Source organism: Pan paniscus, chromosome 16, assembly GCF_029289425.2.
Source record: "Pan paniscus chromosome 16, NHGRI_mPanPan1-v2.0_pri, whole genome shotgun sequence".
Classification (NCBI taxonomy): Eukaryota; Metazoa; Chordata; class Mammalia; order Primates; family Hominidae; genus Pan; species Pan paniscus.
In genome coordinates, this window is record NC_073265.2 from 12,604,013 (window position 1) to 12,892,370 (window position 288,358).

Sequence of the window (288,358 nt, forward strand, 5' to 3'; positions counted from 1 at the left end):
GCTGGAGGGAAGAGGCGGCTGAGGGGAGGAGCATGTTGATCAAAGGATACAACAATTCAGTTAGATGGAAGGAATAAGATTTAGTGATCTGTTTCATAGAATGGTGACTATAATAAATAATAATGCACCATATATTTAGAAACTACTAAAAGAGTGGATTTCAAATGTTTTAACCACAAAAAATAAGTATAGGAGATGATGAATTTATTAATTATCTTGATTTAATCATTTCACAATGTAAACGATTATCAAAACATCACATTGTATCCCATAAATATATAATTATCATGTGTTCATTAGAAATAAAATTTAACAAATAATAAAAGAGGTATATGTTCATAGAAAAAACTTGAATATGAAGTCTAATGTAGACTGGATGTTTTTAGTCAAATCATTAACTTTCTCTTCAACATATTGGAGACAACATCACAAACACCTCTCTTTCCTTTCCCCCTAATTTTTGTGCCTTAGTTAAAAATATGAAAATTTCAGAGTGTTGGCAGGTGATCAGGTTAAGTAAAGAAGTTTATGTTAAGTGGTGACTGCTTTTTTTATTTTTTATTTATTTTTTATTTATATGTATTTTTTATTATACTTTAAGTTCTAGGGTACATGTGCACAATGTGCAGGTTTGTTACATATGTATGCATGTGCCATGTTGGTGTGTTGCACCCATTAACTCATCATTTACATTAGGTATATCTCCTAATGCTATCCCTCCCTCCTCTCCCCACCCCACAACAGGCCCCGGTGTGTGATGTTCCCCTTCCTGTGTCCAAGTGTTCTCATTGTTCAGTTCCCAGCTATGAGTGAGAACATGTGGTGTTTGTTTTTTTGTCCTTGAGATAGTTTGCTGAGAATGATGGTTTCCAGCTTCATCCATGTCCCTACAAAGGACGTGAACTCAATCATTTTTTATGGCTGCATAGTATTCCATGGTGTATATGCGCCACATTTTCTTAATCCAGGTGGTGACTGCTTTAAGGTAGCTTATATTTTGGTTGATAGAGTTGATTCCCTGGTATCCCATGTTTATTTTCTGTAACAGTAGATGTTTCTTCACTATAAGCTCAGAAAGTATAGAAGCCCAGGTTTGAGTAAGAAATATTTAATTATTTGGCATATTTGAATGTATGTATGCCCTTCTATGCATTCTCTTCAGAGCTGGACCAGAAATTTCCCTTAAGAATCTATACCATTTCTAGTTTTTATTTGCTGCACACCATGAACACCTTACCAAGACTTTAGTAATAAGGAAAATACAAATTAAAAAACATTCTTGTTTCAGTGACGGATTCTTGTTCTTTAATATTATAGATAAAGCAATTTAATTTTTGTGAGTACAGTGAGTAGATGCTGTTTTTCATTATAGAAAAACCTATAGTTGGCAAGGAAAAAACAGTTGATAAATTTGAAACACATTTAAGATACATAAAGTTGCATTAGGATAAAGCCAAAATACAAATTAGAAACATGGGTCTTAGCTTTGTAGATACCAACTGAATTACATATAGTTTTAGGACTTAAAAAAATCTCCAAAATGGAAAAATGATCTTACCTACGATGAACCTTAGGACTGTGTATACTTTTTGCTTTGAGATAGGATCAGGGCTCTGTGTGTGTAATGAGTCACGCTTTTATGAGAGTAAGAAGCCAAGTGCTCAGACATCACCAGAAAAGTTTTTTTTTTAACGAGAGAAATTTTGCATTTCTTATGGAATAATTGTAGAAGAATGTATATCATTTCTGTGTGTTTCAAGATATTTCTTTTGATGGCACTCCCAGCACTTTTTTAAGGGCATCTTTCATATCTTTGTTCCAGAGACTGTAGATCAGGGGATTAAAGAATGGGGTTGCTGTGCAGTAAAACAATGTCACAAATTTCTGTGTCCCAGGGTGGCTCCTGGAGCCTGGACTCACATACATCACCATGACTGAGCCATAGAACAAAGAAACAACCAAGAAATGGGAAGCACATGTAGAGAAGGCTTTGTTCCTGCCTGAGCCAGCTGGGACCCACAGAACAGCTCGCAAAACTAAGATATAGGACCCAAGAATGTAGAGGAAGGTGATGAAGATGATGAGAGAGCTTACTGTAGCACAAGTCAGAGTAGTTTTGGGAACTGGGGCACAGGACAGTGCCAGCAATGGTCCCAGGTTACAGAAAAAATGGTCAGTGATGTTAGGGCCACAGAAAGGCACTCGGGACATAAGCACTGCAGGCATCAGTATGGATAGAAAACCACCTGCCCTGCAGAAGGCCACTAATCAGACACACAGGTGGTGAGTCATGACCGTGGGATAATGCAAAGGTCGACAGATGGTAAGGAACCGATCAAGGGACATCACAGACAGAAAGTAGCCCTCTGCAGCACACATGGAGAAGAAGTAGAACTGGAGCAGGCAGCCAACATAGGAGATGCTCTTGATATGGGAGATGAGATTGGCCAACATTTTGGGCACATCAGAACTAATGCAGCAGATCTCCAGGAAAGAGAAATTAGCCAAGAGGATGTACATAGTGTGTGTGGAGTTTTTGGCTTGACCACACAGCGCAGATGATGGATGTGTTACCCGTGAGGGTCAGAAGGTAGATGAGGGAGAAGACCACAGAAAGGAGGATCTGGATCTCCCTGCGGCAGGGGAAGCCCAGGAGGATAAATTCACTCACAGGCCCAGAAATGTTATTGGCTTCTACGACACTCATTCTTCTAATCTATGAAGGAAATGAACGATAGGGACCACTACAATAGCCATTTTCTCTCTCTCAAAGTATTATATTTATTTCTTTTGACTCCAAGACAATCTTTTAATGCACTTTTGTGAAAAGTTCCATATAGTTATCAATTCAATAACTCACCTTCCATCTTTGTCTTAGTTCAATGAAATCAGGCTTATGGGAGAATGTGGCTCAACATGTTACTATGGGATCCCACAGCCTCCACTATATCATATCTCTGTTTTTCAGAGTGTAAGTTTCATTGACATCACATAACATAGGGTCCAAATGGCTTTCTCTATTTGCATTTAAATTAATTCTGCTTTGATGTAATGTTTTGTAATACACATATTCAAATATTTATATATATAATTTCTCCCTATTAGAAAATTTTGTTTTGTATTTTGAAAAATTCTAAGAAAAATCAGTTTAAACATAATCTAAAATTGAATTAGGTCAGTACAAAAAGAGAATCTCATTATGTTGTCAATAAATTATGTTTTTAGGAGATCTGTCCTGGATAGTTCTGTTGACTGAAGTAGGGTACTGAGGATGCTGCCACATATTTCATGCTAGCACGTGTTTGCTCCGTATAGTGGCATTTAACTTCTATTTGCTGAGCAACAGCTAATTTGACACAGAAAAGTTGCCTTCAACCCTTTACTAGGAAGATCTTGCTCTATGATAGAAAAACAGCAAGAGGCAGATGGAAAAACATCTGTTTCCTTAGCTCAGATGCCTTCTCATCTTGTTACTATACTGGTGATGAATTATCTTATATTAAAAAATAAACCATAAATTTAACTTAAAAAATGTGAGAGGAATACACCAGTGTAGAATGTTAGTGTCAGAAAGGGCCTCTAGTCTTATTAAGCTCAATTTCCTCGTATCACAGAAACTGAGACCAGAGAGTTTAGAATGATCCAAAGTTATGTTGGCTGTTAGAAGAAAGAGGCCTAAAACTTAGGTGTTCATATATTCAGTTCAGACTTTTTCTCATAAGCCCCTGCTATTGTGGGACCCTGCTTTTTTTTGTCAGCTCAGATGGTTGCAAAAGTATATCGTGTATGTATTATACTGTTCCTTCCTTTGAATTAGATCCCTATTTATAATAAAGAAGTAACCAGGTTACTAACCAAAGCTGACAATTGCTACATCATATCCTCTATTCCCCTTTGACCTGCCCTTTGCCCTAATTCTTGGCACCATTTATGGCATAAATCTACTTTTGGACACTTTCTTTAAAGAACATTTGACTTCTAAGATAGTAAGCATAACAACAACCACTGTCATGTATTAAATGTTTATTGTGACGTTACATAATGTTCCTTATCTCGTTAAATCCTTCTCCCCTCTCCTCTCCAGTTTGAGTAGAAAAACATTCTCACATGTTTAAATGTACCATTTGAATTCTATTGTGCTTCTAAATACATTGAATCTAAAATTCAAGTTTTTATTCTGTCCAACTTTCAGCTATGTATATAATATGCTAGCTGTTTTCTCTCTTTTCATCTGATTCCATTTGTTCACATGTAACTTGCTTGTATCTAATTTTTGCTTGTGAATTTGAAAGATTTGCCTCTGGACATCTGTGTTAGGAACTGAGGTTATATATCATAGGAAAATATTATTTACATATTTCTTATAGATTATGTAGTTTACATTAGATACATCACCTGAGGCCAGGTTTGTGTCCTTCCCTTCCATGCAGCGAGTCCTCCAGGCCCCAGGTAGGTCTAGAGGTGTTGTCTGGTACCCAGGAACTGGAGTCAAAAAACTTAGAAGTCTACCTGGTGTTCTATTATACTGCAGCGGAGCTGGCCCTCAAGCCACAAGACACAGCCCTTCCCACTCTTCCCTCTTCTTTCCACAGGCAGAGGAGAATGACCCTGTGGCCACCACCATCACAGGCCCATGGTGAGTAACTGCCACACTCCCACCTGTGTGTACTTAAGGCCCAGAAGCTGTTCAGTCAGCTTGTGGTGAATGCTGCTATGCCTGGGAATCACCTTTCATGGACATGGGCTCCCCTCTGGCCCAGAGAAGCTCCAGAAATGCCATAAAAGAGCCATGGGCTAGAATAGGGAACCTCAAGAGCCCCCTTGATACACTATGCCCATTTGACTGTGCTGGTACTTAAGGTACAAGACAAAGTCCCCTTGACCTTTCTTTTTGCTTTTCTCAAGAAGAAGGAGTCTCTCACTGTAGTCACCACAGCTGGGAATGTGCTAGGTCTCACCTGAAGCTAGTATGTCTCGAGTCTCACCCAAGGCATATGGCATACTATTTGGGTGTTGCTTCTCATTGTTCAGGGCCCAAGGGCTCTTTAGTCAATAGGTGATGGGTCTTGCCAGGACTGGTTCTTTCCTTCAAGGCAGCAGGTTCCCTTCTAGCCCAGGGTGTGTCTAGAAATGTCATCTGGGAGCTAGGGCCTGGAATGGTGCCTCATGACTGACCAATATTCTTTCTTACTGTAATGAGCTGGTATCTAAGATGCAAGACAAACATCATCTTTACTCTTCCCTTTCTTTTCTTCAAGCAGAAGTAAAGGATCTCTTTTGGAGCCACGAGCTGTGCTGCTGGGGTTAGGGGAGGTGTGGGCAAGCACTCTCTTAGCTGCCTCAGCTGTTGTTTCAGTAAGTCATGTGCTCCCAAGTCCATTGGCTCCAAGCCCAGCTCAGCACCAGGACTTGCTGTCCTTGTGGCCTAGACTGCCTGTCAAATTTATTTAGGACCCTAGAGTACTCCAGCTCATGGTGGCAAGGCTTGCCAGAACTCAAGCTCCATCTGCTGGAGTGGGCAAATTGCCTTCTGGCTGGACCTTGTCTAAAAGCTCCCTCTGTGGGTCGGTGTCAGCTGAGTTCAGCACAGTTTTGCTTTCCACTGTGATAGAGCAGCACTGAGTTCAATGCAAAGTCTCACGATTGCTGCACTTTCCCTCTCCCAAACACACATTTCTCTGTGCCATGTGGCTGCTGTAGTGGGGATGAGGGAGAGTTGGCATCAACAATTCACGGCGCTCTTTCTGACTCTCTTCAGTGCCTCTTTCAATGATATGGAGATAAAACCAGGTATTGTGAGTGCTCATATTATTTTTGGTTCTTATGAAGGTGCTGTGTTTGTGTAGACAGTTGGTACATTTGGTGTTCCTGTGGGAGGACAATTGATGGAGCCTTCTATTCCACCATTTTGCTCCACCCACTTCCAAATGCTTTTTCTTTTTCTTATTTATTTATTTTTGAGATGGAGTCTCACTCTGTCACGAGGCTGGAGTGCAGTGGTGCAATCTCCGCTCACTGCAACTTCCACCTCCCAGGTTCAAGCAATTCTCCTGCCTTAGCCTCCTGAGTAGCTGGGGTTACAGGTGCACACCACCACACCCAGCCAATTTTTGTATTTTTATTAGACATGGCATTTCACCATGTTGGCCAGGATGGTCTCAATCTCTTGACATCGTGATCTGCCCACTTTGGCCTCCCAAAGTGCTGAGATTACAGGCGTGAACCACTGCACCCGGCCCCAAATGCTTTTTCTGCATCTATGGAGATTATATGTTTTTTGTATTTTTGTTAATGTGGTGTACTACATTTATTGATTTGCATATGTTGAATCATCCCTGCATCTCAAGGATAAATCCCTCTTCATCATGAGGTATGATACTTTTAATGTGCTGTTGAATTCTGTTTGTGAGTATTTAAGTTTGTTGAGAATTTTTGCATCTTTATTCATCAAAAATATTGACCTGTAATTTTCTTATCTTATAAAGTCTTTGGCTTTGATATCACAGAAATACTAGCCTCATTTAATGAGTTTGGAAATGTGGTTTTTCTTCAATAATTTGGAAGAGTATATAAAGAACTGGTATTTTAAAAAAATGTTTGGTGGCATTTATTAACAAAGCCATCTCTTCCTGAGCTTCTTTGCTGGGAGGTTTTTAATCAGTTTTTTATTGCTGATTCAATCTTCTTATTCATTACTGGTCTGTTTAAATTTTCTGTTTCTTCATGATTCAGTCATAGTAGGGTGTACATTTCCAGAAATTTATCATTTCTTCTTGGCCTTCCAATTTATTGTCAAATAATTGTTTATAGTAATCCCTTATGATCTTTTGTATTTTTATGGCATGAGTTGTATTGTTTCTTCTTTCATTTCTGATTTTATTTATTTGAGTCTTCTCTATTTTTTCTTGGTTAGTCTAGCTAAGATTTGCCAATATTATTTTATATTTCATCGATTATTTCTATTATTTTCCTATTCTGTATTTGATTTATTTAATTTCTGTTCTAATCTCTGTTATTTAATTCCTCTGGTAAATTTGGGCTTAATTTGTTCCTTTTTACTTCCTTGAAGTTTAAGGTAAGGTGGGTTTGTTTTTGGACATTTTTCTTATGTTTAGAGTAGATGTTTATTGCTGTACTGCCTCAATACCACTTTAGCTGCATCCATAAGTTTTGTTATTTTGCGTTTTTGGTCTTTTTTTATATGTAGATACATTCTAATTTCCCTCGATATCTTTTTGACATAATGGGTTTTCAAGAGTGTATTGATTTCCACATATTTGTGAATTTTCTAGTTTTGCTTGTTATTGATTTTAGTTTTATATCATTATAGATAGAAAAGATACTTTTCCTACTTACATAATTTCTATATTCTTAAATTTACTTGTGCTTGTTATGTGGCCTAACAGATGACCTATCCCGAAAAATGTTATATAGTCACTTGAGAAGAATGTGTATTCTGCTGTCACTGGATAGTTCTGTACATGTCTATGAGGTCCTTTTGTTTTATAGGATGTTTAAGATTGCTATTTCCCTACTGATTTTCTGCTAGAGATTCATTCCCATTATTGAAAGTGGCGTAATGTTGTGTCTCACTGTTATTTTATTGCTGTCTATTTCTCCCTTCAAATCTGTCAATGTTTGCCTTATATATAGTTAGGTACTCTGATCTTGGGTGCCTATACATTTATAGTTGTTCTAACATCCTGATAATTGACCTTTTTATCATTATATAATGACCTTTTTTATTTCATGTGACAGTTTTTAACCTAAAGTCTATTTGGCCTGGTATAAATTTAGCGACTCCTGCTGTCTTTTCGTTATGATTTGCATGGAATATTTTTTTCCCTCCCTTCACTTTCAGCCTTTGGGCATCCTTGAATCTATAGTCTCTTGTTGACAGCCTATAGTTTGATTTTATTTTTTAATGCATTTGGACGTTCTTTGTCTTTTGGCTGGGGAATTGAATCCATTTACAGTCAGCTGGATGTAGGTTCCACATCCACAGAGTCAACCAACCATGCATAAAAAAAAATCACACACCCCCATAAACATAACAATGATAAAAATGGAATAATAAAAGTAATGCAAACTAGATGGTGTAACAGGTATTTATATACTGTTTACATTCTATTAGATATGATAAGTAATCTAGAGATGGTTTAAAGTATAGGGGATGGTGTGCATGGGTTATATGCAAATACTATATCACTTCTATATCACTTAATATAAGGGACTTTAGCATCCATAAATTTTGGTATCCACAGGTGATCTTGAAACCTATCTTTCATGGATACTGTGGGACAACTGTATTTACAAAGTTGTATTAATAAGTAAGGACTTGCTATGGCACTTCATTTTATTTTTTCTGTCTGTGTTATAATTCTTCTGTCTTTCTTTTTTCTCTTGCTGTTTTCTTTTGTGTTCATTGATATTTTTGTATTGATATGTATTTATTTCCTTTTCTTTTTCTTTTGTATATTTTCTGTAGTATTTTATTTTTTTTGGTTACCTTGGGGCTTATGTAAAACATCATATATATGGAGGCAAAGTTTATTCTAAGCTAATAACAACTCAACTTTAATCACATAAAAAATTCTACACTTCTCCCACTTTGTTATTGATGTCACAATTACATCTTTTATATGTGTATATCTACTATTATACTTCTGTAGTTATAGTAATTTCTACTTTGTTGTCTTTTGACTTTTCATATTAGAAAAAGGTGCACCACCATTACAATGTTGCACAATTTTGTATTTGTTTAAATAATTAGCTTTTCCAGTAAGTTTTATATTTTAATATGCTTAGTTTTGCTATTTAGTATTATTTTGTTTCAGTTAAAGAGCTCACCTGTCATTTATTTTATGACAAATCTAGTGGTGATGAAGTTGTCTCTCTCAGCTTTTGCTTGGGAAAGTCTTTATCTATTCTTCATTTTTGAAGAAAATTTTTTTCCAGAAATTGCATTCTTGGTTGAGAATTTTTCTCTTTCAGCATTGTCTTGCTTCTTCAAAATTCACTCTTTTTGACTTTTGACATATAATTATAACATGTCTTTGTGTGGACTTCCCTTGAATTTGTTTTATTTCAGTTCCATTTGGCCTCATGTATCTGTATGTCCTTTTTCTTCTACAGATTTGGCAAGCTTTTAGCCAGCACTGTACTTTCCTTCTTATTTTTCTCTTCTCCATCTGGAACTTTTGTGATCAGTATATTATTTCACTTTATGATGTCCCTTAAGTCCGTAGGTTCATTTGCTCTTTTTTATTCTTTTTTCTTTTGCTCCTTTGTCTATATAATTTGAAATGACTGGTGTCTGGATTAGCTGATTCCTTCTTCTGTTTGATCAAGTCTACTTTTGAACACCCCCTAGTGATTTTTTTATTTCAGTCATAGAATTCTTAGCTCCAGAATTTCTAATTGTTTCTTCTTGTAAAATTTCTATATCTTTACTTCAATATTTTTATCTTGCTCATCTATCATTGTTGTGATTTCATTTAATTGTGTCTCAGTGTTCTCTTATGGCATGCTGAATTGCCATGGAGCCCCAGAGCTCTCCTTTCCTCATGTGTGCTTCTTCTTTCATATGTGATAACTATAATGAACTTTAACAAATCTCAAATTCGAATACATTCCCAATCACCTTCTAAAAGTAACCTCCTAACCTCCACTTATTCCTCAGATGTGGTAGTTTGAAAGTTGTTCCGATAGATTACAACTGCAGGCCAACCAGAGGGGACCCATGGTCACTAGAATGGTCCAGTGACCTTTATACTTCCGTGTGTGTAAGAATCACCTGGGATCCTATTTAACATTCAAGTTTCTGAGCCTTCCCCTAGCCAGGCTCTGTGCCAGTAGATTTTATACACAAAATGTGAGGGAACCATTACCCTTTTCAAGTGATTAAAAAAAAATCAGAGGTGAAGCAATTAGATTTGACTACATTTAATTTGATGTTTTATCTTTCAAGAGATTGGGATGGTCCTAGTGAAAATTATAGCTAATCTGAATACGGCTTCTGTTACTGGGTGTTTATGTCTTTTCTTTACTCTAGTCAACAATATTGGGCAGGTGTAGTGGCTCACGCCCATAATCTAAGCACTTTGAGAAGCCAAGGCGGGAGGTTCACTTGAGCCCAGGAGTTTGAGACCAGCCTGGACAACCTAGGGAGACCTCCATCTCTGCAAAATAAAACAAACAAACAGACAGACATAAAAACACCTAGCTGGGCATGTTGGTATACACCTTTGGTCCCAGCTACTTGGGAAGCTGAGGTAGGAGGATTGCTTGAGCCACAAGGTCAATCCTCCAGTGAGCCGTGATTGTGTCACTGCACTCTAGCCTGGATAACAGAGCAAGACCCTGTCTCAAAAAACAAACAGCATACGTCTTATTGTTTTGTTCGCTTATTTCTGAAAAAATCTCATTAGTAAAGCACTATACTTGATAAACAGTCTGATTTAATGAATAAGGATTTAAACTTTAGATTTTGGAGAGACAAGATTAACTAACCGTTGATCACAAGCAGCACACTGTGCAACAAGCTACTCTGATAGGACAGAAGTCCTAGGAGGGCTATATAAGCAAAATCTCACTCAAGGACTGAACTTTAAGCCCTATTCACTTTTAGCTAATCAAGTGATGGGCACGTTGACTTCTATAGGGAAGAGAGAAGAGGATGTGTTTCTGAGCTTTCCTTCTTCAGTCAGGCAACTCTGTGATTCATTGATTTCCTCCCTTCCTTCTCCACACCCTGGCATGTTGGCCCATAGCCACAAGGTGGCAGGATAACCGTAACATTTTATTCAAGCCAACTGAAGCCCTGCAGGGGCTTTGAGGTTCACACACACTGTCCACCTTCCACATACTGATGCTGGGAGCAATTTAGAGCAAACATCATCCAGAGTCATATTACTAGATGACTGGATTGCTTTTTTTGTCCCTCAATCCTGCTCTCCTTTCAGTGCTAACTCAAGGAAACGCTAAGTTTACACTTTGCAGGAGCCCCTGGAATAAAGCTTTAAACCATTTCACATCCAACTCAATGATCTGTTACAAAAAATACCTGTTGATTCTCTGTCATTTTAATGGATACCTAGCTTCCTTTTATAAATTGGCATTACAATAGTCTGGTATTAGTATTGATCTGGAATCTATGTGCTTCCAGATCAGTCCCATTCCTTTTACTTTTAGAATAAGACAAAATGTAGCTCAGACACCATTCTTCCATGAAACCACATCTCTCTAAGAAGATGCTGGAAAGTCAGTCTTTCTCAAAAAGTAGTTTTCCCCTCAAGTTTCAACACATTAGTCCACTGTAAGTTTAGACAGTATAAATATGTATAATATATATATATATTATATATATATTAGTATAATATTATGCTTCAGCTTTTCCTGCATGTTTTTCTTTCTTTTCTCTTACACCCTTCTCTGTGATCTCATCTGACAATCACTACCATGGCAACCAAGCCTCTGTGACATTCCAGCAAGCTCATTGTCTTCTGTTCACTAAACTTTAGTTAGTAGCTCGTCCCAGTCAGTAACACTCTGGGAGGGCTCAGGCCACATCACCAAATGTGACAGGATAGCCTTGAACTCATCAATTGCTGGGTAAGAAAGAATTTTAATGCAATGGCAAACAGCCAATCAAACAAGCAAACAAAAACAACAAACCCTTCCTTGAGGACCAAGAAGACATTAATTAGCTAACCTAAGAGCTCCAGGTGGAGACCTAGTTCCTGATTGGGTTTCTGAATTTGACCACTAGGCAGAAAACTAGCACCCAAAACCAGTTGGAATAAAATTGCCCACCTACAGTGGAGCCAAGGCCCCCAGATCATTTTTGTCAGGTAAGAATAGGTTGAAATAACCTGGCTGGTTGTGGGACAGGCCCCCTCTGTGAGTGGTGCAGTTAAGGACACCCAGACTGCCCTTTCACTCTGCTTTCCCTGGGGTAATGTGTATGGCTCCTAGTCTTTCACGTTCTCTTCTGTGATTTGGGAGGAGGAAGAGAAGATACTCACTGTACATATTGTGTCAGTTAATACTAATCTGAGAGCAATAATTTACGATCTTTTGAGGTGAGGTTTGATTTTTACCACTGTGCTGTTCCTGTCTCCTAATATGTTGTATCAGATTGTAACTAACTTGAGGTGAGAATTAATTGAGGACTATATATTTGAGCCTCCTTAGAATCTCACCCACCTTTGAGATAACTTCATATTTTAGGTTTTCTCAAGTCAGAGTGTTGAGTCCTTAAATCAGTATATGCTGGGCAGTGAAAAAACACTGGTACACTTTGATTGCCTAAGCTTAGTGAACAGCAGGGGCGGTGGGAGGCAGGCCTTTTTAACAACTGTCTTTGCTGAGTTTCATGCTGAAAAAGCCTTGAGGCTCAGACTCAGCCCACAGGTCTCTGCACTCCCTCCACCTCCCTTCTGCCCTTTCCATGCATAGCCTTCACAGCAATTATTTGTGAATTATTTATTTTTTTGAGCTCTTAAGGTTAATTTTTCTTAAGAAATATTTACTCTCAATATTATAAAGGTGTAGAAGTTTATTGTAGAGAAATGTGGGAAAACATATTGGCAAAAAGAATATAAGGATAAAACCATTTAAGGTTTCCCCTTCCATCTATACTTATATTTATAGTTGGGCTGTAATGGCATTTAAATGCAAAATGTAATATACATGTTTATATTATTTATATTTTTAAAATATTAATAATTGATTAGTTAATTCAACAATAATAATTAACATTCCAGACACTACTCTAAATACTCATGAATACAGCAGTGAACAAAATGGATAAAAATTCCTGACTTGTGGAAGTTATATTGTAATGGGGGAAGACAGGGGGTAAATAAACTATGTGGCATGCTGGGGGGGCGATGAGTAAAGATGGAGAAAAATTAGAAGGTTCAGGTCAATAGGAAGTGTGTGTTGGAGGTGACAGGTGGCAGGTGTACATTTTTCCCTCAGCTTAATTAAGGTTTAATTTGAAAACGTTGTATATATTTATGATATACAAGGTGATATTTTGATATATGTGTACATTGCAAAATGATTAAATCAAACTAATTAACATATCTGTCACCTCACATGCTTGCCATTTTATTGTTGTGAGAACATTTAAGATCAACTCTCTTAGCAATTTTCAAGTATTCTTTTGGCCCTTAGTATCTGTGGTTCTGCATCTGCAGATTCAATCAATCACAGATGGAAAATATTTAGAAAAAAATAAAAATAACAATATGACAAAAAATTCAAATATAATATAGTATAACAACTATTTACGTAGCATTTACATTGTCTTAGCTACTGTAAGAAATGTAGAGATTATTTAAAGTACATGGAAGGATGTGTGCAAGTTATATGCAAATACTGTGCCATTTTATATGAGGCGGTTGAGCATCTGCTGATTTTGTTGTCTCCAGGGTGAGCTGGAACTAGTCTCCCCTAGATATAAAGAGACAACTGAACAATATGTTATTATTAATTAGTCACCATGCTATACAGTACATCTTCAGATCTTATTGATCTTGTTTAGCTGAGACTTTGAACTCTTTAACCAATATCTCCCCATCCCCACTGGGTGTAATTTTCAATAGCTAGTCAGGGAAGGCCTCACTGAAAAGGTGATATTTGAGAAAAGACTTGAAGGAAGTGTTGGGGCAAGAAATATAAATATCTACCAAAAGAGCATTACAGGCAGAGGAGATGGTATGTATAGGTGCCACAAGGCAGGGGGATGGCTGGCATGCTTAACACACAGCAAGAAAGCCTCATCTCTTCCTCATGCCTGCCTCACATTCAATATATTTAAATATGGTTCCCTCCCCATCATAACCCTGCAATGGCCATTGCAGAAATCACCAATAACATTCATGTCTCTAAGTCTTATGGACATTTTTTTTTCAAGATATATCTCTTCTCAGCAGAATTCAGCACTGCTGTTCCAACACATTTTTTCCTTTGGCTTCAGTGTCAACTCTATTCTACTTTGCCTCCTGATTGCCCAGAAAACTCCCACATTTCTGGCTACAACTCCTCTATTTAATTTGTGGGCTTCTTTTCCTTTATTTGGCCATTAAATTCTGAAGCTCTGTGAGGCTGAGTTCCAGGCCTTCACATCTTTCAATGCTATACTATTGTCTAGGTCATTTTCTTCTCCAAAGCTTTGGTTATTACTTATTTGCCAATGAGTATATCAAATTGTTAATACAAATTGCATCCTCAGAGTTCCAGATGACAACTGCTACATGGTATTAATATTTGACTGCTGGATGATAGTTTTACTTGAATGTTTCAGGGGCACCTCAAACTCAACTCCAAAATTGATCTAATGAACTTTCCCAAACCACATTCCCTTCTTGCATTTCTGAGAGAATGGATTCCCATTCATCTGACTACAGTGCTATCCTGAAAGCAGATCCAGAGACTTAGATTTCACATGCAGATGATTCATTCGGTAGGTATCAGAATCTCTGGTAGGAGAACTGGGAAGTGGGGCAAAGACCCTTATAAAGAGTGAACTATGAAGCAGTTACCAGAATGGATAACTGTGGATTAAACTTGGAATAACTCTGAGATCCAGTGTAGAAAACTTATCTCAGAAACATGCTGAGAGATAAAGGGTATTCGTACAACAGTTTCTGATAGTCATTAGTTATGGACTGTCTCCTAGCGGCATTGATTCCTCAGCATGCCCAACCTGCAGCAGGGACAGCAAAAGCGGCTTCTGTGATCAGAGAAAGCCCTCAGGTAAGGAAATGCAGGGGTGAATGCTGGAAGTCAGGCTGGCATGCACTGAAGTATTAGGGTGAGGCGCCATGGCAAGGTATCTGACCATCTTTCTAACCTTTCACCTCCATTTCCAATCTTTAAATACATTTTACTCCCCAAATATGTAATAATATGCATTTCCTTCCATTTCTACCACCACCTCTACCTGCAGAGGTTGACTGCCTCCATCTTTTTCAAATATACTTGCCTCATTCAGCACATTCACATTGTGCAACCACCACCTCTTTTGAGCTCCAAAACACTGTCATCACCCCATAGAAAACCCCAGTCCTCTTCCCCTCCACCCATGGCCGCCACCTGGAGTGTGTTTGGCCCATTGTTGGTGGGCATGATTAAATAGTTGCTGCTTTTCTGCAGTTATCACTGTATTTTGAGCAAAAGTTTCATAATTTTCAGTGTTTTATCTGGGTTGATAGGATCCAATTTTAGTTTTTGAGTTTCTTTTTTGAGCAACTATAACAATTTTAAGGATTAATATGTCATGACATTTATTCTTTACTAGAGGTCTTCCAAAGAACAAAGATAAATTTACTTATTTTAAAAATAGAATAAAATTCATCCTGTCTTGCAAAAATACACAAAAAACAAAAACAAATATACTTGCCTCATAATTAGTTTCACATTTACCCTTGTCCTTCTCTAAACTCTTCACTACCGTGGCCAGAGTTACTGTTTCAAAAAGGGAGATGAAATCATGTCATATTCTATTCTCTGTGCCTGAAATCCACTTTTCACCCTCATCTCCCTTTATTTAAAGTGTGTTATTCATTTTTCTAGGGTCTCAACTCAAGCATTCCTTTCTCAAGAAGCCTTTTATGGTATGAAGAGTGAGACAGAGTTCCCTGTGCCACCTCCATTGAATCATGTTAGGCCTTAATGTACCTTTCCTTTATAACACTTACTGAATGATTAATTTGGCATTTATTTACCTGGCTATTTTATTCAGGGTTTAGGATTTATACTAGATTGTAAGCTCCCCAAGAGTGTTCCAGGTCTAGTTTAGGTCACCATGTATCCCTGATTAGTACCACACATCCCAGTGCACCATGGTTCTCAACAAATAACATGTTATATAAATCAATAAATGACAGGAATAAAGATGTTTTTCAATTTGTATTACAATGTTTTCTACTATCTGGCAGAATCTTAGTAGGATTTAATAGAAATCAGGCAGTGTCTACTCCTTAACCTGACTTTGAGAGAGAGACACTGATTTTTAAGAATCACTCCCAATTCTGACTTTTTCTCATCATTATGTGGGTGAGGTAGAGATATTTCTGAGGCTTTTTTGTTCAGGAACTTGTCTCCTTGGACATTTTAACTAGGTCATCACTAGATCATTGCTACATGAAGTATGGTCTATTGACCAGCAACATCAGTGTCAGCTGGAGACTTTTAGAAATGCAGAATCTCCATTCTAACTGGTGTGAGATGATATCTCACTGTGGTTTTGATTTGCATTTCTCTAATGACCAGTGACGATGAGCTTTTTTTTCATGTTTGTTGGCTGCATAAATGTCTTCTTTGAGAAGTGTCCGTTCGCATCCTTTGCCCACTTTTTGATGGGGTTGTTTGTTTTTTTCTTGTAAATCTGTTTAAGTTCTTTGTAGATTCTGGATATTAGCCCTTTGTCAGATGGATAGATTGCAAAAATTTTCTCCCATTCTGTAGGTTGCCTGTTCACTCTGATGATAGTTTCTTTTGCTGTGCAGAAGCTCTTTAGTTTAATAAGATCCCATTTGTCTATTTTGACTTCTGTTGCCATTGCTTTTGGTGTTTTAGTCATGAAGTCTTTGCCCATGCCAATGTCCTGAATAGCATCGCCGAGGTTTTCTTCTAGGGTTTGTATGGGCTTAGGTCTTACACTTAAGTCTTTAATCTATCTTGAGTTAATTTTTGTGTAAGATGTAAGGAAGGGATCCAGTTTCAGCTTTCTGCATATGTGATCACTAAAAAGTCAGAAAACAACAGATGCTGGAGAGGATGTGGAGAAATAGGAATGCTTTTACACTGTTGGTGGGAGTGTAAATTAGTTCCACCATTGTGGAAGACAGTGTGGTGATTCCTTAAGGATCTAGAACTAGAAATACCATTTGACCCAGTGATCCCATTACTGGGTATACACCCAAAGGATTATACATCATTCTACTATAAAGACACATGCACAAGTATGTTTATTGTAGCACTGTTCAAAATAGCAAAGACTTGGAACTAAACCAAATGCCCATCAATGATAGACTGAATAAAGAAAATGTGGCACATATACACCATGGAATACTATGCAGCCATAAAAAAGGATGAGTTCATGTCCTTTTCAGGGACATAGATGAGGCTGGAAACCATCATTCTCAGCAAACTAACACAAGAACAGAAAACCAAACACCGCATGTTGGCTCACTCATCAGTGGGAGTTGAACAATGAGAAAACATGGACACAGGGAGGGCAACATTGCACGGTGGGGGGCTAGGGGGAGGGATAGCATTGGGAGAAATACCTAATGTAGATGATGGGTTGATGGGTGCAGCAAATCACCATGGCACGTGTATACCTATGTAACAAACCTGCACGTTCTGCACATGTATCCCAGAACTTAAAGTATATATATCTATAAAAAGAAATGCAGAATCTCATGCCCCTCTGACTCAATAAGCATTTTAAAAAGTCTGTCAGTATTTTGCATCACTTTGTTTTTCCAAGCCTTGGCCCAACACCTAGCACATAAGATGAAATTTTGGGTGATGAATGAATATGCTAAAAAATAAGAGTGAAGGAATATATGAAAGGAGGGAAAGAACACCATGGGAAAGTGAAAACATATCATACTATGATATTTGAGTATTAGATCCTGACAATTTAGTTTCAGCACTTTTGGTTTTGTATGATATGAGGAAATAGTGTTCACTTTGTCAGTATTAAGCTCATAGGTGTTAAAGCAAACTAAATATGGCCTGAGAAGGACTTGTACTTCCATATTTGAATCCTTGTGGATGAACTGTAACTTAGCTTAATAGGCAGACAAAATTGAAAACCTAACTTGCGAGTATGCACCTGCAACAAATAGCTAAGTCTTAGCCAATCTCAGCGGCCATACTTCAATCATTAATACACTGATGAGGCAAATGCCAATCTGTAACCAATGCAGCTGTTCCTGTAACTCACTGCTGATTTCTGTATGTCATTTCCCTTTTTTTTGTCTATAAATTTACCACCACATGGCTGTGCTGGAGCCTCTGTGAATCTGCTGTGATTCTGGGGGCTGCCTGATTTGTGAATCATTCATTGCTCAATTCAACTCCTTTAAATTTAATTCAGCTGAAGTTTTTTCTTTTATCATATGTCTGGAAAAATCCTATAAGAATAATGTAAACAGCATTTGGTTTCCAGGGTGGGATGCAGTTCCAGGAGAAAGGATACCATTCATTTCTTCTGAACGTCTTCAAGAGACATGTGAATGATAAATGTGCCTGATAACATCTCAGGCACGTTTGTGTTATCAGAGGAAACTAAGGAAAATCTGAAAGTTTCTTGGGTGTATAAATAGAGATGGCTGGAAGAAGATGGGGGAAAGTGAAAGCCATAACTGTTGAGAAAATTAAGCTTGTTGAAATATGCAAATTGGGTCTCAGCTCCATACATGGTGCTGATAGTTAGGACACTGAGACTGTCTCAAGAAGACAACCTTAAAGGCCTGAGAATCCAGTCTGTTTCCCTCTTCTCGGGCACCTCCTTCCCAGAAATGACACCATTAACACTTTTTAGCACTTATGTAAAGGTCTGAATCATTTGAAGTTACATGCCACTGTAGGACATTTTCTCTCTGAGTTGTTGGTAGACATTTATACTGTAGAGAAAATTTTGCACAATTTAAGTAACTATTTAGAAAATGAAACAAAAAATGGACAAATATGAAAAATATAGAAAAATTATTAATGGCACAGTTCATTTACATCAAACTGTTACTAATACTTTGCTGCATTACTCCTATTTTTTCTACTTCGAATCATGTTATGACTAATTTTGAATTCTACTTTTTATTCTATTTTTATTCACTTTAATAGCCTATCTTAAGTCTTCACCCATATTTTGGGATAATCTTTAAAAATATTTACTTTAATACAGGGAAGCATTCTATCATGTACACATACTACAGTTCTTAACAATAATCTACTGGTGGATGTTTCATTTATTTACATATTCCATTCATTCCCCAGGGCTTATTTTTCAATGAGGAAGCTTGAAGAATTGAGATAGATAAGAGGAAATGTAAACGTACAAAGTAGAGTATGGCTGAGGGAGGAGTACGAAACCAAGAAGCTGAAACTCTTGTCACACTTTATTTATGTGATGATTTTAGAGCATTGGTCCTATTGGAAGGACACTGGCAGGGTCCTTAAAACAGCACATGCTGCACTGAAGAGAACCTTGTTTCTTAAATGAGCTCTAGGCAACAAGTACATTTTCTTAGAACATTTATAGAAAATATGAAATACAACAAATGTCTTCGTGTACCTATGTATTGTTTTTATCTTTAAGGATTAGGTATGCCTATCGCGCAATGTTTTTTACAGATTTTGCTGTCAAAGGCTCCTCAGTGGCTGCTTCAGCCAGCAGCTAGAACTTCAGGTCAAAGTCCTGTTATGCGGATGCAGCTTCATTTCCTGAAGCAAGATCCCTCCCACTTCACTCTGATGGGAGAGTCTTCTTTCTTCACAACTATTAAGCTAAGATTTTTGAGTTAACATTTTAAAAATATATTTTTCCTTTTATTTTTAGTTGACATGTAATAATTATATTTATGAGATATAGAGTACTAGTCCAATACACATAGACAATATGGGATGATCAAATCAAGGTAATTAGCACATCACCTCATGCATTTAGCACTTCTTTGTCTTGTGAACATTCAAAATCCTCTCTTCTAGCTTTGTAAAAATACACAATAAATTATAGTTAACTATATTCACCTTACACTACTACAGAAACATTTAAAACGTTATTTCTTGAGATCTTGGTTCTTTAGGTGACTGTTGTGGTGGTGATTAATCAGTATCATGAAAATACTTACGTTGTCTATCATGGTATTTCAGAAGACTACACTTATAGAGCTGGGTGCATACAATTACCAACCACAATGATATGCATTTACATATTTCACCTTTTGACCTATGTCTTCATGAATATAGTTCATCTGTTTATAACTCTTATACTTGTGTGACTGTTGATAGAAGGCCTGAATGTTTATGCTTGCAAAAATGTATGTTATCGCTTATTTTATTGTGTAAGGTGATCTTTGAAGTGTTCTGTTGTGTTTTTATTTTTGTGTTTTTATATGTTACTCAAATAAATACCTTTTAAAAATGTAAATAAATATATCTTAAAGAATTTTTAAAATTATTTTTTCCAGAATTAAATTTTCAGGATTTCAGTTTTTGGGATGGTGATTTTTGGAATTTTAGACTTTAAGGATTTTGTTCTTTTGATTTTCAGCATTCGATTATGGTGTTTGGAACTGTGTCTTTCAAGATTGTGATTGATTCCAAATGCAACACAGGGTTAAAGGAAAGTGGAAAAGACATGAAAAAAATCTAAGCTGTGCCTTACCTGAAGCTGTTGTGTGAGAATTATAGAAACATGTAGAGAGTAGACATCTAAAGTTAGGTTTCTGTCTGCTGGAATACATGAGTCAACCTCATCCTCCTTGGTCTCCCATTTGAGAAAGTGTTCAGCAAAGAGGAACACAGTGGCGCTCACATCCAAAATTTCTTAGAAGGCCTTTAAAAGGGTCAGTGTTGGAAGGTAACATTATCAAGTATAGCAGTTATTTGGAGCCCACCCAATAACCATATTGTGGTTACAAGCAGATGTAAAGGGCACTGCAGTCTTTCCTGATTTAGGAAGCACCGATTACACCTGACTCTTAAGGAGAGTATGTAGCAGACACATTTTGAGCCATGGCTATCGTACCCTGGACAGCTCCTCTTGGAGGAGTGGTGACTAAGAGCACGCCGTGTGTACACTCGGTCTTCACTGCTGACCTCCAGTCTCCACCTGCTTCATTTTTAAATAAATGTGCCAAGGTTTATTTTTGACCCTTCTGGATCATCCAACATTTCCAAGTGGACTCATCTAGGGATAACAGTGAGAAAGTTTTGGGAAGATCTCAAAAAGTGTTTCTTTAACTGAGATCTTAATTGGTTCAGCCTTTAGGGAAAAAGGGAAAGATGATGAGGCCTGGGTCTAATCTGAATAATCAGTTGACCTTAAGCCTGAATCAGAATATCAAATATAATTGGAAGCCTTGATATATGTTTTTATACTAACATAGCTATGTTTTCCCACAAAATAGATGATACTGGATTTAGGACTGAAAATGTAAGAGCAAGGGGTTCTATGAAGTCCAAGGATATAAAGACAGAAGTCAGTTATGGCAAAGAATTTACAAAACGCTTCAAAGGCTTATCCGTCTCTTCCCTTCTTTCTACAATTCTGCACATGTGCCAGCCCCAAGGGTTCTGTACTTATGTTGAGATTTTTGGATCAATATCTGTTTTAGTGGTACTTAACTTTAAACTATTTGCCCACTTGTTTCATGAATTTGTCATTTTAGTTTCACTTAAGAAGTACATTGTCAAACTATAGTGAATTTGGTGAAGAACAACTAGAGGGGACTTAGAAGTACGGAAAATGAGTAACAGTAGAAGGAATTGGGATATTTAAATTGGAGAACAAAAAGGTTTATTGAAACAAATGAAGGGTAATTATTTAATAAAGCAATTGAATTTGTCCCATTTAATCTCTAAAGTACAGAATTACTATAATTCTATAGGGTGACACATTTTAATTCATCATGGAGACTTACTTTTTAACAGAGAAATATATGCAATGATGGAACGAGCTGAAGAACAATACTTTCTATCAATTGCTTTTGTCAGATCTAGGTTGGGAAAGTGGGAGAGGGTATCTAAGCATCAGATGCAAATTTCTTTCAATCTTGAAATTCCATGATACGATCTAAGATATTTCAAGAAAAAAACCATTCAGGTTGATTTCAACAACATAAAAAACTGTAATGGAAAATATCAAGGCTACTGAGAATGTGAAGTTTTATTAACATTGATAACAATATTTTCTAAGGAACACTAGACAGCAGACAAAGCGCAGGGGGGAAAGAAATACCGGACTTGTGGTCAGCAAAGTCCCAGGGTTATGCCACAGGACTACAAGTACTCCAACTCTATTAATAAAGGAAGAAATTGCTAATTTTTTTTCCCTGAAGCAATGTGTGTGGAAGTCTTTCACTTTCTGAGCCAAAACTTGAGGAGCTGACCCTGAGGTGGCAGTTTCCCTGGGGGAGCTGCTTAGATAGCTTTTCATGCAGGGATAGTCCCTCAGTGCATTACCTTTCAGAGGCTATGGCATCAGGCCTCTATCCAGAAGGGGAGGAGGACTAGAGAGCGCTCAGGGGAGAGGGCGATAAGAGAGAGATTTGCTTGTCTAGGTGATGTTGCTGAGTAGCCCAGTGTGGACTCTGTGTCAGAGAGCTCCAAAGTACAGCAGCAACTTGGGGTCTTTACAGCCCCAGAATTTATCTTATCTATGGCATTTGAGTTAATAGGATTCAGCTTACTGTAAAGAAGTAAACACCCTAGGGGGCTATATAAAGAAGCCCTCTTTGGCCCATTTGTCTAACAGATGGTCTCTGAAATTGTTTGCAGTGACTTTTTACGTTTTTTTTTTTTTTTTGCTGTGTTTTTCCAGATTTAGACATTTATACTTTCTCTCAAGCTCATGTCATGCCAACAAAAAGTAGAGAATTAAACTAATTAGCCTACACTAAGGTTTCCATTTACAAAAGAGAATTTACTTTAATATTATGAAAACAACACGTGCTTATTTTAGAAAAAAATAATAACACAGGAAAGTATAGGAAGTTTAAATCGTCCACAATCCCATTTCTAAGACCAATTCTAGCCTCCTCTGTTTCTCTATATTTCGTATATTAGATATCTATGTAATTATTTTCAAAATTGGAATCGTAGTGCATGCAGTTTTGTTAATACTTTTGTGTAATATATCATGTGTCTTTCCCCATAGCACTACGTATTCTTTGAAACATGATTCTTAATGAGAACATTATAGTCCATTTTTATCAATGTACTTTATCCTTCTGTTTGGGGGCACTTATAATTTTATGCAAAATCTCTGTAAATTTGTGAAAATATTCTCAGAAATAGATAACGTGTGGGTATTTTTAAGATGTTTACCTCGTTTTTTCCCATTTATCTCCGTAGCAAGGTAAGCTGTCATCAGTTGGAGGTAAGCGGAAGACAGTAGAGAGTACAGAGCCCTGGACTGTGACTCAGAGGATGAGCACCAGATCCAGTTTGCTGTGCCACAGTGGTAAGTCACCTAACCTTTATGTGCTTGGATTCCTCATATGTAATACAGGATCACAACTATTGTTCTCACTCATGCAATACTACTATTGTGAGAACCTCATGAATTAGAGAAACTCTGAATTTGCCATTTAGCTTTAGAACACTGACAAGTAGCTCATTGATTCTTGCCTCATTCCTCTGGAATAAAGTAGCTTTTTATCAAACAAGTGAACACATTGCTTTCAGTGGAGGCAGAAGGAATTCATTTTGAAAAATGCACGTAGCATTCTCCAACCCATTTTTGCATATTCTTTTTTAAGGGAATGGCTTGTGTGAGAGGACTAGCAGGGTATCAGAACTGTTTTTTGAAAGAACTTTGTTTCCAGGTGCTTTCAAATATGTTGTCTTCAACTATCATTTTCAGTGTAAAAAGTGGGCTTGGAGTAAGCACTGCCTGCAGACCGCTTTTGTGAGCCCTCCCTTCAGTGATGTGATGGCAATCCAGGCCCCTGCTGGGAGAGATTTCTGCCTGATTAAACCTCTCACAGCCTCTAATCCTCTCTTTCTCATCTGGCTTTCCTTAGCCTTCTCCAAAGTCACTCACAGAAGGCATCCCACTCAACCTCACCTTGGGGCAAATCAAAATAGTCCTCCTTCTGAAGCTACCGGGTAAAGCGGTGGTAGTTGTGCAGCTGCTGCTGATCAACAGGCTCCAGAAACAGCAGCAGGAGGTGAGCAGTCCCTGCGTTGGCCACCAAGTGGTAGGTGGCCAGCCCTACCTCCAAGTTGCACTGTTTACTTATTCATCTTTCATGGTAAAGCCTCCAGTTGCCTATTATGAAGTCAGCAATAATCATATGTCCCCTATCTGGGTCCCTGAAAAGATGGAAAGAGGCAGATCAGGCTGGTGCTCTGAGAATGACAGACATCAAACAAGAATGAAAAGTGTCACCCTCCTTGGACTTATTCAGTAACTCATGCCCTTGAGCAAAGGAGGATTTTCTATCAAAGGACATGGATTTCTGTGTCTTTCTCTTGAGATAACATTCCTGGGTGACCACAGAAAGCTGGCTCTGGAAGCACAGAAGCTGCCTTTCCTTGAGTAATAATGTCTCTTCAAAGGGAGCTGGAGCATGAGTAGTGTACCTGCCTCAGATTTCAGTGAAAAGTTCAGAGGAGGCCTGAGAAGAAGGTCCTGGGAATGAATCATCTAGATGACTCAACCTTGCAAAGCCATCCACCTCATTGTGGATATCATTCAATACAATTGGTGCTCCATCATCCTATTTCCATGGCTGTTTCCTCACATTTTTCAAAGTCTGTTTCTTGAGCTCTGACTGTGTCAAATAGCATGCCCTGTTATTCCTGGGTTTCCCTCTCTATTCTAGTATTCAGGGAGATTTCAGAGGCTGGGGTAAATCTCAGACCAAGGAGATGCAATGGTTTTGAGGTAGAGATCCTAGGAATATAGAATTCTGAGCTATGCAGTGGTCCTTTGCTTTCAGGAAATCAAGTTTGATAGTATCACCTGAAGCATACTTACATTATCCACAAATGACAGCTCCTTACTTGAGCAGTTAAATTGTGGCAAGTCTTAACACACAGATTCCTCTTAAATGCCACCTAATCCTTGCCTGGCTTCAAGCCTCTGGCTTCCCTTGGAGAGGGGTAGAGTCTCTCTGTGTGAGAGATTCTTCATTTCTGCTTTCTGCCCTGTCAGTTTCTACTTACTTGCTCTTCCACCTTGTCCACAAGGCTTATCTAGCAGCTGTTTACCTCTGAGCAGAGAAATTGGAAGTCAGCGGAGACAAGGTTGAAATTTCTCAGGAAGGATTTTTTTTCCCACCTTATCGTGCAGCAAGAGTAAAGCCTTTTTTTCGGTGGTTCTTTCCTCCACAATGGCCATTGGCAGCCCTCTGTCACACACAGGTGTGACTCCCTTGTTATTAACTGTCAGGTGGGAATTTCTAGGGAAGAAGGAGAGTGCTTTGTTAACCTCTTAACATCTCCCCAAATTGCATCATATTCTCTCCCTTCCCCTCCCAGCTACCTTTTCTATTTTTGATTTCCCCTTTTTCAGTCTGATTTGGGGATTTCAGTTCCCACTAACTTTGTATAATATTCTCCTATCTCTGAAAGAACAAGTTCCATCTCCATTTTCCAGGAGAGTTTTTTCCTCGCAGTAAGAGCACACCATCATCTCTCCATTTCTACCTCCCCATCCCAGTGCTCCCTTTATGGCAGTACAATTGAAGAGGGACCCGCAGTCTTGCTGAAGGAACATGACCTTCCCACTGAAGTTGGGATTACGGAATAGAGGGAGAAGAGGAAAGATGGATGTTTATCTGAATGGTCGGATCTTGTTTTCCAGAGGACACAGGCCAATGGGAAACTTTTGGGAAGGAAGTCAAAAAATCAAAGCCAGAACTGGGTTTTGGTAATTTAATCTCCCAAAGACAGAAAAGTCCCCATACTCTAACTCGTATTTTGCTTGACTTGACTGAAGCCCTTCTGAATATTTTTTCTGCTTCTGTTCTGTTCTTGCAATAACAATGACATAAGTTTGCCTTTGGAGACACTAAAATAGTTTTCTCATGTCTTGTTCCAAGCATTTATTTTATTTTATTTTATTTTATTTTTTTGGCGTATTTATTTATTATTACTGTACTTTAAGTTTTAGGGTACATGTGCACAATGTGCAGGTTAGTTACATATGTATACATGTGCCATGCTGGTGCGCTGCACCCACTAACTCGTCATCTAGCATTAGGTATATCTCCCAATGCTATCCCTCCCCCCTCCCCCAACCCACAACAGTCCCCAGAGTGTGATGTTCCCCTTCTGTGTCCATGTGTTCTCATTGTTCAAGTCCCACCTATGAGTGAGAATATGCGGTGTTTGGTATTTTGTTCTTGCGATAGTTTACTGAGAATGATGATTTCCAATTTCATCCATGTCCCTACAAAGGACAGGAACTCATCATTTTTTATGGCTGCATAGTATTCCATGGTGTATATGTGCCACATTTTCTTAATCCAGTCTATCATTGTTGGACATTTGGGTTGGTTCCAAGTCTTTGCTATTGTGAATAATGCCGCAAGAAACATATGTGTGCGTGTGTCTTTATAGCAGCATGATTTATAGTCCTTTGGGTATATACCCAGTAATGGGATGGCTGGGTCAAATGGTATTTCCGGTTCTAGATCCCTGAGGAATCGCCACACTGACTTCCACAATGGTTGAACTAGTTTACAGTCCCACCAACAGTGTAAAAGTGTTCCTATTTCTCCATATCCTCTCCAGCACCTGTTGTTTCCTGACTTTTGAATGATCGCCATTCTAACTGGTGTGAGATGGTATCTCATTGTGGTTTTGATTTGCATTTCTCTGATGGCCAGTGATGGTGAGCATTTTTTCATGTGTTTTTTGGCTGCATAAATGTCTTCTTTTGAGAAGTGTCTGTTCATGTCCTTCGCCCACTTTTTGATGGGGTGGTTTGTTTTTTTCTTGTAAATTTGTTTGAGTTCATTGTAGATTCTGGATATTAGCCCTTTGTCAGATGAGTAGGTTGCGAAAATTTTCTCCCATTTTGTAGGTTGCCTGTTCACTCTGATGGTAGTTTCTTTTGCTGTGCAGAAGCTCTTGAGTTTAATTGGATCCCATTTGTCAATTTTGTCTTTTGTTGCCATCGCTTTTGGTGTTTTAGACATGAAGTCCTTGCCCATGCCTATGTCCTGAATGGTAACGCCTAGGTTTTCTTCTAGGGTTTTTATGGTTTTAGGTCTACCGTTTAAGTCTTTAATCCATCTTGAATTGATTTTTGTATAAGGTGTAAGGAAGGGATCCAGTTTCAGCTTTCTTCATATGGCTAGCCAGTTTTCCCAGCACCATTCCAAGCATTTGTTTTTCAAGCACCATATGTGGGCCTTTTGTTCTGTGGAGAATAGGGGAAATAAATTTAAATTTATTTTTTTCCATACACATTTGCAAGAGTTTTTGTAGTGTCTTTTTTTTTTTTTTTTTTTTGCTTATCAACATTTTTGTTTTTTGAAAACTTTTCTATCCACCAACTCTGTCTCTTTTGCAGTTCATTTGGGTATAAAGTTTTGCTTAAGAGGTGTATCAACCTCCTAGAGTGAGGCTTTTGAGAAGAGGGGCTACTTCTAAACTTCCATCACTTATGTCCATTTTCTTAATTTTATACCCAATACATGTGTGGCAGAGTTTGTTAGCTACATATTTAACACCCAATTTTATTATCTTCCTAACTAATACAACCTCAATTTTATTCAATTTGAGAATGTGCCCAGTTTAATAAATTAGATGTTGCAGTCTCTTCTGTTTATGGTGATTATAATTTGACATGCTTATGTTCCGATATATAAACGGAATATAGTTTTGCCTCTTTCTTGCTGTCTGACATTTCAGCAGCCATCTTCAGGTAATAAGGTGAACTTAAGGACAGAAACACGTACTACAAAAGTTTTGTCAAAAAGGCAGGGAAGCCTGGGTCCCTGATGATATCTTGGCACTGTCCACCTCTGGACTGCAGTGGACTGATTATCTTTAGAAGCACTCATGAGAGAAGAAAACTAAACCTTTATGTTGCATAAATTACTGTAGCTTGAGTTTCTATTATATGCAGCTGAATCTAAGTCTACTATGTGCAGCAAATTTGAGTCCCTGGATAGATCTTGAGTTTCCAACACTTAAGTAAAATGTGGAGTAATTGAATTACTTAATAAAAAGTAATAATCATTTATTCCAACCATAGATACTTTGCTTCTTTGGCCATAGTTGAATTATTATCTTTTAAAAATGGTTCTGTTTTTATTAAGATGACTAGTAGTATATACTCTTGATAGATAAATGGCTTATGTTCTTTAAAAGAGATGAGTGCCCAGTTTGACTACTCATAAAAAAAACTCGGAAGAGATAAACGTTTAAAATATGTTCTTATAATAAACACAGATAAATAAAAGGTAGGTATCCATTGTGTACATGTGCCACATTTTCTTAATCCAGTCTATCATTATTGGCCATTTGGGTTGGTTCCAAGTCTTTGCTATTGTGAATAGTGCTGCAGTAAACATACATGTACATGTGTCTTTATAGCAGCATGATTTATAATCCTTTGAGTATACACCCAGTAATGCGATGGCTGGGTCAAATGGTAATTCTAGTTCTAGATCCCTGAGGAATCGCCACACTGACTTCCACAATGATTCAACTAGTTTACAGTCCCACCAACAGTGTAAAAGTGTTCCCATTTCTCCACATCCTCTCCAGCACCTGTTGTTTCCTGACTTTTGAACGATCGCCATTCTAACTGGTGTGAGATGGTATCTCATCGTGGTTTTGATTTGCATTTCTCTGATGGCCAGTGATGATGAGCATTTTTTCATGTGTCTTTTGGCTGCATAAATGTCTTCTTTTGAGAAGTGTCTGCTCATACCCTTTGCCCACTTTTTGATGGGGTTGTTTGTTTTTTTCTTGTAAATTTGTTTGAGTTCATGTGGCACATATACACCATGGAATACTATGCAGCCATAAAAAATGATGAGTTCATGTCCTTTGTAGGGACATGGATGAAGCTGGAAACCATCATTCTCAGCAAACTATCGCAAGGACAAAAAACCAAACACCACATGTTCTCACTCATAGGTGGGAATTGAACAATGAGAACACATGGACACAGGAAGGGGAACATCACACACCGGGGCCTGTTGTGGGGTGGGGGGAGGGGGGAGGGATAGCATTAGGAGATATGCCTAATGCTAAATGACAAGTTAATGGGTGCAGCACACCAACATGGCACATGTATACATATGTAACACACCTGCAGGTTGTGCACATGTACCCGAAAACAAAGTATAATTAAAAAAAGGTAGGTATCAAAAACATAACAATTCAAACCCTCTTTTAATTAAAGTTGGTTCTTGTATTAGTAGTAAGCAGGGAGCTTGGGGGGAGAGATGTGTACAAATGTAGATGGGAGGTTCCCGGGTAAAGTTCTTGATTGGGAAGGTTCATTTGATTGTATGACATGTTCCTCCATTCTCTCTCTCTCTCTGTCTTTTGTTGTTGTTGTTGTTCTAAGCATCTAGAATGAAAACCACAAGGCCAGGGTTTACTATCAAGGACCACTCTTTCCTTTGCAGAAAAAGCTGGTTCTGAGTGAAATAGAAGGACTAGGGTGCCAAATTAACTCCTCTCCACAAAGTGACCCCACGTGGAAAAGTACTTGAGAAGCTCTGTAAAGACATGGTAAAAGCTTACCAAAGACAGTAGCATTATCCTTTCCTTACACACAAAGTGGAGGGGAAGTGTGGGTAAGTGGTGAGTCTAAAAGCATTGCTTTAAATTATGCATCCATTTGTAAACACTAATTTTTTCTTAACTCCATGTTGTTTGTAAATTGAACAAAAAATACATATTTGTCATGGAAAAATTAGGAAATAAAGATACTAGCATAAAAGAGGAAACAATGAATCTTAATTACCCATAATCCCATGACTTCATGTTTGTGTAAGATTATATAATACTATTGTTTCATGATCTGCCATTTTCACTCAGTGACATATTTTGCACGTGAAATACGTTTTACATAAATATTTGTATAATTTGAGTAGTTATTACCTTAAAACTACTGGAAAGAAATCCCTTAGTTCTTCTACTTCACTCATTTCTTCTCTACAGTATTCATTTCTGGGGTAAATCCAGCTCTTTGGCTTGCATGGCCATGTAGTTCTGAAGTTAGCTACACAGGACTTAGCCACATTTCCCAGAATAGGATGTATGGTACAGCAGAATTCTTACTGAATTTGAAGTCAGAAGAACTGGTTCCTTCACTTACTATGGGTGACCTTGGACAGTATACTTGATTTCTTTGAATCTCATCAGTGAAATGAGTATGGGAATGTCTACCTTAACTGTGTGATGACAGAATTTGTGAGGATGAACTGAACAACTATATAAACGTGTTTGGGAAATGCCGAAGAGCCCTACAAATGAAAGACATTAATAATATTAACTGAAATAGATTCCATAAATACTATGTGTAAGATCCTACCTTGATTTACCTCATTTAATCATCAAATCCACTGTCTGACAAAAGTATTATCATTAGTTCTATTTTATAGTCTAAACAAATCTAGGCAGAAATGTCAGATAATTTGCATAAGCTCACACAATCAGTGACTTAGATTTGATCCAATCTATTTCATTCGATAATGTTGATCTTTTCCCCTAATAGTAGTAAAAACTGTGGGCTCCATTGTTAGCCTGCCTGAGATCAGATGCCATCTCCAACTAGGCAAGTTACCTTTTCTGCCCGTTTCACTCTTCAAAAATTAGAGATACAATAATACCAACCCAATTTCTTTGGGTTTCATAAGTGGGAAATAAAATAATACATAGAAAAGACTTGGAACATTGCCTGACACAAAATAGGTGTCTTAAAACGTTAATTATTATTATTTTCAATGTTGCCAAGACAGCGAACCCTGTGGTGGTGAATTTGCATATGAAAACCTGTTAAACTGATACACACTCTTTCTTTTCTCCTAATATTTTCACACTTCCACCTTATGTCCTAAGTTTTCTAGTAATCTTGAATGTACCTAATGTTTGGTTGTACAAATAAATTTTGCTTTGTGAGGGAATTAATTGTAATTGAGGGTACAATCAAAGTTTGTTCAGCGAATTCCATCTATTCAGTTGTAAAGGCAGCGAATAAACACCATGACTTGTATTTGAAAGTAGAAAATACTGACTTTCAATTGTCATTTCCCCCGAGGAAACCATTAACCAGCACAATTATTTTTAAATATCAACCTGAAATAACACTGCATTTTTACTGCTATTCTTTCTCTCTCCTTCTCTCTCTTTGGGATACAGTTTGGCTTTGAAAAAATATGGTATATATGCGGTGTTTGGTCTAATTTAGCACTATGGAAGAGGTTGTGAACCAGTCATAGTATTTGAGGTTGTAAGAAGAAACCTTTGAAAAGGTAGTGGCTGCACAAATGTATTAACTTAGTACCACAAAGTAGGGAGTTCTGAAACTGTGGTGGAAATATTGCCTGCCTTGACTACCTGTTCTTCTTGAGTCCATTTGCTGATCAGAACTCAGGTAACTTAAAAGTCATATACCCTGGAAAGGAGTAAAGAAACAGGAAAGATCCTCAGCGGCTATACAAGTGAGAGATATGGCAGAGTTCTAATAAGATTGACTAAAAGCTTGATACTGTCTTACATCAAAGGAGCAAATAATTGTTCTACCTGGAATGTCCAGACCCCAATTCACAAATGCATTCCTACCTTTTGAACTGAATAATGATCTCTTTCCCAATAAACTGTTACAAGACAGAAAATCTGAAAGGAAAATTGTTGCACATACATCATATTCTTATATTCTGTATTTTCTGGGACAGTCTGTTTCAGATTAGATGATGAGTCCTAATTCAGGTTTGCAAAATATTATCAAGGCAAATCTTTATGGAGATTTTATTGAGATATTATTTTATAACAAAAAATGGGATAACTGTAATGTTCATCAAAAAAATTGGTTGTAGAAGGAAGGAAGGTGTTGGAGTGTTCAGTAACCTTACCCCAGAATGCCACAGTACAAATTCTGTGAGAAGTCATTCTTGTGTAGTAGAGGCATTCATTTTTCTCCTAATATCCCTTCTGAAAATTCCCTTTTACTAGTCAGCTCTTAGCTTCTTGGAAGGAAGGCCCTTCGTCTAGGACAATGTTCATCTCCCCACATAAAAATTCACAATTCATGGCATGTTAGTTCAATAAAATATTATGCTTTCTAAGAATGATAATTATGAAAACTTGCTATAAATGGGAGCAAGTTCAACATTAAATCACATGAAACAGACATATTAACAAAAATAGATACATTAGAGCAATTGAACTATAAATGCTTTTTTCCTTTAAAAATTTTCCTTCATGTTATTTTCACATTTTTTTTAGCAACAAATGACAATGAACTGCCATTGATTTTATTTTTTGAACTTAAGCAGTGTATCCACAAGTACACCATTGACCTGTCCAATTTTTAGGGGGAGATATTCTGTTATCTAAAACTCAATAAATTGACCCATCATGTTTTTGGTGATACCTTATTTAGGTAAAAATATTAGGCATTTAGAAGAATGCATTTGTGAATATTTTGACTGATATTACTACAGATGGAATTAGAATCTGCCCTTTAGGGGCTCAGAAGAAAGTAATGTTTGGATGTCATTAGGCTAGAATATTTTATTGTCCCACAAAAATGTTGATAAATTGCTTATAAGGGCTTATTTATTAGAAATGACCATGTCACCAAATAATAAAGCCAAATATGATAGGAATCACAATCAGAAAATATGTTTTTTCTTCTTTTATTTACAACCAACCAAACAAAATAACATAGCTATAATTTTGTCAATGTCAGAACAATAAATTTAAGTCAAATAGAACTTAAAGAATTTTTATCACAGATGAATCAGATGGAAACTATCCAGAAAACACCCAAATATGTACATTTCTCAGTTAATACTCAGTCTAGGTGCCAAAGGGAAACCACACGCTTCCATTTATCTATATAATGTGGCAACTTTAATTTGTAAGGGGCCCAACAGGTGTTTAATTTCATAGGCTGATATAGTCAATATCACTAGATCCATATTTTTTAGATTTAAATAACTATATAATTCTGATTTCTCTTTGTTAGACTGTACTGATCTGATCATGGAGGAATAATCTAATATGGCTTAGATTATGTTGGAACTCCCCAGAACTTTCCTCAGGGCTGCCTTTATCTCCTTATTCTGGAGGCTATAGATAAGGGGATTGAAGAGTGGGGTCACCATAGCATAGAACAGAGTTTTGATTTTCTGCATCCCCGTAGAATGTCCGAGTCCTGGACTCACACACATGACCATAAGAGAGCCATAGAACAGTGATACCACAGCCAAATGAGACCCACAGGTAGAGAAGGCTTTATGTTTCCCAGTGCTCGAAGGCATACCCAACACAGCTTTCAGGACAAGAGTATAGGATCCGATAATAAAGAGGAAGTTACCAAAAATAACTAATGAGCTTAGAGTGTAGCAAAACAGTTGGATTCTTGGGGCAGAGACACAAGCCAATGCAAATAGTGGCCCTGGGTCACACACAACATGGTCGTTAATGTTTGGACCACAGAAGGGCATCTGAGAGATGAGAACAGTGGGGATCAGGAAACACAGAAATCCACAAACCCAGCACAGTATGACCAGTTTGGCACAGAGATGCCCAGTCATGATATTAGGATAGTGCAAGGGATGGCAGATAACAAGGTACTGATCAAAGGCCATCACAGTCAAAATCAAGCATTCAGATGTACCCAAAGAGAAGAAGAAATAAAATTGGAGAAAACATCCAGCAAAGGAGGTGGTTTTTTTCTCTGAAAGGAAGTTGACCAACATCTTGGGAACTGTAGAAGAGACATACCATATCTCTAAAAAGGAGAAATTTCCCAGGAACATGTACATGGGAGTGTGAAGTCACCAGCCACACCACAGGGTGCAAGCAATGGCTCCATTTCCTGTTATGGTCAGTGCATATGTTGTAGTGAAGAGTGAGAAGAGGAAGATCTGAATTGTCCACTCACAAGATAAATCTTGGAGTATAAATTCATTTACAAAAGCAAAGCTGGAATTTGGCTCAGAGACATTCATTGGGCCAGTGACCTGCAAGGTCAAGAGACACATTATCAGTCAGGAATCTTTTACAAAATGAATTCCTCTTCTAAGAATGAAGACAAGACAATGAACATGAAGTCATTTTTCAAAAGAATAATTAGGAAAAGAATGTAGTTTACTTTTTCTTGGCTATACAGTATATGAGTTTTGGGCTTGGTAGCTGATTGAACAAAAACTTCTGCCAGCTTCTAAATCTCTCGTTAATATGCAATCGTGATAGAACTAGGTAAAGTTAAATTCCTTTTGTAAGGTCATTATTTCGGGACAGAAATGATTTAATATAGTTTCTGGATAGCATACAACCCAAAGTTAGTACTTTGAGAGGGCACAAATGTGTTAGTTTCTTACTGCAAACCCAACTTACAGTGCAATAGACTCAGCAAGGAAAGTTTTGACCATTTACATTTCAGCTAAACATATTACTTAACATTATTTACATATGCAAAAGAAATGCACATATTTTAAAATAAATTGGTAGCTATCACGTTAAAGCCATTATCTCTGAATTTCTATTGCTGCTGCTGTTAGCTTAAGTGATTATCTAATGTTGCTTACCAATATTGACTTTTAATATTAATATTGTAAAGCTGCAATGTTTTCTGTAGAAAGGGAAGGCTTTAAGTTCCTGATTAATCTTTTACCTTAATTTCATAAACTGATATAGTGATTATTATATTGATAAAATCAATATAATATTGATTTAGTCATTATGTACAAAAGTTTGCAAAGATCTAGACATTAAACTTTATTTTTGAAGGTATTTCATAAAATTTGGAGATTGATTTTCCTTATATGCTTTTTGTAAAATTGAAAAATTTTACTAAATGACAGAAATCAAACACTTTTTTTTGTTATAGGTAAACTTCTTTCTACATTCTTATAAAAATATATTAGGGATTAGAGTTACCTGAAAAAACTTTTTTTCCCTCAGAAATATGGAGGGATGTGAGTTCTAGATGTCAAGAGGGCTTGCATTTTGAGAAGAAACACAAATTTTCAGAAGTTTTTCTTCCAATTTGATCTCTACACCAGTGCTCTGGGAAGTCTTTTGGTATGACTAGTTAGAAGTTATGTTTGTGCCTCTTTTAGTAATAGATGCCTCTTTAATAGGCTTCCAACCAGAAACATTAATAAACCAACATTAGGAAATTATGGAAACGGATTGACATGGGAGTGTCATGATTCTCAGCAGTGCTCAAAAGGTGAAGCCATCATCGTTTTGACATGAACCAAATCTCTAAATGATGTATTTTATAAACCATATTCTGCCTCCAGCTAGACAGTTTTATTGTGGCCCCAAAATTAAAAATGCGCTTTATAAAACTCACTTTCTCCTGGGATGTAGCCTCTATAGCATTAGGAAAGTTATCTTCCAAGCCAATGAATCTTTAAAAAGTTAATGATTACATATTCTCTGAAGAATCAGTAAAGAGTAATGACAACTATTCTAAGACATCATTATTTACAAAGAGCTTGCCCACCAGACGGATTCCAAAAAATCTTCTGGAAGACACAATCTGAGGAGAAATAAGATACAAAATGTTACCAAAAGTTCTAACATAATGTTTAGGAACATTTCAAGTGTTACTGTGCATATGTTGGAGGATATACAGCCCAGTGAGGAAAGTACTGATGTTCCAACATTGTCACACATTGAACAAAAACTTACAGAATTTAGAAATGACTTTTAGAAGGATGGCACTTTTTTGGCAGAATCCTTTAGATATGAGAAAAAAGTATAAGAAGTAGCAACGTTTAAGTTAATTGACAGAAATACTTGAGAGGAACATGTGACTTCCCAATTAACATGAGAGAAGTATTGACTTTTATTTGTGTCCCTTCTATTTTTACTTTATGGCATTTAGGGGCCAATATAGTGTAACTAAACACTCATGTGTGAGTGAATGCTCCTACCAAGTGCTGTGAAGTAGTTGAGGACATCAGGGATGTATGCCCTAGGACTACAGACATCTGTCTAAAAGCAAACTTCCACTTTGAAAGACTATGGAGGAAAATGTTTATTCAGACCTTTATTATCACTTAGTCATAATACTTAGAAACTCCTAAAACATAGCTTTGATCTTCTTGTCTGCTCCAAAAGCCATCAATGATTTCAAGGTCCCAAGTTCTCCACAAATTGACTTCAAATTACTTTCCTGGTGTTATCTTTCCCTACTCTCTTTTACAGATAAATTAGACAGTAGACAGCATTTCATTCTCTGAATAGCTTCAGTTTCCTATGTTCTCTTTTTTGTGGTCATTTTCTGTGTTTGGAATTCTATTTATCTCCGCCTACACCTGTAAAAACCCTCCTTCAAGGTCCAGTTCAAAAGACATTTTTTTCCCCCCAGAATGTTTTCCCCTCTTCCCCTAAGCAAAGCACCTTTTCCATCCTTGCATTTTTTTTTTTTTTTTTGAGACATAGTCTCGTTCTGTCCCCAGGTTGGAATGCAGTGGTGTGATCTCAGCTCACTGCAACCTCCGCCTCCTGGGTTCAAACAATTCTCCTGCTTCAGCCTCCTGAGTAGCTGGGACTACAGGTGCGCGCCACCACGCCCAGCTAATTTTTGTATTTTTAGTAGAGACAGGGTTTCACAATGTTGGCCAGGATGGTCTCTATCTCTTGACCTTGTGATCCACTTGCCTTGGCCTCCCAAAGTGCTGGGATTACAGGTGTGAGCCACCATGCCTGGCCCCATCCTTGAATTTTTATTTTACCATCTTTGTGTCTTTGTCATGATACTAATCATAAGCTGCCCTATATCAATGTTCATCCATGATATTGGCTTGAAGTTTTTTGTTGTTGTTGTGTCTCTACCGGGTTTTGGTATCAGGATGATGCTGGCCTCATAGAATGAGTTGGACAGGGGTCCCTCCTCAGTTTTTTGGAATCATTTCAGCAAAAACGGTACTGGCTCTTCTTTGCATATCTGGTAGAATTTGGCTGTGAATCCATCTAGTCCTGAGCTTTTTAAAATATATATATATTTTGGCTGGTAGGCTGTTTATTACTGATGCAATTTTGGAGCAGGTTATTGGTGTGTCCAGGAATTTACCCATCTCTTACAGGTTTTCTAGTTTGTGTGCATAGAGGTGTTTGTAGTAGTTTCTGATGGTTATTTTTTATTTCTGTGGGGTCAGTGGTAACATGACCTTTTTCATTTCTAGTTGTGATGTTTCTTTCAAAAGATGAGAATGACTAGTAAAAATTATATCTATTCTGATTAGGGCTTCTAGGCATTATTAAATGTTTACACCTTTAATTTACTCTGGTCAACAATATATCTCTGGGGATTTTTTCTTAAATAATCTTGTCACTAAACCACTATACTTTATAAACAGCCTGATTAAATGAACATACATTCGAACATTAGACTCTGGATAGACAAGATTAATTAACCTTTGACACAAGAAGCTCACAGTACAACAGGCCACTCTGATAGGACAAAAGTCCTAGGAAGTCTGTGTCGGCAAAATCCCACCTAAGGGCTAAACTTTAAGCTCTATTCACTTTTAGCTAATTAAGTAAATATACTGCCATCTCATGCTGATAGTGATGAGCAGTCTTGGGGGAGTTTGACTTCTATAGGGAAGAGGGAGGGGATGTGTTTCTGCACTTTGCTTCTTCAGTCAGGCACTCTGTGACTTCTTCATTTCCTTCCTCTCCTCTTCAAGCCCTGGCATGTTGGCTCAGAAGCACAAGAGGGCAGGATAATCCTCACTGTCTCATTCACACTGACTGAAACCCTGGGCTTTGAAATACAGACTCACTCCTCCCAAGCTCTACTCTGATGCTGGGAGCAATTTAGAGCAAATGTTATCCAAAGTGACATTACCTAGATCACTAGGTTCTTTCTTTCACCCACCTCCAATCCTGCTCTTCTTTCACTTCTAAGTCAAGGAAACTCCAAGTTTACACTTTGCAGGAGCCCCTGGAATATTTGGGGTTTCATATTGCACATCAAAACTATTTCTCACTGACCCAATCATCTATTAAAAATCTTGTTGAATTTCTGCCATTTTAATGGCCATCTATCTGCCTTCATATGAAGTTCTTGGTATTATAATAGTCAGTGTGCTTCCAAATTAATCCCAATTCATTTACTTTTACTTTAAGATGAAATGTAGGCAGAGCACAGTGGCTCACACCTGTAATCCCAGCACTTTGGGAGGCCAAGGCGGGTGGATCATGAGGTCAGGAGTTCAAGACCAGCCTGGCCAAAATAGTGAAACCCTGTCTCTACGAAAAATAGAAAACAAAATAGCCAGGCATCGTGGCAGGCACCTGTAATCCCAGCTATTTGGGATTCTGAGGCAAGGAGAATCGTTTGAACCTGGGAGGTGGAGGTTGCAATGAGCCGAAGTCGCGCCACTGCACTCCAGCCTGGGTGACAGTGCAAGACTCCGTCTCAAAAAAAAAAAAAAAAAAAAAGAAGAAGAAGAAGAAGAAGAAATGTAGCTTAGAAACCATTCTTCCATAAAACCAAAAACATATCTCCTTAAGAGGATGCTGGAAAATCAGCCTTTCTCATAAAGTAGTTTTCCCCACAAGTTTAAACACATTACTCCACTATAAGTTTAGAGACTATTTTAAAAAACTATTATGCTTCAGCTTTTCCTGCAGTTCTCTCTTTCTTGTCTCTTACATACTTCTCTGTGATCTGGTCCAACAATTATTGCCATGGCAACAAAGGCTCTGTGACATCTCTAGCAAGCTCATTGTCTTCTGCTGTATTAAACTTTAATGGGTAACTAGTAGACAGTAACACTCTGGGAGGGCTCAAACCACATAACCAACTGTGCCAAGATAATCCTGAGCTCACTATTGTCAGGTAAGACAAAGTATTTTAGTGCAATAGCAAACAATTAATTAAACAAACAAAAACAAGAAACCTTTCTTGGGACAGGAAGCCATTAATTAGCTAAGCTCAGAGCCACTCATTGAAACTAGGTCCTGATTGGGTTTCTGGATTTGACCACTGGGCAGAAACTAGGACCCAAAACCAATTGGAATGAAATGGTCCCCAGATATTGTTTTCATGTAAGGATAGGTTTGGAAGTATTCAGACTTAGTGGTGGGCCAGGCCTCCCCTGCGAGCAGTACAGCTCAGGACACCTGGACTGCCCTTTCCCTCTGCCTTCCCTGGGGTAATGTGAATGGCTTAGTCTTTCGTGTTCTCATCTGTAACATGGAGGAGGAAGAGAAGAGCCTCACTGCACATATTGGGTCATTAAGAATGATCTTAGAGCCAAAATTTACAATATTTTGAAGTTAGGTTTGATTTTTACCATTTCACTACTCCTCTCTCCCAATATGTTGTGCCAAATTGTAAGTAATTTGCAATTAGAACACATTGAAGACATATATTTGAGCTCCTTAGAGAGTCTCACCCACCTTTGTGGTAACTTTTTGTACTTTAGGTTTTCTCAAGTCAGAGTGTTGAGTCCTTAAATCAGTGTTGGGTAGTGATAAAATTTTGATACATTGGGTAGTGATAAAATTTTAATTGCCTAAGCTTAGTAAATGGGGGACAGGCTTGCTTATCAACAGTCTTTGTGGCATTTTATGCTGAAAAAGCCTTGAGGCTCAGACTCAGCCCACAGTTCTCTGCACTCCCTCCACTTCCCTTCTGCGCCTTTCATGTGTATCCTTTACAGCAATTTTTTTTGTGAGTTCTTTTCCTTTTTGAGATCTCTCTTAAGGTTAATGGTGTACAGTAGATATCCAGAACTTACTCATCCCTTTTAGGTGAAACATTGTACCCTTTGACAAATGTCTCCCCACATCCCCTGGCGCAATTCTCAATAGGTAGTTAGGGAAAGCCTCAATGAAAAGGTTGGGATTTTGGGATGCTGATAACATTCAGTTTCTTGAACTAGGTACCTTTGCACAGGAGTATCAGTTGATAACAATTCATTGAGCAATATACTTAGGATTTGTGCACTGTACTTTTTGTATGTTATAGATGAATAAAAAATTCAGAAATCTCATAAAGGTGATATTTGGATAAAGACTTGAAGGAAGTGTGGAGGCAACAAATATAAACATCTGGGGAAAGAGGGTTCCAGGCAGAGGAGACGGCATGTGTAGGTGCCACGAAGCAGGAGCACGCCTGGCATGATTGAGACGGCAGGGAGTCCTCTTTTTCACCTCCACTACACCTCTGAAATGGCCATTTCAGAAAGCATGAAATTTATTTTAACAAATGCTCACTTTTGATATTTTACAAGTGTAACTACAAGTTTATTATAGAAAAATTTGAGAAAACATATATATGCACAAGAATACAACGACCATTTAACACTTAAAATTTTTCCTTTCATCACACTTATATTCATAATGTTTGTATTTAGGTGTAAAATTTACTATACATGTTTATATTATTTATATTTATATTTTAATATTAAGAACTGATTAGTTAATTCAACAATAATAGTTGATTGTGAATGTTCCAGGGACTACTCTAAATGCTCATGCACATAGCAGTGAACAAAATGTACAAAAATTCCTATGTGGAACTTATATTCCAAAGGGAGAAAACAGGTGTTAAATAAATAAGTAAACTATATAGTATATTAGGGAGTGATGAGGAAACGTGGAGAAAAATTAGAAATGTCAGGTCAATAGGGAGTGTGTGTGGGAGCTGGCAGAGGTGCATTTTACCGCCAGCCTTACTAAGATGTAATTGACAAAAACAGTATATAGATTCACATGAGAGGAAAAAACAATTCACAGAACTAGCATTGTTCTACTTCTTTCTTTACAGAGATGTATTTGACTGTCTGGTGAGACATTCTGGAGTTTAAGCTGTCATTTAAACCAGTTACGATTTTCCATAGGGAGCTACTCTGTCTCTTGGGTCTTTTCCCAGTTAAGCAAGGCTACTTTCCATGGAATCATTATCCAGTATATGAGGCTCACTTGGCACTTGTTCAATATGCGCTTGCCTTATAATAGGTGATGGGATATTTTTTATTTTATATTAAAAAACTATGCATTTGTGGCATACAAGATGATTTTTTGATATGTATACATGGTGAAATGATTAATTCAAACTAATTAACATATTTATCATTTCCACATACTTTCATTTTATTGTGTGAGAACATTTAAAATCTCTTCTAAAAATTTCAAGTATACTTTTGGCCCTATGTTTCCATGAGTTCCACATTCAGGCATTCAACCAACTGGATAGAAAGTATTAGTACAAAAAACCCACAAAAAATACAGTAAAAGCAATAAAAATAAAAAAATGCAGTATAACAACTATTTATAAAACATTTATATTTATTAGTATTATAAGTAATCTATAGATGATTTAAAGTGTATGGAAAAATATGCGTAGGTTACATGCAAATATAAAATGATATCATTTTATATAAGGGACTTGAACATCCCAGGATTTTGGTGTCCTTGGGAAGTCCTGAAACGAATCGCCCCCCAGATATTGCAGATATTTAGGGACAATGGTATAACACATGACTGTTAACTACAGTCACTATGCTGTACAGTAGATCTCCAAAACTTATTCATTCTGTTTAACTGAAACATTGTACCTTTTGACCAATATCTCTTATTTCCCGAGTGGAATTTTCAATAGCTAGTCAGGAAAGGCCTCACCGAAAAGGTGATATTTGGTCAAAGATTTGAAGGGAGTGTTGGGGAAAGAAATATAAATATCTGGGAAAAGAGCATTCCAGGCAAAGGAGATGACATGTATAGGGACCACAAGGCAGGAGCATGCCTGCCATACTTGAGAGACAGTAAGGAATCTTCATCTTTTCCTCATGTCTTTCTCACCTCCAGTATATTTAAATATGGCTTCCCCCCACCACACCCTTAAAATGGCCATTGCATAAATCACCAGTAACATTTGTGTTAGTCCATTTTACTTTGCTATAAAGGAATACCTGAGACCGAGTGATTTATAAAGAAAAGAGGTTTATTTGGCTTGTGGTCCTGCAGTCAGTACAAGCATGGCATCAGCATCTGCTTAGCTTCTGAAGCCTAAGGAAACTTCTACTCATTGAAGAAAGCAAAGAGGGAGCAGTTGCGTCACATGGCAAGAAAGGGAGCTAGGTGGGGAGGGGGTTGTCCCATACTCTTTTTAACCATCAGATCTGATGGTAACTCTACTATGGGTAAAATGCAAACCCATTCCTGAGGGTTGGGTTGGATACCATCACCATCCCATGAGGGATTCACCTCCATAACACAGACACCTCCCACCAGGCACCCCCTCTGACATTGGGGATCACAATTCAGCCTGAGATTTGGAGGGTGCGTTGAATATAATGTGAGCTGTAGGCTTGTAATACATGGTCTTTATTATGTTGAAGTATATTTCTTCTAAACCAACTCTGTTGAGAATCTTTTCATGAAACAATGTTGAATTTTTCAAATGCTATTTCTGCATCTAATTAGATGATTATATAATTTTGGGCTTCATTTTGTTAATGTATATCACATTTATAGATGTATGTATGTTGATCCACCTTGTATCCTTGGGGTAAATCCACTTGAGCACGGTAAGTTATCTTTTTAACGTGCTGTTGAATTCAGTGTGCTAGTATTTGATTGAGGATTCTTTCATCTATGTTCATCAGGGATATTGGCCTGTAATTTTTCTTTTCTTTTTCTTGTTCTTGTCTGGCTTTGGTGTCAGAGTAATGTTGGCCACGTAAAAAAAGTTTGGAAGTGAAGTATTCCTTCCTCTTAGATTTTTTTTGGATTGCTAATTATTTCAGTGTTTGGTAGAATACAACAGTAAAGCTATTCTGGGCTTCTCTTTGATGGGAGACTTTATTACAATTCAATCTTCTTACTCATTTTTGGTCTGTTCGTACTTACTTTTTCTTCATGATTCAGTCTTGGTATCTTGCATGTATCTTGGAATTTATTTATTTCTTCTACTTTATTCAATTTGTTACTGTACAATTTTTCATAGTACTCTCTTATGAGCTTTTTTTTTCTTATGAGCTTTTATATTTCTATGGTTCAGTTGTAATGTCTCCCTTTTCACTTTTGATTGTATTAATATTTGAGTCCTTTCTCTTTTTTTCCTTGGTCTGGCTAAAGGTTTGTTGATTTGTTTATCCTTCTGAAAAAACACTCTTTATTACATTGAGTTCTTTTCTATTGTAGTTTTAGTCTCTATTTTGTTTATTTCTATTCAGATCCTTGTTATTTCTTTCCTTCTGCTGACTTTGGGTTTAGTTTGTTCTTTTTTTATTAGTTACTAGAGTTGTAATATCAGGTTGTTTATTTTATATTTTCCTTTTTAAATTTTTATGGGTACACAGTGACTGTATATGTTTATGGGTACATGAGATATTTTTCTACAGGCATACAGTGTATAATAATTACATCGCGGTAAATGGGATATCCATCACTTCAAACATTTACCCTTTCTTTGTGTTACAAACAATGCAATTATGCTCTTTTAGTTATTTTTAAATGTACTATAAATTGTTTGGCTATAGTCACCTTGTTGTTCTATCAAATACTAGATCTTACTTATTCTATCTAACTGTATTTTTATGCCAATTATCCATTCCTCCCCTTAACCCCACTATTCTTCCTAGTCTCTGGTAACCATTACTGTATTCTCTATCTCCATAAATCCAGTTATTTTAAGTTTTAGCTCCCACAAATAAGTGAGAACATGGAAAATTTGTCTTTCTGTCCCTGGCTTATTTTATTTAACATAATAACCTCCAGTTCTATCCATGTTGTTGCAAATAACAGGATCTCATTCTTTTTCATGGCTGTATATTACTCGATTGTGTACATTAACCACATTTTCTTTATTTACTCATCTGTTCATGGACAAACAGGTTGCTTCGAAATCATGACTATTGTGAATAGTGCTGCAATATGCATGGGAGTGCAGGTATCTCTCAGGTATCCTGATTTCCTTTGTTTTGTGTATATACCTACCAATGGCATTGCTGGGTCATATGGTAGCTCTATTTTTGTTCTTTTTGAGAAACCTCCAAACTGTTCTCCATAGTGATTGTACTAATTTACATTCCCACCAATAGTGGGTTCCCTTTTCTCCATATCCTAGCCAGTATTTCTTACTGCCTGTCTTTTGGATATAAGCCATTTTAACTAGGGTTAGATGATTCGTCTTGTAGTTTTGGTTTGCATTTCCCTGATGAGCAATGATGCTGAGCACTTTTTCACATGCCTGTTTGCCATTTATGTGTCTTCTTCTGAGCAAGATCTTTTGCCCATTTTTAAATTGGATGATCAGAATTTTCCTATAGAGTTGTTTGAGCTCCTTATATATTCTGGTTATTAATCCCTTGCCAGATGGATAGTTTACAAATATTTTCTCCTATTTTATGATTGTCTTTTCAACATCAATTGAAATGATCCTATGGTTTTTGTTTTTAACTTTATGTGATGAATCACATTTATTGATTTGCATATGTTGAATCATCCTAGCATTTCTAGAATAAAACTCAATTGATCATGGTGAATTAAATTTTTAATGTGCTGTTGGATTTAGTTTGTTAGTATTTTGTTGAGGATTTTTGCATCAGTGTTCATCAGGGATATTGGTCTGTAGTTTTCTTTTGTTGATATGTCTCTTTCTGGTTTTGTATCAGAGTAATACTGGCCTAATAGAATGAATTTGGATGTATTCTGTGTTCCTATATTTTTTGGAATAGTTTGAGTAGTGTTGGTATTAATTCCTCTATAATATTTGGTAAAATTCAGCAGAGAAGCCACCATGTCCTGGGATTTTCTTTGCTGGGAGACTTTTTATTAGGGCTTTGATCTCATTACTTGTTATTGGTTTGTTCAGGTTTTGGATTTCTTCATGGCTCAAACCTCGTAGGTTGTATGTATCTAAGAATTTATCTATTTTATCTGGATTTTCCGGTTTATTGGCATATGGTTGCTAGTGATCCTTTTAATTTCTGCAGTATTGGTTTTATGTCTTAATTTTATTTATTTGGGTCTTTTCCCTTTTTCTCTTAGGTAAAGTTTTGTTGATTTTGTTCATCTTTTCAAAAAACAAACTTTTCACTTTGTTGATCTTCTGTATTGTATGCTTTGTTTCCATTTCATTTATTACTACTCTGATCTTTATTATTTATTTTCTTCTAATAATTTGGGTTTGTTTGCTTTTGCTTTTTTAGTTTTTAAAGATACATCACTAGGTTATTTGAAATTTTTCTACTTTTTTGGTGTAGGCACTTGCAGCTATAAACTTTCACTTGCCAGGTTTTGGTATCAAAAGAGATTCTGGCTTCATAGAATGAGTTAGGGGGGAGTCCATTCTCCTCATTTTTGGGAATAGTTTCAGTAGAGTTGATACTAGCTCTTCTTTGTATGCATGGTAGAATTTGGCTGTGAAATCATCTGGTCTAGGACTTTTTTGGTTGGTAGATTTTTATTGCTGCTTCTATTTTGGACCTTAATATTGGTCTTTTAGGGTTTTAATTTCTCCCAGATTCAATCTTGGGAGGTTGTTTCCAGAAATTTATCAATTTCCTCTAGATTTAGTGGTTTGTGTTCATAGAGGTGTTCCTAATAGTCTTGGAGGATATTCTGTATTTATCGGATCATCTGTAATGTCACCTTTGTCATTTCTTAATGTGATTATTTGAATCTTCTCTCTCTCTCCTTCTTGCTCTCGCTCTCTCTCTGTTACTGTAGCTGGCAGCCCATCAATCTTGTTTATCCTTTTAAGGAATCAACTTTTGGTTTCATTGATTCTTGGTATTAATTTTCTGGTGTATTTCAGTCAGGTCTGCTCTGGTTTTAGTTATTTTTTTTCTGCTAGCTTTGTTTTAGTTGTTCTAGCTATTCTGTTGGATGCTAGGTCATTAATTTGAGATATATCTAACTTTCTGCGGTAATTGTTTAGTGCAATAAACTTTTCTCTTAACACTGCTTTTGCTGCATCCCAGAGATCTTGGCATATTGTGTCTCTGTTTTCAGTTGTTTCAAAGACTTTTTTGATTTCTGCCTTAATTTCATTGTTCACCCAGAAGTCATTCAGGAGCAAGTCACTTAATTTCCATGTAGTTGTGTAGTGTTGGGTGATGTTTTTAGTCTTTATTTTTATATGATATACTATTCTAAGCTGACAACAATCACAACTGTACGCTTTATTTGCCAACAACAACCGTACACTTTATTTCTCCTCTCCCACATTTTACGATTTGGATGTCAAAATTTACATCATTTTCTTATGTGTATCCATTGACTATTTTTGCTCTGTGTGTTTTAATAGATTTGTCTTTTAACCATTGTACTATAGGAAAAAATTGCTTTACACATCATCATTACAGTCTTAGAATATTCTGGATATGACTTTGTATTTCTTATCCCATTGCATTTGTGTTCTCATATGTTTTATGTTTTTAATTAGCAGCCTTTTAATTCAGCTCAAAGAACTTCCTTTAGTAATTCTCTTAAGACATATTTAGTGGTGATGAACTCTCATAGCTTTTGTTTGTCTGGAAAAGTTTTTGCTTTTCTCTCATTTGCCAAGGACAACTTTCCTGGGTTAAGTAGACTTGTTGGCCTTGTTTTTTCCCTTCAGCACTTTGAATACATTATCCTACTCTCTCCTGGTCTCCTGAGATTTTGTTGAGAAATCCAGTGACAGCTATTTTGATATTCCCTTCTATGTGATATGCTTCTAATTACTTGCTGTTTTCAAAATGTTTTCTTTTTCTTTAATTTTTGGTATTTGAATTACTGTACATCTTGGATAACTCCTATTTGGCTTAAACTTGTTTGGATAACTCTGCATTTGCTGTGTTTAGATGTTAGCAACTTTCTCCAGATTTGGTAGTTTTTTAGAATTTCTTCTTCAGATATGCTTTCTGGTCTGTTTTCTATTTCTTTTCTTTCTGAAAAGTCCTATTAGATGAATATTAGGTCTTAACAGTTTCCCTTCATATCCAGAGTCTTTCTTTATTCTTTTTCAATCTTCTTAATTTTTTCTCTTCTGACTGAATTATTTTAAATGTTTTGTCTCTAGCTTACTGATTGTTTCCCTTCTGCTTGATTGAGCCTGTTGTTAGAGCTTTCTATTGCATTTTCATTTCAGTCACTTTATTCTTTAAGATTTCTATATTTTTATTATTCCTATTTCTTTGTCAAACATCTTATATTGTTTATTATTTTTCAATTTTTATTTAATTATCTATCCTTATATTATCGTAGTTCACTAATATTTTTTTTTATTATACTTTAAGTTTTAGGGTACATGTGCACAATGTGCAGGTTAGTTACATATGTATACATGTGCCATGCTGGTGCACTGCACCCACTAACTCGTCATCTAGCATTAGGTATATCTCCCAATGCTATCCCTCCCCCCTCCCCCCACCCCACAACAGTCCCTAGAGTGTGATGATCCTCTTCCTGTGTCCATATGTTCTCATTGTTCAATTCCCACCTGTGAGTGAGAATATGCGGTGTTTGGTTTTTTGTTCTTGAGATAGTTTACTGAGAATGATGATTTCCAATTTCATCCATGTCCCTACAAAGGACATGAACTCATCATTTTTTATGGCTGCATAGTATTCCATGGTGTATATGTGCCACATTTTCTTAATCCAGTCTATCATTGTTGGACATTTGGGTTGGTTCCAAGTCTTTGCTATTGTGAATAGTGCCACAATAAACATACTTGTGCATGTGTCTTTATAGTAACATGATTTATAGTCCTTTGGGTATGTACCCAGTAATGGGATGGCTGGGTCAAATGGTATTTCTAGTTCTAGATCCCTGAGGAATCGCCACACTGACTTCCACAATGGTTGAACTAGTTACAGTCCCACCAACAGTGTAAAAGTGTTAGTTTCTCCACATCCTCTCCAGCACCTGTTGTTTCCTGACTTTTTAATGATCGCCATTCTAACTGGTGTGAGATGATATCTCATTGTGGTTTTGATTTGCATTTCTCTGATGGCCAGTGATGGTGAGCATTTTTTCATGTGTGTTTTGGCTGCATAAATGTCTTCTTTCGAGAAGTGTCTGTTCATATCCTTTGCCCACTTTTTGATGGGGTTGTTTGTTTTTTTCTTGTAAATTTGTTTGAGTTCATTGTAGATTCTGGATATTAGCCCTTTGTCAGATGAGTAGGTTGCGAAAATTTTCTCCTGTTTTGTGGGTAGCCTGTTCACTCTGATGGTAGTTTCTTTTGCTGTGCAGAAGCTCTTGAGTTTAATTAGATCCCATTTGTCAATTTTGTCTTTTGTTGCCATCGCTTTTGGTGTTTTAGACATGAAGTCCTTGCCCATGCCTATGTCCTGAATGGTAATGCCTAGGTTTTCTTCTAGGGTTTTTATGGTTTTAGGTCTAACATGTAAGTCTTTAATCCATCTTGAATTGATTTTTGTATAAGATGTAAGGAAGGGATCCAGTTTCAGCTTTCTTCATATGGCTAGCCAGTTTTCCCAGCACCATTTATTAAATAGGGAATCCTTTCCCCATTGCTTGTTTTTCTCAGGTTTGTCAAAGATCAGATAGTTGTAGACATGTGGCATTATTTCTGAGGGCTCTGTTCTGTTCCATTGATCTATATCTCTGTTTTGGTACCAGTACCATGCTGTTTTGGTTACTGTAGCCTTATAGTGTAGTTTGAAGTCAGGTAGTGTGATGCCTCCAGCTTTGTTCTTTTGGCTTAGGATTGACTTGGTGATGCGGGCTCTTTCTTGGTTCCATATGAACTTTAAAGTAGTTTTTTCCAATTCTGTGAAGAAAGTCATTGGTAGCTTGATGGGGATGGCATTGAATCTATAAATTACCTTGGGCAGTATGGCCATTTTCATGATATTGATTCTTCCTACCCATGAGCATGGAATGTTCTTCCATTTGTTTGTATCCTCTTTTGTTTCATTGAGCAGTGATTTGTAGTTCTCCTTGAAGAGGTCCTTCACGTCCCTTGTAAGTGGATTCCTAGGTATTTTATTCTCTTTGAAGCAATTGTGAATGGGAGTTCACTCATGATTTGGCTCTCTGTTTGTCTGTTATTGGTGTATAAGAATGCTTGTGATTTTTGTACATTGATTTTGTATCCTGAGACTTTTCTGAAGTTGCTTATCAGCTTAAGGAGATTTTGGGCTGAGACAATGGGGTTTTCCAGATATACAATCATGTCGTCTGCAAGCAGGGACAATTTGACTTCCTCTTTTCCTAATTGAATACCCTTTATTTCCTTCTCCTGCCTAATTGCCCTGGCCAGAACTTCCAACACTATGTTGAATAGGAGTGGTGAGAGAAGGCATCCCTGTCTTGTGCCAGTTTTCAAAGGGAATGCTTCCAGTTTTTGCCCATTCAGTATGATATATATTGGCTGTGGGTTTGTCATAGATAGCTCTTATTATTTTGAGATACGTCCCATTAATACCTAATTTATTGAGAGTTTTTAGCATGAAGGGTTGTTGAATTTTGTCAAAGGCCTTTTCTGCATCTATTGAGATGATCATGTGGTTTTTGTCTTTGGTTTTGTTTATATGCTGGATTACATTTATTGATTTGCGTATACTGAACCAGCCTTGCATCCCAGGGATGAAGCCCACTTGATGATGGTGGATAGGCTTTTTGATGTGCTTCTGGATTCGGTTTGCCAGTATTTTATTGAGGATTTTTGCATCAATGTTCATCAAGGATATTGGTCTAAAATTCTCTTTTTTGGTTGTGTCTCTGCCCGGCTTTGGTATCAGGATGATGCTGGCCTCATAAAATGAGTTAGGGAGGATTCCCTCTTTTTCTATTGATTGGAATAGTTTCAGTAGGAATGGTACCAGTTCCTCCTTGTACCTCTGGTAGAATTTGGCTGTGAATCCATCTGGTCCTGGACTCTTTTTGGTTGGTAAGCTATTGATTATTGCCACAATTTCAGCTCCTGTTATTGGTCTATTCAGAGATTCAACTTCTTCCTGTTTTAGTCTTGCGAGAGTGTATGTGTCGAGGAATTTATCCATTTCTTCTAGATTTTCTAGTTTATTTGCATAGAGGTGTTTGTAGTAATCTCTGATGGTAGTTTGTATTTCTGTGGGATCGGTGGTGATATCCCCTTCATCATTTGCATCTATTTGATTCTTCTCTCTTTTTTTCTTTATTAGTCTTGCCTAGCGGTCTATCAATTTTGTTGATCCTTTCAAAAAACCAGCTCCTGGACTTTTTGGAATTCTTTGTCATTTTGCAAATCTCCATTCCTTTAGGGTCCATTGTTAAGAGTTTTATTAGTTTTTATTGGAGGTGTCATCATTCCTCGATTCTTCACAATCCTTTTGTTCTTGCACTGCTGTCTGTTCATTTGAGGAGGTAGCTACCTCTTTTTATAGGTATTAGTTGGCAGGGATAGACTTTCATTATTTAGTCTAGCCTTTGATTCTAGATTGGCCAACTGGTACCAACCCTGGGAAAGTAGAGCTTGCTTTCTGCTTTCAGATTCTCCGGATGGCTCAGCTTTTGTCTTTGCTCTGAGTTCAGTTGGGACTACTGGTTGGGTTCTGATTTTTGGTATGACCACTAAATGAGCTATGCAATCAGACAAAATTGCTTGCTTGGATGGTGATTGTCTCTGACTGGGCCAGGCCACAGGATGTATTTCCTGGCTGGATGGTACCACTATTTGAGTTCTGGAGTTGTATGGGGTTGCAGGCTTACTCACAAAGTTAAGTGGGGACACTGCTCAGGATGGAGAGAACAGCTACTACACTTGGTGGGAATGCACATTTGATGTGTGCCTTCCTGACTGGGTAGGACCTCGGGGTGGGCTTTGAGATTTGAGCCAAACCACTGTTTGGATTCCTTGTTGGGGTGCATATAGCCCTTTCACTTTGCCAAAATGCACTGCGGCAAATATCTCCATCTCTGAGTGGGCTTTGGGGATGTTTTTGAGGCTGAGTTGAACCACTGTTAGAGTCCCCAGGTAAGGCAGTTCTAGACCCTACACTGTGCTAATAATGGGCTGTGGTATGCATCTCCCTGCCTGGCTGGGTCCCTGTTGTGGGTTTTGAGACTAAGCCAAACCACTGTTTGGGCTTCTGAGTGTGGCAGGTCTAGCCCTTGTACTTTACCAAAATGTGCTGTGGTCATCTCCCCCTCTGGACAAGGCTTTGTGGTAGGATCTGGGGCTCACATGGAGGCTGATTGTCTAGGGATTCAAGCCAGGTAGAACTTCCTATTTCCCGGGGCAACCAGCTTGACTTTGTTGGTTTGTTATACTGTTCACTAATGCCCCTAATCACATACCACTGCTGGTGGTTACATAGACCTACCACCAAGATCTGCGTGTTTGTCACTATGAGCTTTGCCTTCCTGCTCTGTTTCTACCTGACCACAGGTAGTCTAGCCATGCTATTACCCCTATGCTCCTTGCAAGGTGAGACCAGAGTAGGCTTCCTGGGAAGTATCTTGAAACACAGGGAACATGAATGTCCACCTCTAGTTCTCTTTTCCTACTGTAGAAACTGTGGGCCTAGAAAAATTCTAAGTGGTGTTGTGCTGACTTGGGAGAAAGGGAGAGGTGATGTGGTCAGAGTGAAGCTATTTTTTTTATACTTCTCATGTGGCGTTTTGTTTGGTTCTTTAGTTCACACAGGTTTCTCAGGCTTAATCCGGAGTTTTGAAGTGTTCACATAGGAGTTTTTGTCTGTGTACAGTTGTTAATTGAACATTCTATGAAGGGTAGGGAAAACTGGGACCTCCTATTCTTCAGGCTTCCTGATGTCACAGACAATCTGCATTTTGAAAAGATCCATAAGTGATGGTGATTGATATGGATATTAAAGTTGAGAACTACTAGGTTAAACATCTATTTCATGTGAAACATGAAAAATAAGCTAGATTTTGAGTTGCAATTATAGGGTAATACACATTTTTCAACTTTTTCATCTTTAATCTTGTTCATAAGAGGCTGCAACTGATCCAAAAACAACTTATTCCCAGGCTATAGCAAAGGTTTTCAAACTCAAACAATGTAGAATGACAAAATGTAGAGTTCACATCTTCTCTGGCTAAGATAATGTTGACTAATGAAAATAATGGTAGATTGGAAAATCTATTTGAGTTACTATACTTTCTTGTACCTAAGATAAAATACCCATATGATGATTATTGTTAATCCTCTACAGAAACATGATGAAAAGAAGTTTTAGTCGAGCAGAGGAGATAGAAAGCAAGATCACAGGGGGTTGGGGAGTGAATATGAAATGAAGAAGTAGAGGTTGCCTATACTCTTTCATGTCACTTGGCACCCTCCAAAGTAAAAGGAATTTGATGTAATCAATTTGCCACCCATTGCTGGCTGGTTTTCTCAAAGATTGGTGCCATATTGAGGGCTTAACATTGGTTTCTCATCGAGGCTGCATCTTCAGTGGCTCAGTGATTTGTCACCAACCTTGGTAAGATAATGCCTGTATTTTTTGGCACGTGCATATTTTCCATTTATACAACTTTCTTTATATTCCCTTTTATAAGTTCTGAGGTGAATGAAATCAGAGCTGGCTGACATTTTTAGATGACTCATTCTTTTCACTTAGCTATTGAGTGCCTCCACTCTGGAGGATACTCTCTAATGGGCACAGAGTTGAGAAACAAAGATCTGCATACTTTGTGCTTATTCTCATAGGCCCATACATAGGCCTCCACCTCAAATTTCATTAAATCTGATTTTTCTGTATTTTGGGGGGGTTTGCTTAGTGAAACTTTTTTACAACAATTGTTATTCTACACATATCCTTATCTTGCATAGCAAGCTATTTCTCCCAACATTCAAAGTGGACAACTAAGTATATTGCTACCAAATCATTGGCTTACGAGGATTTCCTCCACCACTACATTCTATGGCTACCCTGGAGAGGCGTTAAGCTGCAGCATTAGTTAGTTTTTATCTTGTCTAAGTGTAGATTCAGACAATCCATTTGTGATCCAAGCCTGAGGCTCTTTCTTCCTTTATTAGCTGGTTGTGTGAAATACCATGAAGCCATAGGTATGAACTGAGGAAGAGATATTGTCACAGTGAAGGCATGTTTGTATCTTACGGAAATGCTTTTTACTGTATCTAATAGTTTTCAATTCTTTCTATCAAGTGCCAGCAAGCTCAATATGAGATAGAATTTAATATTGGTAAGATAAGATTGGTTAATGATCAACTTGAAGATAATTACAAATATGGGCACTGTGCACATTTATAACAGTTGAGATTATATTTTATTAAGAATTTCTATCATTTTTTCTCATATAATTAAGAAATATAAACAAAACTGGCATGGACAGGTGAAACTCAGTGTTAAATTTATCAGCACTTTAAAGAGATTCCACCGTTGAAGTCAGTTTGAATGAAGTTCTAAATTGTTTGTATTTTCTTCCTATATAAAAGAGTGTTTCAGGCAAGTATTTAGCTATTTAATTTACATTTCACATGTTAGGTATAATAAAACAACCACTCTTTTCCCGAGAACTCACATAAATCCTGCCTTTCAAACCCAGAAAATATTCTCAACTCAGCTTCCTTGTGACACAAAAACTAATTGCAGTTGCACCTCATTTTGTGGAGCAAATAGCTATGAAGGCTTACAAATTAAAATTCTGTAAACCACATTTCATATTGTGATTCCTTTTCATCAAGTTTTTGAGAGTTGTATTTGAAAAAATGGCATAGAACAAAACAAAAGTCAAAATTAAAGCAAGATATTAGTCAAATATTTTATAAAATGGATTTTAAGAGTTTTATTTTAGTACTGTCCAGCAGTACTCAAATAAGTCACACAGTATTAATACTAAATTAGTTATGATATCAAATCCTGTGTTTAAACTGGGTTTACAACAAAGAAAGCTATATCCTGAGTAATGCTCACATTTTTGTTTAGGTCTTTGCTGCACTATATTCCAGGTAACGAATCCGCTTTAAATTCCTAATTCTTGGTTGTGTACTCTCTGAAAAAACACTGAATATCAAACTAAGGCTATTAGTCTATTTACATAATGTAAAGACCACTTGCTACATTTTGACAAGCTGGACTTCTTAAAACTTGGCTCTTTTTCAGCCATTATCTCTTAGTGGATAATGATTGGATTATAGTGTTAATTGTGAGAGCAGTCTATGATATCTGTCACATGTGTTATCAATTGCTTTAGCTCAGTAATACAAAAAGGACGTCTGTATTCTTTTTAAAAAGTTGAGTTACATATACACGTTCTGATTAGCATAGACATAGAATTTTACATACTTATTATTCACTTCAACAGAAAATCTAATTCACTGTTGAAACATTCTTAAATAAGACCACAGTAATGCAGATTGTGGTGAGTGGTGTTTAAGATGTTAATGGCTCATTATTATAGCAGTTCTTAAATAAAACAATAAATTTGTAGACAAATATTCATGTATAATAAAGTTACATTTGATAAATGAAAATTCTCTTATTTATATTTTATTAACATCTTTTCCAGTCCTGAAGATTTTCCTCACAGAATCTTTCATCTCTTTGTTCCTGAGACTATATATTAGAGGAATACAGAGTGGTGTTATCACAGAATAGAACAAGGTAATGATTTTTCTCATTTTTACTGGGTGTGCTGATCCAGGACTAACATACATCACCATGATAGAGCCATAAAATAAGGTGACAGCTGCCAAATGAGAGGCACAAGTGGAGAAAGCTTTTCATTTGCCAGCCTCTGAAGGCATCCGTATTACAGCCAGAATCACCAGAGCATAGGAACAAAGGCCAAAGAGAAAGGTGCCAATCATGAAGATAGAATTGAATGTGGAGTAAATGTGCTGGGTGATGATGATGTCTTCAGAACAGGACAGCATCTTCAATGGGACGGGATCACAAATAAAATGGTTGATAATATTTGGGCCACAGTAGGATAGCTGTGAAATGAGAATCACCAGAGTTAGGAAGATTACAAAGACACATGACCACGCAAAGATGATAAGGCCAGTGCATACTTGTTTAGTCATGATGCATAGATAACGTAGAGGGCGGCAGATGGCAAGATACCTGTCAAAGGCCATGATGCAAAGGAAGAAGCCCTCATCATACCCCAAAGAGAAGAAGAAGTAGAACTGTGCAAAACAACTCATGAATGAGATGGACTTGCTTGTGGAGAGGAAGTTGGCCAGCAGTTTAGTTGTAGTAACATAACATATTTCCAGGAGAGAGAAATTTCCCAAGAGGGTGTACATGGGAGTGTGAAGGTGCTGGTCCTACCACACAGCACAGACAATGGCTGCATTTCCCATCAGGGTGAGAGTATAGGCTACTGAGAAGAGACCGAAGTAGAGGAGCTACATTTCTGGGCTTGAGGGAAAGCCCATGAGGATAAGGCAGCTAACAAAATTGATAGTTTCCCTGCTGGACACATTCATTAGTCTGGAAGACATGGAGATGGCAGAGGTAACTGAAACATGAAAGGGAGCGTGCTGTTTCTTCTTGGAAACAACCAAAATTCTTTACCATGTATATTATAAAGTAGTAAACAATTAGACTTTTGTTTAAACAACAAAACTGTGACTTTCATGACTCAATTCCTACACATTTATTTTAATAAATCACAACAATAGAAAGAAGGGAAAATATGAATTTTGGAGAGTTTTTTTTCTCGCTAAGAACACTAGACTTGAAACCAGGAATGCAAATTTTGTGATTCCAATAAATTACCTATATACAATGAGTCTACCCTTTCTTCTGTTTACCTGCATTATTGATACTGTATTTATCTGGGCGTGTAGTTCTTTCAGCAGTACTATGAATACCTGATTCATTATTATTAGTGATATAAAAATAAAATACAAAACCAAGATATTTAAAAATACTCTTTCTCAATATAGTGCCATGCCAGGGCAGAAATTAATATTTACTTTCAATTTCAGCTACTCCAGGTTACTTGTAGTGTTTTAAAGTGGTAATAAGAAAGAACTCTGTCATTAGAGAATATATGGTCTTTTATGCTGTTTCATGTATCTGTACCAATGTTTAGCATAAAAAATACATTCTTTAATTTTTAGGCAGCTGGATACGCTATATGCTGTGAGGAAGTGTGCCGTACTTTGGCTCTTAAATTGCTCTGACTAAATATTTTTATATGCTTCCAGGTGAATGTATGAACTTCATATGCCCATTATGACATTGACCTTAGGGAGAAAAGCTGGTCTGCGTGACTGTGGCGAAGTTCAATGTGCTTGTTTTTTGTTAACCATGGTCAAGTCAGCTGCAGGAAAATAAGAAAGGCAGGTAAAGTTTATATTACAGAAGTTTCCATGTTTTTTATCCATTGCTTTCTTCCACATGTTCCTTTTCTTCCTTTGACCTTTGGTGTTATTTTGCATCTCACTGTGGTTGTTCTCTGAGGCCTTTCCTATCTAGGCAAATCCGAAACATGAAACTTTTCCCCTGATTACTCTCCGGTTAACTTCTAGCCCAAATAACAACAAAAACAAGAAAAAGTCATATGAGCTGAAGATTTTTGTTTCTTAAATAATAACTAATTTGTATAATACCAAGTCTTATGAATGTAATGGAACTGAAAATCAGTATTTGGGCTTAAGAAAGAAAATATTGCTGGAAAGAGAAATATGCCATATTTCTTCTGCTCACCAAATAACAAAAATTACCAAAATATACCCTTCTCCAGCAATTCATCAGTTAATATACATCTTCACTTGAAATACTATTCTTTTTGTATATATGGCTATTCATATTTTAAAGGGATATGAACCATAATTGAAAAATATTTTCCAGAGTTCAGGGAAACAAGAAAAACTTATATTTTTCAGCTTCATTCTTTGCCAGCATTTCATTCTGAGATACATTTTTAGTTTTCTCAAAGACAAGAAGAAAACATTTTCTATGATTTTTGCAAAAAAACTGGGTGACTCACATGTTATATACTTCCCACTCGCTCTTTGAGTGAATGCTGAGAAGGTCAGGGACAGGAGACAAAATATTATTCCCCAGAGCCAAAGACATGTGAAGAACTTCCAAGAAATTGCATGATCCTGTTTGTTATCTCTCATGGGTTGCAAAAAGTAAACCCTAAAAGATTTTCCCCACCTTCAAAGCATATATTAATGGTCAAAATGCAAGCTCAAGTGAGTGTATTATATATATCTATTTACTTGCACCATAGCCTTTTGGGACTTGGAGCTCTGTCTCTCTTGGGATATTTTGATAGTGTTTGTTTAAAAGAGGATAACATTTTGAATTTTCACAATCAAAAGCCAGTTCTTACTATCCCCTAAAGAATAGTTAAAATGTAGAAGCAGATCTTATCTTTTCTTTTTTCTTTCGTGTTCATGTATTGTCAAAACTTCCTGAGGAATAATTAAGTAGTAAAAGGGATTGTCAATTTAGCTACAGTGGTAAGCTTTACCATAATACTCTCTAGCTCTATTTTGAAGAAAAATCATTCTCTGGTCATCAAATATTTGTACCTGCAGAGTTATTAGAGATATTTGAGTAGAGATATTTGAGTTGAATTTTATGTAGAGCACAAGAAATTTGATTGGCATTTGGTTATTCCACAGATATTTACTGAATGCCTACTGGATACTTAAACATATACTATATATATTTTTAATTTTTTGAGGAACCTCCATATTGTTTTTCATAATGTCTGTACAAATTTACATTACCACCAACAGTGTAAAAACGTTCCCTTTTCTCTGCATTCTCACTATTACCATCTTTTGTCTGATCATGAACATTCTGACTGGGCTGAGGTGCTATCTCATTGTGGTTTTGATTTGCATTTACCTGATGATCAGTGATGCTGAGGATTTTTTCATATGCTTTTTGGTCATTTGCACGTCATATTTTAAAAAATATCTAGTCAGGTTTTTTGCCCACTTTTAAATTGAATTATTTGATGGTAGTGTTGCTTTTTGCTGTTGAGTTGCTTGAGTTCCTTATATATTTTGAATGTTAACCCCTTATCAGACGTATAATTTGCAAAAATTTTCTCCTATTCTGTAGGTCATTTTTTGGTTCTGTTGTTTCTTTTGAGTGGAAGCTTTTTATTTTGATGTAACCTCATTTGTCTATTTTTGTTTTTCTTGCCTTAGCTTTTGCCTACATCAATGTTGTGTAGTTTTTCTCTTATGTTTTCCCTTCTAGTAGTTTTACAGCTTTAGGTCTCATGTTTCAGTGTTTAAACTATTTTTAGTTGATTTTTTGTATATGGTATGACATAAGGGTATAAGTTCGTTCTTCTGCATATAGATACCCGGTTTTCCCAATACCATTTATTGAAAAGACTGTCCTTACCCCATTGTGTGTTCTTGGCAGCTTCCTCAAAATATTAGGTGACTGTGTATCACCTGTGGATTTATTTCTGGGCTCTGCATTCTATTCCATTGGTTTATGCATCTGATTTTATGCCAGTATCATGCTGTTTTGGTTACTATAGCTTTACAGTATACTTTGAGGTCAGGTAGTATGATGCCTCCAACTTTGTTCTTTTGGGTCAAGACTGCTTTGGCTATTCCAGGTCTTTTGTAGGTTCCATACGTATTTTAGGATTGTTGTTTCTATTTCTGTGAAGGATGTCATTGTTATTTTGATAAATCCATAGATTGTTTTGGGTAGTGTGAACATTTTAACAATATTAATTATTTGAATCCATGAATGCAGGATTATCTTTCCATTTATTTCTGTCTTCAAATTTTTTTCATAAGTGTTTTATGGCTTCATTATAGGTATCTTTCACATCCTTGGTAAAATTAATTCCTAAGAATTATATTTTTTTATTTTGGAGCTATTGTAAATAAGATTGTTATCTTGAATTCTTTTCAGACAGTTGATTATTACCACATAAAAGTGCTGCTGATTTTTGTATGCTGATTTTGTATTCTGCAACGTTACTGAATTCACTTATCACTTCTAAGAGTTGTCTTGATAACGTTTTTATGTTTTTCTCTGTATAAGATCATGTCATGTGCAATGAGAAGCAATTTGACTTCTTCTTTTCCAATTTGAATGCCTTTTATTTCTTTCTCTTGCTGATTCTCTGGCCAAAACTTCCAGTACTATATTAAATAGGTGTTGTGAAAGTGAGAATCCTTGTCGTTTTTCAGTTCTTAGAAGAAGGATTTTCTGTTTTTCCTACGTCAGTATGATTTTCACTGTGAGTTTATGATATATGGCCTTTATTATGTTGAGGTATGCTCCTTGTATGCCTAAATTTGTTTAATTTTTATCATGAAGCAATGATAAATTTTATCAGATGCTTTTTTTGCATCTATTGAAATGATCATATACTTTTTGTCTTTTATTCTACCAGTGTAATGTATCAAATTTTTGATTCATTTATACTGAATAACCCTTGAATTCCTGGAATAAAACCCACTTGGGTGTGGTGAACTGTCTTTTTAATGTGTTGTTGGATTCAGTTTGCTAGTATTTTGTTGAGAATTTTTGCATCTAAGATCATGTTATTGCCTTGTAATTTATTTTCTTTCTTTCTTTTCTTTCTTTCTTTTTTTCTTTCCTTCCTTCCTTCCTTTCTTTCTTTTTACTTACTTTCTCTCTCTTTTCCTTCCCTTCTCTTCTTTTCTTTCTTTTTCTTTCTTTCTTTTTTTCTTTCTCTCTCTCTCTCTCTCTCTTCTTTCTTTCTGACAGAGTTTCGCTCTTGTTGCTCAAGCTGGAGTGCAATGGTGCCATCTCAGCTCATTGCAACCTCCACCTCCTGGGTTCAAGTGATTCTTCTGCCTCAGCCTCCCGAGTAGCTGGGATTATAGGTGCCCACCACCATGCCCAGCTATTTTTTTTTTTTTGTATTTTTAGTAGAGACGGGGTTTCATCATGTTGGCCAGGCTGGTTTTGAACTCCTGACCTCAGTTGATCCACCTGCCTTGGCCTCCCAAAGTGCTGGGATTACAGGTGTGAGCCACCGTGCCTGGCCTTTTCTTTTTTTTAATTTACTGTAAACTTTGGTATGTATGTGGTAGGTGCATATATTTATTGAGTACATGAGACACTTAGATACAGGCATGCAATGCATAATAATCACATAATGGTAAATGGGGTATCCATTCCCCTCAAGCATTTTTATCCTTTGGGTTACAAACAATTCAATTACACTCTTTTAGTTACTTTAAAATGTACAATTAAATTATAATACACAATAGTCATCCTCTTGTACTATTAAATACTAGATGTTATTCATTCTTTCTAACTACTTTTTGTGCCCATTAACCATCCCTACCTGCCCTCCCATCCCCTTAACCACCATCTTTCTCAGTTTCTGATAACTTTCCTTCTACTCTATATCTCCATGAGTTCAATTGTTTTAATTTTTAGCTCCCACAAATAAATGACAACATACAAAGTAGGATTTATCCCAGGGATGCAAGAATGGTTCAATATGTGCAAATCAATCAATATGATAAACAATAAACAGTATGAAGGAGAATAACCATATGATCATTTCAACTGATGCTGAAAAATTTGATAAAGTTCAACATCCATTCATCATAAAAATTCTAAAAAACTGGGTATAGAAGGAACAAACTGCAACATAATAAAAGCCATATATGACAGACCCACAGATAGAATTTTGCTGAATGGAAAGAAACTGAAATCCTTTAATATCTGGAGCACAACAAGAATGCCACCTTTTACCACTTCATTGACTATAGTACTAGAAGTCCTAGCTAAAGCAGTCAGACAAGAGAAAGAAATAAAAGGCATCCAAATTGGAAAGGAAGAAGTCGAATTATCCTTGTTTGCAGATGATGTAATCTTGTATTAGGAAAGACCTAAAAACTCCACCAAAACACTATTAGAACTGAAACAAATTTAGTAAAGTTGCAGGATACAAAATCAACATATAAAAGTCAGTAGCATCTCCATATGTCAACAGTGAACTGTCTGAAAACCAAATCAAGAAAGTAATCCCATTTACAATAGCTACAAATAAAATTAAATACCTAGGAATTAACCAAAAAAGTGAAAATCACTACAGTGAAAACTATAAAACGTTGACGAAAGAAACTAAAGAAGACACAAAGAAATGGAAAGATATTCCATGTTCATGAGCTGAAACAGTCATTGTTAAAATGTTATACTACCAAAAGCAATCTACAGATTCAATCTCTATCAAAATACCAATGCCATTCTTCACAGAAATAGAAAAAACAATCCTAAAATTGATATAACCAAATGACCCAGAATACCCAGAGCTATCCTGAACAAATAAACCAAAACTGGATAAATCACATTACCTGACTTTAAACTACACTGTAAAGCTGTGGTAACCAAAACAACATGATACTGGCATAAAAAACAGACCCATAAAAAACAGGTCAATGGAACAGAATAGAGAACCCAGAAGCAAATCCGTACATCAACAGTGAGCTCATTTTCTACAAAAGTGCCAAGAACATACATTGGGGAAAGAACAGTATCTTCAATAAATGGTGCTGGGAAAACTGGATATCCATATGCAGAAGAATGAAACAAGACCCCTATCTCTTGGCATATACAAAAATCAAATTAAAATGTATTAAAGGCTTAAATCTAAGACCTCAAAAAAATTAAACTACTAAAAGGAAACATTGGGGGAAACTCTCTTAGATATTGGTCTGGGCAAAGATTTCTTGAGCAACACTCCATGAACACAGGTCACCAAAGCAAAAACGGACAAGTGGGATCACATCCAGTTAAAAAGCTGCTGCACATCCAAGGAAAAACAGTCAACAATGTGAAGATCCAACTCACAGAATGGGAGAAAATATTTGCAAACTGCCCATCTGACAAGGGATTAATAACCAGGGAACAACTCTATAGGAAAAAACCCTAATAATCTAATTTAAAAATGGGCAAAGGATCGGAATAGAGATTTCTCAAAAGACAATACAAATAGCAAACAGATATATAAAAAGGTGCTCAAACACCATTGATCATCAGAGAAATGTACCTCAAAGCTACAATGAGATATCATCTCACCCCATTTAAAATGGCTTTTATCCAAACATAGGGAATAACAAATGCTGGTGAGGAAGAGGAGAAAAGGGAACTCTCATACTCTGTCAGTGGGAATGTGAATTAGTACAACCACTATGGAAAACAGTTTGGAGATTCCCCCAAAAACTAAATGTAGAGCTACTTTACGATCTTGCAACCTCATTGCTAGATGTAGACCCGAAAGAGAAAATAGCAGTATAGCAAAGAGTTATCTGCATTCTCATGTTTGTTTTAGCTTTGTTCACAATAGCGAAGATTTGGAAACGACCTAAGTTTCCATCAATAGATGAATGAATAATGAAAATGTGGCACATACATATACAATAGAGTACTATTCAGCCATAAAAAGAATGAGATCATTTGCAACAACATGGACGGAAGTGGGGATTATTGTGTTAAGTGAAATAAGCCAGGCACAGATAGACAAACTTCCCATATTCTCACTTACTTGTGGGAACTGAAAATTAAAACGATCAAATCATGCAGATAAAGAGTAGAATGATGGTTACCAAAAACTGAGAAGGATGGTGGAGGTGTGGGATGGGGAAAAATGGGGATAGTTATGGGTACAAAAAATATAAAGAATAAATAATATTTAGTATTTGATAGCACAACAGGGTGAATATAGTCAATAATGATTTAATTGTCATTTAAAAATAACCAAAAGAATATAATTGGATTGTTTGTAACAAAAAGGATAAATGCTTAAGGGAATGAATACCCCATTTACCATGATGCGATTATTATGTATTATATGCCAGTACCCAAATATCTCATACTCTATAAATATATACATCTACTCTGTACCCACAGAAATAAAAAATAACAAAACAAAACAAAAAACATTGTTTAGCAAGCCCAGCTAAGGGTCATCTGACTCTCTAGCAAATGTGATTTTGTTTAACTCACTATATATGAATTATGGAATCTCAGACATTGTATAATTACATATAGCTAGATGTTATAGAAAACGGCTAAATTGTATCTTTTTAGTGTGGTAGAAAAGATAATCCCAAAGATTAAGGTCTTATTGCCCCTTTTTAGAGTTGTATGAAAGAATATGAATATTTTTGTTATGTTGATATTTTTAACTTTTAAGTTCAGAGGTACACATGCAGGTTTGTTATATAGGTAAATCTGTGTCATGGGACATTAACTGGATTACATCAAATTTAACAATTTTATTTTAGTGTTCATTTTTTTGCTGTGATTATGTAAAATCACACTTTTCATATTCTTTTTGGAACGGACTTTGTTATCCTGCTATCCCTCATTAATTAGTTAAATACAGTTTTTGATGTGTTCATTATGTATTTGAGAATTATGTTTTATGATATTTCAAAATTAGACTTTGACAGTCTATAAAAAATTAAATTACTAATGACAACAGCTGTGTTTTCTGGATACGATCCATGAATAAATGCCAGTAGGTAAGCTGCTTGAGGTTTCAAGAAATCAGGTGTTGTATCAAGACACTCTATATTACCTTAAAGGATAAATATCAAGCTATCCCTGGAATTATCTCAGAGATAAATACCTTAGCTTGGTATTTATCCTTCAGCTTCTGCTACTTCAAGGAGCATGATTGAGATAAAAACCAGTGAGGAGACTCTTCAGATACAGACTGAGGCATTGAAAATGGATGGCATATACAAACAAATCAATGACAAATTACAAATTAATCAATCCAAAGTAAGTAAAATAAGTGGGTTCTGTTATGCAACAGGTCTAATTGCTTCAGAGCCTGCAGGTCCCAAGGTCAACTTCCTAGCAAGAACTAAATTTAACACAACTCAAACAGCAGCAGCCTAGGGAATCCCAGGGCTCATTAAGCTAAGTAGTGTTGTAAGAACCATAGCAACCTCAGATACAGATAGAGTCCTAGGGATAGGAGATATTTCCAGTTCATACAGCCAGCCGTCAATTAGGGCTTGGCTTATAAGGAAGCAATTAAGACATGTGCTGGGCAGCTGTGATGGTCATCTGAGGATTGTCCATTTTTCTGGTCTGAGGCTGAAGAGAGGGTTGGTAGGATGAATGGCAGGATAACATCTTCCTTCCTTGAAACCACATAGCTTCTGACAAGCAAAGATGTAGGTTTCTCAGATATATTTACTCAAAGCTCCCCTCCCCTTCCTGCTCCTCTGTCTGACTCTGATGCTATTTTTATGTTTACTGTTGTCCTCACTCTTTTTCTCTATATATTCTGGCATTGATCATTTTTAAATTTAAGAGATCATTTGAGTTTTGTTGTTTTAAATTTACACTTAGAAACATTCACAGAACAGTGAAATTCCTATAGCATCAAGGAATTCTAGGGCTAGTGGCATCTTAGAAGATAGTTGCAATATTTGGATACGATAGGACCAAATTTACATAACTGAAGGCACAGCTTTCATGGCAATATTGTCTTAAGACTACCTAATTCTGTTATAGTCCCTTCTAGATTCTGTTTTCCATTTCTTTAATTATTAAAGTTTCTTTTTACTAAAATCTTCTTTACATTCCACAGGTACAATATAGAATGCAGTGTTTCAAACAAGGTCAAAGAAGTTTAGAACAGAAAGATTGTTTCTTTCTCAAGAGAGAATACCACTATAGGTACCATCTTCAACTAATGGTGTCCACTTCTTGGTTTTCAGGAGAAATTTAAAAATGCATCAAATGCATCTAAAAGGAATTCATATGGAATTGAAACTTCAGCTAGCCAATCATTTTCTATTGTTGAGATAGTCAAATTTCCTCCTCTAATAATGCATTTAGCTCCACACAGACCAAAATAAATACAAGACAAACATAATAGCAAATTATGGTATACTGTTATGCTTAAAACACACACATGCACAAGTACCAGGAGAAAAATTTTACTCCTTTTCTTCATATTTTCCTCATAAACATCTCTGGTTCCTTGTTTAGAAAGACAAGAGACCAGCTGCTCAGCTGTACACAAGTAGCCTTTGATTATTTAAGGTGCTTTAGTTTGTCCTCTTCTCTCTAAGCAGGACCCTTCCATAAAGACTTTCATTTTGCATTAAGCATTCTCAATTTTTTTGGCTCATTTTGTGTACTTAAAAATGTTTTTATTGACTTTTTCACATTCTTAGGTTATTTTTAGGATATGAAACATGAAATGCTTGATAGGGTCTGATCTTACTGCTAATGGGATAATGGAGCTGGTATTTTCGAATGCGGCTTTCCAAGCCCTGCAGGGCTTTGGCAAGGGAAATTATATTGTGACTGGGGTTAGTTTTCGGGTGTAGACATTCCTTCATGTTGTTGGGTGTATTGTTCTTTTTATTCTTCACAGAACAGTGACAGGCTTAATTTCTTACTGTGATGAGACTTCAGAAGCTGGGAGATGACTCTACCAAATGTGGAAATGTTATTTAACCTAAAAGGGAGCTTTCTATATTGTTTAGTATTATGTTTTATATTGTCTGAAGATTGCAAATTTACTGTCATTAAAAAAAAATCCAAGAATAACCAGAATCCAGCCCTTACCTTGATTAAAACTCAAATAACTAACATACAGGGCTGCCTATTTTTAACTTCTGTAATTGTAAAGATTTTTATATCATTATTAATCAAAATCTTATCACAGTAATCACCTAGGAACTGTCCAGAATATTTATAGTGCTGAAATTTCCTAATATTAAATCTTACTTTAAACAAGTAGGCCATAAAATCAGGCTTATAAATGGTTTGTAGTAATTTGGGTTATAACATATTTTACATATTCTTCTCATTTAATCTATCCTTCTGATTTATTTTAATATTGTCTGTTTTAATGTAATCTTTTCTTTCTCAACATATGTTTGGTGGGAATAACAAGTGTACCATACACCCTTGGTATATTATGCCCTTCACATTAGGAAATAATCACATTGTTTCTCAGCCATATTCTGAGACTAAATTACAACAGTGTGTAGGATTATGTGTTCCCATTGTTTTCTGGCTTCTAGAAACCTTTTTTAATTAAAAAAATAACTTTGGTTTCTCTCAGACTTTTCCAGTTTTCCCAAGATTATTTTAAAAATTAATGCATAATTTTAATGAGACTTGACCCCTGTTAATTATACATTTTAGATAACTGAAAAGAACATCAAAATGATGTTTTCTTATGGCAATTTACAATCCTTGGTGCATCCAAAAAAGATTAGAGAATTTCCAATATAGCAGAGCTTAAGTAGGGCTGTACACATAACAGCAAATCGTTCCCTAACTTGTATTTCTTGCTTTGGTTTATTTTCCAATTGACTCTAGAAAGTGAGGGTGATTCCTTCTATCAGTTATGAGATTATAGATTTAGATGCACCTGTGCACTTGGCTATATAGGCAGATGAAGACGATGGTCACAATCATGGTGTGACAGAGGCGTCCAAATGTGACTTGAGCCCCAAATCTCTCACTGGCTTATCTTGGAATAATACCCTAGAGAAAGTTTTCTTGTCATTAGAGGTTTTCATTTTTAGAATTTAAGTACTTTTCTGCATTGTCTATGTAAATACCTGATATCTAGTATGAAGGATTTTATTGGATAACATTCTCTGAATGACTTGATAGAACCAAGTGCAACATGGATTACAAAGCTTGGGACACAAAATAAAATCTTGTCTTATTTCATATTTTGTCTATAGCTGGTTCTAGATAAAAAAAATTCTAGACAGGGAGGCATCTACTAATTTTTAACTACTGCAATGGAAGAAATGTATCAACATTCTCTGATTTTCTGTTTGTAATCCAAGGTACTGTCACCAAACATTGGGGATGAATATGAGTGTAGAGCAGGGGAAAATGGATCTAACAATATCTTAGCAAATCTTTTATTTTCTTATGTATCTATGGTTGTTGAAAAGTCCAGAAGCAACACAACTCTGGTTTCTCTTATTACTTTGTCCTGTGAAAGGGTCATGGTGTATCTATATACAACACTTTAAAACATCGAATCAACTGTTAAAGGGAACATAGGTCAATTTTATTTTATTTTTTCTTGTGAATAGCACTACCAAGAACATACCCATGTCTGTGTCATTTTGAAAGAAGGGTTTATGATTTAGTTTCCTCTGTCTAGATACCCAGTTATGCGATTGCTCAGTTGGATGGTAGTTGTTAAGTTTTTTGAGGAACCTCCAAACCGCTTCTCATAGTGTGAGAACTAGTTTTTATTCTCTCCAAGAGTGTAGCAGTGTTTGCTTTCTTCTGCTGCCTTGCCAGCATGTAAATGTTGGACTTTGGACAAATGGCCATTCTGACCGACGGGAGATGGTATCTCAGTGTGTGTGTGAGTTGCATTTCTCTGATGATGAGTGATGTTGAGGGTTTTTTTGTCTATTGGTCACTTGTACATCTTATTTTTACAAGAACGTCTTCATGTCTTTTACCCATTGTTTGATTGGGTTATTTGTTTTTCTGCCTTTTGATTTTTTTAAGGTCATGTTAGAGTCTGGCTATTAGGTCTTGGTCAGAAGCATAGTTTGGGAACATTTTCTCCCATCCTGTAGGCTATGTTTTTACTGTGCTGGTGATTTATTTTGCTGTCTGGCAGTGTTTTAGTTTCTTAGGCCCAACTTGTCCATTTTGGTTTTTCTTGCCGTTGCTCTTAGGGACTAAGTTATTTAAATTCTTTACCAAAGCCCGTGTTGAGAAAGGTATTTCCTAGTTTTTCTTGTTGGACTTGTATAGTTTGCGGTCTTCTGCTGAAATCTTTCATTCACCTTGAGTTAGTTTTTGCATCTTGTGAGAGGTAAGGCTGTAGTGTTGTTCATCTGCAAGTGGCTAGACACTATCCCAGTGCCATTCATTGCACAGTGAGCCCTTTCCACATCTGAATTTTGGTGTTTCAAAGGTCAGATGGTTGCGGGTATGTGGGGTTGCTTCTGGGTTTCCTATTCTGTCTAGGTGGAGGTGGGTCTGTAGCTTTTCTGTGAAATTTGAAATTGGAGAGTGTGGTCCATCTGACATCGTCTGGATCTCCCAGCCTGGCTTTGGAGTTTCAGAGCATTTTGTGGTCCCATGGGAATTTTAGCATTCATTGTTTCTTCACATTGCTTTCAAAAAACAAAATCGACCCCATCCTAAAGGTGTACAGGTAGGGGGTAGAGTGGAATATTTGCATCCATGCATGCATCACATAGTGATGAAATCAGGGTATATAGTGTCGTTTTTTGCCTTGTAGAGTGTTCCTGTCTTTGAGTTGAGGAGAGCCAAAACCCTTCTTTCTGGCTGTCTTGAAAACTATCCTCTGGTAAAGTTTTCTCTAGTCACCCCGCTGAGGAATAGAACAGCAGGTTTCATTTCTCTTATGCAATGTGTCACTTTGTACCTGTTTCCTGTCCCCACCCATGCCCAGCCTTCTGTTCCAACCCTGGCAAGCACTATGGTGCTTTGTAGGTCTATGTGAGATTAAAGGGTCTTAGATTCCCCATGACTGAGGTAATGTGAGGTTTGTCTTTCTCTGCCTAGTGTGTTTCATTTACCATAGTGTCCTCCAGGTTCCACAGTGTTGCCGCAGATGACGTGATTTCAGTACCTGTGTATGGCTGAAAAGTGTTTGTTTGTGAATGGATATTGCGGTTTCTGGATCTCATCCTCTGCGGGTGGACAGGTAGGTTGATTCCTTATCTTGGCTATTGCGACTGGTTCCAGAGTCAGCAGGCAGATGTGTCTTCTCTGTACTGATGACATGATTCCAGTGCACACCCTGCGGTAGCGTGGCTCAGTGAAATGGTCCTATTTTTAGTTTTCAGAGGAACCTCCAGGTGGCCTCTGTAGTGTGCGTACTAATTTACCTTGTCAACAGTTGTGGATAAGAGAGCTCCCCTCTCTGGAAATTCACAGCAGCATTTGTGGTTTCCCTTCTTTTAAGATATATGAAGTTCTTTGTAATACTGTTTCCTTTGAGAGGGACACGATTATCTGAGTCTTGTTCTGATTTTCATTTTTCTTATGATTAGTGATACTAACTAGGTGTTAACAAGTACATTTGTTTTCAGTGTTGTGTGTTCTTTGCAGAAAAGACTCTTTGGTTTGTTTGCCCAATTTTGGTTTGCTAATTACCTTCTCTTTTCTGCTGTTTTCTGCTAGTTAGTAGTGTTAGTTACTTACACCTTTTCCAAAAGTCTCCTTAGCTGTGTTTTCCCCGATATCTTTCTTATCATCCTTTGGATGTTTGTTTCTTTTCATTCATTGTTTTCATTCTTTCTTGCCCCCAAGCCATATAGTCTGATGAGTCTGATGCGTATTCAGGGGTGTGCAGTGTTGTGGTTTTCCACTACGTTGGTTACTGATGAAATAAAGGAAATTCACTAGCGTACGAATCTGTTGTGAGTTTTGCTTGTTTGTTGTTTGTATTCTTTTATTTCCCCCATATTTTTTCATTTTCCTTTTTGCAAACTGTAAGCATAGATCCAGGTTGACCCAGGTATCTGCACACCATATACTTTCTTCTCAGAGAGTGATAGTTTCAAGTTTTGGGTATAGGTCTTTCATTCATGTTGAATAGATGGTTGTGAATTTCACACAATAAGGACCCTATGTTGTTATTTTGCCTAGGGATATCCAGTTCTCAGAACGCTGTATTGGACAGAGTCTCCGTTCCTGTGGTGACTTTTGCGGTTCTTTCTAAACATGTGCTTACGCTATATCAATTTGAATTTACTCCTGGGCATCCTCATTGTGTCCGTTGGCCTGTGTTTCTCTGCTAATGCCTATCACAAATCATCTGGGTAACTAAAGTTTTGGGAAGTAGTTTAAAGTGGAAGAGTGTAATGGTCCACTGACTTTATGTGTGTAGGAATCTGGGTAACTAAAGCTTTGGGAAGTAGTTTAAAGTGGAAGAGTGTAATGGTCCACTGACTTTATGTGTGTAGGAATCTGGGTAACTAAAGCTTTGGGAAGTAGTTTAAAGTGGAAGAGTGTGATGGTCCACTGACTTTGTATGTGTAGGAATCTGGGTAACTAAAGCTTTGGGAAGTAGTTTAAAGTGGAAGAGTGTGATGGTCCACTGACTTTGTATGTGTAGGAATCTGGGTAACTAAAGCTTTGGGAAGTAGTTTAAAGTGGAAGAGTGTGATGGCTCCACTGACTTTGTGTGTGTAGGAATCTGGGTAACTAAAGCTTTGGGAAGTAGTTTAAAGTGGAAGAGTGTGATGGTCCACTGACTTTGTGTGTGTAGGAATCTGGGTAACTAAAGCTTTGGGAAGTAGTTTAAAGTGGAAGAGTGTGATGGTCCACTGACTTTGTATGTGTAGGAATCTGGGTAACTAAAGCTTTGGGAAGTAGTTTAAAGTGGAAGAGTGTGATGGCGCTCCACCAACTTTATGTGTGTAGGAACTGCTTTGGGAGTGCGGGGCACTTCATTGTCCCACAGGACTTTCAGAAATGTGATGTGATCCTATTTGAAAACAAAAATTTCATATGGTCTATGCTTTTACTTTAAGGGTGCAAGGGACCGTTTGACATATGGATCAGTGCTGTTGTGATCAGATTACAGGAACTCGTGTCTCTGTTTCAGGCTACAGTGAGGATTTCTTGGTGGAGAGAATACCCCGATCACCCCTTCATGCTATATCGAATATCATGCTAGGATATTGTTAAGCCTAGTCACCCTGCTAAGCCGTAGAACACCAGAATTCTTGCCATTCATCTGAGCGTCACTTTGTAGCTGTTTCCAAGCCTCCCCTCAGCCTCTGGTACGCACTATTGACGTTGCTCCTCTATGAGATTCACTTCATTAGATTCCACGTGCGTGAGATTGTGCTGTGTTTGTGTTTGTCCTCCTGTGCCTGGCTCATTTCCTTTAACTTAATGTCCTTCAGGTTTCTCCACCTTGCTGGAAGTGACCTGATGTCCAGAAGTTTGATGGCTGAGGAGTATACCATTGCGCTTGCGTCCTTCATTTCCTGCATTTCTTCCTCCATGGATGGACAGGTAGATTACCTCTATACCCTGGTTATTGTCCAGAGTACTTCATCAAACATGGGAAGGCAAATATCTCCTTAAGTTTCAAGTTTCCTTGGCTTTGCCGGTATACCCAATGTTGGGATGGCTAGAGGAACTGGTAGTTGTATTGTTGTTTCAGAAACCTCCTGCTGTCTCTCCCAGTGGATATACAAATTTGCATTCCTACCAATAGTGTGTGAGAGTTTCTCTGTCTGCAAATCTACACTGCCCTTATCTTCAAAAAGTTTTATTGCTGTTCCTGGTCATACTCGTTCTCTGGGGAGTTTGGCAGTATCTGAGTGTGGTTGGGATTTACATTTAGGGGATGATTACTGATGTGGAGAAACTTCTGTTACCTGCAAGTCTGTTTCAGGTCTTTTCAGAAATGCCTATGCCAGTCCTTTGGGCATTTTTAGCGTATGTATTGGTTTTTATGATTTTTTCCACTTAGGACCATTAGTTTCTTGAATATGTTAGATAAGAAGCCCTTCCAGATCCACAGTTTTCCATAATTTTCTCCCAGTCTGTGGGATGTCTTCTGTTGGGTTCACTGTTTTCTCTCCAGTGTTGAAGCTGTGTGAAGCTCTGAAGTTGTCCTTAGTCTCACGTGGTCACATTAGCTTTTGTTAGCGGTGATTTCTGTGTCCCTTTGAGAAGTAAAGCGAGATGGCAAAGCCATTGTATGGTCTACGGGTAGTTGATTCCTATGTGTTTTCTGTTTGTAGCTTAGGTTCACAGGTTCAAGTTTCCCCACAGTAGACACACACCCTATGCGTTTTCCTTGGAGGTTTTGGTTTCACAGTAGCTCTTTGGTGTTCAGTGGATTTTGTGTCATTTTTTGTGTCTTGTGTAAGAGAAGGGTTTATTTCAGTCCTTTGCACATGAACCCCCCAGTTTGTTCAACCATTGTACCTTTGGTGTGCTTTTGGGGGAAAAGCAAGAATCCCATGGGTTCAGTGTTTATAATTGTGGGTTGATTATTTGGCTCCTTTGTTGTGTCCATTTGGTTATCTTTCTGTGTTCATGCCACTAATGGATGGATTGGGCCACTGTAGGCTTTTTCTTTTGTTTTGTGTGTTTTCTTGTATTTTCTTCCTTTTTTTCCATTTCCATTTCCAAAGCTGGGTTTTCTAAAATGATAGCTACTTTTATTGTGATGGAGGGGTGTACGCCTGCAGGTTCATTTCACTACATGGCTATACAGCAGACTTTTGATGCTTGAGGTCTCAACTTACCCGTCACCCAGGCAGTGAACACAGCACCAGTTGGATCATTCTTCCTCCAAGCCTTCTTGTCTCCCTCCTTTTTCTGTCTGGTAGTACCCAGCGTCTGTTGATTTCATCTTTATGTTCGTGTGTGTTCAGTGTTGAGTTTCTGCCTGTAAGTGAAAACCTGTGGTGTTTGGTCTTCTGTTCTTGCCTGAGTTCGCTTAGCAGAGTGGCCTGCAGTTGTATCTATGTTGCTGCTGAGGGCATGATTTTGTTTCTGTGTTTGATTTTCCTTGGTGGCTTCTTAGTATTCTGTGGTGTATAGGTATCACATTTAAAAACATCTGATTTTCTGTTGGTGGGCATCTAGGTCAGGTCCACATCTTTATTCCTGTGAGTAGCACTCCCATGAACATGCAAATGTGTGTGTCTTTTTGATAGACACATGTATTTTTCCCCGGGGTAGATACACAGGGTTGGATTGCTGGGTAGAAGGGTAGCTCTGCTTTCTTTCCCTCTTTGTTGTTGAGAAATCTTGAAACTGCTCTCCGCAGTGTGAGACCTAGTTTGCATTACCCCAAGAGTGTAGCCGTTTTCGCTTTTATGTACTGCTACACAAATATGTTTTGTGTTTGGACAAATGGCCATTCTGACTGGTGTGTCATGGCACTGGTACCTCATCTCTGATGATTAGTGATGTTGAGCATTTTCTCGTGTCTGTTGGTCTTTTTTAGGTCTTGTTTTGACTAGTGTGTTTGTGTCATTTGCCCATTTTTTACTTGTGTTATTTTTCTGCTTCTTGATTTAGGTAAGGTCCTCTAGATTCTGGCTGTTAGAACTTGGTCAGATGCTTGGTTTGGGAACATTTTCTCCCATCATGTAGGCTATGCGTTTACTGTTGGCAATTGCTTTGCTGTGCAGCAGGTCCGTAGTTTTTTCTTGGGCCAGACTTGTACTTTTTGTTTTTTCTTGCATTTGTTTTGGGTACTAAATTGTCTTAAGTGGTTTGCAAAAGCCTATGTTGAGAAAGGTGTTTAATAGGTTGTCTGTTAGGACTTTTATATTTGAAGTCTTCTATTTCAATCTTTGGTTCATCTTGAGTTAATTTTCCATATGATGACAAGCAGGGCTGCAGTGTTAATTGTCCTGCACATGGCTAGTCATGTATCCCAGCGCCATTCATTGCATAGTGAGCCTTTTCTTTATTTCTTATTTCTGTGGTTTTGTCAAAGGTCAGATGGTTGTTGTTCTGCCAGGCTACTTCTGCATTTTCTAACTTGTCTAGGTGAAAGCTAGGTCATTTTTTTTCTGTTACGATCTATTCTGGTTTCTTGGGTTCAAGAACAGATAAATAAATTTTAGAAACTGAAGAACCCACTTACATTCTCAAGGTTAGAAACCATCACCATCATCCTATTCTGTGATGCTATGGACTTTGAGTTACATCTTTGCCCTTTTCCCTCAAGTCTCTCCTCTGGATTTATTTTGTGAAATTAGATTCTGAATCACATTTTGTTGCATAAACTGTGCTTGAGCAAAAAAAAATTTTTTTTTTTTCTAAAAACATCCTTAGTATACACGGGGTGAAGAACAACAAACGTGTCTTCTCTTTCCACTAGTCACACCATTACACTCCTTTCCAGCCTCTTTGCTGCTGCATATGGCCATTCAAATGAGCCCTGGCTAAGTACATGTCGATAGAAGTCAATGTTTGCTTCTTGCAAGCCTGGCCCGTGATTCTATGTTCTGATTTAGAACATTCTGATTTAGAACATAAAAAGGAAGTGAGACTTGCTGAATGAGACAGAGAAAGCACTCTTGAACACTTCCTCTGACAAGCTCCAAGGCACACTAGTTGTCTTGCAGTGCTTTGGACAGCTACTCGTTTGTTGGACAATAATTTCCCAACATGGGGACAACCCAGAGCATTTTCCACGTTCATATTCTGCTTCAGTTGCTCATGGTTTTGATCAAAGCTAGACAGTGACTAATCCAGGAGACTCAGACCCCAGGCCAGCGTGGAGTCCTGTGGTTGAAGACAGGCTGGACCATCAGAGGAAGAAAACAGCCATTTTTTCTGGATTTTCACTTTCTCTGTTTTCAGGAAACCTGAAGCCGGTTATGTTATTCAGGCATGACTGAAAAGAGATTATTTTGAGTTGTTTTGGTGGCACCAAGAAATGTGCCAATGTGACAGCCAAAAAAGCAGAAAGACCAAGGCATTGAGAGTGGGAGAGCCACTGATGATGCTGGGTTTGGTAGGCTTTTCGAGATCTCCCAGCCCCAAAACAGCCAAGCAACTTTGTCCTGGGTTGTGAGTGGGCTCAGCCCCTGTGTACACCCATGCTTGGATTCTGGCATACATGGCACCCACAGGAGGCAACGCCCCCTCCAGGAGACCGGTTGGCAGGACCCTGTCTCCACATGTGAAGACAGCAGGCAGAACCCACACGTCCTCTACTTCTCCCAGTGCCAGTCACCCGTGGGGGTTCACGATGAGACCCACAGGTCCAACCTGCAGGCAGAGTTGCCACCCCAGCCTGAGTCAAAGTGGACCTTTTTCTGCCAGAGAGGTCTGCTTTCCCATTGGCCAAAATGGCCTCAAATGACAGGGACAGAACAAGGCACAAGTGCCCATTAGAGTGTCTGAGCCCACCTGGTGTCTGCTCCCACACATCTCCTGGGAGGTCCCAGCAGGCACCCAGGCCTGGGCCACAGCTTACCCCACATTCAGAAGTGGATAGCACAGCTGCCCTGTGCAGGCCTCAGGGAGGAAAGGGAGAAAGAGAGATGACAAAAGCAAGACAGAAGAAATGCAGCAAAAGCACACACACACACACACACAGACACACATCTGGGGCAGGCCATCCTGTCACCATGACGAGCAGTGCAGGCAGCCGAGAGCCGGGCAGGAGGCGGTGCCGCTGTCCCCTGAGTTAGGGTCTGGATCCAGGGAAGAACATAGAGTCCATAGAGTCAAGGGCCACTGACCTCAGGACCTGCAGTTTGCAGGGAGGGGATGCTGTGAGAAGAACTGTTCCACGTCACAGCTAAATATGTCTGACTTCAAGAAAATATTTCAAACCAAAGTACATTTATGGAAGATTCTCGATGATATAAAAAAGCACAGTTTAGAAAATGTGAAAGCAATCACTGGACAGATTCATATATTTTCATCTAAATTTAGTTACAGAGTTTTTCTAAAACTGGGATCAGGCCAGGTATGGTGGCTCAGGCCTGTAATCCTAGCACTTTGGGTGCCTGAGGCAGGAGGATCACTTGAGGCTGGGAGTGGGAGACCAGCCTGGGCAACATGGTGAGACCCCTTATCTCTACCAAAAATACAGAACTTGGCCAGTCATGGAAGCACACCCCTGTAGTCCCAGCTACTCAGAAGGCTGAGGTGGGAGGATTGCTTGAGCCTGGGAGGTTGAGGCTGCAGTTAGACAAGATTGCACCACTGCATTCCAGCCTGGGTGACAGCCCGTCTCAAAAAATAATAACAATAATTCCTGATTTTAATAACGATTCTGGAGTTGTGTAGGTTCTCACTCACGTGGGAGCTAAAGAAACTTGATCCCATGGACAAAGAGAATACAATGGCAGTACCAGAGGCCGGGAAGACTGGGTATGTGGAAGGGAGAATGAAGAGAAGTTGGCTATTGGGTACAAACCTACATTTAGAAGAAATAGGCTGTAATGTTTGACAGCAGGCTGTGGTGGCTAAGTAATATTATTATGTGTAAATATTCAAAGTAACCAGAATACACATTTTATGCATGTAACAAGTATTTGTATGTACCCTACAAAGAGGTAAAATATTATGTGTCTGTAAGATGGAGAGGTTATGCCCAAGCCTCCAGAGAGGGGCTCCTTGGATCCACACAGCACATCTTGCCCACCTGCATCCATTGCTGCACTATGCTCGTCATATCTGGGCCTTCATGTTCTGGTCCCCAAGGCAGGTGATGCTGACTCAGGTGGCCACACTGTGGACCTGGGTGTTGGTGGCCCAGAGGGTGGGTGCTAGAGGCTTCCTGCCCTTCTTGTTCCACTGGGACCAGATGGAGCCAGGCAGTGACAGGCTACCACCTTCTTGACCAGATCCTGGAACACAGGAGTGTCACCTGGCCCCTCGTCATCCCAACTTAGCACCCAAAGTACCTTCGGGCCTGGACCATGGCTGGGCCGGAACTCAGGATGGTTAGGATGCAGCTCAAGCCTTGTGGCATCTCTGGGTTCTCTGTCCACTGAGGGTGCCCTGGGACACAAAGCTGGTGGGAAGAGGTTGGCATTTCCCCAGCCTATCCTTACTCATGCCAAGCACCCCAGACTGTCCTTCCTGGTGCATTGCCCTGGTCACATTCCCCAGGGCAGCTCAGGGCTTTGTTTAGGGATTTCCCATAGTCAGGTGCCTGATAAGTGTTGAGACGTGCAAGGCCACGTGGGCAGATGGGTAGGTACTCTTTGGTGAGCACCCCCAGCAGGGCAGTCCCCCACCCAGGTGTCTACCTGCTTCTGCTTGTGTTTGACTGTTACAGCACCTCATGCCAGGGCCACCAGCTCCCATCCCTCCTGTCAGGAAGGACACAGACAGCAAGTGTCTGGGGGTAAGGCATTTGCCAGGTGATACAGGTGGCGAGTGCCGGAGCTGGGATTTGAACCCAGATCATGGCACTCTGTATGGGGCAATGGAAGGTTTGAGGATGGCCATGTAGGAAGGAAGGGCAACGTGGCCCCACTGAGCCCAGCTGCTCCCTGTGAGCCTGGAGGAAATTGCTCAGCCCCCTAGCTGGGGAGAGAGTCCAGGAGGCCAGGCTTCCTCTTGCTTCCTGGCTCAGGGGATCATAGAGGAACAAGGAAATTTAGTGTGTGTGTCTTCTTTTTGTTTCATTCAAAATTTAATTTAGTATCAAGCAAGAGGAGCTTTAGCTTAACCTTGCATATCACGCAATATTTCAGTTACAAAATAGTACCTTTTTTTTTTTTTGCACTTGTGATTGGCTTTTCCTCTACTTCTTTTGGTAAGAGCAGGTTGGTGTCCAGGCTCAGAATCCATTTTTCCTCCCACACCAAAGCACCTGTGGTTTGGGTGAAGCAGACTGGAGCCTGGCTGCATAAAGCTTCACAGCAGGAGAGTCCTTGCAGGAGCGTTGAGGTGCCACTGCCCTGGTCCAGCTCAGAGGCCAGCACCAGGGAGGCTCAGTGTCCTGTTCTCAGGATCTGCACATGGGGTTGCCTTTCTGCATCTCCCCATCAGTGGTAGGTGCTCCTCCAAGCCCCCTCTTGCTGGCCTGGACACAGCGGCCTGCACCTTGACCCTATTGCATGCCAGTGGAGCAGAGCCCCCCAGGCCAGAAGCCCCACAGATGTTGGCCCTGGCTTGGACAGGCAGGGGGCACTGGGGCAGGAGCTGGCTGCGATCCTGTGGCCCCAAATGCCCCCTCGCTGATGGCCTCGTGTTCTGGGTGTGGAGCAAAAAGGAGCAGGTATCGAAGGCACCTCAGGCAGGTGCTGGGCTCGGTGGGCGTCTTGTGCTCCATGATTTTTTTTCAAATTTTATTATTATTATACTTTAAGTTTTAGGGTACATGTGCACAACATGCAGGTTTGTTACATATGTATACATGTGCCATGTTGGTGTGCTGCACCTATTAACTCGTCATTTAGCATTAGGTATATCTCCTAATGCTATCCCTCTCCCCTCCCCCCACCCCACAACAGTCCCTGGTGTGTGATGTTCCCCTTCCTGTGTCTGTGTGTTCTCGTTCCATTCCCACCTGTGAGTGAGAACATGCTCCGTGATTTTGAGGCCATTTGCAGCCCGCTCCGCCAGCCGGTGCTCCGAGCTGCAGCAGCTGCCATGCACAACAGCACCACCAGGAGTGTCCTGGGGGCTTTCTTCAGAGGAGGCTGTCAGCATCCTCAAGTTCCAGCCACTTAGCCCCAGTCCTGCTTCAAGAAGCTTTTTCTTTCACCAGAGGCTTCTCAATGGCCTGAAAGCTCGGCTGACTCCCAGGAAGTTTGCTGGGAACACCAGGCTGTCAGTGACATTCGTGGTGCCAAGACTTATGCAGGTTGCACGCATCGGCCACTGTCTGTGCCACGTGCACTGACACCACCTGAGATTCAAACGCCGCACGCGCACGCCGCACGCGCACGCCGCACGCGCACGCCGCACGCCGCACGCGCACGCCGCACGCGCACGCCGCACGCGCACGCCGCACGCGCACGCCGCACGCGCGGCAGTGGCTTGGCTGCCTTGTAACGGCTTGCACGTGCATGCCGCGCGCGCACGCCGCGCGCGCACGCCGCACGCGCGGCAGTGGCTTGGCTGGTTTGTAAGGGCACGTGCATGCGTGCGCGCACGCCGGATGCGTATAACGGTTTGGCTGGCCTGTAACTGCTTGCACGCGCATGCCGCACGTGCGTAATGGCTTGGGTGGCCTGTAATGGCTTGCATGCGCATGCTGCACGCGCGTTAACGGCTTGGCTGGTCTGTAACAGTCGGCATGCGCACACTGCACGTGCGTAACGGCTTGGCTGGCCTGTAGCGCTTGGCTTGGCTTTGCGTTCTTTGCTTGGCTTGGCGTTTGTCGCTTGGATTGACATTTCTTCCTTGGACTGACGTTTCTTCTGTCACGTTGCTTTGTTGGACTTGACCTTTTCTCTCCTGGGTTTGGCATTCCCTTGGGTGGGCCGGGTGTTTTCTTGGGGGGTGGGGTTGGCCCTTCCTGGGGTGGGCGTGGGGTCGCCCCGGGTGGGTGTGGGCTTTCCCCAGGTGGGTGTGGGTTTTCCCTGGGTGGGGTGGGCTGGGCTCCCCTGCTGGGGTTGGCAGGTTTTCTGTTCAAACAGATTAGAAACCCGGAGTTATCTGCTAGTTGGTGAAACTGGTTGGTAGACGCGATCTGCTGGCTACTACCGGCCTCCCCTGGCTGTTAAAAGTAGATGGTGGCTGAGGCTAGTTCAATGCCGGCTTTCTCCTCTGTGAAGAAGCCATTTGGTCTCAGAAGCAAGATGGGCAAGTGGTGCCGCCACTGCTTCCCCTGGTGCAGGGGGAGCGGCAAGAGCAACGTGGGCACTTCTGGAGACCACGACGACTCTGCTATGAAGACACTCAGGAGCAAGATGGGCAAGTGGTGCCGCCACTGCTTCCCCTGGTGCAGGGGGAGCGGCAAGAGCAATGTGGGCACTTCTGGAGACCACGACGACTCTGCTATGAAGACACTCAGGAGCAAGATGGGCAAGTGGTGCTGCCACTGCTTCCCCTGCTGCAGGGGGAGCGGCAAGAGCAAAGTGGGCCCTTGGGGAGACTACGACGACAGCGCTTTCATGGAGCCGAGGTACCACGTCCGTCGAGAAGATCTGGACAAGCTCCACAGAGCTGCCTGGTGGGGTAAAGTCCCCAGAAAGGATCTCATCGTCATGCTCAAGGACACTGACATGAACAAGAAGGACAAGCAAAAGAGGTAACCAGGCCTGGGCTGGGAGGAGGTGGGATGTGGGAGGATGATGGGGACATACCCTCCTGGCAGGGGAGGAGGGGAGCCTGGTTTTCTTGCCTCCGCAGGCCTCACACCACCCTGGATGTGGAAACCTCAGAGAGTTCAGGGCACAGGCCCCTTTATGAGCAGCAACACAAAAACAAAACTTTAGCTGATTTCCAATCAAAGTATAATTTCCCTCCTAGAACACTAATAGACTGTTTTGAAGTGATCTAACTCGCAACATTGTCGATGCAGCAGATTATTTTTAATGTACAGATTTTAAAACAATGTTCTATACATTAAAAAAGTGTATATTGAGAACTAAGAATGAAGCCCCATAACACATCAACTTCAGGGCTAAATATTCTTCAAATAAAATCCAGTATGGATTTTATATCAATGTACACTATGTAAATATGTTCTTTACTGAGTAATCTTAGAAGGAAACTGAAATGGGAAGATGGTTCTTGTGCTTGAATAGGAAGATTGAATTTTCTTAAGATGTGAGCTTTTTGGCTGGGCGTGGTGGCTCACACCTGTAATCCCAGCACTTTGGGAGGCTGAGGAGGGCAGATCATGGGGTCAGGAGATCGAGACCATCCTGGCTAACACGGTGAAACCCCATCTCTACTAAAAAATATTAAAAAAATTAGCTGGGCGCGGTGGCAGGCACCTGTAGTCCCAGCTACTCAGGAGGCTGAGGCAGGAGAATGGCGTGAACCCGGGAGGCGGAGCTTGCAGTGAGCTGAGATCACGCCACTGTACTCCAGCCTGGGAGACAGAGCAAGACTCCGTCTCAAAAAAAAAAAAAAAAGTGAGCTTTTTCTGTTTATCACTTTTACTTCAGCCAAATAAAAATAGCAGTTTTAGAGTTTTTAAATTACACATGCTGTCTTTTATTATTGTGATAAGTTAATTTTTTTGTAGCAGAATGGACAAAGGCTTGCTTTTCCAGATGTCAAAATGTGCATGTTATTTATTTCCACAAATTGTTTACTAACAGCTGAAAAGACATCAATGAATAAAACAGAATAGGAAATTTAGAAATACCCAAATATATGTAGGAATTTAGCGCTTGATAATGGTGATGTTTTGTATTATTTAAAAAAGATGGATTGTTCATAATTCATTTTTGGAGAAAACTAGCTAGATGTTTATATCACAAAAATCAGAGTATAGATTAAAAATTTTAAATATACAAAAAGAGAAACATACCAGAAGAAAACACAAGTGCCTATTTATATATGCAGATATATATATATATATATATATATTTTTTTTTTTTGATGGAGTCTCACTCTGTTGCCCAGGCTGGAGTGCAGTGGTGCAATCTCGGCTCACTGCAACCTCTGCCTCATAGGTTCAAGCAATTCTCTGCTTCAGCCTACTGAGTAGCTGGGATTACAGGCGCCTGCCACCACGCCTGGCTAATTGTTTTGTATTTTTAGTAGAGATGGGGTTTCACCATCTTGGCCAGGCTGGTCTTGAACTCCTATCCTCGTGATCCACCCACCTTGGCCTCCCAAAGTGCTGGGGTTACAGGCGTGAGCCACCATGCCTGGCCTATATATGCAATAAAATAAGCACATTTTAAAATTGGGCAAAGTACTTTTTTGCATATCTACCAGTGACCTATGTGCATAGGAAAAGATAGCATTCCTGGTAGAAGAAGAAATTTAAGTTAGAAGAGGAATGAAATACTGTTTTCTATTTAAGTTAGAGGAGGAATGAGAGGCTAGGTGCAGTGGCTTACGCCTGTTACCCCAGCACTTTAGGAGGCTGAGGCAGGTGGATCATGAAGTCAGGAGTTTGAGACCAGCCTGGCCAGTGTGGTGAAATCCTGTCTCTACTAAAAATACAAAAAATTAGCCGGGCGTGGTAGTGGGCGCCTGTAGTCCCAGCTACTCGGGAGGCTGAGGCAGGAGAATGGCGTGAACCCGGGAGGCGGAGCTTGCAGTGAGCCGAGATCGCGCCACGGCACTCCAGCCTGGGCGACAGAGCGAGACTCCGTCTCAAAAAAAAAAAAAAAAAAAAAAGAATTAGCTGGGCATGGTAGCATGCACCTGTAATCCCAGCTACTCAGGAGGCTGAAGCAAGAGAATTGCTTGAACCAGGGAGGTGGAGGTTGCAGTGAGCCGAGATCGTGCCACTACATTCCGGCATGGGTGACAGAGTGAGACCCCATCTAAAAAAAAAAAAAAAAGGAATGAAATACTGTTTTCTATCCACAAAGTTTGTGAGGATGAATAACAGTGGTACTTATATAGTTGTTTAAAGTTTAAGTTGCTGCAGCTTTTCAAACAGGCACTTTAGTGGTAAGAACCACATTTTAAAAATGTTATGCTTTTTACTCATCAGTTCCATTATACTGAAATATCTTTACCAAATAGATGTCTGTTTTTCTTAGTATTGCTTAAAATAGCAGTGTATTTAGAAAAGCCCATATAAAGATTTCATGAAAAAATTTCAGTGCATCCATAGGACGGAATAATATGTAGCTATTGAGGGTGTCAGTACATAGAGATATGTCGACATGCAAAGATGTACTTTGCTATAGCAAGTGAGAAAAAAATCAGTTTGTTACACATATACATGAACAGAATCTGCTCTTGTGTTAGCTGAAAATATGTAGAAAATATAATCAAACTTGTTTCTGGGGATTTGTAAATGAAGTTTTTCCTTTTATCTGTGATTTCTGCAATGAACATCTGAACTTTTAGTTTAAGTTCATTAGTAATGACCTAATCCTTGGGAAGAGAAGGAATATGCTTCTTGCATAGATGCAAATAATTTCTCACATTCTATTATTTATTTTTATTTCTGTGGTTGGCTATCTTCTGTGAACTTTTACCTTCTTCAGAAGTAGAGGGATTGTGTTTACCTGTTCCTGTAGATTTTATTGTATATAGATTTTATTACATAATTACCTTTTCATTATATATAGATTAACATGTAAAAAGTATGAATTAATCATTTTAGTTGAGTTATATATTTATGAAAATTAAAATAGCAAATATAAATGATTATTACTATTGCAAATGTATTGCCCTACTCTATAGGAGTTTTCTTTAAAAATATTGAACTCCCAAGCTGTGTTCATCCATTTTTTTCAATCCGTTTAGTCATCAGACATAAGCCAGACACCTATTATGGGGCAGGCATATTCTACTATCTCTCAGGATCCTTCCATCTTTGAAAACATTTATGTTTGCCTGCTGGGCTTGAGCAAGCTGAGAGATTTAAAATTGGGGCATTAGGACTTAATCTCAGTTGAAGCTTTTCCTCCCTCCTTTCAAACAGAAGCATTTCTGAAGGTAGAAAATAGTAAAAGACAACCCTTAACTGCCCTTTTGAAAATGTATAAGTCTTGGATAAAGACTGTTTTAGTTGTTTTAAGAACTAAAATGTGGTACATAAACAGCATGGAATACTATGCAGCCATAAAAGAAGGAACGAGAGCCTGTCCTTTGCAGGAACATGGATGGTGTTGAAAGCCATTATCCTTAGCAAACTAACATAGGAAGAGAAAACCAAATACTGCATGTTCTCACTTATAGGTGGGAGCTAAATGATGAGAACACACAGATACCTAGAGGGAAGCAACACACACTGGGGCCTATCAGAGGGTGGAGGGTGGGAGGAGGGAAAGAAGCAGGAAACAGAATGAACGGGTACTGGGCTTAACACCTGGGTAATGAAATAATCTGTACAACCAACCCCATTGGTGCACGTTTACCTATGTAACAAACCTGCACATCCCGCACATGTACCCCTGAATGTAAAAGTTGAAAAAAGCTCCACAAATAGTTTCATAAATCCGTTTTAAAAAGAGAAAATTTATAACAGTCTTAAATCCTAATATGAATGATTGGAAATATCTGATGTACATACATTGTATAAATCTAAGTATTGAAAAAAATGAGCCCATGCTATTCATTTGAATTCCAAGTTTTCTTTGGCTTAAAGTTCATTGAAAACCAAAGTAAGAATTGGTTTATCTTAGAAATTTGTTTTTGTTTTCACTTCAGCTCTCTTATTCCATAGTACTTTTAAGAACTAAAATTTAAATGCTGGTCATCTGACTGGAACCGCCCCAGACCTGTTATATTATAACATATTCTACTTAATGTAAGGCACCAGAGATTGTATGATGCCCCATTATTTTATGCCTCAATAAGAGAATTATTTAAATGCCGCCAATTATAGTAAATCATGAATTGTAAGTGGTATTTCAGTGGAGACAACATGGAGACAATGATCATCTTAGAATCACTAAAATACAATGTTACCTGTAATATTTAAAACACACCTGAAAGTGTGGGTATAATTGTATCATCTCACTTAATTCAAATGTTGTCTTTAGTGGTATTAGTAAAAATTATAATATCTAACAATTATTGAGCTGTTATTTGTGTTAGGAACTATTCTGTATCTTTTGTGCAGTCTCATTTAAGCATTACAGTGGTTTCCTGTGAGAAAGCTACTATTTTCATTCCTATTTTATTGATGAGGAAACTGAGACCCCAAAAGGCTAAGCAACAGCCAGAAAGTGACAGAGCTTCAAGTAGGATTCCAGCCCAAGTTGAATGTCATCCAAGGGCTATGCTCTTTGTATTCATATAGGCTGCTCTTTCATTAATACAGTGAGTAATGAGAGATAATAAATCATGTGCTTTTTTCATGGGAAAGTTAAATGTTTGTTTTGAAGGCAGAGCAATAGCAGGCTATTCAGTGTTTGCAATTATGTGTATCATTGATATGGCTGTAGCTAGTGCACTACAATTTCCTAAAAAGTCTTCTCACTCTCATAGGACTGCTCTACATCTGGCCTCTGCCAATGGAAATTCAGAAGTAGTAAAACTCCTGCTGGACAGACGATGTCAACTTAATATCCTTGACAACAAAAAGAGGACAGCTCTGACAAAGGTATGCAGTAGCCAACTATGTCAGCGTGAGGTGGGTTTGATTTCAATACATAGCATAAAAATGAGTTTTCTCCTTTAAATATAACTAGTTGGTGAAAGCTGTGGAATGTTATTTTGAAATCCTAGGATTTGTAATTTGTTTATGGTGTAATACTGACAGGCCGTACAATGCCAGGAAGATGAATGTGCGTTAATGTTGCTGGAACATGGCACTGATCCAAATATTCCAGATGAGTATGGAAATACCGCTCTACACTATGCTATCTACAATGAAGATAAATTAATGGCCAAAGCACTGCTCTTATATGGTGCTGATATCGAATCAAAAAACAAGGTGTAGATCTACCAGTTTTATCTTCAAAATACTGAAATGCATTCGTGTTAACATTGACCTGTGTAAGGGCCAGTTTTCCGTATTTGGAAGCTCAAGCATAACCTGAATGAAAATATTTTGAAATGACCTAATTATCTAAGATTTTATTTTAAATATTGTTACTTTCAAAGAAGCATGAGAGGGTAGAGTTTTTTTTTTAATGCACTTGCGGTAAATACTTTTTTTTGAAAACACTGAATTTGTAAAAGGTAATACTTACTATTTTTCAATTTTTCCCTCCTAGGATTCTTTTCCCCTAATGAATGTAAAATGGCAAAATTTGCCCTGAAATAGGTTTTACATGAAAACTCCAAGAAAACTTAAACATGTCTCAGTGAATAGAGATCCTGCTTCTTTGGCAAGTTCTTAAAAAACAGTAATAGATACGAGGTGATGCACCTCTCAGTGGCAAGGCTTAAGATATTTCTGATTGCTCATGAGGCAGAAGTGGAAAGGGAAAAAGAGAGCAATCAGAAATATCAGGGCCGGGTCAAATGGTATTTCTAGTTCTAGATCCCTGAGGAATCGCCACACTGACTTCCACAATGGTTGAACTAGTTTACAGTCCCACCAACAGTGTAAAAGTGTTCCTATTTCTCCACATCCTTTCCAGCACCTGTTGTTTCCTGACTTTTTAATGATTGCCATTCTAACTGGTGTGAGATGATATCTCATTGTGGTTTTGATTTGCATTTCTCTGATGGCCAGTGATGATGAGCATTTTTTCATGTGTTTTTTGGCTGCATAAATGTCTTCTTTTGAGAAGTATCTGTTCATGTCCTTCGCCCACTTTTTGATGGGGTTGTTTGTTTTTTTCTTGTAAATTTGTTTGAGTTCATTGTAGATTCTGGATATTAGCCCTTTGTCAGATGAGTAGGTTGCGAAAATTTTCTCCCATGTTGTAGGTTGCCTATTCACTCTGATGGTAGTTTCTTTTGCTGTGCAGAAGCTCTTTAGTTTAATTAGATCCCATTTGTCAATTTTGGCTTTTGTTGCCATTGCTTTTGGTGTTTTGGACATGAAGTCCTTGCCCACGCCAAAGGACTATAAATCATGCTGCTATAAAGACACATGCACACGTATGTTTATTGCGGCATTATTCACAATAGCAAAGACTTGGAACCAACCCAAATGTCCAACAATGATAGACTGGATTAAGAAAATGTGGCACATATACACCATGGAATACTATGCAGCCATAAAAAATGATGAGTTCATATCCTTTGTAGGGACATGGATGAAATTGGAAACCATCATTCTCAGTAAACTATCGCAAGAACAAAAAACCAAACACCGCATATTCTCACTCATAGGTGGGAATTGAACAATGAGATCACATGGACACAGGAAGGGGAATATCACACTCTGGGGACTGTGGTGGGGAGGGGGGAGGGGGGAGGGATAGCATTGGGAGATATACCTAATGCTAGATGACGAGTTAGTGGGTGCAGCGCACCAGCATGGCGCATGTATACATATGTAACTAACCTGCACAATGTGCACATGTACCCTAAAACTTAAAAGTATAATTAAAAAAAAAATAAAGTGGAATTAGTACAGGGGAAAAAAAAAAAAAAAAAAAGAAATATCAGGGCCAATTTGGAAATTAGGCAATAGAGGGAAAAGACCATGAAGAGGTTGTGTGTGTGTGGTGGTGTTGTTGTTGTTCATTTATTTGTTTCCTTTGTATGGTGAGACAAAGTTCTCTTTGATTTTAGAGAATGACAGTTTTCAGTTTGGGAGAGGGAGTTAGTGGGTTGTAAACTGCCTAGAGATTAATTTTAGGCGGCCTCTGAGGAACCAGATTGGCAGTGAATAGGTGGGTAATGTAAGGGGAAACCCTTGAGCAGGGGGAATATCAGTAATTATAACTGACTTAGTATCCTATTCTGGTAGAAATGGCCAATTAGAGCCTCAGCTCTGCTTTCAAATCTAGAGTGTCTGGATGGGAAGGTGGAAGATAAATGAGTAACAAGATCAAGTTGGATTTTGAGTTGACTAGACCCTGTTGTGTTACTGGGAAAAATTATGTGGTGTTTTCAGCAAATGGGTCTCTCTCCTACTCTTTACTCTTTTTGGCCAAATCTTCAAATGAGAAAGGGAATTGGTTATGTGGGTGGTGAGAAATGAGACTGAAGTAATTGTCTATTGCACTAGCTTTCAGCTAGAATTGTGCATCCCAGTAACCTGAGGACAAATTTTAAATAATCAACAAGTCTAGGCTTTTTCCTGAAGATTTTGATACAGTAAGTCTAATAAAGCTTGGATATGTATATTTAAAAATGTTTCCTTGAAGCCAGGCATGTTGGTGCATGGCTGTAGTCCCAACTGTTAGGGAGGCTGAGGTGGGAGGATTGCTTGAGTTCAGGAGTTCAAGTCTAGCCTTGTCAACATAATGAGACCCTGTCTCTAACAACGACAGCAACAATAACAACAGCAACAATTTTCTCAAAATCTGGATACACTCCTGCTTAAGAACCACTGAATACATAAATGTAATATATAAATTCTTATATCTCAGAAACTTAAGGTATGTCTAGAAGAGTTGGAGTTGGATATGTGCTGATTTCTTTAAATCTTTCCTTTCCAATAACATTAATCTGACTTTTTTTTTTTTTTTTTTAGATTGGGTCTCACTCTGTTTCCCAGGCTGGAGTGCAGTGGTGTGATCACAGCTCACTGCAACCTCGACCTCCCGAAGCTCAGATGGTCCTCCAACCTCAGTTTTTTCTTTCTTTCTTTCTTTTTTTTCTTTTTTTCTTTTTTTTTTTTTTTTTTTTTTTTAGTAGAGAGGTTTTTGCCATGTTTCTCAGGCTGGTCTTGAACTCCTGGGCTCAAGCAATTCATCCCCCTCAGCCTCCCAAAGTGCTAGGATTACAGGTGTGAGCCACCATTCCTGGCCTAGTCTGACTTTTATCTCTGTGGTTGAGACATTAAAATGAATATTATTGGTAGTATCTATCAGGTTACAGAATAATATATTTTCCTTTCTACCATCAGTTATTCACTGCCATTCAGAAGGTCTTTAGTAGTTTGCTGTGAGCAGTCTTTCAATAAGTAGCGGATGGCCCTCTCAGGATTTTGTGTCTCTTTGTTCAATCATTCAAGTGCTTAGGTCAGTAAGTCATTAAGAGCAGAGTTTTCTCAATTGGAATTAAGCAAATTCCAAACTGTTTTTTATCAATTGAAGCTGTGTTATGGACTGTCCAGTGTGTCTCTTTAAGTATGTAGAGCTTTGGCATAATCAGCATGGCAGTTTTAAACACTTAAAACCATGGAGTTATTAAGAATACAGATAGGAATTCTGTTAATTTAGTTTCAGTAGTCCTATGAACTGATTATTTAGTAACAATCTGGGAAAATTAAATATAAATAGATTTTAAATAAATAAATGTTGGAAAATTTTTTCAGATGGGCAGTGTGAGTTTTAATAGCAATTTTTGTTGCATGTTGGAGGTTGAACTTTCAATAAAACATGAAACTAAAGAAATATTTTACATGCAAATTCTTGCTTTATACGCAATTTGTCTTAGGGTTGAGGATATAGAAACAAAAGATACAGCCCCTGCCCTCAAGAAGCTCTTTGTTTAGATGGGAAAAAATATTATCATCCAATAATACCATGTCAAATGCTGGGTTAGAAGCAAAGAGCCTTGGAAGCAGTAAATGTTTAAAGTGAGTTTTTGAGATGAGTAGAGTTACTGTGGTGAGGCAGAGAAGGGGTGTTTCCAAGGAAAGGAGCAGCGTGTGGGAAAGCACAGAAGAGTGAGAAGGAAGCGACTACATTTTATTTACTTTCCATGCGTGTAAGTCCATAAGATCTTATATAAAGTTTCCACTTCGGTTGAGGAATATGTACTTTTTTGAATTACATACGTTTTTGCTTTATATTGTTTTGCAGCATGGCCTCACACCACTGTTACTTGGTGTACATGAGCAAAAACAGCAAGTGGTGAAATTTTTAATCAAGAAAAAAGCTAATTTAAATGCACTGGATAGATATGGAAGGTATAGTTCTTTCTTTTAATCTGTGTGTTCTAGATGGATAGCAGTCACTCAAGTTATAAATATTAAATTAATAAGATTAATGTATACTTATTGGGATTTAGTGATCAGTATGAACACATATCAGTTAGGTAGAAAAACAATTATTTGGACTGGGCAACATAAAAGTTTGAGTAGGATTCATCTTTTATTATATTGACTGATGTTATTTGCTATGTGATGTTTTTGGTTACATGATCTTATGTTAGCTAAAGGGATTTCATATTTTATGAAGTTTGAACTTTAACTTTTAGTTTACTTTATGACTCAGTATTGAACTTCTTAACCCTTTCTAATAGTTTTTAACCTGTGTCTTACATGCTTTTCCACTAAATACGCTGTATTAAACATAAATAGGGGTTGAAAATCCTTTTGTCTTTTCAATGATTCTGCCTTAAGTTGCTTTCTTTGAAGAATATTAATGATAGCTTATCCCTGCATGACAATTAATTGCTGTTCCCACATACTGTGGGTTCAACAGCTTTTTTCCTTATTTCCAGTGTATTTTGATGTTTTTATTTTTAATTGGTATGGAGAGAGGGAGTGAAGATAGTTTTAAGTGGATACACTTTTCCTTTAATGAAGACAAGCCGTAGGTGGGTGATAAAGAGAAAAGAGCTAGGCTTTAGATTCACACAATACTGGGTTTAATTCCTAACTTTCTTACTTGCTAGGTGTGTGACCTTGGGAACGTTATTTACCACCAAATATGTTGTCATATATGAAAAGCAGGAGAATATATCCTTCAAAGTTGGCTGTGCATAAGAAAGATACATGTGGCATTTAATTCAGTGCCTAGCACATGCTTATTGGCATCATTAACTGAAACTCCTGTGACTACTATTCTTACCATTATTATTAATCTTACTTGCTTTCAGCATGCAGAGAGCTCTTATTTATTTTACCCCCTAGCTGATTTTCTATTACAGCATATCAGTCTAGGGAAGCTGTGGTGAAATCTTCACTTAAATCTTTGTTCATTTCAGATAAGTGGCCCTAATATTGTTTCTTGTCCATCAAAGGACTTTAAATTAGTAGCTTCTGCTATGCAATACCCCACTGAGATAAGAGGGTTTTTTTTTTTTTGGTCCCTTCCTTTTAACCTTGGTGGTATTTTACAAAGATGAACACTTGAGCACTGAAGATGCTTATGTCTTTCAGTGCATGTAAATGTTTGATTCTGCACGGACAGGCAAGATGTTAAATTGGTAAAGTATATCAAATTAGCTTTTAAAATAACTTTATTACTGTTCCTATCTCTGTCATTTTAGAACTGCTCTCATACTTGCTGTATGTTGTGGATCAGCAAGTATAGTCAGCCTTCTACTTGAGCAAAACATTGATGTATCTTCTCAAGATCTATCTGGACAGACGGCCAGAGAGTATGCTGTTTCTAGTCATCATAATGTGTAAGTGTTTACATTAAAAGGCTAGTTAATGCTAAATTGAAGTTTAAAATAATTATAACAGTTCCATCTTACATATCAGGTGAGATGTCATAGTTTAGTTCAGGTAGTTTTCGAGTGGCAGTGAGTTAGTCCCCTGCATCAGCCAGAAATCAGACAAAAAACAAGACAAGTTAGAAGTACCAGTGGGTGCAGGATTCTTTATCTCAGGACTTCTAAGACCTTTATCCATAGAGATCCCAACATTGTTCATTTGATCCAAGTGTAGCACCTATGCATGGGATAAAAAATAGTATCACATCTTTGATTTTTCTGATTAGTTATTTGGGTCTTCAAATGTCCAGTTTATCAGAAAGTCTTGTACTGTCTTCTGGGGACTATGTCCTAGATACTCCTTGAATTTTTCAGGAACCGAAGGGGTTCACTAAATCCAAGGAAGACAGTCCCTTTTATCAAGTCAGAAGGAGGAGAAAAAAAAAGGACATTGCAATCATTCTGTTATTTTCATTGATTCTGCTGCTGCATTGTTGCCACTCAAAACTGGTCCTGCTGCCTTAAGATGAATCGGTAGATTCAGGTCCCTCAAGTCTTCATGGCAATTGATACAGTGACTTTGATGTTTTTTGTTCCCATACCTATGGTTATATGCTCAGCCATTGTTCCCAAAGGACCAGCCCCCTGCTCTGGCCCCTGGGCATCCTGACTTTATCCACACACAAAATGAGCAAATTGACCCTTCCCCCCATATTCAGAACCTAATGTGGAACCCACATCTTAGCCAAGAATTAGCTGAGACCTTCATGGTAAGAGATCCTTTGAGGCCGTTGTTGGTCTTTTCTCTAGCAGATATTAGGTAGGCTTGTTCTAAAGGGTCAGAGGAGTTCCAAAGGGTCAGAGGGGTGGCAGAAAGAGATCAGTGTTTGTTTCTTCTTCTTTGCTGCCAGATCTGTACTGTGAGGCACCTTTATATCCTGTATAGAACCTTGGGCAGTAGAAAGTCCCATATGAACCTTCCCCTGAGCAGTGGCTCCCAGCTGTGGTTGGCCCCTTGAGTGACCCGATTTACATGATAATGAAAATCGTCCAAGCTACTTCCATCTCTAGCTCAAGATTTTAAGATATTTTCAAACTCTAGCTCACAGGAAGCCATTGAAGAGAATTCTCAGAATCTCAAGTAGGTTAATTGGACTTAACAGAGCCAAGCCTTGTCCATGACTCATCACTAATCATGTGTAAAAGTAGGGCTTTGTGCTTGCTTTGGCGGCACATATCCTAAAATTAGAACAATACGGAGAAAGTTAGCATGACTTCTGCATAAGGAGGCAGCACAGATCTTTGAAGCATTCCATATTTTGTGCAGTCACTGGAAGGTCATTTGACTATTTGCTGACTAGCTCTAAGGAAACAGTGTGAATCAAAGCAAAATGGGTGCCACCAAAATATTGAAATTGTGATTTGCGCTGCAAAAATAGTCATGTAAGATGGTCTATGAGATGACTTAGAGCTGAATAACATGTTTGGTGCAAAATATATTGTTAGTATGTATGTCGAAAATTACAGAATGTCAACTTGCAACTTCTTCATGGAAACTAAAAAAAATAAAAGTAGACTTTTGGTCTCCCATGTCAGCCGGAATTGAACATCAATATAAAGCATCATTGTAACCAACATCTGCTGGCTCAGAGTTTGAGTCTGTAGAGAAGGATCATTGGTCCAAACCAGGTCTTAACATCCATTGGTTTTTCTGCCCTTGGTGTGATTGATCAACTCCGTAATAGTGGACAATCACATTATCTACTTTAATGAGATATTTATGAATACATTTAGTTACAAACTGTGACATAGTCGAGATGCCCTGAAATATAAGCCATAAAGAGTAGGACAACTAAGAGGCAAAATTAGGACTTAATAACATTTTCTGAAAACTACAACATTTGCATATTAGAACCTATGAACAAAATATGCATTGGGTTTTATTTGTGATTCCAAGATAATTTTAGTCATAAAGTTTAGGAAGAGATTATTCCATTGCTTTACTATTTCTCTCAGCATTTAAAAAATGTTATCTCATTAAATTTTTATAAGAACCTAGGGAAATAAGGCAGCAAAGTCCTCACTTTGTTGAAGAAGACATTGAGCCTAAGAGAAGCAAGTTGTCCAAGAACAAATAGCTGTTCATTATGGAGCTAGGACTTATGCAGAGTTGGGACACTTTCTATTATGTCAGGTTAATGCAACCTAATTTACTGGGTCACATGCCCTCGATTTATGAGTATTTCACCCTACATTTTTTTCTTCTTTAATTAGAAGCTTAAAGAGAAGTTTGCAGAATGTACTCATAAGTGGATGGGATAATACTGTTAAGTTCTGATATTCTGATATTGTTTGAAATACTCTTAAGAATTTTACATTTGGTAAGTATTTTTTATATCAGTATTAAAATAGTAATTTGGTTTATTACAATTTTATACATAGAATTTGCCAGTTACTTTCTGACTACAAAGAAAAACAGATGCTAAAAGTCTCTTCTGAAAACAGCAATCCAGGTAAGACTTATAACAGTGAATCACTTTAGGTCAGTTTTCCCCAACCTTTTTGGCACCAGGGACCGGTTTTGTGGAAGACAATCTTTCCATGGGCTGGGGAAAGGTGGGGATGGTTTCAGGATTATTCAATCATGTTACATTTATTGTGCTATTTTATATTATTATTACATTGTAATATATAATGAAATAATTATACAACTTACCATAATGTAGAGTCAGTGGAAGCTCTGAGCTTATTTTTCTGCAACTAGATGGTCTTATCTGGGGGCAAAGTGAGACAATGATAGATCATCTGGCATTAGATTCTCATACGAAGCACACAACCTAGATCCTTCGGATAGGCAGTTCACAACAGGGTTCATGCTCCAATGAGTTTCTAATGTTATCACTGATCTGACTGGAGGCAGAGTTCAGGCTGTAATATGAGCCATGGGGTGTGGCTGTAAGTACAGGTGAAGCTTCCTTGACTTGCCTACTGCTCACCTCCTCCTGTGTGGTGTGGTTCATAATAGTCCGTGGACTGGTATGAGTCTGTGGCCTGGGAGTTGAGGACCCCTGCTCTGGTTGGTTCTACCATAGATAAAAAACTAAAAGTAAGATATTTTTGATCACAAAAGAACACTGAAGCATAGGTCATGTTACACATGCTTGTCCCAATAAGGTCTCACTATTACTGACTTCATTCCTCCTCATTTGAAGTTGGAAAGAGATATATTGACTTTTTTGGAACAAGATGTGTTCTTCTACCTGCTGGCTAATTGTCATCATAACAGTAATTTTGTTAGAACAAGATGCTCTGCTACCATTAGCCAAAAGAGTGTCATAATAGATATGCAAATTGCCCAACTCTAGGCTCAGCAGATTATCATAAAAGTAGAAAAATGTTTCACACTAACAAAAATGCTAGTATGCTACCTGATTGTAGACACCTAATACATTGTGTAGTCCAAACTGTATGAGGACACCTTTAATTTAGCCATCTATTTATCGAAGAGCTTCTGTAAGTTAGGTTTTATAAGTTGCAGGAGACAAAAATGGAATAGATGTAGTTTTCATCTTTAAGGTGCTCATAATAGAGCTGTCTCTATTTCATTTCTGTGCTTTTTCAACAGAATTTACAAAGAAAACATTTCTATTTATATTTTCACTTGTCCACTTAAATAACTATCAAATGTCTTTTAGATACTAGCCATTTTTTCTAATGCTACAGAGCACAAACAATTAAAAGTAGAGACAGGAGCTTGTTATTATCATTGTCATTTTCATTATTTTACTACTTTATTCAGTGCTTTCTGTGTGCTAGATGCCCACTGGAAGCTTATAATTATGATTTATTATATATTGATTATGTGCCAGACATATGTAATGGGGAATGAAAATTTTGGAAAAAAGTAGGTATGATTTAAGGTAAGCATGCAGAGAGAGAAGAATTTTTCTAGGTAAAGAAGCAGAAGAATAATGTTTGGCTGAAGGAACATGCAATGAGTTTGTGTGTTTGCCAGAAGGAACATCTAATGAGATTGCCTGTTTGGCAGAAAGAGCAGCAAGTGCAAAAGACAAGATGCTTGAGTGAACTTTGCAGGGATTCTGAGCAATTCACTTTTGCTAATACCAAAAGTGTGAGATACGAGAGGTTGGGAATGAGGTGAATACTTAGCTAAGGCAAGTTCATGATAGACTTTTTAATACTATAGAAATGAGTAGGTGTTACCCCATGGGCCATGGGAAGTTTACCAGGTAGAATGCTTTGGACTGCAAATACTAGATGAGCAGTGGCTAAAACAGTAGGAACCAGAGTTGTTTTGTTTGTTCATTGATATCCTAGGATCCCACTTGTCCCTCTTTCAGCTGTGCTGTTGGCAGTGTTTTATTCACGTAACTGGGAGAAAACTTAGAAGCATTCAAGGGCTTCCTGTAATATTTCATTGGCTAGGTCAGAGTACCTGCTTATTCCCAAACCAAGCACTGGGAAGGAAAATACATGATTAGCTTAGAATAAACATTTCTCTTTCTGAGGCTGAGGAGGGGGATTGGGATAATAAACATCCCAATAGACTTGTGTTTCTTCTGCAAGAAAGAATAAGGAATGGCTGTTGATAGGGAGCCAACAATGTGTGCTGCAGGGGCTCATTGGAGAAATTTGAGCAGGGGAGTCACAAGATTAAATTTGAGTATTAAGGCTTCTGGTTATGGTGTAAAATGGGTTAGAAAGCTTTTTCTGTAAAGGACTAGGTGGGAAATATTTTAGACTATGTGGTCTCTGTTATGTCTTCTTAACCCTGCTGTTGTCTGCTGTTGTAGTGTGAAAGCCACCAGAATTATATGTAAGCAAACAGGCATGACTGAGGTCCTATAAAACTTTACTTACAATGCCATAATGCAGATTGGATTTGGTCTGTAGCCTGTAGTTTGCTGGGATTGATGGAAGGTTCTTTACTATGTAAAGAAACCAGGAGACAAAGGAAGCTTTTGCAGTAGTCAGCTATGGTTTCCTTGTCATACATCCTTGGAGTAGCATCAATGTATTACAAGGTTTTCACCTGTCCATAGTGAAATAAATAAAGTTAGGAATCTCAATTACTCATTTTAATATGTTGGCCTTTGTTTTTTTTTTTTTTTTTTTTTGGTGTTATGCTTTTTTCATTTGTTTAGCTTAATTTTTTTCCTGTAAGAAATAACATTAATTGTTGGCAGGTTTTTTTTTTTAATAAAAGCCATTTTGTAAATGTTTATGTTCCCAGTGGCAGTGGGAATACAAAACGGAGGCAGAAGAGAGGTATTGTCAATATGATTTAGTGATAATTGAATGAGAAAGGCTTGGGGGACAGAGAGAAATCTCAGATGATGTACAGGTTTCCAGGTTGTACACTAGTATTTAATCTAGACGTGAGGAAGGAGTAGGAAATTTTCTGGTGAATACAGAAGAGCAAAGAACAGCAGGTCAGCAGGAATGACTAATGTTTTTCTATGCATGTTTAATGGAATATTCGTGAAGGATATTTTGAGTAGGTAATTGGATAATCAGCATTTGTAACTTGCATCCTACTAGTTTGACTCTCACTAATAATACTTGTCAAATATCCAAGAATCTGAAAGTGGATGATAAATGTCCATGTGTATCACCATCCATGACCGAAAGTCAGCATCCACAGAACACAGAATTGGGACAGATGAACTTAATAGATAAAGATGAATATCGGAGTTGTTCCTCTTAGGGAATGATACTCTCCATGACCTGTGTGAGTCACAGCTGCCAGAAAAGAAAGAGCAAGGAGCGTATGAAGGCAGCACAGCAAATTCAGTCCTAGAGTGCCCTGCTTGGCTTCGTGTCATAGTTCTGACTTCTAATAAATCATTTTCTGCAAAATATGCTTTGTGTTTTTCCCTCTTGCTGCCTGCAGCCAAACAGAATCCCTTTAGCAGTGCATTTTTGTGTTCTTCCTTTAAACAAATCAACATATAAATAACAAAATGAAGAAAGAGAGTTTTTTTTATAGGCTAGTGTTTAACATAAACTTGAGAGTGCGTACGAGGATTATAGTTAGAATTTACGGACTGGGTAGGAAGACTAGATAGAAATCTAAAGATTGCTGACTCAAACACAATGTGGTTTCTTTGCTTTATTGTCACAGCTCTGACTTCACAACTATTGGTTAAATTCATATGCACTATAACTTTAGAAAGCACCTGCCCAAACCAAGTATTAAGTGATTTATTATAATTTCTCTGACTTACTATAGAACTGACTTTCCACGTGTTCATGAGAATTGAATTTGCTACATAGTATCATCTTAGGTTTGTCCACACGAGCTTTCACCTTGTCTTAATGAATAATGGTTCACTAAGAATATTGGTTTTGGCATTTAAAGTGATCTATATCTCAATGCAGATAGGACCAGGGACCACTCTTGAACATTAATGTCCAAGCATCTTAAAATTACACATAAGGCTTTCATTATCTGACTTCAACCCCACTCTCCATCTTTAGCCCTTTTCCCTGTGTGCCCTTTCTCTGGCATTACTGAGCTGCCGGTAGTGCCCTACTCACTTATCCTTCTATTGTAGGCAAATACTTTCACTCTTTCAGGCCTCGTTCCCACTCTTGCTGCTGCCGGGCATGCTGTCACCCTTTCCTGCCCTCTACCCCTTTTAATCTGGTCAGCCTCAATATTTAAGTCTCTGCTTGGGCATGTGTTCTAGAAAAGCCATCCCTGAGATGCTTTATTTTCATTCTTTTTAAACTGATGCCTAGCATGTATTTAGCAGGACTCAATAAGAAATTTCTGAGTAAAATGTGAGTAAGATGATGTGCAAGACTCTCCTCTGCAGTTTTGGAGCAGAGGGGACAGACATGTGGAGGAATAATGTACAGCTTAGGGGGTAAAGATGCAGTGGACAAATCAGTAAACTATTAAGGCAGCCTCAAGTAAGGAGGTACCTATTTATCTGGGGAAAGACATGCAGAATCAAGGAAGACTTCTCATAGCATTGTGTTAAAAGATGACAATAAGGCTGGGTGTGGTGGCTCACACCTGTAATCCCAGCATTTTGGGAGGCTGGAGCAGGCAGATCACAAGGTCAAAATATCAGGATCATCCTAGCCAATGGTGAAACCCCATCTCCACTAAAAACATGAAAATTAGCTGGGCATAATGGTGCATGTCTGTAATCCCAGCTTCTCAGGAGACTGAGATAGGAGAATCCTTTGAACCAGGGAGTCGGAGTTTGCAGTGAGCTGAGATTGTGCCACTGCACTCCAGCCTGGTGACAGAGCAAGACCCTGGCTCAAAAAAAAAAAAAAAAAAAGAAAAGAAAAATGAAAATAAATATGTCAGAGTAGTGGAGGGAAACATTTTTAGATATTAGGAAGTCATTGTACACTAATAAAGGTGTCATTAGTAATTTTGGAAATCACTTATAAGGTACTATTGTTGCAGAAAACAGGAGGCAGGAGAGACCCAGTGGGTGAAACAGGAGGATTTCATTTAGGTGCGCGCGAGCTCAGTGGATTTGCAGCCAAAAGCTAGCCCTGAACAAAGACAGGGCTTGGCTTATGTAGGCAAGCTTACAGAAGCAAAACAAAGGCAGTTAATCATATAGTGGCAGTTTTGCAACCTCAGCGTAGCTTGTGACCTTGCAACTGCAATGAAGGAAAACAGGAACTTGCAAATAATATGCATTTGTAAAAATAGCTATGAGTAAATGCTGAGGGGAAGGGGAGACATTAAAGGAATTTGTTTTCTTAACCTTGCTCTGGGATGTCTGGAGCCCATACCTGTGGGCTCTGGCTTCTCAGGCAGGGTCACCACGACCTTTCCTGGGCCCTGCTTGTTACTATCCTTAGAGTCAGAGTAGCTAAGTGCAGGAAAACTTGTTTCTCTTTAAAACTAAATTTCCTTTTCTTTACATTTACTGCTTCTCTATTAGGAAGTGGAGAACAACATACTGTGTTACCTTATGTGCTTCTACTGTATTTTAAAGTTGCGTTTCTGGTGGTTTTGTTCATTTATGTTGGGTGGATGAATTTGTGAGTGAATGACATCAGGTGTCTCCCCAAGTGGTTTGTTGAAGTTTGGGAGGATTATTTCCTAAATAACTATTTCTTGAAAAACTAAACACTCAACTTATGAAATAAAATGTTGTCTTACATCTATTTTTATAAAGGCAATAGTTTTTAACTGTTGTGAGTGGTTCATTTTAACTGAATATATGGATTTCTTAACAGAACAAGACTTAAAGCTGACATCAGAGGAAGAGTCACAAAGGCTCGAAGGCAGTGAAAATAGCCAGCCAGAGGCATGGAAAATTTTAAATTTAAATTTTTGATTTAATGTTGTTTTCTTTGCTTTAATAATATTAGATAGTCCAAATGAAATTACCTTTCAGACTAGGTTTTGAGAATCAATAGATTGTTTTTTCAAAGAATTTTTAAATAGATTCTTCAAATTTATTTTAATAAATTCAGCAATCTCATTAACAGAAGAATGAATAGATGCTAATTTAACATTTGATATTTAACTTGAAAAACATAACCACTATAAAATTTAAAATATTCTTATTTTACAATATTCTTATTTAAAATATTCTCATCTGCCTTTTTGATTAGCTTACAAGTAATCTTTCCTTTTGGAATAGAGGCAAAAACAATTCCAGAACTTTATTTATTCTTTTATTTTTACAACACCCTAACATGATGAAGAAGGTAACATCAATTATTGGATTATATTATTAAGCAATAGAATTATGAACAATGTAACTCTGATGGTCCCTGAGCTGGATTCATGGTTAAGAAGTAATCATGGCCAGTGATTGAAAATCTGCAGTTTTATATTGTCAGTCACTGATACCAAGGTTAAAGATATATTCTGCCTTGTAGTCTCTCACTGACCTCAGCATTTCTGTTCAGGGAGGGAACCAGGTCATAAAACCAACCCAACTGCCTATTAAAAGAATCATATCTTGCAGATTGGGACCTTTGGTATTAGTGCACAAACACAATAACATTCTAACTTATTTCAGTTGCAGAAAATCAGTACATATTATTAAAATTTTTTTATCTGCTGTAATTTGTACACATTAGAATATATTAGAACTGGACTTAAGCAGATAGTATAGATACATAACACTATCATATTATAGTATATAATTTCAATTAAAATTTAAGAATTTGCATCTCTTTCTGTTTGGTGTTGATTTCGGCTCCTAATAATTTAAAGGGTGCCTACAACCCAGTTAGAAATCTTTTAAAAAAGCACTTCAGTGCACTGTAGGGGCTCACTAGTTAGGGTTTCATGAGGTAAACTCTTTTCAAGTGAGGAAGCCTTTGGAACACTACAAATCATCTGCTAATTCATTTTTGGTAGATTTAACACATAACAAACTGTTTAGTCCGAACAAATAGTGACCAAGTTAAGTTTGCTGGTTCATGTTTTTCTTCTCCCTTTGGCTAAGGTGAATTATTTTTCCCATGTTAATCAGAAGCCAGTAATGTGGCAGTAGCTAAACATAGATTAAAAAGTTAATTCTTAATTGTAATTATTATTTATTTATTTTAATAGTTAAATTTTAATTTTAATTATTTTCTAATTTTTCATTGTCCATACTTGATTACTTAAGAATAAAATTTTTTAAAACATGCATTCCAAAAGAGGAGACATCACAGAAATACAACAAGCAAATTAACCTTCTGTTTTTGCATCTGCAGAAAATGTCTCAAGAACCAGAAATAAATAAGGATGGTGATAGAGAGGTATACCTTCATATTCACATGTTTCTGTTAAATTAGATTTTTACATTATGTTGTTTAACAAAGTGCAGTAAGTGTAGGCATACATGATCCTATCATGTAAGTAGCATAAATCATCAGTGAAAAAGTTAATATTTAACTCAGAAAGAATTCTGTACATTGAGTTTTCGAGAGATACAAACCCTAAGATATTCTTTGATTATTATGGAACAATCCTGAATGGTGCCATAAAATGCTAAGTAATGCCAGTTTAGGAGCTTTGGACCAATCATTTTATCTTTCTTGGTTTTAGTCTGATTATCAATAGATTATGTGGCTAAAGAAGATAGTTTCTTATTCTGTGTATCTTCCAGCTAGAAAATTGTATGGCTATTGAATGTGAAATTTGGGGAGCATCTCATTTTCTGGAATTCCACGTTTGCACCTCAGCAGTTTCACTCTGCTCCTTGTGTTGTGGCAAACTTTGGTTCCCACATTTCAGTGAGCACCATCATGTTTTTGATATCCCAGGAACCAAATGAAAAAAGAATGTTCAAAGGCAGTGGGGGAGAAGAATATCTTAGCGCAGAAAAGGGCAAACTTCCTTTCTATTCCTGAAGCCCCAGAGTGTCTCATCCTCGAAATCTGACTGTTTAATGTAAAATCTAGGTAGAAAAGACAGAAGAAGACACATTTTGCATCTTTCTTTGTCTTTTTATTTGTGTGTTCCCACGAGCCAAATAGGGTAAATACATATATAAGATTCTGAAGAGTGATTGAGAATAAAAGCACAAAATGATGGAGGGCCCTTTTTGAATTTTGGAAAATTCTGTTTTATTTATTGAAACAGAAATGAAGCAAACTTCACAGAAATTTCTGTGATATATTAATGATATGATAATTACATCTTAAATTTATATGGTAATAGTTCTGTATATATGATCAAATTTAAGTGTGAAATATTTTTAGTGACTAAAATGATGGCAAACTGAGTCAATTGGTAAAATCTTTTTAGGTTCTTTTTATTCAATAAAGTGATAACCATCCTTAATATGCCACTCAAGGTTGAAGAAGAAATGAAAAAGCACGAAAGTAATAATGTGGGAATACCAGAAAACCTGACTAATGGTGTCGCTGCTGGCAATGGTGATGATGGATTAATTCCTCAAAGGAAGAGCAGAACACCTGAAAATCAGCAATTTCCTGACACTGAAAGTGAAGAGTATCACAGGTAAGCCTATGGCAACATTGAACAGGAGATAACTATGAGCTGGCAAACTAACCCTAATTTGGGCTAATATTCATGATGAACAAATTTTATAGTTTTACTAGGATATTCAGCCTTGCCTGTTAATCAGAAAAATGAAAATCAGCAAACAATGAGTTACCATTTTTTCCAGTCATTACTTTATTTGAAAAATAACCAGTATTGGCAAATGTGAGGGAAAAGGCATTTTCTTTTCTTTTTAGTGAACTTTTCTTTTAACTTCAAGGGTACATGTGCAGATTTGTTATATAGGTAAAGTGTGTCATGGAGATTTGGACTACAGATTATTTCATCAGCCAAATAATAAGCAAAACACCGGAAAGGTAGTTTTTTGGTCGTCTCCCTCCTGCCATGCTCCACCTTCAAGTAAACCCTGGTGTCTGTTATTCTCCTCATTGTGTCCATGGGTTCTCATTGTTTAGTTCCCACTGATGAGTAAGAATATGTGGCATTCGATTTTCTGTTCCTGCATTAGTTTGCTTAGGATAATGGCCTCCAGCTCCATCTGTGTTGCTGCAAGGGAAATGGTTTCATTGTAAAAGACATTTCATACACTGCTGGTAAATACATTTTGAACATTAATTTAGTAGCATATTCACAAACACATGTATAACATTAAGGATTTGTAATATATGTAAAGGATATTTGTATAGATTTGTTACATACATACTTATGTATAAGGACATTTATTACAGCATTATTATATCAAAAAGATGGATCCTTATCAATAGGAAATTATCCTTGTGAAAACTAAATCCTTACCAATAGGAAATAGCTCAATTTTCATATCCAGAAATTAATGTAGTATGAAGCCATTTTTTACAAGTGAGGTTAGATCTAGAGTATACTGATTATTTCACAATTAAAATATATTTAAAGCATTAGTGATAACACATCTTAAGATAATTTTGTTAGAATTCTTGTAATATTTGCTGTGTTGCAAATGGAAGCTACATGCTACATTGACACTGTACCTTGTTAGCAACAAGATTGCTAATTATTAAATTTTTGTCATCAGTGCCTGAGTGCTGAAATATTGGACCCTCAGTCTGAATATTGCCAAGGGATTGTACATGGGGTTCTATATTTAATATAAACATTTCAGTATATTTGGTAAAACTTTTATTAAAATACATCAAAGGGCCTTTCATCTGCTAAACCAGGAGTTGGCCAGCTTTTTCTGCAAAGAGCCAGTTAGTAAATATTTTAGGCTTTGTGGACTATATCTATTTATTTATTTTTTTTTGAGACAGGGTCTCTGTTTCCCAGGCTGGAGTGCAGTTGTGTGATCATGGCTCACTGCAGCCTCAACTTTCTGGGCTCTAGTGATCCTCCCACCCCAGCCTCTCTACTAGCTGGGACCACAGGTATGCAACATCACACCCAACTAATTGACACTATGGACTGTAAAGTGAATAAGCATGGCTGTGTTCCAAGATACTTGACTTACAAAAACAGTCAGTGGGCTGGATTTGGCCCACAGGTGCTTATTTGCTGACCCTTGTGCTCAAAGGAAGGTGCTGCTAATGCATTGACTCTTACATGTTAAAGTGCCCTGCATGGATGACATTATCTTTTCTTTGAGAAAAGGATATATTTGAGTATTCACCTCACCACGTTTTTCCACAGTGACTTCATATAATTTTAAAAACTTCATTTATAAAATAAGATTATTTTCTGCATTTCTGCCACTTTATTCCTGTTAATAGAACTCAGTATTTTGCTGTGATCAATTACTTTGTATATTTGATGAGTGTCAGCTGTCCTAGAATTGGCTGATTTTATCAAGCAAGAAATACTCTCCTTGAAACTTTTAGTATTTCTTGGTCTTTATGTATAAGCATGAACAAAATAATAATCAGCTTATGTAATCTAGAAATGTTCAAGGCAACTTTTACTCTATAGTTATAAGAATTTAACACCTCAGTCTGGCATTTGTAATGCCACATGTGTATAATTTTTATAACCTTTAAAATATATTATATAAAATTTGAAAACTACACCTGTTATATAAAATTTGAAACCATTTGTCTATTACTTTTCCATGACTGTGGAAGAAAATTACAACATTCTCAGTCATGACTCCTAAGTGTGATGTTCTTAAAAGAACTGTCTACACTCACGAACTCAAATTTTCTTTTCATTCACTCTTGATCTCACACCAGTGTCTTCAGTTTCAGCAGTCCTCCAACGTTGTTTTTCCTCAAGATTATCACTAATTTTTTTCTGTAATAAATCTATGCATTTTTCTTACACCTCATTTTATTTAATCTGTCAGCAATATTTGAGCCAATGGAGGGCATCTCCTCCCCAACGGCATCTTCACTTGGCTTTCAGGACCTCACTCCCTCAGACTTTTCCTCCTGCCTTTCTAGTCCATTCATCATGGTCTGTTTTGCTTGCTCCTCCTCATCTTTCTCCTTTTGGACATTGTTGTTTCCCAGGGCTCAGTCCTCAATTTTCTTTCTTGTGACTTATTATTTTTCTTTTTTTGAGACAGAGTTTGACTCTGTCCCCCAGGCTGGAGTTCAGTGGTGTGATCTCGGCTCACTACAACTTCTGCCTCCTGGGTTTAAGCAATTCTCCTGCCTCAGCCTCCTGAGTAGCTGGCATTACAGCTGTGTGCCACCATGCTCAGCTGATTTTTGTATTTTTAGTAGACACAGCATTTCCCCATGTTGGCCAGCCTGGTCTCAAACTCCTGACCTCAGGTGATCTGTCTGCCTTGGCCTCACAATGTGTTGGGATTACAGGTGTGAGCCACTGCACCTGGCCCCTCGTGACTTTTTCTACTGTGTATATGCTAGTGATTTCCAAATGTATGTCTCCAGCTCAGATCTCTCTCCTTAATTCCAGATTTCTATATCAGCCTGCCTACTTGACGTCTCTATTTGGTATCACACACTTGTCAGATCCAAAATTGGGCTACTGATGTCCTTCCTGAAATCCACACCTCATGTAGTCTTTCCTACTTTGGTTAAGGGTAACTCTTAACCACAAATCTGCCAAAAATCTTGGTGTCATTCTTGACTCATCTCTCTCTCTCTGACACCTCACATCTAATCTCTCAGTAAATCTTGTGAGGTCTACCTGAAGAGTATGTCCAGAAGCCAGTCATATCTTGTACATCTGAGCCACGGTCATCTGCAGTCTAGATGAGTGTCATAGACTGGGAATTGATCATCCTGGCTTTTAAAAACTTCCCTTTTCATCCATTCTTAACTCAGTGGATGTATTTAAAACATGAGTCAAATTGTGTCATTCCCCTGCCCTAGCCCTTCTGATTGCCTCCCATTTCACTCTGAGTATATGTCAAAGTTCCTCCTAATTATCTCCCTTGCTCTGCTTCAGCCACACTGAATTCTTGTTGTCCCTTATCTACCCCTAGTGCTTAAAGACTCCAGGCACACCTCTGTACTTGGCAGTTCCCTGTGTCTGGAATGCTTTTTCCCCAGATATCCTCCTAGCTTTCTCTTTCCATTCCTTCAGTTCTCTATTTAAAACCCCCTTTCTAAGAAGAAGAGGAAAAAGGGTAAAAAGAAACATATTAAGTAACAACCACTTTCTGAGGAAGAACCATGTACTACCCAGATGCATCATGCTTAAGATGCAATTGGGAGCATACAAGGAATGCTCTCTAATGTAATCATGAGAAGGTTCAATGAAACAAAAGTGATTTATCATCTCCAACTTCAAACCTATTTGTATCTTGACATCAACGCTGTTAACCTTATGTCATCGTTTCTTAGAGTCTTTGATATACAAATAAAAGGTTTTTTGTGTTAGAAAAAAAAAAACCCTTTCTCAGCAGGGACTTTTCTGGCCATCCCAACTTTCCCACCACCCTCCCCATCAAACACATAAACGTTTTGTTTTCCTGCTTTAGTTTTTCTCCTCTAACATCCTGTATATTTTGCCTTATCTGTCTGTTGTTATTGTGTGTTTTTCTCACTCTCATGAATAGGGTTTTTATTTTTCACTACCATATCCTCACTGCCTAGAAAAAGGCTTAGCATTTTGGACGTAGCTACCTAATAAATACTTATTAAATGAGTGAATGGAGTTTATCCTGAGTATATTGTTTGATTGATTCTCACTTTAAAAATGTTTGACATGGGCCAGGCGCAGTGGCTCACACCTGTAATCGCAGCACTTTGGGAGGCCAAGGCAGGTGGATCACGAGGTCAGGAGATTGAGACCAGCCTGGCTAACACGGTGAAACCCCGTCTTTACTAAAAATACAAAAAAATTAGCCAAGTGTGGCAGTGTGTGCCTGTAGTCCCAGCTGCTGGAGAGGCTGAGGCAGGAGAGTGGCATGAACCCGGGAGGCGGAGCTTGCAGTGAGCCGAGATCACACCACTGCACTTCAGCCTGGGTGACAGAGCAAGACTGTGTCTCAAAAATAAATAAATAAATAAAATGTTTGACATGGTTCATTCTAACAGTTTTGCCTGGTAATTGTATGCATTTTAAAAATTGTTTTGGCTTTTTATAATAAGCTACACTCTTTATATTAATTTTTTTATTTAGGGAGAAAAGCCCAATATTGTGGTTATTCACTATTTATTGTTTTACTAGTAATCATAATTGTAATTATGGTAAACAGAGTCAGAGGAATTGCAAACTTTACTGGTATCTTATTTTATTTTTTTGAGATGGAGTCTCGCTGTATCACCCAAGCTGGAGTGCAGTGGCGCAATCTCAGTTCATTGCAACCTGGGTTCATGCATTTCTCCTGCCTCAGCCTCCTAAGGAGCTGGCCCTTGCATAAGGCGGCCACACAAATTTTGGAAGCATTCCATATTTTTCACAGTCACTGGAAGCTCATTTGACTGTTTGCTGACTAGCTCTAAGGAAACAGTGTGAATCAAAGCAAAACGGTGCCACCAAAATATTGAAATTGTGATTTGCGCTACAAAAATAGTCATGTAAGGTGGTCTTTGAGATGACATCAGAGCCAAATGACGTGTGGGGTGTTGTGTGCAAAATATATTGTTAGTATGTATGTTAAAATTTAGAGAATATCAACTTGCAACTTCTTCATGGAACCTAAAAAAAAATTAAAAGTAAGGTTTTGGTCTCCCATGTCAGCTGGAGATGAACATGTATATAAAGCATCATTGTAACAAACATCTGGCTCAGAGTTCGAGTCTGTAGAGAAGAATCGTTGGTCCAAGTCAGGTCTTAACATCCATTGGTTTTTCTGCCCTTGGCGTGATTGATCAACTCCGTAATAGTGGACAATCACATTGTCTACTTTAATGAGATATTTATGAAAAAATTTAGTTACAAACTATCACATAGTTGAGATGCCCTGAATTATAAACCATAAAGAGTAGGACAACTAAGAAGCAAAATTAGGATTTAATAACATTTCCTGAAAACTATAACATTTGCATATTAGAACCTATGAATAAAATACACATTGGGTTTTATTTGGGATTCCAAGATAATTTCAGTCATAAAGTTCAGGCAGAGATTATTCAATTGTTTTACTGTTTCTCTGAGCATTTAGAAAAATGTTATCTTGTTAAATCATAAGAACAACCTAGGAAAATAAGGCAGCATAGTCCTCGCTTTGTAGAAGAAGACATTGAGCCTAAGAGAAGCAGCTTGTTCAAGAGCAAATAGCTGTTCATTATGGAACTAGGACTTATGCAGAGTTGGGACACTTTATATTATGTAATGCTAATGCAAGCTAATTTACTGGGTCAAAGTGCCCTCGATTTATGAGTATTTCACCTTTTTTTTTCTTCTTTAATTAGAAGCTTCATGAGAAGTTTGTAGAAAGTACACATAAGTGGATGGGATAATACTGTTCTGATATTTTACATTTGGTGAGTTTCCAGATCAGTATTTTAAAACAGTAATTTTATTTATTATATTTTTATACATAGAATTTGCAAATTACTTTCTGACTACAAAGAAAAACAGATGCCAAAATACTCTTCTGAAAACAGCAACCCAGGTAAGACTTGTGATAGTGAATTACTTTAGGTCAGTTGTCCACAACCTTTTTGGCACCAGGGACCGGTTTTGTGGAAGACAATTTTTTCATGGACTGGGGGAAGGTGGGGATGATTTCAGGATTATTCAGTCACATTACATTTATTGTGCTACTTTAGATTATTATTACATTGTAATATATAATGAAATAATTATACAACTTACCATAATGTAGAATCAGTGGAAGCTCTGAGCTTGTTTCCCTGCAACTAGATGGTCCCTTCTGGGGGCAAAGTGAGACAGTGACATATCATCAGGCATTAGATTCTCATATGAAGCACACAACCTAGATCCCTCGGATGGGCAGTTCACAACAGGGTTGATGCTCCAATGAGTATCTAATGTTATCACTGATCTGACTGGAGGCAGAGTTCAGGCTGTAATATGAGCCATGGGGAGTGGCTGTAAATACAGATGAAGCTTCCCTGGCTTGCCTGCTGCGCACCTCCTCCTGTGTGGCGTGGTTCCTAACATGCCATGGACTGGTACCAGTCTGTGGCCTGGGAGTTGTGGAACCCTGCTCTGAGTGGTCCTACCATAGATAAAAAAGTAAAAGTAAGGAATTTTTGATCACAAAAGAACAGTGAAGCACAGGTCATGTTACGTATGCTTGTGCCAACAAGGTCTCATTATTACTGACTTCATTCCTGCTAATTTGAAGTTGAAAGAGATACATTTACTTTGTTGGAACAAGATGTGTTCTTCTACCTGCTGGTTAATTGTCATGATAACAGTAATTTTGTTAGAAGAAGGTGCTCTGCTACCGTTTGGCAAACGATTGTCATAATGTACAATTTGCCCAACTCAAGGGTCAGCACATTATAATAAAAGTATAAAAATGTTTCACAGTAACAAAATTGCTAGTATCCTACCTGGATGTGGACACCTAATACATGGTACAATCCAAGCTGCATGAGGACACCTTTAATTTAGCTATCTCATCATCAAAAAGCTTCTATAAGTTAGGTTTTATAAGTTGCAGGAGACAAAGATGGAATAGATGTAGTTTTAGTCTTTAAGATGCTCATAACAGAACTGTCTCTATTTCATTTCTGTGCTTTTTCAACAGCATTCACAAAGGAAACATTTTTATTTATGTTTTCACTTGTCCACTTAACAAATAGTCAAATGTCTTTTAGATACTAAGCATTTTTTCTAAGGCTACAGAAAACAAAAAAACAGGAGCTTGTTATTATCATTGCCATTTTTATTCTTTTGCTACTTTATTCAGTGCTTACTGTGTGCTAGATGCCCACTGGAAGCTTATAATTATGATTTATTATATATTGATTATGTGCCAGACATATGTGAGGAGGAATGAAAGTTTTGGAAAAAAGTAGGTATGATTTAAGGTAAGCATGCAGAGAAAGAAGAATTTTTCTAGGTAAAGAAGCAGAAGAATAATGTTTGGCAGAAGGAACATGCAACGAGGTTGTGTGTTTGCCAGAAGGAACATCTAATGAGATTGCCTGTTTGGCAGAAAGAGCAGCAAGTGCAAAAGACAAGATGCTTGAGTGAACTTTGCAGGGATTCTGAGCAATTCACTTTTGCTAACACCAAAAGTGTGAGATACGAGAGGTTGGGAATGAGGTGAATACTTAGCTAAGGCAAGTTCATGATAGACTTTTTAATACTATAGAAATGAGTAGGTTTTACCCTGTGGGCCATGGGAAGTTTACCAGGTAGAATGCTTTGGACTGCAAATACTAGATAAGCAGTGGCTAAAACAGTAGGAACCAGAGTTGTTTTGTTTGTTCATTGATATCCTAGGATCCCACTTGTCCCTCTTTCAGCTGTGCTGTTGACAGTGTTTTATTCACGTCTCCTTTCATGGTTGGCTAATCCGCAGCAGCTCCAAACATCTTGTTCTCACAACACAACATTGCAAGGGCTGCTTTTCTTCACATGTGTCTTTTAAACAGTGAGAAAACTTAGAAGCATGCAAGGGGCTTCCTGTAACATTTCATTGGCTGGGTCACAGTACCTGCTCATTCCCAAACCAGGCACTGAGAAGGCAAATACCTGATTAGCTTAGAATAAACATTTCTCTTTCTGAGGTTAAGGAGGGGGATTGGGATAATAAACATCCCAATAGACTTGTGTTTCTTCTGCAAGAAAGAATAAGGAATGGCTACTGATAGCCAACAATGTGTGCTGCAGGGGCTCATTGGAGAAATTTGAGCAGGAGAGTCACAAGATTAAATTTGAGTATTAAGGCATTCTGGTTATGGTGTAAAATGGGTTAGAAAGCTTTTTCTGTAAAGGACCAGGTGGGAAATATTTCAGACTATGTGGTCTCTATCATATCTATTTAACCCTGCTGTTGTCTGCTGTTGTAGTGTGAAATCATGATTATACATAAGCAAACGGGCATGACTGAGCTCCTATAAAACTTTATTTACAAAGCCATAATGCAGATTGGATTTGTGCTGTGGCCTATAGTTTGCTGGGATTCATGGAAGACAACCATGTAAAGACCAGGAGACAAAGGAAGCTTTTGCAGTAGTCAGCTATGGTTTCCATGTCACACATCCTTGGACTAGTATCAATGTATCATAAGGTTTTCACCCATCCATGGTGAAATAAATAACGTTAGGAATCTCAGTTACTCATTTTAATATGTTGGCCTTTGTTATGCCTTTTTCATTTGTTTTGCTTAATTTTTTTTCATGTAAGAAATAACATTAATAGTTGGCGGTTTTCTTTTAAATAAAAGCCATTTTGTAAATGTTTATGTTCCCAGTGGCAGTGGGAATACAAAATGGAGGCAGAAGAGAGGTATTGTCAATATGATTTAGTGATAATTGAATGAGAAAGGCTTGGGGGACAGAGAGAAATCTCAGATGATGTACAGGTTTCCAGGTTGTACACCAGTATTTAACCTAGTTGTGAGGAAGGAGTAGGAAATTTTCTGGTGAATACGGAAGAGCAAAGAACAGCAGGTCAGCAGGAATGACTAATGTTTTTCTATTCATGTTTAATGGAATATTCGTGTAGGATATTTTGAGTAGGTAATTGGATAATCAGCATTTATAACTTGCATCCTACTAGTTTGACTCTCACTAATAACACTTGTCAAATATCCAAGAATCTGAAAGTGGATGATAAATGTCCATGTGTATCACCATCCATGACCGAAAGTCAGCATCCACAGAACACAGAATTGGGACAGATGAACTTAATAGATAAAGGTGAATATCGGAGTTGTTCCTCTTAGGGAATGATACTCTCCATGACCTGTGTGAGTCACAGCTGCCAGAAAAGAAAGCAAGGAGCGTATGAAGGCAGCACAGCAAATTCAGTCCTAGAGTGCCCTGCTTGGCTTCGTGTCATAGTTCTGACTTCTAATAAATCATTTTCTGCAAAATATGCTTTGTGTTTTTCCCTCTTGCTGCCTGCAGCCAAACAGAATCCCTTTAGCAGGGCATTTTTGTGTTCTTCCTTTAAACAAGGCAACATATAAATAATGAAAACAAGAGAAAGAGTGGTTTTTGTATAGGATAGTATTTAACGTAAACTTGAGAGTGAGTACCAGGATTATACTTAGAATTTATGGACTGGATGGGAAGACTGGATAGAAATCTAAAGATTGCTGACTCAAACACAATGTAATTTCTTTGCTTTATTGTCACAGCTCTGAATTCACGACTCTTAGTTGTATTCATATGCACTATAACTTTACAAAGCATCTTCCCAAACCAAATCTTTACTGATTTATTGTAATTTGTATGACTTTATTATAGAATTGACTTTCCAAGTGTTCATCAGAATTATTGAGAATTCGCTACATAGTATCATTTCAGTTGTGTCCACATGAATTATCTGTCACCTTGTCTTAATGAATAATGGTTCACTAGAAATATTGGTTTTGGCATTTAAAGTGATCTATATCTCAATGCAGATAGGACCAGGGACCACTCTTGAACATTAATGTCCAAGCATCTTAAAATTACACATAAGGCTTTCATAATCTGACTTCTGCCCCACTCTCCATCTTTAGCCCTTTTCCCTGTGTGCCCTTTCTCTGGCATTACTGAGCTGCCGGTAGTGCCCTACTCACTCATCCTTCTATTGTAGGCAAATACTTTCATTCTTTCAGGCCTCGCTCCCGCTCTTGCTGCTGCCGGGCATGCTGTCACCCTTTCCTGCCCTCTACCCCTTTTAATCTGGCCAGCCTCAATATTTAAGTCTCTGCTTGGGTATGTGTTCTAGAAAAGCCATCCCTGAGATGCTTTATTTTCATTCTTTTTAGACCCTAATGCCTAGCATGTATGTAGCAGGACTCAATACAAATTTTCTGAGTAAAACAAAGACTGTTTTTACAAAGATGATGTGCAAGACTCTCCTCTGCAGTCTTGGAGCAGAGGGGACAGACATATGGAGAAATAATGTACAGCTTAGGGGGTAAAGATGCCGTAGAAAAATCAGTAAAATACTAAGGCAGCCTCAAGGAAGGAGATACCTATTTATTTGGGGGAAGACATGCAGAATCAAGGAAGACTTCACATAGGATTGTTTCAAAAGATGAAAATAAGGCTGGGTGTGGTGGCTCATGCCTATAATCCCAGCACTTTGGAGGCTGAGGTGGGCGGATAATGAGGTCAGGAGATTGAGACCATCCTGTCCAATGGTGAAACCCCATCTCTACTAAAAATACAAAAATTAGCTGGGTGTGGTGGTGCTTGCCTGTAATCACAGCTACTCAGGAGACTGAGGCAGGAGAATCGCTTGAACCAGGGAGTCAGAGGTTGCAGTGAGCTGATCGCACCACTTCATTCCAGCCTGGTGACAGAGCAAGACCCTGGTTCATTAAAAAAAAAAAAAAAAAAAAAAAATTAAAATTAATTTGTCAGAATTATGGAGGGAAACATTTTAGATATTAGGAAAATGTTGTACAGTAATAAAGGTGTCAGCAGTGATTTTGGAAATCATTTATAAGGTACTATTAGGAAGTGGAGAACAATATGCTGTGTCACCTTATATGTTTCTACTGTATTTTAAAGCTGTGTTTATGGTGGTTTTGTTCATTTATGTTGGGTGGATGAATTTATGAGGGAATTTTTAACATGTGTGTATGTCTTCAATCTGGTGACATCTGATGTCTCCCCAAGTGGTTTTTTGAAGTTTTTGAGAATTATTTCGTAAATGACAATTTCATGAAAGATTAAACACTCAATTTATGAAATAAAATGAAATGTCTTAAATCTGTTTTTAAAAGGCAATAGTTTTTAACTGTTCTAAGTGGTTGATTTTAACTGAATATATGGATTTTTCAACAGAACAAGACTTAAAGCTGACATCAGAGGAAGAGTCTCAAAGGCTTAAAGGAAGTGAAAATAGCCAGCCAGAGGCATGGAAACTCTTAAATTTAAACTTTTGGTTTAACGTTTTTTTTTTTTTTTTTGCTTTAATAATATTAGATAGTCCAAATGAAATTACCTTTGAGACTAGGCTTTGAGAATCAATAGATTCTTTTTTTAAGAATCTTTTGGCTGGGGGGGTGGCTCATGCCTGTAATCTCAGCACTTTGAGAGGACGAGGTGGGCGGATCATGAGGTCAGGAGATCGAGACCATCCTGGCTAAGATGATGAAACCCTGTCTCTACTAAAAATACAAAAACTTAGCCGGGTGTGGTGGTGGGCACCTGTAGTCTCAGCTACTTAGGAGGCTGAGGCAGGAGAATGCCATGAACCTGAGGGGTGGAGCTTGCAGTGAGCCGAGATCTGCCACTACACTCCAGCCTGGGCGACAGAGCAAGACTCTGTTTCAAAAAAAAAAAAAAAAAAAAAATTTAATAGATTCTTAAAATTTACTGTAATAAATTCAGCAACCTTATTAAAAGGAGAATCAATAGATTCTAATTTAATATTTGATATTTAACTTCAACATAACCCACTATGAAATTTAAAATACTCTTATTTTAAAATATTCTTATCTGCCTTCTTGATTAACTTATAGCTGATCTTTCCTTTTGGAATAGAGGCAAAAACAAATTTCAGAACTTTGTTCTTTTATTTTTACAACACCCTAACATGATGAAGAAGGTAACATCAATTATTGGATTATATTATTAAGCAATAGAATTATGAACAATGTAACACTGATGGTCCCTGAGCTGGATTCATGGTTAAAGAGTAATCATGGCCAGTGATTGAAAATCTGCAGTTTTATATTGTCAGTCACTGATACTAAGGTTAAAGATATATTCTGCCTTGTGGTCTCTCATTGACCTCAGTGTTTCTGTTCAGGGAGGGAACCAGGTCAAAAAAGCAACCCAACTGCCTATTAAAGGAATCATATCTTTCAGAATGGGACCTTTGGTGTTAGTGCAGAAACACAATAACATTCTAATTTATTTCAGTTGCAGAAAATCAGGACAGATTAAAATTTTTATCTACTGTCATTAGTACATATTATAATATATTAGAACTGGACTTAAGCAGATAATCTAGATACATAACACTATCATATTACAGTATATAATTTCAATTAAAATTTAAGAATTTGCATCTCTTTCTGTTGGGTGTTGATTTCGGCTCCTAATAATTTAAAGTGTGCCTACAATCCAGTTAGGAATCTTTTAAAAAAGCACTTCGGTGCACTGTAGGGGCTCACTAGTTAGGGTTTCATGAGGTAAACTCTTTTCAAGTGAGGAAGGTTTTGCAACACTACAAATGATCTGCTGATTCATTTTTGGTAGATTTAACACATAAGAAATTAAGTTTAGTCTGAACAAATAGTGACCAAGTTAAGTTTGCTGGTTCATGTTTTTCTTCTCCCTTTGGCTAAGGTGAATTATTTTTCACATGTTAGAAGCCAGTGATGTGGCGGTAGCTAAACAGATTAAAAAGTTAATCTTAATTTTAATTATTATTTATTTTTTTAAGTTTAATTTTAATTATTTTCTAATTTTTATTGTCCATACTTGATTACTTAAGAATAAAATTATTTTAAAAACATGTGCTCCAAAAGAGGAGACATCACAGAAATACAACAAGCAAATTAACCTTCTGTTTTTGCATCTGCAGAAAATGTCTCAAGAACCAGAAATAAATAAAGGTGGTGATAGAAAGGTATACTTTTATATTCAAATGTTTGTGTTGAATTAGATTTTTACATTATGTTGTTTAACAAAGTGTAGTAAATGTAGGCATACATGATCCTATCATGTAAGTAGCATAAATCATCAGTGAAAAATTTAATACTTAACTCAGAATTCTATACATTGAATTTTAAAGAGATGCAAACCCTAGAGATATTCTTTCCTTATTATGGAATAGTCCCGAATGGTGCCGTAAAGTGCTAAGTAATGCCACTTTAGGAGCTTTGGATCAATAATTTTATTTTTCTTGGTTTTAGTCTGATTATCAATAGAAAATGTGGCTAAAGTAGATAATTTTTTATTCTGTGTATTTTCCAGCTAGAAAATTTTATGGCTATCGAATGTGAAATCTGGGGAGCAACTCATTTTCTGGAATTCCATGATTGTACCTCAGCAGTTTCACTCTGCTCCTTATATTGTGGGAAACTTTGGTTCCCATGTTTCAGTGAGCACCTTCGTGTTTTTGATATCCCAGGAACCTAATGAAAAAAGATGCTCAAAGGCAGTGGGGGAGAAGAATGTCTTAGCGCAGAAAAGGGCAAACTTCCTTTCTATTCCCGAAGCCCCACGGTGTCTCATCCTCTAAAATGACTGTTTAATGTAAAATCTAGGTGGTAAAGAGGGATGAAGACACATTTTGCATCTTTGTCTTTTTATGTATGTGTTCCCACCAGTCAAATGGGGGTAAATACATATATAAGATTCTGAAGAGTGATTGAGAATAAAAGCACAAAATAGAGGAGGGCCCTTTTTGAATTTTGGAAAATTCTGTTTTACTCATTGAAACAGAAATGAAGCAAACTTTACAAAAATTTCTGTGATATATTAGTGATATGATAAGTGCATCTTAAAATTATATGGTAATAGTTCTGTGTATATGATCCAATTTAAGAGTGAGATGTTTTTAATGACTAAAATAATGATAAACTGGTCAAGTGATAAAATCAATTAAAAATATTCTTTCTATTCAATAAAGGGATAACTATCCTTAATATCAAACTTTCATTCAAGGTTGAAGAAGAAATGAAGAAGCACGGAAGTACTCATATGGGATTCCCAGAAAACCTGACTAACGGTGCCACTGCTGGCAATGGTGATGATGGAGTAATTCCACCAAGGAAAAGCAGAACACCTGAAAGCCAGCAATTTCCTGACACTGAGAATGAACAGTATCACAGGTAAGTCTGTGGCAACATTGAACAGGAGATAACTATATGCTGTCAATCTAATTCATGATGAACAAATTTTATACTTTTGCTAGGATATTCAGCCTTGCCTGTTAATCAGAAAAATGAAAATCAGTAAACAATGAGTTACCATTTTTTCCAGTCATTAATTTATTTGAAGAATAGCCAGCATTGGCAAATGTGAGGGAAAAGACATTTTCTTTTCTTTTCAGTGAACTTTTATTTTAGCTTCAGGGTACATGTGCAGGTTTATTATATAGGTAAACTGTATCATGGAGGTTTGGGGTACAGATTATTTCATCAGCCACATAATAAGCAAAATACTCGAAAGGTAGTTTTTTGGTCGTCTCCCTCCTGCCATGCTCCACCCTCAAGTAGGCCCCAGTGTCTGTTATTCTCCTCTTTGTGTCCATGAGTTCTCATGTTTAGTTCCCACTAATGAGTAAGTATATGTGGCATTTGATTTTCTGTTGCTGCATTAGTTTGCTTAGGATAATGGCCTCCAGCTCCATCTGTGTTGCTGCAAGGGAAATGGTTTCACTGAAAAAGACATTTCATACACTGTTGGCAAATACATTTTGAACATTAATTTAGTAGCATATTCACACACACACAGATATATAACAGAGTAAGGATGTATAATACATGTAAAGGATATTTGTGTAGATATGTTACATACATACTTACATATAAGGACATATATTATAGCATTATTATATTAAAAATTTGGAGCTAGTCTACTTCCTTATCAATAGGAAATAGCTCAATTTCCATACCCCCAAAATAATGTATTATGCAACCATTTTTGAAAAATGAGGTTAGATCTAGGGTATACTGATTATTTCACAGATAAAATGTATTTAAAGCATTTAGTTTGATGACACATCTTAAGAGTTCTTGTTAAAATTCTTGTAATATCTGCTGTGTTGGAAATGGAAGCTACATGCTACATTGACACTGTAACTTGTTAGCAACAAGATTGCTAATTATTAAATTTTTGTTGTCAGTGCCTGAGTGCTGAAATATTGGACCCTCAGTCTGAATATTGCCAAGGGATTGTACATGGGGATCTATATTTAATATAAACATTTCAGTGTATTGGGTAAAACTTTTATTAAAATACATCAAAGATCTTTGATCAACTAAACCAAGAGTTGGCCAGCTTTTTCTGCAAAGAACCAATTAGTAAATATTTTAGGCTTTGTGGACTACGTATATTTATTTTCTTGAGACAGGGTCTGGCTCTGTTTCCCAGGCTGGAGTGCAGTTGTGTGATCATGGTTGTGTGATCACTGCAGCCTCGACTTTCTGGGCTCTAGTGATCCTCCCACCTCAGCCTCTCTACTAGCTGGGACCACAGGTGTGCAACATCACACCCAGCTAATTGACACTATGGACTGTAAAGTGAATAAGCATGGCTGTGTTCCAGGATACTTGACTTACAAAAACAGTCAGTGGGCTGGATTTGGCCCACAGGTGCTTATTTGCTGACCCTTGTGCTCAAAGGAAGGGGCTGCTAATGCATTGACTCTTATATGTAAAAGTGTCCTGCATGGGTGACATTAACTTTCCTTTGAGAAAAGGATATATTTGAGTATTCACCTCACTATATTTTTCCACAGTGACTTCATGTAATTTTAAAAACTTCATTTATAAAATAAGATTATTTTCTGCATTTCTCTCACTTTATTCCTGTTAATAGAACTCAGTATTTTACTGTGATCAATTACTTTCTGTATTTGATGAGTGTCAACTGTCCTAGAATTGGCTGATTTTTATCAAGCAAGAAATATTCTTGTTGAGACCTTTAGTATTTCTTGGTCTTTATGTATAAGCATGAACAAAATGATAATCAGCTTATGTAATCTAGAAATGTTCAAGGGGCCTTTAAAACCTTGGTCTGGCATTTAATGCCACATGTGTATAATTTTTATAACCTTTGAAATATATAATTGTTACATAGCATTTGAAACCTCCACCTGTTATGTAAAATTTGGAAACTATTTCTTGTCTATCACTTTTCCATGACTGTGGACGAAAATTACATCATTCTCAGTCATGAGTGTTAAGTATGTTGTCCTTTAAGTAACTGTCTACACTCACGAACTCAAATTTTCTTTCCATTCACTCTTGATCTCAATGCCAGTAAGTCTTCAATTTCAGTACTCCTCCAGAGTTGTTTTTCTCGAGGTTATCACTACTTTTTTCTGTAAATAAATCTATGCATTTTTTCTTACACCTCATTTTATTTAATGGGTCAGCAATATTTGAGCCAATGGAGGGCATCTTCTCCCTAACGGCGTCTTCATTTGTCTTTCAGGACCTCACTCCCTCAGGCTTTTACTCCTGCCTTTCTAGTCCATTCATCATGGTCTGTTTTGCTTGCTCCTCCTCATCTTTCTCCTTTTGGACATTGTTGTTTCTCATGGCTCCGTCCTCAATCTTCTTTCTCATGACTTTTTTTTTTTTTTTTAAGATGAAGTCTGGCTTTGTCCCCTAGGCTCGTGTTCATTGGCACGATCTTGGCTCATTGCAACCTCTGCCTCCTGGCTTCCAGCGCTTCTCCTGCCTCAGCCTCCTGAGTAGCTGGGATTACAGGTGTGTGACACCATACCTGGCTAATTTTTGTATTTTTAGTAGTGACAGGGTTTCCCCATGTTGGCCAGGCTGACCTCAAACTCCTGATGTCAGGTGATCTGCCCGCCTTGGCCTCACTAAGTGTTGGGATTACAGGCCTGAGCCACAGTGCCTGGCCCTTCATGACTTTTTCTACTGTATATATGCTAGTGATTTCCAAATGCATGTCTCCAACTCAGATCTCACTCCTTAATTCCAGATCTCTGTATCAGCCTGGCTACTTGACAGGCCTAGCGTATCAGACGTAGCTACCTAATAAATAGTTATTTGATTAGCTGTTGGGTATCACACACTTGTCAGATCCAAAATTGGGCTACTGATGGCCTTCCTGAAATCTACACCTCATGTAGTCTTTCCTACTTTGGTTAATGGCAACTCTTCCAGTTGCTCTGCCAAAAACCTCGGTGTCATTCTAGACTCATCTTTGTCTCTGTCTTGACACTTCACATCTAATCTCTCAGTAAATCTCATCAGGTCTACCTGAAGAATATGTCCAGAAGCCAGTCATATCTTGTACATCTGAGCCACCATCATCTGCCGTCTAGATGAGTGTCATAGACTGGGAATTGATAGTCCTGGTTTTTAAAAACTTCCCCTTTCATCAATTCTTAACTCAGTGGATGTATTTAAAACATAAGTCAAATTGTGTCATTCCCCTGCCCCAGCCCTTCTGATTGCCTCCCATTTCACGCTGAGTATGTGTCAGAGTTCCTCCTACTAACTAAAAGGCAGTCAACCATCTGGCATGTTATCTCTCCTGCTTAAACTTCTGTTTCTTATCTCTTTTGCTCTGTTTCAGCCACACTGAACTTCTTGCTATTCCTTACCTATCTCTAGTGCTTAAAAACTCCAGTCACACCTCTGCACTTAGCAGTTCCCTGTGTCTGGAATGCTTTTTCCCCAGATATTCTTCTAGCTTACTGTTTCCATTACTTCAGTTTTTTACTTAAAATCCCCTTTCTAAGAAGAAGAAAAAGAGTAAAAAGAAACACATTAAGGAATAACCACTTTTGGAGGAAGAACCATGTACCAGCACAATTCCTAGTCCAGAGAAAAATGAAGAAAAAGAAAAAGAGATAACGAGGACTAACAGAAAGGAATTACGATTGTATCACCAGGACGCATCAGGCTTAAGATTCAATTGGGAGCATACCAGGGATTCTCTCTAACGTAATTGAGGGAAGGTTCAATGAAACAGTGATTTATCATCTCTAACTTCAAACCTATTTGTGTCTTGACATCAACTCTGTTAACATCATCATTTTTTAGAGTCTTTGATATACAAATAAAAGTTTCTTTGTATTAAAGAAAAATCCTCTTTCTCATCAAGGACTTTTCTGGCCATCCCAACTTTCCCACGACCCTTCCCATCAAACAGGTAAACATTTCATTTTCCTGCTTTAGTTTTTCTCCTCTAATGTACTGTATATTTTGCCTTATCTGTCTGTTGTTATTGTGTGTTTATCTCACTCTCATGAATAGGGTTTTTATTGTTCATTACCATATCCTTACTTCTTAGAAAAAGGCCTAGCCTATCAGACGTAGCTACCTAATAAATAAGTATTAAATGAATGAATGGAGTTTATCCTGGCTATATTGTTTGATTGATTCTCACTTAAAAAATGTTTGACAGGGTTCATTTTAACAATTTTGCCTGGTAATTATATGTATTTTTAAAATTCTTTTGGCTTTTTATAAGCTACATTCTTTATATTAATATTTTTTCACTTAGGGAGAAAAGTCCAATATTGTGGTTATTCACTATTCTTTTACTGGTAATCATGATAATTGCAATTATGGTAAAATGAGTCAGAGGAATTGCAAACTTTACTGGTATTTTATTTATTTAGAGATAGAGTCTCGCTCTGTCACCCAGGCTGCAGTGCAGTGGCGTGACCTCGGCTCACTGCAACCTCCGCCTCCTGGGTTCAAGTGATTCTCTTGCCTCAGCCACCTGAGGAGATGGGATTACAGGCACGTGCCATGATGCCCGGCTAATTTTCATATTTTTGGTAGAGACGGGGTTTCACCCTGTTGGTCAGGCTGGTCTCGAACTCCTGACCTCAGGCAATCCACCCGCCTTATCCTCACAAAGTGCTGGGTGGATTACAGGCGTAAGCCACCATGTCCGGCCACTAGTATTTTATTTAAAAAAATATTAGGGTGGTAAATGTAATGGACTCACAAATTCTTTCCAAGGGATTATAGACCTTTGGTATTTGAAATAAAAAGACAGTTGGAATCTTTTGCTTCGGATAGTAAGACTATACTGGTCAGGCACTGTCTATTCTGATGGAGCAGCTGTTGCTGCTTGGCTGTCTTTCAGAAGCAAGCTGCTCACATTGATATTGGTTGGTGAGCAAGGCCAGTGGTCATTGATCGATTGACTAGATTTTGAACTGGCTCTGGGTGGCGTCTTGTTACCATGGCTACAGGTCAATTCTTTCCTAAGTTTGAGTCAACTTTAAACAGAAATTTTCTGTTCAAAAGTTGCCTTCCATTAACTATGTTCAAAATGAAACTTTTTAATATTTCAGAATTGTGGATTTAAAGTTTTGGTTATGATGACTTGGTTAATAATAGCTCTCACGAAGATTTTTTTTTGATACATCATCTTAACCAAAAGAGTTCTCTGTATAATTTATTTCTTAAAAATAATTGTTTTGTGTTTGTTTTTGGTATTTTTAGAAGCTTTTGCTCAAGTCCTAACATAATCTCCAGTAGGAGATTTTAGTCTGTCAGTTCATGTATGTATATGATAGTCATATTGTCTTTTTAAATTCCTTTTTATGTTCACTTTTTTCTCTGTACAATAATAGTGATGTTGTTATACATTTTTATCTCATTAAAACGTAGTTACAATATTCTGCTGGCAAATCTAGCTTTTTATATATTTTGACGGAATAGGTTAAAAGTGAAGAAAATTTATCAGATCATTCTATTTTCAAACAAAATCATAACTAATAAAAATTACTATTTTGAATTATAAATAATGACATTTAGATATTTTAAAAATAAGGATACCCCCCCAATAGTTTGGCTTTGTGTTTCTATGCAAATCTCATGTCAAATTGTAATTCCCAGGTGTTGAGGAAAGACCAGCTGGGAGGTGATTGGCTCATGGGGTCGGTTTCCTCCATGCTGTTCTTGTGATAGTGAGTGAGTTCTCACAAGAGCTGACGGTTTCATAAGGGGCTCTTTCCCCTTCCATTCTCTCTCTCCTGCCGCCTTATGAAGAAGGTTCCTGGTTCCCCTTCACCTTCTACCATGGTTGTTAAGTTTCCTGAGGCCTCCCCAGCCATGCATAACTGTGAATCAATTAATCCTCTTTCCTTTATGAATTATCCAGTCTCAGGTATGTATGTGTATGAATTACCCAGTCTCGGGTATGTACATATGTATATGTGTGAGTGTATATACACACATACATATATGTGATACATACATGTGATGTGACATATATATTTGTATATATCTCCATTTTCTTTATTCCACTCATCAGTTGATGGACACTGGCTGATTCCATATCTTTGCATATTGTGAATTGTGCTGCAGTAAACATATGTGTGCGGGTGTCTTTTTGAGAGTACGATTTCTTTTATTTTGTGTAGATATCCGGAAATGAGAATGCTGGATAAAATGGTAGGATCTATTTTTAGTTCTTTGAGAACTCTCCATACTGTTGTCCATAGATTTGTATGAATTTGCATTCCCACCAGCAGTGTATCACTGTTGTCTTTTCACCACATCCACACCAACATCTGTTGTTTTTTGTTTTCTAATAGTGGCCATTCTGGCTGCAGCGAGGTGATATCTCACTGTCGTTTTATTGTGCATTTTCCTGATGATTCGAGATATTTTGCATGTTTTTATATGCTTGTTTACCGTTTGTACATCTTCTTTTGAGAAATGACTATTCATGTAATTTGGCCACATTCTAATGGAAATATTTGTGTTTTTCCTGTTGATTTGTTTGAGTTTCTTGTAGGTTATAGATATTAGTCCTTTGTTAGATTCATAATTTTCAAATTTTCTTCCCATTGTATAGGTTGTTGGTTTACTCTGATGATTATTTCTTTTGCTGTGCTGAAGCTTTTTAGTTTAATTAGGTCTTATTTATTTTCATTTTTGTTGCATTTGCTTTAAGGTCTTCATCATCAATTCTTTGCCTAGGCCAATGTTTTCAGGTCTTAGGTTTAGGCCTTTCATCCATCTTGAATTAATTTTTGTATATGTTGAGAGATAGAGATCCAGTTTCATTCTTCCACATGTGGCTCACTTTTTTTCCCAGCACTATTTACTGAATAACCTGTACTTTCTCCAGTGTATGTTTTTGTATGCTTGCTCAGAGATCACTTGGTTGTAGCGGCTTTATTTCTGAGTTGTCTGTTCTCTTCCGTTGATCTATGTATCTGTTTTTATACCAGTACCACGCTGTTTCTGTTACTGTGGCCTTAGAGTATAATTTGAAGTCAGGTAATGTGATGCCAACATATTTGTTCCTTTTGCTTGGTATGTCTGTTGCTATTCAGGCTCTTTTGTGGTCCTACATGAATGTCAGCATTTTAAAATAATTCTGTGAAGAATGACATTGGTACTTTGGTAGGAATTGTATCGAATATGTAGACTGCTTTGGGCACTATGGTCGTTTTCACTATATCAGTTCTTTCAGTCCATGAACATAGGATGTATTTTCATTTGTTTGTGTCATCTGTTATTTTCTTTGGTGGTGTTTTCCAGTTATCTTTATATAGATCACTCACCTTTTTCATTAAGCATATTCCTAGGTATTTCACACTTTTTTGCAGCCACTGTAAAAGGGATTGGATTGTTGATATGAACTCTCAGCTTGGTCGTAGTTGGTGTGTAGTGGTGCTACTGATTGGTATTCATTCATTTTGTAACCTCTGAGACTTTACTGAATTCATTTATCAAATCTAGGAGTGTTTCGTAGGAGTCTTCAGGGTTTCCTAGGTATAAGGTAATATCATTGGTGAAGAGATAGTTTGACTTCCTCTTTTCCAATTTGGATGCCCTTTATTTCTCTTGCCCAATTGCTTTGCCTAGGACTTCCCAGTTTTATTCTTAATATGCATGAAATAAAAGTAAAATGGAAAGTGCTTAACGATGAGTTTATTTCACATCTCTCTCTCATACACAGATAAAATTATTTCAAAGTCCTATGTTAAAAACATAATATTAGACCCTGTCTTGTTCTAAAAGGAATTTCTAAGTTGTTTATAAAATACATAGGAATCAAGAATATAAGTGGAAAATGTTTCCAAAAAATAAACATAAAAAGTATGAGTTATAGGCCATAGACCAGTACCAGTCCCTGGCCTGTTAGGACCTGGGCCACACAGCAGGAAGTTAGAGGCAGGTGAGCAAGCAAAGCTTCATCTGTTTGCAGCCACTCTCTGTCGCTCGCATTACCACCGGAGCTGCTCCTCCTGTCAGATCAGCGGTGGCATTAGATCGTCCTAAGAGTGTGACCTGAACCCTGTTGTAAGTTGCTCATGCAGGGGATATAGGTTGTTCACTCCTTATGTGAATCAAATGCCTTTATGATCTGTCACCATCTCCCATCACCCCCAGACGGGACCATCTAGTCGCAGGAAAGCAAGCTCAGGGCTCCCACTGATTCTACATTTTGGTGAGTTATATAATTATTTCATTATATATTAATAATAATAGAAATAAAGTGCACAATGAATGTAATGTACTTGAATCATCCTGGAACCATCCCAAACCCCAGGTTCCTGGAAAAATTATCTTCCGCAAAACCAGTCCCTGGTGCCAGCATGGTTGGGGATACTCGGTTAACAGATGTGAGACCCCTTTGCCTTGTCTTGGAATAATGTGCAGATATACATTGTGTGAATGACATCTGATGGCGCCATCTTGCCCTGTAGATCATTTTGGGGACACCTCCAGTATTTCATGAAAATCAAATTTTTTTCTAGTGATGAACAAAATGATACTCAGAAGCAACTTTCTGAAGAACAGAACACTGGAATATTACAAGATGAGATTCTGATTCATGAAGAAAAACAGAAGTGACTGAAAATGAATTCTGAGGTATTTAGTTATTTTCAAATGTTTTTATATGTGTATATATTTTTTAAAAACTATGTATTTTGGATATACAAAGGATTTTTAAGTCATATATGTGTGTATATATTCTATATATCCTTTGTCATGTATGTATATCTGTACATATAGGATAAAGCCATGTTCTTAATTCAACTCCATTTGCCTGCAACAGTTGAGTAGTGACCTTCACAATGGCCTCAATCCAAAGGAGAAGCATTTGATATTTTTCATAAGAATTGATGATCTTTCCATATCAAAAATAAGTTTTGCTACTAAAAACAAATTTTCTAGTTTTTGGACATTAGTTTTTTTAAAAAATGTTAATAGAGAAGTCAATGGATTGTTTTCACTGATAGGAAAGTAGGAAATATATAGTTGGGTCAGAGGCCACATTGTGGATGTCATCATCCTTACTTTTGTGGAGAGGAACACTTTGCTCCAAGTAAATTCTCATTTCAATGTAAAGAGGTTTGAAAACAATGACATGCCATGATACACATTTAGTGATAATTTATTGATAAGTATTTTGTTCCTAGAGAAATAGTTGAGTATATTTCTCCTATTTCACAGTTACTACTGTTTCAAACATTATAAAGAGGAAAATAAAAGTTATCACAATGGCAAAGAACCTCATGATTTCTAAGAAAATCTCTATAAGTTGTATCTTACTTACCATTCATATTTTGAAACAAAAGGCTTCTTTTGTATTTATATATTTACACCACAGAAGTAACTGTGGTTTTGTGGAGGATCACTAGAAGTAGCATCAGCAGACCTGGGGAAAATCCTGCATCTTGTATATATTTTTTGACTTCTCCTTTTAAGAATCACGATCTTAAATGAGTTCAGTATTGTATGTAGGAGTGCAATGCTTAGATACAGATGTGTACAGTGTAGAAGGGTACAGTGCTTAGATTTAAGTTATAAATAAATATACTTCTTATAACTGAGTATAAAAATATTAGAAATGTAGAATATCGGTAAAATGTTCTTCAGTAAAAGAAACTTAAAGAACTTTGAGAAATTGCTTCTGTCCAAATATATGCATAGCTAAGGCTCTTAGGATGGTGTGGTTGATAGGTTAGATATCAGAGTATAAACCTAATCTTAAAAATACAGTCAAATGTATTAATCTTATATTTTATGCCTCTGGGTTTTTTGTAACTCAGAGAAAGGCTTTTTAAATTCTGAGATTCTTAAAAATCCTCTAGTGATTTATTTTTCATAGTCTTTAAATAAATATTTAAACTTTTAGGAATTCAGGAGCAGATTCCTAAAAGTTTACATCTTTATTTAAAGACTATGAAAAATAAATCACTAGAGGAATTTACACTCTGTTAAGTTTGAGGTTTTGTCCAGTTTTTTCCAGTTAAATATCCACTGTGGGGATTCTTTCATTATACAAATACAGATGTTATTTTTTAATTTCAGAAGAAATCATGATATATCAATCTATTGAGTGCTAACTAAAAGTTCCCTTTGTTTACTTAGCTTTCTCTTAGTTATAAGAAAGAAAAAGACCTCTTGCATGAAAATAGTACGTTGCAGGAAGAAATTGTCATGCTAAGACTGAAACTAGACATAATGAAACATCAGAGCCAGCTAAGAGAAAAGAAATATTTGGAGGAAATTGAAAGTGTGGAAAAAAAGAATGATAATCTTTTAAAGGGTCTACAATTGAATGAGCTCACCATGGATGATGATACCGCCGTGCTCGTCATTGACAACGGCTCTGGCATGTGCAAGGCCAGCTTTGCAGGTGACAATGCCCCCCGGGCTGTCTTCCCTTCCATCGTGGGGTGCCCCAGGCACCAGAGCATGATGGGGGGCATGCGTCAGATGGAGTCCTATGTGGGCAATGAGGCCCAGAGCAAGAGAGGCATCCTGACCCTGAAGTACCCCATGGAGCATGGCATCATCACCAACTGGGACGACATGGAGAAGATCTGGCACCACACCTTCTACAATGAGCTGCGTGTGGCTCCCGAGGAGCACCCCATCCTGCTGACCGAGGCACCCCTGAACCCCAAGGCCAACCGCGAGAAGATGACCCAGATCATGTTTGAGACCTTCAACACCCCAGCCATGTACGTGGCCATCCAAGCCGTGCTGTCCTTGTACACCTCTGGCCGTACTACTGGCATTGTGATGGACTCTGGTGATGGGGTCACCCACACTGTGCCCATCTATGAGGGGAATGCCCTCCCCCATGCCACCCTGCACCTAGACCTGGCTGGCCGGGAACTGACTGACTACCTCATGAAGATCCTCACCGAGCGTGGCTAAAGGTTCACCACCATGGCCGAGCGGGAAATCGTGCATGACATCAAAGAGAAGCTGTGCTATGTTGCCCTGGACTTCGAGCAGGAGATGGCCACAGCGGCCTCCAGCTCCTCCCTAGAGAAGAGCTACGAGCTGCCCGACGGCCAGGTCATCACCATTAGCAACGAGCGGTTCTGCTGCCCCGAGTTGCTCTTCCAGCCTTGCTTCCTGGGCATGGAATCCTGTGGCATCCACGAAACTACCTTCAACTCTATCATGAAGTCTGATGTGGACATCCACAAAGACCTGTACACCAACACAGTGCTGTCTGGTGGCACCACCATGTACCCTGGCATTGCCCACAGGATGCAGAAGGAGATCGCTGCCCTGGTGCCTAGCACGATGAAGATCAAGATTGTTGATCCTCCCAAGCGCAAGTACTCCGTGTGGGTCAGTGGCTCCGTCCTGGCCTCGCTGTCCACCTTCCAGCAGATGTGGATCAGCAAGCAGGAGTATGATGAGTCAGGCCCCTCCATTGTCCACCGCAAATGCTTCTAGGTGGACGCTGACTTAGTTGCATTACACCCTTTCTTGACAAAACCAAACCGCAGAAAACAACATGAGATTGGCATGGCTTTAATTGTTTTCTTACTTCATTTTTTTTGTTTTGTTTTTTATTGGCTTGACTCAGGATTTAAAAACTGGAATGGTGAAGGCGAGAGCAGTTGGTTGGGGTGAGCTTCCCCAAAAATTCTACAATGTGGCTGAGGACTTTGATCGTACATTGTTTTTCTTTTCAATAGTCATTCCAAATATTGTGAGATGGATTGTTTCAGGAAGCCCCTTGCCCTGCTAAAAGCCACCCCACTTCTCTCTAAGGAGAATGGCCCAGTCCTCTCCCTAATTCACACAGGGGAGGTGATGGCATTACTTTCATGCAAATTACATAATGCAAAATTTTTTGAATCTTTGCCTAAATACTTTTTAATTTTGTTTTATTTAGAATGATCAGCCTTCGCGGCCCCCCTTTTTTGTACCCCAACTTGGGGTGTATGAAGGCTTTTGGTCTCCCTGAGAATGGCTGGAGGCAGCCAGGGCTTACCTGTACTCTGACTTAAGGAGAGTTGGAAAAAAGTGCACACCTTAAAAAAAATTCAATGAGGAAGCATTAACAAAAACAGTATTTCTGTACAGTGGACAGCTTAGCATGTTGACAACTGAGAATAAAATGCTCAGTTCTGAACTGGACAATGTAAGACACAACGACGAAACACTGGAAATGGAAATTCAATTACATCATTGTAGACTGGCTACTGCTCTACATGATTGTGACCAAAGTCAGAGAGCTGAGACTTCTTTCCAGAGAACAAGACATGAACAGGTTTATTTACAGAAGACAATGAATTCTCATTTGTCTAACCTAAAAGATTACAGATTCTTTCTCAACAAGTCTAATGTAGACAGTAAAATCAACAGGCTAAAAATTAAGTTCCATGAAACAAGATAAAACTCTGAGAGAAAAGATGGGGCAGGCCGCCATCTTTCCCGTTCGGGCAACTTAGTCATTCCAGCCTGAGGGTTTTGGAGAGTACAAACCGACCAGGGAAAGAAGAGATCCCACAGCACAGCATAGCTACTTTACCAAATCATGGCCAGACTGCTTCTGTAAGCAGGCCCCTGATCCTGTTCCACCTCACTGGACAGGACCTCCCAGCTGGGGCCTCCAGCTACCCCCACCAGCATCCCGTGGCCAGTGGAAATTTGAAATGTTCCTGGGACAGAGCTCCTGGAGAGAGGGGCAGGCCACCACCTTTGCTGTTTGGGTGACTAGCCGTTCTGGCCTGCAGGCTTTGGAGAGCCCAAGCTGACAAGGGGTAGAAGAGGTGCCTCAGCACAGCACAGCCACGCTACGAAAACATGGCCAGACTCTTGTTTAAGTCAGTCCCCGACCACATTTCTAGTCAGTGGGTGAAGTCTTTCAACCAGGGTCTCTGGCTACCTTGACTGCTGTTTTCTGGCCGACAGAGGTGTCAGGCCTCCCTGAGTCAGAGCTCCCAGGGGGAGGACCAGATTGTCATCTTTGCTGTTTGGGTGACCCAGCCATTTCAGCCTTAGGGCTTCAGAGTGTCTGAGGTAGCCAGGGGCTGAAGTGAACCCCCAGCACAGCACAGCTGCTCTATAAAAATGTGGCCAGACTTTTTCTTTAAGCAAGTCCCTGTTCTTATTCCTCCTGACTAGGTAAGACTTCTCAACTTGCCTCCAGCCACATCTTATTGGTGTGTTCAGATTGGCAACAGGTTCGTACCTCAGTGGTACAGAGCTCCCAGAGGAAGGGGTAGGCTATCATCTTCCCTGGAAAATACGAGTCAATTAGGGACTTGAGGGGACCCCCAGCATACCACAGCAGCCCTTCAGAAAAGTGGCCGGACTCTGTACTTGATGGGCAGATCCTCCTGGCCTGTCTCTAGCCAGCCCACCACTGGAGCTATCAAGCCAGTAGCAACTCAGCAGTTCCTTGGACAGAGCTTCCAGGAGCAAATGAAATCCTTTCTGCCACTGCCTTTGCAGTGAACTGCCCTTGCTATCCTCAGAAGATATATCAAGGGAGCAAAGACCCTAAGTGCCATATCAACACCTCCAATAAGCTGCAGTTGACCCGAAGAACAAGCCAATCCATCTCCCACAGGTACCACACACACTCCACTACTCATCACCAGACAGGGAATCCTGGCTTGGGCCCACAGCACAGACCCTCCATCCTGGGCTGATTACACTAAGTGATTGCTAACTCACATGTCTCTGGGATGGAGCACCCAGGAGACAAGCAAAGTGGTGGAGCAGCAAGTCAGGTGATGTGGAGCCCAGAGGGCAGGGACAGCTATCTCTCTAGGCTCCACTTGCCCTTGTGAGACACTTTATCCCAGCACTTTAGGAATGCTGAGGTCAGACCAGCCACATCTCATGTGCAAGATTGCCCAGCAGACATCAGGTCTGAGAGTTCCCCTTTTAAAAAAGGGGACTTGCTTAAAAAAGAAGTCTAGCCACGATTGTGTAGAGCAGCTGTGCTGTGCTGGAGATTCATGTTTGAGAGTTCTCCTCTGAGACCTGATCTTTAGAGGCTGGGCAGTCTTGCACATGAGATGGGGCTGGTCTGATCTCAGCAGTCCTTAGTCTGCTTCCCTCTCCCAGGGCCCCAGCCTGGCCGCACCATGCTTACAGGGCACTCTCAGATGCCCACACCATAGTTTCTGTGCTAGTGGAGCATACCATATCAGTGGAGAGCTGCAGCAAGGTGGCCCCTATGGCCACGCACCAGCCTGCACATTACCTCTCCATACTGCAGCCCTTTATATGGAAACTTCCTACATCACTTTGCTGTGTGTGTTTACACAAGTGGATTTTGCTTTACTTGCACTGACAGCACACAGGAGTGCAGCACACACCCCAACCCACATCAACTGCCATTAAAGAAAAGAAATTTCAGCCCATAATTTCATGTCCAACAAAATTAGGCATCATAAGTGAAGGAGAAATAAGATCCTTTTCAGACAAGCAAATGCTGAGGGAATTCAATATCACCAGATCTACCTTACAAGAGCTCCTGAAGGAAGCACTAAATATGGAAAGAAAAAACCATCACCAGCCACTACAAAAATGCAGTGAAGTACGCAGTCCAGTGATGCTAAAAACCAACCACATACGTTAAGTCTGCAAAATAACCAGCTGACAGCATGACGACAGGATAAAATCCACACATACCATTACTAACCTTAAATGTAAATGGGCTAAATGCTCCCATTGAAAGACATGGGGCAAGCTGGATAAAGAACCAAGACCCACTGGAGTATGCTGTCTTCAAGAAACCCATCTCACATGCAGTGGCATACATAGGCTCAAAATAAAGGAATGGAGAAAAATATTTCAAGCAAATGGAAAACAGAAAAAAGCAGGTGTTGCACTCCTACTTTCTGACAAAACAGACTATACGAATAAAGATAAAAAAAGAGAAGGACATTACAAAGGTGGTCCTGACCTTTGATCAATCTCATTGCTTGATACCAACCTGGGCTGTTTTAATTGCCCAAACCAATAGGATAATTTGCTGAGGTTGTGGAGCTTCTCCCCTGCAGAGAGTCCCTGATCTCCCAAAATTTGGTTGAGATGTAAGGTTGATTTTGCTGTACAACTCCTTTTCTGAAGTTTTACTCATTTCCAACAAGGAAGGCAAGTTTTCCTGCTTCCATGATGATGGAGAGCAGGCATCTCCTTTCCTGAGTTTCACCTTGCTTCTGACAGGGAAGGTGAGTGTAAGTTTTTTCCAGCTTCTAAGATGGCAGAGAACGATCACCAGCCTGAGCCTTATTTCCAGGTAAGTAGCTGAATTAGAGTTTTGTCTTAAAATTTTTCCTTAATGATTAAAATTTAAGATTACCCACCAGCTGCTGTTAATTTCTCCTTACCATTAGAACACTCAGTAATCATATGAATAGTGTATTTGTTTGTTTTGCTTAACTCTTTCTGTTTGTTTATGTTTGGGGTTTTATTGTTGTTGTTTCACTTTTCTCCCATCTCTTCCTGACTTGGTCAAATCCAAAGGAATGTTCCAAATTGTGGGGAGCAAGGCATCTGAAATGGCTAAAACTCCTGTGGCTGCAAAAAAAACAAAAAAACAAAAAAACACACACACACACAAAATGAAAAACAAAAACAAAAAACACAAAAAAGCCAAAAAAAAAACCCCCAAAAAAACAAAAAAAGGCAAAAAAAAAAAAAAAAACCAACAACAACAAAAAAACCCCAAAAAACAAAACAAAAAAAAACAAAAAACAGAAAATCCAGTTGGAAAATTTTTAAAACTTTTTTTTTTATATAAGTGGTCTCATCTACATAACAAGGCCATCTTTTGCTAGCAAAGGCCAAACTGAAGGAGTAATGGTGGCGACCCAATGTTAAGGTGGCGACCCAATGTTAAGATTCTGCCCTGTTCACTACAGACACCTGAGTTTGGTTCCTAAGTCTAGTTCTTTCTGTTTGATATTTGTGTTGCTTTTAAAATATCAGCAGTTTGTCCCAGCTATGATGTGGTAGTAAGAGACTCAAAACGATTTTCTTTACAAGTTCTATGATTAAAAGCTTAATTAAAAGAAAATTTGTTTTTTTAAAATTATACTTTAAGTTCTGGAGTACATGTGCAGAACATACAGGTTTGTTACGTAGGTATAATATACACATGCCATGGTGGCTTGCTGCATCCATCAACCCATGATCTGCATTAGGTATTTCTCCTAATGCCATCCCTCTCCTAGCCCCCCACGCTGACAGGCCCTGGTGTGTGATATTCCCCTTCCTGTGTCCATGTATTCTCATTTTTCAACTCCCACTTATGAGTGAGAACATGTGTTTCTGTTCTTGTGTTTGCTGAGAATGATGGTTTCCAGCTTCATCCATGTCCCTGCAAAGGACATGAACTCATCCTTTTTTATAGCTTCATAGTATTCCATAGTGTGTATATACCACATTATCCAGTCTGTCACTGATGGGCATTTGGGTTGGTTCCAAGTCTTTGCTGTTGTGAACTGTGCCGCAGTAAACATACGTGTGCATGTGTCTTTATATTAGAATGATTTATTATTTTTTCAGTATATACCCAGTAATGAGATTGCTGGGTCAAATGTATTTCTAGTTGTAGATCCTTGAGGAATCATCACACTGTCTTCCACAATGGTTGAAATAATTTACACTCCCAGCAAGAGTGTAAAAGCATTCTTATTTCTCCACGACCTCTCCAGCATGTGTTGTTTCCTGATCTTTTAATGATGGCCATTCTAAGTGGTGTGAGATTGTATCTCATTGCGGTTTTGATTTCCATTTCTCTAATGACCAGTGATGATGTGCTTTGCTTCACGTGTTCTTTGGCTGCATAAATGTCTTCTTTGGGAAGTGTCTGTTCATATCATTTGCCTGCTTTTTCATGGGGTTGTTAATTTTCTTGTAAATTTGTTTAAGTGCTTTGTAGATTCTGCATATTAGCCCTTTGTCAGATGTATAGATTGCAAAAATTTTCTCCCATTCTGTGTGTTGCCTGTTCACTGTGATGATAGTTTCTTTTGCTCTGCAGACACTCTTTAGCTTAATTAGATCCCATTTGTCAATTTTGGCTTTTGTTGCCATTGCTTTTGGTGTTCTAGTGATGAGGTCTCTGCCCATGCCTGTGTCCTGAATGGTATTGCCTAACACAAGGACATTTCTGTGCCTGAATGCCATACCACCCAAAGTCATTTATAGATTCAGTGCTATCCCCATCAAGATACCACTGACTTTTTTCAAAAAATTAGAAAAACTACCTTAAATTTCTTATGGAATCAAAAAAGAGTCCGCATAGCCAAGACAATCCTAAGCAAAAAGAACAAAGCTGGAGGCATCACAGTACCTGACTTCAAACTACTCTACAAGGCCACAGTAACGTAAACAGCGTGGTACTGGTACAAAACCAAGTATATAGACCAATGGAACAGAACAGAGGCCTCAGAAATGACACCACACTTGTAAAACCACAAGATCTTTGACAAAACTGACAAAAGTAAGCACTGGGGAAAGGATTCCCCATTTTATAAATGGTGTTAGAAATACTGGCTAGCCATATGCAGAAAACCGAAACTGGGCCACTTCCTTACACTTTATATACAAAAATTAACTTAAGAAGGATAAAAGAGTTAAATGTAAGACCTAAAAGCAAAAAACCTAGAAGAAAACATAGGCCACCAACCTCAGGGGAAATATACTTGTAGTGAAATGCATGGTACAAACACGCATTCCCTGCTTCCTTGAGTGGGTGAGGTTGGTGGCTGGTCCATCTGCTCCAAGCGTACCCTTACAGAGGTGGCTGGTTGCTCTTTGAGGCAGCTTGGCCTTGCCTGGCATGCACAAGCTTCAGTGCAACAACTGTGCTATAAATGGAGCCACATAGGGGAAATGAGCAGCAGGCTTAGGACCAGGGTGTACACTGCCTTTGGGGCTCCAGTCCGTGCCTCAGGGATGGTATGGCACTGCGAGCTTCTTGGTTGCCAAGAGGCAGACCACAGGCCGTTTTGAGAAGGACTTCATGTTCAACTGCAGAAAGCAGCCAGGATTACCATCTAGGGTACTTGTCCTTCTGTGGCCCTGGCCAGACTTAGAATTTGGGCCAATGCAGGACAAGCTCACTCGAAGCAGTGTGGCAGTAGCTCGGGCGTGTGCGTGCCAGGCAAGGGCAAGCTGGCTCAAAAAGCAACAAGCCACCTATTCGAGGGTGGAGCTGCAGCAGGTAGACCAACCACAAACCTCACTTAACCAAGGAAATACATGGCCTGGTTCCCACAGCCCGAGTGGCTTCCACGTCATGGCTGATAGAGCAGAGGACTTCAGAAAAGCAGATGGCCCTTTGGTCCTACCTTTAGGGTAGAAGAACTGATGTGCCATTTGCGGGAGCGAGTGAGGTTGGTGGCTGGTGAACCGGTGCCTGGCACACCCTGGCAGAGTTGACTGGTTGCTCTTTGAGCCAGCTTGGCCTTGCTCGGCCTGCACAAGCCTCAGTGCAACAACTGTGCTACGAATGGAGCCACAGAGACGAAACAAGCAGCAGGATCAGGAGCAGGGTGTACGCTGCCTTTCGGGCTCCAGTCCATGCCTCAGGGGTCATAGGGCACTGCAGGCTTCTTGGTTGCCAAGAGGCAGACCACAGGCCGTCTTGAGGAGGACTTTATGTTCAAGTGCAGAAAGCGGCCAGGATTACCATCCAGGGGGGCCTTCTGTACCCCTGGCCAGACCTTGCAGAGGCGTCTGGTTGCTCTTTGAGCGAGCTCGGCCTCCCTGGCATGCACAGGCCCCAGGTACTAACACGCTGCTCTGAGTGAGCTTGTCCTGCCTTGGCTGCCACCTAACTGCTGATGGAGCAGTGGCCTTAGGAAAAGCAGATGGCGCTGTAGCCCCCCTTTAGGGTAGAAGAAGTGATGTACCATGTCCGGCCGCTAGATGGTGACTGGTGCACCTGCTCCTGGCATACCCTTGCAGAGGTGGTGGTTGCTCTTTGAGCCAGCTTGGCCTTGCCTGGCATGCACAAGCCTCATTGCAACAACTGTCCTACAAATGGAGCCACAGAGAGGAAACAAGCAGCAGGCTCAGGAGCAGGGTGTGCACTGCCTTTGGGGCTCCAGTCCATGCCTCGGGTCATATGGTACTGCAGGATTCTTGGTTGCCAAGAGGCGGACCACAGGCCTTCTTGAGGAGGACTTTACGTTCAAGTGCAGAAAGCAGCCAAAATTACCATCCATGGGACTGAGCCTTCTGTGGCCCTGGCGAGACTTAAAATTTGTGCCAAGGCAGGACAAGCTCACTGGGAGCAGCCTGTCAGTAGCTGGGGCCTATGCATGCCAGACAAGGCCAAGCTGGCTCAAAGAGCAACCAGCCACCTGTGCAAGGGTGCGCCTGGACCAGTTGGACCAGCCACAAAGCTCACGCACTCAAGGAAGCAGGGATGGCGAGATTACAACAGCCTGAGTGGCTGCCACCTGATGGCTGATGGAGAAGAGGCCTGAGGTAAATCAGATGGCACGTTTAACTCTTTAATGGATCTTAAGTTAATTTTTCTGTAAAGCACATGGCACCAGTCCATGCCTCAGAGTTCGTACGGCACTGCGGACCACAGCAGGCTGAGTCCCCTGGGTGGCAATCCTGCCTGCTTTCTGCAGTTGAACATAAAGTCCTCCTCAAGACGGCCTGTGGTCTGCCTCTTGGCCCTGCATTTAGGGTAGAGGAAAGGATGTACCATGTCTGGCAGGGAGTGAGGTTGGTGGCTGGTCCGCCTGCTCCTGGCCCAGCCTTGCAGAAGTGGCTGGTTGCTCTTTGAGCCAGCCTGGCTTTGCCTGGCATGCGCACAGCTCAGTGCAACTACTCTGCTACAAATGTAGCCACAGAGAGGAAACGAGCAGCAGGCTCAGGAGCAGGGTGTGCACTGCCTTTGGGGCTCCAGTCCATGCCTCAGGCATCATATGTCACTGCGGGCTTCTTGGTTGCCACGAGGCAGATCAGAGGCCATCTTGAAGAGGAGTTTACGTTCAGGTGTAGAAAGCAGCCAGGATCGCCACCCAGGGCACTCGGCCTTCTGTGGCCCTGGCCAGACTTAGAATTTGTGCCAAGGCAGGACAAACTCACTCGGAGCAGCGTGTTATCACCCGAGGCCTACGCATTTCAGGGAAGCCCAAGCTGGCTCAAAGAGCCACCAGCCCCCTGTGCAAGGGTGAGCCTGGACCTGTTGGACCAGCCACCAAGCTCACCTACTCAAGGAAGCAGGGATGGCCTGGTTGCAAAAGCCTGAGTGGCTGCCACCTGATAGCTGATGGAGCAGAGGCCTGAGGAAAATCAGATGGCACGTTTAACTCTTTAATGGATCTTAAGTTAATTTTTCTATAAAGCACATGGCACCAGTCCATGCCTCAGAGCTCGTATGGCACTGCGGAGCACAGAAGGCCGAGTTCCCAGGGTGGCAATCCTGGCTGCTTTCTGCAGTTGAACATAAAGTCCTCCTCAAGACGGCCTGTGGTCTGCCTCTTGGCCCTACCTTTAGAGTAGAAGAACGGATGTACCATGTCCGGCAGCAAGTGAGGGTGGTGACTGGTCCACCTTCTCCTGGCCCAGCCTTGCAGAGGTGGCTGGTTGCTCTTTGAGCCAGTTTGGCCTTGCCCAGCATGCGCAAAGCTCAGTGCAACCACTCTGCTACAAATATAGCCACAGAGAGGAAACAAGCAGCAGGCTCAGGAGCAGGTTGTGCATTGCCTTTGGGGCTCTAATCCATGCCTCAGGGGTCGTGTAGCACTGCGGGCTTCTTGGTTGCCTAGAGGCAGACCACAGGCCATCTTCAGGAGGACTTTATGTTCAAGTGCAGAAAGCCAGGATTACCATCCAGGGGGGGCCTTCTGTAGCCCTGGCCAGACCTTGCAGAGGTGGCTGGGTGCTCTTTGAGCGAGCTCGGCCTCCCTGGCATGCACAGGCCCCAGGTACTAACACGCTGCTCTGAGTGAGCTTGTCCTGCCTTAGCTGCCACCTAACTGCTGATGGAGCAGCGGCCTTAGGAAAAGCAGATGGCGCTGTAGCCCACCTTTAGGGTAGAAGAAGTGATGTACCATGTCCGGCCGCTAGTTGGTGACTGGTGCACCTGCTCCTGGGATACCCTTGCAGAGGTGGGTGGTTGCTCTTTGAGCCAGCTTGGCCTTGCCTGGCATGCACAAGCCTCAGTGCAACAACTGTCCTACAAATGGAGCCACAGAGAGGAAACAAGCAGCAGGCTCAGGAGCAGGGTGTGCGCTGCCTTTGGGGCTCCAGTCCATGCCTCGGGTCGTATGGTACTGCAGGCTTCTTGGTTGCCAAGAGGCAGACCACAGGCCTTCTTGAGGAGGACTTTACGTTCAAGTGCAGAAAGCAGCCAAAATTACCATCCATGGGACTGAGCCTTCTGTGGCCCTGGTGAGACATAAAATTTGTGCCAAGGCAGGACAAGCTCACTTGGAGCAGCGTGTCAGTAGCTGGGGCCTATGCATGCCAGGCAAGGCCAAGCTGGCTCAAAGAGCAACCAGCCACCTCTGCAAGGGTGCGCCTAGTGCAGGCGGAGCATCCACCACCTTACCCACTCGAGGAAGTGGGGATGGCCAGGTTCCCACAGCCTGAGTGTCTGCCAACTTATTGCTGATGGAGCAGAGGCCTTAAGAAAAGCAGATGGCACTGTGGCCCTACCTTTAGGGTGGAAGAAGTGATGTACATGTCCGGACGCTAATTGGTGACTGGTACACCGTCTCCTGCCACACCCTTGCAGAGGCGGCTGGTTGCTCTTTGAGCCAGCTTGTCCTTGCCCGGCATGCACAAGCTTCAGTGCAACAACTTTGCCACAAATGGAGCCATATAGAGGAAACAAGAAGCAGGTTCAGGAGAAGGGTGTGCCCTGCCTTTGGGGCTCCAGTCCATGCCTCAGGGGTCGTATGGCACTGCAGGCTTCTTGGTTGCCAAGAGGCAGACCACAGGCCGTCTTGATGAGGACTTTACATTCAAGTACAGAAAGCAGCCAGGATTACCATCCAGGGGACTCGGCCTTCTGTGGCCCTGGCCAGACAGAGAATTTGTGCCAAGGCAGGACAAGCTCACTCGGAGCAGCGTGTCAGTCGCTGGGGCCTATGCATGCCAGGCAAGGCCAAGCTGGCTCAAAGAGCAACCAGCCACCTGTGCAAGGGTGCGCCTAGAGCTGGCAGAGCATCCAGCACCTCAGCCACACAAGGAAGTGGGGATGGCCAGCTTCCCACAGCTTGATTGGCTGCCACCTAATTGCTGATGGAACAGAGGCCTTAGGAAAAGCAGATGGCGCTGTAGCCCACCTTTAGGGTAGAAGAAGTGATGTATATGTCCGGCTGCTAGTTGGTAGCTCGTGCCCCTGCTCCTGGCACACCCTTGCAGAGGTGACTGGTTGCTTTTTGAGCCAGCTTGGCCTTGGCCGGCATGCCCAAGCTTCAGTGCAACAACTGTGCTACAAATGGAGCCATATAGAAACGAGCAGCAGGCTCAGGAGCAGGGTGTGCACTGCCTTTGGGGCTCCAGTCCATGCCTCGGGTCGTATGGCACTGCAGGCTTCTTGGTTGCCTAGAGGCAGACCACAGGCCATCTTCAGGAGGACTGTATGTTCAAGTGCAGAAACAGCCAGGATTACCATCCAGGGGGGCCTTCTGTAGCCCTGGCCAGACCTTGCAGAGGTGGCTGGGTGCTCTTTGAGCGAGCTCGGCCTCCCTGGCATGCACAGGCCCCAGGTACTAACACGCTGCTCTGAGTGAGCTTGTCCTGCTTTAGCTGCCACCTAACTGCTGATGGAGCAGCGGCCTTAGGAAAAGCAGATGGCGCTGTAGCCCACCTTTAGGGTAGAAGAAGTGATGTACCATGTCCGGCCGCTAGTTGGTGACTGGTGCACCTGCTCCTGGGATACCCTTGCAGAGGTGGGTGGTTGCTCTTTGAGCCACCTTGGCCTTGCCTGGCATGCACAAGCCTCAGTGCAACAACTCTCCTACAAATGGAGCCACAGAGAGGAAACAAGCAGCAGGCTCAGGAGCAGGGTGTGCACTGCCTTTGGGGCTCCAGTCCAAGCCTCGGGTCATATGGTACTGCAGGCTTCTTGGTTGCCAAGAGGCAGACCACAGGCCTTCTTGAGGAGGACTTTACGTTCAAGTGCAGAAAGCAGCCAAAATTACCATCCATGGGACTGAGGCTTCTGTGGCCCTGGTGAGACATAAAATTTGTGCCAAGGCAGGACAAGCTCACTCGGAACAGCGTGTCAGTAGCTGGGGCCTATGCATGCCAGGCAAGGCCAAGCTGGCTCAAAGAGCAACCAGCCACCTCTGCAAGGGTGCGCCTAGTGCAGGCGGAGCATCCACCACCTCACCCACTCGAGGAAGTGGGGATGGCCAGGTTCCCACAGCCTGAGTGTCTGCCACCTTATTGCTGATGGAGCAGAGGCCTTAAGAAAAGCAGATGGCACTGTGGCCCTACCTTTAGAGTGGAAGAAGTGATGTACATGTCCGGACGCTAATTGGTGACTGGTACACCGGCTCCTGCTACACCCTTGCAGAGGCGGCTGGTTGCTCTTTGAGCCAGCTTGTCCTTGCCCATCATGCAGAAGTTTCAGTGCAACAACTTTGCCACAAATGGAGCCATATAGAGGAAACAGGAAGCAGGTTCAGGAGAAGGGTGTACCCTGCCTTTGGGGCTCCAGTCCATGCCTCAGGTGTCACATGGCACTGCGGGCTTCTTGGTTGCCAAGAGGCAGACCACAGGCCATCTTGGGGAGGACTTTATATTCAAGTGCAGAAAGCAGCCAGGATTACCATCCAGGGGGACCTTCTATAGCCCTGGCCAGACATTGCAGAGGTGTCTGTTTGCTCTTTGAGCCAGCTTGGCCTCCCTGGCATGCACAGGCCCCAGGTACTAACACACTGCTCCGAGTGTGCTTGTCCTGCCTTGGCTGCCACCTAATTCTTGATGGAGCAGAGGCCTTAGGAAAAGCAGATGGCACTTTGGCCCAACTTTAGGGTGGAAGAACTGATGTACCGTGTCCGACCTGTAGTTGGTAAGTGGTGCACCTGCTCTTGGCACACCCTTGCAGAGGTGGCCGTTGCTCTTTGAGCCAGCTTGGCCTTGCCGGGCATGTACAAGCTTCAGTGCAACAACTGTGCTACAAATGGAGCCACAGAGAGGAAACAAGCAGCAGGCTCAGGAGCAGGGTATGCTCTGCCTTCGGCTCTCCAATCCATGCCTCAGGGCTCCTATGCCACTGAACGATTCTTGGTTGCCAAGAGGCCAACCACAGGCCGTCTTGAGAAGGACTTTATGTTCCACTGCAGAAAGCAGCCAGGGTCACCATCCAGGGGACTTGGTCTTCTGTGGCCCTGGCCAGACTTAATTTGTGCCAAGGCAGGAGAAGCTCACTCAGAGCAGCGTGTTAGTACCTCAACTCTGTGCATGCCAGACAAGGCCAAACTGGCTCAATGAGCAACCAGCCACCTCTCCAGGGGTGCGTCTGGAGGGGGTGGACCAGCCACCAACCTTACCCAGTCAAGGAAGTGGATGGCCATGTTCCCACAGCCTAAGTGGCTGCCACCTGATGGCTGATGGAGCAAAGGCCTTAGGAAAAGCAGATGGCCCTTGGCCCTACCTTTTTGTTAGAAGAACTGATGTTCCATGTCCTGCAGTGAGTGAGGTTGGTGGCTGTGCCCCCAGCTCCTGGCACACCTCGCAGAGGTGACTGGTTGCTCTTTGAGCCCTCTTAGCCTTGCCCAGCATGCACAAGCCTCAGTACAACTACTGTGCTACAAATGGAGCCATATAGGGGAAACGAGCAGCCATCTCAGGAGCAAGGTGTATGCTGCCTTTGCGGGCTCCAGTCCTTGCCTCAAGGGTCTTATGTCACTGCGGGCTTCTTGGTTGCCAAGAGGCAGACCATAGGCTGTCTTGAGAAGGACTTTATGTTCAAGTGCAGAAAGCAGCCAGGATTACCACCCTCGGGACTCTGCCTTCTGTGGCCCTGGCCAAACTTAGAATTTGGCCTAGACAGGACAAGCTCACTTGGAGTAGCGTGTCCGTAGCTGGGGTCTGTGCATGCCAGGCAAGGCCAAGCTGGCTCCAAGAGCAACCAGCCACCTCTGCAAGGGTGCGCCTAGAGCAGGTGGAGCAGCCACCAGCTCACCCACTCCAGGAAGCCGGGGTAGCCAGGTTCCCAAAGCCTTAGTGGGTGCTACCTAATGGCTGAAGAAACAGAGGCCTTAGGAAAAGCAGATGGCACTGTGGCCCTACCTTTATGGTAGAAGAGCTGATTTAGCCTGACTGGCAGCGTGTGAGGTTGATGGCTGGTCTGCCTGCTGCTGGCACATCCGTGCAAAGAGAGCTGGTTGCCCTTTGAGCCAGCTTGCCCTTGCCCAGCATGCACAAGCCTCAGTGCAACAACTGTGCTGCAAATGGGGCCATATAGAGGAAAGGAGCAGCTGGCTCTGGAGCATGGTGTGCACTCCCTTTGGGCCTTCAGTCCATGTCTCATGGGTCGTATGACACTGCGGGCTTGTTGGTTGCCAAGAGGCAGACCACAGGTCGTCTTGAAGAGGACTTTATGTTCCAGTCCAGAAAGCATCCAGTGGTACCACCCAGGGGACTTGTGCTTCTGTGGCCCAGGCCAGACGTAGAATTTGACAAAGTCAGGACGGTCTCAGTCAGAGCAGCATGTCGGTCCCCGGGGCCTGTGCATGTCAGGCAAGGCCAAGCTGGCTTAAAGAGCAAGCAGCCACCTCTGTTAAGGGTGTGCCTGGAGCAGGTGGAGCAGCCACCAACCTCACCCACTCAAAGAAGCAGGGATGTCCAGGTTCCAACATCCTGAGTGGCTGCCACCTGATGGCTGATGGAGCAGAGGCCTGAGGAAAAGCAGATGGCACTGCTTTGTAGTGCTCTTCTTTGTCTCTCTTGATCTTTTTCAGTTAATGTCTGTTTTATCAGAGACTAGGATTGCAAACCCTGCTCTTTTTTGCTTTCCATTTGCTTGGTAAATATTCCTCCATCCCTTTATTTTAAGCCTATGTGTGTCTTTGCACATGAGATGGGTCTCCTGAATACAGGACAACAATGGGTCTTTACTCTTTATCCAACTTGCCAGTCTGTGTCTTTTAACGGGGGCATTTAGCCCATTTACATTTAAGTTTAGTATTGTTACATGTGAAATTTATCCTGTCATGATGTTGCTAGCTTTTTATTTTTCCCATTAGTTTGCAGTTTCTTTATAATGGCAATGGTCTTTACAATTCGATATGTTTTTGTAGTGGCTGGTACTGGTTTTTCCTTTCTACGTTTAGTGCCTCCTTCAGGAGCTCTTGTAACACAAGAATGTGGATTTATTTCTTTTAAGGTAAATATGTGGATTTATTTCTTGGGACTGTATTCTATGGCCTTTACCCCAAGAATCATTACTTTTTAAAATGCAATTCAAATTAGCATAAAACATTTACAGGCTATGGAAAGGCTTGTGGCATTAGAATCCTTATTTATAGGATTATTTTGTGTTTTTTTGAGATATGGTCTTTGTCATCGAGGCAGAAGTGCCGTGGTTTGATCATAATTCACCACAGCCCTGAACTCTTGAGTCCAAGCCATCCTTTTGCCTTAATCTCCCAGCCAGTTGGATCTACAAGCACAAGGCATCATGCCTGGCTAATTTCTTCACATGTTTTTTTTTGTTTGTTTGTTTTTGGTCAAGATTATGGTATCACTATGTTGCTCTGGCTGATCTCAAATTTTTGACCTCAAGGGATCTTTCTGCCACAGCCTCCTAAAGTGCTAGGATTATATGCATGATACACCATGCCTATTGTAGAGTATTACATTATTTTCAAAGTCTTATTCTAAGAGCCATTTATTGCCTTTGGCCTAAATAACTCAATATAATATCTCTGAAACTTTTTTTTGACAAATTTTGGGGCATGATGAGAGAAGGGGGTTTGAAACTTTCTAATAAGAGTTAACTTAGAGCCATTTAAGAAAGGAAAAAACACAAATTATCAGAAAAACAAAAGTAAGATCAAGTGCAAAAGTTCTGTGGCAAAGATGATGAGAGTAAAGAATATATGTTTGTGACTCATGGTGGCTTTTACTTTGTTCTTGAATTTCTGAGTACGGGTTAACATTTAAAGAATCTACATTATAGATAACATTTTATTGCAAGTAAATGTATTTCAAAATTTGTTATTGGTTTTGTATGAGATTATTCTCAGCCTACTTCATTATCAAGCTATATTATTTTATTAATGTAGTTCGATGATCTTACAGCAAAGCTGAAAGCTGTATCTTCAAAATATGTCTATTTGACTAAAAAGAAGTTATTCAACAGGAGTTATTATCTATGAAAAAATACAACAGGAATATAAAAAACTTGAAGAGGATAAAAAGATGTTGGAAAAAGTAATATTAAATCTTAAAAAACATATGGAAAGTACACATTGGTGAAGACACATTGGTGAAGTACAAAAATATAAATTGGATCTAGAAGAAAGGGCAATGCAGGCAATAGAAAAATGAGTAGAAATCCCTTTACAGGTTAGTTTGTAAAATCAGGTAAGTTTATTTATAATTTGCTTTCATTTATTTCACTGCAAATTATATTTTGGATATATGTATATATTGTGCTTCCTCTGCCTGTCTTACAGCAATTTGCCTTGCAGAGTTCTAGCAAAAAGGTGGCATGTGTTTTTACTTTCAAATATTTAAATTTCCATCATTATAACAAAATAAATTTTTCAGAGTAATGATTCTCACTGTGGAGTCATTTGATTATTAAGACCCGTTGGCATAAGATTACATCCTCTGCCTATAAAAATCCTGGAAGAAAACCTAGGAAATATTCGTCTGGACATTGCACTTGGCAATGAATTTATGGGTAAGTCCTCAAAAGCAATTGCCAGAAAAATGAAAATTGACAAGTGTGATTTAATTAAACTAAAGAGCTGCTTCTGCACAGCATGAGAAACTCTCAAGGGGGATTGAACAGACAGCCTACAGAGTGGAAAAAAAATATTCACACACTATGCATACAGCAAAGGCCTATTATCCAGAATCTATAAGAGACTTAGACAAATCAAGAAGCAAAAAATAACCCCATTAAAAAATGGGCAAAGAACATGAACAGACAGTTTTCAAAAGAACGCATATGTGGCCAACAAACATATTAACACATGCATACCATCACTAATCATTAGAGAATGCAAAGCAAAACATCAATTAGATACCATCTCACACCAGTTAGAATGACTTCTGTTAGAAAGTAAAAATAAAAATATTTAAATATTCAATAATGAAATGTTACTTAGGTTGAGATAAATTAATTTGTCATTATCCTCAAAACGTGGATATTCAAGAATAACCTTACTTCACATGTAATAACACAACAACTACCTTAAAAAATAAAAGCTGGGGCCTAGCACAGTGTCTCAAGTGTGTAATCCCAGCACTTTGGGAAGCTGAGGTGGGCCGATCACGAGGTCAGGAGTTTGAAACAAGCCAGGCCAACGTGGTGAAACCCCATGTCCACTAAAAATACAAAAATTAACTAGGCATGGTGGTGGGCACCTGTAATCCCAGCTATTTGGGAGGCTGAGGCAGGAGAATCATTGGAACCTGGGAGGTGGAGGTTGCAGTGAGCTGAGATCAGGCCATTGCACTCCAGCCTGGGCAACAGGGCGAGACTCCATCTCAAAAATAAATAAATAAACAAATAAATAAAATTAAATGAAGAAAAACAAAAGCTGGAAGTTCTATGAAAATATTAATGCACATACCATCTTTTGAAAATGTTCATGGTTTCTCTAGAGATTTCAATACCTATTCTAGCTTATTATAGTAACCTATAATTTGTATTATACCAACTATGGTATAAAAACCTTAAAATGTATATTTTTGTTTCCTCTCTCCTTTATACTATTTATGTCATGCATTATAGTCTCAAATATTATGAATTCCATAATATAAAGTTACTCTTTTTTTAAAAAAATAAGACAATTATCTTTAGAGCAATGTAAAATAATTGGGCTATATATCTTTATATGTTCTCTGGCACTCTTTATTTCTTTGTGTAGTTTCAACTTTCATCTGCTTCCATATTCCTTTTGCCTCAAGAAATGATTTTGACATTTATTTTAGTGCAGACCTGTTAGCAAGGGACTCTTGCAGTGTTAATCTGAAAATGTCTTCATTTCATTGTTATTTTCACTATATAGTTAATGGATGTAAGATTGGGGGTTGACTTTTTTCCAGTTATTTAAAAATTTTGTATCATTGGTTTCTGACTTGTAGAGTTGCTGACACGCAGTTCACTGTAATGTCTATTTCTGTTTATCTCTCTACACAGTGTTCCTATTTTTCTGTGACTGAATTCAAGATTTTTGCTAATCGTTGGTTTTCAGCAGTTTGACTAGTGTGATTATTCTAGCGTTCTTTAAATTTTGTATTTATCTTTCTTGGATCTTTTTGAGTTTATTTGGTCTCCTTAGTCATCTTTTTCAAATTTTTCTTCCCTTACATTCTGTTTTTACTCTCCTGGAATTCCAATTAATTGTATTTTACTTAATTTCATGTTACCAGAGAATTCTTGGATTCACTGGAGTATTTTATTTGCTTGGCTCATTGGTTTATTTTGTTTTTCTCTTTCCTCCCTTTGTGCTACCATTCAAATAATTTGTATTGACCTAGCATAAAATTTACTGCTTCTTTCTTTAGCTCTGATGACCAGTCTGCTAATCAGCTTGCTGTTGTAATTCTTCATTTCTGTTCTCATGCTTTCACTTATTTCTAGCTTTTGCCTTTTACTGTTCTCATCTCTGCTGAAATTCCTCATTTTTCCATACATGTTGTCTTTTTTAAGTAGATTCTTTAATATTTTGATCATTATTATTTTAAATTAGTTGCATTTCGTTCCAACATCTGAATTATCTCTGAATTTGATTCTGTTGACTTTTTATCTTTTGAAAATATTATAACTCATAACCCAAATTTCTAACTTGGTTTTGTGTGTCTCCCAATTTCTAAAAAATGCAAATCATCAGATGTAGAAAATCAGTAGATCATGAAATAATTGTTTATGTTGAGATTGTTTTATATTTATGTTTCATTTTGGTTTGTGTCATGCTATTAGTGTGGGCAGGAACAAAGGTTGGTTTTTGCCACTGTGTCTGAAACATTCAGTGAACCACGTAACTCAGATTTCTCCAGCAGCAGGCTGCTATATCATGTGCCTTTTGTGGGGCCTTAGGCTCTGGAGGGCATATTCCAGTGCTCCTGTTCCAGTTATCTTTCCGTAGTCCTTACCACATATGTCATAGGAGGGTCTCTCTCCACTTTCTTGTTCCTCTCTAACTGTAGAACATCATTTTGTGTGTGTGTGTGTGTGTGTGACTAGGCAGAAAATTCAGGTTGGGGGCAGAGGGATGATTCATGTTATTTTTGAGCCAGTTTCATCATTGGACACTCAGAGAAGGGGTATTTTTAGCACTTCCTGACTCTTATTCTAGTGGGAATCAAACTGTCTCTTATCTGTGTTGTTTTTTGAGGAAGAAATGATACCTTGCCCTCCTCCCACCTCAGTGGTAGAAAACCTTTGATTTATATCATTGCAAGTTTTCAACCCCACACTAAGGACATACTATTTTATTTCTTCTTCCATAGGAACAATGCACCTTTGTCTGTGTCACTGGATGGAGATTTTCCAACCCTTTACCACAGTAGCACAACTCTGCATTAGTGCAAAATCCTGGGCCCCAAAACAATCCTTGTTCCTCTCCTGATGGAGAAGTATTTTTCTTGCATCCCTCCCCCAGAAGCAGTGATCCTTTGCCTGGTCTCAGGTGGGGTAGGGTAGGGTATGAGAGGTTTCTTAACCTTCTCGGAAAGCTGTTGTGTTTTGCTGCTTCTTATCTCCCAGAAACAGTAGACTTTTGCGGGGGTTCATGGACCCAGATGCTTTTTTGTCACAGAAAATTAAGGGTTTTGATTCTTAGGAGAGAAGCAAATGTTCATGTAGTCAATTTTTTTCTTATTTATTTTTTGCTTTGTTTTATTATTTCGGTAGTGATGAGTATGATCATTATTTTCCACTTATGCCACTCGCAACTCTAATATTTTGTTTTTATTAGCCCCCCTTTGACAGTTCAGCACTAAATCAAATGCAGATGATCATCAGTTGTGTGAATAAAGTGTTTTTATTGAGAACAAAATTGTTGATATAGACACAAATTAGGATATTATCCTACTTAGCACAATATGTCACTGGCTCAAGATGTAAAATCCTCTTTAGGCTGAACAAAGAATGGTTCTTAAAACTATTGTCCCTTTTTGACAAATAAAAAAAAACCCAATGCTTTTTATCTCATGGATAGATTATTAAAATAATTACATACCTGATCTTCATTTTATGTTCTCTCTCTTCAAGATATTTCCTTCAAAACTACTTTGACTGATTAGTCTCTTTTGAATTACGTTGGACTTTGTATTTTCTCCACAAGCTCATCAGGGTAAATCCTGCCTTTACATTTTTTATAAAAATTCTCTTTTTTTTTTCAAATCTTAGTTGAGCTGAAAGATTTCCACCAAATGTCTCCTATGCCACAAAGCCTTATTTTACTTATCTCCCCATCCTCCTTGCTCAAGCTCATTTAGGAATATTTTTATTAAAACATTAATGCAATACTGTTTTTTAAAAAATCTGAACATATAGTATTTTCAATTTGAACACAAAATAGTGCTCTAACTTGAAAACAAGTTTTAGAAACAAATGTTTCTAGAAGGAGGATCAACAGTGTCATAAATATCATAATCCAATTTTCCTGTTTGTACTAAAACGTTAGCAAATATTTATTGAGAAATTGCTGTCTGCCTGAAAGTATAATGCTTTTGATACACATTATATCATATAAACTATGTACTATTATTTGTAGTATCTTAAGAGTAAAAATATCGAGTCTTAGAGATGTTAAGCAATGTGCTCAAATAGCATAGGGAAAGTTGGAATTCTGAAATTCCGACTATGCCGTAGGTATGATAGGAGAATCAATGTTTGTCAAATGTAAGTGTCAAGTCATTGTGGGGATTCAGATGCCTCTGATTGCTAGGGTCAATACACTTAAGCAGATCATGTCACTACTCAGTTAAATCTATTTCATTAAAGCAAAATTCCGCAAAGATTATTGGCACCAAAACCATTATTTTTCTTCCTCCCTTCCTTCTTTCCTTCTTTGCTTCCTTCCTTCCTTCCTTCCTCGCTCTCTCGCCTGCCTGCCTTTCTTTCTTTCTTTCTTTCTTTCTTTCTTTCTTTCTTTCTTTCTTTCTTTCTTTCTTTCTTTCTTTCTTTCCTTCCTTCCTTCCTTCTTTCTTTCTTTCTCTTTTTCTTTCTTTCTCTTTTTCTTTCTTTTTCTTTCTCTTTCTTTCTTTCTTTCTTTTTCTTTCTTTTCTTTCTTTCTTTCTTCTTTCGAGACAGGGTCTCAGTCTGTTGCCCAAGCTGGAGTACAGTGGCACAATCATGGCTTACTGCAGCCCCAGCTTCCCCAGGCTCAGGTGATCCTCCCATCTCATCCTCCTGAGTAGCTGGGACTACAGGCAAGCCACTATGCCTGGCTAATTTTTTTTTTTCTTTTTTTGGTAAAGATTGGGTTTCACCATGTTGCCAAGCCTGGTCTGCAACTCCTTAGCTCAAGCAATCCACCTGCCTTTGCCTCCCAAACTATTGGGATTCCAGGTGTAAGCCTCACGCCTGGACAAAAATATCATTTAACAAGTTCAATTTAACTATTAGATTTTAGACAATGAGGGATAGAATTTTCTACATCATAATTCATCTTGTGTTCTTTATTTAAAGTAATACATAAGGATTTCAATTCAATTCAAATATATTTATTAGCAAATTAAATGGCTTTTTCAGGATTCCAAACTTTTGTTGAAGACATAAATGTTAAATGATGTCACTAATTTTAATTAGATTAACAAAAAGGTATTCTGGTGTGTAATAACAGTGACAGAATGGGCTATTAATTTTATTTTCTTCCTCTTTCTCTCTTTCCCCTTTTTAAAATATTTTACTTTTTAGGCGCTTTGGAATCCTGCAGATATAATAATGATAATTAAACAAAACACTCAGAGAAACTGCCAACTCTAGGATGAAGTATATTGTTACTGTGCTTTGGGATTAAAGTAAGTAACTACAGTTTATAGAACTTTTATACTGATACACAGACACTAAAAAGGGAAAGGGTTTAGATGAGAAGCTGCTATGCAATCAAGAATCTCAGCCACTCATTTCTGTAGGGGCTGCAGGAGCTCCCTGTAAAGAGAGGTTATGGAGTCTGTAGCTTCAGGTAAGATTCTTAAAACCCTTCAGAGTTTCTCCATTTTTCCCAGAGTTTCCCCAAAAAGGTTATGACACTTCATAAGAATGCTTCACTTGTGAAAAACAAATACCAAAGTCTTCTTGTAGATTATATTTAAGGACAAATCTTTATTCCATGTTTAATTTATTTAGCTTCCCCTGTAGCTAATATTTCATGCTGAACACATTTTAAATGCTGTAAATGTAGATAATATAATTTATGGATCATTAATGCCTTTTTAGTAGTTTAGAGAAAACGTCAAAAGAAATGGCCCCAGAATAAGCTTCTTGATTTGTAAAATTCTATGTCATTGGCTCAAATTTGTATAGTATCTCAAAATATAAATATATAGACATCTCAGATAATATATTTGAAATAGCAAATTCCTGTTAGAAAATAATAGTACTTAACTAGATGAGAATAACAGGTTGCCATTATTTGAATTGTCTCCTATTAGTTTTTCATTTGTTGTGTTACTCATGTTTTACTTATGGGGGATATATATAACTTCCGCTGTTTTCAGAATTATTGTATGCAGTCAGTATGAGAATGCAATTTAAGTTTCCTTGATGCTTTTTCACACTTCTATTACTAGAAATAAGAATACAGTAATATTGGCAAAGAAAATTGACCAGTTCAATAAAATTTTTTAGTAAATCTGATTGAAAATAAACATTGCTTATGGCTTTCTTACATCAATATTGTTATGTCCTAGACACCTTATCTGAAATTACGGCTTCAAAATTCTAATTATGTGCAAATGTGTAAAATATCAATACTTTATGTTCAAGCTGGGGCCTCCTCAGGCATCCTGGGCTGAGAGAGAAAGATGCTAGCTCCGCAAGCCAGGGAGGGAACACCGCCACATTGTTACACGGACACACCGCCACGTGGACACACGACCAGACTCACATGTACAGACACACGGAGACATTACCACATGGAGACACCGTCACACAGTCACATGGACAGACTGGCATAGTCACATGGACGGACACACAGACATATGTAGAAATCACCACATGGACACACCACCACACTATCACAGGGACACAGACACACGGAGACATCACCACATGGACACACTGTCACACTACCACAGGGACACACAGACACACGAGACATCACCACACTGTCACATGGACACACCATCACACACATGAACACACCGACACACTGCCATATGGACATTGCCACACACACTGCCACACTGTCACATGGACACACCTCCACACCATCACACCACTACACACACTGCCATATGGACACAAGGACACACAGACACTGTCACACAGATACACAAAACACTGTCACACGGAGACATCACCATGAAGATACACCACCACATGGACATAGCACCAGACACTCTGCCACACACATACACCACCACACAGAAATTCGGACACACTGCCACACAGACACCACCACATCGTTGCCACACTTTCATGTGTCAGCTGGCGGTGTGGGCCCCATGACTCTGGGCTCTAATCGAGAAATTAATTGGACATATGGTGAAGGCAAAATTTTTTTTTTATTTTCTGAGACGTAGTGTCGCTCTGTTGCCCAGGCTGGAGTGCAGTGGCGTGATCTCCGCTCACTGCAAGCTCCGCCTCCTGGGTTCACGCCACTCTCCCGCCTCAGCCTCCAGAGTAGCCTGGACTACAGGCGCCCACCAACTTTTTGTGTGTTCTTAGTAGAGACGGGGTTTCACCTTGCTAGCCAGGATGGTCTCGATCTCCTGACCTCGTGATCCGCCCGCCTTGGCCTCCCAAAGTGTTGGGACTACAGGCGTGAGCCAGCGCGCCAGGCCAAGAATTTCTTTCCATCTCCTGTGTCATTGCTTTGGCAGTGGAAACGCACGTGGCCTCTAAAGAGTGAGTCCCAAGGTCATGAAGGCCTGTGGGGTGGAGGGCAAGGTCTCTCTTTCCAGGCTGGAATGGCGGAAGACGTGGCGGCAGAGGGGCTGCATGTCCTCCTTGCAGCAGGCCCCTGAGGACCTTTATCCTCCTGAGCCATGAATGTCCCTCAGGAGTGTCTAAAGCGCCCGGTGGGGCAGAGGGACCCCTATAGGCCTTAGGAGCTCTGGCCAATTAGTGGTCAGTAAAACGCAGAGGTGAACACCATAGAGCCACAGGTCCGGGAGAATTTTGTAAACGCTCCGAGGATGCCCTTTTTTGTTCTCCCACTGCAAAATTGTTTTAAAAAGGAAAAAAATCCAGCAATGTCTGGGGAAAGTCAATACTGAGTGTCAGCGCGGGATGCTACCGCTGATAAGATCCCGGCGTCCTGGCCGAAAGTGGCCTCGGGGACAGCATCTCCGCGCACCATGGCAGCAAACACCAGAGGTTTGTGGGCGGATGGTGTCCCTGCGGCCATCCCCGCTCCTGAGTGCGGAAGGACAGACAGGAGCGGGGTCTTCTGGGTGTTCCTGGTGTCAGCCAGCTTGACGCCGTTGCTGCTCCTTGAAGTCCGGGATTCGGAGAAGCACCTGGTTCCTGATGGAGGCCGTGGGCCTCTTGGTCCCCGCTTACCAGGCAGCGGCGCCAGCCTAGTTCTCAGCCCCGCCCCGGATGGGCACCGCCTTCCATCATGCCAAAGACTTTCCGAAACTGCCCTTCTTGGGCCTGGGAAGCAGATCCTGGGCGTCCCTGGGGCCTGTGGCGCTGGCAGCAGCTCCACGTTGAGGTCGCCTGCAGCCCGCACTGCGGAGTGCTGGAGGTCCTTGAGCCGGGCGTGGGGAGGCCAATCCGCAGGTGCTGGGCGCCCGGTGCGGGTCGCAGTCTCAAAAGCGCCTGGAGGTGACATCCAGGAGCACCACCGCGCCGCCCACAGGGAGACCCATGGCGAGGCGCGCCCCCTAAGGTGGCCAAGGAAAAAGCAGAAGGACAGGAAGGTGCCCCAGAGCTCGATCTCAGGCCGCAAGCACCGACCAAGTTCCTGGTCTCCAGGAGGTCTTTTTTTTTTTTATTTCTTCCATATTTTATTATTATTATTATTATTATTATTAAGTATTCAAGATGGATTAAAGACTTAAATGTTAGACCTAAAACCATAAAAACCCTAGAAGAAAACCTAGGCAATACCACTCAGGACATAGGCATGGGCAAGGACTTCATGTCTAAAACACCAAAAGCAATGGCAACAAGAGCCAAAATTGACAAATGGGATCTAATTAAACTAAAGAGCTGCTGCACAGCAAAAAAAAACTACCATTAGAGTGAACAGGCAACTTACAGAATGGGAGAAAATTTTTGCAATCTACCCATCTGACAAAGGGCTAATATCCAGAATCTACAAAGAACTTAAACAAATGTATAAGAAAAAATCAATCACATCAAAAAGTGGGCGAAGGATATGAACAGACACTTATCAAAAGAAGACATTTATGCAGCCAACAGACACATGAAAAAATGTTCATCATCACTGGTCATCAGAGAAATGCAAGTCAAAACCACATGCCAAAGACGATCTGGGCTTTCCGGGCAACGTGCTAGAGCTTCTGGGAAGCAGTCGTGGCCCTTTGGAGATTCCACGGCTTCGGATCCCTACTGCAGGATGCTCCACTGTGTCTGCCGGACTCTGGCGTTTTGCTGAGGGGTAACCTCGGAATGGCTAGAAACAAGAACACTGGGATGACCCAGTCGTGCCCCAGGTATTCCCGCACACGTGGTGGCAAAGGCGCGCAGACAGAGTGCCCAGTCAGCTTGGTCAGAGTTCTTTACAGGTTAGTGACAGACTTGGTCCCGCGCTTGTGTCCTCTCATGTTTTCAGTTAACCTTCAGACCCCCAGGGGCTCCTCCATCTCCACCGTGTTCTCCTCGGGCTGAAGCCCAAAGTCCCCCATTTTCTCCTCAAACAGCTCTCAGAGCCACTTCTGCAGGCAGTAGGACAGCGCGTGGACTCAGTGTGTGACTTGGGAAGCCACCTCTGAAGGAACTGCTGGGTGACTATGGTCGTAAGTCAATCAAAGCAGACTTTCCCTGGCTCGCTGCGCTACATTGATTTTTTTTTGTATTTTAAAAGAAGCAGAAGGGAGGTTCTAGGAAATTTGCCCAGTGCAGATGCTGACAAGAGTGGTGACATGAAAAAGATTACCCAGAAGGAAAACAAGAGCTATTTTCTCAACATCTGAAATCTGTGTAGGCTTTTGGAAAAGTGAAACTAGATGCAAAGCACCATGATATAATTCTGGCAATTTCCACTGACACAGAACTCAGTCAATCTGAATTAATCTAAGGGTTATAAGGAAAATGGCACTCCAAGAAGTACCTATTAACATCACTCAGCTGCTGTGAAATAGGCTTACAGACAACACGGAGTGTCAACTATCCAATGTTTAAAGTCAGTGATACAGATTGGACTACCATATCTAAGGCTCATAAAGTCTTCTTTAAAGGATTGACAGATGGTTTATCTGATATGTAGACAATGATTCTCAGCAGTTAACTAGCACAACTTGCTAATATCAACTGCTTGAGAAAATCAGATAATTGCTTGAAAATTAGGACATTGCTTTGAGGAAGTTAGGTAATTAAATAAATTACTTTTTTTAAGAATAGTTTAATATTTTGGCAAGTAGACTTTAAAGTAGATTGGTAATATTTTAAAGGCTACTTTTAAAGAAGTAGCAATATAACATATTTAATTATAAAAATAATGTTGGAAACAATTCAACTTTCTATCACAGATAATTTCACAAATATAGAAATACCATCTCAATAATTAGAAGAAGTAGCAGCAATTACTGTCATTTTTATGCAAGTTACTCCTAGTCCATTTATTTGGTTTTAAATAGTGTTTTTAAAATTTGTTTTCAAACAGGGCTAATCATAAATAATAGAATATATTTTACAAGAGTTGAAGGTAACAAAAAGTAAGTGCCATTTAAAAAATTGTATTAGATTGTTTAAAAATGTTGTGGGTACATAGTATGTGTATGTATCTGTGGGGTCCCTGAGATGTTTTGATACAGGCATGCAATGTGAAATAAGCACATCATGGGGAATAGGGTATCCCTCCCCTCAAGCATTTATCCTTCAAGTTATAAAAAATTCAATTACAGTCTTAGTTATTTCAAAATGTACAATTAAATTATTATTGAATATAGTCACCCTATTGTGCTATCAAATAGTAGGTCTTATTAACTCTCCATTTTTATACCCATTAGCCATCCCCACCTTCCCACAACACCCCCTGCTGCTACCTTTCCCAGCCTCTGATAACCATCCTTATACTCTCTGTGTCCATGAGTTTGTTTTGATTTTAGATTCCACAAATTAGTGAGAACATGTAACATTAGTCTTTCTGTGCCTGGTTTATTTCACTTAACATAATGATCCATAATGTTCCATCAATGTTACTGACAATGACTGGATCTTATTCTTTGTGATGGCTGAATAGTCCTCCGTTGTGTATATGTACCACATTTTCTTTATCCATTCATCTGTTGATGGACACTAAGGTTTCTTCCAAATCTTAGCGTTGTAAACAGTGCTGCAACAAATACGGGAGTGCAGATATGTATTTGACATACTGATTTCCTTTATTTTTGGTATACACCCAGCAGTAAGATTGCTAGATCATATGGTAGCTCCACTTTTAGTTTATTGAGAAACATCCAAACTGTTCACCTTAGTGGTTTTACTAATTTGCATTCCCAGGAACAGTGTACAAGAGTTCCCTTTTCTCTGCATCCCTGCTAGCATTTGTTATTGCCTGTCTTTTGCATACAAGTCATATAAACTGTGGTGAGATGATATCTTGTTGTAGTTTTGATTTAAATTTCTCTGATGATCGGTGATATTGAGCATTTTTCTTATACCTGTTTGCCATTTGTAGGTCTTCTTTTGAGAAATACCTATTCAAATCTTTTGCCCCCCCTTTTTTTAGCTAGGTTATTAGATTGTTTCCTAAAGAGTTGTTTGAGCTTTCTATATATTCTGATTATTAATCCTTGTCAGATGAGTAGTTTGCAAATATTTTCTCCCATTCTGTGGATTGTCTCTTAACTTTGTTGCTTGTATCATTTTCTGTGCAGAAGCTTTTTAACTTAATGTGATCTATTTGTCCATTTTTGCTTTGGTTGCCTGTGCTTGTGGGGTATTGCTCAAGATATTTTTGCCCAGACCAATGTCTTGGAGATGTTCCCCAAAGTTTTTCTGTAGTAGTTTTATAGTTCGAGGTCTTGGCTTTACATCTTTAAACAACTTTGATTTTACTTTTGTATTTGGTGATAGATACTAGTCTGTTTTCATTCTTCTGCATATGGATATCCAGTTTTTTCAATACCATTTCCCACCAGTGTATGTTCTTGGCACCTTTGTCAAAAATGAGTTCACTGTAGGTATGTACATTTGTTACTGGGTTCTCTATTCTGTTCCATTGATCTATGGGTCTATTTTTATGCCAGTACCATACTCTTTTGGTTGCTATAATTCTGTGGTATAATATGAAGTCAGAAAATATAATTCCTCCAGTTTTATTTATTTATTTATTTTTGCTTAGGATAGTATTATTTCTTCTACTGAAAGCATTCTATGTTATTTATTATTAGTCTAATTTTGTAGTTTTACAATGCTATCCTCTTTTACAAAGCTATGATCAACTCAATGTGTCCAGATCAGGGTCATTTGTAGCTATCTGCAAAAGTAGCAATATTCTGGCTGGGCGTGGTGGCTCATGCTTATATTCCCAGCACTTTGGGAGGCCAAGACAGGCAGATCACCTGAGGTCAGAGGTTCAAGACCAGCCTGGTCAACATGGTGAAACCCTGTCTCCAATAAAAATACAAAAATTAGCCGGGGATGATGGCAGATGCCTGTAATCCCAGCTACTCAGGAGGCTGAGGCAGGAAACTCACTTGAACCCGGGAGGTGGAGGTTGCAGTGAGCCCAGAATGTGTCATTGCATTCCAGGCTGGGTAACCAAGCACGACTCTGTCTCAAAAAAGAAAAAAAAAGCAATATACTGTGTAATTGTTGATAGCATAATTCACTATTATGTAGATCAGAGAGCAGAGGATTCTGAATGCATGAACATATCATTAACATTTCAATACATTACTCATAATTACTGATGAACTAAAGAGAAACCAAGAAATTATGGTGATAGTTATATTGACCTGGAGAAATGTAGACACAAAAGAACCGTAAGATGAGAAATGTGTTAACACAGTCTATAAGGGCATGCAAGAATAAAAATAGGGGAGAAAACAGGAGAGTTTTTCAAGAGCTTTCTGGTCATGTAAGTCAATTTGTATTGGTTAATTTTTAAAAGGTTTATGTACATGCAATAAACTGCACATACTTCAATTGTACATTTTGATAATTCTTGGCATTTGTAGCTCTATAAAACCAGCAACATATTAAAATAGCAAACATATCCATTACCTTTACCACCAAAGTTTTCTTGTGTTTTTTCTACTCACTTTTTCCTGCCTATCCCCATCCCTTCCACAGGCAACCACTGATCCACTTCCAGTCACTATCCATGAGTTTTTATTTCCAAATACATGAAATCATATGGTATGTATACTTTCTGATCACTCAGCATCACTATTTTTGAGATTTATTCATGTTGCTACATCTATCAATTGTTCTGTTCTTACTAGGGAGTATTATTTCATTATATACGTATACCATAGTAAGTTTATAAGTCACAAATTCACCTGCCATGGACATTTGGAATGTTTTCAGGTTTTGGCTGTTGCAAGTAAAGCTGCTATGAAGATTCATGTAAAATCCTTTGAATGGGAATATGCTCTTAGTTTTCATCTCTAATAGAAGTGGAATAGACAGCTATCATGTCTGTAATATGCAAACACAAAGGCTGACAAAACTGATTTCTAAAGTGGAAACTCCACTGGATAACCTTGACTCCAGCCTGACTTTTGAGATTATCTCCTATGTTTGTGCAATGATTGGTCCTGGGGTAGCCACATGACCCAAGGAGGACCGTGTTTAAACTTCTGAGTTTTCATTGAGATTAACATGCATTTGTTGAAAGAGAAAGCCCTTTTCTTCTAATCCCCCAGCTGCAAATGCTTTCAGGGATCACATCATGTTGGAACATTTGGTTACAGTGTTTCCTAAACTTCGAGGGTAAAAATTGTTGAAGTAGGTAAAAATGGAGCAAATACAAAGAAAAAAGGAGTCCAGAAACATCAAATAAAAAAGAAAGGGCCTCCATAAAATCATTTGAACTTATGATTAATTCATTAGTCATTAAAACAAGTTTAATGTACAAAGAATCATCCCCCCAACCACCCTTTATTCCTTCACCAAGTTTAAGTTACATTTTTTTAACTTGGAAACAAAAGATTTGTCATTAACTTAGACATCAAAACCCCTTGTCTCCAAGAGCAATCATTCAACTCTGTCCCTCTCATTGTTACAATAATATGTTCACTTCATTCTGCATACACCTGCTCTTTGCCCTTGTCTCCCTATTCTATTCTATTAAAGTTACATCCAGACATTTATTTCATTTTGTATCACAGAAACTGTATACATGTTTTTAATCTTAGAAAAATTGCTGAGTAATTTTTTGTCTCATATTAGATTTTAAGCCACCCAAGAAGCATTATTTTTTCATTTAGTATTTTAACTTTTCTAACCCAGGACTTTTATAGTAGATATTATGTCTTTTTCTAAATGCTCTGCTTCAATTTACATTTTAAATCTAATTTTTAAAAAGTGTATGTTTTCAATGTTTTGCATCATGTATCTCAGGCCTAAATATCCCTTGATAACCAATACTGCCTTTTTTTCTCTGCATTTTTCACATATTTCAATAGGGAGCTATATTGCCTGACACAATAAAAGTTTTTGCCAATATAACATAACACATAGGCAAAATTTTGTTTCCAAGTGATTGATGATGTGGTGCCTTCAGTCTAGTCCCAATCCCTCAATGTGTAATCATCATCCTTATCTAATGAAATATGAAATAAATATTTCACTTTGTTTCTAAAATTCAGCAGACAAATATATAGCCTGTCACATATAGCCTGTAACACCAACATATAAAAATTAAAGCAATTCCTTCTCCACTCCCACTGCTTCACTTGACTAGCCTTGAAAAATAATAACAATAATAAAAAATGAAAGCAAAATTGTTCTTTACTTATCTTTGAAATTTAATGGATATACTGTCAGAAAAGCTCTTATATATATATATATATATGGAGGGCCTCTATAAAATATAGACTCTTAACTAGAAAAGTAGACTTACATGATGGTTAAATTAAAAACACAATTATATATAGTACCTTCACAAATGCACCAGTACTTATTTCAGAATGCATGATGTAATTGACTAAACCATTTAGGGCTAGACCTCTGAAATAAAAGGCATTCACACTTTGTGATTCTAAGGGGAAAATATTCTTCAAAATAGAAGCATGCAGAACCTTTACCTGATCATGATAAAAAAATTTTCCTACTTGTTGTTAATATGCCACAGCTTTTACAAGGTCAGCAAAAAGAGATTATCCCACAATATAAGCTGATGGCCAAAATTATCTGCCTTACTTTAGTTACCATAATATCCATTAAGTGTAAATTTCTTCTGAAAGAAAACAGATACATTTTTCTCAGAAATGTCTTTAGATGAAGATCTAGCACATCTGTTTTTCTAACTTTTGAAAATTTTGTTTTTATTGATAAATATATATGGGGTACAATGTGGTACAATACATGTAAATATTGTGAAATGGACAAATTAGGCTAAATAACATATCCTTCACCTCAGATATTTATTACCTTATGGTGAAACATTTAAAATGTACTATTTTAGCGCTTTTAAGATATGCACTATATTATGAGTAACTGCAGTCACTTTGCTGTGTACCATATCACCAGAATGTATTTCTCCTAACTGAAGCATTATCCCATTGAATATTTCCCCTTTTTCCACCCCCGCCGCCCGACCTGCTCAGCCTCTGATAAACCACCATTCTGCTCTTAACTTCTATGAGTGCACATTTTTGGATTTCACATGTAAGTGATATTATGAAATATTTGTCTTTCTGTGTCTGGCTTATTTTACTTAGTATAATGTCCTCTAAATTCATCCACGTTTTTGCAAATGACAGAATTTCATTCATTTATAAAGATAAGTAGTATTTTTGTATGCATCCTACATATACTTTTAATTTTCCACAGCTTTATTGAGATATAATTCATACATTATGTAATTCACTCATTTAAAGTACAAACTTCAAATTCTTTTAGTATATTAACTAGGTGGACAAATAATCTTCATAAGATAATTTTAGAACATTTTAATGCTCCTTAAAAGAGACTTGCACCCATTAGCAATCTTTCCCTATTTTTTCCAGCCTTTTTAAAACCCCTCCTAATCTAGGTGACCACTCATCTAATTTCTGACTATGAATTTGCCTATTCTGGACATTTCACATAAATGGAATCATAATAACACATAGTCATTTCTTACTTCTTTCGCTTAACATATTTTTAATGTTCATCCATTTTGGAGCATGCGTTAACACTTTTTTCCCTTTTGTTAACAAATAAGATTCTATTTTATAGACACACCACATTTTATTCATCCACTCCTCAGTTGATGAACATTTCTGTTCTTTTCTACTTTTTGTTGCTATAAACATTTGTGTACTACTTTTTGTGTAGCATTTGTTTTCCTTTCTTTTTGGTAAATACATAGGAGTGGAATTGCTGGGTCATATGATAACTCCATGTTTAACCATTTGAAGACTGCCAGACTGTTTTACATTTTAAGGTCTCACCAGTGGTGTAGAAGGGTTCCAATTTTTCCACATATTTTTATCCATTCTTCAGTTGATAAGCACTTAGGTTGTTTCTAATTCATGGCTATTATGAATATTGCTGCAATGAACATAAATTGCAGATGTCTCTTTTTGACATATTGATTGAAATTCCTTTGGACACATATCCAGAAGTGGGATTGATGGATCATAGGGTAAATATATTTATAATTTCTTGAGAAAGCTTCGTACTGTTTTCCAAGATGGCTGTACTAATTTCCATTCCTACCAACAGTGTACAGGGTTTCTTTTTCTCCACATCCTCACCAACACTTATCTTCCATCTTTTTTTATAATAGCCCTAGTAAAATGTGTGAGGTGATATCTCATTGTGGCTTTGATTTGCACTTCTCTGATAATTAGGAATGTTTATGATTTTTTCATGTACCTGGTTGGCCTTTTGTATGACGTAGGAAATGTCTATTCTGATTCTTTGCTTATTTTTTAATAAGCATAGTTTTTTCTTATTTTTGAGTAGGTTGAGTTGCTTATATATTATTATATGAGCCCCTTATCTGATGTATGGTTTAAAAATATTATCCCATTTGTGGATTCTCTTAATTCTATCATTGCTTCTTTTCCTGTGGAAAAGCTTTTAAGTTTTATGCAGTCTCATTTGTGTGTTTTTGCTTTTGTTGCCTTTTGAAATAATCTACAGAAAATCATAGCTCAGGCCAATGTCATACAGTCTCCTTCTATATTTCCTTGTAGTAGTTTTACATTTAAACTTTAATTTTGATTTGATGCTTGTATAAAGAGCAAAATAAAAGTCAAATTTTATTCTTCTGTATGTGGATAGTCAGTTTTTTCTACACCATTTATTGAAAATAATTTTCTTTCTTCGCTGTGTATTTTTAGTTATTTTATCAAAAAATCAATTGACCACAGACACACGGATTTATTTACAGGTTCTATATCCCTTTGTACTGTTTTACATGTCTGTTTTTATGCCATTGCTATGCTGTTTTAATTCCTATAGCTTTGTAATATAGTTTGGAGTCAGGTAGTCTGATGCCTCCAGCTTTGTTCTTTTTGTTCAAGATTGCTTTGGTTGGTCCAGGTCTTTTGTGGTTCCATACAAATTTTAGCAGTAATTTTTCTATTTCTGTGAAGAATGACATTGGAATTTGATAGTGGTTGCATTTAATCTGTAGATTGCTTTGGGTAGCATTGACACTTTTACAATAGTAATTTTTGAATCCATCAATAAAGGATGTTTCTCCATTTATTTATGCCATTTTAATTTTTTTCATCAATGTGCTATAGTTTTCAGTATGTAAATCTTTTGTGTTTTTGATTAAATTTACTCCTGTCTTTTATATATTTATATATCTGTTTTGATTCTATTATAAATTGAATTGCCTTTAATTTATTTTTCAGGTAATAGTTTGTCATTAGTTAATAGAAACAATAATGATATTTGTATGTTGATTTTGTAACTATTAACTTTATTGAATTTCTTCATCAGCTATAACCATTTATTTTGGTGGAATCTTTAAGATTTTCTCTATCTTAAGATTATATTTTCAAAAAACAGAAACAATCTTACCTCTTCCTTCCCTATGTGGATTTCTTTTACGTCTTTGTCTTGTGTAATTGTTCTGGCTAGGCAATTACACATAATGTTTTCATCATTTGTAATTTTACATCACATCCATCTATTGTGGCACATTGATTGCGACTTTTCAAGTTGTAAACCTGGACATTTATCACTACTCTTCCTCCAGTACAGGAGTCCATGGCTTGGTGTGGGCCCTACTGTGCCACAGTCCAGGGCACGGCTGGGCGGAGGTTCTCTTGTGCAAGAGTCCGTGGCTCTGTGGAGCAAGAGTTCTCCAGTGCCTTACTCCAGGGTTAGGCAGGGGTGGGGCTCCTTCAGTAGCTTAGTCCAGTGCGCCGCCCTGCGAGGGTCCTCCTGAGCAGGAGTACACGATGCGGCGGGGTCCTACTGTGCCTTAGCCCAGGAAGCGGGCGGCTGGGTCCTCTGGTGCCATAGTCCAGGCTGCCGGGAGCTGGGTCCTCTGGTGCCATAGCTCAGGCCGGTGGGAGCTAGGTCCTCTGGTGCCGTAGTCCAGGGTGCAGCAGAACAGGAGTCCTGCGGAGCAGTAGTCCAGGGCGCGCTGGGGCGTAGATCCTCAGGTGCCACAGTCCAGAGCGCGACAGGGCAGGATTCCTGCCTTGCTATATCCAGGGTGAAGCGGGGCGGGGGTTCTCTTCTGCAGGAGTCGAGGACGTGGCAGAACGGGAGTCCTCCGTGTAGGGGTCCTCCGGTGCTGGAGTCCAGAGCACAGTGAGGCTGGGTCCTCCCGTGCCATAATGTAGGGCATGGCGGGACAGAGATCCTGCCCTGTGATAGTCCAGTGCCTGAGTCCGCAGTAAGGCAGTGGTCCTCCAATTCTGGAGTTCACGGTGTGGTGGGGTCACGGTCCTTCAGTGTCTTAGTCCATGGGTACCAGGGCGGGGGTCCACAGTTGCCATAGTGAGGACCTGGGAGGAGTGTGGTTCCTGCCTCGCTGTAGTCCGGGGAGCAGGGGGCAGGGGTCCTCTCTTGTCAGTCTCTGGCGCAGGATGGGGGTGGGGTGGGGGTTTTCCTATGCGATAGCCCACGGGGCGGTGAGGCCAGGTCCTCGCTTGCCTTTGTCGTGGGCGCAGGGGGGCGAGGGTCTTCGGTGGTGGAGTCCTCGGAGCGGCAGGGCAGGGGTCCTCCAGTGCCATATTCCAGGGTGCGGCGGAGTGGGCGACCTGTCCTGCAGTGGTCCAGGGCATGCGGGAGTGGTGTTCCTCCTGTGCCATAGTCCAACGCGCAGCGGGGAGGGGGTCACCTCGTCCTGCAGTCCACCACGCACGAGACCCCGGTCCTGCTGTGCCTCAGTCCAGTGCGTGGAGGGACGGCAGTCCTTCTGTGCTGTAGTGCAGGACGCGGTGGGGCAGCAGTAGCCCAGAGAGCGCCGTGGCAGGGGGTCCTCCAGGGCTGGAATCCAGTTCATGGCGGGTCAGGGGTCTTATCGTTCCGAAGTCGGTGTCAAGGATCCTCACCTGCCATAGTCTAGGGGGCGACGGGGCAGGGTTCTCTAGTGCAGGTGTCCAGGGTGCGGTGGGGCAGGAGTCCTCTGGTGCAGAAGTCCAGGACGTAATGGAGTGGGAGTACTCCAATGCCAGAGTCCAGGGCTCTACGGGGCGGGGTTCCCCCATGCCAGAGTGTAGGGCGCTTTCAGGCGAGGGTCTTGGCGTGCAGTAGTTCAGGGTGCGGTGGGGCAAGGATAGTCCAGATCTCCATGGCGGGGGTTCCTCTGTGCAGGAGCCCAGTGCCCGGCGGATCGGGGTCCTTCCGTGCTGTAGTCCAGGGCACGGCAAGGTGTGGGTCCTCTGGTGCCCTATCCAGGGGGCGGTGGGTCAGAGGTTCTCCCCTGTCTTGGTCTAGGGCCCGGCGGGACTGAGGTCCTGGAGTCCACGCGGTAGCCCAAGTTGCCTCAGGACCAGGTCCTCTGGATCCACAGTCCAGAGCACAGAGGGGCAGGAATAGCTCAGGGCGAGCCAGGGCCGAGGTCCTCGGGAGCCACAGTCCAGGGTGTGGAGGGGTGGGGGTTCTGCAGTGCACAGTCCAGGACACCGCGGGGCGGGGCGGGGCGGGGATCCTCCGGTACCTTAGTCCAGGGCGGAGCCGGGGGAGAGGTCCTTCAGTAGCCTAGTCTAGCGCATGGCGTTGCAGGGGTCCTCCAGTGCCTGAGACCAGGGCGGGTCGCGGGTCCCACTGTACTCTCGTTCAGGGCGGAGCAGGTCTGAGGTCTTCTGCTTCAGTCTAGGGCGCTGGAGAGTGGGGGTCCTCTGGTGCCAGAGTCCATGGAGCCATGGGTCGGCGTCCTGCCATGTCTTAGCCCAGAACGGGGAGAGGCGGAGATCCTCCTTTGCCCTAGTCCAAGGCATTGTGAGGCCCCCGCTCCTGCACAGAGGCGGTCTGTTCCTCTACCGCCGCGGGGAAAAACTGCACCATCTCTGGCAAGCCTAACCCAGTACCTGTCCTTAAAAGATTCCCAGTTGAGTGTGGTTCGGAGCAGCCCTGAGAAGTGTGCCCTTAGATGGCTTCAAGGGCTCTGGGCAGTGTTTAAGGAATCCAGCTGACCTCAGTTACTCCAAGCCCTTTTCCACTCAGCAGAACTTCTGGCCACCCGGGTCCTCCATCTGTGGAGCCCTTCTATCATCCCAGATCCCCACAGGGTGGACTCCCTCTCATCCTCACAATCTCAGCTCAGGCCTTATTCATCACCGCATTCCTGGCACCAGGCCTGGCCCATGAGAAATGGGTCAGATTAAGAGCTAAATGTGTTTTTATGGTCACTTGTTTTCTTCAGGCCTCCTTTCTTTGTGCCAACATCTTTGGGTTTCTGGTTAAAGTTTTCAGCAGCTGCATGCAGTTCCATTTTTCTTACCAGGTAAGAGACATAGCTTCATGAAAACAAAGGCAGAACGCTTGTGACCAGAGAACTCCCAGTCCTCTCCCTGCATAGGAAAACTGGACTTCTCCGGAAGGCTCCAGCTCCTGGGCAAATCTCTAGGGCCACTTAATTGGGCTATCCCCCACCTTTGTTTCTGGTTTTGAAGGGACCAAAGTTGGGAATCCTTTCTCAGTCTCTACACACGGAGCGCTTCTTTGGTGGGAAAGTCTTAACATATACCAGGATTCTCACTGACCTTTCAGAGCCTTCAAGAATCCTGAGCTGCTTTGGCTTCTGTTCCTGGAAGAGAGGCCACTGAACTGCTCTGGAGCTGGATTTCAAGTTCAAATATTCATCACTGTTACTAAGCCTTTACATAGCATGTGATTTCTTTCTGGCAGGCTCATGGTCACCTAGGTTTGCTTATATGTAGATGGAGGGTCTGCATCCTCATTCAGGTAACACCCTCAGTCTTTCATGCTGAGATTGGCCATTTTATTTGTAACTCACTGTACAATCCATTTGCTCTTCCAGTGTCCCTTAGAAGGATGCAGCGTGTTCTGTAGAATGCCGTAGAGACCTGGGTTTAGGGAAAATATTTGACCAAATGTCCACCAACTCATATGAGTATCTTCCCACAACTTGTACAGTGCTAGTCTCTGGGTATACAGTAAATGAAACCGTGCCTGAGCAGATGTTACAAACACCCTCCACTGTGAGACTGCAGGGCTGCTTCATTCAAGCAACAGTGTGCTCTAATAAGGTCAGAGTTGAGAGAAACAAGTTTTCATTCCAGCTTTCTCAAAAACTCCCTTTGTGACTTTAGACATAGTAATAATAACACTACCTAAGTAGTGAACACCTCTGTGCCAAGAAATATCGTGGTCATTGCCTGAGTTGTAATTCTCACAGTAGTCCTACAGGATAGCTTATTACGCAGATGGACAACCTGAGGCTCAGATGGAGTTAAGTGGCTTAATTGGTAGCAATCGAGCCAGGATTTGAACCCAGGGCTGCCTGATCACCAAATAAAATTGTATTCAACATGATGCACTTAACTTTTCTGGCCTCATTTCTCTCACCTGTAAAAATGCAGGTTTCAGATGTTTGTAATATTTTACCTGTGGTTTAAAGAGTTACCAGCCCTTCCTCAATGACCCATGGTAAGACCCATGAGCCTATGAATATAATTATAGAAAACATTTGGAGAGGGATAGAGAGAGACGAGATCATGGCTCCTTTGATAACGTTAAATTTTCAGTGCAGTAAGCCATACATAGTGCAGTTTTCTAGCTTCCGTTTCACAAATGGTGTTGAAGAAAGTAAATTAAGCAACTCAGCTATCACTGGGAATGCAGTAGAAGTAATCAAGTCCAGTGCTGGGAGATAGTTGCCATGATATTCCAAGATGGACACCAGGATCACAGTCGATGACTATGCCCTCCCTTGAAGATGGTGGCTTGCCTCTCTTTCTGTAAGCAAATGTCATGTCATAACAGTATTAAACAATTACAAGTAATGTCCCCATCTGCTTCTACACTGCCTTTGCAATATTATTAAAGATCTGCCAAAATAAATTGCAAAGTCATTAACAAGAAAGCAGGGTGGGGGGTGCATTCATCCCTGCCTTCCTGAGTAGTCTATTCACCCAAAGACAAAAGGATGACCAGCTTCCATCAGGGATATTCAAAGACACAGTCACCCTGTCATGCAGCCAGAGGCTGGCAAAGGTCCAATCCCCTTTTTAAGAAGCTTGTTGGATGAGCTTTTTAAACATACAACCACAAAGGAAAGGCACAGCCAGTGTGAGGGAGGCTGATAAGATGGGCATTTTGTCTGCTTCAAGGTTAGAATGCAACTTGTCTATCAAAATGTGGTTATCTGACCTCCACAATGCTGCAGTCCAGTTAAATACTGCAAATATTCATCCACCATTTACTATGGATAAAACAATAATGTGGTGTGGGGAATCCAATTACACAGACACACACACACCCAAGAAAGTGCACACACACGTGTGCACACACACTGCTCCTGCTGCCTCAGAGCTTCCAGGCCAGCAAGGAGTAAGTGCAAACATTAGTAGGTAAGTCTGCTACCAGGAAGAATATGATAAGTAGATCCAACAGGGTACAACACAGTATGATAGAAGCAAACAAGGTTGAGATGAGTTCTGACTCCCTTTCACTTATAAAACTGATTATGGAATAGTTTATGAAAGACTCGCCTGGATGAATCTCATATTTTCCAAGTGTTTTCTATCCCAGTGATTGGAACTTTTATTCATCTATACCATTGTCCAAAAAGAAAGAACAGGAGATTTTCCTAAGACCATCCTCTGTCTTATCCCTCATATCCCAAACATCACCAAGCCCTGTCCACCTTTACCTACTCAGTTTCTCTCCACTTGCTCTATTTTCTCCATAAGCACTAGCAATACCTTGGTTACGTGACATTCTGAGAAACTTCTTTGTGATGTGTGCTTTCATCTCACAGAGTTGAATATTTCTTTTGATTGAGCAGTTTGTAAACAGTCGTTTAGTAGAATCTGCAAAGGGACATTTGTGAGACCATTGTGGCCAATGGGGCAATAGGAAATAGCTTAACATAAAAACTAGACAGAAACTTTCTGGGAAACTTCTTTGCGATATGTGCTTTCATCTCACAGAGTTGAACCTTTCTTTTGATTGAGCAGTTTGGAAACAGTCTTTTTGTAGTATCTGCAAATAGATATTTGGAGCACTTTGAGGCCTGTGGTGAAAAAGGAAGTATCTTTACTTAAAAACTAGACAGAAGCATTCTGAGAAACTTCTTTGTGATGTGTGCATTCATCTCACAGAGTTGAAGCTTTCTTTTGATTGAGCAGTTTTGAAACACTCTTTTTGTAGAATCTGCAAGTGGATAATTGGAGTGCTTTGAGGCCTATGGTGGAAAAGGAAATATCTTCACATAAAAACTAGACAGAAGCATTCTGAGAAACTTCTTTGTGATGTGTGCATTCATCTCACAGAATTGAACATTTCTTTTGATTGAGCAGCTTGGAAACCGTCGTTTTGTAGAATCTGCAAAGGGATATTTGTTAGCCCATTGAGGCCTAAGGGGAAATAGGAAATATCTTCACATGAAAACTAGACAGAAACCTTCTGAGAAACTTCTTTGTGATGTGTGCTTTCTTCTCACGAGTTGAAACTTTCTTTTCATTGAGCAGTTTGGAAACCGTCTTTTTGTAGAATCTGCAAGTGGATATTTGGAACCCTTTGAGGCCTATGCTGAAAAAAGAAATATCTTCACTACATGATGCCCACCACCAGCAGCAGCTGGGACAACCAGCACCCTGTGGAATTCCATACGGTGCATAGAATACATCCTCCCTTCAGTCGGCTTGGGTCAACTTAGGTCATGGGCCACTTGGCTGATAGCAGTTTCCACAGAAATGCTTCAAGATGGTAGAATAATCCAAATCTCTTTGCATGGGGCATGGTGTGGCAGTCTGAGAAAAACCTGGCTTTTATAGGAAGGAGAAAGAAGAATGCTTCTTGAGGGGAAGAAACCAACAGGAATGTGCCTCAGGGAAATGTCACCAGAGGAGAGTGAGCTGTAATGAGTATTTTGGCAGATGATTTCTTGTGGTTCTTGGGTTCCTTGGCCCTGCACAGAGCTACCATTTACTCATTTGACAAATATTTGAGTGGTAGACTCCAGGGTTCAATAGTGATCAAAAATGCACAGAATTTCTTCCCTAGTGGAGCTTAGAATCTAACAGAAAGAGCTGACATTAGTCACAAAATTATGTAATAAGGGTAAGTGCAGCAGACCCAGGTGTGCTGCAAGAGCCTGTGAAGGCGGACTGACCCCAAGACAGAGGCAGGAAAGGATGCCTCCAGGAAGCAGCAATTGAGCCAAAATCAGGGAGAAAACTAGGGAAAGACACAGTATTCAGGAGGAGGTAGAAGCTGGCCCATGAGGACGGTGGTGGGGAGAGGTGAACCAATACCCAGGTCCTTGGATTTATTGTTGAGCTGCTGAATGAACCAGGGCTGGCTCTTGCCCAACCTCTGCACTTCTTGTTTTGCAAGGTTATAAATTTTTTTATTTAAAAGCTAGTATGAGTTGGGATCTGTTGCTTTTCTGAGACACTGTCCTGTGAGGTAGATAGGGGGCCTCACTGTACTCTGGGGAACTAAAGATGGAGAAGGGTTTTAGAGTGCCTGGAGAAGAGGCCCTTTAACAGAGCATTTAAGAAGAGGGTGCTACTGCTAGACTGCCCAGATTCCCTTTCTGTCTTTGTGACCTTGGACTCTCTGTGTCTGTTTTCCAATCTGAAAAATGGAATAATGATAGTATCTGCCTCTGCCTGCAAGACCCTGACCTATCAGACCAACTACCTTTTCACTAGAACTCTCTTCTTGCACTGTACCCCAACTGGACCACTCATTAAAACTTAAAATGGGCATATTTTCCTTTTCTAGATTTTGCTCAAGTCATTTCCCTCATCAAAATTAAATTTGGTCCATCTCCCCCTATTGGAATTAAACCCATTCTCCAGAAATCAGTTCAAATTTTGTCACCAGAAAGCCTCTCTCAATTACCTCCACCTTCTTTTATTCTTTGGGCCATTTCTGCTATCATTTCTGTTTTTCTTTTTTGCTACATATTGGTGTAGGTACATATGATCTCCACTTCCACTCAAATGTGAGGTTACTGCGGGCAGTCCCTATGGGTATAGTCATATCCCAAGAGTCCTGGGCAGAGGGTTTCCCTCTTTCACCCAGGCTGGAGTGCAGTGGTGCAACCAGAGCTTACTGCAGCCTCAACCTCCTGGGGTCAAATGATCGTCTCAGCCTTTCCAGTAGCTGGTACTAAAAGCGGGCACCACCATGCTTGGCTAATTTTCATATTTTTCATAGAGACGGGGTTCCACCACGTGGCCTTGCTTGGTCTGAAAGTTCTGAGCTCAAGCAATCCACCTGCCTTAGCCTCTCAACATCCTGGAATGACAGCATGAGTTGCCACACCTGGCTGCATGCCAAATACTTCAGAGTTGTTTATGCCTGACACTTCCAGGGCATGCAGAACTATGGTGGCATTAACCGACACATTAACCAACTGCCTCGCTTACTTTTATTTTGACTCAGTTTATAAATTTTCTTAATTTAAATTTTAATTTCAACATGTATACATCTTTGAAATAAATAAAATAATCTCTTTGAATGTTTAACATAACGTAGAAGAAATTGACAAATGGACATCTTTACTTCATTTTCTGTCTCAAAATGTGGTACAAATACCCTCCCCTAAAGTGATCCCAATTATTACATAGCCATCTTGCTGTGGCTAATGTAGAATGTTTTTGCAGTATCACATGCACGAAGGGCATATCCAAAAAACATTTGAGTGAAGATAATACTAGATTCCAGAAAGTATCTAGACACTTAAGAGCAGGTGGTAATGATGTTAATTAATAATAACAATGTTGAGGGGCTGGCTTTTGCCCTTCCCTACTAAGCATAAAGAGCGTATAAACTCAGCAAATTTGCTCTTATTTTCTTCATTATTTGGTTTTTGAATCAGTAAATGCTTTCCACAGGGGTCATCTTGTTAGTCATCTTGTCATTTTGCTGTGTCCCATCTTCGTCCTTGCAATTTTTCCTTTTTCCCATTTTGGCATGTATTGAGAGGAGTGTTATGCTGATGAAATGCCCTGTCCTGAATTGCTATCTGATTAGAACTTCCCTCAATTTTTAAAATGCTTCTTGACATGGTTTGGATTTGTGCACCCCCCACCCCCAATCTCATGTGGAATTGTAATTGTCAGTGTTGGAGGAGGGGCTTGCTGGAAGGTGACTGGATCATAGAGGTGGTTTCTAATGGTTTAGCCTCATCCACCTCGTGCTGTCTGATGATAAAGTTCTCCTGAGATCTGCTTGTTTAAAAAGTGTGTAGCACCTCCCCTGACTCTTTTCAGCCATGTGAATATGTGCTTGCTTCCTTTTCACCTTCTGCCATGATTGTAAGTTTCCTGAGGCCTCCCTATAAGCATAAGTCTGTACAGCCCACAGAACTGTGAGCCAATTCAATCCCTTTTCTTTTTGAATTACCCACTCTCATGTATATCTTTATAGCAGTGTGAGAACAGATTAATACACTCCTCCTCAGAAAGCATTCAATTTAGCTGTGTCTAAAGTATGCCAGGTGTCCTAGGGTGTTATCTTAGCCAATAATTCTTCCTCTTCAGCAAGATCTATTTGCCTATGACAGCTTGACCTACATTTCCTAACATACTTGTCAGTAACAAGTAGCCCATAACATCTGAATGGACTTCATTGAAATCACAGAGGTTCTTTAGTTCTTTAATTTATTAGCAGGCATTAGGGAAGCACATCAACTTTCTAATTTAATAAGGTGCCTGTTGCTTTGAAAAACTGCTCAAAAGAAGATAGGAGAGGCTTACTTAAAGATATCACTATAGGCATGGCATGCTGGTTCACACCTGTAATCCTACCACTTTGGGAGGCTGAGGAGAGAGGATCACTTGAGTCCAGAAGGTCAATACCAGCCTAGGTGACATGGCAAAGCCCCATCTCTACAAAAGAAAACAAAATACAAAAAAAATTTTAGGCATGGTGGCATGTGTTGCATTCCCAGTTACTCAGGAGACTGAGGTGGGAGAATCACTGAGCCCAGGGAGGTTGAGGCTGCAGTGAGCCATGATCATGCTGCTGCATTCCAATCTGGGTGACAGAGCAAGAGCCTGTCTCAAAAAAAATGTTATCACTGTACTATCTATAACTATTCTTAGAGTAACTAGGTTTTTTTCAACAGTAGAAACTCAAAACAGACAAAATTGTTGTACCTCAAGGTGCGTTGTCATAGTCATTTAATTCCTTTGCTTGTAACTGCCCAATAAATGGATGAGGACTCACTTCACCCATAAATAAGAAAGGTGAACAGCACATGGGGCCTGTAGATGCCTTTTGCAGGGCCCTCTTTTTCTCTTCCTAAAGTTGCAATTTGAGTATTTCTCTAGATGGGCACATCATAGAAACTGTCATCCTAGATCAGAGCCTGGGGAGAGAGATACAGGTGTATCTCTCTGCTTACATCTGCAGAGTGGGAACAAGCCCAGAAAAATCAAGATGATTAAGCAGAGAGCTTCCATACTGGAGATAAACCAGCTGTGTAAAAAATCATGCTTATTGAACAAAAAAGCTTTGCACCATCGAAATAACTGCTTTAACTAAGAAGTAAAGGAACTGATGCCCCAGCAGAGCACAGAGAGCCACAGAGACAGGAGCTGCATTTCAAACATGGTCATTGCTGTTGTCCCCACCCTGAGTTAAGTATCTCTGCTTCACCCTTCCTTACCAAAGTTCTGCTTGATCATCCTTTTGTTTTGTTTTCTTTTTTCTGTACTTCACTTCTTTGAGAAAATATAAACCAAAACCTTACATAAAACAGGAATTGAGCTTTTGACAATGTTAGCTCTTGAAACAACCGAACAAAAAGTTTCTATTATTTCTCATCTCTGTACTACCCAGTACAGTAGCCAATAGCCGCAGATGACTATTAAAATTAAAATTAATTCAAATAAAACAAAATTTACAATTTAGTTGGTCAGTTGTACTAGCCACATTTCAGTTACTCAATAGCCACATGTGGCTAGTGGCTACTGAACTGGCCAACACAAATGTAGAACATTTTCATCATCATAGTTCTCTAGGCCATGGAAAAATTACTGAACTCAATTTCCAGTGTGCACATTTATTTGCGTACCTAGGAGCTTTTTGACCCTGTGTTGAGATGCCTAACCAGCTTCCTGATTGACCTCCTGATATTTCTGCAAATATGGACTAAGAGGCCAGGATTCCTCAAGGACCAGGTGACTCAGGTTATTCCAAAATTATATTTGGACTACCAGTCCTCTGCGTGATTTGGGATGCAAAAGGGGACTTCTGTCCCTAATCACTAAAGTAGCTTTTCAATGTCCCCCTCTCATCACGGTAAGAGTCTCATTTCTTGAGACTCATTTCTTTCCATGACTTATGTTATGTTTTGGAGAGAGTGGATTCAGACAGAAGAGCTGGCTCTGTGCTGGTTTTCCAGGGGTCAGCCCTTTTGTCAGTGACGAGTCTGCCTCTCTACATGATGTACATTGTGTCCCACTACTGGTAATAGTATCTCAGCAATTGATTGACTGTTAGTTTATTTTCAAAGCTCAATATTCACAATAATCTAAAAGACATCCACATAACCACGAGGACAGACAGGGCTCTCATAACCTGCAAAGGACAAGGTGCAAATTTCTTCTTTCCATCCCAGCAACAAATCGACAACTCAGCCAGCACTAAAAGTTGGGGTAAAAATTAATTAAAAGAAAAATGTATCAAGGATAGATAAAAGAACAAAAAAGCTATTGCAGCTGTCTTCTCCATGACAGAGGCCTGTGATCTGAATTTTAATGTTTTCATCTACTTTCTACTTTTGTGTTTCTTTTATTATTTTTTTCACTGTCTCTTATTTGTAGATACAAATTTTTAATATTTAAAAGCTATTTTAAATATAATCTTTAAAAGGAGAAACATTCTTTTTTTTTTGCACAAAATACTGAAGGTGAGATCCACTGATTGCAATGCAATGGGACAATATATCTGGAAGCAATTTTATCCAGAAAAATCAATATCTTTAAAACAATTCACAACCTTGGACCTAATACCTCTACTTCTAGGAAGCTAGCCTATGAAGGTTTCTGCTGAAGGATGTTTATCCCAGTATTATTTGTAATGTGAAAAAGCCAAAGAGGAGACCTAAAATGTTTCAAAGATGAAAATGGTTTGATAAAATCATTTTTTTTTGAGACAAGGTCTCACTCTTGCCCAGGCTGGGGTGCAGTGGTGCAATCTCGGCTTACCACAACCTCCACCTCCCAGATTCAAGCACTTCTCCTGCCTCAGCCTCCCAAGCAGCTGGGAATACAGGCTCACCCCACCATGCCTGGCTATTTTTTTGTATTTTAGTAGAGATGGGGTTTCACCGTGTTGGCTAGGCTGGTGTCAAACTCCTGAGCTCAGGCAATCCACCTTCCTCAGATTCCCAAAATGCTGGGATTACAGGCGTGAGCCAGCGTGCCTGGCGATAAACAACATATTTAAACTCTAAAATGTTATGCAAGCATTCCAGGCATGCTTTGGAAAAACTATTAATCCCACAAAAGATGCTTATGTTATTATATAGACTAACCAAGATTCTCCAGGACACTTACTTTGTTAAGTGTCTGAAGTAAAATGCAATGCTGTGTATAAAATGTGACCTGAAGTCAGGTCCCAGTCTTTTCATCTGGAAAATTCTGTGAATTATACTGCCCTTCCCCTTTATAGGTTTTCTGTAGGAGTTAAAATACACTTTTTCAATTGCTTAACATAATGCTCAACACTGGTAGGGGAGCTATAAATGTCAGCTGTTGTCCTATGTGCCAAAAAAAACCCACACAGACAGACACACACACACACACAAAGACACACATGGAGGGAGAGGAAGTAAAGATTAGAAAGGAGCACATAGTGTATCGGTAGGCAATGGGACCACTAGTGATTTTCATATTCTTTTTATTTTCTTATTTATACTGCTTACATTTTCAGTGTTATATAATGAGCATGTATTACTTCTGTAATCAGAAGAAGGTGGTGTAAACCTGACCTTAATATAATAAAATAAAATTACTGGCCAGGCACAGTGTCTCATGCCTGTAATCCTAGCACTTTGGAAGGCTGAGACTGGTAAATCTCTTGAGCTCAAGAATTTGAGACCAGCCTGAGCTCAGTGAGACAGTGAGACCTCGTCTCTGGAAAAAATACAAAAATTAGCCAATGATAGTGGTATAAACCTGTAGTCCTAGCACTTTGGAAGGCTGAGACTGGTAAATCTCTTGAGCTCAAGAATTTGAGACCAGCCTGAGCTCAGTGAGACAGTGAGACCTCGTCTCTGGAAAAAATACAAAAATTAGCCAATGATAGTGGTGTACACCTGTAGTCCTAAGTTACCTGGGAAGCTGAGGTGGGAGGGTGGCTTGAGCCCAGGAAGTGGCTGCAGTGAGCTGTGACTGCACCACTGCACTCCAGCCTGGGTGAAAAAGCCAGACCCAGTCTCATACAAAAATAAAAACAAACAAACAAACAAAAAAGTTATTACTTAAATCTCACATGCTATCTTGGAGCCGTCTCAGTGTTGAGGGAGTCAAGAGACTGGAGAGACCAATGGGTGAGACAGGAGGATTTTATTAAAGTGACCACTTGCCCAGTGGATTTGCCTCCAAAAGGCTGAGCCCGGAAAAAGATGGGGCCTGGTTTTTAAGCATGCAGCTTTGCAAAACTTACAGGGCAGGCTTAGCAAGCTTACAGAAGCAGAACAGAGGCAGTTAATCAAACAGTGACAAGTGTATGACTCAAACATGTCTGGTGACCTCTGCTGGGCCACCCAGCAGGCTCTCAGCAGATGGCGACTATTTTAGGCCTGCTCAGGCATGTCTTGTGACCTTCTCAGGGTCACACCGATGGAAAACAGAAACTTAAAAAATCCTTATAAACTTACAGAAATAGTTACAAAAATAGTTATGAGAGCAGAGCAAAGAAATATTGGCCTGGGAAAGAATCTCAAAGGGGGAAGCTGATAAGAACTTGTTTTTCTCATCCCTGTTCCTGGAGTCCATTCCTTCTGGGCTCTTCCTGGCCTTGTATATAAAGTTATCTCAGTCCTAGCAGGGCCTTGGACTGAGTCAGCCTGGAACAGGCCAGAACTTAGGTTTTTCTCCTTTTAATTTCTGCTTTAGTAGGCCAAGGTTCTGATTGTCACTGCTGAGAAAGTAAGGTGTGTTCAGGCTGCCCATGGTTCTGGGCTCCCCCGCGTCTCTGAGGAGGGCTGTCCCCTCCATCACAGAGAATATCAGGACACTAGCCTGTTCCTAGTTATACTTACACACTCCTCTCATGTTGTCTGTGGAGTGGGTGCTGCAGGGAGGGTGACATCCCAGTTAGTCCTAAGAGCCAGACTGCCTGAAGCTCACTGTAACAAGTCCTGCCTTGAGGAAGAAGGAAGTTTGCCTCTGTGAACCTCCCACCTGGGCCGAAGGGAAGCCACTCTCTCTGCTGCCTCTCCCCAACCTTTGCCTTCTGTGCTCCTAGTGAACCTCTCACCCCCTGCCTACAGGCCTGGAATCTCAAGACCATGATGACCTCTCATCACTCCTGAATCCAGAGCTTTCCCTTTACAAAGGGGAAACTGAGACCTGGAGCAGGGCTGATGTTCAGGCAGCGCACAAAGGAATGGCTGAATTGGTGGTAAAGTACTGAAATAGTTCCAGTGTGGATGGAAAGGGGCCGCTGCCCTGAGCATCCCTACTGCCCACCTCATCCCTTCCTCCAGGACCCTGGGTCAGCACCAGGAGGGTCAAAGTGGCCAGGATTGGCCGGAGCCCATGCTAATGGCTCTGCCAGCCCCTCTCCCCACCAGAGAGGGCAGGGGGATTCAGGCCCTCTAGAGGTAGCATTGTGACCGTGTCTGCAGTAGTCAATCCTTGTGTGCCACAGTCCCTGACTTTGTTGATAAGGGCATCAGCCTACATCCCTCTGGTACTCAGTGATAAGCATCTAAAATCTTAAAGAAAAAATTTAAAAAGCTTTCAAAATATACGACTTAACATATGAGGCTGCATAAATATCTTTTTAGCAGTTGTCCAACTGGTGCTTCTGGTTCTGCCTCCCCAGAAAGTGGATGACCGGGCCACCCTCCACCACTGCCCTGTAAGGCCATGGGACACACAGGCCACCAGTTCTTTTCATGTGGTCATCCCCTGTTAGATGGGAGAAAATACACCTGCCTCATTTTTGTACCTTCTGTGTGAACATTCCACAGCAGAGCTTCACTAAATGTGTGATGAAGAATTGAATGAATGAATGAATATGAGAGAAAATGAATAAATGGTTCAGATCCTGGGCTGGAAGGCTGTGTATGAGGATGGTGGGTAGAGGAGGGTCTATTTTTCTTGCCTTTAAGTCACTAATTGTCACTTTGGGGCAGGAGCACAGGCTTTGAATGCAGACCGACTGGAGTTTAATTCTGGCTTTACTAGTTGTGATTGTGTGACCTTGTGCAAGATACTTAAACCCTCTGTGCCTGTTTCTTTATCTGTAAAATGGAGATAATAAGATGTCAAAGGACTGTGGTAAGAATTAAATGCTTTAAAAAATCGCAGTTTGTATTAAGTCCTCAATAGATTGGGTTTAGCATCATGAGTGCATGTGTTTCTGGAGCAATGCTCATCTTGGGCTGGATGGTGCCTACACAGAGAAAGACTCTGGCCTCTTCTCATCCACATGTATCTGTCTTATGCCTGGTTCCCATTCCCAGATCCTTGGAAGATCCATATTGCTGAAACGATGAACGGTGATGGGCACCTCAGGACAACTAAGCTGCTCCCCAAACATCTTCCCCCTCCCAAACTCTCCTGTGGTCTTTAGCATTTAACAGGAATCTCTGGACACTCCAAGGGGTGATCCTCTCATGGAAGACCAGTGGGGAGGAGGCTGCGGGAAAGGTCAGGCACTGTGCACTTCCCTGACAGCTGCAAATGGTTGTTTCCAAGCCCACTGGTCACTACAAATAAGGCAAGTTATATGACATAATAATGTGATTCTTTGGTGCCTCAGTCCACACTGGCACTTTAATACTCCTAGAGTGGATTGCATGGTGGTCTATCAAAAGATATGTCTACCTGGAACATGTGAATATGCCTTTATTTGGAAAACAATCTGCAGATGTAATTAAATCCAGCACCTTGAGATGATTAGGATGGGCCCTAAATCCAATGACAAGTATCCTTATAAGAAAAGCGGCAGGTAGGGCACAGTGGCTCACACATATAATCCCACCACGGAGAGAGGTCAAGGTGAGAGGATCACTTGAACTCCAGGCTTTCAAGATCTGCCTGGGCAACATGGTGAGACCCTGTCTCTCCAAAATGTATATAAAATATAATAGCCAGGCATGATGGCACCCGCCTGTAGTCCCAGCTACCAGCTACTCGGGAGGCTGAGATGAGAGGGTAGCTTGAATCTGGGAGGTTGAGGCTTCAGTAAGCTGTGTTCATGACGCTGCTCTCCAGCCTGCGGGGCCTCTCCAGCCTGGGCGGCCCCTGGCCCCTCCACAACCTGCACTAGAAGAGCTGGGCCCTGGCTCTGGCACCATGCAGCCTCTGAGGTGAGGCTGAGAGCCAGTTTCTGCCCTCCTGCAGCTGGGGACCAACACCCCTGACTTAGGCGTCGTGGAGTCTTCTGGCCCAAGGGTCCGCGCTGCTGGTGGCGCTGGCAGGGTCAGAATTTGCCACAGCTGCTGCTGCGTGCCTTGTGCAGGTTACCACTGCAGCTGAATCTACAGCAGAGGCAGGCAGGGCTGGTCCCAGACAGCCTGGGGGTCGCTGAGTGGACGGCCATTTAACCGTAGAGTCAGCTCTTTCTTGTAGGTGCCCAGATCAGGGTGTGCAGGGGCTGGGCACAGGGCGGCCGCCAGGAAATGGCTGAGCTGCCGGTTCCCGCCGTCCTGAAGCTGGGGCCGGACCACCTGAATTGGCCGCTGGGCGGCGCCTGGCCCTGGAGTCTGCCTGGCTGGCGTGAAAGCGTGGTCTGGGTTGCCATCAAGGCTGCTCCCCCGCCATGTGCAGGTGGCTGCTGCAGCTGAGCCCATGACGGAGGCTGGCAAGGCGTTTCCCAGGCAGCCTCAGGGTCATTGAGTGGACCACTATCCCACCCTAGGGTCCGCTGTTCCTTTGCCTGAGCCCAGAGTTTTGGGTCGCGGGCACTGGGAACTGTGCAGCCATGGAGACTGGGCCGAGGGCAAAGGTTTCTGCCCTGCTGCAGCTGCGGGGCTGACTGCCTGAATTAGGCGCTGAGGCTGCGTTGTCCCCGGTGTCAGGGCTCTGGTGCAGGCAAAGTGCCGGGTTGCTCTGCTGCTGTCGTGCCCTTGTACAGGTGGCAGCTGCAGCTGAGCTCTCAGTAGAGGTCGGCAGAGTTGGTCCCAGAAAGCCTGAGGATCGCGGTGTGCACCACCCTCCCAGCCTAGAGTGCACTCTTCCTTGGCACGCGCCCAGAGCTCGGGGTTTCGGGCGCTGGGCCCTGTGCAGCTGCCCAGAATAGGCTGTGCGGCTGGTTCCCGCCCTGGCAAGGCATCCAGCCATGGAATCTGCACTGCTGTTGGGGGCAGGCAAGGTCGGGGGATGGGGATGTGGTTTCCACCATTGCTAACGGGCGCCACCTGGCGATGGTAGCTGCAGCTGAGAGCATGGCAGAGGCTGGCAGGGCTGGTCCCAGACACCCTGAGGGTCGCTGAGTGCACCGCCCTACCACCCTAGAGTCTCCTGTTCCTTAGACTGCTCCCAGGACGTGGTGTGCGAGCGCTAGACACTGAGCAGCCTCCAGGATGGGGCTGAGCGGCCGATTCCCGCCTTGCTGCAGCTACAGTCTGAATTAGGCGCCGCCGCATTATCTGGCCCTGGGGTTCGTGCTACTGGTGGCATGGACAGAGATGGGGGCTGCCACAGCTGCTATGGGGCTGAGCAGCCGATTCCCGCCCTCTCGCAGCTATGGGACCGGCCACCTGACTTAGGTGCCTTGGAGGCGTCTGGCCCTGGGGTCTTTGCTGCTTGTGTCTGAGGGCAGGGTCAGGGCTGCCACTGCTACTGCCATGCACCATGCACAGGCGCCAGCTGCAGCTGAGCCCAAGGCAGATGCTGGCAGGGCTGGCCTGAGGCTGCCCAAGGGTGAGTGAGTGCACCGCCTTTCCACCCTAGGGTCCGTTATTCCTAGACCAGCGCCCAGATTGCGGGGTCGTGGGCGTTGGACACTGTGCAGCCATGAGGATCTGGTTGGGCGGAGATTCCCGCCCTCCTGCGGCTGAGAGGCCAACCTCCTAACACGCGCTGCAGTGACCTCTGGCTCTACGGTCCGCGCTCCTGCTGGAGCTGGCAGAGACCAGAGCTGCCACCGCTGCTGCTTCCAGGAGTGTGCAGGTGGCAGCTGCCGCTGAGCCCGCGGCGGAGGACGGCAGGGCTTGTTCCAGAAGGCTTGAGGGTCCCCGAGTGCACCGCCCTCCCACCGTAAGGTCCAGTCTTCCTTGTCCGCGCCCAGAGAGTGGGATTACAGGCGCTGAGCACAGTGCAAGCGCTGGGATGGGGCCGAGCTGCAGGTTTCCTCCCTCTGGCTGCTGGGGGCCGACCGTCTGAGTTAGGGGACGCGGCGGCTTTTGGTCATGGGGTCTGCACTGCCGGTGGCTTGCACAGGGTCGGGGGCTGCCACAGCTGCTATAGTTCACCGTGTGCACGTGGCAGCCGTCCCTGAGCCCACCGCTGAGGCTGCAGGGCTGGTCCGGTCCCAGATGGCCTGAGGGTCATTTGCCCGCGCCCAGAGCACCGGGTGGCGGGAGCTGGGCACTGTGCAGCCTCCAGGAATCCGCTGAAGGGCGGGTTGCAGCTCTCCTGCAGCTGTGGGCCGACTGCCTGACTTTGGCCACTAGGTGGCCTCTGGCTCTAGGGTTTCGGGGCCGCTGGTGTCGGCGGGCAGAGTCCGGGTTTGCCACCGCTGCCCACAGGCTCACCATGGCCTGACTAAATGCTCGCACTGCTCATACATCCACTTTTAAAAATTGGGTTGAACATGAGAACATAATCATTCATATTTTATCCATTTGCATGTATTCAATAACATCCTTTCGCTGTTCTTGTCTCTGCAGCCTTTTTCTTTAAAGAATGAATGTTTCCATGTTTTATATCCACAGAATTTCTGGTTTTTCCTGTTGGAGCCCAAGGAGCAAGGGCAGAATGAGGAACATGATGTTTCTTACCGACAGTTACTCATGACGTCTCCATCCAGGACTGAGGGGGGCATCCTTCTCCATCTAGGACTGGGGGCATCCTTCTCCATCCAGTATTGGGGGTCTTCCTCCTCCATCCAGGACTTGGGGGTCATCCTCCTCCATCCAGGACCTGAGGGGTGTCCTTTTCTGCGCTTCCTTGGATGGCAGTCTTTCCCTTCATGTTTATAGTGACTTACCATTAAATCACTGTGCCGTTTTTTCCTAAAATATATGGGGTGTGTTTTTTGTTCTCACTTCTGTTAGTCCTTTGGTCCCTAGCTCCAGTTTTTTTGTAATTTCTTTTGCAACCTAATATGAGTCCCATTTAGTCAGTATTACATATACTAGGAAATGCTGTATATTCAGCATTTGTTGTGATTTTAAAATCTTTTATAAACACATAACATTTTTGTCTATTTCCCATTTAAATTCAGAAGTATGAGTTCCAGCGTCCCTCTCTAGACCTGCTCTTCCTGTTAGTTTCTTTGTATGTCCTGGAGGCGAGGCCAGCGTTGGACTTGACGTTGCTTCACCTACTCGGTTCTATGGTCCCTCCATGTGCAGTGTCTCTCCTGTTGTTCATTATTTCTTCCTTAAATTTTATTTGAACTAAAATTAATTTTGTGGTAGCAGCTTGCTTTCTGTGAATATTTACTTAAAATTTTTATTCCCATTATTTTTCTTTCTTTAATTTGAAAGTGCTGCTTTGTTACTGATATTTTGTATTTTAATATATGAGGTTAATCCTTCTATGTTTGGTAGGAAAAAGTGATATATTTGAACTTATTTCTAGCATTTGATTTTGGATTTTGTATCCCAAAGCTTTATCCTCAATTCTCTTTTCCTTTTTTCAGATTTCTTTTCTTTTCTTTTTTTGGGGGGTGGGGGATGGAGTTTTGCTCTTATTGCCTAGGCTGCAGTGCAATGGGGTGATCTCGGCTCACCACAACCTCTGCCTCTCAGGTTCATGCGATTCTTCTGCCATAGCCTCCGAGTAGCTGGGATTACAAGCATGTGCCGCCACACCTGGCTAATTTTGTATTTTTGGTACAGACAGAATTTCTCGAACTCCCGACCTCAGGTGATCCACCCACCTTGGTCTCCCAAAGTGCTGGGATTACAGGCATAAGCCACCGTGCCCGGACTTCCAGATTCATTTACAATCAGCATTTCATTTTCCACTTCCTTCCTATGCTGGCGTTTAGGTTTTCCAGGCTATTTACCTTTAGTGTCAAAAATTATTTTGGGAACTTTTGAGTTGTCAACCAATATTGTAAGCATATTGGATATTGCTGTTTTTCTCCCAGTGCTCTGGTTATAATCTCTCCTATTAATACCCGGTAGCCTTATTGTCGTAGTTATTTTTTTCTATTAATTTCTGAGATATAAGAATTAGAATTGTCAAATTGTGGATTTATGCATTTATCCTTTTAATTCAATAACTTTTGCTTTGTGTATTTTGTTATTTTTCTTAGGTGCGTACATGCTTATGCTTATTAGGTTTTCTAAGCAAATGGACTTATTGCATAAAACATCCTTCTTTATCCCTGTTGATGCTTGTCTTTCTTGTAGTCTGTCTTATCTGCCATTAATACACTGGCTGCAGTTTTTGATAACAAAGATTTGCATGGTGTATATTTGTCCATCTTTTCAGTTTGAATCTATTTGTATCTTTACCTCATAAGTGTATTTCGTTTTAAAAGCTGATATTGAGGTTTCCTTTTTACCTACTTTGACAGTCTCTGTTCTGCCTTCCTGGTCTTCTTCTGGATTATTGTAGTTTTCATTTGTTTGTTTGTTTGTTTTATGGGGTTTTCTTTTTTTTTTTAGTATGGATTTTGTATCTTGTGTTTTTCTTAACTATGACTCTTTGTTTCATTTATTTATTTTTAGTGAGTTCTTTAGAAATTAAAATAAAAATACTTAAAGTATATTAAATATCATAACACTGTATATAAAATATAAAAACCTTACCTTACCCTCCTCCCTTCTCTCATCTTTTGTGCCATGTTGTCATAGATTTTTCTTCTGCACATGTTGTAATTCCTGGAGGATGTCATTAAAACAGCAGTTTCCCCTCCACATGTTCACTATTTTTGGCACACTTTCATCTTTTCTGAGAACTAGAATTTCCAATTGTTATCATTTTTCTTCAAGCTGAACAGCTTTCTTTTGCATTTATTGTGGTTTGGGTGTGATGGCAACACATTCTCTCAGACTTTCTTTAATTGAAAATGTACTTTTCTCAACTTCAGTTCTGAATGCTGCTTCAGCAGGTTCAGAATTCTAGGGACACCTTTGACTTTGAACAGCATGAAGTCTCTGCTCAGCAGTGCTCTAGTCACCATCTAACATATTATTATATCCAGTTGTGTCAAATCTGTCATCGGCCATAGAACCCTTTAACAGGTGCTTCTTGTTGCTTCAGTTCTAAGTATTTCATAGTCTTCAGAGATATGGAGAAGTAGCAGTGCTAGTAACAGTACCAGTAAAACCAGGATAAGCCCTAAAATAATTAAGCCATCGCATGCACACACATGAACGTTTGACTTCAGCTAAAATGCTTTCAAGTGTACTATTTTATCTTTACACAAGGTTATAATACAAATTAAAATTTTAAAAATATTTCCACTTTATATATGTGAAAACTGCAGCTCAAAGAATTTAAAAGACATGATTGAAATCCCATAACTAGGTAAAGATGGTCAAGTCTGGAGCCCACATGTCTCGGTCCCCCCACACCCTGTTACGGAGAGTGCGAGGCTTCACCAGGAAGCTCTTTTGGCTCAAGGATTAGCTCTGGGGAAGTGCAGCAGGCAGGCCTGCTTTGCATCCTTTTACCGGCAGAAATCCTACGTTTGTTTCAAGTTTCTAGTTCTTTTTGTTTTGTTTTGTTTCTTACCAGCATGGCTCTGGGAGTTATTTACACAATTTAATTTTAAAAGAGACAGTCCCCATCACTAAGGTTCCTTGGAAACTTATCATGCAAAAATAATAATAATAATAAATGCTGGTCGATGGGAAACTTCTGCAAAATTGTTTTTTATATATATAATTGTAACTAAATAAATATGTGTATTATAGTAATAATTTATTACTGTAATTTTCTTGCCAGATTTGAAGGCAATTTTTTAAAGCTCTCCACATGTGGTTTACTGTGGACCAAACACTGGCAGCTTCAGGCTTACAATCTGCTGACAAACCCTTCTTAATTCCTTCAATTGAAGAATGTGAGCATGCACTGCTCATGTGCCTCGCAAGCACGCAAACCACTCAGGAGAAGGACAGTGGCCACTCAGGTCATCAGGTGAACTTGTGACGGGGCCATCAAGAGGCTGCACGTGAGCTCCAGAAAATGAAATTCCCACTATCAACCTATTTTCCATTTCCACCCAATGCCCCGCCCCTGCTCCAAATCAAGGTCTCCGCCTCTTAGAAATGCTTGATTTTCAGTATTGCTAAACAGGGATCAAAGAAAACAAACTGAACAAAGAAACAAATAAAGCCTTTAACACCGTGAGCAAAGACACAGCACCTACGCCTTCCCCGGGCCCCGCAACAGCTCCAGAGCTGCACAGCTGCTCCCAGAGCCTGAGCATGGACCTGAGCTCTGGCTCATGGATCTCACCAATGCATTTCTTCCCTCTGCATCAAAAAAGCATCCAGAAATTGGATTCATTTACTTGGGACATAAAATAATGTATACCTACAGTTTTGTCCCAGAACTGTGTAAACCAGCATGCTGTCTGCCATAATACAGTCCTCCCCCTGCATCAGGAGCACAGATAGGGGAAACCGGCGGTGCTGGAGGCCTGGGAGTCACAGGTGCTTGGAGGGGAGAGAAAAGCACCACAGAGAGCCAGGCCTTGCCTACAAATCACATTTTTAGGGGTCTAGTGGTCTGTGCAGGCTGGGAGATGATCTCTAAAGGAAAGGCAAGAAATATTGCCCCACATCTCCCACCACCAAACAGAAAGTGCAGGTGGTCAGCCCCAGGGCTCACCTGCCTTTTGCCAGGGTCATGAGCTAGGCCCAGGCTGCGCGCTCCACAAAACCATCAAGGGGACTGCCTGCCAGGCTGGGACAACTGCACCAGGACCTGACATCCTGGGAAGAACAGGGTTGCATTTAACAGAAACAACTAAACCTGCAGGGATGAGCTTGCCTTTCCCTGGGGCCACGGGATGGTTTATAGAAAGTTCTGCCCATCAGGACGAGACCTCACATGACACCATCAGAGGAACTGGTACCATGCCACAGAGGGAGGAAGACGGCACATGCCATAGGTCCCCTGGTCACAGCACACACACGCTCCTGGGAACTTCAGAGCCAGCAGTGTGGCTCAGGTGCCAGGTCAGGATGTGGGAGGACACAGTGTCTGGGTGAATCTGTCACCTTTGCTAGCTGCCTTGTCCCACCAGGTAGAAGATGTGGCAATGGGAGCACAGCAGTAGGAAGCCCAGTGTCCCCCAACCTTCCACCTCACACCCAGGACCTCTGAGGTGCATCTATATCCTGCACATCTAGGCTCTGAAAAGCAGGAGGTCCTGGTTTCCACAGCTGTGGGGCTTCTAGACAGGACAGAGCCAGGTTCTCTGAAAAAAAACAAGCTCCGGGTGCTGCTTTGTTCTCCGGCTGCTCCTCCATGGGACCTGCGGGCAGAAAGATGTGACCACCTGGACCCTGGTGTCAGCAGGAGCAGGGCTGTGCTGCCTGGGGAAGGAGGGGCTCCACGCAAGCGCCTCTCAGTACACAGCATTTGATGGTACCTGGACAAGTGCGGGAGCCCTAGACCAAGCACTCAGTGGTGAGCAAGACTCAGGACCCCTTAGGGGCGAGGGCCTGGGTTACACCACCAGGGGGTCACCTGGACCCTCAGCAGAAGGTGAAGGGGTGATCATTACCTTTACGACCCTGAAATGGGTGGCAGCCACAGGACACAGGGTTGATTGAACCCACCTTGTGTAACTATTGCCCAGGAAAAGGCCCAGAATTTAATAAAGACGAGGCCCCTGGCAGTGCAGTGTTGGATGGGGCGCACCCCCTGGGGCACCCCTGACCCTCCCCCAGGGCCTTGGCTGTGAGCTTTGATTATAGACACACGTATGCCATGGCCCCTTCAGACTGCTCCCTTCACCTTTGAAAAACCAGACAGGATGCTTCTGTTCCTGGAAACATGAATGCCCTTCATGTGTTTTTTTCTTTGACTAGAAACTCAACTTCAACCAAAATATAGACTCCCACACAATAATAATGGGAGTCTTTAACACCCCACTGTGAACATTAGGCAGATCAATGAGTCAGAAAGTTAACAAGGATATCCAGGAATTGAACTCAGCTCTGCACCAAGCAGACCTAATAGACATCTACAGAACTCTCCACCAAAATCAACAGAATATACATTTTTTTCAGCACCACACCACACCTATTCCAAAACTGACCACATAGTTGGAAGTAAAGCACTCCTCAGCAAATGTAAAAGAACAGAAATTATAACAAACTGTCTCTCAGACCACAGTGCAATCAAATTAGAACTCAGGATTAAGAAACTCACTCAAAACCGCTCAACTACATGGAAACCGAACAACCTGCTCCTCAATGACTACTGGGCACATAACGAAACGAAGACAGAAATAAAGATGTTCTTTGAAACCAATGAGAACAAAGACACAACATACCAGAATCTCTGGGACACATTTAAAGCAGTGTGTAGAGGGAAATTTATAGCACTAAATGCCCACAAGAGAAAGCAGGAAAGATCTAAAATTGACACCCTAACACCACAATTAAAAGAACTAGAGAAGCAAGAGCAAACACATTCAAAAGCTAGCAGAAGGCAAGAAATAAGATCAGAGCAGAACTGAAGGAAATAGAGACACAAAAAACCCTTCAAAAAAACCAATGAATCCAGGAGCTGGTTTTTTGAAAAGGTCAACAATATTGATAGACCGCTAGCAAGACTAATAAAGAAGAAAAGAGAGAAGAATCAAATAGATGCAATAAAAATAGAAAAGGGGATATCACCAGCGATCCCACAGAAATACCAGCTATCATCAGAGAATACTATAAGCACCTCTACGCAAATAAACTAGAAAATCTGGAAGAAATGGATAAATTCCTTGACACATACACCCTCCCAAGACTAAACCAGGAAGAAGTTGAATCTCTGAATAGACCGATAACAGGCTCTGAAATTGAGGCAATAATTAATAGCCTCTCCCTGGGAATGGGCGGGCCTGGGTCCAGTCCACAGGGCCCCTCGCGGGCCCTGACGCAGGATGGAGTTGAGGTGGGGGCAGCGCTGGACCCCAGGGCCCCTGCTTGCCTCCTGGGGAGCCCGGTGACCCAGGCAGCCCTGGTGAGGCTGTGGGTGTCTGGGCCATAGCGAGGCCCCTGGGCTCCCACAGGACAGATGCGGACAGTGAGGCCGGGGAGGCCCTGCTGCCCTCCGGACTGTCCCTCCAGCCCCCTGCTTTCTGTGGTTCTCTGGACCCCCTCTGCAGAGGGGCAGGGGAGCACACCCTGGATCCTGAGACGCCAAGCTTGAGGAACCCCAGAGCTCTAGCGAGGCTGCTTCCTTTGCGGATGGTGAAACTGAGGTCCAGAGGAGGGCAGGGGCAGGTCCCGGGTGCTCCCTAGGCAAAGGGAGCCGATCTCGGGGAGGGGGTCACAGGGAGCGTCCCTGCGACTTCTAGGGCCCGAAAGCTGGGGAGGATGAGAGACCAGGGGTCTTTCGTCGTCCCCTGGGGCTGGGCAGAGGCTCAGCCTGTGTTGCCACCCAAAGCTGCTTCTGGCAAGTCCGAGGCGCGTCCCTTTAAGAGGGGGTGGAGCTTCAACCTGGCACGAGGGATGCTGCCAGCGTGCGTGTCCCTACGGAAGCCGAGACTGCACTTCCTTCGAGGCCCCTGCAGTAGCAGCAGCGGCGTGGTCAGAGCGAGCTTCGGAGAAGCAGTGGTGGGTTCCATGTGATGGTGGAGTAGGAGGCAGGTCTCCGCGGTAAGTGGCGGGGGCGCGGACCCCACCGGGAACCCTCCCGGCTCCTTCCCTGCCTCTCCCTGTTTTCGTGCTTTCACTTCTTCGTGGGCATGTGGGCCCGAGTCCTCCGCGTGGGGGCGGTTGTGGGGTCCTGGCTACTGCAGCGTCCGCACCCCGGCCGGGAAGGCTATGCCAATGTCCGACCCGCGTCCAGCGTATAGGAGCGCCCTGGCCCAGAGCTGGCGGTGAAACGCCGGACCTGGGTCCCTCCGAGCCTCAGGGGCCTCTGAGCTGGAGTCTAGGATTATTTTTGATGCCTCAGCACCTTTAAAAAGAGACCTTGCTAGAGCAGGGGACATCTGTAGTTTCAGTTCTTTGAGGAGTTTCCAGCTATTTAGCTGTTTTCCATGGTGTGTATCCTAATTTTCATTTCCACCTACAGTGTATGAGTTTCCCTTTCTCCAAAACCACACCCGCATTCCTATTATTTTTGGTTTGGGGTTTGTTTTGTTTTTGTTTTGAGACGGAGTCTTGCTCTGTCTTCCAGGCTGGAGTGCAGTGGCGCCATCTCGGCAGACTGCAACCTCTGCCTGGTTTTAAGCAAGTCTCCTGTCTCGGCCTCCGGAGTAGCTGGGACTACAGGCGCCGCCACCATGCCCAGCTAATTTTTGTATTTTTAGTAGAGATGGGGTTTCACGATATTGGTCAGGCTGGTCTCAAACTCCTGACCTCAGGTGATCCACCTGCCTCGGCCTCGCAAAGTGCAGAGATTACAGGCATGAGACACCATTCCCAGCCCCTCTTATTTTTTTTTAATAAAAAATCTAGGAATATTCAATAAGTGTGAGATTATCTGTGTGTGGTTTTGAATTACAATTTTCTAATGAATAGTTTATTTTGAGGAACTTATCTCTTATTTGTTGTTCGATTTTATGGCTGTGCAGAATTGTCTGTTCAGGTTCTTTGCAAAATATTAGATTGGATGCTTTTGCTACTTTGTAGTTTTTTGTGTACATGTTAGATGACAACTCCTCGTGAATTACATGATTGCCTGAAATTTTTGCCTAATCTATAGGATGCTTTTTAATTTGGAAAGTAGTTTTCTTTGATGTGCAGAAACTTTTCATGTTGACATAGTCCCATATATTTATTTTTGCGTTTCATGCATGTAATTTTTGTCACCCATATAAGAAAATATATATCAGTGACAAAGCATTTAATTGTCAATGAGGTTTTTCTTCTAGGGTGTTTGTTTATTTTCCTCTTTGCAAAGGTGAGCAGAGATTCAAGTGACCCAAGATATATGCTCGTCCTGTGTTTAAGTTAAAAACATTTTGTGGTTTATGGTCTTTTGTTTTGCTTCAATTTGGGGGAGGGGGTGTTCATTTTCATACATCGTGTAAAATAAGGTCCTATTTCTCGCTTCTGCATCTGAATATCATTTTTCTCAAAGGTATTCATTCTCTGCCTTCCACATTGCAGTGTTCTTTATCAAAGTCGGTTGACTGTGTCCATATTTGTGTTGATCATGTTTTTGTTCTCCCTGTTTTTGTCCATAGTTTATGCAAGTATCATATATCAGCTGTATAACTACAACTTGGCAGTGTAATTTGATATTGAGGATTGTGGGTCTTCACTTTGTATTTGTGAGGATTCCTTTAGATATTCATTACTTTTGTGGTTCCCTGTGATTTTTAGCAATACCTATTTATTTCTATTAACTTTTTTTCACAACATAAAGGTCCATAATTAGGGGTACATTTTCATACATATAGATTGGGTAATGATCAAATCAGGGTACTTAGGATCTCTATTTGCTCGTCCAGGCATTTTTTTTTTTTTTTTTGTGGGGAGAACATTCAAAATTCTCCCTTCTTGCACTAGAAAAATATGATATTGTTAACTCCAGTCACCAGGCTGAGGAGGAGAACTTCAGATTTATTCCTTTAATGTTAAGATAACTTTGTTTCCATAATCAATCCTTCCCCATTCCCCCTCTATCTCCCAAACTCTGGTAACCAATATTGTGCTTTCTACTTCATTAAGATAAACATCTTAAGATTTCACATGAGTGGTATCATGCAGTGTTTGTCTTTCTAGGCCTAGCTCATTACATTTAACATAATGTGTTCCAGGCTCATCTGTGTTGCTCTAAATGACACTGTTTCATTATTTTGATGGCTGGAGAATATTTCCTAGTGTATGTATATGAGAGTTTCTTGATCTCTTTATCTGTGGATGAACAGGTAGGTTGAATTTATACCCAGTAATGGGACTGCTAGATGATATGGTATTTCTTTTTTTCCTATTCTTTGCAAGACCTCCAACTGTTTTTTATAGTGTTAATACTAATTTATGTTTCCACAAACAGTTCCCCTTTCTGGAAATTCATACCAGGAATTGTCTTTTTAAATATTTTGATCTTTTTGTAATGTTCATTCTATTGGAGTGAGATAAGATCTGAGTGTGGTTTTGATCTGCATTTTTCTCATGAGTAGTAATGTTAACCACGTTTTTGTAGACATTGGGTCAGTTTCCTGTCTTCTTTGGAAAAATATCTAATCCGGTTATTTGCCCAGTTTTTGTCTGGCAATTGTTCTGTTTTTTTTTTTTTTTTTTTTTTTTTTGCCAGCTGGTAGTATGACTCGCTTGTACCTTTTCAAAAATAATCCCTTATCCCAAACTTGTAATTTTTAGTGTGCCTTTTTATTTTCTTTATTGTTTCCTTTGTTGGGCACAAACGCTTCAGCTTGACGTGGTCCCACATGTGCATAATTTCTTGGTGGCTGTGCTGTTGGTTACTAATCAAGAAAAAACAAAATCACAAATCACTACCAAAGCAGTTCATTGTCAATAATTTTTTCCCTTGTATTTTTGTTTACTTTTTGCGAACCCTGAGCATACATCCAAGTTGCCCTAAATATACGCACACCTGAGGTTGTCTTTATAGGAGCTTTATGGTTGCAAGTTTTGTGTATAATCTTTAATCATTTTGAGTTGATTATGGTGTATCTAGTACCATAAGAGTCCTGTATTATTCTTTTGCATATGGATATCTAGTTTTGGAAATCTTCCCCGTTGTGTCATTTTGGTGGTGTTTTGAAAAATGTGTTCATTCCATATAAATTTTTGTTTATTATTGAGCACATTCATTTTGCTCACTGGTCTGTGTTTCTCTGTGTACGCCAGTAACATATGGGTTTGTTAACTACAGATTTTCATTTAATTAGAACTCAGGGAATGTGACGCATCCCATATGGTTTGTATTTCTCAGAATAACTTTGGAAATTCAGGGTGTTTCACATTTCCACATAAATTTTGGCATTGTTTCTTTATATTTCTTAAAACACTGTTTGTCATATACTAAATGTATACAATTAAAAGGTACAAGGAAGATTTTGATACGTGTATGTGTTGAGTAATGATAAAGTCAGGTTATTTAGCATCTCTTCATCTCATATAGTTATTATTTTTGAGTGGTAACAACATTCAGAATCTTTCCTTCTAGCTACTTTGAAACATATGATACATTTGTGTTAAGGCTAGTCACGCTGCTGTGGAATAGAAGGCCAGAATTGATCGGTCTCATCTGAGAGTAACTTTGTACCCATCACTGATTCCTTCTGCGACTGCCTCCACTTCCCCAGCAGCCTCTGGTAAGCCTTATTGAACTTTCCACTTCTAGAAGATAAAGCTTTCTTCAGTCTGCATGCCTGAGATCACGTGGCATGGGACTTTCTCTACCAGCCTTATTCTTTGAACCTCATGTTCTTCAGGTTTCTTCATGTGGCTGCAGATGGCAGGATTTCCCAAAGGTTTATGGCTGAAACATATTCCGTGGTGTATCTGTACAGCAGTTTCCTCATCCCTGCAGCTGTGTTTGAACAGGTAGGTTGGTTCTCTACCTTGGCCACAGTTAAGAGTGCTTTAGTACCCGTGGGAAGGCAGATAGCTCTCTTCAACCTAGGGACTTCAACTGCTTTAAATGTGGAACCAGTGGTGGGGCTGTTAACTGACATGGTAGTTGTACTGTGAATTTTTTCAGAAACCTCTAGCTGTTTTTTATAGTGTGTATACTAATTTACATCCTCACCAATAGTGTTTAAGAGGTTACCTTTCTGTAAGTCTACACTGGATGTCACCTTCAAAAATTTGTGTTTTGTTTTTGGTAGTACTCATTCTGAGTGGAATGAGTCGGAATCTTAGTGTGGTTTTCATGGACATTTTTTTGTGAGGTTTAGTGATGTCGAGAAAGTTATTTGAGAAATCCCCACATTGCTTTCCATGGTGTCCGAACTAGTTTGCATTTCCACCAACAGCAGACCAGCATCCCTCCTCCTCTGCCTTGCTGGTGTTCATTCTTGTGGACTGTGTCATAATTGTCATTCATCAGAATGTGTGAAATACTATCTCATGGGCCTTTAGCTTTGCATTTCTCTGATGATTCCTGAGGTAAAGAAATGATATCTTGTCTGTTGGTTGCTGTAAACCTTCTTTTGAGATGCATGTTTTCATGCCCCTTACCCTTTCTTCATTGAGTTTTTGTTTTTCTGATTTATTTGCTTAATGTATTTGAGGTAGATCCTGGATATTAGACTTCATCAGATGCGTATGTGGGAACATTTTCTCCCATTGTGTAGGCTGTCTGTTTACTGTGTTGGTAATTGCTTCTGCCGTGCAGCAGCTCTTTTGTATATTAGGCCCCACTTGTCAATAATTGTTTTAGTTGCACTTGCCTTTGGGGACTTAGGCATAGCCATGCTCTGCCAAATCCTCTGTCAAGAAGGGTATTTCCAAGTTCTCTTGCAGGCTTTTCATAGTTTGAGGTCTTGTGTTTACATCTTTCATTCATCTTGAGTTAATTTCTGTGCAGGGTGAGACACAGGGGCCCACTGTTTTTCTTCTGCAACTGGCTAGCACTTTATCCTGGCACCATCTATTGAGAGGAGGGAGTCCTTTCTCCAAAGCTTATTTTTGTGGATTTTTTTGAAGATCAGATGGTGTTAGGGGTGTGGGTTTACATCTGGGTCCTCTAATCTGTTCCACTGCTCTGTGTGAAATGGGGTCTCTAGCTTTTCAATGAAAATTAAAATCGGGAAGTGTGACACAACCAATGTAGTGTGGACTTCTCAGGATTGCTTTAGAAATTCAGAGTGTTTTGTGGTCTGCATGAATTTTAGCATTGCATATTTACATATTTTTTAAAAGGTTGGCCATATAGTAAAGGTATACAATGGGGGGAGTTAGAGTGGGGCATTTTGCTTAATGCAGACACAGAGGAATGTTAAAATCAGGATATTTAGAGTCTCTGTTATCACAAACAGTTGTTAATTTATTTGTGGTGAAAACATTTGGAATCTTCTTTTCCAGATTTTGTGAAAAAGCTGTGATGTTTTGTTAACCTCTGGTCACTGTGCTGTGGAACAGAGAGGAACAATTCATTCCTCTCATCTAAGTGTAATTTTGTACCTATTTCTGATCCCTGCCCATGCCCCTGCTTCCTTCCAATCTCTGGAAACCACTGTTGTGCTCTCTAGATCTATTGCAATAAAGCCTTTTATTTTGGTTCTACATGAGTGAGATGTGGCAATGTTTCTCTTTCTCTACCTGGTTTAGGTCATTTACCATGCTGTCCTCCAGGTTCAACAGTATGGCTCCAAATGATGAAATTTCATTCTGATTTTCTGGCTGAAGACTATTCTGTTTGTGTATGTCCACCACAGTTACTTTATCCCTTCATCTGTGGATGGGCAGGTAAGTTTATTCCTTATCTTGGCGATTGTGAATAGTGCTGCAGTCCACATAGGATGGCTGATACCTCTTGCATAAACTGATTTCTTTGGCACTGAAAGTATACTTAGTAGTAGAATTGTTAGATGAAGTAGTTGTAGGTTTAATTTTTGGAGGAACCTCCCACTGGTTTCTGTAGTATGTATACTAATTAACATTCTTTTTGTTTTGGATGGAGTCTCACTGTATTGTCCAGGCTGGAGTGCAGTGGCATGATCTCAGCTCACTGCAAGCTCTGCTTCCTGGGTTCACGCCATTCTCCTGCCTCAGCCTCCTGAGTAGCTGGGATTACAGGCACCCGCCACCACGCCCAGCTAATTTTTTGTACTTTTAGCAGAGACGGGGTTTCACCGTGTTAGCCAGGGTGGTCTCGATCTCCTGAACTCGTGATCTGCCGGCCTCGACCTCCCAAAGTGCTGGGATTACAGGCGTGAGCCACAGTGCCTGGCTGTATACTAATTAACATTCTTACCAAATGAGTTTTTCTCTGGAAATTTCCACCAGCATTTGTGTCTCTTTTAATATATTGTATCACTTTGATAACATCCATTTGAATTATAGTGAGATATGTGTGTTGTTTTGATTTATATCTTTCTCATGGTTTGTGATGTTATTCAAGTTTTTAAAACTTGTTTTCAATGTTATGTCTTCTTTGTAGAAATGTCTATTCAGGTTTTGTTTGGTTATTAGTTTCTCTTTTGTGTTTTTGCTAGTAAGTAGTGTTAGTTGCTTAGACATTTTGAAGACAGCCTTTCATCAGATGTATGTGTGTCGAAACGTTTCTTGTAGAATGAAACATATATGGAAATGTTCTGTGCAATAAAAACAGCAGTGGTAACAGAGGAGATGTAGGCTCTGAGTGTCTCACTGGAGACTGAAGTCCACAGATATGCAACAAAGCCTTTGTCTCCCTGATGTTTTTGCCTCCTGCTGGTCATGTGCTTTCACACATCAAGAGAGGACATTTAACATTTGAGCCACAGTGTCATTTGCTGTTGTCTGATGGGTGAGATTTTTGCTGGCGTAGTCCATATTGTCATATGTTCTTGGGGCCCACAAGATTATTCTTGGTCATCTAAGATGTTACTGATATCTTATCACCTTAAGATGTTGCTGACTTAATCACCTTCAACTGACTCCTATTCGTTCTTTGAAATAAGCAGACACATGTTGTTTCAGTGATTCTTTCAGTTGGTGATTTGCCTGGTGCATTGCTATGTGAGGTCACCTCCCGTCAAATGACCCACAGGTGGTAACAGTCTGTGAACAAACAGTTTACAGGAGGGACCAACCATGTGCGGACGGACATGGGGTGGGTCATTTCAAAGTGAGGTAGTCAACCTGTACCCTAGACTGGCACAGACAGAAGAAGCCACAATCCTTTAGAGAGAAAAAAATTACAAAGTATAAATATCCTTTGTTAAGAGAAACAGAGACCATTTTCAGAGGGCATAATAGTATTAAAATGTGTTCTCATTGTTCAGCTCCCACTTACGAGCGAGAACATGCAGTGTTTGGTTTTCTGTTCCTGTGTTAGCTTGCTGAGGATGATGGCTTCCAGCTTCATCCCTGTCCCTGCAGAGGACTTGATCTCATACCTTTTTATGGCTGTGTAGTATTCCATGATGTATATGTAGTACATTTTATTTTTCCAGTCTATCATTGATGGGCATATGGGTTGGTTCCAAGTCTTTACCATTGTGAATAGTGCTGCTATAACCATACATGGAGCAGATGGTTCTCAAAGCAAGATGGACCTCTGAGCAAGATGAGCTCCAAGCTTGATGGAGCTCAGAGCAGATGGAGCTCCAGGTGAGATGGAGCTCCGATTAATATGAAGCTCGGAGCAGATGTTTCTCAGAGTATGATGGAGCACCAAGCCTGTGGTCTAAGAGCAAGATGGAGCTCCGAGCAGATGGTACTCAGAGCCAGATGGAGCTAGGAGTGACTGGGGCTCTGAGCAAGGTGGAGCTCAGAACAGATGGTGCTCAGAGCAAGATGGAGCTTGGAGTGATTGGAGCTCCAAGCAAGATGGAGCTTGGAGCAGATGGAGCTCTTAGCAGATGGAACTCAGAGCACCATGGAGCATGGAGTGTCCAGCTCAGAGCAAATATAGCTCAGACAAGAAGGAGCTCCAAGCAAGATGGAGCTTGGAGCCGATGTTCCTCTGTGTAAGATGGAGCTCAGAGCAAGATAAAGCTTGGAGTCGTTGGAACTCTCAACAGTTCTCTGAGCAGTTGGAACTCTGAGCAAGATGGAGCTCTGAACAAGATGGTGCTCAGAGCAGATGAAACTCTGAGCAATAAGGAGATCTAAGCAAGATGGAGCTTGGTGCAGATGTTGCTCAGTTTCAGATGGAGCTCAGAGCAGATGGTGCTCAGAGCATGATGGAGCTCAGAGTGATTAGAGCTCCAAGCAAGATGGAGCTCAGAGAAGATTGGAGCGGATAGAGCTCTGACCAAAAAGGAGCTCCAAGCAAGATGGAACTTGGAGCAGATGTTGCTCGGTGTAAGATGGAGCTCAGAGCAGATGCTCGTAACAACATGGAGCTTGAAATGATTGGAACTTAAAAACTTTACTCTGGAGGATTGGAACTCTGAGCAGACAGTGATCAGAGCAAGATCAGCCTCGGAGTGATTAGAGCTTCGAGCACAATGGGGCTTGGAGCAGATGCAGCTCTGAGCAAGATGTAGCTCAGAAAACATGTTGCTCACAGTAAGATGTAGCTTGAGCAGATGGTGTTCAGAGCAAAATGAAGCTGGAAGTAATTGGAGCTCTCAGCAAGATGGAGCTCGGAGCAGATGGAGCTTGGAGCAAACGAAGTTCGGAGCAAGAAGGAGCTCTAAGCAAGATGGAGCTTGGGGCAAATGTTCCTCAGTTTCAGATGGAGTTCAGAACAGATGGTGCTCAGAGCCAGATGGTGCTCAGAGCAAGTTGGAGCTCAGAGAACATGCTGCTTACAGTAAGATGGAGCTTCGAGCACATGATGCTCAGAACAAAATGAAGCTGGAAGTGATTGGAGATATCAGCAAGATGGAGCTAGAAGATGCAGCTCTGAGAATATGGAGCTCTGAGCAGAGGGTACTCAGAGCAAGATGGAGTTTGGAGGGATTGGAGCTCTGAGAAAGATGGAGCTTGGAGCAAATGGAGCTCTGAGTAAATGGAGCTCTGAGCAAAGTGGAGCTCAGAGTGATGGAAGCTCTAAGCAAGATGGAGCTGGGAGTAGATGGAGCTTCAAGAAGATGGTGCTCAGAGCAAGATGGAGCTTGGAGTGATTGGATCTCCGAACCAGATGGAGCTCAGATCAGATAGACCTCTGAGCAAGAAGGAGCTCCAAACAAAATGGAACTTGGAGCAGATGTTGCTGGTGTAAGATGGAGCTCAGAGCAGATGGTACTCAGAGCAAGAGGGAGCTCAGAGTGATTGGCACTCTGAACATTGCTCTGAGCAATTGGAGCTCTGAGCAAGATGCAGCTCAGAGCAGACAGAGCTCTGAGCAAAAAAGGAGCTCTAAGCAAGATGGAGTTTGGAGGAGATGTTGCTTGGTTTTAGTTGGAGCTCAGAGCAAAATGGAGCCCACAGTGATTACAGCTCCAAGCAAGGTAGAGCTCAGAGCACATGTAGCTCAGAGTAAGATGAGCTCTGTCCACATGGTGCTCAGAGCAAAATGGAGCTAGAAGTGATTGGAGCTCCCAGCAAGATGGGGCTTGGAGTGATTGGAACTCCTAGCAAGATGGAGCTCAAAGTGGATGGATCTCTGACTAGATGGAGCTCTGAGTAAGATGAATGTCTATGCAGATGTTGCTCACAGCAAGATAGTGCTTGGAGCGATTGGCACTTCGAGCAAGATGGAGTTTGGAGCAGATGGAGCTCTGAGCAAGATGGAGCTTGGAGTAGATAGAGCTTGGAGCAAGATGGAGCTTGCAGCAGGTGCTTCTCAGTGTAAGATGGAGCTCAGAGAAGATGATGCTCAGAGCAAGATTGAGCTCAGGGTGATTGGCACTCCAAACATTGCTCTGAGCCCATTGGAGCTCTGAGCAAGAAGGTGGGAAGTGAGCAAGAAGGTGAAGAAGTGATACATTCCCACAGAACATTACAAGTTTAGCGGAAGCTATTATTGAATGTAAAGAGAAGAATGCCCCAGAATTCTATGTGGATTGTCGGGACAATGCTCATTTCTGTAATCAGGCATACTTTCTTTTAAAAAGTTTATCATATCAAAACCTCACAAGGACAACCAGAACTCTGCGATATCCACTCTACAAACCTCAGACCCCTACAGTGTAGTAAAGGTGGCAGCCAAGATAGAAAGACAGAAACACACTGTTTGATGACCAATCTTTGGAAGCTGAGACAGCAAATGTGGATTTACTCAGATTATTTTCCTGTTAGCACCTCCAGGTGTTATTTTGATGGTACTTTGCATTGGGCTGATGACACAATGGGGAAACATAAACTGCTGACGCTGGACTTCAGCAGTACAGTAACAGCCATGTGCAAGGCCATTGAAAAAGTAAAGACTGGTGGTTACATTGCCACGTGTTTTTCTGCATGGCATCATCATCTTAACTATGGACTTTATGTGCTTTCACAGCAAGATGTTTCTAGTATTTAGAAATGGACCTTATGCATTGTATACTTCATAAGAGCTTGGAAAGCTCTCACCCAGGTACTACCAAATGCCAGACATCTCTCTATGTGGGCCATTTTCTGCCACAGCCAGAATTCATTCTGGGTGACATGCTGTTCTTGGCTGCTAAGGAAGTGATGTGGGGGAGCCAAGTGTCTCTCGCTGTCTGTGAGTCTATGGGAAAAAGGAGAATACTGAAAGGCACTAAGTTTACTGCCACGTTTAGAGGAGCTCGTCAAGGCAACACAAGAGTGTTGTAGTCCTATGTGGCCAACACCAACCTGAGTTTTTACAGCAGTTGTTGCATAATGATCACAGTCACATTCAAGTTCACTTTCTAAATCTTAGGTTCTACAAAAACTCTGTCTGATAATGTCCTATAGACCTTTCGGTAGCTAAAATCAATGAGTTTGAAAAATAATTTGAATTTGGCTTGCTCACATTTTCAGCAGAATGCACTTGTGAGTCCTGCTCTGTCATTGTATTTTACATGTGCGGCTGTCCCTCTTGCTGTGTTGGAAGTCAGTGTTCCAGAATGTTAACTTCTACAAATACCTATGTATAGAGCAAAGAGAAAACTCTTCAAGTCAAAAGAGTGTATGTTATTTCAGGGCAGCTCTCTAGCCTTGGATTTGAAACTATAGTATTTGTTACACAGAGAGAAGATGGTTCTTTTTTGTATTTTATTTTTAATTTTTGTGGGTACATAGTATTTATGGAGTACATGAGATGTTTTGACATGGGCATTCAATATGAAAAAAAGCATATCCGAGAGAATGGGGTATCCCCTCAGTGATTCTTTGAGTTACAAATATTCCAACTACACTCTTTATGTTATTTTCAAATATATGATTAAGTTATTATTGACTATAGTCACCTGGGTTTGCTATCAAATAGTAGGTTTGTATTATATATTATTTCTTTTTTGTTTTTTGTATCCATTAACAATTCCTGCCTCCCCCTCACTCTCTCACTACCCTTCCCAAGCTCTGGTAATCATCCTTCTACTCTCTATGTCCAGGAGTTTAATTGTTTTTATTTTTAGATCCCGGAAATAAGCGAGAACACATGATGTTTGTATTTCCGTGCCTGGCTTATTTTTCTTGACATAATCATCTTCAGTTCCATCCATGTTGTTGCAAATGACAGGCTTTCATTTTTATGGCTGAATAGTACTCCACTGTGTATATGTACCACATTTTCTTCATTCATCTGTTGATGGACACTTAGGTTGCTTTCAAATATTAGTAATTGTAAACAGTGCTACAGCAAACCTAGGAGTGCAGAAGTCTCTTTGATATACTGATTTCCTTTCTTTTGGGTATATACCAAGCAGTGGGATTTTTGGATCATATGGTGGTATATCTGTTTTTTTCAGGAAACTCCAAACTGTCCAAGGAGATAGTTCTGTTGTGATTACTTCATTGAGAAATTTAACTTATGAGCAGTTGAAAGGAATGCAAGTTGCTGCAAAATCAGAATGAAGAGTGCAAAATGACCAAGCTACAATGTTTTGTCATTATTCACTCTGATGTGAAAAAGGCAGTGAATTTAATAGAAAATAACTTCGTAGAGTAAAATCTCAGGTGTGTTTTTTTAGTGCCGCAGTCTTGGATGATGGGTTCCTAGAAGCTCTCAACATCTCTTCTTAATTGGAGAAAGTGTTAAGCCCCAAAGTAGCTGGAGCAGTACATCTTCAATTTTTGACAAGAAAGCAGGAACTTGATTACTTTGAGTGCTATTCATTAGTTTCTGCTGTCATTGAGAATGCAACAAAAGCCAACTAGGCTGCTGCTAACTCCTTGCTGGACTTCTTCTGCCACTGTCACAGGAACTGTAATCTCACTGGACAGTTAACTAGGGAGCCTTTCATCTTGAGTGACTGCTGCACAAATGATCTTCAAAGCATTTTAGCCACCAGAGGAATTCTCTTCAAATACCCAAAATCCATCAGTATCTTGAATCATGCTGGATTTTGAAGAATTCTTAACAAGCCATGTAAAGGGGGCTCTCTGGCCTTGAAATAGTGATGTTTTTTATACAGAAAGGAGAATGCAGAATGGTCAGACTACCATGCACTGTTAAATTTGATTTCAAGAAATTACAGGAAAACTTTCCAAAGTTCCATCTCACAGAAATTATTTTTACAAAGAATTCCAAGATAAGTTTCGTTTTATGGAAGATTTTTATGTGGTTTTTACTCACTCTTCATCTCAGACATCAACAGATGATTACATCACTTATTTAGCTAGTAAATTTATTAATATAAAACTCAGAGACATTCCAATATCCACATTGCTTACACCATTAGGCATAGATTCAGTGTCAGCTATGACAATTGAAAATAAGCTGTTTTGTGATTTAAAGGTTTAAATTTCTCTAACCAAACTGCTTGATCCAGATGCAGGACTGCAAATGTTAATATTTGTTCTGGAAGAACAATCAAATAAGACTGAAGAGGAAAAGGAATGGCCACAATCCACCTGAAATTTTTTTTTAAAAAGTGTGCAGCCTACTAAATCAGAATGAAAATAGAAGTACAAGATTATAAACAAAATGCAATCAAACTTTTCTTAAGCTTACCTAAAGTTATTTTATCTGAAAATTTCAAGCAACTTTGTTCAACATTAAATTGACAATCTAAACTAACAAGTCTTTTGAATTTATGCATGGTAGTAAACATTCTCTCTATTAACTTTATTACCTAAGGCTAAACCTAAAATTTTTAAGCAAAATTAGAAAAATAGTCTTCACTTATCAAAAAATAAAGTTTGTTACATTTAGTATTTTCCCAATAAAATTGGTCATTCTTGGTTTTTTATTTGGAGAGTCTGTGCAAAATGTCACTAAAAATAAATTAGCACTAGAAATTATTTCTGAATACCAAAAAAAAATGAAGAATGGTTTCACAAAGAAAAAAAGAAAACTTTCTTAATTAGCAGAGTATCATCTCTGTGATTTTTGTGATTATTTGATCAGTGTCCTGAGATGGATACAATGGCAAGTAATGACAAAATTAAAATAAGCATGCAGATTTTTTTAAATTAAGTGCCAAAAAATAATGGGTCATGCAAAGCCCTTAAAAACATTGTGGCCTAATTCTAAAGTTTTTTGCTACTATGCTACATCACACCCAACATCAGTTAAGTGCTCATTCTGTGACAGGTAGTACATTATATTTTAGCAAACTACACAAGACCCCTATGTGATAATATGCTTCGGGGTTGTAAGGTTGGGTGCATTTAGTAGTCTTGAATTTTCTGGGAGTATACGAACCCAATATTAGTCTAGATGCCCAAAAATCTATTTAGACGTCAAAGTAGAATGGAGAGAAATCTTGACCACAGGAAGCTGTGTTGTGGCATTTATTTTGAAATTATTTTTTCTTGATTTTTTTGCCTTTTAATTCTTTTGTGAGTTTTATAATGCACAGAATATTTTTAAATTATTATATATATAAATGATTAGTCTTCAATTTAAACTTATACCTCTGGGGTCTTACTTGGGTTTCTCCTAACAATATTATACACATATTTGCAATAATTTCTCTCATACTGCTTTTAACTCATTTAATTTTTCAACTTTTTAAGAATAACAAAAGTGATATTAACTGTAAAATGCTGAAGTGACATAAGAATTTATGAGGTGCATATGTACTTTTTATTTTACCAATGAGATGGGAGAAATGCTGTCTTATATTTTAACATACATTTTGGCCATTACACAGATGAAGCAACTTTTCATTTGTTAATACATAGCATACTTTTTCTTCTGTGTAATTCCTCTTTATATTCTTTGCTCATTTTCCCACTGGGATTTGCAAGTTCTTTATTATTTGATAATCTCTATACATTCTGAATATCCATTTTTTGGTTATATATACCATGTAAATATTTTCTTCTAATTTGTTTTTTGTCTCAATGGTATTTATCAATTGTTTGCTAAAAATGAGTTTGTTTAGTTAGTAAAATTTGTCTGTCTTTTACTTCATGATATTTATATTTCATGTTATGAGGAAAAGGCATGAATATTTTAAAAACTGCCTTGTAGTATTAATTTTATTTTTTATTTCATTCTTTAAGTTATTTGAAATTTATTGTTTATTTCTTCAAATTCCAAATAATAACCAACTTTCTCAAAGTAATACTTCTTTCTACTGATTTCAAATGTTACATTTGTCTTCTCTGAAGTTCTTGTCTATTTGATACCTGACGGTCACACTACTGCTGTGGATGTGCTTCGTACCATCACAGTACTGCAGGGTTATAAGATTATCTGATAGCCAATAGAAGCAGACCTCTACTCACTGTCATTCTTTTTTCTTTTGGAGAAGAAAGTTAGCTATTTTTATCTGGGTTCTCAATTTTTTTTTTTTCTTTTTGAGATGAAGCCTTGCTCTCTCACCCAGGCTAGAGTGCAGTGGCATGATCTTGGCTCTCTGCAACCTCTGCCTCCCTGGTTCAATTGATTCTCCTGCCTCAGGCTCCTGAGTAGCCAGGATTACAGGCATCCATCACCACGCCTGGCTAATTTTTTTATTTTTAGTAGAGACAGGGTTTCACCATCTTGGCCAGGCTGGCCTTGAACTCCTGACCTCGTGTTGCACCCACCTCTGATTCCCAAAGTCCTGGGATTACAGGCATGAGCCACCGCACCTAACCGGGTTCTCAGTTTTGTATAAACTTTAAAGTAGATTATCAAATCACATACCAATTGCCATCTGATTGAAATTTCAATGTTTTTATATGTAAGTTTCGAGACTAAAGCCATCTCTATTCTTTCAGCACTTCAGATGTTTATCTTTCGATTCAAAATGTATTCTAAGTTTTATTTTGATGTTTCTTTGTGAATTATTTAGAAGTTTGTTGTTTGATTTCCAAACACTTGTGTGTTTACTAAGTATCTTATTGATATTCATTTTTTTCTTTTTTAATTTATATTTTAGGTTCAGGGGGTACACGTGCAGCTTTGTTATGTAGGTAAATTGCATGTTGCTGGGGTTTCATGGAAAAAATAATTTAGTCACTGAGGTAGTGAGCATAGTACCTGATAAGCATAAGTAATTTTTCAATCTTCACCGATTTTTCACCCTCTACCCTCACACAGGCCCTAGTATCTATTGGTCCTTGTTTTGGACCATGTGGAGCCAATGTTTATCTCTCATTTATAGGTGATAATATATGCTTTCTTTTTCTGTTTTTGTGTTAATCTGCTTAATTTGTGGGATGTAGCCTCCAGCTACATCCATTTTGTTGCAAAAGCCATAAATTTATTGTTTTTTTGTTGCTACACAGTATTTCATGGTGTATATGTACCAATTTGTTTTCTTTTTGAGATAGAGTCTCACTCTGACACCCAGGCTGGAGTGCTGTGGCATAATCTGGGCCCACTGCAACCTTCGCCTCCCAGGTTCACCTATTCTGCCACCTCAGTTTCCCAAGTAGCTGGGTCTACAGGCATGTACTACCATGCCTGGCTAATTTTTGTATTTTTAGTAGAGATGGTGTTTCACCATGTTGGCCAGGCTTTTCTCAAACTCCTAATATCAAATGATCCACCCATCTCGGCCTCCCAAAGTGCTGGGAATACAGGCGTCAGCAACGTCAGGCGGTACACATTTTTTTTTTCTAGTCCACACTGATGAGCCTCTAGGTTGGTTCCATGTTTTTGCTACTGTTAATAGTGCTGTGATAATCATACAAGTACATGTGTCATTTGGTAGAACAATTCATATTTCTTTGTGTATGTGCCCAGTAATGAGATTGCTGTGCCAAATCGTAGTTCTGTTTAAGTTTTTTGAGAAATCTTCACACTGCTTTATACAATGGCTGAATTAATTTACATTCCAAATGGAAGTGTATAAGATTTCCCTTTTCTCTGCAACCTCAGCAACATCTGTTATTTTCTGACTTTTTATTAGTAGCCATTGTGATTGGTATGAAATGGTATCTCATTGTGGTTTTCATTTGCATTTCTCTAATGATTAGTGATTTTTAAAATGGAGCATTTTTTCATATTCTTGTTAACAGCATGTATGTCTTTTTTGAGAAGTGTCTGTTCTTGTCCTTTGCCCATTTTTCAATGAGGTTGTTTAGTTTTTGCTTAAAAATGTTTTTAAGTTCCTTACAGGTTCTGGATATGAGACCTCTGTCAGATCCATAGTTTGCAAATATTTTCTCCCATTTTGTCGGTTGTCCGTTTACTCTGCTGATAGTTTCTTTTGTTGAACATAATCTCCTTAGTATACTTAGGTCCCACTTGTCTATTTATGTTTTTGTTGCAATAGCTATTGGAAACTTGATCATAAAATCCTTGTTATTGCCTATGTCCAGAATATTATGTTCTGGGCTTTTGTCTAGGGTTTTTATACTTTTAGGTTTTACATTTAGGTCTTTAATCCATCTTAAGTTGATTTTTTTAATATGTTGGAAGGAAGTTGTCCATTTTAAATCTTCTGAATATGGCTAAACAGTTATCCTAGTACCATTCATTGAATAGGGAGTCTGTTCCCATTGCTTCTAATTATAGACTTTGTCAAAGATCAGATGGTTGTAGGAGTGTAGCCTACAACCTTCTCTAATCTGTTCCATTGGCTTTTGTGTCATGGTTTTTGTACCAGACCTATGATGTTTTGGTTACTATATCCTTGGAGTATAGTTTGTGAACCCTCAAAATCTGAGACAGTTCTCAGTTAATTTACAAAGTTGACATTGCCAAGCTAGCCATATGTAGAAAACTGAAACTGGATCCCTTCCTTACACCTTATACAAAAATTAATACAAGATGGATTAAAGACTTAAATGTTAGACCCCAAACCATAAAAACCCTAGAAGAAAACCTAGGCAATACCATTCAGGACATAGGCATGGGCAAGGACTTCATGTTTAAAAACACCAAAAACAATGGCAACAAAAGCCAAAATTGACAAATGGGATCTAATTAAACTAAAGAGCTTCTGCACAGCAAAAGAAGCTAGCATCAGAGTGAACAGGCAACCTACAGAATGGGAGGAAATTTTTGCAATCTACTCATCTGACAAAGGGCTAATATCCAGAATCTACAATGAACTCAAATTTACCAGAAAAAAACAAACAACCCCATCAACAAGTGGGCGAAGGATATGAACAGACACTTCTCAAAAGAAGACATTTATGCAGCCAAAAGACACAAGAAAACATGTTCATCATCACTGGCCATCAGAGAAATGCAAATCAAAACCACAGTGAGATACCGTCTCACACCAGTTAGAATGGCGATCATTACAAAGTCAGGAAACAACAGGTGCTGGAGAGGATGTGGAGAAATAGGAACACTTTTACACTGTTGGTGGGACTGTAAACTAGTTCAACCATTGTGGAAGTCAGTGTGGCGATTCCTCAGGGATCTAGAACTAGAAATACCATTTGACCCAGCCATCCTATTACTGGGTATATACCCAAAGGATTATAAATCATGCTGCTATGAAGACACATACACACATATGTTTATTGCGGCACTATTCACAATAGCAAAGACTTGGAACCAATCCAGATGTCCAACAATGATAGACCAGATTAAGAAAATGTGGCACATATACACCATGGAATACTATGCAGCCATAAAATTTATGAGTTCATGTCCTTTGTAGGGACATGGATGAAGCTGGAAACTGTCATTCTCAGCAAACTATCACAAGGACAAAAAACCAAACACCACATGTTCTAACTCATAGGTGGGAATTGAACAAAGAGAACACGTGGACACAGGAAGGGGAACATCACACATTGGGTCTGTTGTGGGGTGGGGGGAGGGGGGAGGGATAGCATTATGAGATATACTTAATGTAAATGATGACTTAATGGGTGCAGCACACCAACATGGCACATGTATACATATGTAACAAACCTGCACATTGTGCACATGTACCCTAGAACTTAAAGTGTAATAATATATATATATATATGTATATGTATATAAAAATAAATGGCTGATCAGGAAAAAAAAATTTAGGAAGTAGAATTCAACAACACATCAAAAAGATTATACATCATGATTAAGTGGGAATTATCTCTGGCATGCAAGGCTGGTTTAACATATGTAAATCAATGTGATATATCACATTAACAAAATGAAAGATGCAGAGAAAGCATTTAACAAAGTTTAGCAACCTTTCTTGATAAAACCTTTTAATAGTTTATGTATAGAAGGAAAGTTCCTCAACATAATAAAGACCGTTTATGAGAAACCCATGGCCTACATCATAGTCAGTGGGGAATAATTAAAAGCTTTTCTACTAAGATTGAGTACAAGATAGGGATGCCCAGTCTCCTCACTTTTATTGAACATAGTACTTGCAAGAGCAATCTGATGAGGAAAAAAAAAGCAACTAAATTAAAGAAGTAAAATTATCTCTATCTGCAGATGACAAGACCCTTTATGTAAAAAACTCCAAACATTCCACAAAAAACTCTAAGAACTACTAAATCAATTCAGTTAAGCTGCAAAGTATAAACTCAACATATAAAAATCAGTTGCATTTCTATATACAAATAACCTAGCTGACAAAGAAATCAAGAAAACAATCTCATTTACAATAACATCAAAGAAAAACATATACTTAGGAATGAATTTAACCAATAAGATGGAAGATGTGTACACTTGAAAACCATAAAACATTGATGAAAGAAATTTAGATATGAACAAATGAAAATATATCCTATGTTTATGTATCAGAAGAATTAATATTGTTAAAATGTTCACACTACCCAAAGCAAATATATAGATTTAACACAATCCTCATCAATGTTCTGGTGGCATTCTTCACAGAACAGAAAAAAACAATCCTGGCCAGGTGTTGTGGTTCATGCCTGTAATCCCAGCACTTTGGGAGGCTGAGGCAGGTGGATCACGAGGTCAGGACTTGGAGACCAGCCTGGCCAATATAGTGAAACCCTGTCTCTACTAAAACTACAAAAATTAGCTGGATATAGCAGCATGTGCCTGTAGTCCCAGCTACTTGGGAGGCTGAGGCAGGAGAATTGCTTGAATCCGGGAAGCAGAGGTTGCAGTGAGCCAAGGTTGTGCCACTGCACTCCAACTTGGGCAACAGAGTGAGACTTCATCTCAAGAAAAAACAAAACAAAACAAAACAGAAAAAACAATCCTGAAACTCGTATGGAACCACAAAAAACCCCAAACAGCCAACAGATTACTGTGAAAGAAAAAGTTGGAGGCATCACACCTCTTGATTTAAAATTGTATTACAAAGCTATAGTAATCAAAACAGTATGATACTGGCATAAAAACAAAAAGTATAAACCAATGGAACAGAACAGAGACCTTTGAAATAAATCCAAACATATACTGTCAACTAATTTTTGACAAGGGCAAACAAGACAACACAATGGAAAGAAAAATAGTCTCTTCAATAATAGTGCTGGGAAAACTGGATTTTCACATTCAAAAGAATAAAAATGGACCCTGATCATACACCATACACAAAAATCAACTCAAAACAGATACAAGACCCAAGACCCAAATAAGACCTGAAACCTTAAAACTCCTAGAAGAGAACATAGGGGGAAAGCCTCTTGACATTGGCCTTAGCAATTATTTTTTGGATATCGCACCACAAGCCAGGCTACAAATGGAAACATAAACAAGGAGGACTGCATCAAACTAAAAAGCTTCTGCACAGCAAAGGAAAAAACCAACAAAATGAAAAGAGAACCTACAGACTGGAGGAAATATTTGCAGATCACATATCTGATAAAGAGTTAATGTCCAAAAATCAGTAAAGAACTCTTTTAATAACAGGAAAACAACCCAGTTGAAAAATGAGCCAAATAGGAAATGACCAATAGCAAATGGGGAGACGTACATTAAGAAAATACAAAGCAGCAGACATATAGGATGATCAAGTTAGAGATCTAATGTACATCATGTGGGCTGTAGTTAATAAAAATGTATTGTCTTTAGGATTTTTGTTAAATACGTAGATTTTGGCTGTTCCTGTCACACACAAAAAATGTAACTATGTAAGATGGTAGATATGTTAATTTGCTTCACTGTAGTAACCAGTTTACTGTCTATATGTATCCTTAAGGTCATGTGGTCAACCTCAAATATATAAAATAAAATTTATTTTAAAGAAGAAAAATTTGTCTTCCATCCAGAAAGAACCACTATTGCCATTTTTTGGTATTCCATTCCAAAATATTCCATGAATATACAATTGTTCAATCAAATTTAATGTTAGACTTTCTACTTGAACATTCAAAGCACTTAAGAAATTATAGAAAAGTGTCTGTGTGACTCCCTGTCTGCAGAGCACAGGCTGCATCTCCACTAATACACATGCCACCGGTACTTTATACAGAGTCCTTGTTTGCCTTTAGTCTGATGCCGTGGGTGAGCCTGAGTTGTCCTGTGGTCCGCGTTCCTGACCAGGTGTCTTTCTCGCCCACTGGTTTCAAAAAAGATGTTACTGGGTTATAGAAGGCTGGGATGGAAACAGGATACCAAGTTCACATGAAGACAGTATCTGAAAAGAGAGGTAATTTACTTTAACATTTTCAAAAGAAGATGCATATCCATATTGTGAAGAAACAAAGAACAAAACCTTCACTCCAAACTTCTCTACCTGGTTGCAAAGTATTTGAAGGGAAAGCTCACTAAGGAAGCTACTCTCATAGATCCCAGAACTGTTACTGGGTGTGGCCAGGGGACTGCAGACACAAAGCGAATGGGCACACCGCATAAGACTGGGAGATCTAAGGCTGGAGCTGCTCAACTCTCTAGAGACCTGACTCCAGCCTCTCATCACACTGGCTAGAAGTCAAGCATGAATGGTAACATGCTGCCCTGAACACTACTCAAGACACTCACTGCTCATCAGCAGCTTATGCTCAAAGCTGTCCTGGAAGGCTCCTTCTGGAGCCCGGAGTGCTTTCTTGATCTGCTGCCTTATCTCGCTGACAGTTTGAATCACAGCAGCTTCAAATATGGCCACTTCCAAGGCAGAATTGAACATTCCCTAGGGGTATAGCAAGATAAAAACACACACAAAAAATCATATACTTTACGCTTTACTTCTTACCTCAAACATACATCCTTGGTTAAAGAACAAAAACAACTCACTGAAAGGTGATAAAATAATCAAAATGTATTTGCCCCTGGAAGTGGAATTACTACCACAAAAAGGATACAACTCTTTCATTTTCCCCAAAATAATCATGTGGGTTCATGGGCATGCTCATCACTGCTGTCTGTGTGGAAGAGAAGATCGAAGAGGGATTTACTGGACTGCACTGGCCTAGGCAGCCTTTGCTGGCATCTCTCAGCCTGGACTGCAGCCCAGATCCTTTTACTCAGGTGCGTGCACTTAGAACATGAAAACAGTAAGGTAAACGCTGGTGGTATTATTACTTTATGTTACAAGAACACTTAATGATCTTACTATGTGTTTTTAATAGAAACATCCCCACTAATGAAATTGTCAATAAATGCTGCTCAAACCACCCTCCCCAAATACTGAAAAGCAGTACATCCGTTTCTCTGTACCCTTGTCAAGGTGTCTGCAAATGCTTTGTTGATTTTTCTACTGAGTTAGACAAACTTGTGATTTTTTTCCCTTTCTTAACACAAATTTAAAAAGTAGGAAACAAAAACCTAGTGGATAAAATGACATATTTTCAGTATGAGTTCTGTGGCAGTCTCACATGGAAGTCAGGAGTAACAGCCTCAATTCCTAAATAGCTGTTTACCACTGCTTTTTTCAGCATATTTAAGTAATACAGAATATAAAGGAGCAAACAGAATATGAAGTTTATAAAAGATTTCAAACACTTTTCTAAAAATGAGGCCCACATTTTAGAGGTATTTCACTCCTTTTCTCAAACAATATGGAGATTTATAAATATGAGAATATATAGATATACAGACCTTAATAAATGAAGTGTTCTTGAAAATTTTATATGGAAAACCAGTTAGCTTTAATTTCTTCACAATTTTTATGGACTTCTCCAGATCAAGGACAACTCCTGTGGCAGCTATCCGAAAATCAGGCTAACAGGAGCCCCAAAATTTGAAAATAGGAATAATATTAGCAAGAGAAAAACTTCAATTCTATGTGACACAATAAATTACCAAAGTGAATTTTACTTACAATTAGCTAAGAAAAACAAGAGAGACCATCTGAACTTGCAACCCAGTGGTTTGACAAAAGCAATCCAAAACTTTAAAGTTGGTAAGTCAAACTAACAAGGGTGACTTGAGGCCGGGCACAGTGGCTCATACCTGTAATCCCAGCACTTTGGGAGGCCAAGGCAGGTGGATCACCTGAGGTCAGAAGTTTGAAACCAGTCTGGCCAACATGGCGAAAACCCGTCTCTACTAAAAATACAAAAATTAGCTTGGCATGATGGTGCACACCTGTAATCCCAGCTACTCGGGAGGCTGAGGCAGGAGAACCGCTTAAACCCAGGAGGCAGAGGTTGCAGCGAGCCAAGATCGTGCCACTGCACTCCAGCCTGGATGACAGAGTGTGACTCTGTCTCAAAAAAAAAAAAGAAAAAAAGAAAAAAAAAAGGCTACTTGAGTACTTTCCTGAGAGTGATTTCAGAGGAATGTAATTTTACTATAATGATTTATTTGGAACGAAATGGAAAAGAAAAATACAGTTGCAATGTTTAGGAAATTAAAATTTGGACCTCCAGGGAAGATTCCATCTGCTCATTATTCTGCTTTCTCCTCTGTTAAATGGGACCAGTAAACCCTGCCCTGCCTGACTGGTCAAATGAAAATGGAGTGAACAGACTGCTACCCCAGCACAGCTGCAGGGAGTCTTGTGTCTGGGTGGTCTCTGATGGCTCCTCATAACCTCATAGTGCTTAGCACATGGTGAGCACTGCTTAAATACTTGCTTAGATAAATAAATGCAAACAATGCACAAAAATAGGAAATGTACCATTATAAATCTTCCACCTCCCCTCCTCTAATCCCACACCCTACTGAAAAGGATGTACGAAGATTAAAAGCAAAGGGAAATTTACTTTATATTAATAAAAATGAGTAATTTTCAACTTAAAGTCTCTTGTACATAATAACCCACATTCAGGATATATTTCTCAAACCAATCTGTAAAAGAAATCATCCAAGATAGTTACCATTATGCCACTGACAGACTGTATTGCCAAGAAACCAGCTCCCTGTGGAGTGATAGGGTCTTAAAGGAAAAGGAAAAAAAGAAATATAGCAAACCACAAATTTTAGATTCTAGTTTAACATACTGGATATGGACATTTAGATTTGGATATAGATTTACATATATACTCCAAACCACCTCCCCGCTCCCAGAAAAGAGAAAAATCTTAGGAGTGGAATTTTATGAAAGGAAAAGAACAAAGCTAAAATAACGCAGTCTGTAAGGTTTAATCTCGGCAATAGGCAAGTTATTGTAATCATATTTTACCTCAAAAGGCTGCTCCACAATGCATGTGCTGTGAGGTATACTTTAGAAGCCTTTGTCTTCCATTGTGGTCTTCGATATAATAGAGCGGGATGGTCTGAAACCTCCTCCACCCTACAGAAAATATGATTGGATCTCGGGACTTGAGGATTTTCTTATACCAGCGATGTTTCTTCAGACGCATCTGAGGGGGATGAGAGGGTAAGATGATTGATGGAGGGGAAATCCACAGAGCCTCAGGCACCAAATATGCAGCAAAGGGACCCACCTGCACGTATCCAACATTTCCCTCGCTGTTGCCCAAGCCACCCAGGATAATGGGGTAATGGGGGTCAATGTTCTGCACAAATTCACAGGGAACATTTTCAGTCTCAACGCGGACGTACATCCCAGGTCGAAAACCCTCATACTGAACTCTGGCTTCATCATCTTGATCTTCAAATTCTGCACGATTCAGCTGTACATGACGGGGCGGGGTGGGGGGAACCTGTATGCTGTTATCTGTAATAAACATAGGATTAACATGAACAAATGAGCAATTTCTAAGTAAAGGAACTGTGGACAAAATTATGTAGGCTTTATCCTATTAAAAATACTACACATTTGGCCAGGTACAGTGGCTCATGCCTGTAATCCCAGCACTTTGGGAGGCCGAGGCGGGCAGATCACATGAGGTCAGGAGTTTGAAACCAGCCTCGCCAACATGGTGAAACCCCGTCTCTACTAAAAATACCAAAATCAGCTGGGCGTGGTGGTGCGTGCCTGTAGTCCCAACTACTCAGGAGGCAGAGGTGAGAGAATCGCTTGAACCTGGGAGACGGAGGTTGCAGTGAGTCAAGATCGTGCCACTGCACTCCAGCCTGGGCAATAGAGCGAGATTCCATCTCAAAAAACAGAAAAAACAAAAAAAACCTACACATTTTACCTCTACAGTCTGCTCAGAATATGTCCCAACCGTTTTCTTCTCTCCTGCTCCAAGGGACAGCAAATGTAGATAACTGTGGAGCCCTGCGTGCTCGAACATTGGAAACATCCCCAGTCCACACCTTCTTTCCTTCCTCTCCAAACAATTCTTTCACACTTTTCTCTTGTCTTCAAACACCCACCACCACCCTCACCTTCACTCAGCTGATGGCTGTTTCCTGATTCACTCCAAAACCAAAAGAACCTCTATGGTCAACCCTCTACCAGGGTTTCCTCCCATATCCAGCCTTATCAGAGCTCTGACCTGGCCCATAGAGGAGCTATGTGTGGCTATTTAAATTAAAATTAATTACAATTACATAATATTAAAAATGCAGTTCCTCAATCACACTAGTCACACTGGAAGTGGTCCATATCAACCTGCGGCCAGTGTTACAATACTGGGAAGCACAGACGTGCATCTCCATGATCACAGAAAGTTCTACAGGCAGCTCAGGCACAGATGATTTTTCCATGCCTTTACTCCGGGCCACACATCACTTGCTCACTAGACACCATCCACTCTTCCTGGATTTTATTCCAACAGCTCTTCCCTCCGTTCTCTCTCTTATCTCAAAACCTTTTGATTCCACTTCTTCCACCAAAAACTGCTTCATTTCTCTGCTTCTCTCTGCAGCAAAACCCCACAAAAGTTTTCCGCAGTTGCAGCCTCCAGTTCCTCTGCTCCCATTCTCCTACATCCATGAAAATTGGTGCTTGCCAAGATTGCTGAAGGCCTCCACGCTGAAGGACTCCTCCAGTGGTCAACTCTGCCTTTACCGTAGTTAACACTGCAGCGGGATCTGAACAGTGCTTCACCTCCATGTACAACTGGACTCCTGCGTGCCTGCATGCTCACACTGCTTCTCCCTCTCCCTCCTAGGCACTGCTCAGGCCTCACAGCCGCAATCGCCCCATCTCACCCATGCCAGTCTTGCTCCTCCCAGTCACTCTGCACTCACTCCCTGGCCACCTCACAGAGTTAAGTGGCATCTATATGCTGACGGCTGTACATCTAAGTCCCTGGCCAGACCGGTCTCTCCAGACTTGATGCTCCGCTTGTCTGCATGATACCCAGCTGAACCAAACATCATCTTCCCAAAACTGCATCTGCAGACAGTTTCCTATCTAACCTGCAACAACCCATCCTTCCAGGAATTTCCAGCCGCCATCCTCATTTCCTCTCACACACCCCACATTCAGTCCACCAGGAAATCCTACTGACCCAGCTTCCAAATAAACTCTATCCAGGTTTGACTCTTTGTCTCATCTCCACTGCCAGCCCTCTGGTTTGTGCCACCGGACTGATCTCTACCAGACTGATCTCTTGGCAGAGTGATCTGATTACCTGAATGTCTCTCCTCTGCTCAAAACCCTCCAAGGACTCCCATTTCAGAGTGAAACATTCAGTCTTTTCCAATGGCACACAAGGCTCTAGGTAATTTTAAATTGTAAATGGTGTGAAGCAAAAACTTCAGAGTTAGCCTAGTCATGCCTTTCAAAGGTCAACACAGACTAGCAACCACTAAGCTAATGCCTAATCAGGAAATAGTCCTTTGACAAGATGAAGACCTAGGATGAAACTCCGTTTCACAAATCATACACCTAATCTGTTCCAGCTTACACAGGCACTCCTGGCCTCACTAACAAGATGCAACTCAGATGCTCACCATCAACTGTACACACGTTTCTGTGTCTGTCTCCTTCAGAGTGAGATCACCGCCTCCAGCAACCTGCTCAGCACCCCCAGGCAGGAGGGCCACACCATCTCCCTTATCTCCGCATCTGACCTTATACTCCACATGTCCTTCTGAACTCTGACCAGGATGTTTTCAGAGCACTTCCCCTGGGAGCTCTTGTGTGTCCATAAGCCACACAGGCCACTGATCACCTGCCATTCAAATCAGGGAGCAGCGATCAGAATAGGCAGCATTGGCTTGCACTGAAATGAACACACTGTCTTAGATCACTACATTGTAAAAGTCTCAAAAGTAGAGACCATGTCTCAGTCATTTCGGTTTCCTAAATTCTTGTTACAAAATATGTATGGATCTTTTTCTGGTGACCTTCTGACTGTAGAAACAATGAGCTCACTGCATGAATAAACACACTCACATGCATCTACCCAGGAGTCCAAATGAAAGGCACAGAAGCAGGATAGGAAGCAGGGACCCAAAGAAAGTCAGGGATTCCTGCACTATGTGATAGTCTTGACAAGGGGCTAAGAGGAACTGAGGTTTCTCACCTGTGCTTGTTTCTGCATTTCTCCTTTAAGATCATCAAAATATGTGCTTTCTCCTTCATCATATTCCACATCAAACATCTCCTTCAATTTTCTCTTCTTATCCAAATGCTTTTTCTTGGCACTTTCTTCTTCATCAAGGTCAATTTCTTCCTTGTTTCTCTATATCTTCATTCTTAAATTTCCAGAAGAAAAAATTTTGTGTATGTTTATGAAGGTCTTTTCTTTAAACATTAGATTTTTTAAAGTTCTATTTAAACAAAAATCTTAGCAAAAATCTGTTATCATTATCAATAAAACAAAACAAAACACAACATAACCTTGGTCTCTGAATAACATGGTACTGCTACAGGAAATTGTTACATCTGCATTACAATTAGCTGCTATTCCCTGGCTGGGAACACAAACTAGAATAAAAATAACAGATATGTCCCTCACCCAGATGCTCCCAGACCCTGTTCTAAAGAAATATTAGGGAGAACAGGGACTTCATTCTTTTAAATGACACTTAAATTTAAAAAGAGGAGAATGATGGCAATGGTTGAATGTAAGTCTGAGAAGCTAAGACTTCTGTGAGTGACAAATCACAGTGGACTTGGCAAATGACTATGGCAAGAAACGGTAGTAACTGTCGTCCAAAACTTAACAAGTAAACAAGAAAGCTTCTCTTTGGTCTCCACATCCCCACCCTTTAGGAAGGAATCTATCCATCCCATCTGCAATCTTCACACATCACAAGTAAGATTTGCATTTCTCAATATGGGCCTCTCTCAGAACACAATGACCAAGAACAGCCAGCTACGACAAAGACATACCTGAGTATCGGGACCCGATTTTCCCTTGTGCACGTCCCCTGTTTCCAAGTCTTCAAAGTCACCGTAGAGCTCCTCTGGGAAAAGAACACCCAAAGGCTGCTCTGTGAGCCAGGCATGCATGTGCTGCTGGCCCCACCCATGACAGGCCCACAGTGCGCTCCGTGTTCCAAGCCTCATTCTCACTGCTCCCGTCACTAGACACACAGGCAAAACTTTGCACTAGGGAATGCTTCGTAAAACAGTTAGTATTTCATCATCTGTTTAGGTAAACTAAATGGACCCAATCCACATTTCCGCACTTCATGTCAAAATCCCAATCTCAATTTTTCCAGTATAGATAATGGACACTCTTTTGTTTTTGTTTTTGTTTTTTTTTTTTTGGAGACGGAGTCTCACTATGTCACTCAAGCTGGAGTGCAGTGGCACGATCTCAGCTCACTGCAACCTCTGCCTCCCAGGTTCAAGCAATTCTACTGCCTCAGTCTTCCGAGTAGCTGGGATTATAGGCACCTGCCACCAGGCCTGGCTCATTTTTGTATTTTTAATAGAGATGGGATTTCACCATATTGGCCAAGCTGGTCTCGAACTCCTGACCTCGTGATCTGCCCTCCTCAGCCTCCCAAAGTGCTGGGATTACAGGCATGAGCCACTGCAACCGGCCAATGGACACTCTTTATGAAAGACACAGAGGTCTATCTGTGTCTCCCAAACGAATAATTCAAAGAGTGAATGGAAAAGTCCCACGCTGATAACCAGTACATGTGAAAAGGAGTCTCAATGTAAGTTCAACACAACACAATCATGTAACACACCTAGGGGAAATTTTAGAATATATAAAACATAGCATTTAGATTAAGAGTAGAGCTCCAAACCACACCAAACCCATGGGAAGAGCTTATTCACTCATTCATTCCTTCATTTGTTTTTGGAGCTCTGGGCTCAATTATAGTTCCCACTCTTAAAAGAAATAGACAAGTAAGGCTGGGTGCAGTGGCTCACACCTGTAAACCCAGCACTTTGGGGGCCCGGGAGGCAGAGGTTGCAGTGAGCCATAATTGCATCACTGAACTCCAGCCTGGGTGACAGAGTGAGACCCTGTCTCAAAAAAAGGAAAACAAAAGAAAGAGGCAAGTTAAAACTCATTTGGGAGAGCAATATTTAGAAGGCTATTAAAACATTTTCACATAAGGGCCAAAGAACCAGGTAGACATTATAAAAGATAGGAAGCTCCTATTTGTAATAAAAGCAAAAAAGGATAAAATAGGAATAAACCTAACAAGAAGTGCACCGGAACTTAATTTTTTAAAAAAAGAAGAAAAGCTTTAATAGGCTACCAAAGGACAAAAGGAATAGCATCACTACCAACACTCGTAAGTGCTCTCCACACCAGGCACTGCGTTAAGTACTTTCCTTGCCTTAACCACATTCTTCAACCCAAGGAAGTAGGTGTTGTAAATATTATATACTGAATAATGATACGTCCTCATTTGAAAAGAAAGATTCGACATCACAAATATGCCAATTCTCCCTTTAGCACAGTTACAACCCAAAACCACCACTAAGGATTTCTGGTCTAGAGAAGATAACACATTATAAGAAATGTAACCCAAATTGTAGAAATAATAGACAGGAGATGATCAATGGAGAATTCCGAAAGGTGGACAGAAAAAGGCTGCTGAGGGACTCTAGGACTAGGGAATGCATAGTAGCCAGGTGTCTCCCTGGACCTCATCCAATAGGACGGTGACCCAGGCCCAGAGTTTCCCAACTCCCAACGTAGCAATAGAAGGCAACCCAGGCAGACTCAGTCCCTGCAGATCAAAGGAGATCTTCCCCACAACAAGAAAACCAGCTCCACACACCAAGACAACCACCATTCCCCACCCACCTAGCTGCAGCATGTGGCCCAGCCTGGGGCAGCTCCCCTGTTCCCTCAGGTGGGCAACAGAAGGGACTGGTGGGAGAATCCCAGTGATACATATAAGCCAAACAGACCAAAATAACACCATGAAGGCTCTGAAATTAAATTGCCATTGGAATCACAGCCCACAAAGTAGACCAAGACCTACAGACTAAACCTAAACAGGAGAACTGCCTGCAAAAATAAAAAAAAATTACATAGGCAGATGTTGGAACCATCTGACTCATCACTTATAACAGTCAGTATAAAAATGCTTCAACAAGCAACTACAAATCCTATGGCAACAATCAAAGAACTGAAAACGTCAGCAAAGAAACTGAAGAAGAATCAAATGGAAATTATAGAAATATAAAATACAGTAAAAGAAATTTTAAAAAAATCTAACTGGATGGGCTCTATTGAGTAAAAGTGGAGACAACAGAGGAGAGAATCAGAGAAGCTGAAACCTGATCAACAGAATTCACCCAGTCTAAACAATAGAGAGAAAATAACCTGAAAACAAATGAACAGAGTTGCACGGACCTGTGGGATGATAACAAAAGACCATGCATTTATGTTATCTGAGTCCCACAGGAGACCAGAGCTGTGAAAGCATGCAAATAACTAATTCCTGAGGCACAGACCCGGAGAGCATTGCGAGGGCGGAGCTGAGTTCTCCTCTGCACAGACTTCGGAGATACAGCGAAGGCAGAGCAATGTTCTCCTCAGCACAGATCCGGGCGGGCGGGCCGGTGGCACCGCGAGGGCGGAGCTGCGTTCTGCTCTGCACAGACCTTGGGGCACTGCCTCGCTTTGGGACAACTCGGGGCCGCATCGACGGTGAATAAAATCCTTCCTGTTTGCAGCCCTGTTTGTGGTTGGTGGCAGCGATGGACACTGCAGCCAGCCAGAGCGTAGAAAGGCGTCGGGGTAAGTGCACTGTCCAGGCTGCACTGCGGGTGGCCTGGGACGGGTTGGGAGCCCTATCTCAGGCGTCACTGCCCGTCTTGGGTGGCTGGTTGGGTGTGCTATCTGGGGCTGTGCTGCCTGCACCGGGGGGTAGTTTGGGGGCCCAAACCGGGGTGCACTGCCTTTGGCGGGGAGCCGGTTGGGGGCAGTATCCCAGACTGTATTGCTGGCAACAGTGAGGTCTGCTAAGTGTGCTATCCAGGGCTGCGCTGTGCGGCTGTGGGAGGGGTGGCGTTTTCGGGTTGAGGGCGCTATGGGGTGCTGTAATGCCCATGGTGCCGGGAGGCGGGGCGGTTTGGGTATGTTGGGTGTGCTATGGGGGGGGGGCGACAGTGCTGGTGGTAGGGGGCAGGGTGGGTTGGGGGCCATATCAGGGGCTGCACTGATTGCTTTAGCTAGGATTTCTGGTACTATGTTAAACAACAGTGGTGACAGGGGGCATCCTTATCATGTTCCAGATCTTAGAGGAAAAGCTTTCCATTTTTCCCCATTCCATATGATTCTAGCTGTGGGTGTCTTTCCTGTAGTTTTTATTATGTTGCGGTATGTTTCTTCTGTGCCCGTTTCTTTGAGGATTTATAGCATGAAGGGATGTTGAATTTCATCAAATGCTTTTTCGGTTTCAGTTGACATGATGATACTGTTTTTGTCGTTTATTTGGTTGATATGATGTATCACATTGTATGTTGAGTGACCCTTGATCCCAGGGATACATCGCACTTGATCATGATGAATTATCTTTTTAATGTATTAGTGAATTTGATTCAGTGGTATTTTGTTGAGGATTTTTGCATCAATATTAGAGATCCTGGCCTGTAGTTTCCTTCTTTGATGCTTTTGTCTGATTTTGGTATCACAGTAATAATGGTCTCATAGAATAAGTTTGGAAGTATTCCCTCCTGTTTTTCAAAATAGTTTGAGCAGGATTTGTACTAGGTCTTTAAATTGTTTGGTGTGAAGCCATCAGCAGTGAAGACATCAGTTCCTGGGCTTTTCTTTACTGGGAGACTTTTTCTGATGGCTTCAATCTCATTACTTGTTACCAATCTGTTCTGCTCTTGGATGTTTTCGTTGTTTAACCTAAGTAGGTTGTATGTATCTAGGAATTTGCCAATTTCTACTAGGCTTTCCAATTTATTGGCATATAATAGCCAGTTATGATCCTTTGAATTTCTGAAGTATTAGTTGTAATGTCTCCTTTTTTTAATCTGTTGATTTTATTTATTTGAATCTTGTCTCTTTTCTTAGCCTGGTTAAAAGTTTGTCAATTTTGTTTAGCTTTCCAGAAAACCAACTTTTCGTTTAATCTTGTGAGGTTTTTAGTTCAATTTTGTTTCTGCTACGATCTTATTTATTTTCTTATTTTCGGTTTAGTTTGTTCTTTACTAGTTCTTTAAGATGTATTGTTTATTTGAAGTTTTTCTTTTGTTTGGATGGTAGGCACTTATAGCTGTAAATCTTTGCCTTTGTACTGCTTTCTGCATAACAAGTTTTGGTATACTGTGTTTTCATTACCCTTTGTTTCATGAAATTTTTGAATTTCTGTCTTAGTATCTTCATTGACTGGCTAGTCATTTATTCAGGAGGGTAGTGTTTAACTTCCATGTGATTGTATTGTTTCCAAAATTACTTTTCTTATTGATACCTATTTTTGTTCCTTTGTAGTGAAAGAAGATGGCCACAGAGACAGACAGCAGCGTGGTCAGAGTGGTAGGAGCCGGCCATCAGTGAGAGCTGCTCCATGCCTGGCTGCTGGGTGCTAGAGTCTGCGGCCCACTGGCTTGCCTCACTGTGGTTGGTGGTGGCGGTGACAGAGACTGCAGCACGACCAGAGTGGTAGGACAGGGGCTATCCAGGGCTGCACCTTTCGCAGTGTGGGGTGGGTTGGGGGTGCTATCCAGGGTGTCATTGCCTGCATTAGGGGTACTGGTTGGTAGCACTGTACAGGGCTGCACTGCCCATGGCAGGGAGGGTGGGTTATGGGTGCTTTCTGGGGCTGCAATGCCCATGGAGGAGGACAGGTTAGGGCACTATCGGGTATACGCTACTGGCGGCATTGGGGGACAGAGCTGGGGGGTGCTATTGAAGGCAGGACTAGCCGTGGAGTGGGGGACGAGTTCGGTTCTATCAGGGGCTGCACTGCTGGCGGCGGTCAACAGAGTTGGCATCCAAGGAAGGAGTGGTTCTCCTGTCCCTGACTCCACACTCCAGAGGGCAACCCACTCTTGGTCATACTGGAGTGCAGCAGGGCACGCAGCGTTTGCATGGGAATCCTGAGCATGGCAGAGCCCCCACACCCACCGTGGTTCCTGGGCCTGTGCACTCTGGGTCTGTGCCTCAGAGGCTGCCAGGCAACCCTGGGGACACCACGGGGGACAGGGCCCTGTGTGTGGAGGCGTCTGGAACAGGAATTGGCACCTGGGTGCAGAGGGCTGGCTGGGTCTGAATTTTTCTGCTTCTCCTGCTCCCTGAGGAGTGCAGCCCCAGTGGGCCCAATGGTTCCTGTGGAGTGGGGATCTGGGTGCTGTGGTGTCTCCAGCACCCACCCCAGACCCCAGTTCCCGGCCAGCTTGGGCCAAAAGGAGAGGCTGGACTTTGGAGGGTGGGTGTGAGTGCCTTTGCTGAAACTGGCCCCTGCCACCCAGTGGCCGGCATGACAAGTTGAGGCTCTAACCCTTCCACCCCTCACATCTTCCTCTAGGCTTTTCTGGCTTTGCCGGCCCAGCTGCTCCTTGCCAGGAGGAGGAGACACCTAGAGCCTGTGACACCACAGCTCGCCCTGCTGTGGGTGGGTGGCAGTGACAGAGACTGCAGTGCACCAGAGCGGTAGGAGAGCGGCCATGCTAGGAGGGCAGGCGGCTGCAGCCAGGGTCAGGCTTACAGCAATGGACGGGCTGCAGCAGTGACCAGGTGGTAGGAGCCTTGTAGGGAGGGCTGGTGCATTGGCAATGGGCCTGGCTTTGCCCTGCGCCTGCTGTGGATCTGGCCCTGTACTGCCCTGCCTTGCCCTGTACCTGCCCTACTGTTACCTGGACTCTCAGCCCTGTCCTGCTCTGGTCCCATCCTGACCCTGTCTTGGCCCTGTGCTACCCTGTCCCTTCCCTGGCACTGGCCCTGCCCTGAACCTGCACTGGCCTGACCTTGGCTCTGGCCCTGCCCCTTGTCCTGACCCTGGTCCTGTCATGGCACTGGCCCTGCCAATGGTCATGGTCCTGCTCTTGTTCTGGCCCTGACCTGGCCTTGGATATGTCCTGGCCCTGCTTTGGCCCATCCCTGCCCTGGCCCCACCATGGGCCTGCCTGTTCTGCCCTCTCCTGGCACTGACCTTGCCCTGTCATGGCCCAGTGGTGCCATTGCCCTGCCTTACCCTGCACTGGTTGTGCCTTGGCCCCGCTTGGTGCTGGCCGCTCCCTGGACCTGCCCTGGACCTGCCTTGACCCTGCCTTGGCTTTTGCCCTGCCCTCACTATGGCCTGGCCCTGGCCCTAGCCCTGGTCCTGCCATATCCCTGGCCCTGCCCTTATCCAGGCCCTGCCCCTGCTGCTGCCCTGGCCCTGGCCTGGAACCTGGTCCTGTCAAGGACCTGCCCTGATTCTGCCATGGCCCTGGCCCTGCTCTGCCTTGTTCCTGGCCCTGACCCAGACCCAGACCCTTTCCTGGCTCTGCACTGGCCTTTCCCTGGCCCTGAGCTGGCAGTGGTCTGCCCCTGGTCTTGCCATCACCCTGCCCTGCTGTGCTCTGGATGTGTCATCACCCTGCCCTGGCCCTACTCTGCCTTTGACCCTGCCCTGGTCTTACCTTGGCCCTTACCCTAGTCTTCGCTAGACCCTGCTCTGGAGCTGGCCCTAGCACAGACCTGGCCCTGATCCTGGCCCTGGTCTTTGTCCTGCCATAGCCCTGGCCCTGAAGTGAACTTGGAGGTGTCCTGGCCCCGGCGTAACATGGCTCTGCATTGGCCTGTCCCTGCCCTGCCGCTACCATCGCCTTGCCCTGCTCTGCCCTGTCCCAGTACTGACCTGGCCATGCTATTTCCCTGCCCTACCCTGCCTTAGCTGTGCCCTGGCTCGGTTCTGGCCCTGGCCCTGGCCCTGCCCTGGACATGCTCTGACACTGCCTCAGCCTCGGCACTAGCCTGGCTCTTCCTTGGCATCAGCCCTGCTCTCTCTGTGGACCGGCTCTTGTCCTGTCCTGTACTGGCCATACCATGCCCTGCCCTGCCCTGCCTCAGCCCTGGCTCAGCCCTGGCCCAGCCTTGGCCTTGGCATTGCCCCTGGTCCTGCCATATTTCTTGCCCTGTCCCTACCCTGGCCTTGGCCCTGACCCTTACCTTGCTCTGGCCCTGCCCTTGCCCTAACGCAGCCCCTGGCCCTGTCATGGCCCTGCCCTGGACCTGTCCTGGCCCTGGCTCTTCCCTGCTTGAGACCTTGCCCTGGTTCTTCCCTGGCCCTGACCCTGAAATGCCTGGCCCTACCCTGGCCTTGCACTGCTCTGGCCCTTGCCCTGACTCTGGTCCTGTCACTGGCCTAGCCCCAGCCCTGTTGCTGGTCTTACCATGGCCCAGACCCTGCCTTGGCCCTGCCCTGACACTGTCCTGGACCCTGGCTGTGCCAAGAACCTGCACTGTCCTTGCCCTTGTTTTGCTCCTGCCCCGAACCTGGTCCTGCCCAGGCCGTGGCCATGGCCCTGGCCCCGGCCCTGCCCAGGTCTTGGCACTGGCCTGGCCCTGCCCTGCCCTGGCCCTATGCTTTCCTGGCCCTGCCTTGCCAGCCCTGGCCCTGCCTTGGCCCTAGCCTAGCTTTGACCCTGCCCTGGCCCTACCTTGGCCTTCACCCTAGCCTTACCTGGGCACTCTGTTGGACCTGGCCATAGCACAGACCTGGTTGTGGCCCTGGCCCTGCCGTGGCCCTGTCTCAGACCCTAGCCCTGCCAGGTACCTGTCCTGGCCCAGCTCTGGGCCTGGCTTTGTCCCTGGTTCTTAGATGAACCTGGCCCTGCCCCTGCCCTTGCCCTTGCCCTGGCACTGGCCTTGGACATGTCCGTGGTCCTAACCCTGGCCCTGCCCTGGAGCTGCCACTGTCTTGGCTGTGCCCTGGCTCTGGCCCTGCCCCGGCCCTGGCCCTGCCCCAGCCCCAGCCATAGACCTGCCCTGGTTGGTCATGCCCTACCTTAACCCTGTGCTACCCTGGGCCTGCTCCACCCTGCCCTGGCCCTGCCCTCCCTTTGGCCCTGCCCTGACCCTGCCTTGGCCCTCACACTGGCCCTAGCACAGACCTGGTCCTATGTGTGGCCTTTGCCTGGCATCGACCCCTGCTCCTGACCCTGGTCCTGCCATGGCCCTGGCCCTGCCAATGACCCTGGCAGCCCTGACCCTGGCCCTGTCTTGGCCCTGGCCCTGAACTGGCCCTGCCCTGACACTGGCCCTGAAGTGGATTTGCAGGTGTCTTGTCCCTGATTTAACCTGGTCTTACCATGGCCCTGTCCCTCCCCTGGCTCTGTCCTGGTCTTGTGCTGACCGTGACCCAGAACTTGGCCCTGCCCCAGCCTTGTCCTAGACCTGGCCATGGCCCTGCCTCTGCCCTGGACCAGCGCTGGCACTGGCATGGACCCTGGCCCTGGCCATTCGCTACTTAAGGCCATACCCTGGCCCAGCCCTGGTCCTGACCCTGTCCTGGCCCTAATTTGGCCTGGCTCTACCCTGGCATGCTATTCTGGCCCTAGCCCTGACCCTGTCCCTGTCCCTGTCCCTGTCCCTGTCGTGGCCCCAGCCCCATTGCTGGTCCTGCCATGGCCCTTGTTCTGACATTGCCCTTTCCTGGTTCTGGCCCTGGCCCTGTCCCAGCCCTGCTCTGGCCCTGGTCTGAACCCTGACCCTGCAATAGACCTGCCTTGGTCCTGCCCAGACCCTGGCTCTGGCCCTACCTCTGCCCTGGCCATACCCTTGCCCTGGCCTGGACCCCGGTCCTGGTCCTTGTCCTGCCCCAGCCGTGGCCCTGGCCCTGCCCTGCCTGTGCCCTGTTCTATCCTGGGCTGGCCCTGCCATGGCCTGGTCTTGCCATTGCCCTGCCCTAGCCTGCCCTGCTTGTGCCCTAGATCTGCCCCAGCCTTTGCGCCTGTCTTGGTTCTAGCCTTGACTCAGCCCTGGACCTTCCCTGACCTCGCCTCAGACCTGGCACTACCCTGGCCTTGCCTTGGCATTTGCCCCACTCTCTCTATGGCCTGGCTCTGGTCCTGCCCTGCTCTGCTCTTGTTCTGTCCTGGCACAGCCCTGGCCCTGGCCCTGCCGTATCACTTGCTCTGGTCCTGCCCTTATGCAGACCTGACCCTGCCACTACCTTGGCTTTGGCCTGGACCTTGGCCATACAGTGACCCTGCCATGACCCTTTCCTGGCCCTGGCCTGGAACCTGGCCCTGCCAAGGACTCGCCCTGGCTCTGTCATGGCCCTGGCCCTTTCCTGGATTTGGATGTGTCCTGTCCTTTATTTGCCCCAGCCCTTCCCTGGCTCTGCCATACCCCTTCTCTGGGGTAGGGCCAGGGTCAGGACCAGACCAGGGCAGGGTCAGGACCAGGGTAGGGCCATGGTAAGGCCTGAAGATGGGAAGGGCCAGGGCAGCGGCTGGACCAGGGAAGGGTCAGGGCCAGGGATGTAGTAGGACTAGCGGCAGAGCCGGCACTAGGGCTGAGCCAGGGCAGAGCAGGAGAGATTACGTTAGGCTATTACATAAAATTTTTATTTTAGATTTTTAAGATAACTATATTAGTAGTAATGTCTATACTATATTGTTTGTAATAGTAATAATATTTGCAGTAATCACTAAATTTTAACTAATACTATCTTTGCTTCCAGTAGTGTTCTATGAATATAATATAATTTTATCAATATGTAAATATGTGAGGCATTGATTCTCACAATAATTCTATGTGCTAGGTACTTAAAGCATCCCCATTTTCCAAATGTAGGAAACAGGCATAAAGAAGTTAAATACTTGGCCAGATTACTCCTGTAATCCCAACACTTTGGGAGGCCAAGGCAGGCAGATGGCTTGAGCTCAGGAGTTTGGAACCAGCCTGGGCAACATTGTGAAACCCCATCTCTACTAAAAATGCACAAAAAGAACTAATTTAAGTTTCTTGTAGGATTCTGGTTATAAAACACTGGTCAAACACACAGGGCATGGATAGGGCAGGGCCAGGGACAAGGTCAGGCCAGGAAGGGGCCAGGGCCAAGGCAGGGCCAGAGCTGGACTTGGAGGTGTCCTGGTCTGATTTGCCCTGCCCCAGCGTTGGCCCAGCCCTGCTCTGGCACGTCCTATCATGCCCTGTCCCTGACCTGAGCATTGGCCCTGTCCCTGTCCTGCTTCTGGCCCTGCCCCGGAGTTGACCAGGCACTGCCATGGCACAGTCCTGCATTGCCCTGCCCTCCTCTGCCCTGGTGCTACCATGGCCCTGCTTGGGCCCTAGCTCTGCCTCGACTCTGGACCTGCCCCGACTCTGCTCAGCCCTGGATCTACCCTGACTCTGCCTTGGTGTTGCCCTCCCATCTCTATGGCCTGGCTCTGGCCGTGCCTTGCACAGGCCATGCTCTGCCCTGTGTGTCCCAGCCTGGGCCCAGCCCTCATCTTACCATATTCCTGACCCCAGCCATACCCTTGTTCTGGCCGTGACCCTGCCATGGCCCTCTCCTGGCCCTTCCTTGGTCCTGCCCTGCCCTTCCATGCCCTGGCCTTGCCCTCACCCTGCATTGGCCCTGCACTGGTCCTGCCCTGCCCTGGTACTGCCTTGGCCCTGGCCCTGCCTTCTCCCTGGCCTTGCCTTTGCCCTGCCCTGGCCTTGGCTTTGCCTTATCCTGGTCCTGGTTCTGCCCTGACCCTGGCCTTGCTCTGGATCCTCTCTGGTTCTGCCTTCTCCCTGGCCCTGTCCTTGCTCTGGCCCTGTCCCTGGCCCAGCCTTGACCCTGACCCTGGCCCTGACAATCCCCAGGTCTGACACTGGCTATGCTTGGCCCTGGCCCCTCCTTTTGGCCCTGCCCTGGCCCTGCCTTGGCCCTGTGCTATCTTAGTCCTGCCCTGGCCCTGAACTCGCCCTGGCCCTACCCTCATCCTACACTGGCCCCGGCCTACCCTGGCTTTGCCCTGCCCTAGCCCTGCCTTTGGCCTGCTCTGGCTCTGGTTCTGCCCTGGCCTTGCCCTTGCCCTGGACCCTCCCTGGCCGTGTTTTTTCCATGGTCCTTCTCTGGCCTTGCCCTTGCCCTTGCCCTGTCCCCTTTCTGGTCCTGCCATGTTTCTGGCCCTGCCCTGTCCATGTCCTGGACCTGACTCTGGCCCTGGACCTCTCTGTCCCTGCCCTGCCATACCCTGGCCCATTCCTTGCTCTACACTGACCCTACCCTGCCTTGGCCCTGTGCTACCCTAGCCCTGCCCTGGCCTTCTGCTGACCCTGATCCTGCCATGGCCCTGGCCCTGCCATGTCCCTGCCCTGGCCCTGGTTCTGCCCTGCTTCTGGCCCTGGCCTTGGTCCTCTCATGTCCCTGGCTGTGACCCTGCCCCTGGTTTTTCTCTGGCCATGACCCTGCCCCAGTTCTGTCCTATCCCTGGCCCTGTGTCAGTTCTCTCCTAGCCCTGGCCTTTCACAGTACTTTATGCTTAGTAAGGGCTCCATAGTGTCTGTGAGTTGAATGTTGTGTTCATAGTATCTGCCAAAACAGAAAGAAAAAAACCAAAATATTTTGATAGGAAGTTAAAGCTTTGTATATAATATGCCTTGAATTGTAAGTGCCTGTTATTAGTTGTATTACATATAGGTCATGGTTTTGTACACATAACTCCAAACCATTCATACTGTTAAAAGAATATATGAATATATGAAAGAATGTATAAACGTAAGAATGTATCAGTATCTAATGACCTTTCCAAATTAATTTTTATTTTTAGCTCTATTAGATATTTCTCAGTGTAACAAATGTTTATTCCTATGTAATTAAGGGCTTATTTCCTGTACAGAATATTCATATTACCTAATTGAAAATTATATGATACAAAAATATAATACTATTTTTAGGCCAGGCATGGTGGCTCATACCTGTAATCCCAACATTTTGAGAGGCCAAGTTTGGAGAATCATTTGAGTCCAGGAGTTGACCAGCCTGGGCAACATAGTGAGACCTTGTCCTCATTAAATAAATAAATGAATGAATAAATAAATAAATAAATAAATAGATTGGGCACTGTGGCTCACATCTGTTATTCCAGCATTTTGGGTTGCCAATGCAGGAGGATTGCTTGAGCCCAGGAGTTTGAGACCAGCCTGGGCAGAATAGCAAGACTTCATCTCTACAAATAATAAAATATTAACCAGGTGTGGTGGTGCCCCCCTGGGGTCCCAGCTACCTGGGAAGCTAAGATGGGAGGTTTGCTTAAGGCTGCAGTGAACTGTGAATGCACCACTGCATTCCAGCCTAGGCCACAGAACAGGACCTTGTCTATAAATAAAGAAATAAGTAAAAATATAAATAAAAATAAGTAAAAAGAAATATAAGTAAATATAAATATAAATACATATAAAAATGCATACATGAAAAGAAACAATTTTTAAATTTAACATCACTGAGGGCATCCTATCCATTTCATTTCATGATTCCATCATTTCACTTAGATGAAATGATAAGATGACTTGAGATGAGATGAAATGACAAAATGATGAGATGAGATGATGAGATGAAATTTTGAGATGAAATGGTGAGTAGAAATAATGAGATGAAATGATGAGACGAAATGACAAAGTTGAAAAGAAATTGAAAGGAGATGAGATGAAATGAGATGAAATGAGGAGATGATAGATGAAATGATGAGATGAAATGAGATGAAATGATGAGATGAAATGAAATGAAATAATGAAATGATATGAAATAATGAAATTGAAATGAGATGAGATGAGATGAAATAGTGAGATAAAATGATGAGATGAAATGAGATGAATGATGAGATGAAATGAGATGAAAAATGAGATGAAATGAAATGAAATAATGAAATGAAATAATGAAATGAGATGAAATGAAATAATGAAAGGAAATTATGAAATGTAATGATGAAATTGAAATGAAATTGAAATGAGATGAGTTGAAATGATGAGATGTAATGATGAAATGAAATGATGAAATGAGATGAGATGAAATGAGATGAAATAATGAGATGAAATGAGATGATGAGATAAGATGAAATCATGAGATGAAATGATGAAATGAAATGATGGATGAAATGATGAGATGAAATGAGATGAAATGTAATGACATAATGAAATGAAATAATGAAATGAGATGAAAAGAAATAATGAAATAATGAAAATGAAATGGAAATGATGAGGTGAGAAGAAATGATGAGATGAAATGATGAAATGATGAGATGAGATAAAATGAGATGAAATGATGAGATGAAATGAAATGATGAGATGAGATGAAATGAGATGATATATGATGAGATGAAATGACATAATTAAATGAAATGATGAAATGGAATAATGAAATGGAAATGATGAGATGAGATGCAATGAGTTGAAATGAGATGAAATGATGAAATGATGAGATGAAATGAGATGAGATGTGATGAAATGATGACATGAAATGATGACATAAAATGAGATGAAATGAGATGTAATGATGAAATGAGATGATATGAAATGAGATGAAATGATGAGATGAGATAAAATGATGATATGAAATGATGAGATGAATGATGAGATGAAATGATGAGATGAACTGATGAGATGAAATGAAATGAAATAATGAAATGAAATTGAAATAAATAAATAAAATTGAAATGAGATGAAATGATAAGATGAGATGATGAAATAAAATGATAAAATGATGAGATGTGATGAGATGAAATGATGAGATGAGATGACATGCAATAATGAAATGAAATAATGAAATGAAATTGAAATGAGATGAGAAGATACGAGATGAGATGAAATGATGAGATAAGATGAAAAGAGTTGATGAGATGATGAGATGAAATGATGAGATGAAAAGATGAGATGAAATGATGAGATGAAATGAAATTAGACGAAATGAAATTAGACGAAATGTAATGAGATGAAATGAAATGACATAATGAAATGAAAAAATGAAATGAAATGAGGTGAAATTAAATGAGATGATGAAATTAAATGATGAAATGATGAAATATTGAAATGGAAATGATGAGATGAAGTGATGAGATGAATGATGAGATGAAATGAGATGAAATGATGAGATGCAATGATGAGATGAAATGATGAAATGATGAGATGAGATGAGATGGAATGATGAGAGGAAATGATGAGATGTAATGAAATGAGATGAAATGAATGAGATGAAATAATGAAAGGAAATTGAATTGAGATATGAGATGAAATGAGATAAAATGAGATGAAATAAGAAATGATGAGATGAAATGATGAAATGCTGAGGTGAGATGAGATGAAATGAGATGAAACGATGAGATGAAATGAAAGGATGAGATGAAATGATGAGATGAGGTGAGATGAGATGAAATGAGATGAAACGAAATGAAATGATGAAATGATGAGATGAGACGAGAAGAAATGATGAGATGAAATGAGATGAGATAAAATGATGAGATGAAATGAAGTGAAATGAAATGAAATAATGAAATTGAAATGAGATGAGATGAAATGAGATAAAATGATGAGATGAAATGATGAGAAGAAATGAGGTGAAATGATGAGATGAGATGATGAGATGAAAAATGATGAGATGAAAAATGATGAGATGAAATGATGAGATGAAAAATGATGAGATGAAATGAGATGAATTGAAATGAAATGAAATAATGAAATGAGATGAAATGAAATGAAATGATGGTATTGAAATGAAATTGAAAGATGAGATGAAATGATGAGATGAAATGTTGAAATGAAATGATGAAATGAATAGATGTGACATGAAATGATGAGCTGAAATGATGAAATGAAATGAGATTCAATGATGAGATGAAAAATGATGAGATGAAAAATGATGAGATGAAATGATGAGATGAAATGAGATGAGATGAATTGAGATGAGATGAAATAATGAAATTAGGTGAAATAATGAAATGAGATGAAATAATGAAATGAAATTGAAATGAGATGAGAAGAAATGAGATGAAATGTAATGAAAGGAGGAAATGATGAGATGAGATGAAATGATGAGATGAAATGAATTGAGATGAAATGAGATGAAAAATGATATGAAAAATGATATCAAAAATATGAGATGAAATGAAATGAGATTATATGAAATGACATAATGAAATAAATGAAATTAGATGAAATGAAATAGTGAAATGAAATGATGAAATGAAAATGAAAATGAAATGGAAATGAGATGAGATGAGATTTGATGAAATGATGAGATGAAATGATGAGATGATATAAAATGATGAGATGAGATGGGATGAGATGAAATGATGAGATAAAATGATGAGATGAAATGATGAAATGAGATGAAATGATGAGATGAAATGATGGGGTGAAGTGATGCACTGTCACGTGTGTGTCTACTCTTTTTCCCAAGCAACAAAAATTGTAATTCTTTAATTTTAATTTTATTATTTAAGAATATTCTTAAGAGTTGAAGGAAAAATAATATCTGTACATTATGGGTTACAATCTAAGTATAAATAATACATAAATATATTAAAACTTACAAAGAATATGTTTTGGAATCGAATATACCATGCTTCTGTGATGACAGTTATTTCATGCTGGTTGTCACAATTTTACATGAAAAACTAATGAAAAAATGTTTTTAACTGTTTCTAAAAATAACAGTTTCCAAAACAGTTTTACATTTGAAATATGAAAAAGATGTCTTTGTGTTCCTTAATCTGATGAGATTTTCACACTCTGCACATGATAATTGTTAGATTTTTATTGTGTTGATAAATTGTATATCAAATAAAAAATGTTATTACCTCTTAAATTAGGATTTTTAGGTGATAGAGGCAGAAAGGAAGGCAAGTTTTTATAACTTTTTCTAAATGAACTTTCTAAATGCCTGAGTATTAAAAGATAGCATGTCTATAAATCACAATGTATATATTACTGTATGACCTAGGACCAATCAAAACCGTTACCTCTGATAACATTATATTGTGCCCAGTATAAAATAGATATAATAATACCTCAAACTTAAATCCAGGCATTGTTGAATATCTTAAGAATATGCAGCAAAGGTGCTTTTAAAAATACAAGCTAGTGATTGTACCAAATTTGTAAATCACATAGAATAGTGGGTCATTTTAAGAATATTAGTTATTTCAATCTATAAACATGGATGTCTTTCCTTTTTTGTGTTTTCTTTAATTTCTTTCATTAATGCTTGTCATTTTTGTTGTCAAAATCTTTTACTTCCTTGGTTAAATTTATTTCTAAGTACATTTTTGTAGCTATTGTAAAAGGAATTGCTTTCTTAATTTCTTGTTTCAGCTAGTTTACTATCAATATGTAGAAATGCTACTGATTTTTGTATGTTGATTTATATCCTGCAACTTTATTAATTTCATGTATCACCCTAAGAAGCTTTTGGTAGAGTCTTATTTTTTTCCGTGTATAAGATCACATTGTCTTTAAACAGGGACAGTTTGACTGTCTCCTTTCCAATTCAGATGTCCTTTATTTCTTTCTCTCACCTAATTGTCCTGGTTAAGACTTTCACTATGTGAAATATGATTGGTGAGAATAGGCATCCTTTTCTTGTTCCAGTAAAATCTTTTTCTTGTTCACAGTAAAATCTTTCACCTTTTCCACACTCAGTATGATCTTAGTTGTAGATTTGTCCTTTATGTCCTTCTGTGTTAAGGCATATATTTTCTATACTAAATTGTTGAGAGGTTTTTTGTCATGTAAGAATATTTAATTTTGCCAAACACTTTTATTGTGTTTATTAATTTAATCATATGGTTTTCAGTATATATCCAAAGGAAAGAAAATCAGTATATCAAAGAGTTACCTGCACCCCCATGTTTATTACAGCACTATTCACAATAGCCAAGATATGGAATCAACAAAAGTGTCCATCAACAGATGAATGGATAAAGAAATGTGACATACATATATAATGGATATTATTTAGTCATAATAAAGAACAAAATCCTGTTATTTGTGGCAACAAGAATGCAAGTGGAGGGCATTATGTTAGGTGAAATAAGCCTGGCATAGAAACATAAACACCACATAACTACATGTTCTCACTTATGTATGGAAGCTAAAATTTTTAATCTCATAGAAGTAGATAGTAGAGTTTTGGTTACCATATCCTGGAAAGAGTAGGAGAAAGAAGAGTATAAGAAAACTGTGGTTAATACATACAAAATTACAGCTGGAGAGAAGGAAGAAGTTCTAGTTCTCTACAGCACTGTTGGGTGACTGTAGTTAACGGGAATTTATTGTGTGTTTTCAAATAACTAAAATAAAAGATTTTGAATATTCTCACTGCAAAGAAATAATACATGATTTAGGTAATGGATATGATAATGACTCTGACTTGATCTTTACGCATTGCATAAATATATCAAAATACCACTCTGTACCCCATAACATGTACATTTATTATATGTCAATTAAAATAAATTTAAAAGACAAAAAATGAGGTAAAGGTAAATGTACAGAATTTAATTACTTCTTCTATAAAAACTGAGTCAGTACCAAGAAGAGTCAATTTATTAGTTTTCTAAAATAAAAAAAAATCAAAATCACCAAAAAAGAGCAATATCCAAGAAAACATTGAAAATGAAACACAACATTTAGTAAGAATAGAAAACTTGGGCACTGTATCACCCTGTTCCTAGATACCGATTTACTGATGGCCATTTAAATAGAATTTTATTCTATCTAATTCATTTATACTCCCAGAGTTCAAAATTACATTTTACCTACAATAAATGAGAAAACACTTGTAAATTATATGGTACTCTGCCTAACACACGTTAATAACTCAATACATGTTAGCAATAAACTTTTAGTATAGTAGTCAAAGTATTAATTTCTCACATTGCAATTTCCTTCAAAGACATGAATACAACCTTTCTAATGACTCCTTGTTCATCAAGATACCTCTTCAAATTATTCTATTTGTTTCATTCAGTATATTACCTGTGTATACCGATATTACACTCTTTTCTTTTTTTGAGATGGAATCTCATTCTGTTACTGATGCTGGAGTGAGGTGGCATGATCTCGGTTCACTGCAACCTCCACCTCCCAGGTTCAAGCGATTCTCCTGTCTCAGCCCCCCAAGTAGCTAGGACTACAGGTGCATACCACCATGCCTGGCTAATTTTTGTATTTTTAGTACAGTCAGAGTTTCTCCCTGTTGTCCAGGCTGGTCTCGAACTCCTGACCTCAGGTGATCCACCCACCATGGCCTCCCAAAGTGCTGGGATTACAGGCATAAGCCACCACACCCAGCCTGATATTGCACTCTTGGATTTTGAACACTGAATATCTTTTTGAAAGATTACACCTCTTTACCTCTTTGTGCTTCAGAAATTATTTTCCTTCAAGTGTTCTAAGAGTCTAATGAAGAATGAAGTCATGTTTTATCACTTTTGTCCTTAAAGATTTCAGACATGCTGAAACTGATTGAAGTTTCATTTGCTACCAGATAGATTAATTATCTCTAGTTGTAGGAGTGGATACATCTTTAATGGTATATTTTGGGTTATTGTCTTATTTTTGATGCAGTATTCTATAAATAATTTATTAAACCTGGCATCCTTGGGTGAGCATAGATTTTTCAACTTTGGTGTTATATTATGTTTGCTTTTAAAAACTGCTCTTGAGGCCAGGTATGGTGGCTCTTGCCCATACCCAGCACTTTGGGAGGCCAAGGTGGGCGGATTACCTCAGGTCAGGAGTTCAAGACCAGCCTGGTCAACATGGCAAAACCATGTCTCTACTAAAAACACAAAATTAGCCAGGCATGGTGGTGCATGCCTTTAGTCCTAACCACTCGAAAGGCTGAGGCAAGAGAATCACCTGAACCTGGGAGGCAAAGGTTGCTAGGTTGCTGTGAGCCAGATTCGCACCATTGCCCTCCAACCTGGGTGAAAAGAGCAAAACTCTGTCTCAAAAAAAAAAAAAAAAGCCCACCAAAAACTGCTTTTGAATGGAGTTGTACATACAATTTTTATGAAAAAAATTATCAAGTGCATAAGTTCATAATAGAAAAACCAATAATACTCCAGGCACAAGTTAGTACTAAAGAAATTATGTTGAATATTCTCTAATACAACATGCTTTTTCCCTTCATGAACAATTTGTGTTTTACTGAGAAGAGTCATTTTTTATGGTAGACATTAGACTACAGATGAATATGTACTTTAAACACTCTTAGTTGCTTTCTTAATTTTATAGCTGCTGCTTTATGCTTCTGTTTATTTTCATTCTTTCCAATGTCTACATTCTAGTAAATTTGAATATTTTAATCCAAGTTTATATACTATTTAATATTGCTTGTATAGTTTAGTATTTTTAAGACTCAAAAAGGTTTACAGAAAGAAGAAAAAGATCAACATGTTATTAATCATTTAAAGATCATTTTAAAATCTTTGACCTTTATATTTTAATGAATAAAATGTTAGTAGTTATTAGTATAAAATAATTTATGTCTTTTGGACTTAGCATCCAGTATTTCTTTTTTAATAAAGAAAAATAATTATTCTCTTGCAATGTACTATGTTTATCTGGGTTTTGAAAAGTGATGTTTCCTAGTATGAGAAAGCCATTTACATTTTTAAATCTACAAAGGCAAATGGAATGGTACTAAATTATTTACATAATAATGTTTAGATGGTGGCCCTTATAACATTCTTTCTATACTTCCTACAGAGTTGGGGATATGCAATCCTAGAATATTTCTGGGAGCTAATCATTTTGCTTGATGAATGAAACAAGATTTTTAAATAAAATTAAACTTTCAAATTATCCAGGTTATGGGCCTGTCTTTTAATTCAATGGATATGGAGCATAATGAATTATCCCCTGTTCATTGGGTAATAAGTTCTCATTCTTAACTTATAATTCTCAAAATGTCCTTTAATTTTTAATTTTTAATAGTCATTTCATTATCCCTAGGTATTTTAGCTTCTATCTTAAATTCAAAAATAATTTTGAAACAGGAGAAAGTATTCTTTATTACTATGTGTATTAAACATCATGGTTTTCAAATTTAACTGCAAATGTATCTTTTCATTGCTTCTTGATGACGCCCTTCACCCTATCCATATTGTCACTACCAAGTGGTGATTACTTTTCAGGTTCACATACTTATTCTTTAGAAAAATCTTCTCTGTGCTTTATAAAGAATATGATTGTTGGCATTCAAAAGCCAGCGAAGTATACATTATTAGCCTGTTGCCTAACTCATTTCTTTAAGAAACTACACTAATTACCCACATACTTATGTTTTTATTTCCTCATTATTTCTGGAGAAAATAAATACTGCTAACATGATATTTGTAAGAGAGAAAAAAGTCTTTTCTTGAAAAGTGCTGTCATTGTAGTACTAACTTATAGTATCAACTTCTTTATCAACTCCTTATACACTTTTTATTCTGAGAGAAATAAAAAAGCTAAAAGTGAAATGACTTTTTTACTCTCCATATTATAAGCACCCATCTTGGTAATTTAGGGTCTTTATAGTTAGGGTAAGTTGTGTCATACCGAGGTTACAAAATAAAAAGTATTTTGTCTCTTTGGGCCTTTCCTTATTCAGTAATACTGTCAGTTTGGCTTTTTTTGTAGGTCAACTTATTGAACTCAGTATTCTGAAATAATATGTCTACTATCTTTTGATAAGCATTTAAAATATTAGATTGTTACTCTTCTGCTTTTATTGGGCTGGAAGAATAATTGTTTCACTCCACAAAAGCCAAGTTGTGGAGAAAAACACATAGACATTCAACTGCAAAGCAGAGAAACTTGACTATTTTCTGCAATTTTAAAGTGTATATTGAATAAAACCATCTTTTTATTTTCTTTTTTGCTCACTGGCAAATATTAACAACATCAAGTGTATTATAATGTTATCTAGTTAAAAATCTCAAAAAGTTTTCATAATTACCATTTGAAAATATATAAATAGGTGACCTAATGTTAATTTTTATTGTCTGAGACCATGTCTGTTATTTCACTCTTTAAATTCAGTTAGTAATGCAGAACCTAGCACTTAGTAGATACTCAAAAATTATTTGCTGAATAAAAAAAGGTTAAACATAATATATACAAAATGTACTGGAAAAAATGCACCAAACAATTTTGTTATACCAGTTTAACGTAAATATTGCCTTTAAAAGATAATATAGTTTTCAGGTGTCTACAGTGATTTTGTAATATTTGTGCACATATAAAATAATATTTCCAAAAATGTAATCCAGTGGGGAAATATACTTTCTAAATTCTAGATTTATAATTTAGGGTTTAAATTATAAAATCATTAAATAAGACACAAGTGAAATATAATCAAATATCCCCTTGGAAAAAAATTAAGTGGCCTCTAAAGTGAGGTATTAATATATGTAATTTTACAATCCTCTAGTGATAGAATTAATTAAATACACCACCAAATTGATTAACTCCTACAGTGTTAAAAGAGAAGCACTAACAATGCCAGTGACCATGTAACATGGATTTAAGCTACAAGTCATAGAAATGTGATGAGAAGCCTCAGCGCTGTAAAACCGAGGGTGGAGGAAAGCTTTTCCTCTCTCAAATGAGCTTTGCGAGGTATACTTCTTGAAGGATAGGAAGTTGAAGTGTTCAGGACTTTTATGTCTATTCTACTTTGGCTTAGTTTACATGATTCTTAGTGTATTAGCCTAGAAATGGCCAAGAAAACTTAAGGTTCAATAATTAGTTATAAATATGAAATATCCCCAATTTTTAAGATAAAAACAACTTAAAAATGTATTTGTCTGTAAAAATTGTGTATATTTTTACAGAACATCTATTTCTTTCTTTTTTTATTTTTTTATTATACTTTAAATTCTAGGGTACACATGCACAATGTGCAGGTTTGTTGCATATGTATACATATGCCATGTTGGTGTGCTGCACCCATTAACTCATCATTTATATTAGGCATATCTCCTAATGCTATCCCTCCCCCCTCCCCCCACCCCACAACAGGCCCTGGTGTGTGATGTTCCCCTTCCTGTGTCCAAGTGTTCTCATTGTTCAATTCCCACCTATGAGTGAGAACATGCGGTGTTTGGTTTTTTGTCCTTGCGATAGTTTGCTGAGAATGATGGTTTCCAGCTTCATCCGTGTCCCTACAAAGGACATGAACTCATCATTTCTTATGGATGCATAGTATTCCATGGTGTATATGTGCCACATTTTCTTAATCCAGTCTATCATTGTTGGACATTTGGGTTGGTTCCAAGTCTTTGCTATTGTGAATAGTGCCGCAATAAACATACCTGTGCATGTGTCTTTATAGCAGCACAATTTATAATCCTTTGAGTATATAACCAGTAGTGGGATGGCTGGGTCAAATGGTATTTCTAGTTCTAGATCCCTGAGGAATGGCCACACTGTCTTCCACAGTGGTTGAACTAGTTTACAGTCCCACCAACAGTGTGAAAGTGTTCCTATTTCTCCACATCCTCTCCAGCACCTGTTGTTTCCTGACTTTTTAATGATCACCATTTTAACTGGTGTGAGATGGTGTCTCATTGTGGTTTTGATTTGCATTTCTCTGATGGGTCTATTTCTTTAAAACAAAGGGAGGGGAGTCTCTCATTTACATTAGTTTTTTTCATAGCCTTTTGGACTTTGCAATTTCTATGTTTCACAACCTATTTCTTACAGTTTTTCTATGCTAAACTCTGTCCTAGTCAGTTCTAGAGTGTATGAAGAACCAAATGATGTAATTGTATGCGACCTGGCTGTAGTGGAACAAATTTGACTCTAAAGTATGGAGGCTCTAATTTTCCTGTCTGGTTTTGGTAAGTATTCCTTACATAGGTTTTTTCTTTGAAAATCTGGGATTGAGAGGTTGATGAATGAAAATTAATCCTTTCACTTTGTTGTATATAGGTTTGCAATAATTAAGTCAGAGTGGAGTTTTAAGGTCATGGAGGGGTCTGATGACTTACAAATAATGGGCTCTGATTGGGCAACTACTCATCTCTCATCTGAGTTCCTTCCATTTGACCTAATTAAGCTTGTGAAATTTACACTAAGCCATGAGCTCATCTTTAAAAAGTTTTATTAAAAGATTTTCAGCTGTTCCAAATGGGACTTATTAGTGGAATGTGTTTTAAAGGATCATATCAGATGAGTGAAAGGTATTTGATCCTTCATTTCCTTAATAATAAAATGATGGTTTGGAAAAATAGGCTACAGTCTAACCACAGTGCTATTATTAGGCTTTCTTGTTAAACATAGGTCTAAGCCTAAGTATGTCAATACAACAAATACTTATTGTTTCATTTCTAGTAATGAAAAAAAACCCAAGTCTTTCTGGCATAAGGATGATTTTCATCTGGTTATTTTGAAACATTTTTGTAAAATAAATTTACATCTGTAAAGAACATTTTTATTTGTAAGGAGGGGTATGTCTCTGTGCACTGGAAGAGAGAGAGGACTAAATCACTGGGAAGTCTTATGATAAAGAAGCCATTGGCTTAAATCAGCAAAGCAAGCCGTCCCTTGGTTTAAGGTGTTTTCCTGGCCATCCTGTCTTGACTAGAATTTTACCTACACCTTCCTTTTTGGTTTAGGCAAATTATAGTATCTAAAACTGAAGTCTCAGCTCTGTGTCTTTGAGATATAAATGTTCTACCATGTCTTCTCTGGAACCTGATAACTATCTATCTCTAAAATGCAAGTCTAGGGAGATGACTCATCAGAAAAAGAAGAAAAAAGAGGTATTTGGAAATTGTGCAAATTAAAGAAGCCCCTGATGCCAAAGTCTACACATTCCTGAGTGAGTCAGTTCTGGCCAGTTCTAGCTGGATCAAGAGAGCTCTGCTGGGCAGGCCTGAAGAGCATCTGGATGGCAGACACCTGAGGAGCCAGGTGCCTGAAACTTCCTCCACCTGCTTGAGGAGCGCCAAAGCCCAGGTGCTGGCTGGACAACCCCTTCTGGCTGCCTAAGCAGGTGGCAGAAGAAGGAAACAAGGTCAGAGGCAGAGTGTTGAACCCTGCCTCCCAGGTGGGTGGAAGATGCCTGTCACCAAACTAGGGCCCAGCTTGCCGGGTGAGATGGGTGAACTGGTGAGCCCCCGAGAGAGTGGACGTCAGAACTACATGTTCCTGGACCTCACCTCAGCCAGCGAAGGAGAGAGAGGGTTAATGTTAACTGCACGAGGCCCACTCTAGCCTTAAATTCTGTAATTCAAACCCTTCCCTTGGAGACAAAACAAACATGACAAGGAATTCTGAGATCAGGGGACAAGAATCACAAGTTCCCTAGTGGGAGACTGAGGAGGCAGTGTCCTTCCTGCCCTTGGTCTACTGGCTAAGAACCTTCCTCAGCCTGACCTTTGCACATTGCTCTTTCAGCTCTGTTTGCAATTTCCCTCCTTTAGTGCTGAGGGAATCCCAGTGTTCAATCCTGAAATCTATAGGTTCCTAATGGGTGGTTAAAAAAAACCTCAGCGAGAGAAGCAGAAAATGTTTCCTCTTCCTGAAAAACTGTAGAAAGGCAGGCACCATTCTGGGTGAGGACATGGTCCTTGCAAATCTCTTTGTGTTTTTATTTTATTTTATTTTATTTTTTTGAGATGAAGTTTTGCTCTTGTTGCCCAGACTGGAGTGCAGTGGTGTGATCTCTGCTCATTGCAACCTCTGCCTCCTGGGTTCAAGCAGTTCTCCTACCTCAGCCTCCCAAGTAGCTGGAATTACAGGCACCTGCCACCACACCTGGCTAATTTTTTGTATTTTTAGTAGAGATGGGGTTTTGCCATGTTGGCCATGTTGGTCTCGAACTCCTGACCCCAAGTGAGCCACCCGCTTCTGCCTCCCAAAGTGCTGGGATTACAGGAGTGAGCCACCGCATCCAGCCTGCAAACGTCTTTAAAGACAGCATGTTTCAGAGGCTGTGACAGTGCCCTGTGAACATGCCAATTCTCGCAGTCCCGGCAGGTCTGAGGAGCAGGCCTGGCTCCTTGCCAGGCTGATGGTACTGAAACTCTGCTCTCCAAGACATAACCTGATGGCCGTGCAAGATTTCTTAATCGACTGTGGACTGTGAGAGTCTGCATCTCATTTTAATTAAGATGGGAAAAGAAAGAACAAAAGAGCAACTCCCAGGTTATAGAGAAACTGGATTTTAGTATAATATTCAAGTGTAGCATTGCTAATAATAACAAACCTTTCCCCTCCCAAACAGTAAACACTTTCACTGCCTATTATACAAAAATTCAACCACCCTCTCTGTTCCCCCGATATCTCCTCCCCAGTGACCCCCCTTTCATGCGGCCTCATGAGCCTGGCCAGTGGTGAATGGCCCTTTCATGGGCATCAGACTCCATGTGAGTGGGACTCAGCTGGGACCCCTCTCCACGTGGGAGCTGGAGAAGCCACCCTAGTAGCAGCTTAAAGTGTCCGTGATGTCCCTGCTGCTGAGCTTGGGGCCGCCTCTGAGCTGGTATCGTGGGGGGTGTGAGCTGCTGCTGGTAGTGGGCTCTGCCCTGAGGGCCTGGTGGCTGGTCAGAACGGCACGCACACATGGGTGACTCCCCAGGAACTCAGGCCACCTCCCCACCACAGCCCTGCACCGTGTGCTCCAGGCATGTGCTGAGTGCCAGGTCAATCACCGGTGCCCTATTGATCCCAGTCTCCAGAGAAATCATTTAGTGTCACTCCACAGAGGGGGAAACTGAGGCCCAGAGAAGTAAGGTGACTCTCCCCAGTCACAGGGCTGGTCAGCAGTAGGATGGGAGGCTAGTCCCTTGCTGTCTGACTCCCTGAGCCCACCCATATCCCAAGGCAGCCAACCTCTGCCCTCCCTGGTTCAGGCCCCGACTGGCCCCTGTGGTGGGTGATGTCTATCTTCCTGGCCTTTGTGCTCCCAGCCAACTGGGATGGAGCCTCCAGCTGGCATGACATGTTGTAGCTATGGACAGAAGAGTGGCTGTGAGGCTGCCAGGAATCTCACCAGGACCCCCTCCCAGGGCCTGTCCAGAGTGAGGTCTGGGTACCCCAGGCATTGCCAGACCACAGGATCTGATGTTGACCAAGAGGCCATGGCCACAGACTTTCTGAGGCTGGCCCCCAGGGAGAGTTCAATCCTACTATCCCAATTCCTGTCCTGGCCTTACCTCTCAGTCTCACCGAGCCACTTCATTGTCCCAAACCAGGACCCAAAGTGCTGCTTGGGCTCAAGGTTGTAAATATTTGCAGCCAACTGGAGCAGCGGACCTCCTTGCTTACTTTGAATTCCTGGGTCCAGAGGGAAAAACTGGGTGGTGACAGGGACTGGACAGGGATGCCACAGGGGCCCTGTGGGGGTGTTAGATCGGGTGGTGGCCAGTCTTTGCTCACAGGGGACCCCCTTCTCCTCTCCAGTCCTGTCCCCACCTGTTCTCAGAGCTGGCTCAAACAGCAGCTCCTCCAGGAAGGTGTCCTTGGTTTCAACCTGGTACTCCCACCTGCAGGTCTTCCTGGAGTGTCTCCTCTTTCTCTCTGTCTCCCCATAAATCTAAGATGAGGGGGATGGATTTGCCCACCGCTACTCACCGTATGACTCTTGTGAGGTTGATCAGTCTCCCCTGGAAGGCCAACAGCTGAAGTCCATCAGAAAGGGTCCTCTGGCCCAGAGCCAGCCCCTGCCCACCCCTGTCATGCTGCACCCAGGGTGCAAGCCCCAGATCAGGTCTGGGTGACAGGAGGGGTATAGAGGGGCTGAGGCTCAGGGGCCTTCTAGCCTAACTTGTCTGGAGACAGTTGGGGAAACTGAGACCCCAAGCAGGGAGGTATGGCTCCGAGAGATTATTCTCATTAACCTGGAACATTTTTGCAAGCTGTTAGATATAGGAAGTCTGTCACAGGTAAGAGAAATGCTTTTTGAGAGCATGAGAGACAGCAGGGTTGTGACAATATTGAAACACCACCGTGCAGATTCACCAATTGCCACCACCGGGAGCCCCCTGAGAGTCATTGCAGATGCACAGCCCTCCCCTGCAACCCCTGGACCTCCCCATGGTCTGGCATCTAAAGGGTTATGCCTCATGGCAGGAATCAGGGCCCTCAGGATGCCCTGCCCACTCCAAGGTCTGCCTCTGCTCTGATTGGTCACTGACATTCAGATTGTCACCCAAATATAAGGACATTAGCAGAAAGACTCATTCAATACAAGTGGACTCAGACATAGATAGGAATTGGGTTGCAAAAAGCCCCTTTTGTTTCTTTTATTTTAGAAAAAACTTTTATTGTGAAATTCACATATATACATATATATGGAAAAAACCTGAATCAATGCAAAAGGATAGACAATGAACAAATGAATTCCCCTTCCACTCCAGATCCCCAACTCAGATCCAGACCTCCTGAGCCCACTTCCCCCATCTCATCACAGATCCAGACCTCACCCACTTTCCCCATCTCATCACAGATCCAGACCTCCTGAGCCCACTTCCCCATCTCATCATCAGTGATTTCTTGGGCTCTGCATTAGTTTTCTATTGCTGCTGCAACAAACAGCTACAGACTCAGTGGCTTCCATTTCTGTCTTATAGTTCTGGTTGCCAAAAGTCCTAAGAGGATCTCACTGGGCTAAAGTCAAGGTGCTGTTGGGGCTATGTCCCTTCTGGAGGCTCAAGGGATGAATCAGGTCCCTGCCTTTTCTAGCTTCTAGGGGCTCCAGCTTCTAGGTTTGTGGCCTCCTTCCTCCATCCTCAAAGCCAGCAACAGCAGGTGAAGTCCTCGCCCATCGTGCATCACTCTCCCTTCTGCCTCCTTCAACTTTTTTTTTTTTTTTATATTTAGGAGGAATGAGTATAGGATTCTTACATAGTCAAAAAGCTCCTTATAGAGAAGCTCAGAACTTTCAATACAACTTTGCCTTTTTTGCCATTTTAATTTTCCATTTAATTTAAATGTATTCTCTCATTTGACCTTCATACTCTGTGGAGAAATATTCCTATTTCGGCTTGTATTGACAAGCTGTTTTCACACAGCCCCCACATCACCCAACCAACCAGCAGAGATCCTCCTTCCCAAGAAACAGATAAAGAAACTGAGGCCGAGGGAGGCTAAGAGTCCTGCCAGGATCATTCACCTTTCAAGGTAAGGAGCCAGTTCCAGACCTGGGTTTGTGCAGCTCCAAGCTCCCCCGTCTTTCTACAATGCTAGATTTAGACTATAGCAATCTAGCAAGTGTGGCCACACAATGGTCAAGTTGGATTTAGATGATGTTCTCTATAAATCCATTCTCCTCTCCCGTGTAAGCAAGGCAAAGTACTCCAGGCCATGGGGAGTCCCTGAAGACTCGATGAACTGCAGTGGCCACATCAGGAGGTTGCAGGTTGACCAGAACTCACCGACACAGCAGGAGAGCAGCTTGGAACCTGCAACCTAGCCAAGACCCAGTGCCTTGGATTGGGGGAGAAAACATGCAGCCATTCCTCTCTCTCTGCTGGCTAGAGGGGATTCTGGCTTTTCCTGCCAGAGCCACACCTTTCCCTCCTCCTAAAGTTGATGGTGGTTCTTTAAGGAAAGGGAGAAGTGCACGGTGTGATAGGGCAGGAAGAGAAGAAAACGGAGGAGAGGAAGGGACTTTCCCATAAGCAGGCAGAAGAAAAGGCAGCTGTGGTGTGTGATGGACATGGATGCAGTGGTGTCCAATGTGGGGTCAGCCCTAGAGGAGAGACAGAGAGAGAGACAGAAAAGTGAGAGAGTCCTGACCCTTACGATTAACATGGGATCTGCCTGCAAATGCTGTTTAGGGTCATCACCTCTTCCTGTACTGCTATTTTTGAGAATGATGCTCCTGAGCCCCATGACCCAGTCAAATTTGATGTCCCCTTGAGCCAGATTCAGTGCTGGGAGTCCAGTGTGATCTGCATGGATCTTGCTGCATTGAGAACAGGCCAGATCTTGACCCCAATACAGGGGCTGGATATGAACAGGCAACAGCTGGGTTTCTGAGTCAGAAAGACTTGGTTAATTGCTAATTGCTTAGGCAAGTAATTTAATTTTGTTGAGTCAGATTCCTCAGCTACAAAATGCACATGACAGTACTTATTCCTCCAGGTTGTGGGGAAAATGGAGATTCTAAGCACGATGTCCATTTCACAGAAAGATACCAATTTGGTGGCTTATTTTCCTTTCTACCTTCAGAAGTGGCTATCCCTGCCACCCAAACAGACCCTTGACTCTCAAGTGGACGGGGTCCCATTTGCACAGGGGGAGACCTTACAGCCTACGTGGAGTCTATACTTACCACTTAGTGAGCATTGTATCCGCTCAGGGGCCTCTGTGGGCATCCGTCTCCTCTGCAGCATCTTTCCTCCCCACTGCTGGGTCTGCACATGACCCCCTCCTTGGGTTAGGCCTCTGATCAGTGATGACCTTGGTATGGTGGTGATGGTCAGTCTTGGCATCAAATGAGCCAGTTTATATCATCAGCTATTCAATAAAATACTAATCTAGGTGTTACCGTGAAAGTATTTTGTGACATTGTTATGTACATATTGTTACAAATGTGCATGATGCATTTACTACAGCATAGAATTTTGCCTGGGTGCCAGCCTGAAGTCTGTCCGACAGATCATAGCCATGTTAGTCCCACAGTCGCAGGGGCCAATTGATTAAATTATTTTATCTCCCTTGAGAACTAAAAATGAAATCCTAAGCCCCCCACCCGACTTAACAGAACCCCTGTTGGCCAACGGAACCTCAAATAAATCTTAAAATTCAGTTCTTGGCCATGACAGGACAGGAAGTCAGACATACCTCCCTGTACCTCCCTCCCTCTTATGGTTTAGACCCAACAACTGAACAGCATTAATGTTAAAATAGAGATCATGAGACTGACAGAACAGACTCTTTGTGGCAATAAGACCTCAAATTATAAACAGGACCTAGGGCCATGCCAGGCGAGGGTTAAGTCTTGTACCCTACTCTTAAAGAATTAACTAGATTCTAACTACCATATAGGTTTTATTTTTCTCTAGCAGCCAAGCAAGCACTGGCTGTGAGAGAAGCAAGATTAAAACAATTACAACTCACCCAGTTCACAGATGCTGAGTAACTGATCTCCTGCCCCACTAACCTTAACGACAGCTTTCTCTGGACAAGGGACTGATTTCAGTAACTTTCTCCTGATAAGAGACCATCCTCCATGGACTGGTTCTGGCCAGTTTTAGAGGCTGTGGCTTTACAGAGGCTGAGTACCTTCATGTCCCTGCTTCACTTTTTGATGTGTAGGGCCTAATTATAATACATTTAAATGTCAAGTCTCCACCCCAGAATGAACATGCATGTTTATTGAATATGCATGTGTTAGGACCTCTTTTATGAGTATTCTCATAAAATGATATAGCTCCTCGGATATCCTATTGAGTATGTATATGTAGCCAACTCATTTGGCTCAAATTCCTGTCCTCTCCTTCCCTCCCCGGAAATGCCTGCCTCTGGCCTTGGCTGTAGGCCACACTTCCCAGCCTGTCATGATGGCCACCTTGCAGACTGCAAACCTTTATAAGAAATAAAGCTCTCTTTTCTAAATTTATAAAATTGTGTGATTTTTCAGTTGATGCTCTCTTTCTACACACACACACACACACACACACACACACACACGCAATTTATACAGAAGGAAATCTGGAGAATATATGTGGGAATGGATATTAAGTGTGTGGCACCATGGTGAAAATAACATAAAGTTGGATTAGGCTAAATTTATTAATGTTGGCCCACTAAACAGAGATTCTGGATTCAGAGTTGTAGGTCAAAGCTTTAGAAAGGGCTCCAAGGGTTGGTTTGGTCGGTTACTTGGTTGGTTGCCTGCTTGGTTGGTGGTGCTTGCTTCCTTGCTTGGTTGTTTGGTTGGTTTGTTGCTTGCTTGCTTGTTGGTTGATTGGTTGGCTGTTTGCTTATTTGTTTGGTGACTTGGTTGGTTGGCTGAAACAGAATCAGAGTTTACCTAAGGTACCTAAAGTTGAGATGCCACAACTTCTTTGGTTTATGTGTACAGAAAGGTATGCAAAAACTCAGGGAGACTGGATTTATTATGTCAGACCTGCTCACTCACACTGAAAGGTCTACAGAACATACTCCTCACAACGATCATGAGAAAGAATATTGTGAGAGGAGCCCAGTATTCTGGAAGAGCTTTGAGCTTGTGCTCTCAGTAGGCAAAATGTTACAGCAGGAACTGCAGCCACTGGACTGGGATCTTTAAGTAAAATGAGGATAATTGAATCCTGGGGTGGCAGGGAACATGGGCTGTCCTTAATCACCAAAGATGAGGTGGGTGTGGTCACCACAGTGGAAAGCAGTGTCAAAGCAGCAGTCAGAGTGGTTTGACTCACAGACACCCACGGCATTGTGTAGTCCATGGTATCCACAGGGAGAGCTAATGGGCTGTACCAAAGTCTTAGTTGTTGTTTAAAAAATGAAGAATTCTAGGTCAACTGAATAAAAGACTAACTCAAATTAATGAAACACAGATCTAAAACTCTCAATCAATTCCCAGACTTGAGCCAGTTCACAGGCCCACAACCCCTTAAGTGAAGGGGAGGCTGGGTGATCTTGGGGAAGTACGCTGCTACACTGCCAAAAATTTACATTGTTAATCTTTTCCCCAGTCTTCCCCAAAGGGACCTACAGCCTTCTACCAGGATGACTGTGACTTAAAGAAAAGAAAATTCTCAGATATTTGGGGAATTACTGGACACTGGCTCTCATTTGACACTATTATCACTATGTTGCCTAGGATGGATTCATGCTTCTGGGTTCAAGCAGTCCTCCTACCTCAGCCTCCCAAAGTGGTGGGATTACAGACATGAGCCACTGTGGCCAGCAGAGCTTTGAAACTAGAACATGGAGGTCCAGTGGTAAATATTTGACAAGTCTGGGAAGAGATTGGGCCAAGGCAATGTTGATGATTCTTTTTTTTTTTTTTTTTTTTGCAACAGAGTCTCGCTCTGTTGTCTAGGCTGGAGTGCAATGGTGCAATCTCGGCTCACTGCAACCTCTGCCTCTGGGGTGCAAGCAATTCTCCTGCCTCAGCCTCCTGAGTAGCTGGGATTACAGGTACCCACCGCCACACCAGGCTAATTTTTTATTTTTTAAATGTTTTTGAGACAGAGTCTCACTCTATATCACCCAGGCTGGAGTGCAGTGGCGCAATCTGGGCTCACTGCAAACCCTGCCTCTCAGGTTCATGCCATTCTCCTGCCTCAGCCTCATGAGTAGCTGGGCCTACAGGTGCCTGCCACCGTGCCTGGCTAATTTTTTGTATTTTTAGTAGAGACAGGGTTTCACCGTGTTAGCCAGGATGGTCTTGATCTCCTCCTGACCTCATGATGTGCCCGCCTCAGCCTCCCACAGTGCTGGGATTACAGGGATGAGCCACCATGCCCAGCCACACCAAGCTAATTTTTGTATTTTTTTTTAGTTGAGACAGGGTTTCACCATATTGGCCAGGCTGGTCCCTGACCTTGTGATCCGCCCGCCTCGGCTTCCCAAAGTGCTGAGATGACAGGCGTGAGCCACTGCGCCTGGCCAATGTTGATGATTCTAAACAGCAGCCGCTAATGTGAAAACCATCCAACTGGAAGACCTGGCCTTTCCTAGAGGACACAGTCTGGGTGGTGGGCAGAGACTTCAGCTGCCTTCCAAGGCAAGCAGCTCCTTGCTGCCCGCTTGCTGGGGATTTTCCTTACAGGGCAGAAGCTGGCAAGTGATTTGGGGGCAGGAATTGCTTCCTGGATGGTATAGGATGAACCACACTCCCCAGGAAGACACTCATCCTGGTGGCCTAACAGAAGTAGCCCTCACCCCAAAAGGCAATGCTGCTCCACTAGTTTTATGGGGTGACTCCTTCCTGTAGATTCCTTCCAGCTTTACCAGAAACACAGAACATCTTTCCTGACAGGGCTTTGGTTTTGTTTTTGAACAAAGAGATCCTTCTTTTAAAAAGTTAGTTTTTTCTTTTTTTTTTTTTTTGTAATGGAATCAACCTAGGTCCTAAGCCTAGCAGGTTATTATTATTATTTTTATGATTATTTTTTGAGATGGAGTCCCACTCTGTGGCCCAGGCTGGAGGGCAGTGGCATGATCTCAGCTCACTGCAATGTCTGCCTCCTGGGTTCAAGAGATTCTCCTGCCTCAACCTACAGAGGAGCCGGGATTACAGGCGTGCACCACCATGCCCGGCTAATTTTTGTACTTTTAGTAGAGATAGGGTTTTGCCATGTTGGCCAGGCTGATCTCAAACTCCTGACCTCAGGTGATCCACCCACCTCAGCCTCCCAAACTGCTGAGAATACAGGTGTGAGCTGCCACACCCAGCCACAGGTTATTTTTGCTGATCTTCTCCCTCCTCCCACCCTCCGCCCTCAAAGAAAATGTGGTACATCTACACCATGGAATACTACGCAACCCTGAAAAGGAACAAAATCATTTTTTTTATTTTTATTTTTTGTTTGTTTTTGCAGCAACACAGATGTAGCTGGAGGCCATTATCTTTTTAAATTATTTTTATTATTTTTTATTTTTTCTATTCTACTTTAAGTTCTGGGGTATATGTGCAGAATGTGCAGGATTGTTACATAGATATACATGTGCCATAGCAGTTTGCTGCACCCATCAACCCATTATCTACATTAGATATTTCTCATAATGCTGTCCCTCTCCCAGTCCCCCACCCCTGCAACAGGCCCCAGTGTGTGATGTTCCTCTCTCTGGGTCGATGTGTTCTCATTGTTCACTTCCCACTTATGAGTAAGAACATGCACTGTTTGGTTTTCTGTTCCTGTTTCACTTTGCTGAACATGAGGGTTTCCAGCTTCATCCATGTCCCTGCAAAGGACATGAACTCATCCTTTTTCATGGCTGCATAGTATTCCACAGTGTCTATGTGCTACATTTTGTTTATCCAGTCTATCACTGATGAGCATTTGGGTCGGTTCCACATCTTTGCTATTGTGAACAGTGTGGAGGCCATTATCTTAAGTAAATTAACAGAATGCTGCGTGTTCTCACTTATAAGTGGGAGCTAAATGTTGTGTATATGTAGACACAGAGAAGGGAACAGATACTGGGGTCTAGTTAGGGGGAGAGAGGAAGGTAGGACAAGAGTAGAAAAAACCAACTGTGGGGTATTATGCTCACTACCTGGGTGATGGGATCACTCATACCCCAGACCTCAGCATCACACATCATCCCCATGTAAGAAACCTGTACATGTACCTCCTGAATCCAAACTGCTCCACCATTTGCACCAGCAATTCCAAGACTGGGCATCTACCCAAAGGAAAAGAAGTCATTCTACCAAAAAGACACATGCATGGTAAAGTTCCTTTTTTTTTTTTTTTTTTTTGTTTTTTGAGATGGAGTCTTGCTCTATTGCCCATGCTGGAGTGCAGTAGCAATCTCGGCTCACTGCAACCTCCGCCTCCTGGGTTAAAGTGATTCTCCTGCCTCAGCCTCCTGAGCAGCTGGGATTAGAGGCATGCATCACCATGCCTGGCTAGTTTTTGTATTTTTAGTAGAGATAGGGTTTCACCATGTTGACCAGGCTGGTCTCGAACTCCTGACCTCAGGTGATCTGCCCACCTTGGCCCTCCAGAGTGCTGGGATTACAGTGCCCGGCCCTGTAAGGTTCGTCACAGCACGACTTACAATAGGAAAGTCATGGAATCAACCTAGTTGCCCATTAGTGGGGTACCGGATAAATCAAAAGTGGTTCTTCTACAGCATCAAATACTACACAGCCATGAAAAAGAATAAAATCACGTCCTTTGCAGTCACATGGATGTAGCTGGAGGGCATTATGCTTAATGAATTAACACAAGAACAGAAAATCAAATACCACATGTTCTTGACTGGATAAAGCAATTGTGGCCCTTCTACACCATGGAATACTGCACAGCCATGAAAAAGAATAAAATCATGTCTTTGCAGCCACATGGATGCAGCTGAAGGGAATTATGCTTAGTGCATTAACGCCAGGAAAAGAAAATTGAATACCACATGTTCTCCACTAGTTAAAGCAAATGTGGTCTTTCTGCATCATAGAATACTACACAGCCATGAAAAAGAATAATATCATGTCCTTTGCAGCCACATGGATGCAGCTGAAGGACATTATGCTTAGTGAATTAATGCCAGGAACAGAAAATGAAATACTACATGTCCTCAACTGGATAAAGCAAATGTGGCCCTTCTACACCATGGAATACTACGCAGTGATGAAAAAAATAAATTCATGTCTTTGCAGCCACATGGGTGCAGCTGGAGGGCATTATGCTTAGTGAATCAATACGAGGAACAGAAAATCAAATACCACATGTTCTTCACTAGATAAAGCAAATGTGGTCCTTCTGCATCATGGAATACTACACAGCCATGAACAAGAATAAAATCTTGCCCTTTGCAGCAACATGGATGAAGCTGAAGGGCATTATGCTTAGTGAATTAATGCCAGAAACAAAATCAAATACCGCATATTCTCAATTAGATAAAGCAAATGTGGTCCTTCCGCATCATGGAATACTACACAGCCATGAACAAGAATAAAATCATGCCCTTTGTAGTCACATGGATGAAGCTGAAGGGCACTATGCTTAGTGAATTAATGCCAGGAACAGAAAATCAAATACCACATGTTCTCCCTTATAGGTGGGAGCCAAACATTGCCTGCACCTGGACACAATGAAGGTGCACCACAGACCCTCTGTACTAATAGAGCAGGAAGCAGGGGCGGGGGTACAAGGGTTGAAAAACTACCCTGAGATTCTTTGAATTTCAGGCAGAAGGCAGCAACTGGAGAGATCTTTGGGTCACGGATTTTTCTGTTGCATTTTCTTGCTTGTTTGTTTTCTCTCTCTCTCTCTCTCTTTTTTTTTTTTTTTTTTTTTTGAGATGGAGTCTCGCTCTGTGACCCAGGCTGGAGTGCAGTGGTGCAATCTCGGCTCCCTGCAATTTCTGCCTCCTGGATTCAAGCAATTCTTCTACCTCAGCCTCCCAAGTAGCTGGGACTACAGGCACCCGCCCCCACACCTGGCTAATTTTTGTATTTTTAGCAGAGACGGGCTTTCACCATGTTGGCCAGGCTGGTCTCGAACTCCTGACCTCAGGTGATCTGCCTGCCTCGGCCTCCCAAAGTGCTGGGATTACAGGCATGAGTCACTGTGCCTGGCCTCTCTTCTTACATATTTCTAGAACTCCTCTAGAATTTGGGGTTTGTTTTTCTTAAGTACGAGGAATCAAGTTGAATCATTAGTGCATATATAAATATACATTTTATTTTTAGTACACATTATATACCTCAGGAATGTACAATGCTCAGTGCCTGGGTGACGGGATTATTCATACCCCAAACCTCAGCATCGTACAATATCCCCAGGTCACAAAGCTGCCCGTGGATCCCCTGAATCTATAATAATAATAATAATAATAATAATAATAATAATAATAAATAAAAAGTGACTTTGTCATTCGCAGGGAAATGTGAATGACATTCACTCTGCCTCTCAGTCCCTTGGATTCCCAAAGTTTGTTTTCATCACGCCCAGGGGACACTCAGAATCTCATTTTCAGAACATGGGTTGTTTTTCTTAGAAACGCTTTGCAAAACAAAATAGGAAGCAAAATCTTTCTCACTCCTTCCACTCCGTAATAGACAAAATAAAACGAGGGGTCAGGAATCCAGAGACTTTGACCGCAGTTGGCAGATTTATTGTGGTACAGACATGAAGGCAAGCAGTGTTCTCTCTGATTCTACGAACCATACAGCCCGGGCCGGCTGCCTTCTGCTTTCTGGATGGTGCAGGCATGAGCTTCAAGCCCAAATTTCACAGGAGCTCCAGGAATCGAGCCTGGCCCAGGCACTCACTGCACGGGGGCCAAGTGTGAAACCAGTGATCGCTCCAGCAAGGTAACAGGACAGCTTGGTGATCCTTCTTGCCGGCCACAAAAGGTTATAGCCAGAATTCCACCGAATGTGGTCTTTCTGTGTCTCTCCCCAGACAGTGAAGCTGGACAAACCTGGGGGTGGGGGGTGGGGGTTGCTGACCTCAGTGGGGTGTCCTGGAGGGGCAGGAACCAGGGTTTACAGGGTGCAGATCCTACTGAAGCAAATGGACGTGGCATCCACGGGCAGAGCTGGCTGTGGCATCCCCCCTCTGCCTGCGGTGTCACCAAATGTACCCAGAGACCGCTTGTAAACCTGGAGGGTGTGCTAAAGTCAGTGGGGTGTCCTGGAGAGGCAGGAACCCGGGTGTCCAAGGTACAGATCCTACTGAAGCAAATGGACGTGGCATCCGCGGGCAGAGCTGGCTGTGGCGTCCCCCCTTCTGCCTGGGGTGTCACCACATTTCACCAAGAGACCCCTTGTAAACCTGGGGAGTGTGCTGACCTCAGTGGGGTGTCCTGGAGAGGCAGGAACCAGGGTTTACAGGATGCAGATCCTACTGAAGCAAATGGATGTGGCATCCGTGGGCAGAGCTGGCTGTGGCTGGCCTTCCAGCCTGGATGTCCCCCCCCCCGCCTGGGGTGTCACCAAATGCACCCAGAGACCCCTTCTAAACCTGGGGGGATGTGCTGACCTCAGTGGGTTTTCCTGGAGAGGCAGGAACCTGGGTTTCCAGGGTGCATATCCTACTGAAGCAAATGGACGTGGCATCCTTGGGCAGAGCTGGCTGTGGCTGGCCTTCCAGCCTGGACGTCTCCCTCACTGCCTGGGGTGTCACCAAATGCACCCAGAGAGCTCTCTTCTGAAAGCCCATTCATGGGAAGCCTCCAGGTCTCCTCGGTAGGCAGCATCATGTCTGATTTAACTGCGTTATCAGGTAATACAGGCCTGTTCTACCTGTGTGCGTGAGCGCGTGGGTGCCATGTGGGAGTGTGTGTGTTGATGTGGGTGTGGGTGTGTGCTTGTGTGGCTGTGTGTGTGTGCCTGTTTATGTGATGATGAGTGTGTCTGTGAGTCTGTAAGACAACGTGTGTTTCCATGCATGTTTCTGTGTGAGCGTGCATTCCTGTGTTTTATGGAAGTGTGTTTTTGTGATGGTGTTTGTGTGTGCCCCTGCGTTTATCATATTTGTGTGTTTGTGAATATGAGTGTATGTGTGTGAATCTGTATGGCAATGTATAAATTCTTTTTTTTTCTTTTTGAGATGGAGTCTCGCTCTGTCACCCATACTGGAGTGCAAAGGCACAATCTCAGCTCACAGCAACCTCTGCCTCCCGGGTTCAAACGATTCTTCTGCCTCAGCCTCCTGAGTACCTGGGATTACAGGCACCCACCACCACATCTGGCTAATTTTTCTTTTTTGATACGGAGTCTCGTTCTGTCGCCCAGGCTGGAGTGCAGTGGCGTAATCTTGGCTCACTGCAACCTCTGCCTCCCGGGTTCAAGTGATTCTCCTGCCTCAGCCTCCTGAGTAGCTGGGATTACAGGCATATGCCACCACATCTGGCTAATTTTTGTATTTTTGAGTAGAGACGGGGTTTCACCATGTTTGCCAGGCTGGTCTGGAACTCCCGTCCTCAAGTTATCTGCCCCCCTCGGCATCCCAAAGTTCTGGGAGTACAGGCGTGAGCCACCTTGCCCGGCCCCAGTGTGTGAATTTTTATGTTTGTGTGTCCACATGATTATGTGAGTCTTTTTGTGACTGTGTTTGCATGAGTGTGTGACTGTATTTATGTGTCTGTGTGTGCTTGTGTGATTCTGAGTGTGTGTATGAGTGTGTATGACATATGTGAGTGTCTTTGTGGGTGAGTAGCCATCCACGTGTTTATATGAGAGTGTTTTCATGATTCTGTTTATGAGCGTCTTTGTATGCATACGTGTGTGTGTGCTTTGTGAGAATGTCAATGTGCATGTGCACCCACGTGTGCAAAAAACCCACACATTTTTGTAATTGTGTTTGTGTGTGTCCCTGCGTTTGTGTGAGTGTGCATGTCTTTGTGTGTCCATGTGTTTCTATGAGTGTGTTTTGTGATTCTGTCTGTCTTTGTGTTGATGTGTGTTTGTGTAAGTGTGTGGTTGCATTTGTGTCAGTGATTCTGGAGCAGGTGAGCTGATCACAAGCCTGAGCCGAGAATCCATGGAGCTCATTTACAACAGAAGCCGGGACCCTGTGAAAATCCTTCTGAAATATCCCCGGTTTACAGAGCTCCTAGGGGTGGGGAAGAAAAATTCCCTGACTTTTCGGCCTCAGGGAAAGAGAGAGACACCCCACTGGCCACACGCCTCTGCTGTTTCTCAGAAAACAGGTGGGGCATCACTCTTTCCCAAATGACGGTGATTTTGAGAACGGTTCACCTTTTGAAGAGACGTTTCTGCCCTGGCGATCCATACATATTGAACCAAAATGAATATTTTTTAATTAAAAATTTTTATATAAATATACATTGTGTATACTTTATATTAATATATTGATATAAATAAATATATTTTATTAATATAAACATATGATTTATAGTTCATATAAATAATAAAGTTATATATAGTGTATATGTAAAATATACTTTTATTTGTAATACATAATTTTATAGATTAAATTTTATATACTAAGCAAAGTTATATGTGATATATACATGCCATATAACATCATTTATATCATATATACCTTTATGTAAATAAGTATATAATAAAATTGATCTTATATTTGTTAATACATAATTATGTATATATACTATGTAAAAATAAAATTATATATTGTATGTGCATAATTATATTTCTATAAATACATGCTTATGTGTGTATTTATACATGAATGCCTGTGTTTGTGTGAGTACATCAGTGAGTGTGTGAATGTGTGTGTGCACATGTGTGCCTGTGTTTGTGTGAGTGTAAGAGTGTTGTACATTTATACACACACATTTTGTTTTCTGGTTAATAACAAGATCTATCTTTGATTTAGGATATGAAGAATTCTTATAATCAACCCCCACACACACAATTTGTATTTATTTTAAAATATTCTTAAAATATGGGTTCTTTTATTTTTGCACAAACAGACAAGAGTGTTTTTTCTTTCCAAAACTTTTATTTCAAATTCTGACCCTGAGGAGCAGAAAAAGAAGAAAACATTGTGTAACCTTATATACATTAGAAACATAGGTAGTTACTAAATGCAATACAGATTTTGACAACATGCATTTAGGAAAAATGAGGAATTTAAACTCGTAGCTGCCTCAATATTGAACTTTCTAATGTTTAATTTTTTTTAATTAAAAAATATTCGTTTGGGTTCAATATGTACGGATCTCCAGGGCAGAAATGTCTCTCCAAAAAGTGAACCACTCTGAAAATCACCGTCATTTGGGAAAGGGTGATGCCCCAGCTGTCTTCTGAAAAATAGCAGAGGCTTCCGGCCAGTGGAGTGTCTCTCTCTTTCCTGAGGCTGAAATGTCAGGGAATTTTTCTTCCCCACCCCTAGGAGCCCAGTAAACGGGGGATATTTCAGAAGGATTTGCACAGGGTCCTGGCTTCTGCTATTTATGAGCTCCATGGATTCTTGGCTCACGCTTGTGATCAGCTCACCTGCTCCAGAATCACTTCCCGTCTTAGCTTCTGGGCTAAGACACCTCAAAACCAGCAAAGGAAAGTCCTCACTGGTCAACGCGTCCATCCCAACTCCCCCATCTCCCCTTAGGGTGGGTTTGGGGTTCGGGACTGTTTTACTGTTCCTTTCAAAGCAGACTGGGAGGTAAGATTTTATTCTGCGTCCAGAGGTTCAGGATTTCTGCAGAGGGTCAGCAACAATTTGCATCCTACTGGTAAAAGTTTTATATACTTTGTATTTATATAAATATGCATTGTGTATATTTTATATGAATAGATTGATATAAATATATTTTATTAACTTAACCATGTGACTTTTATATTTTTATATAAATAAAGTTATATGTAGTGTATATGTAAAATACACTTTTATTTGTAATACATAATTTTATATATTAAATTTAATACATTAAGCAAAAATATATGTAATATATATAACATATAACATCATTTATATAATATGTAACTTAATGTAAATAAGTATATAAAATTGATATTATATTTGTTAATACATAATTATGCATATATACTATGTAAAAATAAAATTACATATTGTATATGCATAATTATATTTCTATAAATACAATTATATACTATATATAATTATGTATAAAATAATTGTATAATAAAATTATATAATAAATTTTGAAACGTTATAAATTATTATATAGTATTTTATTGTATTAAATTTAGAAATGTATTATATGTTATATTATAATAAATGTAGATTATATAAAATTTTATTTATAATAAATTGCCTTATGTATAATTATGAGAAAATAATTATATATCATTGTATTATAATAAATTTAGAAATGTTATACATTATTATATATAAAATTTCATTATATTAAATTTAGAAATATATGCAATAAAATGGTATATTAAAATTTTTATGTAACATTTTATTATACATGTATAATTTTATATAATATTTTATAATATATAGAATATAAGTATACAGAATATAAGTACAAAAATATTTATATATAGCTACACATAATATAAATACATCAGTGTAAGATGTTTTGTGTGTGTGAGATGGAGTCTCGCTCTGTTGCCCAGGCTGGAGTGCAGCGACACAATCTCGGCTCACTGCAACCTCTGCCTCCTGGGTTCAAGAGATTCTCCTGCCTCAGCCTCCCGAGTAGCTGGGATTACAGGCATGCACCACCACACCCAATCAATTTTTGTATTTTTAGTAGAGATGGGGTTTCACTGTGTTAGCCAGGATGGTCTCAAACTCCTGACCTCAGGTGATCCACCCGCCTTGGCCTCCCAAAGTGCTGGGATTATAGGCGTGAGCCACAGTGTAAGATACTAGCTATTAAAAAATAAATAAATATATATATTGCAACAGCTGATTTGTCTGGAAGAGTTTGGTCAGAAGACAGTGTATTAAGAAGACTGTGAGTCCCCAGAGGAATATAAGAATATACATCATGTTGATATATTATATATAACATAAATAGCTAACTACATCTGTGTATATAGTATAAACAAAAGTACAAAAATATTTGTATATAACTATATGTAATATAAATATATCAGTGTAAGATATTAGCTATTAAAAAAAAATATATAGAGAGAGAGAGCAACCAGTGATTTGTCTGGAATATTCTAGTCAGAAGACAGTGTATTAAGAAGACAGTGAGTCCCCAGAAGAATATAAGAATATACATCATGTTAATATATTATATATAACATAAATACCTAACGACATCTGTATATATAGTATAAACATAAACTACAAAAATATTAGTATATAACTATATGTAATATAAATATATCAGTGTAATATATATAAATATATATATATTAGTATATAACTATATGTAATATAAATATATTAATAAAAAATATAAATATATTTGTCTGGAAGATATTAGCTATTAAAATATACATATGTGTGTATGTATGTGTATATGTGTATATAAATATTATATATATATAGTAACAGCTGATTTGTGTGGAAGACTTTGGTCAGAAGACAGTGTATTAAGAAGACAGTGGGTCCTCACAGGAAAATAAGAATATACATCATGTTTATATTACATATAACATAAACAACTAATTACATCTGTATATACAGCATAAACATAAAGTACAAAAATATTTGTATATAATCATATGTAATATAAATATACCAGTGTAAGATATTAGCTATTAAAATATACATGTGTGTATGTATGTGTATATGTGTATATATAATATATATACATATATAAGATATGTAATATATAAGATATAGCATAATAATATAATATATTATATATAATATGTAATGTATATTATATAATTAATATATAATATATAATATAGTCTATGCCATATAATATATTATATATTCTATGCAGTAAAATATATAGCATATATATATAGCATATATATAGCATATATATATAGCATATATATATAGCATATATATATAGCATATATATATATAGCATATATATATATATATATATAGCAACAGCTGATTTGTCTGGAAGAATTTGGTCAGAAGACAGTTTATTAAGAAGACAGTGAGTCCCCAGAGAAATATAAGAATATACATCCTGTTTATATTATATATAACATAAATAGCTAACTACATCTGTATATATAGCATAAACATAAAGTACAAAAATATTTATATATAATATAAATATATCAGTGTAAGATATTAGCTATTAAAAAAAAATATATATATATATATAGCAACCGGTGATTTGTCTGGAAGGCTGGTCAGAAGACAGTGTATTAGGAAGACAGGCAGTCCCCGCAGGAAGCATGGTGCAGGTGGGATCTGGAGGTGACTCTGGGCTGCCAGAAGACGCCCTACTGCTTTGCGGCAGACACAGGGGTAGAGGTCCTCTCTGTAGCTTCAGCGTGGACACTGTGTGTGTCTTGTTGTGGGAACACTTCTTTCTGCTTCCCTCTCCACTGTGACCGTCACACTCACTGACCTGCCCTCCTCCTTCCTCTCGCTCTCCGGGGCCCCTGTGGAAAGAGGGTCTTCCCTCCATGCAGCAGGAACCCCCAGGACCCTCCCCATGCTCCTGGGTTCTGAACTTCAGGGACATGTGATCCTACCTGACCGAGCACAGGCTCTATTCACCCTCAGGAACCCCTGTCCTCCCAGGACACCGTGGACTGGAGAACTGGCCTCCTGAAAATCCAGAGAGAACTTAGCACTCACAACTTCTTTTTTTCTTTTTTCTTTGAGATGGGATCTTGCTCTGTCCCCCAGGCTGGAGTGCAATGGCATGATCTCAGCTCACTGCAACCTCCTCCCAGGTTCAAGCAGTTTGTCCTGCCTCTGTCTCCTGAGTATCTGGGATCATAGGCATCCACCCCTGCAGCCAACTAATTTCTGTATTTTTAGTAGAGACGGGGTTTCACCATGTTGGCCAAGCTGGTCTCGAACTCTTGACATCAAGTGATCCACCCGCCTCGGCCTCCCAAAGTACTGGGATGACATATATTAGCATGATGTATGTTATTCTATTCCTCTGGGAACTCACTGTCTTCTTGGGCAGTAAACCACTGTGCCCGGACTTCTCTGTCCACATCTACACACGTCTAAACCTCTGTAGATTCTGAATTGTTTTTCCTTTGCACAGAATGAGAGGAACTGAAGTCTGGAGGCCCAGCCCCAACATGGTCCCTCTGGCTCTGTGCTCAGGCGGTTTATGGCTGAGAAGGACTTGGGGGGTTGAGGGCTTCCTATCAGCCCAGGAGACATTACCCGGGTCTGGGAAGCCTGCTCTGCACTTGTGGGTCTCGAATTGTCTGTTGCATTTACCTGCCTCATTATTTTTTCTTCCTGCCTCTCTTCTTACATATTTCTTTCGAATTTGGAGCTTGTTTTTCTTAACTACAATCAACCTGAATCATTACTGCATATATAAATATAAATTTTATATTGAGTAGACATTATATACTCAATCTATTACACATTCCAACACGGGCCATATCTAAGATGAATATATATATTTAATGTTTAAAATATGTTTACATTTCATATGGAAAAATATATTTATATTTAATATATATGTGTATATTTAATACAGGAAATACATATTTATATTTAAGATATAAAATATATATTTATATTTGACATATAAAAATATATGTTTATATTTAATATACGAAATATATGTTTATGTTTAATATACAAAATACATGTTAATATTTAACATAGAAAATGTATAGTTATATTTACTATCCAGAATACATGTTTATATTAATATAGAAAATATGTTTATATTTAATGTACAGAATACATATTTATATTTAATATAGAAAATACATATTTATATTTAACATAGAGTATTTATATTTAATGTATAAAATATGTTTACATTTAATGTGCTGAATATATGCTTATATTTAATGTCTAAAATGTCTATATTTAATGTATTGTATACATAAAATGTACCAAATGTATTCTTATATTTAATGTATGAAAGATGTTTATATTTAATATATAAGATATGTTTACATTTAATGTATAAAATGTTTAGGTTTGATGTATAAAAGATGTTTATATTTAATGTATACAATGTTTATATTTAATGTACCAAATATACTATATTTAATGTCCAAGCCAGCCAAGCAAGCCAAGCCAGTCAGCCAAGCCATCCAAGCCACCCACCCAGCCAAGCCAGCCAAGTTAGCAAGCTAGCCAGCCAGCCAAGCCAGCCAAGCCAGCCGGCCAGGAAAGCCAGCCAAGCCTGCCAGCCAGCCAAGCCAGCAAAGCCAGACAGCCAGCCAAGCCAGCCAGCCAGCCCAGCCGCCCCAGCCAGCCAGCCAGCCCAACCAGCGAAGACAGCCCAGCCAGCCAGCCAAGACAGGAAAACCGGCCAGCAAAGCCAGCCAACCCAGTCAGCCAAGCCAGCCAAGCCACTCAGCCAGGCAGGTCAGCCAAGCCAGCCAAGCCAGCCCAGCCAGCCAGCCAGCCAAGCCAGCCAAGCCAGCCCAGCCAGCCAGCCAGCCAAGCCAGCCAAGCCAGCCAAGCCAGCCAGCCAGCCAAGGCAGCCAAGGCAGCCAAGGCAGCCAAGCCAGCCAAGCCAGCCAGCCAGCCAAGCCAGCCCAGCCAGCCAGCCAGCCAAGCCAAGCAAGCCAGCCAGCTATCCAAGCCAGTCAAGCCAGCCAAGCCAGCCAGCCAGCCAAGCCAGCCCAGCCAGCCAGCCAGCCAAGCCAAGCAAGCCAGTGAGCGAGCCCAGCCAGCCCAGCCAGCCAAGCCGGGCAAGCCAGCCAGTGAGCCCAGCCAGCCCAGCCAGTCAGCCAGCCAAGCAAGCCAGCCAGCCACCCAGAGAAGCCAGCCACCCAGCCAAGCCAGCCAAGAGAGCCAAGCCAGCCAAGCCAGTCAGCCAAGCCAGCCAAGCCGCCACCCAGTCAAGCCAGCCAAGCCAGCCAAGCCAGCCAACCAGCCAGACAGCCCAGCCAGCCAGCCAGCACAGGCAGCTAAGCCAGACAGGCCAGCCAGCCAAGACAGCCAGCCAGCCAAGCCGGCCAAGCCAGCCAGCCAGCCAAGCAAGCCATGCCAGCCAGCCAGCCAAGCCAGCCAAGCCAGCCAGCCAGCCAACCCAGCCAAGCCAGCCAAGCCTGCCAGCCAGCCAAGCCAGCCAAGCCACCCAAGCCAGGCAGCCAAGCCAGCCAAGCCACCCAAGCCAGCCAGCCAAGCCGGCCAAGCCAGCCAAGCCAGTAAGCCAGAAAAGCCAGCCAAGCCTGCCAGCCGGGCAAGCCAGCCAAGCCAGCCAAGCCAGCCAGCCAGCCAAGCCAGCCAAGCCTGCCAGCCAGCCAAGCCAGCCAAGCCACCCAAGCCAGCCAGTGAAGCCGGCCAAGCCAGCCAAGCCAGTAAGCCAGAAAAGCCAGGCAAGCCTGCCAGCCGGCCAAGCCAGCCAAGCCAGCCAAGCCAGCCAGCCAGCCAAGCCAGCCAAGCCAGCCAAGCCAGCCAAGCTACCCAGCCAGCCAAGCCCGGCAAGAGACCCAGCAACCCAAGCCAGCAAAGACACCCAGCCAGCCAAGCCAGCCAAGCCACCCAGCCAGTGAAGCCAGCCAAGCCACCCAGCCAGCCAAGCTGGCCAAGCCACTCAACCAGCCAAGCCAGCCAGCCAGCTAAGCTGGCCAAGCCACTCATCCAGCCAAGCTGGCCAAGCCACCCAAACAGTCAAGCCAGTGAAGCCAGCAAAGCCAGTTAGCCAGCCAAGCCAGCCAGCCAGCCAAGCCAGACACCCAAGCCAGCCAGAGAGCCAAGCAAGACAAGCCAGCCAGCTATCCAAGCCAGTCAAGCCAGCCAAGCCAGCCAGCCAGCCAACCCAGCCAAGCCACCCATTCAGCCAAGCCAGCTAGCCAGCCAAGCCAGCCAAGCAAGCCAAGCCAGCCAGCCACCCAAGCCAGCCAAGCCAGCCAGCCAGCCAAGCCAGCCAGGACACCCAGCTAGCCAAGCCAGCCAAGACACCCAGCCAGCCAAGCCAGTCAGCAACTCAGCCAGCCAAGCCAGCCAAGCCACCCAGGCAGCCAAGCCAGCCAAGCCAGGCAGCCAAGCCAGCCAAGCCAGCCAGCCAAGCCAGCCAAGCCAGGCAAGCCAGGCAAGCCAGCCAAGCCAGCCAAGCCAGCCAAGCCAGCCAAGCCAGGCAAGCCAGCCAAGTCAGCCAAGCCAGCCAAGCCAGCCAGCCTGCCAAGCCAGGCAAGCCACCCAGCCAGCCAAGCCAGCCAAGCAACACAGCCAGCCAACCCCGCCAGCCACCCAATGAGCCAAGCCAGCCAAGCCAGCCAGCCAGCCAAGCCAGCCAGCCACCCAGCCAGCCAGCCAGCCAAGCCGGCCAAGCCAGCCAAGGAAGCCAGTCGGCCAAGCCAGCCAAGCCACCCAGCCAGCCAAGCCAGCCAAGCCAGCCAAGCCACCCAGCCAGCCAAGCCTGCCAGCCAGCCAAGGTAGCCAAGCCAGCCAGCCAGCCAAGCCAGCCAAGCCAGCTGGCCAGCCAATCCAGCCAAGCCACCCAGCCACACAAGCCAGCCAAGCCAGCCAAGCCACCCAGCCAGCCAAGCCAGTGAAGCCACCCAGCCAGCCAAGCCAGGCAGCCAGACAAGCCAGCCAGCCAAGCCAGCCAGCCACCCAGCCAGCCAAGCCAGCCAGGCACCCAGTCAGCCAAGCCAGCCATGCCAGCTAGAAAGCCAAGACAGCCAGCCAGCCAAGGCAGCCAAGCCACCCAGCCAAGCCACCCAGCCAGCCAAGCCAGCCAAGCCACCCAGCCACCCAAGCCAGCCAAGCCAGCCAAGCCAGCCAAGCCACCCAGCCAGCCAAGCCACTCAAGCCACCCAGCCAGCCAAGCCAGCCAGCCACCCAGCCAGCCAAGCCAGCCAGCCACCCAGGCAGCCAAGCCATCCAAGCCAGCCAAGCCAGCCAAGCCAGCCAGCCCGCCAACCCAGCCAAGCCACCCATCCAGCCAAGCCAGCTAGCCAGCCAAGCCACCCAAGCCAGCCAAGCCAGCCAAGCCAGCCAGCCCGCCAACCCAGCCAAGCCACCCATCCAGCCAAGCCAGCTAGCCAGCCAAGCCACCCAAGCCAGCCAAGCCAGCCAGCCACCCAAGCCAGCCAAGCCAGCCAGCCAGCCTAGCCAGCCAAGACACCCAAGCCAGCCAGGCCAGCCAAGACACCCAGCCAGCCAAGCCAGCCAGCCACCCAGCCAGCCAAGCCAGCCAGCCACCCAGCCAGCCAAGCCAGCCAAGCCAGCCAAGCCACCCAGCCTGCCAAGCCAGCCAAGCCACCCAGCCAGCCAAGCCAGCCAGCCACCCAGCCAGCCAAGCCAGCCAAGCCAGCCAAGCCAGCCAGCCAGCCAAGCCAGCCAAGCCAACCAGCCTGCCAAGCCAGCCAAGCCACCCAGCCAGCCAAGCCACCCAAGCCACCCAGCCAGCCAAGCCAGTCAAGCCACCCAGCTGGACAAGCCAGCCAAGCCAGCCAGCCAGCCAGCCAAGCCCGCCAAGCCTGCCAGCCAGCCAAGCCGGCCAAACCAGGCAAGCCAGCCAATCCAGCCAAGCCTGCCAGAGAGCCAATCCAGCCAAGCCTGCCAGAGAGCCAAGCCAGCCAAGCCAGCCAAGCCACCCAGCCAGCCAAGGCTGCCAAGCCATCCAGCCAGCAAAACCAGCCAAGCCAGCCAGCCAAGCCAGCCAAGCCAGCCAGGCCACCCAGCCAGTCAGGCCTGCGAAGCCTGCCAAGCCAGCCAGCCAGCCAAGCCAGCCAGCCAAGCCAGCCAGACAGCCAAGCAAGGCAAGCCAGCCAGCCACACAAGCCACCCAAGCCAGCCAGCTAGGCAAGCCACCCAAGCCAGCCAAGCCAGCCAGCCAGCCAATCCAGCCAAGCCAGCCAAGCCAACCAAGCCAGCCAAGCCAGCCAAGCCACCAAGCCAGCCAAGCCAGCCAAGCCAGCTAAGCCAGCCAAGCCACCCAGCCACCCAGCCAGCCAAGCCAGCCAAGCCACCCAGCCAGCCAAGCCAGCCAAGCCACCCAGCCAGCCAGCCAGCTAAGCCAGCCAGCCAGCCAACCAAGCCAGCCAGGCCAGTCAAGCGAGCCAGCCAGACAACCCAGCCAAGCCAGCCAGGACACCCAGCCAGCCAGCCAGTCAAGCCAGAAAAGCCAGGCAAGCCAGCCAAGCCAACCAGCCTGCCAGCCAGTCAAGCAAGCCAAGCCACCCAGCCAGCCAAGCCAGCCAGCCAAGCTAGCCAAGCCAGCCAGCCAGTCAAGCCAGCCAAGCCAGCCAGCCGGCTAAGCCAGCCCAGCCAGCCAAGCCAGCCAATCCAGCCAAGCCTGCCAGCCAGCCAAGCCAGCCAGCCAGCCAAGCCAGCCAAGCCACCCAGCCAGCCAAGCCAGCAAAGCCACCCAGCCAGGCAAGCCAGCCAAGCCAGCCAGCCAGCCAAGCCAGCCAAGCCAGCCAAGCCAGCCAGCCAGCCAAGCCAGCCAAGCCAGCCATTCCAGCCAAGCCAGCCAATCCAGCCAATCCAGCCATTCCAGCCAAGCCTCCCAGCCAGCCAAGCCAGCCAAGCCAGCCAGCCAGCCAGGCAAGCCAGCCAAGCCACCCAGCCACCGAAGCCAGCCAGCCAGCCAAGCCACCAAGCCAGCCAGCCAGCCAAGCCAGCCAAGCCAGCCAGCCAGCCAGCCACCCAAGCCAACCAAGCCAGCCAGCCACCCAAGCCAGCCAAGCCAGCCAAGGCAGCCAAGCCAGCCAGCCAGGCCAGCCACCCAAGCCACCCAGCCACACTCCATCTGAAGAAAAGAAGCACTCCATCCAGCCTGGGCAGTAGAGCAAGATTCCATTTCAAAAACAAACAAACAAACAAACAAACCACCAGCCTGGCCAATATAGTGGAACCCTGTCTCTAATAAATATACAAAAAAATCAGCTGGGCGTGGTGGCACACGCCTGTAATCCCAGCTACTCGGGAGGCCCAGGCAGGAAGATCGCTTGAACCTGGGAGGTGGAGGTCGCAGCGAACCAAGATTGCACAACTGCACACCAGCCTGGACAACAGAGTGAGACTCCATCTCAGAAAAAAAAAAAAAAGACCAGCCTGACCTACATGGTAAAACCCCGTCTCTACTAAACATACGACAAAATTAGCTGGGCGTGCTGGCACACGCCTGTAACGCCAGATACTCAGGAGGCCCAGGCAGGAGAATTGGTTAAACCTGGGAGGTGGAGGTTGCAGTGAACCAAGATTGCACCACTGCACTCCAGCCTGGGCAATGGAGAGAGACTCTATCTCAGAAAAAACAAACAAGCAAGAAAAAAAGACCAGCCTGGTCAACAGGGTGAAACCCCGTCTCTGCTAAATATACAAAAAAATTAGCTGGGCGTGGTGGCAAACGCCTGTAATCCCAGCTACTCGGGAGGCCCAGGCAGCAGGATTGCTTGAACCTGGGAGGTGGAGGTTGCAGCGAACCAAGATTGCACCACTGCACTCCAGCCTGGGCAACAGGGTGAGACTCCCTCTCAGAAAAAAAAAAAAAAAAAAGACCAGCCTGGCCAACATGGTGAAACCTCGTCTCTACTAAATATACAAAGAAATTAGCTGGGCGTGGTGGCACACACCTGTAATCCCAGCTACTCAGGAGGCCCAGGCAGCAGGATTGCTTGAACCTGGGAGGTGGAGGTTGCAGCGAACCAAGATTGCACCACTGCACTCCAGCCTGGGCAACAGGGCGAGACTCCCTCTCAGAAAAAAAAAAAAAAAAGAGACCAGCCTGGCCAACATGGTGAAACCTCGTCTCTACTAAATATACAAAGAAATTAGCTGGGCGTGGTGGCACACACCTGTAATCCCAGCTACTCGGGAGGCCCAGGCAGGAGGATCACTTGAACCCGGGAAGTGGAGGCTGCAGCGAGCCAAGATTGCACAACTGTACTCCAGCCTCGGCAACAGAGTGAGACTCCATCTGAAAAAAGAGAAGCACTCCATCCAGCCTGGGCAGTAGAGCGAAATTCCATCTCCTAAAAAAAAACAAAACAAAACAAACAAACAAACAAACAAACAAAAACACACCAGCCTGGCCAACATGGTGAAACCCCGTCTCTACTAAATATACAAAAAAATTAGCTGGGCGTGGTGGCACACGCCTGTAATCCCAGCTACTCGGGAGGCCCAGGCAGGAGGATCACTTGAACCCAGGAGGTGGAGGCTGCAGCGAGCCAAGATTGCACCACTGCACTCCAGCCTGGGCAACAGAGTGAGACTCCATCTGAAAAAAAGAAGCACTCCAGCCTCGGCAATAGAGCGAGACTCCATCTCAAAAAAAAAAAAGAAAAACACCAGCCTGGCCAACATAGCGGAACCCTGTCTCTAATAAATATACAAAAAAATTAGCTGGGCGTGGTGGCACATGCCTGTAATCCCAGCTACTCAGGAGGCCCAAGCAGGAGGATCACTTGAACCCTGGAGGTGGAGGTTGCAGCGCACCAAGATTGCACAACTGCACTCCAGCCTAGACAACAGAGCCAGACTCCATCTCAGAAAAAAAAGAAAAAAAAAAAAAGACCAGCCTGGCCAACATGGTGAAACCCCGTCTCTACTAAATATACAGCAAAATTAGCTGGGCGTGCTGGCACACGCCTGTAACCCCAGGTACTCAGGAGGCCCAGGCAGGAGGATCGCTTGAACCCGGGAGGTGGAGGTTTCAGCGAACCAAGATTGCACCACTGCACTCCAGCCTGGGCAACAGAGCAAGATTCCATCTCAGAAAAAAAAAAAAAAAAAAAAAAGACCAGCCAGGTCAACATGGTGAAACCCCGTCTCTACTAAATATACAAGAAAATTAGCTGGGCATGGTGGCACACGCCTGTAATCCCAGCTACTCCGGAGGCCCAGGCAGCAGGATCGCTTGAACCCAGGAGGTGGAGGTTGCAGCGAACCAAGATTGCACCACTGCACTCCAGCCTGGGCAACAGAGCAAGACTCCATCTCAGAAAAAAAAAATAAATAAAAAAAGATAAGACCAGCCTGGCCAACATGGTGAAACCCTGTCTCTACTAAATATACAAAGAAATTAGCTGGGCGTGGTGGCACACGCCTGTAATCCCAGCTACTCGGGAGGCCCAGGGAGGAGGATCGCTTGAACCCGGGAGTTGGAGGTTGCAGCGAACGAAGATTGCACCACTGCACTCCAGCCTGGGCAACAGAGCAAGATTCCATCTGAGGAAAAAAAAAAAAAGACCAGGTTGGCCAACATGGTGAAAACCCGTCTCTACTAAATATACAAGAAAATTAGCTGGGCTAATTTTAGTTATCACATCTGTAAAATGGCACTAAGTTACAGGGATATTGTCCAGATGAATGTGTCTGGTACATAGTAGCAATAAAAAAGACGTTAGCTGGCCAGGCATGGTGGCTCACGCCTGTTATCCTAACAATTTGGGAGGCCAAGGAGGGTGGATCACTTGAGGCCAGGAGTTGGAGACCAGCCTGGCCAACACAGTGAAACACTGTCTCTACTAAAAATACAAAAATTAGCTGGGCGAAGTGGCTTGTGCCTGTAATCCCAGCTACATGGGAGGCTGAGGCAGGAGAATTGCTTGAATCTGGGAAGTGGAGGTTGAAGTGAGCCGAGATCGGGCCATTGCACTCCAGCCTGGGCGACAGAGCGAGATTCTGTCTCAGAAAAAGGGAAACATTAGCTAACATTACCCTCAGCATGGATATTCCTACCAGTCTGATGTTCTGTTTTAGGTACTTAGTACCATAATAGCCTCATTGTTGGAGCACTGACTATGTTCCAGGTGCTACGCTAAGTGCTTCACAAGCTTTGTTTCATTTCATCCTCCCAACATCTCTCAAATAGGTACTAGCACTGTCCTCACTATTCAGGGGAGAAGTCTGCAGTTCAGAGGGGTGAAGTGATTCCTCTAAGACTGCATAACTTGTAAGTGGCAGAGCTAGGACCTGTCAGACTCTAAGAGCTTCATACCACACCTACAGGAAATATCTAGCAGCCAGTTCCATGCTCAGTTTCTTGAAGCATGAGATTCCAGGCCCCTAATATGGCATGTAACTGTGGGCAGTAGAGGCCTCAATTCTCCCATCTGAACCATGGGGAAGGTCCCCCCGCCCTGAATCCCCTACAGGGCTGAGAGGAGGGCTCTGGAAACCTTGAAAAGGACTTTGTAGACTCTGAGCTGGGCACCCTCAAAGGCTTGGTTAGGAGGGAGACAAGAGAAAGAATTAATCCACTTCCCGCCAAGGAAGCCAAGAGCTGAAGGAGAAATGGTCCGTGTCCTCCTCCAGGGCCTGCCCCTTAGCATGGTTCCTCCCTGTTAGGAGGGTTAAGAACTTGGCCAAGTCTCAGCTCCACTCATCTCTGGCTGTATGTTCTTTGTACTTCCCCTCTCTGAGTGTCGGGCTTCTCAACTGTGAAATGGGGGTGATAATGATAACAGCCTTACCAGGACTGTAGTAAGGACAAGCCTTGGCCCATTGGTTCATTGTCTTAGTCTGCTCCTGTTGTTATAACAAAATACCTCAGACTCAGTAATATATAAAAAACAGAAATATGTTGCTCATAGTTCTAGAGGCCGAGAAATCCACGAACAAGGCGTCAGTAGATTGGGTGTCAATGAGGGCCTGTTCCTCATAGATGACGTCTTCTATGTGTCCTTACATGGTAGAAGGGGTGAACAAACTCCCTCAGGCTTCTTTTATAAGGGCACTAATCCCATTTATAAGGATGGAGCTTCATGAAGTGATCGCCCCCAAAAGTCCCACCTCTTAATACTACCACATTGCAGATTACGTTTCAATATATAAATTGGAGGAGACACATTGAGACACATGGATATTGGTTGAATAATTATCTTTTTTTTATTTTTTTATTTTTTTTTGAGACAGAGTCTTACTCTGTTGCCTAGACTGGAGTGCAATGGCACGATCTTGGCTCACTGCAACCTCTACCTCCTGGATTCAAATGATTCTTCTGTCTCAGCCTCCCAAGTGTCTGGTATTACAGATGCACGCCACCACGCCTGGCTGATTTTTGCATTATTAGTAGAGGCAGGGTTTCACCATGTTGGCCAGGCTGGTCTCAAACTCCTGACTTCAAGTGATCCACCCACCTCGGCCTCCCAAAGTGCTGGGATTACAGGCATGAGCCACCATGACTGCCCTGAATAATTATCTTTTGACACCTGGTCTGCAATTCTCATGGAGTTTCCGGTCTGGAAGAAGAGTCTGTATGTAATGTGTTTGGCACAGGTAGGTGCCCAATGGGTGGGTAGATGGATGGATGGATGGATGGGTGGATGGATGAGATGAGTGACTTACTGCAGGTCTCACAGTTATAAAGTAACTCTTCCTGATAGCTCACACTGGCCACCAAAGACACATTAAGCACTGATTAGAGAGGTACTCCGTGGACCAAATTACATGAGCAAAGTCTTAGAATTAGGAATTATTGCAGCATGGATGAGAGGCACTCATTTCATGTTCTCTTTCAGTATTTTTCCCAACAAGATCCTGAGAAGGAGGATCTGGATGGAGGTTCTGCCAGAGCCCCCTGGAGCAGAGCCAGGAGGTTGAGTAGGGAGTTGCGCCCCACAGCCCATATGAGCAGGCAGGAGCAGGCCAAGCCTGAGGGTTGGGCCTCAGAGGCCTGGTCTGGCCGTATTTGGTTTTCAAGGAACTGGAAGGCTTCTCACCTCCTCTGCTGTCCAGGCACAGAAGCAAGGCCACCCACAGTTGCTGAGTCAGGGAGGCCCCTAGGGCAGGAACAGAGGCCCCACAACGGGGTAACTTGAACACAGGGGTTCAGAGCCTGGTCTCTTAGTGTCAAGAAGATATGGTGCCGGGAACAGTGGTGTGTCCCTGTGGTTCCTGCTCCTCGGAAGGCTGAGGCAGGAGGATAAGCCTAGGGATTCTTGAGCCCAAGAGTTCTAGGCTGTAGTGTGCTATATTGATCGAGTGTCTGTGCTAAGTTCAGCTTCAATATGGTGACCTCCTGTAAGCAAGGGTGTCTAAGGAGGGGTGAACAGGCCCAGGATGAAAATGGAGCAGATCAAAACTGTGCTGATCAGTGGTGGGATTGTGACTGTGAATAGCCACTGCATTCCACCCTAGACAACATAGTGAGACTCCGTCTCTAAAAGCAAATAAATAGGCTGGGCGCAGTGGGCTCATGCCTGTAATCCCAGCACTTTAGGAGGCCAAGGTGGGTGGATCACTTGAGGTCAGGAGTTCAAGACCAGCCTGGCCAATATGGCAAAACCCTGTCTTTACTAAAAATATAAAAATTAGCTGGTCATGATTTCATGTGCCTGTGGTCCCAGCTACTCAGGAGGCTAAGGCAGGAGAATCACTTGAACCTGGGAGGCAGAGGTTGCAGTGAGCCGAGATCGCATCACTGCACTGCAGCCTGGGCAATGAGTGAGACCCTATCTCAAAAAAAAAAATTAAATTAAATTTAAAAATGTAAATAAATAAGTAAATAAATAAATGAATAAATAAATAAAAGCTGTGGGTTCAAATCCTGCTCAACAACCAATAGCTGTGTGCCTGGCCTACATATCACCTATCAGAGCCTTTGTTTTTGTAATCTGTAAAAACAACAACAAAAATAGCAGTAAAAACAAGCACCATTACTGAGTTCATTATGTACAAGCCTCTGCTAAGCACCTTACCTGCATTATCTTATTTAATTGTCATCACAGTAAACAAGTATTATTATTGTCCTCGTGAAACAAAATACATGAAAACAGTGTCTCTCATCCATGCTGCCATAATTTCTAACCCAAGCCGTTGCTCATGCAGGCCCATCTACCTGGAGTGTATCTCTCTCTTTTTTTTTTTTTTTTGGAGACGGAGTCTTGCTCTGTCTCCAGCTGGAGTGCAGTGGCGCAATCTTTGCTCACTGCAGCCTCTGCCTCCCGGGTTCCAGAGATTCTCCTGCCTCAGCCTCCCGAGTAGCTGGGATTACAGGCAAGTGCCACCACACCTGGCTAATTTTTGTATTTTTAATAGAGTCGGGGTTTCACCATGTTGGCCAGGCTGGTCTCAAACTCCTGTCTTCAGACGAGCCACCTACCTCGGCCTCCCAAAGTGCTAGGATTACAGGCATGAGCCACTGCGCCCAGCATGTAACCAACTCTTATGCAACCTTCAGTGTTCAGTGTAAGGTAACCAAAAAGTTACTTCCTGACTCTGAGACCTGGATTTCCAAATGAGGAAGCTGAGGCACACAGGGTGAGATCACATTCAAGTAAGAGACAGAGCTAGAGGCTGGGTGCAGTGGCTCACACCTGTAATCACAGCACTTTGGGAGGCTGAGGCGGGTGGATCACCTGAGGTCGGGAGTTTGAGACCAGCCTGATCAACATGGAGAAACCCCGTCTCTACTAAAAATACAAAATTAGCTGGGCATGGTGGCGCATGCCTGTAATCCCAGCTACTTGGGAGGCTGAGGCAGGAGAATCGCTTGAACCCGGGAGGTGGAGGTTGCCGTGAGCCGAGATCACGCCATTGCACTTTACCCTGGGCAACAAGAGTGAAACTCTGTCTCAAAAAAGAAAAAAAAGACAGAGCTAGGAAGTGCTTACAACTTCCTCATGCTTACCTACATTTCAATTTCTGTTATTGAATCTTTTCCCCCACAAATATACCCTATCAGCTTCTATTTTATTTTTATTTTTATTTTTTGTGATGGAGTCTTGCTCTGTCGCTCAGGCTGGAGTGCAGTGGTGCGATCTTGGCTCACTGCAACCTCCACTTCCCAGGTTCAAGCGATTCTTCTGCCTCAGCCTCCTGAGTAGCTGGAATTACAGGCACATGCAATGACACTGGGCTAATTTTTGTATTTTTAGTAGAGATGTGGTTTCACCATGTTGGCCAGGCTGGTCTCAAACTCCTGACCTCAGGTGATTCGCCCACCTCAGCCTCCCAAAGTGCTGGGATTACAGACGTGAGCCACCGTGCCTGGCCTACATTTTTTTTTTAAGTGCTGTCAAATGCATACCTTCTACTTTTCTTCAATAAATGTCAACTCTTTACCCATTATGTGCCAGTCCCTGTGGGATGTGCCAAGCAGAAAAAGCACTGATCTAAGATGTGTGGCTCAGTTATGTGTAGATCCATGACCTTGCTGGGCTTTAGGATCCTTATCTATAAAATGGATATCATTATATCTTACCAGTAAGAACTGCTGAGGATAAAGGCAGACCGTACTTGTGAAAGTGTTCTGTAATACAAACTAGTGTTGTTCATTCTCCTTCTGCAGTGCTCAGCTCTGGCCTCACCTCTCCTGTTTGCATTTTCCATTTCCTTCCTGCCTGTGTTCAGGCCTGCAGACTTCTGTCTGTCCTCCCTGGTCTAACTCCCTTATCCTACTTGCCAAGCCTTACTGTGATGTCATTTAATAAATTTTGGAGACACAAGGAGCGCCTCGTAGAGATGGACAATTTCCTTCAGTAGTCTCCTGCTGTTTTTAGAGTTGCCTCCAGGTGCCTGGGCCTGTGGGTGTTGGGCAGGAGAACCTTCCTCCCATGGCAGAAATAAGTGGGAGAAGTAGGGATTGCCTTCCTCCAATAATAATGCTTTGGCCCTAAAAACGAAACTCTCGAACCCCATAGAATATTTTATTTTATTTTTTTGAGACAGAGTCTCGCTCTGTCACCCAGGCTGGAGTACAGTTGCACGATCTTGGTTCACACAATCTCTACCTCCCAGATTCAAGCAATTCTCATGCCTCAGCCTCCCAAGTAGCTGGGACTACAGTGATGCACCACCACGCCTGGCTAATTTTTGTATTTTTAGTAGAGATGGGGTTTCACCGTGTTACCATGCTGGTGTCGAACTCCTGGCTTCAAGTGATCCGCCCTCCTTGGCCTCCCAAAGCGCTGGGATTACAGGCATGAGCCACCGTGCCCGGCCAAACCCCATAGAATATTGAAGAAGCCCAAATGGATACTTGTGTCTTACTGAGTGGACACACTTTAAAGTTACTTCAAAACATGAAAGGATGACTTGCTCCATATCAAACCTAATTAATCCAACAGCAATTTTATTTTATTTTGTTTTATTTTATTTTTTGAGACAGGGTCTTGCTCTGTTGCCCAGGCTGGAGTGCAGTGGCACAATCACAGCTCACTGCAGCCTCAACCTCTTAGGCTGAAGTGATCCTCCCAGCTGAGTTTCCTGAGTAGCTGGGACTACAGGTGTACGCCACCATGCCTGGCTAATTTTTGTATTTTTTTTGTAAAGACAGAGTTTTGCCATGTTGCCGAGGCCGCTCTTGAACTCCTAAGCTCAAGCAATCCACCGACCTCATCCTGCCAAAGTGCTGGGATAACAGGTGTGAGCCACCACACCTGGTCTGCAATTTTTATCTAAGGCAGGATTTACTGATTTATTTAGAGACAGAGTCTGTCTCTGTTGCCCAGGCTGGAGTGCAGTGGTGTGATCATGACTCAGTGCAAGCTTAAACTCCTGGGCTCAAACAATCTTCCTACTTCAGCCTCTTGAGTAGCTGGGACTACAGGCACACACCACCATGCCCAGAAAGGTTGTTTTTTTTTTTTTGACATGGAGTCTTGCTCTGTCATCAGGCTGGAGTGCAGTGGCATGACCTTGGCTCGCTGCAATCTCCACCTCCCAGGTTCAAGCAATTCTCCTGCCTCAGCCTCCTGAGTAGCTGGGACTACAGGTGAGTGCCACCACACCGAGCTAATTTTTGTATTTTTAGTGGAGATGGGGTTTCACCATGTCGGCCAGGATGACCTTGATCTCTTGACCTCGTGATCCTCCCCCTTAGGCCTCCCAAAGTGCTGGGATTACAAGCATGAGACACCACGCCCGGCACACCTGCTTCTTTTTTTTTTTTTTTTTTTTTGAGACAAGTCTTGCTCTGTTGCCCAGGCTGGAGTGCAGTGGCACGATCTTGGCTCACTGCAAGCTCTGCCTCCCGGGTTCATGCCATTCTCCTGCCTCAGCCTCCTGAGTAGCTGGGACTACAGGCGCCGGCCACCATGCCCGGTGAATTTTTTTTTGTATTTTTAGTAGAGATAGGGTTTCACCGTGTTAGCCAGGATGGTTTCGATCTCCTGACCTTGTGATCCGCCTGCCTCAGCCTCCCAAAGTGCTGGGATTACAGGCGTGAACCACCGCACCCGGCCCACACCTGCTTCTTAAAGGACCAACTCCTGGCTGGGCTCAGTGGCTCATGCCTATAATCCCAGCACTTTGGGAAGCCGAGGTGGGCAGATCTCTTGAGTCCAAGAGTTTAAGACCAGCCTGGGCATAGTGAAATCTCATCTCTACAAACCATTAAAAAATGTTTTGGCCAGGCACGGTGGCTCACATTTGTAATCCCAGCACTTTGGGAGGCCGAGGCATGTGGATCACCTGAGGTCAGGAGTTTGAGACCAATAGGCCAATATGGTGAAACCCCATCTCTATTAAAAATACAAAATTTAGCCGGGTGTGGTGGTGGACGCCTGTAATCCCAGCTACTCGGGAGGCTGAGGCAGGAGAATCACTTGAACCTGGGAGGCGGAGGTTGCAGTGAGCCAAGACCGTGCCATTGCACTCTAGCCTGGGTGACAAGAGTGAAACTCCATCTCAAAAAAAAAAAATGTTTTAAAGGGACCAAGTCCTTTTAGGGGGGCTTCTGATCATTTAAATCTCCAATAACAGAAGAGGTTTTCAAATGTTACCCCGGGGATTCCTCATTGCCCGCTCCCAGTATTTTCCAAGAAAGACCTGAGGCTCCTTTCTGAGCTTCATTCCCTTGTTCTCCTCCCAGCCCCTCAGCTGTCTTTTGTACCAATTGGGTAGTTATTAATTGCTCCCTAATTGCAAATTGGCTGCCTCCTTACTGGCTCCCACCCATGCTGGCTGGCTGACCCAGGGGTCACATGCATCCTTCAGGGAAAGCTGTTTTGTGAATCCAGTGGTTCATTTGTTCCACACATGTGTGTTGAGCCCCTTCCATGATGCCAGATCCTTTCTAGGTCCTGGGGACCGTGTTGAGTGAGACAAACCCAAGTCCCTGGCTTCTCAGAGCTCACAGTCTAGCAGGAGACAAACAACAAAAAAATTAATCATTTCCGATCATCAGTGCTGTGATGAGGAGTAATTACAGTACAGAGTAATTTTGGGGAGCTTCAGATACGTGCTCTGGGAAGACTTTCTAAGGAGGTGATGTGTGAGTTAAGATCTGAATGGTAATCCGGAGCCAGCCAGAGTGAAGATGAGGTCGAAGAGCACAGTCCCAGGGAGAAGAAAGCAAAGGCAGAGGCTGGGTGAGAGGAAGCAGCATGGCCTCTCTCAGGGGCATTCATTTCATCTATGAAGCCCTAAGGGATTCCGAAGTCAAACATCAGGTTGGGGCTAGTTGTAAGGTTTAGGGCAAAACACCCCTCCTACTCCCTGTTGTTAGAGACCAGAGGCGGCGTTTGCCCCCACCTGGCCCCGCTCCAGAAGGAGGGGTTATTATACGTCTGATTGAATCAGCTTCCAGGATCCTTATTGGTCCTTGGAGGTAATTAGGGCGCTGTCACTTCAAAGTCCCAAATTCAGGCGCCCCACTGGGGACTAGAGCTACCGCTCCCGACCCCACCCACTGCAAGCTCAGAGGTTGGAGAGAACTGCCTCCCCGAAGGAACCCAGACCCAGGCTTGAGACTTTGCAAAGAGACACAAGATGCGGATTGCCACGTGAAGTTTCTGGATTTTTTAAAATGTTAGAACGATGAATTGGAAAAGCTTTAAAACACTGCACAGGCCAAACAACATGTCTATGGGCAGGACCTGGCCAGCTGGCCTGGGTGCAGTTGGGCTTGGTGAATGCCTAGAGGTAGGGATGAGGGAGAGAAGGAGTCAGGAAGGATGCTAACTGCATCCTGGACTCTGGGACACCCATGCCCTGGCAGAGATGTGCCCTAAGAGGAACGAACTCACGGCCACAGGCACAGATTGAGCACCTACTGTGTGCATGGCTCTGTGCTAGGATGGGGGATACAAAACACTTCAGAGGACTGCACCTTCACTCAGGGCTGGATGGGCCGACCTCAGGAAACCTGGGTTCCAGCCTTGACTTGCTCTCCTATAATTGCTGTGTGAACTTGGGTTGATTCATCATCTCTCTGGGATTCAGCACACAGCCTTTGTTGACATTAGATTAACTAAATCCAGTAAGGGAAGATTTTGAAGGGCCTCTGGGTGTCTGGATAGGGAATCTGGGCTGGGTCTAATAGGAAGTAGGAATCGCCCCAGGTTCTTGAGCAGGGGAGTGACATGTTGAATAGGAAAGTGAAGCAGGCCACCTGTGCAGAGACACACATCATCCAGGTGTGGGGTAGTGAGGACAGGAACTAAAGCTTATGCAAATCAGATCTGATCACCTCTAGCTCAAAAACCTTCCATGGGTCCCTGCAGCCCTCACATGAAAGTCCTTTCTTCTTACTATGGTCCATGGGCAGGGCCAGCTTCATGTAATGAAGGGTCAGTGTAATGCTCTGCTGTCACTATCTTGAAATACTTAATAATTTTTGAACAAGGAGCTCCTTTTTCTCATTTTGCACCAGGCCCTGCAAATTATGAAGGGACCCACAGGGACCTTTCAGTCTGGCCCCTTTTCCCCTCTCCTCATCCAAACCCCACTTCTCCCTTACCCTTCATACTTCAATCACGTTGGTCTTCCATCAGTTTCTGGAGATTTTTCCTGCCTTGGTACATTTGCGTAGTCTGTTCCCCTTGCCTGGAACACCCCCACCCCAACATCGAGACCAACTTAGTTTTTTGTTCAACAATTTCTTATCTTCCAGACTTGAGCATAATTATCTCCTGAGAGATAACTCCTCTGACCTCCCAGAACTACCTATTCAAAACAAAACTTTAAAAATTATTTAAGCCAGCCGGGCACGATGGCTCATGCCTGTAATCCCAGCACTTTGGGAGGCCCAGGTGGGCGGATCACTTGAGGTCAGGGGTTCAAGACCAGCCTGGCCAACATCATGAAACCCCATCTCTACTAAAAATACAAAAATTAACCGGGTGTGGTGGCAGGAGCCTGTAATCCCAGCTACTTGGGAGGCTGAGGCAAGAGGATTGCTTGAACCCGGGAAGCAGAGGTTGCAGTGAGCTGAGATCACGCCATTGCACTCTAGCCTGGGCGACAGAGTAAAACTCTGTCTCAAAAAAAAAGAAGAAGAGAAGATTTAAGCCTGAGTGCAGTGGGTCACTCCTGTAATCCCAATGCTTTGGGAGGCAAGGCAGGAGTATTGCTGAGGCCAGGAGTTCCAGACCAGTCTGGGCAACACAGCAAGATCTCATCTGTACAAAAAATAAGAAAATTAGCCAGACATGGTGGTGTGTGCCTGTAGTCCCAGCTACTTCGGTGGCTGAGGCAGGAGGATTGCTTGCACCCAGGAGTTCAAGGCTTCAGTGAGCCATGATTGCGCCACTGCACTCCTACCTGTGCAACAGAGCTAGACCCTGTCTCAAAAAAAAAAATTCAGTAATGGAGGCATTTCAGACATCTGTCAGCAGCCATAGGTGTTCAGGGGCTTTGTGCTTATAAAGGTTTATTCAGTAACAAATATTCAGCTGGAGCGGGCATCATGGCTTACACCTGTAATCCTAGCACTTCGGGAGGCTGAGGCAGGAGGATTGCTTGAGCCCAGGAGTTTGAGACCAGCTGGGCAACAAAGTGAGACCTGATCTCTACAAAAAATAAAATACAGAAAATTAGCTGAGCATAGTGGCATGCACCGGCTGAGGTGGGAGGATCGCTTGAGCCCAGGAGGTCGAGGCTGCAGTGAGCTGCGATCACGCCATTGCACTCCAGCCTGAGAGACAGAGTGAGGCCCTGTCTCAAAAAATTAAAAACTTAATTAATTTAAAAAAATTCAACTGGGGAAATAGTTCTAGCTCTCTCTTTCTCTCTCTCTCTTTTTTTTTTTTTTGGAGGCAGAGTTTCACTCTGATATGCAATCTGGAGTGCAGTGGCATGATCTCGGCTCACTGCAACCTCCACCTTCCAGGCTCAAGGGATTCTCCCACCTCAGCCTCCCAAGTGGCTGGGACTATAGGTGTGTGCCACCACACCCAGCTCATTGTTGTACTTTTTGTGGAGATGGGATTTTGCCATGTTGCCCAGGCTGGTCTTGAACTCCTGGACTCAAGCGATCCTCCCACCTCAGCCCCCCAAAGTGCTTGGATTACAGGCATGAGCCACCACACTTAGCCAAATTGCCATCTCTTAATGAAGTAAATAAAACCATTTACACCACAAGAGACAGAGGGAAGGGATAGGATTTGTCCAAAACATAATAAATCCCCTTGGCCAAATTCATGGACCCTGGCAGAGTAAGATCAGAGATAGCATCATTTCTGCCTATGTGGCTGACATTCATTATGTAAGTCCCATGAACCAGGATCCCCATCCCATGCAAGCTCTGTGAATGATCACTCCCAACCTTATAAGGTTGGAAGTATTAGCTCCCCACTTTGTGGATGAGGAAACTGAGGCCTAGAGAAATTAAGTAACTTGCCAAATGTCACACAGTGAAGAATGGACAGAGTTGGGATTGGCACCTAGATCTGTCCAACTCCAGATCTCCCTGAGCCCTTCACTACCGCAAAATAGCTACTCAACTGGCTTGCTGTATGATTTGGGACAAGTTCCTCAACCTTTCTGAGTCTCAGATTCTTTTTTTCTTTCTCTTTTTCTGAGATGGAATTTCCCTCTTTTCACCCAGGCTGGAGGGCAATGGCACGATCTCAGTTCACTGCAACCTCTGCCTTCCGGGTTCAAACCATTTTCCTGCCTCAGCCTCCCAAGTAGCTGGGATTACAGGTGCCCACCACCACGCCTGGCTAATTTTTGTATTTTTAGTACAGACAGGGTTTCACCATCTTGGCCAGGCTTGTCTCGAACTCCTGACCTCTGGTGATCTGCCCGCCTCAGCCCCCCAGAGCGCTGGGATTACAGGCATGAGCCACTGTGCCCAGCCTCTTTTTCTTTTTTTTAAGACAAGGTCTTATTCTGCCGCCCAGGCTGGAATGCAGTGGGCAATCTCTGCTTACTGCAGCCTCAACCTCCTAGGCTCAAGTGATCCTCCCACTTCAGCCTCCCAAGTAGCTGGGACTACAGGCATGCGGCACCAGGCCCAGTTAAGCTGAGCCTCAAATTCTTTACCTATAACTTTTCCCTTATTTAAGCTAACACATGGTAGGTGCTGAAGTTGATTCTCTCTCTCTCTCTCTTTTTTTTTTTTGAGACAGGGTCTTGCTCTGTCACCCAGGCTGGAGTGCAATGGCATGATCTCAGTTCAGTGCAGCCTCAACCTCCTGAGCTCAAGCAATCCTCCTGCCTCAGCTTCCCAGAGTAGTGGGATTACAGGCATGCACCACTGTTGATTCTTTATAGATGTTAATTCTCTGCTTAACACACACGCCCCTCCAACTCCCACCACACATACAGACACAGACACACACACACACACACATGCACGCACGCATGCATGCCAGCCCCACAACAGGAGGAATGTAACAGAAGCAATGCTTTGTGTTCTGTAACCTGTTTCCTTTTCCTGGACACACAGGAAGGTCATGTTCTCATTTTTCCTGCAGTTAGTAGAGTCATGTGACTACATAAAGGCCAATGAAATTATACGTGACCCCTGCGCAAAGGCAGTTAAGTGTGGATGTGCCTCCTTTGATTTTCTGATTCCCTTTCCACATGCAGAGGATTCATGAATAGATTCCATGGAGAGCCTGGGGTGGAGGCAGGATTGGGGGGCAAGGTCACTGCTTGGAAAAGAGCTCCCTGGGAGAGCCCCAACCTATATCAGACTTTGCAGGAGTGAGAAATAAACTCTGATTGGGTTAAACCACTGAGATATTTGGTTTGTTACAGCAGCCAGCATTAATTACACTGAATAAAACTGTGTATCAGTTATCAATTGCCACAACAATGCTACATAACAAACCACCCCAAAACTTAGTGCTTTAAAACATCAACCATTTTTTTAGCTCAAGATTTCATGGACTGGCACTTTAGCCTGGGCTCAGCTAAAGATTTTTCTGGTCTCAGTTGGGCTTACTCATGTATCTGTGGTCAGCTATTGGATTAGCTGGTGACTGACTAGGATGGCTTCAGCTAGGATAACTAGTCCCTGTTCCAGTGGTCTCTTAGGCAGGATAGCCCAGGCTTATTCACATAACAGCTGCGAGAGTTCCAAGAGAATGAGTGGAATCTCTTAAGGCCCAATCTCTTAACACCCAGGCTTCGAACTGGCAATGCCACTTCCATATATTCTATTGGCCAAAAATAGTCACATGCCTGGCTGGGAATGGTGGCTCACACCTGTGTAATTCCAGCACTTTGGGAGGCTGAGGTGGACGGATTGCTTGAAACTAGGAGTTCGAGACCAGCGTGGACAACATGGGGAAACTCCATCTCTATAAAAATTAGTCAGGTGTGGTGGTGAGTGCCTGTAGTCCCAGCTACTCGGGAGGCTGAGGTGAGAGGATCACCTGAGCCCAGACAGGTCAAGGCTGTAGTGTGCCATGATCACACCACTGCACTCCAGCTTGAGTGACAGAGATCCTGTCTTTAAAAATAAAAAAGAGCTCAGCCTCTAGAATCACAGCCCTGGGCTTAAGTCCTGACTCACTTGCTATTGATTTTGGGCAAGTGCCGTCCCCTCTCTGAGACTCACATTTCCCTCCTATAAAACAGGTGCTGGGGCCGGGCATGGTGGCTCACACCTGTAATCCCAGCACTTTGGGAGGCCAAGGCAGGCGAATCACCTGAGTTCAGGAGTTCAAGACTAGCCTGGACAACATGGTGAAATCCCGTCTCTACTAAAAATATAAAACTTAGCCAGGCGTGGTGGCGCACGCCAGTAATCCTAGCTACTCACTACTCAGGAGGCTGAGGCAGGAGAATTGCTTGAACCCAGGAAGCGGAGGTTGCAGTGAGCTGAGATTGTGCCATTGCACTCCAGCCTGGGCAACAAGAGTGAAACTGTCTAAAAAAAAAAAAAAAAACACACACACACACAACAACCAAAAAACACAGGTGCTGGAAGAGAGGAGTCCTAACATTGGGGGCTATTGTGAGAATTGACTGAGGGAATGGACCATGGAAATGTGTGCTGTAAATTACCTATTTTATTACACCCAACGTGGGCTTAATAGCTCTCAGGGAGTGTTAGTATTATCTCACCCAAACCCTCAATTTACAGAGGAGAAAACAGAGGCTCAGGCAGGTGATGTGACTTGCCAAGGCTGCATAGCTAAGGAGCAGTGATGAACCCACCGTACTTAAGTTTGTCTGTTTCCAGAATCTAAGGTCTTAGCCTCGCTACAGTTAGAAAGTCCTAGGTTTGAGTCTCGACTCTGTCCATTATAGCTGTGTGACCTTGGGCAAGTCACTTTTCTCTCTGGGCCTCATTTTTTTTCTTCGTCTAAAGAAGTTAGCATCTGTCTCATAATGCCATGGGGAATCAATGGGAAAATACAAAGAAAGTGCTTAGCAGAGTGCCAAGGAGGGACAGTATGCATGCTCAGCAATTGAAGGTTGCCAAGTTCCTGTTATCATCAGGGGCAGTGTTCCATCCATCAAAAGGGCTAAGAATAGTCTTAGCCCGGCCAGGCATGGTGGCTCATGCCTGTAATCCCAGCATTTTGGGAGGCCGAGGCAGGTGGATCACCTCAGTTCAGGAGTTCAAGACCAGCCTGGCCAAAATGTTGAAACCGCGTCTCTACTGAAAATACAAAAATTAGCCAGGCATGGTGATGGGCCCCTGTAATCCCAGCTACTTGGGAGGCTGAGGCAGGAGAATCACTTGAAGCCGGGAGGCAGGGGTTGCAGTGAGCCAAGATTGCGCCACTGCACTCTAGCCAGGGTGACAGAGTGAGACTCTGTCTTAAAAAGAAAAAAAAAAGAAATAGTCTTAGCCAGTGGGGGTAGGGTGAGGAATAAGTAAGTTACTGTGGGCTAAGCTTTAGCACAGTGCCCAGCACATATTATAAACTTCATAAGCAGTTGCTATTTTAAAGGGTTTTTGTTTTGTTTTGCTTTGTTTTGTTTTTGTTTTTGAGACAAGACCTCACTCTGTCGCCCAGGCTGGAGTGCAGTACTTTTAAAGTTCTGAACCCTGTTGGAGGCCAACATGAGACCATGGGGGACCCCAGGCCCCAACTGGCAGTGGCTCCAGGCACTGCCTCTGCTGCCATTTGGCTATTATTAGGCCCGGCGTCCTCATCTCAAATCCAGATGGGGAGCGAGAAGGGTGGGTAGGGCAGGGCCTGGCTGGCGGAAGGCTGGGAACACGGCTTGGAGGCTGGGTTAGGGTTTGGGCCCCACCCTGCCTGCCTTCCCTTGCTTGCAGCTGGTCCAGCCACCATGTCTACACTTGGCTCTGAGGTTGGTGCAGAGCACTCCCTCCCACCATGGCCGCCTCCTCTGAGAAGATTCAGAGCCCTTCTGCAGCCTCAGCACTTTTCTGCCTGCCCCAGAGGGGCCAGGCCTGCGTGGAGACTCTGAATTGGACACTGCGCGCCTTCAGAACCAGCAAAGGAGCCATCCACCCTGCTGTCTACAGGTCTTCATGCCTCCAGTGAGGCTTACTGGATCTGCTGAGGGGGAAGGGCCTATATACCTGGGTTCAAATCCCTTCCCTACCACCAACATGCAGTGTCAACTTGTACAAATGACTTCCCCTCTCTGAGCCTCAGTTTCTTTGCCCATAAAAGGGACAGACTATTAGCATCTGCTTTATAAGGCTGTGGTGATGGTTACATGAGTGCATGGTATGCCATAGGCACTCAATATGTGTCAGTTATTTCATGCTTAAGTGTGCCAGGGCCTGAGGAGGAAACAAAGTTTTGGGAGGTTGAGAATCTGGGATGCAGAATGGCTCTGCTCCTGATTTGCTACACTACCTGAAGCCTGTCCCTTGTCCTCTCTGGGACTCATACCTATTTGAACCATAAGGTGGGTATCCAGGACTCTGTGATGCCAAGATTCAGGTGCTATGTTCAGAAGTAGAGAGAAGGGTTTGCTGGGATCCCACACTGACAGGTTGGTAAAATATTCATTCTCGGACTGGACTCTGGAGACAAAATACCCTCGGCCCCTGAGCTGCTCCAGATACTCCCTACTCTGCCAGTCCAGGGCTGAACCTGGAAGAATCTAGACCCTTCTTGTTACAGTTTTATGCCCTAGGAGGGCCTGAAGGAGGCCAGTCAAACCCCCTCATTTTACAGATGGGCAGACTGAGGCCCAGGTCTCCCCAGTGCTCAGGCGTCATTCCAAGCGGAGCTTCCAAATGGTGGATGGTAGAATATGGTGATTAAGAACAAATGCTCTGGCCAGGCGCAGTGGCTCACGCCTGTAATCCTAGCACTTCGGAAGGTCAAGGCAGGCGGATTGCTTGAACCCAGGAGTTCAAGACTAGCCCTGGCAACACAGGGAGACCCTTGTCTCTACAAAAAATAAAAAAAATTAGCCAGGCATGGTGGCATGTGTCTGTAGTCCCACTGTGAGCCTGGGAGGTCAAGGCTGCAGTAAGCCATGGTTGTGCCACTCCACTCTCCAGCCTGGGCGACAGAGTGAAACTCTGTCTCAAAGACAAAACAAAACAAAACAAAAACAACAAAAGAACGAGGGTTCTGAGCCTGTCTCCTTATCTGTATAATGGTGGTCCTACCTCACAGGACTCAAGCTGCGAAGGTCATAGTGGTAACAAAATTGCTACACATGTAGTATAAGCATGATCAGGAGCCAGTGTCCAACCTATCAGGTAGCAATTACATAGTGTCCCACCATGAGCCTAGACCCCCACTCCCTGCGCCCAGGCATCAGGGACTCCCAGAAGTCTAAAGAGGTCCAGACTGGCACATCCAGAACTCTCTCCTTCCTGTTCCAGCTCCTTGCCTCTCCTTTGTCTGTGAGGCTGGGTCTCCTGGAATTCATTGCTGCCCAGTGGGCATCTGAGGCCCTTTCTCCTCCTGCAGGGCCAGAAGTTTGCCTGGCACTGTTGCCCAGAGAACACAGTGGCTGGATGACATCATGGAGATGATGGCCTTGCCAAACTGGTTTCCCAACAGGTCCTCAGTCCCACTCCGAGGGCTGCTGGCCATGACCTCGGGCTCACCCAGTTCTGCACGTAAGGAGGAATGTCATACCCCTTGGATCCAGCCAACCCCAACAAGAACCATCCACCTCTAGGGACTCCATTCTCCAGCCTCACCTGCCTGTCTGTTGCCCAACAAGGTCCTCACAATCCTACTTCCGTTCCTTTGCTAATGCTGTTCCCGTCTCCAGAATGACAGTGCTGTCCTGGGGAGAGGGGCTTAGAGAGCCCAAGGCACAGCTCCTCTGTTGTGCATATGAGCAAGTTGAGGCTCCAAGAGGGCCAACCCTTACCTAGGGTGGAGCCAGGGGTAAGACACCCATCACCCTTCTTGCCTCCTGACCCAAGGCCTGGGTCCCTGCAGGACCCTGACTGGGTGGAGGGTTAGCCAGGGTGACTTAGGGATGCAACGCAGATGGCTTGGTAAAATAGTCCTTCTCAGACTTGGGCTCTGGAGCAAAATATTACCCCTAGCCTCTGAGCTGCTCCAGCCACTTCCCATTCTGCCTTTCCAGGGTTGAACCTGGAAGAACCTAGAGTAGACCCTTTCTGTGACAGCCCCTTGCCCTAGGAAGGCCTGAAGCAGACCAGTCTAATCACCTCATTTTACAGGGGGCAGGCTGAGGCCTAGGCCTCTCTGGTGCCCACAAGATACATTCATTCTGCTCACCTGGCATTCAGAATCCTTTGCAAAGAGAACCACCCACATTTCCTGCTCCACCCACAGCCTATCCTCCTCCTTTTCCCGGACTATTGGTCTTTGCTCACACTGTTCCTCTGCCACAAATGCCCTTTCATGCCTTTCCCCCTCTTCTACGTGGGGTGATTTTAAAAATTAGCTGGGCGTGGTGGTGTTTGCCTGTAGTCCTAGCCTCTTTGGAGGCTGAGATGGGAGGATTGCTTGAGCCAGGAGTTTGAGGACATGGTAAGCTGTGATCATGCGACTGCACTCCGGCCTGTGGGACACAGCAAGACCCTGTCTCCAAAAAAAAAAACAAGTGTGACACACAGTTTATATGCCACTTCCCTAAGAAGTCTTCCAGAGCTTTCCCCATCCAAGTGGCAGCAAAGTAGAGGGAAGGGGCTGGAGTGCAGTGGCACGATCGTGGCATGAACCTTGAGAACCTCGTGCTTTTTGTCACAATAAGAAAAAAAAACTTGAAAATCACTAAGTTCTCTCTCTCTTTTTTTTTGAGACCGAGTTTCGCTCTGTCACCCAGGCTGGAGTGCAGTGGCACGATCTCAGCTCACTACAAGCTCCACCTCCTGGGTTCACGCCACATTCTCCTGCCTCAGCCTCCCGAGTAGCTGGGACTACAGGTGCCCGCCACCACGCCCAGCTAATTTTTTTTTGTAGTTTTAGTAGAGACAGGTTTTCACCATGTTAGCCAGGACAGTCTCGATCTCCTGACCTCGTGATCTGCCCACCTGGGCCTCCCAAAGTGCTGGGATTACAGGCGTGAGCCACCGCGCCCAGCCCTTTTTTTTTTTTTTTTTTTTTGACATGGCGTCTTGCTGTGTCATCAGGCTGGAGTGCAGTGGTGTGACCTCGGCTAACTGCAACCTCTGACTCCCTGGTTCAAGTGATTCTCCTGTGTCAGCCTGGCAAGTAGCTGGGATTACAGGCATGTGCCACCACGCCCAGCTAATTTTTGTATTTTTAGTAGAGATGGGGTTTTACTATGTTGACCAGGATTGTCTCAGTCTCCTCAGCTGAGGTCAGGAGTTCGAGACCAGCCTGGCCAATATGGCGAAACCCTGTCTCTACCAAAAATACAAAAATTAGCTGGGTGTGGTGGCACATGCCTGTAATCCCAGCTACTCAGGAGACTGAGGCAGGAGAATTGATTGAACCCAGGCGGCAGAGGTTGCAGTGAGCCGAGATTGCACCACTGCACTCCAACCTGAGCAACAGAGCAAGACTCCATCTTAAAAAAATAGGTCAGGTGCAGTGGCTCATGCCTGTAATCCCAGCACTTTGGGAGGCCGAGGTGGGCAGATCATGATGTCAGGAGTTCGAGACCAGCCTGGCCAACTTGGTGAAACCCCATCTCTACTAAAATACAAAAACTAGCCAGGCGTGGTGGTGGGTGCCTGTAGTCCCAGCTACTCGGGAGGCTGAGGTAAGAGAATGGCATGAACCTGGGAAGCAGAGCCTGTGGTGAGCCGAGATTGTGCCACTGCACTCCAGCCTGGGTGAAAGAGCAAGACTCCATCTCAAAAATAAAATAAAATAAAATAAAATAAAATATACAAAAACTAGCCAGGCTTGTGGTACATACCTGTAATCATAGCTACTCGGGGGGCTGAGGCAGGAGAATCACTTGAACCAGGAGGCGGAGGTCACAGTGAACTGAGATCGTGCCACTGCACTCCAGGCTGGGTGAGGGAGTGAGACTCTGTCTCAAAAAAAAAAAAAAAGAAAGAAAGAAACAAAAATTAGCTCTGCATGGTGGTGTGTGGCTGTAGTCCCAGATGCTTGGGAGGCTGAGGCAGGAGAATCACTTGAACTAGGAGGCGGAGGTTGCAGTGAGCAGAGATTGCGCCACTGCACTCCAGCCTGGGCGGCAGAGTGAGACACTGTCTAAAAAAAAGAAAAGATTCCTGTCCTCTCCAAGCCCTGACCTTACCTATCACCCCAAATCCCCCAAATGAATCTTCAGGCCTCCTTCTAATGCCTTCCTTCCTCTTATACTACAAACATGCATTCCTTCCTCTTATACTACAGAGTCTCCCTCTGTCACCCAGGCTGCAGTGCAATGGCTCAATCTTGGCTCACTGCAACCTCTCCCGGAATCAAGCGATTTTCCTGCCTCAGCCTCCCAAGTATCTGGGAATACAGGTGCGCACAACCACGTCTGGCTAATTTTTTTTTGTATTTTTAATAGAGATGGGGTTTCACCATGTTGGCCAGGCTGGTCTCGGAACACCTGACCTCATTATCCACCCACCTCAGTCCCCCAAAGTGCTGGGATTACGGGTGTGACCCACCGTGCCTGGCTGACACTTTCAAACTCATTCATTGAGGCCACTATTTCCCTGGTACCAAAACCAAAGGCATCATGAGAAAAGAAAAATAACCAATATTTCTCATAAAGACCAAAAAAAAAAAAAAAACCGCAACAAAATACTAGCAAGCCAAGTCCAGCAATACATAAAAAGATTCTATAACATGACCAAGTAGGATTCATGCCTGCTTGGAGTAACACCCAAAAATCAACTGATATAATGCACCATAAAAGTAGAATAAAGGTCAAAAACCACATGATCTTCTCAATAAACACAAAAATTTTCTGACAAAATCCAACACCCTTTCATGTAAAAACAGTCCACAAACTAGGAATAGAAAGAAACTTTCTTTACTTGCTAAAGGCATCTATGAAAAACCCACAGCTAACAACATATTAAATGGGGAAAACAAAGCTTTCCCCCTAAGATCAGGAACTAGGCAAGTACATCTACTCTTGTCACTTATAATCTACATTATATTGAAAGTTCCAGTCCGGGCACGGTGGCTCACGCCTATAATCCCAGCACTTTGGGAGGCCAAGGTGGGTGGATCACCTGAGGTCAGTGGTTCGAGACCTGCCTGACTAACATGGTGAAACCCAGTCTCTACTAAAAATACAAAAATTAGCCAGATGTGGTGGTGCATGCCTATAATTCCAGCTACTCGGGAGGCTGAGGCAGGAGAGTCACTTGAACTTGGGAGGTGGACGTTGCAGTGAGCCAAGATCATGCCACTGCACCTCAGAACCTGGGCAACAAGAGCAAAACTCGATCTCAAAAAAAAGAGGAAGTTCCAGCCAGGACAATTAGGCAGAAAAAAAAAAAAAAATGGCATCCATATTAGAAATGAAAAAGTAAAACTATATTTCCAGACGATGTGATCTTTTTATTTGTTTATTTATTTTTGAGATGGAGTTTTGCTCTTGTTGCCCAGGCCGGAGTGCGGTGGCAAGATCTTGCCTCACTGCAACCTCTGCCTCCTGGATTCAAGTGATTCTCCTGCCTCAGCCTCCTGAGTAGCTGGGATACAGGCACCCACCATTACGCCCAGCTAATTGTATTTTTTTTAGTAGAGACAGGTTTCATCATGTTGGCCAGGCTGGTCTCAAACTCC

The 288,358-nt window shown here is 41.6% G+C and overlaps 1 protein-coding gene, 1 long non-coding RNA gene, 1 other non-coding gene and 3 pseudogenes across 4 annotated transcripts; 3 read left to right on the forward strand and 3 right to left on the reverse strand.

Annotated features, from left to right (window-relative positions):
• Window positions 1–11,541: 11,541 nt before the first annotated feature.
• LOC112439084 (POTE ankyrin domain family member E-like) lies at window positions 11,542–127,284 on the forward strand (annotated as a pseudogene).
• Window positions 32,958–33,938, reverse strand: LOC106634365 (olfactory receptor 11H12-like). The gene is given in 1 exon segment (XM_014343625.1): window positions 32,958–33,938. A coding segment is annotated over 1 exon segment (981 nt).
• LOC134729163 (olfactory receptor 11G2-like) lies at window positions 54,448–55,111 on the reverse strand (annotated as a pseudogene).
• On the forward strand, window positions 91,521–91,627 carry LOC117978766 (U6 spliceosomal RNA). The gene has a single exon (XR_004669438.1). It is a non-coding gene; the product is annotated as a U6 spliceosomal RNA (small nuclear RNA).
• A 13,145-nt stretch (window positions 127,285–140,429) lies between the features above and the next one.
• Window positions 140,430–219,895, forward strand: LOC117978759 (uncharacterized). The gene is made up of 6 exons (XR_010110055.1): window positions 140,430–153,919; window positions 183,293–190,808; window positions 190,929–191,040; window positions 192,769–192,906; window positions 212,620–217,869; window positions 219,574–219,895. It is a non-coding gene; the product is annotated as an uncharacterized LOC117978759 (long non-coding RNA).
• LOC117978758 (ribosome biogenesis protein BMS1 homolog) lies at window positions 207,781–215,216 on the reverse strand (annotated as a pseudogene). Its single transcript, XR_010110054.1, has 4 exons — window positions 215,040–215,216; window positions 214,228–214,399; window positions 211,288–211,476; window positions 207,781–211,203 (listed from the first exon to the last, which is right to left on the reverse strand). The product of XR_010110054.1 is annotated as a ribosome biogenesis protein BMS1 homolog (transcript).
• Window positions 219,896–288,358: the final 68,463 nt, after the last annotated feature.